At 35.7% G+C, this 230,795-nt stretch overlaps 3 protein-coding genes and 1 pseudogene across 6 annotated transcripts; 1 reads left to right on the top strand and 3 right to left on the bottom strand.

The window, feature by feature from the left end:
- Positions 1–44,261: 44,261 nt before the first annotated feature.
- Positions 44,262–63,909, bottom strand: Fbxo30 (F-box protein 30). Of its 3 annotated transcripts, none has more exons than XM_026397613.2 (3): positions 63,866–63,909; positions 53,985–56,040; positions 44,262–50,527 (listed from the first exon to the last, which is right to left on the bottom strand). In XM_026397613.2, the coding sequence occupies exons 2-3, from the start codon at positions 56,022–56,024 to the stop codon at positions 50,324–50,326; spliced, it is 2,244 nt and encodes a 747-aa protein (XP_026253398.2). In that variant the 5' UTR covers positions 56,025–56,040; positions 63,866–63,909; the 3' UTR covers positions 44,262–50,323. The 3 variants fall into 3 exon arrangements, with proteins under 3 accessions (XP_026253398.2, XP_026253396.2, XP_026253397.2); XM_026397611.2 differs by lacking the exon at positions 63,866–63,909 and adding an exon at positions 63,739–63,859; XM_026397612.2 differs by lacking the exon at positions 63,866–63,909 and adding an exon at positions 63,295–63,544.
- A 51,431-nt stretch (positions 63,910–115,340) lies between these two features.
- Shprh (SNF2 histone linker PHD RING helicase) lies at positions 115,341–198,345 on the bottom strand. Of its 2 annotated transcripts, XM_077801664.1 has the most exons (31): positions 198,155–198,345; positions 194,822–195,016; positions 187,275–187,945; positions 185,975–186,104; positions 183,777–183,999; positions 181,350–181,424; positions 180,237–180,387; positions 179,458–179,566; positions 178,576–178,832; positions 176,599–177,255; positions 175,017–175,268; positions 174,134–174,212; positions 168,815–168,978; positions 168,453–168,709; positions 167,109–167,230; positions 160,855–160,943; positions 158,875–158,967; positions 152,498–152,605; positions 151,393–151,535; positions 150,426–150,599; positions 150,070–150,132; positions 148,868–149,093; positions 147,001–147,144; positions 145,267–145,368; positions 142,101–142,172; positions 139,210–139,398; positions 121,485–121,577; positions 120,714–120,800; positions 119,761–119,939; positions 118,189–118,269; positions 115,341–117,077 (listed from the first exon to the last, which is right to left on the bottom strand). In XM_077801664.1, exons 3-31 carry the CDS (start codon positions 187,911–187,913, stop codon positions 116,981–116,983), a joined length of 5,055 nt encoding a protein of 1,684 aa, XP_077657790.1. In that variant the 5' UTR covers positions 187,914–187,945; positions 194,822–195,016; positions 198,155–198,345; the 3' UTR covers positions 115,341–116,980. The 2 variants fall into 2 exon arrangements, with proteins under 2 accessions (XP_077657790.1, XP_077657789.1); XM_077801663.1 differs by lacking the exons at positions 181,350–181,424; positions 183,777–183,999; positions 185,975–186,104; ... (1 more) ...; positions 194,822–195,016; positions 198,155–198,345 and having other exon boundaries at positions 179,458–179,663; positions 180,237–180,320.
- A 17,046-nt stretch (positions 198,346–215,391) lies between these two features.
- Positions 215,392–216,782, bottom strand: LOC144256579 (phosphatidylserine decarboxylase proenzyme, mitochondrial pseudogene; annotated as a pseudogene).
- A 12,061-nt stretch (positions 216,783–228,843) lies between these two features.
- Positions 228,844–230,223, top strand: LOC113189028 (GPN-loop GTPase 1). The gene has a single exon (XM_077801869.1). The coding sequence runs from the start codon at positions 228,904–228,906 to the stop codon at positions 229,948–229,950; it is 1,047 nt and encodes a 348-aa protein (XP_077657995.1). The 5' UTR covers positions 228,844–228,903; the 3' UTR covers positions 229,951–230,223.
- Positions 230,224–230,795: the final 572 nt, after the last annotated feature.

Raw genomic sequence — 230,795 nt, 5'->3', positions numbered from 1 at the left:
CAGGTGGACTTTGGCCTAGGGCCTTTTCGGGACTTCACTAACATTCCATGAATTGTCCTGTGTTTCCCTGAGTCATTCTCAGCATGGCCTCCATTTTAGATTTCACTCGGTATTAGACCCAATTTACCTAACTACACTAACTACCTAACTTTAAATCTGGCTTCATTGCTAAGCTTGAGGGTAGACACCAAGAAAAAATGTAAGACAGCAAGGCTGGCCAAACATGGCTGATTCCGTAGCAAAACAGACATGAACTCACAGTCGCATGTGAGTTGGTTTATTCAGGTTGCTGTTACAAAATATTCTTGGAGTAATTTTAGGAAAATAAGAGTCATTTGGCCATGCAACGACGGAATTCTGATTTCAATGACTTCTCATTTCTTCTGGAGCCAGCAGTTCAGTACTCCCTTGTGTTCCATTGTGCTGTCCGAATCCTATACTTTCCAAATGTCATTTGTTTTTTCCCACCAGTTCTTCCAAAGTGAGTCCTGCACATCCCATAGATGAAACTGTTAGACCAGGACGCAAGAAAAGACCACTGACTCCAATTAAAATCAAATTAAAGCAAGCTTATTATTTCGACCGGCCGGGCTGCCTTTCCCTCCCAAAACGGCGGGAACAAGACAGCCCCGAGGCTTCTTTGTGGCCCAGTTTTATAGCCCAAAAAGTTACACAAAGGGGGGGTTACAGATAACAACACTCTGAGGAGCATAACACAAGTTTACATTTTTGCTGGCCCCGGCATCAGAATTTATGGAGATCTTAGAGACTCAGAGAGGGTCATTGTCCAGCCAGGGAAGGCCAGAATTTATGAGGCGTCACTAAGGTTTAGGAAAGGGTTGTTATCTGGTCAGGGAAAACCGGACCTGGGTGAGTTCAGGGCACGGGCAGGCATTCCAAGTAGGTTCAGAATTTGCAGTAATTTATAGTAAAGCCGAAATTATCTTTTCATGGTTTTATGGCGAGATGCCCAATTTTAAGAAAGGTTGGGTCTATCAGAAACAATAACAGAAAAGGAAAACAATGTACTTGTTAAACATTACTTCCTTTCTTCTGCCCTTTTCATAAAGAAGGTGAATAATTTTAAACACTGGAAGAAGTATCCCTTTAAGCTCCTAAACAAGCTTTCTTATGTTGTGGATTTCAATATGGTGTAGATATGGTGGTTACATTTTGTAGCAAGCAAAATAGAACTGGAAGGGAAACTGATACTAAATATTGAAGCCAGATTTAAAGTTAGGTAGTCAGTGTAGTTAGGTAAATCGGGTCTAATACCGAGTAAAATCTAAAATGGAGGCCATGCTGGGAATGACTCAGGGAAAACAGGACAACTCATGGAATGTTAATGAAGTTCCGAAAAGGCCCTAGGCCAAAGTCCACCTGGAAGAAGTATTAACCAACAGCCCCAACAGATCTGGAGATAGCCCATCTCAGAGAAGTGATAATCCCATCCCAAAAGGTGATAATTATGTCCACCTGTGTCCCATCCCTCGGGCCCTTCAACCTACATTCCATCACCAAACCTATAAAAAGGGAACACATTGCCCGCTAACTGGATTCCACCTTTTGGGTCCCCTTCTTCCTCCGGGAGAAGTCTTTTCTTCTGTCCTTTAATAAATTTCTAATCTCTACTCTGGCCTTGCCTCGGCGTGCTTCTTTGGTGTTATTCTTCAACATCGGGGAGCAAGAACTCGTCACCGGTCAACAGCGGTAACAATATGAGTCAAATGATATATTTCAAAGATATGTTTTCATTTCATATTGTTGTGGGATTCTGACCCAAAGACCAGGAGCGCAGTGGGGTTGTCTTCCATGCAACAGTACTTGTTAGTTCCTTTGTCTTCCCTATATGGTAACATACATGTTAATTAGATATTCTATACCATCAAATTTTAACAGAATCACAACAGTGTTATGCATGACAGTTGAGCAGTTGTGCATGCCCAGTGGGTGTGCCCTGTCTGTCTTTGTTCTGGAGGCCGCATGCATGCGCACATAGCTGCTTTGTGACATAGCTGCTTTGTGACGCATCCTTCTCTCTTGGATCCCGGAGATCCCTTACCACAGTATTTTGACTGCCAATCATTTGGTTACACAGCCATTGAACCTTTATTGTATGTTGGGCATGTGGTTTTCATACTCATATCACCTCATTTGATTTAGGAATCCTACTGAAAAGATTAAAAACTGCTGAAGGGAATCCTTCAAAATATTAAGGACAACTTCCCTATACTGAATTAAATCTATAAAGAATTAAAGCTCCAAATTATTTTAACTTCTAGAGCTGTGGATACATAACTTTGTAAAGCAGCTGCCTTGCATGCATGAGGCCCTAGTTTCAATCCCCGGTATCACAAACAAAAGAAAAAAGAATTTGTTTTAACTTGTAAACTTGCTGTTAACAGTCTTTTTTTTGCACTTCCTTATACTTTCCTGGCCTGAAAGATGGAGGCCAAGGAAGGTAAGATTGACACATTTCTGATTAACACAGCCTAGCTAAAGCCTTTTATGTTTGTGTTTGTATGTTTGTTTATGATGACCCTTTGCCTCCTCGCCACTTCTGATATAAATGCTTTCCTGACCATTTAGTTTTCTGAAGATAGAAATTTGAAACATAAAAATTTCTTCTATCTTCTTTCAAAGCTGGCTTTGAATAAAACCTATTTTCCTGCCAATCTGTATTTGTGGAGCATGGTGAGTATTTGTGGAATACCAGGAGTGAGTAGAAACTACCCTTTTCCCCTCACCTGGTAATGGTTCAGCAAGGTAACATAATTGAGGTAACTATAATTGTTATGCTCATTTTCAGATGAGAAAACTGAAGTAGAGAAGGGACTAGTATATAGCCCACAGCAAGGAAGGGGCCAGGTTACATGCTAAAAAGACATCATTCGACTCATAGTTCAAGATATGTAGATAAATGTGTATTTTGATAAGGAAAAACTTTTATAAAATATTTAAATGTTATTCTTCATGGGCTCTTAATTTTTTAAAATGAACTTCTTGTAATTATTTTCCATAACTTTGTCCTTAGAAATGATGGAATAGAGAATCATGAGTGCAGTATGAACTAATCAATGAGTCTATAAAAAAAATTTTTTTTTCAAAATCCCCTCAGGGAAGCTATGACTTGGTGTTATAGTTTGGAAGTTCCCCCCAGGGCTCATGTGTTGAAGACTTGGTCCCCAGCTAGTTGCACTACTGGGAGGGAGGTGATGGAAACTTTAGGAGGTTGAGCCTTCATGAAGGAAGGAGGTCACAGAGGGTGTGATCTTTAAGGGAATGTTGGGACTCCAGCCTCCCCCCACACACAGCACACACCCTCTCTTTCTCTTACCATGCCCATCCTCCTTATCACAAGCTCAGAAACAGAAGAAACAGGTGACCTTTGACTGAAACTTCTGTTGCCATGAGCCAAAATAAATCTTTCCTCTTTTAAGTTGATTTTCTCAAGGTATTTTGCCACAGTGAAAGAAAATTAACACATCTGGATCAGTAGCGATTTATTTTCTAAGGCAATCTTTCACTAGTCAGTGAGTTATATTTCCTTATAATGTTGTATATGTAGATACATGCTCACTGATATAAAGCACATTTCATCCACGTAGTTCAAGGGCTGTTAAAAGTATTAGTTTATGCTGGGTGTGGTAGTGCATTCCTGTAATCCCAGTGGCTTGCGAGAGTAAGACAGGAGGATGGTGAGTTCAAAGCCAGCCTCAGCAACTCAGTGAGAGCCTGTCTAAATAAAATACAAAATAGGGCTGGGATGTGGCTCAGTGGTCAAGTGTCCCTGAGTTCAATCCCTGTCCCCACCTTCAATAAAGTTTACTACTAGACAGAACATATCTAAAAGTTAAATGTATCACACACTTTGTTTTTATTTTGTAGCTTAAAAAAAAATACTCCAAAGAAAGTTTAAATACGACTTTGGCATGTTATAGCTAACTTCTGGGGGGGGGGGGGCCTAGAAAATTGTGGATTTAGCTCCTTGAAACCCTTTTGGGAATGTGGAACAATAGGAAAATAAGAGCTATACCAAGACTTTGTCTAAAAATCTCAAAACATTTCTCAACTATTTTTAAAATTCATGTCCTTTTTTGATACGTGCAAATTCTCCTATCTGGAGTAGATTCCAATAATCGCACTTTCTACCCATCCCAGAACAGAGAAGTAAACTTCTCAGTACACCACCACTTGACTATTTTGTCTTCAATTTGTACTATAAAAATATTACTTTTAAAATGTCCCAAGTGTGACATTCCAATGGAGCATGTATCCTTCCAAAAAGTTTGACCTGCCCCTTCAGGAGCACTTCCCTTCCCACCCTTTTTGTTTTAAAACCCACACTTCTTCTCACCTCTCAGTTGAGAACCCCTATTGAGCAAGTCATTCAAGCCAGGGTTCTGTTGGGCAATGACCTAAATTGACTTCCTGTGGCCAGCAGAGGACCAAGCCAGGTGGCTAGACCTCAAGGTTAGAGACACCCATTTAGGCTTCCTTCAGATGTAAAAAGATCCCCTAGGTCTGGGGTAACTTGAATGACCGGCTAGTTAACACCTTTCTTTAAAAGGCTAGAGCGTTAGCTGGAAGGGATGACTTGAAACTCCTAAGGGAACTTCCAAAGAGTGAGAAAAAGGAAAGAAGGTGGCTGAAAGCTGAGCTAGTTCTTTTACACTTAAATACATAATGAGGATCTTGGGCAGGATGTGGTGGGGGACAAATTACTTTTTAAGAATGTGAACTGTCTGTAACTCATTCTTCACTTGTGTTTTCTAACTGTTGTCTGCATGTTATATTAAGAGTGAACATGTTTGAAACATGAAGCTGTTTGTGGTGCTGGCAAAACATGAATTGAAAACATTCTTTTACTTTACCATCACCTGGAGACAGTCCGGAAGGAAGGTGAGTATTGGTGGTAACCAGAAATGAGAAGTCTTCAGTGAAACCCTACTGACCTTCAGTACCAAAAAAAAAAAAAAAAAAAAAAAAAGGGTTAACTACTAGTCAAGTATGGATGCTGGGCTTTCCCCAAAATTGTAGTTTTTTCTAGGAATTCAATGATTCTCTGAAATGCAAAAAATATGTATGGGGAGGTAATGTGTGCATATTTAATTGTGAAACCAGCCACATATTCAGAGATATATACTTTTCCAAAAAGAACTAAGGAAATTGTTAAAGTATACTTTTCCTAAATGAATCTCATGTAAATTAAAGAGAGAATGAGCCAGTTGGTGAATTGGTTTGAAGAGAATTCAAGAAGTACTGAAAGAATGCTGAATGAAAATCCCTAGGTTAAATGCAAAACTGATTAACTTTCTACTGAGCAATCAAGCTTGTAACCTTTGGACTTATCCTACTAGAGAGAAATTGGTAGTGGTTAGTAATGCACAGTGGAATGAAAACCACTAGTGTAGCAGGATCATGGGGTTTCTTTAAATTGCCTTTGATGAATAATCCAGTAACTTGTAGGTAAACTGAAAGACCCTAGCCCAGTTAGCCCAGTTACCTAAGGCCAAGATATGAAATCAAGATACCGGGCTTGTCATAAACAGGCTCAGGCACCGGATGTGCTTTCCACATAACCGGTTGAGAAAGGACAGAGCACCTGCATCCTGAGGCATGGATGAATAAACAGGAACAGATAAGCAGGAACAGAAAGAATAGAATGCAGACCAGTGGTTTTTGGAATGCAGACCTGTACCCCCTAGGTGGCCTATATGCTAGATTTAAACAAACCAATAAGAAACCTGTTGCTTCCCGTACTCGAAACCTGCCCTAAACCCTATAAAAATCTCTGTATCCCCAAGCCCGGTGTGCCAGTTCACCAAAGCTCCAGCTGAGGTTCTGCTGGGCACCCGCAGGCGCCTGTGTCCCAATAAACAAACCTCTTGCTTTTGCAGCCAGTGTTTCGTGTGATTCTCCTTGGACAGGGATACGGGGGTCTTTCATTGGACGGGGGTCTTTCAAAACTACAGGTGTACTAACCCTAAGAATTGCCAAATGCCAATGTCTCGGCTTGGCACAAGATCACGAGCCACCACACAGCTTTGTAGGTTCAAACAGCAATTCTTTATTCCTGAACTCACACCGCCTCCACACAGGTTCAGGGGCAATCTAAAATCTCCCACACAATTCACTTCCAAAATACTTTCTCTCTAGGAGAACTCAGCGGGAACTCAGGCAGCAGGCACGCCCTACTCCCAGCAGGAATAATCCTATTGTCTTAAATCAGAACGCCCTAAACCCAAGGACCGGGATACTTCCTCAAACCTGCAGGATACACCCTAATCCTGGATCCACCCTGGTCATTGAGCAGGGTCACCTTTCTCAAACACACATGCAAGGTCACAGCAAATTTCCAAGGCAAGTCCATTTAACATGGGGTACGCTGGCAAGGATTTCGATGCGTCATTCCTACTTGGCAATGGCCCTCAGCAAGAATAAACAGATAGAAATAAAGGGAGCCAATTTAGAAAAAACATCATAAGGAAAGATTAATGGGGTTAACTCTTCACAGGGTCTACTGGGATCATAGTAAAGTTAGGATTTATGGTTATAGGTTTCTCGATGTATTTGGAAGGGGAATTCCTTTTTTAAAATTTTTTTTTGTAGTAGTACATGGACAGAATGCCTCCATTTTATTTGTCTACTTTTATATGGTGCTAAGGACCAAACCCAGTGCCTCACACATGCAAGGCAAGTGTTCTGCTTCTAAGCTACAGCCCCAGTCCTCAGAAGGGAAATTTCTTTCACAACACACATACACACTAAGGTAAAGTTTGCCCAGTTGTTGACCCCAGCAACTGCATTAACATAGAATTGACTTATAGATGAAGTCCCCCTGAATGATATGGTCACCATGACAGTTTCCAAAAGGACCAAAGAGGATCAAAACTCCCCTGGCTGACATGAAGGAGAAGTTAAACATCAGATTGGTGAAGACTGCAGAATGTGGAGCCCAGGGCTTAAGGCAAACATCAAACAGCAATAAATTTGTAAGCAGTATTACATTTCCTTTGTCAATCTCTGCTTAGAGATGACCCCTCTTTCTCTCTTGAGAGTGTTCTTTGCTTTAGCCTTACTATCACTTAGAATCAAATTCTCTTGCTTGGATGTTCATGACTTTAAATTCTCTTTAGCCAGGACACAAGAACCAAGGTTGGGAGTTTTGGCTCCCCATTTACCTGTGACACAATCACTTGCATCTTTAACATGTAAACATCTACAAAATTTCATTTATAACTTTAGAGACTGGCCTTAATCAATAGAAAATAGTAAAATAAATGAAGGCACCAAAAAATCTTGCAAAAGATGAAATGATTCTCAAGTGAGTCTCTTAGTACCAGTACATAAGACTTGCAAACAACCTGGAACCTGTGTTTAAGGTTGAATACTTTTTCTTAATAATGTGTAATAACAAAGATTTTCCGTTTATGGAGCTCCTATGTTAGTATGTGCTGGTACTGTGCTACCTTATCCTATTTGATCCTCTCAACATTTCTATAACAGTTATTATCTCCATTATATAGAAGAGTACCCGCAAGTTTTTGAGACATTAACTGATTTGTTGAAGACCATATAGCTAATAAGACAGAGCTAGGATTTGTAGTCAGGATGTCAGAGATGATAGCCTGTCCAGACAAGGATTCAGCTCTCCTATGGGGAAGACACAGATAAGAGAGCATAACCAGCCAGGCACATCTATAATCTCGGTACTCAGGAGGCTGAAGTAGGAGGATCACAAGAACAGCCTGGACAACTTAACAAGATTCTTGTCTCAAAATTAAAATTGAAAAAGCCTGGGAATATAGCTCAGTTGACTACTTGTCTAGCATGTACCAAGTCCTAAGTTCAATCTCCAGTATTATCAGAGGGGTGCGGGGGAGGGAATGGGAATGGAACTATGGATCTTTCATGGCTTGGATATAAATTTTCCCCAAAAAACTCCTGGGTAAATGCAGGAGGTGAAATGATTACATTATGAGAGCTGTGACCTCATCAGTGGATTAATCCATCTGATGAATTAACAATTGGAAAGGATTATTGTACTGAATGGTAACTGTAGGCAAGTGGGATGTGGCTGGAGAAAGTAGGTCACTGAAAACATGCAGTTGGGGATTATGTCTTGCTCCCTGTACCCTCTGCATTTTGGCTAGCTTTCTTCAACCTTGCCCTTTCTCTATGTTGTTTCACCTTGAGCCCAGAGCAGTGGAGTTAGCTGATCATGGACAGAACTTCTAAAACCATGAGCCCAAAGTCAACTTTTCCTGGCTAACAAGAGGAGAGAATTCCACTGGTTGGAGGCGTTGTAACAGCAGCTGTTGGGTAACCTCAGAGGCTTTAACTTTAAGTTTGTGATCTTAGAAACCACTGGTATTCTCTATCGTAGACATAAAATATTAGGTCAACATAACAGGCAAACATGAACTTCTATTTAGTTAGATGTCTAAATTAAAAATTGGAAAGTTTTATACAAATATAAAAATTTTTACCTTTACTTTAAAAACTGAATTTTCCAAGAAAGAACCACAACCTTCAAGGCACACTGGGCTGGAGCTCAGGTAACTTGATTCTTGATGCTCTAGTCTCGAGTTACCTCCCTGAAAACAAAGCCAAATCGCTATTCATCCTTCTACTTTGAGAGTTTTGTCTTGGTTTGGGTTTTTTTCTTTTTTTGTTTCATTTTCTCTTTCTTTTCTTTTTCTTTTTTCTATAATACATTTTAAAAGGAAGTATCATAATTTGAAAATGTTGGAACCCTCGTTTTCTTGTGGCAAGGATGTAAAAACAGCAGTCACTTTGGGAAACAATTTGATACATCTTCAGAAGGTTAAAGAGTTATCACATGATCCATCAGTACCACTCCTCTACAAGACATGAAAACATGTCTACAGGAAGTTTGTATGTGAATGTTCACAGAAACATCATTCATAATAGCGCCAACTAAAGACTGAATCAACAAAATGAAGTATATCCATGTGATGGAATGTTATTTGGCAATAAAAGGAATGATGTATTACTACATGCCACAACACGGTTGAGCCTTGAAATCATTATGCTAGATGAAATAATTCAGACACAAAAGGCCACATATTTTATGATTCCATTTATATGAAGTGTCCAGAATAGGCAAATCTGAAGAAACAGGAAGCAAAAGTATTGCCTAGGACTGGGTGTGGGGATGGAGTGAGGATTGGAGGGAAAGGGGAGCAACTATACAGAGTATAGGGTTCTTTAGGGAAGTAGTGAAAGTGTTTCATACTTAATTGTATTGATGAGTACACAACTCTGAATATACCAAAGTCAGTGAATTATCTACTTTAAATGGATGATATGGATGGTATAACAACAATGTTTCAATAAAACTGTTGCCAAGAAAATAAAAAATCATGTGAACTATTGAACAAAACTGTACCCATTTAAGTTATTTTGAGTTTCAAGCCCTACCTTTCAACAGAACATACCTATAAACCTGATTCCAAGAATTTAGAAGAGGACAATTTGTTCCCATTAACCTACAGTATGATAATGATTTGTACTTTGAAGTGGTAGATGGGAAGAATAACTTTAATTTTCTCCAATTCTCTCCAAATGACAGCTATTTATCATAAAATAATTTACAAATATTTTTTGAAGGATGTGACACTGGGCTCAATGATTTGGAACACACAAATATAAGATGTGATTCTTGCCCTCCAGGAGTTAAGTGTAGTTGCTGGAGAGAAAAACACCTGAGGGCATGGTGGCACCTGCCCTGTAATCTGTAATAATTAATAATCTGTAATCCCAGAAACTCTGGAGGCTGAGGCAGGAGCCTCAGCAATTTAGCAAGCTGGGCTCAGCAACTTAGCAAGGCTCTAAGCAACTTGGTAAGACCCTGATTCAAAAATAAATAAATAAATAAATAGATAGATAGATAAATGGCTGAGGATGTGGATCAGAGATTAAGTGCTCCTGGATTCAATCCCCAGTACCAGAAAAAAAAAAGTTTATCTTCCACCCCTAAAACACACACACACACACACACACACACACACACACACACACACGCAAAGTGGATAACTGCATAAATATCAATCTGTTAAATTTAACAATACTAAATTACTTGTCCTGGTGCAATGATGATCCCTGGTGTGACAAATGCCCTAAAGGTCAGAAGAAGATCAAAACAATAAGGACATGGACAAGTTGGGTCCACTAACACATCGTGGAGTCCTGCAACCAGAACTAAGGATAGCCAGAAAACAAGATAGAGATCAGGTGGTGGGAGCTACTTTCTAAGTTGGGCATTAACAAAGGCAGGGAGGTGGAAAATCTTAGAGCATGTAATTTTTTTTTTTTAAAGAGAGAGTGAGAGGAGAGAGAGAGAGAGAGAGAGAATTTTTAATATTTATTTCTTAGTTCTCGGCGGACACAACATCTTTGTTGGTATGTGGTGCTGAGGATCGAACCCGGGCCGCACGCATGCCAGGCGAGCGCGCTACCGCTTGAGCCATATCCCCAGCCCCGAGCATGTAATTTTAATTAACAAAGGACTAAGGATCCCAGAAATTGTTATACTGAGATAATTACATGGCAAACAGATATTTTGCCTTACTCAACCACATTTTAGACCAAGTGTGCACTTTCACTTTTATGTTTCACATTTCACAATGTATAATAAAAACAATGGATGAGGAGATAAACATGTTATGGTAGCTCTATAAAGAAGAAAACAGAAAAATAGAGAAAATTTTATCTTGGATATGTGATATTAAAAGACAGAATCTCAAATTTATTAAAATCAAGAGATTAACTATTTCACACATATCAGTTGAATACAAAGACATGAGTTCCATCATGCAGTTTCACAACAGCAGAAATCAGCACTTTGTAAATTGTTATATTGTATTTGATATTACCTTCAGGATTAAATATGTGAGTAACACATGCACTCTCTTCCCAACAAACATTATCAATTGTGGTGAAGTTAATATTCACTTAATAATCTCATGAAGTTATCAAACTTTTTGAAGTATTAAGGTAGCTACATGAGATTTCTTTTTATAAGTAAATATCTTTGCAATGCAGTAACATTCTTTTTGAAAGTGTAATTTATTCTTACTCTGGGGAGGGGATTGATCTTCTAGAATCTTTACTTTTCAGGAAATGTCTACTGCTGCCATAGTCACTACAGCGTCACTAAATTCACCTGAAAAAAAAAATATTCTGCAGTTTAATTAGGTTTGCATTTCCCAGGGGGAGTAACAACTGTTTCCATGATTCAATTTAGGAATTCCTCTATAGAATAGATGGAAACACAATTTATTTTAACAGATCGATGCCTTTAAAATTTAGTCAATATAGTTAGTTATATCACATTACCCTAGGCTAGGAAAGTCCAAGAAAGAACTACCATATTTAGTATGCAGGTGTTTTGGTTTTTTTTAGATGTTGATGGACCTTTATTTTGTTCATTTATTTATATGTGGTGCTGAGAATCGAAACCAATGCCTCACACATGCCAGGCAAGCGCTCTGCCACTGAGCCATAACCCAGCCCCTAGAATAGCAGGTCTTAAAGAGTCAGAGTTTTGTGTTGTGGCCTCTTTATCTGATATATGAAGAACCTGAGGTTTTTATAGAAGTTTATTATTTACCTTTTTTTAATCATAAATTAAGATTCCTGAAATATGAAGGACTATCAGATACCTACTCCCTCTATTCTCATGAGTTTCCTCCTAACTCCTTCTTTTGAAGGACTATGTGATCCCCTCAGGTATCCATGAAACAACCACCAGAACATACATGGTCCTGGACTGAGAAGAGTGATTTGCTTCAAGAAAATAAATGTCTGTGATATTCTGATTTTGTGAACAGTACAATCATAGAGTTTTATCAGAATATCTTCCTCTACTCTTTAAAGATAATGGTTCCATGTATAAACAGCATTTTAAACCTTACTCTCCTCTTTGGGATCTTCCAAGAAGTATTGTGTTAGGATACTGCTATGAATTTTGAGAGTAAGGGAGTTGATTATGCTATCTTCTTTCCAAGTTACGTCCACCCGTAAAAGAAAGAGCATCCCAGACATTTTCCCCTAAAGGGTAAACAGTGTTTTACGTGTTCAGTAATGGACTTTCCTCCTTACACGTTTATCTTTTAGGAGGATAGTCCCTCCTGACACCTACTAGTAGGTGGGAGATTGACCTTCAAGTTGTCTCACCTTCCCCCTCATGTTCAGCCAGTAAGCATGTACCTCTTCCCTAGAGAGGTGAATCTCCACCCACCTTCCAAAGAGCAGAACGCTCTTCACTGTGTTCTCTGTACTCTGTTCTCTTTCTCCCCAGTAGCTTTCTGGAAAAAGCTGAAATGCTAGCTAGGTCAGTAGGAGATGGCTATGCTTTTCTAACAGATGTCTCCAAAACACCTGTGACTTACTACCGCAAGTGTTTTAAGTCTCAGTCAAACCACATGTTCATCTCAGATGGACTGTGTCTCTGCCTTCCACATTCTCTACCACATTCGCAGAAGGATCCACATGGGTAGAAACTTCTATCTGGAATTCTGTGGGTCTTCATGACAGAAGAGTAGAGAGAGAAAATGGTTCTTAAAGATTTGCCTTGAAATGATGCAAGGCAATTTCACTCATATTTCATGTCACACAGCCAATTGTCATTCAATGGTCAAGGAAAAACAGAGCTCTCTCAGAGAGGAGCAGCAAATGTTTGCGAATCATAATAATCGTTCACATCAGGGAACCCAAAACAATGGGAGGTGGCTTCAGATGCACTAAGAACCATGATGAAAAACATTTATTTACCTTTCTGAAGGAGGGAGGGAGGAAGGGCTTGAATCCAACCCTAGGTGGCCAGAGAAAGCTAAATGCAGAGTGCAAGAGGTGGCTTTTTCTAAGCATAACATCTATTAATCACCTTGAGATTGACTTTAGGTAAGTAAATAGGCAGGTTGATGGCTAGAATGATGGAGAGGTGGGTAGAAAGAACATACCTACTAATTAAAAAACTCACTCTACATGTTATTTTAGATTCAAGTTTTTATTTCATTTTTGAACTGAAAGGGTAAAGTTTCTAAGCTGCAAAGCCTGAGTTAAAATGTAAAGGACTAGGTATTGTAAAGTTTCTGAACTGCACACAGAACCTGAAATTCCTGAGGCAGTTAAGACAATGCCCGGTACTGACCATTTAGTTGTTAAATAACCTGGACCCTGTGCAGTTTGGCACGTAGGCATTCAGGGCCCAAACCAATCAGTTTGAATGTATCCCCTCCTTAGGATTGACCTATCACCCCCACCCAACCTGTTCCCGCCAATGAATGTGCTAATCATGTTTAAGAATTGTTGTTTGACTTTCCCGTGGTGTATGATGATTTGTTAAAGGGGACCATGACGTATGTAAAGTTCCTGCCCTCCCTAAAAAAGTGTACTTAAGCACTGCTCAACCCTTGCTCGTGGCTCTGGGCTGCTCTCCCTTCTTGAGTGAGCGCGGAGCCCCGGCATGCTGGATCTGCAATAAACCCCTTTTGCTGTTGCATGAGCCGGTCTCTTGGTGGTCTCTTCCTCCGACATTCGCCGGACCCTTACATTACCAGAAATTCACAGACATTGAGCTCTTAAATTGGTATTTGAAATGAGATGTTTGGTATAAAAGTTACATTTTTATTATCCTCTTGAATTTAAAAGGTAAATGTAGATAATTTTCTTTCTTTCTTTCTTTCTTTTTTTGTTTTGTTGTTGTTCAGGTTCCTGCATTTCTTTAGACTCAACTTAGCTGCAAGTTCACAGTAAAGTTTTTATAATTCTGTTTCTTCTTCAGTGTTCATATTTCTACCTTGTTTTTCCTTTATCTTGAGTGGACTTGGGTTCATTTAGTTATTTAATTAACATAGATGCAGGCTCTGTTGAACTTCAGAGATCTAATTTATATGATCTTATCACAATTTAATCCTCTGAAAACTACGGCTAACTTGTCACCTTCAAGGGAACATAGAAATTTTTTTGGGGGGGGGTCTGTTTATAAAATATGCTCAATAATACAGATAGGAAATTTAATTGAGTTTCTTTGCCTCTGAGTGCCTCATGAGCCACCAGAGAGAATGGAAAGTGAAGTGGTAAGAAGCCATCTAGTTCTTGGCCAAAGAGATAGAAAGAAAGGATTTCATTCTTCTATTCCTTAGAGCAAACCACAGTCCTCTTTGTTTAATTGGGATGAGGTAAAAATGTGGAAACCAGACAATGTGGTCCTAATTTTTCTATAAAGTAATACACATGCTTGTGTGTATGCATGCTTGCTCGGGTTCCCCCCACATACACACAGGCACAAAAATAGATCCAAAAAATGAATTCAGGAAATAGATTGCATTTATATACATTAACAATACTTAACCAAATAATGGCACAAAATATTATTGAAAACTATTAAAAGAAATTAAAGAAGGTCTAAATAATTGACAAGATATCTCATGTTCAATGACTGCAAGATTTAATATTGTCAAGATGGCAACCCTCCCCACATTCTTAACAGATATAACAATTCTTATCAAATCTCCAACTATCTATTTTTCAAAAATGAACAAACCTATCCAAAAATTCTTATGGAAATTAGGGGATCTCAAAATAGCCAATACAATCTTGAAAAAGAACAAAGTTGTAGGATATGCATGGCATAATTTAAAAGCAATACAAAGTTACAGTGATGGAGACAGCATGGGAATGGGGTAAAAGATAGATATTTGGACCAATAGTGTAGAACTGAGGATCCCAAATCATCTGCCTACAATTACCACCAGATAGTCCATTCAAACTAGGAAGAACTGATCAGTTTACACCTCTCATAATCTAATCATTGCAGATCTAAATATTCCTGCATTAACACAGGGACTTTTGGGGAACACCTCATATCTAGACCATAACAATAGTTAAATTAGACTTCATCAAAATGAAAAAAGGACCCTATCAAGAAAGTGAAAAGTTGCCAGGCACAGTGACACATGCCTGTAATCCCAGCTGCTTTGCAGACTGAGGGAGGAGGATCCCAAGTCCAAAGCTAGCCTCAACAAAAGTAAGGGGCTAAGCAACTCAGTGAAACCCTGTCTCTAAACTACAAAATAAGGCTGAGGATGTGGCTCAGTGGTCAAATGCCCCTGAGTTCAATTACCCCCCCCTGTACCCACCCACCCCCTCAAAAAAGAATATTCAAAACAAGAAACAATAACCTCTACTAGGAGTGCTTTGGGGCATGCCCACTGTTGTGTGTGAATTCTGACACTAAGCAGCCCTGGGTAAGAAAGATGGTAGGGGCTTTTGATTCCTCTTGGAACACCTTCTTCTGTGTTTGTACCTTACTAAACAGAAGAGTGTAGTCTTCTGTTTTCTCTTTTCTTCAACAAATAAATCCGATTCCTTTATTTATTTCTTCCTAGGAATTTCTCCAATGTCTCTAATTATCTCCACTGATCTTTTCTGAAGTCCCTCTAAATTTTTCATGTCTATAGTCACCTCGGAATTCATTGTCCAAACCAGGCCAGGTTGGGGAATGAAAAGAAGTGCTAAGAGAGTTAACAGTGTTATTGATTATGGCAGATCCACCCCAGGCAAACCAGAGTGGGCTGTCTTCTTATTCATATCACACGTTATAAGTGTATTCTCAACGCCAGTAAAGAATGCTTATAAGACTGGCTCAACATTAAAGAATAAAGGAAGTGGTTGGCCTCAAAACACACTCCTATTTGGAGACTTCATTAGGAATTTGTTATCCATAAGTAACAGCAGGTAATGACATTACTAAACAGGAAGGGCAAATAAGTCTCTTAGTGACAATAGGTCACATTAGCTAGGTTTCACTTGTGTCCTTTAGGGAAATGATGACTGCCTATTTGCTCCTCAATTTAGCAAAAGGCACAAGTCTCCGGGGTAATTTAGCATTTAAAGGAGATTTTTCAAAAGTATTAGCTGGTTGCTAAGTAACTATGGGAAAGAAGGTAAAATAAGGAAAACATTACTAACCTCCTTTGAATTTAGTAACTCCAGAAAACAACTCTCTTTGACATAGGACTTGTTCAACAATTTGTACTTGGAAAGTTAGAAGTGTGACATTTTTCTACAAGTAAAAATATGCAAAAACAAAACTATTTTAGGCAAAAAGAAATTTCACAGGGTTAGTGTTTGTTTTTGTAGACCAGTTTATCATACATCTCATTGTTTAGATAAGTGAAACATCTGAAGAAAAAAGAGAAATGGGAGAAAAAACTCTAATTGCCTCAAAGATACTTGAATTTTCTCAAGTAAGTAGCTTGGTTATAATAATATAATTGGGTATTTAATGAAAGCTATCTCGTGACAGTCACTGGGCTTCCTACTTTGGTTATGTTATCTAATAAAATCACCTTAACAATTTTTTGAACTAGAAAATCATGATCCTATTTTACCAGTTAAGATAACGAAGCTCAAGTGAGTACATAAATTCTTCCTCTTTCCAAGTCAGTTAGAGCCCCTGTTTGAACTCAGGATGACTGGACTCTCCAAACCTTAGCGTTTTTCATGAAATATTGTGAGGTTTCAATTTTATTTACTACCTCACAACAACAACAACAAAAATGCTTTAGTTCAAATGACATTAATCTAGACAGCAAAGATAGTGCCGAGGCTTAAAGATGTCAGATTATGGAAATAATAATTCAAAGTGAGTTAAATGGAGATTTGGGGATCCTCTTAAGAAACCCAAGGCATCCTTTCATTGAAAATTTATTACTAAACTAAAAATGATCATAATTTTAAATTCTTTAAAAACTCAAGTCTGACTTAATGTAAGAAATAGAAAAGATACTATTTTAAAGTAAATATTGAATTTCAGGTTCTTGAAAAGTCAAATTAAACAATGCTGATTTAGGACGAAATGTGTTTCAATTAATATAATCACATTATCAAATAGCATAAATTGAACCCCCAAATTCTCACAGGTGAGTTGTTTTGTTTTGTTTTCTGGTGGCCTCATAAGTCTGTACAATTTTTGCTATGACAAAGTTCATTTTGGTGGATTAATTTTTAGCTCGTCTTTCAATGTGACATTCTTCTGAAGCAGAAAATTTGAAATCGTTGGGAAAATGCCCCTTTGCCACCTGTTTCAAGATGCATTGGAAGAAGATTTTTAACTTATTCTCTTTGTTGTTCCTCCTCTCCTTGCTCATTTTGCATTAAGGTTTGCTTTCTGCCTTCCTTCTGTCTTTTCACGCCAGCTTCCCCACATTAATTTCCACTCTGCTCTAATCTTCTCACCCTCTGGCCTCCCTTCTTTTATTTGTCTTAGTTTTTAATTCCCAGCAATTTGTTTTGAAATGGCTGACCCAAGTTCATTTGAACTTCTAATTGTACAAATATATGAACTGAGAACAAATTAACTTTGTAACCAAAGGTATTAAGGGTAAAGCCTTGAATTTATCAATAGCAAAAAAAGAGATTATTTTTAATCAGTATCTGAGGCAATTCTAGACCAGCTTATGACATGTAGCCACTTAAGTCTTAGAAAATGAAATCACTTAGCAACTGTCAATTGTTAGAAGCTAGCAATGCGATTGTAACATAAACATATTACATTTGTGTTTGATAAATATCATAATTTTGATGCTCAATACCTAGATATTGATATTTCTAGATAAACAAAAAGGCATGTTAAAGGCACATATTTTTTGTTACATTCTGTTTGTGGCAAAATGGAATGTTCTCTCTTCTCCTGTCTCCTTAAATTTTTTCACTTAACTCTCTCTCTCTCTCTCTCTCTCTCACACACACACACACACACACACACACACACACACACACACTGATCCCTTTTGGCTTAGATCCATCCCGAACTAAAATAAACCAAGAGGAAATCTTAGGCTTTGGCAAAGCAGAGAGAGAATTCAGAGACTTTCCCAGGTTTATGTTCCAAAGAATAGTCTATTACTAAGATGAAGGTTTGCCATCTCTCTGTTTCTTTTTGGGAACTACAGGAACTAAAGCACCCTGGCCTAAATGTCTTCAAGGACATACCTAAATGGGAACAGGGATGGTATCATTTCAACATCTATGATGCAAATAACTGACTTCTCATAGATACAAAGGAGTGCTGTTAAAGGGAATTTGGAGAAATCCTTGTCCATGTTGAACTAAGGAAGATTTTAACCAGAAGGCAATGGGGTCGATCAATATAGAATTTAGTAGAGGTTTAGACTTGAAAGTCATCAAATCTGGTTTACCTGACGACAAAAAGTAATGCAATTGTACAGTTAAATTGTCAGAATGGGTAGAGGAAAGGGCCAGGGAGAAAGCCCTGGTGAGTATAGCATTGAAGAGTCCTGAGGCTGAGAAAGGACATTTATTCAACAAATATTTGTGCAGACGTCTGTTCTCTGTGAGGCACTGAACGTGGTAATGGGAGTGAGAGATGAACCTGGGTAAGAAAAGGTGTGGTCCATGCCCTTGAGAAGTTCAGTAGGAAAGCAGCCCCCAAAATAAAAGGAAAATTAAGAAGGGAGAGAATATAATGGGAGATACGGAAATCAAGAGTTTTGAGAGTCAGAGGGTGTTTGATTGAGTAAGATAGGGACAGAAAAATATCCCAAAGGAACTGGCAAATCAAAAGACCGATTTGCTAAGATGCTTTCTTTGTTGTTTTGCAGGGGAACTAAAATTGCTCAAAGTGGCTCTTGAATTAGACATGCACTGAGAAAGAGTGAGAGTAAATCACTCTGTCAAAGAGCTTGACTTCAAGAGCCAAAAGGTATGATGCGATGGAGGAAGTGAGGCTTCTGTCGACATTAAGACTGAGAAGACAGTCATTTACATGCTGGGAGAAAGTTAGTGTGGAGATGGAATTTAATGTTACAGACCAAGAAATACCAACTGGTGCAGCAAATTTCTCCTAGGCAGTGGAAGAGAAAGATGGCAGACGAGATCAACTTGGAAATCAAGTAGGAATAACCATTTGTGGGAGAAAACAAGGAAGGGGAGTAAAGGTGAGTTCACGTGCAGAAAACATTGGAATAAATAGGGATTGGGAAATAATGGGGTGTCTTGGAGAGACCTCTGCTTCTGTGATAGAAGTTAAGTTTCCCTGCTGGGAGTGAAGAGGTGGGGATGCTTCAGTGAGAGAACAGAGTGGCTCAGGGGCTCTGCATCCTCTTTGATGCTTTGTCTAGAAAACACTTGTTTGACAACTAGTCTAGCAACCCCTGACAGCATGCAATGAAAACAATGAGTTTAAAGTCCTTGCATATACTCTTTGGTATCAAGAAGGCCTCCAGTGCTCAGTATGCCTCCCTAAGGGAGACCCTGTACCTCCAAGACAGCCCTGATTGAAGGAAAAGGCAGATTGAATAATGGTAGAGAGCAACAATGAGAACATGATGATACAATAAGGAGTTCTTATTCCTAGGATGCAAATATTTTAATAATCTAAAACTGCACTGTCCTCAAGTTCTCAGCCCTGGTGTCTTATTATCAATTTGCTTTTAGTATCAAAGGTCCAAAGTTTGACGACAAACCACCATTTCAAGTTCACCCCTATACAAACATCATCTCCGGAAACATCTTTCCAGAAATGTTTTCTGGAATGAGAAAGAACAGAGGGGATGTGAAAGTCTATTCCCTGTGTCAAACTCATTAATGATTGACTATCACTAATGAGCCATTTACCATTGCAGAATTATGAATTATTGAAAGTGCCTATCAGTTGTGATATCACAATTTTATTTTTAATTTTATACAGGGATATATTTTTAATGCATAAAAAAGCAAAGATGAATGAAGAAATTCATCTTTTGCAAGAAGTGGTAGATCTTCTCTGCAACATACAAAGGAGATTAATCTTCTAAACATTTTGGTTTATAACAATACATGATGTTGAATATCACATTAAGAGCAACAAAACAAAGTATAGGTGACAATGTCAAATCTCTGTTTAGGATAATGATTTTGAAATCTGTGAACTTTACATACTGAATTTTTTAAGTTGAGATATAACTTGCATTGTAACATTTACCATTTTCAAATACATATATATACACATAAATGTGTGTATATATATATATATATTTATATATATATATATGCGCACATACATATATATATATATGATGTTGATGGACCTTTATTTTATTCATTTATTTATATGCAGTGCTGAAAATCGAACCCAGTGCCTCACACATGCTAGGCAAGTGCTCCACCACTGAGCCACAACCCCAGCCCACACATACCCTTTTAAAGTACACAATTCACTAGTGTTTTGTATACTCACCTGATATTTTTACCACTCCAAAAAGAAATCTCATACCATAGCAATCAGCCCCCACCCTCTTTTGTCTCAGCAGTTTTAAACCACTAGTCAACTTTATTTATTTATGATTTTGTCTACTCTGGACATTTCATATAAATGGAATTACATAATACAAAGTCTTTGGTGTCCGGTTTCTTTCCTGGAGCCCGATGTGTTCCAGGTTCCTCCAAGTTGAGGCATGTGTCAGGTATTGTATTCCTTTTTATTGACAAATAACATTCCATGGTGTGATTACAGAACATTTTGTCTATCCACTCACCGCTGATGGACTTTGGTGTTTTCATTAGGAGGCAAATATGATAAGGCTCTGGTGAATATTTGTGTACAAGTTTTGTGGAGCCATATTTTTATAGTTCTTTCAGGTACGACTTAAGAATGGAACTGCTGGGTCATATGCAGTCCCCTTTGGGACTCTGTCACTGTCTCTGAGGGGCAGCTGTGCTGTTTACTCTTGCCAGCCATGTCTGAGGGTTTCCTTTTCTCCACATGCCTCCCCGAGTCATAGCCATCTCTCATGTGGCTTTGACTTGCCTTTCTCTATGATTATGGATGTTGACTATCTTTCTTATGCTAATTGGGCATATTTCTAGAAATATCTATTCAAATCCTTTGCCCATTTTTAATTGGGTTATTTGCCTTTTTATTGCCTAACCCAAGATCATAAGGATTTAGACGTATGTTTTCTTCTAAGACTTTATAGTTTAGCTCTTTCATTTGGGTCTTTTGACCATTTTTGTTTGTGCTGTGAGCAAAGGAACCTACCTTCTCTCTTTACTATGTGAATATCTAATTGCACCAGCACAATTTGTTGAAAAGTTTATTTTTTATCCCATTGAATTGTCTTGGCTCCTTTATTAAAAATTCATAAGTGTAAGAGTTAATTTCTAGACTCTCAATTGTATTAGAATGTTTTACTGACCTATAAGCCACTACCATACTGTCTTCATTACTGCAGTTTTATAGTAAGTTTTAAAACTGTAAAGAATACTCCGACATTGGTCTTTTCCAAGATCATTTTGGCAACTCCAGACCTTTTGCATTTCCATATTAATTTTATGATCAGCTTGTCCATTTCTGCAACAAGTCAGTTTGGAGAACTGATAGAGATTGTAACAAATATCTAAATGAAATTGAATAGTGTTGCCATTTTAACAATACTAAGCCTTAAGAGGAATCTTTTTATTTACTTAGGTCTTCAACTTCTTTCAAAATAAAATCTTGCACATCTTTGAATTTATTTCAAAGTATCTTATTATTTTGGTGCTGCTATAAATGTTATTGATTTTTTTAACTTCATTTTCAAATTGTTCATTGTTAGTGTACAGAAATACAATTGATTTTGTTTAATAACTTTATTCATATATCATGCAAACTTGATGAATTCATTCATTGCTTTTAGTAGTTTTTAATGTATTCCTTATAATTTGCTATATACAAAATCATGTCATTTGCAAATAGAATTAGTTTTACTTCTTCCTTCCCAATTAGAATGTTTTCATATCTTTTTTACATTAGAAAGAAATGGTAAGCAGAGACATCTTTGTCTTGTTTCTGAACTTTAAGGCGAGGTTTAGTCTTTACAATTAAGTATGATGGTTGATGAAGATTTTTCATGGGTTCCCATCATCAGTTTGAGGAAGTTCTCCTCTATTCAGTTTGATGAGTGTTTTTAATCATGAAATCATGTTGGATTTCGTCAAATGCCATTTCTATGCCCATTAATTGTGTGGGTTTTGTCCTTTATTCTATTAATATGGCATATTACACAGATTGATTTTCTTATGTTGAAAAACCTTACATTCCCAGGGTAAGTCCCTCTTGGTTATGTTTTATAGCCATCTTATATGTTGCTGGAGTCAGTCTCTAGTACTTAAATGAGGATTTTTGGATTTATGCTCATAAGGAACATTAGTCTGTAGTTTGTTTTCTCATGATGTCTTCATCTGGTTGAAGATGAAGGGTAATTTTGGCCTCTGAGTGTTTTCTCCTTTCTATTTTTGAAAAGATTGTGAATTATTGGTGTCAATTCTTCTCTATGCACTAGGTAGAATTCACCAGTAAAGATCATCTGGGACTGGGGTTGTTTTAGTGGGAAGTTTTTAAACAACAAATTCAATCTTTTGTTATACTTCTGCAAGATAAGTCCCCAGGTAGCCATGGTGACTCAGCTCCTCCTCCTTTTTCTCACTTGTAATTCACAAAATATAGAATATGCTTGCAATACAATGCCCTCCACAAGGGGTAACTGGCTAGAATAGCTCAGGCTTTATAGAAGTCCCTCCTAGAAGAGCATGTCCTACTATGCTGTGGCTCAGCGATTCCAGGTGCCCCCAGGGCAATGTATACTTCAGAGTGTACTCCACTACAGTACAATGAGGGGCACACTGACTGGCTAACCCTCCTGAACCATTGGGGGTCAGCTAACCATTAGGCTTCTATTGACTCTTCCTGCCTATCTTCCAGTAATGAAGTTGATTTTATGTCAATAAGTTAAGTAACCTAACCTAATTTATTGACATAACATTGTTCATAGTATTCCCCATACAATTGTTTTTATTTCTGTAAAATAGGTAGTAGTGTCTCCTTTCTAATCATTTGCTTTTATAATTTAAGATTTCTCTGTTGCTTGGTCAGACTAGCTAAGAATTTGTCAATTTTATTGGTCTTTTCAAAGAACAAACTATTGTTTTGACTGATGTTTTCTATTATTTCTTTTTCTGTTCTCCATTTCATTATTTCCCTTGTAGTCTATTATTTCCTTTTTTCTGCTTGCTTTCAGTTTAGTTTGCTCCCTTCCCCTCCAAGTCTCTTAAGGTGGAAGGTTATTGATTTGATAGGTGTCTTCTTTTATGTTTTAGGCATTTACAGCAACACATTTCTTTCTGGCACTGCTTCAACTGCATGTCGTTTGGGTATTCTGTGCTTTTATTTTCATTCATCTCAAAATATTTTTCCTTGTGATTTTTTTTCCTGTTACTGGTTATTTGGGAGTGTGATGCTTAATTTCAAGATATTTCTGAAGCTTCCAAATTTCCTTCTGTTATTGATTTCTACTTTCATTTCATTTTGGTCAGAGAATATACTATGTAATTTCAGTCTTTAAAAATACATTATTTTAGGCCTAAAATGTATGGTCTCCACTGGCAAACACTCAATGTGCACTTGAGAATAGGTATTCTATTGTGAGAGGGAAGGGTATAAGATATCTCAGATCCAGCTGATGAACAGTATTGATCTGTAGAGTATTCTATATACTTGACAATTTTGTGGATACATGTTCTACCTATTACTTAAAAAGCATAGGTTTTTAATTACTATTGTTGCATTGGCTATTTCTTTATTTAATTTTAACTGGTTTTTGCTTATGAAACTTATTTTATTATGTTTATTTTGGATTTCTCTTGTTAGACACATACATGTTTATAATTGTTGGATCTTCTTGATAAACAGAACTTTTTATCATTATGAAATATGCTTCTTCGTATGTTGTAACATTTTTTTTTTTTACTAATGTCAATTTTGTCTGGTACTAGTAGAGCTACTCAGCTCTCTTTCTTTCGGTTCCTATGTGCATGGAATGTCTTTTACATTCTTTTAATTTTAATCTAGATGTGTCTTTCAATCCAAAGATGTCTCTTCTGGTTTACACATCATTAGAGCATGCTAATAAAAATATCAGTTTTGCCCTTTTAATTAAAATGGTTAATTCTTTTATGCCTGCCATTTGGGTATTCATTTTCTAAAAATCATATGTCTGTTATGTTCCTCTAATTCCCTCATTTCTATCTTTGCTTATATTAAATATTTTCCACTGTACCATTTTTCTCTTTATTACTTGGAGTGATTTCTTCAGTGGTCCCTCTGGGAGTTGCAATTAACATCAATGTTGAGTTAAGTAGAATTTCCCCCAAATTTACATCTACTCAAAACTTCAGAGTATGATCTATTTGGAAATAGTCTTTTTAATTTTATTTTATTATTATCATTTTTTTTGTACTGGGGATTGAACACAGGGGCACTTCTCCACAGAGCCACATCCTCAGTCCTTTTTATTTTTTATTTTGATACAGGGTCTCACTAAGTTGCTCAGAGCCCTACTAAATTGCTCAGGTTGGCTTTGAACTTGCAATCCTCTTGCCTAAGCCTCCCTAGTTGCTGGGATGACAGGCATGTGCCACTGTGCCTGGCTGGAAATAGAGTCTTTACAGATATAATCAAGTTAAAATGAGTTTCGTGTGGATTAGAAATGATCCTGAACTCAGTGGTTGCTGTCTCAATAGGAAGAGGAGAGCGCACAAGAAATAACCAGGGGAAGAAGGCTCTGTGATGACAGGCAGAGATTGAAGGGATGCAGATTCAAGCTAAGGAACATCTGGAACTGTCAGAAGTTACCAGATGCTGGGAAAGAGCAAGAAAAGATTTCCCCTAGAATCTTCAGAGAGAGAATTGCTCTACTGAAACCTTCAATTCAGCCTTCTAGCCTCTAGAACCATATGAGAGTAAATTTCCACTATTTTAAGCCATCCAATTTGTATTAACTCGTCATGACAGACCTAGAAACTAACACATTTTACTTTATAATGACACAGCTCAGGTTAACACCAATTTATTAAGAAAATACAGAAACAGTGCTCCTATGTAGCTCTGTTTTCTCTCCTTCCAAGGTGCTGTTATTGTCATACAAGTGACATCCTTATACATTGTAGCCTATCAACACATGTTTATAATTATTACTTTGTCTTTTATAAGGGAAAAAACAAGTTACAAACATTAGTTACATTTATAAATATTTTACATTTATCTAAGTAGTTACCTTTACTAGTGCTCTTCATTTCCTTATGTGGATGTGATTTCTACATAGGTTCTTTCAGTTCAGTTTGGAAGACTCCCTTTGGAATTTCATATAGGGCAGTTCTGCTAATAATACATTACTTTAATTTTTTATGTGGAAGTCTTAATTTCTGCTTTATTTTAAGTGGATAATTTTACTAAATGTAGAATTCTATTTTTAGTTCATAATATTTTTATTTATGCACTTCATAGAGCCATAGCATATATTTTGCAATAAAATATCTGACCCATATAATTCCAGTGCTTTTCTTTCCATTCATTTTAAGTATAAAATTAATGCCATTACACAAGCTGATAAATATTCAAATATAAAGGGACCTGTGGAGGAGGGGAAAGTATTAAAAAATGTTATAAAATAAGCAGCAAATTTTGAGTTATTAAATTAAACATTTTGTTTCTTTTAAATGACTCATAAAATCATACATTTCTGGGATACCATGTAATGTTTTGAAATAGGTATACATTGCCTACTATTGATATGGGATTAACCATATCTATACCCTCAATTGTTTATCATTTCTTTGTAGTGAAAATATACAAAATCCTTTCTTCAAGCTTTTTTGAAATATAGAGTACATTATCATTATGTATAGTTTCCCTACTCTGTGACAGCATCCCAAAACTTATTTCTCCCATATATTTATAAGTCAGTATTTATTGATTAACCCTTCCTCTCATTAATCTCCTGAATTCTAAAGAAATTGACTGTTTTTGCCAGTGTTCCTTGCTTTTATGGAGGACAAGTTATTCTAAGTTTTTATTCTGCCACTCTCAATAAAGTCTCACACATATTTTGAAATGTTAAATAATGAAAGAAATGTATCTGTACTTATTACTTAAACAGTGTATATTACTTAGGGTTATACTTGCTTTTCTCCTTCCTCTTCAAGTACCCTTCAATTTTACCATGTCATTTCTTTTTTTTTTTTTCTTTTTTTGTTGGTTATTCAAAACATTACAAAACTCTTGACATATCATATTTCATACATTCGATTCAAGTGGGTTATGAACTCCCATTTTTACCACAAATACAGATTGCAGAATCACTTCGATTACACATCCACATTTTTACATAATGCCATATTAGTAACTGTTTTATTCTGTTACCTTTCCTATCCTCTACTATCCCCCCTCCCCTCCCCTCCCATCTTCTCTCTCTACCCCATCTGTTGTAATTTAATTCTTTCCCTTGTTTTTCCCCTTCCCCCTCACAACCTCTTATATGTAATTTTGTATAACAATGAGGGTCTCCTTCCATTTCCATGCAATTTCCCTTTTCTCTCCCTTTCCCTCCCACTTCATGTCGCTATTTAATGTTGATCTTTTCCTCCTGCTCTTCCTCCCTGCTCTGTTCTTAGTTTCTCTCATTATATCAAAGAAGACATTTGACATTTGTTTTTTAGGGATTGGCTAGCTTCACTTAGCATAATCTGCTCTAATGCCATCCATTTCCCTGCAAATTCCATGATTTTGTCATTTTTTAGTGCAGAGTAATACTCCATTGTGTATAAATGCCACATTTTTTTATCCATTCATCTATTGAAGGGCATCTGGGTTTGGTTCCACAGTCTAGCTATTGTGAATTGTGCTGCTATGAACATCGATGTGGCAGTATCCCTGTAGTACGCTCTTTTAAGGTCTTCAGGGAATAGTTCGAGAAGGGCAATAGCTGGGTCAAATGGTGGTTCCATTCCCAGCTTTCCAAGAAATCTCCATACTGCTTTCCAAATTGGCCACACCAATTTGCAGTCCCACCAGCAATGTACAAGAGTACCCTTTTCCCCACATCCTCGCCAGCACTTGTTCTTTGACTTCATAATGGCTGCCAATCTTATTGGAGTGAGATGGTATCTTAGGGTGGTTTTGATTTGCATTTCTCTGACTGCTAGAGATGGTGAACATTTTTTCATGTACTTGTTGATTGATTGTATGTCGTCCTCTGAGAAGTGTCTGTTCAGGTCCTTGGCCCATTTGTTGATTGGATTATTTGTTATCTTATTGTCTAATTTTTTGAGTTCTTTGTATACTCTGGAAATTAGGGCTCTATCTGAAGTGTGAGGAGTAAAAATTTGTTCCCAGGATGTAGGCTCCCTGTTTACCTCTCTTATTGTTTCTCTTGCTGAGAAAAAACTTTTTAGTTTGAGTACGTCCCATTTGTTGATTCTTGTTATTAACTCTTATGCTATGGGTGTCCTATTAAGGAATTTGGAGCCCAACCCCACAATATGTAGATCGGAGCCAACTTTTTATTCTATCAGGCGCAGAGTCTCTGATTTGATATCAAGCTCTTTGATCCATTTTGAGTTAACTTTTGTGCATGGTGAGAGAAGGGGATTCAGTTTCCATTGTTGCATATGGATTTCCAGTTTTCCCAGCAACATTTGTTGAAGATGCTATCCTTCCTCCATTGCATGCTTTCAGCCCCTTTATCAAATATAAGATAGTTGTAGTTTTGTGGATTGGTTTCTGTGTCCTCTATTCTGTACCATTGGTCCACCCACCTGTTTTGGTACCAGTACCATGCTGTTTTTGTTACTATTGCTCTGTAGTATAGTTTGAAGTCTGGTAATGCTATACCGCCTGATTCACACTTCCTGCTTAGAATTGCTTTTGCTATTCTGGGTCTTTTGTTTTTCCATATGAATTTCATGATTGCTTTATCTATTTCTACAAGAAATGTCATTGGGATTTTGATTGGCATTGCATTAAACCTATAGAGAACTTTGGGTAATATCGTCATTTTGATGATGTTAGCTCTTCCTATCCATGAACAGGGTATATTTTTCCATCTTCTAAGGCCTTCATCTATTTCTCTCTTTAGGGTTCTGTAGTTTTCATTGTATAAATCTTTCACCTCTTTTGTTAGGTTGATTCCCAAGTATTTTTTTTTGAGGATATTATGAATGGGGTAGTTGTCCTCATTTCCATTTCAGAAGATTTGTCACTGATATACAGGAATGCCTTTGATTTATGCGTGTTGATTTTATAGCCTGCCACTTTGCTGAATTCACTTATTAGCTCTAGTAGTTTCTTTGTAGACCCTTTTGGGTCTGTTAGATATAGTATCATATCACCTGCAAATAGTGATAATTTAAGTTCTTCTTTTCCTATTTTTATGCCTTTAATTTCTTTTGTCTGTCTAATTGCTCTGGCTAGTATTTCGAGGACTAAATTGAATAGAAGTGGTGAGAGAGGGCATCCCTGTCTTGTTCCAGATTTTAGAGGTAATGCCTTCAGTTTTTCTCCATTCAGAATGATGCTAGCCTGAGGCTTAGCATATATAGCTTTTACAATGTTGAGGTAAGTTCCTGTTATCCCTAGTTTTCCTAGTGTTTTGAACATAAAGCATGCTGAACTTTGTTGAATGCTTTTTCTGCATCTATCGAGATGATAATTTGGTTCTTATGGTTAAGTCTATTGATGTGATGAATAACATTTATTGATTTCCATATATTGAAACAGCCTTGCATCCCAGGGATGAATCCTACATGATCATGGTGCACAATTTTTTTGATATGCTTTTGTATTTGATTCGCCAGGATTTTACTGAGGATTTTTGCATCTAAGTTCATTAGAGATATTGGTCTGTAGTTTTCTTTCTTTGAAGTGTCTTTGTCTGGTTTCGGGATCAGGGTGGTATTGGCCTCATAGAATGAATTTGGAAGAGCTCCTTCTTTTTCTATTTCTTGAAATAACTTGAAAAGTATTGGTAATAATTCTTCTTTGAAGGTTTTGTAAAACTCTGCTGTATATCCATCCGGTCCAGGGCTTTTCTTGGTTGGTAGTCTTTTGATAGCTTCTTCTATTTCCTCCTTTGTTATTGGTCTGTTTAAATTGTGTGTATTTTCCTGACTCAATCTGTGCAAATCATATGACTTAAGAAATTTATCGTTATCTTCGCGATCTTCAATTTTATTAGAATATAGGGTTTCAAAATAATTTCTAATTATCTTCTGTATTTCTGTAGTGTCCGTTGTGATATTGCCTTTTTCATCCCATATGTTAGTAACTTGAGCTCTCTCTCTTCTTCTCTTCGTTAGCATGGCTAAGGGTCTGTCGATCTTATTTATTTTTTGGAAGAACCAACTTTTAGTTTTATCAATTTTTTCAATGGTTTTTTTTTGTTTCAATTTCATTGATTTCCACTCTGATTTTAATTATTTCTTGCCTTCTACTACATTTGCTGTTGTTTTGCTCTTCCTTTTCTAGGGTTTTGAGATGAAGTGTGAGTTCATTTATTTGTTGGTTTTTTCTTTTTTTGAGGAATGAACTCCGGGAAATGAATTTCCCTCTTAAAACTGCTTTTATTGTGTCCCATAGATTCCAATATGTTGTGTCTGTATTTTCATTTATCTCCAAGAATTTTTTGATTTCCTCCTTTATGTCTTCTGTAACCCATTGATCATTCAGTAACATATTGTTCATTTTCCAGGTGATGCAGGATTTTTCCTTCCTTCTTTTTATCATTGATTTCCAGTTTCATTCCATTATGATCAGATAAGATGCATGGTATTATCTCCACACCTTTATATTTACTAGGAGTTGCCCTATGGCATAATATATGGTCTATCTTTGAGAAGGATCCATGTGCTGCTGAGAAGAACATGTATCCACTTGATGATGGTTGATATATTCTATATATGTCAGTTAAGTCTAGGTTATTGATTGTGTTATTGAGTTCTATAGTTTCTTTATTCAGCTTTTGTCTGGAGGATCTGTCCAATGGAGAGAGCAGTGTGTTGAAGTCACCCATAATTATTGTGTTGTGGTCTATTTGACTCTTGAACTTGAGGAAAGTTTGTTTTATGAACGTTGCAGCATCATTGTTTGGTGCATACATATTGATAATTGTTACATCTTGTTGGTGGATGGTTCCTTTTAACAGTATATAGTGTCCTTCTTTATCCCTTTTGATTAACTTAGATTTGAAGTTGATTTTATTCGATATCAGTATGGCCACTCCTGCTTGCTTCCGAGGACCCAGTGAGTGGTATGATTTTTCCCAACCTTTCACCTTCAGCCTGTGTATGTCTTTTCCTATCATATGAGTCTCCTGAAGGCAGCATATTGTTGGATTTGTTTTTTTAATCCAGGTTACTAGCCTATGTCTCCTGATTGGTGAATTTAAGCCATTAACATTTAAGGTTACTATTGATATATGGTTTGTACTTCCCGTCATGCTAGTTTATTTATTTATTTTAATATGGCTAGTTTATCCTTTTTGGTTATTTTTTTCCTTCCCTTTACTGAGTTACCTCCCACTGTTAGTTTTGGGTGCTGTTTTTCAATTCCTCTTCTTGTAGTGTTTTGCTCAAAATGCCTTGCAGTGCTGGTTTTCTGGCTGAGAATTCTTTTAACTTTTGTTTATTGTGAAATATTTTAATTTCATTGTCAAATCTGAAGCTTAATTTTGCTGGATACAGTATTCTTGGTTGGAATCCATTATTTTTCAGCGTTTGAAATACGTTATTCCAGGATCTTCTCGCTTTCAACGTCTGTGATGAAAAATCAGCCGTTAACCTAATTGGTTTACCCCTGAATGTAATCTACCTCCTTTCTCTCGTAGCTTTTAATATTCTCTCCTTGTTCTGTATGTTGGATATCTTCATAATTATGTGTCTTGGAGTTGGTCTATTACGGTTTTGAATGTTTGGGGTCCTGTAGGCTTCCAGGATTTGGCAATCCATTCCATCTTTCATATCTGGGAAGTTTTCTAGGATTATTTCATTCAATAGATTGTTAATTCCTTTGGTTTGATCCTCTATGCCTTCTTCTATCCCAATGACTCTCAAATTTGGTTTTTTTATGACATCCCATATCTCTTGGATAGATTGCTTGTGAATTTTAAGCATCCTTTCTGTGTTGACTATATTCTTTTCAAGTTGATAAACTTTGTCTTCATTATCTGGTGTTCTGGCTTCTACTTGATCTAGTCTATTTGTAATATATTCGTTTGAGTTTTTGATTTGGTTATGGTTTCCTACATTTCTAGGATTACTGTTTGATTTTTTTTTTAAATCTCTATCTCCTGGTAGAGCTCATTCTTTGCCATTTGAATTTGCTTATTTAATTCCAAGAACATGAGCCCATTGTGGCTTTTTGGCTATGAAGTTAGTTTAGATTATGAAAAAGATCCTGTAAGATGTTAAAAGTATACTGAGGGAATATTGTAAATAATATAAAATCAACATAATATAAAACCAAAAACTTTGACATCTTCAGTGAAGTAGATAGACTTATTGAAATATTCAGTATACTAAAATTGATTTAAAAATTAGGAATCAAATATCCTCATATATCCACTGAAGAAATTGAGTTCCTAATGAAAAAAAAAAAACTTGTATAAAGAAAATGCTAGATCCAAGAGGGCTCTCTGGTAAATTCCACCAAGAACACTAGAAATAAAGAACAATGATCCACACAAATTTACCACATTATAGAAGGAAGAAATACTTCCCAGTTCTTTCTATGAGAGCAGCATAATCCCAAGTCCAAACCCTGACAAAAACATAATAAGAAAAGATTATAGAACAATATCTTTCATGAACTTTGGAAAGGTTCTCCACAAATTATTAGGAAATCAAATCAATCAATACCTAACAATGATAATACAAAATGCTGAAGTGAGATTCATCTCAGAAATGCAAGGTTACATTTGGAAACAATAAATACAATTCACTGTAATAACTGAAAAGTAGAAACATCATACAATCACCTTACCAGATTCAGAAAAGGGGTTTGACTTATCAAATCAATCTTATTTAACATATTCATGATAAAACCCAAAATTCTCAGAAAGAATAGAAATGTACTTCCTTTGTTTGATGTAAGTTATATAAAAGCTACTGCTAACATCAAATTTAAAGATGAAATGAGGAATACTTTCCCTATGAGATGGAGAAAAAGGCAAGTATGTCTGTCTTACCCATTTTAATTCTATGCCAAACTGGAAGATTTATTCAAAATTGCTTTTTATTAAAAAGGAAAGAAAAAGAAATGAGACATAAAGATTGGAAAGGAAGTACACTGTGAAGCAGAGAACTGTGATTCATCTGTCCATCAAAGGGTCCATACAATATCTCTATCCACCCTCCCTTTTAGATCTGCTGAGTCTTCTGGCTCTATTGGCACAACAGCTCATCTGGCACCCTTGTCTTGTAGGTTTTGTGTCTCATTCTTAGTGTTAGGAGGGGCTACATTGAGCAACTCTATCTTGAATGGGCTATCTTGACATGTCCCAGACCACTAACTTCTAGAAATTTCACCCAAGGGATAGCACTGGTAATTTTGACAAGCATCTTACTAACGTGTCCATATTGTTTTCAGTTTTTGTTCACCACATTCTATCACATGTTGCTGGTTGAAATGTGCTGCCCCCGACCCCCCACCCAAGAAGTTAAAGGTTGAAGTCCAATTTCCATATCTCAAAGGTGACTGTATTTGGAAACAGGATAACTGCAGATGCAATTGTTTAGATGAGGTCCCACTGACTGTGTTGGAATCTCCTAACCCAATGACTGATGTCCTTATAAAAATGAGAAAACTCAAACACAGACCTGCACACAGGGAGAATACCACGTGAGGATAAGACCAAGGTCAGGATGATGCAGCACAAACTAACACCAAAGGCTGGTAGAAAACCACCAAAAGCAAGGAGAGAGGTTTCACTCTTGGCCCCAGAAAAATCACCAATCTAATGTCACTATAGCTCTCTTCCTGTTCTAGAATTCCATATGAATGATATAAGGCAGTGTGTACTCTTTTGTGTCTTCTTTCTTTTTGCTCAAATTGTGGATACTCTTTCCATAATAAAACATTTCCAATGAAAAATTTTTAACCAGAACAGTATTCTGTATTATATGGTAACTCCTAAAAACACATTTAAATGAAATATAGGATGACTTTCATGGAAATTATAAAATGATTCTTCATACATATGTATGTAGTGTAGACAGCCTTATATCTGATTTGTAGTCTTATATTCAAAGAAAAATAAGTTTGACAGGAAAAAAAATTGTAAACAAGCCAAAATTTCACTCAGTTCTTGAGAGAATGCCAAACTATGAGATACATCTTATGTATACAATTTATTTAAACACATTCGATACATTCTCCCCTCTCATTCTCTTTCCCATGCTGACCACAACCTCCCCAGCTATCCCCTCCCTGTTTCTACTCCTATCAAATCTCCTCCAATGAAGGTTCTTCTCTTATCTACACTGCATTGCTGTGAGAATTAGCCCCACACATGAATTTTAGTTTTAATATTCTCTGCCTCACTGCATGCCTCTGAAACCTCCTGACCATCATGTCCTATGTTCAGGGCTATTGTCCTCTTGTGTAAACTGGATATAATCAATGTTTTCTGCAGTGCAGTCCCTAGAGTGAGTAGCATTCAAGGAAACAAGGTTCATGAGCCAAAGCAATATTACAGCATGAATTCCAAACTGTATTTTTATTTCCCAGAAAACATCAAAAGATTTTACATCATAAGTTCCATCAATACTTCTCAAGCCAGGCGCTGTGGTGTGTGCCTGTAATCCCAGCAGCTGGGGAGGCAGAGGCAGGAGGATTCCAAGTCAAAGCCATCCTCAGCAGCGGTGAGATGCTAAGCAACTCAGTGAGACCCTGTCTCTAAATTAAATACAAAATAAGGCTGGGTATGTGGCTCAGTGGTCAAGTGCCCCTGAGTTCAATTCCCAGTACCCACCTCCCAAAAAATACTTCTCAAAACAATCTTCTCTCTTCTGACCAGTTCTCTCCTACCATTCAGATACTCTGACTCCTAATCTTTCTCAAACTCTCCCCATTCTCCAGTTCTGTTATCTTCCTCTATATCTTGCATTTTTACCCCGTATGATTCCACCAAGCAACCTTGAGAGAGAATCTTGCCACAATTCTTGCATCCCAGCAAATTACACGATCTGAAAAGCTACAGGATCTGATAACTATTTGATATCCCTTAAGCCCCAAAGAATTCAGCACAAAAACCTTCCAAAAATGTAATTATTGTACTGTGACCCCATTTATCTCAAGAAATTCTTATAAGAATTTCCTGGAGAAGAAAAATCATTATTACTTTCTTCTTGGTCTTAGCCATTTTGTACTGCTATAACAAAGTACCTCAGGCTGGAAAATTTACAAAGAAGATAAAATTATTTTCTCATAGTTCTGGAGGCTGGGAGGTTCAAGATCAAGGCAGTGACGGTCCACAATCAAGATCCAATTATTTGGAGAGTGTGACACTCTCCAGAGAGGTGGAATGCTGTGCGCTCACATGGTGGATGGAAAGCTTCTTTGATAAAGGTCTTCATTCCACTCAGAGGAATTACATGAGCGCCTTCCTCTTAATACTATTAAATTGGCCACACCTGGTCAGGTGGGAGACTCATTCAAGCCATATCATTCTGCCTACATTATTCCAGCCCATTTACCAAATAACTAAAAATCTGCATGGTTTGAGTGGGGCTCAGATGAGGAAAAGGCTCTGTAGATTGTTGGACAGGTTGCTCTGCCACTTGGGCCATCTGATCCAGCAGATCCAATGGTACCTGAGGTGTCAGTGGCAAATAGAGATAATGTCTGGAGCCCTTGGACAACTCCTACAGGTGAACTGCAGGCCTTCAAGAACTTGGAGCAAGGCCCATCCATCAACTGCACAGAACAGTCCTCCTTTGGAAAGACAGTTTTTGGTCCACTAGAGCTTTGGTAGAAATGCTTGACCATGGGCCACAAGTTACCATGCAATCTGAGCTGCCCTTCATGAACTAACTGGATGTTGCCTGACCCACTAAGCCATAAAGCTAGGCATGTGTGGCAGCACTGCATCATGGAAAAGAAGTGGAATACAAGTGGTATACATGTGATCAAGCCTGAGCAGGTCCTAGAGGCACAAGGAAATTACATAGGGAAGTAACCTAAATGCTAACAGTTCCTGCCTCTGCTCTCTCCCAGCCTGCACCCACCTATGGCCTCATGGGAAGTTTCTATAGTTGACAAGGAAGAGAAGACTTGGGCTTAGCCAACGGTTTTGCACAATATACAGGCACTACCCCAAAATGGACAGCTGCAGCACTACAGCCTTTTTCTGGGACATCCTTAAAGGACAGTAGTGATGGGAAGTCTTCACAGTGGCAGAACTTCAAGCAGTATGCCTAAATGTGCATTCTATGTGGAAGGAGAAATTACCAGATGTGTGGTTATCAATTCATGGGCTGTAGCCAATGGCCTGGTTGAATGGTCAGAAACTTAGAACATGCCTGAAAACTAATAACAATGAAATCTGGGGAAAACGTAAGTGAGCAAAGTTTATGAAGATGTTTGTGTCCTACCTGGATGCTGACCAAAGGGTAACCCATCAGAGGAGAATTTTAATAATCAAGTAAATAAGATGAACTGTTCATCTATATGACACTTTCCTAGCCATCAATGGGCCCAGAATCAAAGTGGCTATAATGGCAGGGATGGAAGCTATGAATAGGCTCTTCTACTTACCTAGGCTGACATGTCTATAGCCACCACTGTTGCCCAATCTGTCAGAAGCAGAGACCAATGGTGAGCCATCAATATGCACTATTCCTGAGGATGATCAGCTAGCTACTGGTGGCAGGTTGACCCCTTCTATCATGGGAAGGACAAATTTTGTCCTTATTAGAATAGATGCTTATTCTGGATGTGGATTTGCCATCCCTGCATGCAATGCTTCTGACATGACTACCATCCGTGAACTTACAGATGCCTTGTATGCTATTGTAATATAAGTTGCTCTGACCAAAGAACTAACTTCATAGCCAAAAAGCCACAATGGGCTCATGTTCTTGGAATTTATTTGTCTTACCATGGCCCCATTGTCCTGAAGTATTTGACTTGATAAAATGATGTAATGGCTACCTAGGTGATATAATGTACTAGCTAGGTGAAAACACTCTGCAAGACTGGAACAGGGTTTTCTAGAAGGCTGTATAAACTCTGAATTTGTGTATATGATAGTATTTCTTCCATAGCCACGATTCATGAATTAGGAATCAAGTTGTGATACTACTCACCATTACCCCTAATGACTACTAGCAAAACTTTTGCTTCCTGTTCCCACCTTACACTCTGTGGCCTTGGATGACTTAGTTTCTGAGGGAGCAATGCTTCTACCAGGAAACACAATGATGATTCCATTGAACTGGAAGTCAGAACTGCCCATGGTCACTTTGGCTCCTCATGTCTCCAAGTCAGTACAGGAAAGTAACAGTGTTATTTAGGATGATTGGTCTAGACTAGTCTGCTATTCCAAGATGAAGTAAGGAAGAATATGTCTGGAATACAGGAGATCCCTTCAAGTGTCTCTTGTTTGCATGCCCTGTGACTAATGTCAATGGGAAATCATAATTACTTCAGGAAAGACTGAAAATGGCTGAGACTCTTCAGGATGAAGGTTTGGATCACTCTGTTAGGTAAGAAGTGATGACGAGCTGAGACATTTGCTGCCAGCAAAGGGAATAGAGAACAGATTATAGAAGTAGATGATTATACATATGAGCTACAATCATGTAAGCAGTCACAGAAATATGGCTACAGTTGCCAGGAGTATTTTCTATTTTGTTGAAAATACATTTATGTTGTATTGCTAGCTAATATCTCTAATGAACATAGATGCAAAAATTATCAATAAAATTCTGGCAAATCAAATACAAAAACATTTCAAAAACATATCAAAAAGATAGTGCACCATGATCAAGTGAGGCTCATCCCAGATTGGTTCAACATATGGAAATCAAAAAATGTAATTCATCACATCAATAGACTTAAAGCTAAGAACCATATGATCATCTCAATAGATACATGAAAAGCATTTGACAAAATACAGCACCCCTTCATGTTCAAAACACTAGAAAAGCTAGGGATAACAGGAACATATCTCAACATTATAAAAGCTATCTATGCTAAGCCCCAGGCCAATATTATTGTAAATGGAGAAAAATTGAAAGCATTCCCTCTAAAAACTGGAAAAAGACAGGGATGCCCTCTTTTACCACTTCTATTTAACATAGTTGTTGAAACACTAGCCAGAGCAATTAGACAGATGAAAGAAATTAAAGGAATATGGATAGAAAAGAGGAACTCAAATTAGCACTATTTGCCAACGATATGATTCTACACCTAGAAGACCCAAAAAATTCCATCTGAAAATTTCTAGAATAAATTAATTTAGGGCTGGGATTGTGGCTCAGCGGTAGAGCGCTTGCTTAGCACAGGTGAGACCCGGGTTCAATCCTCAGCACCACATAAAAATAAAGGCTTTGTGTTGTGTCCATCTACACCTAAAAAATAAATAAAATTTTTTTAAAAATAAAAAAATAAATTAATTCAGCAAAGTAGCATGATATAAAATCAACACCCATAAATCAAAGGCATTTCTTTATATCAGTGACAACTCCTCTGAAAGAGAAACAAGGAAAACTACCCCATTTATAATAACCTCAAAAAAATTAAAATACTTGGGAATCAATTTAACAAAAGAGGTGAAAGACCACAATGAAAACTACAGAATGCTGAAGAAAGAAATTAAAGACCTTAGAAGATGGAAAGATCTTCCTTGTTCTTGGATAGGCAGAATTAATATTATCAAAATGACCATACTACCAAAAGCACTATACAGATTTAATGCAATTCCAATCAAAATCCCAATGACATGCCTCATAGAAATAGAAAAAGCAGTCATAAAATTCATCTGGAAAAATAAGAGATGCAGAATAGCTAAAGCAACACTCAGCAAGAAGAGTGAAGGAGGTGGCATCACTATACCAGAACTTACTACAGAGCAATACTAACAAAAACAGCATGGTATTGGCACCAAAATAGACTTGTAGACCGATGGTATAGAATAGAGAACACAGAGACAAACCCACATAATTACTGTTATCTTATGTTACAGGAACCAAAAACATATATTGAAGAAAAGATAGTCTCTTCAACAAATTGTGCTGGGAAAACTGGAAATTCATATGCAAATGAAATTAAGCCCCTATCTCTCACCATGCATAAAACTCAATTCAAAGTGAATCAAGGACCTAGGAATTAAACCAGACACCCTGTGCCTAATAGAAGAAAAAGTAGGCCCAAATCTTCATCACGTCAGATTAGGTCCCAACTTCCTTAATAAGACTCTTATAGTGAAAGAATTAATATGAAGAATCAATAAAAGGGACAGATTCAAACTAAAAAGCTTCTTCTCGGCAAAAGAAACAATCAGTGAGGTGAATAGAGAACCTACAGAATGGAAGCACATTTTCACTACATGCACATCAGATAGAGCACTTATCTCTAGAATATATAAAGAACTCTTATGTTAACACCAAAAAAACCAAATAACCCAATCAATAAATGGGCCAAGGAACTGAATAGACACTTCTCAGAAGATGATATATAATCAATCAACAAATATATGAAAAAATGTTCAACATCTCTAGCAATTAGAGAAATGAAAATCAAAACCCTTCTAAGATTTCAACTCCCTTCAGTCAGAATGGCAGCTTTTATGAAGACAAACAACAATAAGTGTTGGTGAGGATGTGGGGAAAAAGGCACAGTCATATGTTGCTGGTGGGACTGCAAATTTGTGTAGCCAATATGGAAAGCACCATGAAGATTCCTTGGAAAACCGGGATGGAACTACCATTTGACCCAGCTATCCCACTCCTTGGTCTATACCCAAAGGACTTAAAAACAGCATACTACGGTGATACAGCCACATCAATGTTTATAGCAGCACAATTCAAGATAGCTAAATTGTGGAATCAACCTAGATACCCTTCAAAAGGTGAATGGATAAAGAAAATATGGTATGTAAACCATGGAATATTACTCGGCATTAAAAGGCATTTGCAGGTAAATGGATAATGTTGGAGAATATAATGCTAAGTGAAGTTAGCCAATCCCCAAAAAACCAAATGCCAAATATTTTCTCTGATATAAGGATGCTGATTCATAATGGGGATGGCAGGGGCAGCATGGGAGGAATAGATGAACTTTAGATAGGGCAAAGGGGAAGTTAGGGGATAAGGGGGTAGGAAAGATGGTGGAATGAGACAGACATCATTGCCCTAAATATGAAAACACGAATGGTGTCACTCTATGTACAACTAGAGACATGAAAATTGTGTTTTATTGTGTAATGTGAACTGAATTGCATTCTGCTGACATATATAACAAATTATAATAAATAAAATTTTTAACAATGTTTTTGCTAGGTATGGTGTCTCACTTCTGTAATCCCAGCAACTCTGGAGGCTGAGGAAGGAGCATGTCAAGTTCAAAGCCAGCCTTAGCAACTTAGTGAAGCCCTAAGTAATACAGCCAGACCCTGTCTCTAAACAAAATACAAAAAAGGACTGGGGATGTGGCTCATTGGTTACATGCTCCTAGGTTCAATATCTGGTACAAAAAAAAAAAGAAAAAGAAAATGTCTTTGTTTTCTCTTTTTCATTACATGTGTTAAGTTTATATCGGTATTTAAGTATTGTTAATCATTTCAATACTCCAATAGTATTTGAATTATGAGATACCAGGAGATGGGTAAATATCACTCAATGACTTCATACCCTTTTCTGGGGAATGGGAATGGATTAGTGAATTTTTGTTTGTATCAGGATAGTAATATCATGCTAAGTGGAACTATAACCTTGCTCTAGTCTTTGGTTAAAGATTAAATGTAGTTTTAAGAGATTCATGAGAAGAAAATTACCTCTAGATAGGGAAGAGAGGTAGGAGGGAAAGGGAAGGAGAAGGGGAATTGCACGGAAGATGGAAGAAGACCCTCATCATTATACAAAATACATGTGTGATGATGTGGGGGGGGGGAAGAAGCATGTCACATTAGATTGGGTAGAGAGAAGTGATGGGAGGAGAGGGGAGTGGAAGGGGGAATAGGTAGGGCAGCAGAATAAAATAGACACTAGTATTGCTGTATGTATATATGTGTCTATAACCAATGTGACTCTGCAACCTGTACACTAGGAAAAATGAGAAATTATACCCCATTTGATTCAAATGTATGATATGTGAAGATCATTGTATTGTCATGTGCAACTAATAAAAAAATTAGGTGGAGAATCTTCATTGTATCCTGTAAGATTCTGGATATTCGGAATCTTACAGGATACAATGTCAATTAAAACTCAATGTCTTATTCTTAAAAAAAAAAAAAAGAGAGATTCATATGAGACAGACATCATTACCCTAGGTACATGTTTGACTGAACATATGGTGCAACTCTAAATCATATACTACCAGAGAAATGAAAAGTTGTGCCCCATTTGTGTACAATGAACCGAAATGCATTCTGCTGTCATGTATAACTACTTAAAACAAATAAAAATGTAAAAAAAAATACACAGCAACAAAAAAAGAGAGAGATGCATATGGGTGCCATTTGACAAGGAGTCAACATGCAATAATTGATTTTAGATATCAACTTGATTGAACTAAGGGATTCCTGGTAATCTGGTAAAGTTTAACTTATTCTCAATGCTGCAATAGATATGAAACCCCTTCCTATTCTTCCTAAAATGAAACTCAGGTGGTTTAGCATTTGGTTAGAATGGTTGGGCTGTCCTAGGTGTGTCTATGAAGGTACTTCCAGAGGAGAGAGGCATTTGAGTCAGTGAACTAAGTGGGAAAGATCTGTCCTTAATGTGGACAGGCACTGGATCAGTTAGGGGCTCAGATGGAACAGAAAGGCAGAAGGTGAGTACGTGCTCTCTCTCAGGGGCTGCATTACCTTCTTCTCCTACCCTTGGACATCAGAACTCCCAAGTTCTCTGACTTTTGGACTCTGGGACTCCTGCCAGTGGTTCTCTGGGCTGTCAGACCCTCAATCTCAGACTGAAAGTTCTGCCACTGGCTTCACTAATTAAAGTGAAAAATCACAATAAAGTTGTTGAAGAATGAATATCACAATTATTTATCTTCTTCCTATTCTCGTAGACTCTGAACCTTGCTGTACCATGTAAGTAAAACTACTGTAGTGTATATATCTTCTTGTCTACTTCATGTTTATCCTGATAGCTTTATTCTAAAGCTCATTTAATTATACTTATCATTGTTCAACTTGGAGCATACATACCCCTTAATTGGCATATATACTCTTAATCATATGACAAGCCCAATTGTTTGCAATTTTTTTAAACATTGTTTTGAATCAATAGTTGTAAAGTTGTCTATTTAGAACCCAACAGAAAAATAATTGGTTTAGAATAACTTGAAAAGACCTCGTTCCCAAAGTCATAAAAATAGTAAACAAATTTCTTGGTTCTTGAGCTTTCTGATTGGATTGAGCTATACTCTTGACTTTCCCATTCTCCAGCCTGCAAATGCCTATCATGGGCCTGCCCAGCTTCTCTAGGCAAGGGAGCCAATTCTCCTAATAAATTCCCTCACATGTACCTGTCTATCTGTATCCTATTGGTTCTGTCTCTTCTAAGAACCCTAACTAAAATACTTACCAGATCGGAGGGAAAAAGAAGAAAAAGCAAAAGATAATTCAATTTTTGTTTTGAATATTCAGGATTTTTTGTTTAAAAACATCTAAGGAAATGCTGGGTGCAGTGGTTCATGCCTGTAATCCCAGTGACTCAGGAGGCTGAGAGTTCAAAGCCAGCCTGAAGAATGGCGAGGCACTAAGCAACTCAGTGAGAATTTGTCTTTAAATAAAATGCAAAATAGGGCAGGGGATGTGACTCGGTTGTGGGTGCCGCTGAGTTCAATCTCCAGTATCCCCCACCCCCCCAAAAAAAAATCAAGGGTAAAGGAACTATTGAATTTAGAAATATCCTTAGCATTTGTAATAGTGGACATGATTCTCCCCATTTCTGTATTATTCTCATCTGTAATATAATTTTCCTGTTCCCATCAAGGTGAGTCTGTTTCTCCACCCCAAGAGGTGAGGCTTGACCATCTGATTGCCCTGGAAAATGGACATGACAAGAAGTATCATGAAAGGTTTGCTCATTGGGGCTTATTCTCTTGTTGTTTTTTCTACTGTCATGTAAATAAGCCTAGACTAGCCTGATGGATGATGAGAGACATGTAGCCTAATCGTCCCCATGACCCTAGCCAACAGTCTGCCAACTGCCAGACATGTGAGTAAGGTGATCTGAGATCATCTAATCTTCAGCCAACTGATCAGCTGACCATGGACATGTGAGCCAACCAGGCATAGCCAACTCAGGCCAAGCCAGAGCAGCCTAGCCAAGTCATCATGAGCTGATTACACTGTTGTTTAAGCCCACAGTTTGGGGGTGGTCTGCTATGAAGGAAAAATTGCCTGAAATAGCACTAAGTTACATAATTGTTTTTCATTATTAAGTCAACAAACATCTACGAATGCCTTCTGTGTGTAAGGCTGTCAGCTAGGCACAGAGACCCTAAGCTAAATAAGACATGGTTTCTACCCAGAGGAGCCTACATTGACAACATTGTTACGGACACCAGCAAATAGATGGCAGTGCAGAATGATCAATATTGAAAAGAAAGTTTTACAATAAAGCAACATATGGGAACATAGAGGAAGGGTGATTTAATGACTTGGGATGGTCTAGGAAAAAAGCAAGTGAGGTCAGAATTGGATCCTCACCAATGAACCAGTCAAGTTGGGGAGAACATTTTATGAAGAGGAAATAGCATATGTGAAGACTCACAGAAAATACAGGATATAAAGTGGGAACTGGTGACATATACAATGCAGCAGGAATTATAGCGTGAAGGATATGGGATAAGACGGATGATTTAGGAAATCTGAGTCAAAACCAATTTGGCAATAAATCCTAAGTATTATGGAAGAAAATAAGAAATCATTAAAGTGAAAAAGCACAATAAACTTTTTAAAGCATAGTTTACCTTCCTTCCATTATTTTTGACTTTGGACCCTGTCACAATGTTCAAGTAAAGCTATTGTAGTGCAAGTCTCTTCTTGTCTGATTATCCTGACAGTTTACTTCACAGTACCAAACTTGCTCTGTTAAGCTCATTTAATTATACTCAGTGTTGTTCAACTCGGAGCATACACCCCTTAATTGTATGTGTACCCCCAATTGTATGACAAGCAGTTATTTGCCAAGCAATTTAACTTTTTTAAAAACATTGATTTGAATCAACAATTTTGCAAAGTTGGCTACCTAGAACACTGTGGAAAATAATTGGTTTAAAGTGATTTAAAAATACCTGCTTCCCCAAGTCATTAAAATAATAGATGCATTCTTTGAGGTAATTTATGATCATGTTTACGTAACTATGAAGAATGCCTCTTAAAATACTTTAAGAATTATGTGAAGAAATATTTAAAGTGAATCTCTGCTTAAAGCCATCCCTCCTCTGGTACTTGTCCACTTGTCCATATGTCTGGCATAGTTTTTAGATGATGATAGAAAAACACATAATAAATTATTGTGAAAGTTCAGAAATGAAACCACCTTCCAGAGTCAAGCCTACACAGTAATATTAATCAATGGTTGATGAACAAACCGATTGACAAATTCAGCTTCAATTTCACTAAATATAAAATGAGAAACTAAATGATAACTGAAGTTCCAATCAATCCCAAAATTCAAGTAGCATTTTTCCCACACACAAAAAATACAAAACATATGCATCAGTTCAATTTATTTAGTCTTGCCTAATACATGATTGCATTTGCTCTTTAAAAGGAACACAAAGTATAAAACTATAAAAATAATCCTGAAAGTTATACAGTTTTTTTCAAATTATGATTTTAAAAACAGCTCTTTTAAAAGTGATTGCTATGTGCCACAAAGAGTCATAATAAAATGCAAAAGATGAAAAAACAATCTTTAACATAGAAGCCAATTAGCCACAGCTGTATTAAATAAAAGGAAACTGAGCAGAATTACAGCTTTATTTCTGCTGCTGTCATCCATACTTCTGTGATGAAATTAAGGAATTTTATTGAGACTTTTAACTGAATAAGTTTGTCACATTACCATATTATAAATCAATTCTAAACCATATCTTGAGCATTTCACAAACCTTGGGAACATGATACTTTGGGGATTTGATAATGACTATAAATATCACATCCTTTTTTTCAAAAACAATAAGGCAAAATAAAATAAATAAAATGTACCATTTTAAAAGTGTACAATTTGGTGGCTTTTAGTACATTAGCAATATTACTCAATAATCACCACCACCTTGTTCTAGAATATTTTCATCACTCCAAAAGAAACTCCATGTTCATAGTCACTCTCCTCCTTGGCCACCACTAATCTAATCTGTTCTACAGGCTAGCCTCCTCTTGGTACTTCATATAACTGGACTAGATAATGTGTGGCCTTTTGTGTCTAGCTTCATTCACTTAGCACTCCCTCCCCATGAGTACCATACCCTTTTGCATTGAGGATAAAGACAATTATTAATGTAAATCAAACTATTAATATAAAGCATGAGAAAAAATCCACTGGAAACTAAACAGCATGAGGTAAGTGAATGAGACAGTTCAGTTTTATTTTCACTATGGACTGGTGCTTAAACAATGATCAAGTGAACAGTACAATTTTACATTTAAATACAAAATAAAAATCTTCAGAATTCATGTCCACTAAATTATGAATCACTCAATGCAATTTCATGTTATGGCTGTTTTCATAAAGCTATTGGAATATTGTAAGGAGTCAGTACCTTTCTCTACTTATATCAAATCCCTTATTTTATTAGGAATACAGGTAGTAATTTTTAAATCATCAATTGAATTGATGTAAAAAGATGGTACCATTATTTCATTTTCTCTGGAGTGATTTAATAAATAATATGGTTAAGCCACACTTAAGTTATAAAATTAAATAAGCATTAATTATTATTAATATAAAAAAGATTTCAACAGAAAAAAATGTTCTACGACAGCAGAGGGCAGGCTCTCCTTTTAAACTTCAATCTTTTGAGCAATAACAAATTTATTGCTACGTTCTCATATCAGTAGGCCTTAGAATTACTATTTTGAAATGTAAAATTAATGTCACCTTTTGACTAGGAGTGCAAAACACTCTCTGACTCAAGTCAATTTCTGTGCCAAAAGTTGAATACATTTATCAACTGTGCCTGTTTAAAACATTGAGGGGGGAAAAATTAAATTCTAACTATGTATATCAGAAAAAAATAAAAATTAAACCTGATGAATGTGTTGGGAAAGGACGTGACCTGATGATTTTGGTCCCAAGATTTCAACAAAAATGAAGTCTTATTACTTTCAAACACATAAACTATCACTACCACTAGAACTAACCATGCATTGAAGAATCATTTCCTTTCATATCTGCATGCAAATGAATTAATAAAGTGATTTTGGAGATACTTAAAATTATATTGGTGTTGGCGGGGGTGGTGAACATCACATTTCCCTTGTCAGTTTGCTTCAGGAATGCTTTTCTTCGTAGTAAATAATAGAGCTTGTCAAAAAGATTGAAAAATTATTTTAAAAGATTTGCATCAATTAATTTTACAGAGCATGTTCATGAACCTATCTTGTAATCCATTTCTTTGTAGTATTTTAACTTTAAAAAGTTACTATCCACATAATACATTGGAATATCAAACATTCTGAACATAAAATGTCCATTTTGAAATGTCCCAAGGTACAAAACACCTCAAGATGTTATCCCCCTTACCAAGACATATTGATCAATTTTAATGATTGTCAAATAAGTATATATTACAATGAATTTATAGAATTTCTTCAGTCACTGATGCAATAACATTTTTGTACAACTTCAGCAAACTGCCTAATCTTGCAAAGGATTTTCAGAGCAACATATCACACCTCACTCATTTCTACTTTTATTTTGCTATTACACCAAATTTCTTTCCAAAACACAGAAGGAACCAAATATTCTAGGTATTTATTCTATTGATAATTACCCAAGTAATTTCCTTTTGTCTAAATATCCCTTCTCTTTCTACATTTAAGTGGGAAAGTGACCTGTTTCAGGGCATATATCATTCAGAGATGAGATATACTCATCAGTACAGAAACATTCAGTAAATCAATATTCTCACCCATAAAATGCGAGGTTGATCTTTTGAACTTGATCCTTTAACTAAAAGGAAATAATTAGGTAAAAGGTGACTTCAAAAAGAAAGAGAAACCATTCTTCCTTTTCTCTTATTTACTAAGGACTTCACTAGAATTGGCCTAACTCAAACCTTCTGGAAATGTTTTAGATAAATACTAACAAATCTACCAGTAAATTAAACACATTGGAATAGATGTGTGGTTTACTTTAAAGGCATAACTAATATATTCAGGCTTCCTAGGCCTTATGAAATGTTAAATAACACTACTCACAGCAGCAATGAGATAACCAGTCAGGCACATATCAGGAAAGATCTTTCCATCAAAAACATTTGTCCAGAGAACAGGGGCAAATTACTCCCCTTCTATTGCACTTCTAAACAACCAACTCTGTAGGTTCCAGTCATATCACCTCCTAATATGGTAAGTCATGGAGGAAACACATTTTCAATGTTTGTGTCACTTTTCTTTAGGAAATTTTAAAAAATTAATAAGGAATAGGGTTGTGGCTCGGTGGTAAAGCGCTTGCCTAGCATGTGTGAGGCACTGGGTTTGATTCTGAGCACCACATAAAAATAAGTAAATAAAAATAAAGGTCCAGCGGGGCATGGTGGCCCAGGCCTGTAATCCCAGAGGCAGAGGCAGGAGGATCCTGAGTTCAAAGCCAGCCTCAGCAATGACAAGGCCATAAGCAACTCAGTGAGACTCTGTCTCTAAACAGAATACAAAATAGGGCTGGGGATGTGGTCAGTGGTTGAGTGCCAGAGTTCAATCCCCTTTTCAAAAAAAGGTCCATTGACAACCAAAATATATATTAAAAATAATTAATAACCATGTCTTTTCAGTTTGGGATGCAAAACATGGAGAAATCTGTTTGCATTTTTCACCTACAAGTATTCAAATCCCCACAAGTAAAATCTGTTATCAATATACTAATACAAACTACTGTATCTTCAAGGGGTATGAGAAACTCTAGTATCTTAAACATTACTAAGACCCCAATATCCAAAGTTAAAGGACACATGATAGGAATAGCCTTAATGGAATATGCGTAGACAAAGACTAAAAATAATTCTATACTACTGATAAACCAGAAAGTCGATCTTTAATCTTATTGATAGGGTTGAAGGGATCCCTACAAATACTTTAGTAGGATTTAATTTGGAATTTATCTACTTCTACTCTCTTTGCTCATCCTACAATTCTAGTACGTTCACATCACTCTGCAACCACTAAACAAGTGTGACTATGCTAAATGTTAGTACTAATGAACTAAAATGTACTCTATTCTTGCCTTTGAATAGAAGAAACACCATAAAATACTAGTGAAGTTTAAAATACTAGTAACAAGTTTTTATACCCAATGTATTTTCTCATATGGCTCTAAGACTGAGACAACATATATAATTTAACTATTAACACAATCATTACTCTTAATTTTGGATTATACATTCGTACATACACATATATATCCATTCTAATAAAACATCAGAGGGTAGAGATAGTATGTCTTCCTCTAAGATCTTATAGTTTTTTTGTGCATCAGAATCACCTGGAGACCTTGTTAAAACAGACCATTTGTTCTTACCCCAAGTGACATGTGAGGGGGAAAGGAACAGAGAGAAAAAAAGAGAATGAAAAGAGAGAAAAGAAAGAGCAAGCAAGCTATTAAGCAGTACTGGGAAAGGATAAAGAGAATAAAAGTGAATTTAGATATTTTCCTCCATTTTGATGCTTGCCCTTTATCTTTCTGGGTAGCAAAGACTTAAGCAATCAACAAAGACTTTGCAAATAAAAATCTACTAGGTCAACATACAAACCTCTTCGTGCTTAAGAGGACAAATAGGAAGTTCTGGTTTCAAGTTTTAAAAAAATAATCATGCCACAATCTCTTAGCAGCCTTTTAATATCTCTAGATGGGCCTACTTTCAAGACACTCAAGGGGCAAAGAAAATTAACTAATAAGTTCTATATATTACAGAAAAATTTAGAGTTCACCAGTAAAACCTGAGCTAGCAATGATAATCAACCAGCAACTCCTGTAACACGCAGAAGAATCAACATTCCAGAAACAGACTGTGTTTTGAATTCATCAAACAAGTATTAAAATTTTATTTAAATGAAAGTTTTTCTTTTTAAGTTAATGAGACATATAAGGGGAAAATATTAATTTTATTAGAACTTAAACAAATGTTGCACAGAGAAAACATTTTAACAAAATGATATGGTGGCATAACAAAAAAGAGAACAGGGAAAGATGTGTAAAAGAAATATAAGGTGGAAAAATGTTAAATATTTCATGATTCAGTGTGGAAATAACAAATCTAAACCTAAAAACAATGGATTTTTAAAAGCACAACCATAAAACAAAAAGTTAATGCCTGTGCTAGGCTAACCACAAACACATTCTTCAGTAAAAGCTTAACAAAAGGCAGAGTAATACCTTATAGTATTTGATATCTCATTTCTGACTTTTCCACAGAAATATAGACTTCTTATGCAATTCAATCTCAGAATTAAAACGATAGTTAAGCACTGAGAAGTAAGTATTCTACTAATTAAAATGAGAGCTGAGGCAAAACAACTGATGAGTCTTTAATCCTATATTTTTGAACTATAATAAGAACTTGATCCAACCAAAACAAATCTTCAGCAATTCAAAATTCTCTACTGCCCAAGTAACACCTCTGCCCATCCTGATTGCCATATATGGGAATCATGGACCAGTGACCATAAAACACTCTCAGGGACAAATGTAGGAAGTAAAAATATAATTCAGTGTTGACATTTATAACCAGGAAGCTCATCACCATTTTAGCTTACCACATGCCAGAATTTACCTAAGACAAATTATTTAAGTATATGTCTCCATCTTTGCAATGTTTCCTAAATACTAATACAGCAAATTTATTCATTTTTAAAGTGACCACATCAAGTTAACAGTATAAAACTATAATAAAATACTTCAAGAATAGGCTTTTGAATATTTCTCTATCCTCCCTGGATCTTTTCATGAAGATACAACTCTTACTTTCTGGTAAAAAAGTGTATAGGAAATTAACTTGGAAATGTTTCAGAGAGATTGTCAAACTATGCAGGTCTCTGCTGGATATCTTACAAAGACAACATTAAATTCACATTTTTAAATGTCTTAAAACAATATAGCTGTATTTTTGTAAACTACAAAAGGCAAAATTTTAAAATGCATATGAAAAAGTTAAGCCCTTTGCATTCTGAATATTTGAAATGTATTTGCAAAATATGCCAAATTCAAACTTAAAATGAGGTATATTTTTGTTCAAACATTAAATGTTTAGCAAATACACAATAACATGAATGGTTTTCAATTAAATTCACTGGCTTGTTTTTTGTTTGCATGTTTTTGCTTTAACCTGCCATAAAACACATGGCCACAAATCTCTGGATGTGGCATTTAATAAAAGGGAAAGCTGCTTGTGGTCACTCTGTATAAGTTTTAAGAACATAAGATGAAAACATCTTTGTGAATTATCTTTAAAACATTATAAATAGCATTACCAAACACTAGTTGTAATTTTAAATATTATGTAAGTATATTGGAGATCATCTGTGCATCAATAATTGTCAGAGGGGAACGACTAGATAATAAAAAATTTTATAAGGATCTTAGGGCAGTGCTTAAGCAATTGAAAGTGTTCATCTGAAAAACCTATGCAGCAAAAATTTGAATCAAAGTTTTGCTTTTTTGATTGTGTGGGCTTAACCCATAGAAAACATGAGGAATAAATTGGTCAGGATCTTGTTAGTTTTAAGAAGCAAAACATTTAAGAACCAAAATATGCACACCATCAAAAATACTAATTCTGAAAATTATGTAACTAACATTAAATCACCCTGTCCAGCAAGTTCCAAAAATGCCACACATTTCAAACATTAAGGCGAATATTTTTCCAACTAAACAGTACTTTATAAAAATATATATCACTTCAAAACATATATATACATAATGACATTACATTTATCTAGCTGTACTCTTTAATACATTAATAAAGTATCACATATTACAAAGAAATTATACTAGGTGCTTGCATGTGTACGCAAGTAGTTAGTTTTTAAAGTACAGGTTTTAAAACTGAGCGTAGTGAACGTCCTTCTTTAGTGAGTTCTCGAGTCACACACATACATGGCAAGGGGATTGCTTCCTCCCGTTTCTCTATGATATTGTAACTGCATTTCTTCAAGTGGTCAGCCATGCTTAAGATGTCAGCAAATTTCCATTCATTAACTGAACAAAATGCAGTACTGAATCGCCATACCTAGAAGAGAATTCTACTTTAGATTTAAACAAATCAATTTACAGAAAATCAAAATGTATTTCTTGCTCTAACTGCATATATATCTTGTTAGAGAAACATCCAATATAAAGTTTCAAATAGTTACAAAATTTAAAAGTAAATCCATTTTCAAGTGAATTTGTCAAATTTATAAAGACAACTCACTTCTATGAGATAATGACTTCAATACATTTAATAAACAACCCCTCCCCCCCAAAAAAGGACAAAACCCAACATTAAAAATTACTTCCAACCTGGCTTACTGGACAATTTTTTAAAAATCATAACTTCATAAATTCAAGGCCACTTCCCAGAATAATATCTACTATGCATTATTCTTTTCCATCTATTCAATTGCCTACACAGAACTACACATGATCTGGATATATTGAATAGTGTTTCGTTTCTTCTCAGGTTCTTCTCCCATTCCTATTACACCACAAAGTGTACTAAAAATCACTTATCTTTCCACTACTCACGAATACAGAAGGTACCTAGTAATACTCAGAAACACATTTGTTGAAATGCTTCTAAAAATTTACATATAGTTCCTATAAAAGGGATCCTATTTTCATTAAAAATGTGTCTTTAACTAAAAATGTGTCTTTGTTAAAAATACGTTTTAGGGGGCTGGGGATGTGGCTCAAGCGATAGTGCGCTCGCCTGGCAAGCGTGCGGCCCGGGACCGATCCTCAGCACCACATACAAACAAAGATGTTGTGTCCGCCGAAAACTAAAAAATAAATATTAAAATTCTCTCTCTCTCTCTCTCTCTATTTAAAAAGAAATATGTTTTAGGGCAAAATGCTAACCTACCATCTGTGTACATATGTCTATTGGTAAAAATACGGGCACTCCCTGTTTTTTTCCTAGTCAGCAGCCCAGGCCCAGAAGCACTAACATCTTATTAGTGCAGCAATGACCACTGTGACCCCATCTCATCATTACAATTGAAAACAAAGCCACCCAAACAAAAGTAATAAGCATGAGAGCAGAATAAGGGAGACACATAATCATGAATCAGACAGGCAGGTCTAGGTATCCTAGCTGAGTTTATCAACAGGCCAATGTTTAGTTAGAGAACACAGAATGTAATTGTCCCTTGGTATCTGTGGGGGATTGGTTCTAGGACCCTTCCTTGCAAGAACCCAAAATCTGTGATGCTCAGGTCCCTTCTATAAAATGGTATAGCAATGACTGTTGTGGTCCCCTTATATAAAGAATATTAAAAACAAAGCTACTGACTTGCACAAATTATGTATTGATTCCTCATCTGCTAAGTAGGGATAGTGGATTAAATAAGTTAATGAAAGTAATGATGTATACTATATACCATATTATACGTGGAGATGTGGATATTAGAGAGAGTATATTCAAAGACCTTAGCAAGAAAGAAAACACACCAGGAAACAATAAGCATGTCAATCTTGACTGGAGTGCAAAGTGACAAGAAGAAACTGAAGAGGTAAGGATGAAATTATGAAGTTTTTAATGTTTTATTAAGGACTTGGCCTCTATCCCAGGGGAAATGGACAGATATTAAAGAGTTTTAAGCATTACAATAACAGTATAAAAACTGTATTACGAAAGTATGAATATTCTAACTCTTGTATAGATAATATGTTGGAGTGGGGCCCAACTGGAGGAGGAAGCCCCGCAGGAGGAAGCTGTGGTATTAATCCAGGAGAGAATCAAAGCTTAGACTGAACTAGGAAAATGGCAGTGAAAGAAAAGAAAACATAGGACTTCAAAATTACCTAGATATGGCAAAAAAGGGGGAAAATATCAGTCAAGCCTATCTCCCAGATCCCTGGTTTAGGCAAGTTGGTATACCATGATGCCACTCTCTGCGATTAAGAAGAGTAGGGGAATAAAGTGAATTAGACATGTTGAGTCTGCATAAACTGTGGGGTAATCAAGGAGAGATATCCAGCAGAAGCTGTGTGCAGTGGGGTCTGGAGCTCAGTAGAGAAAAAGGTCAGTTTATAGACATGTGAGTAATCTGTGTAAATGATGGCAATTTAGAAGACTAGATGAGATCTCGATAGGAGTTATAAAATCTCCAGAAGACATTCTATCCTTTTTGGTAACACCACTGAAGAAGGATTAAAAAAAAAAGCCAGACATATAGTTGCATTCCAAAGGGGAGAGAGATACCAAATCATCCAGAAAACAAAAATACACAGAAACACTGAGCTAATGAAGTTTTCTGCCACCGTAATTACCTTTTGGCAAAAATCATAAAACAATTTGTGTGTTCATTTTTTTTTAATATTTATTTTTTAGTTCTGGGCAGACACAACATCTTTATTTTATTTTTATGTGGTGCTGAGGATCGAACCCAGCACCCTGCACATGCCAGGCAAGCACACTACCGCTTGAGCCACATCCCCAGCCCCTTGTGTGTTCATTTATTGGTCAAAAATCCTCAAGAGAACAGAGAAGTAGCTGATGGAGAATTCAGCAAAGTTGGAGCAACAAGTAAAAGACAAAAGCTAAGGGTGCTAAAAATAATCAGAAATTTGAATACTATACAACCAAATGTTTCGTTTATCAAAATTGTTTCCACTTCATAAAATGTGAAGTTTCATATTATAAGTGTTCTAAAATGAAAACCACCTTTAATCACAGATTTCTGTAATACCTTTCCTCTCCCATGGGATAGTGCCTCAAATACAAGGTAGACAAAAGTCGAGTACTATAAGAGAGAAATGGTGGAGCCCAGACTTGTTTTAGATATGTCTAAATCTCTAGCTCCAGTTCTCAATGTGTTACTCTTTTGTATTGTACTAAATTCAGTCTCCACCCACAATATCAAATTCTATTGCTCTATCTTTATCTTATCTCACTTCAGCCTAAGACACTTTCTCATCCATCCACTCATATCCCCTGGCCCCTTAACACTCCCCTGGACACTTACTAGAATGAATATAGCAATAGCTGTGCCTTTTTCTCATCTCTCTCCATTTGGATTCCATGTGAAACAACCAAGTCCCAATAAAGAAACTGCTAAGAATGGAAAGAAACTGACCAACTGACAAAGTAAGAAAAACCCTTTTCCTAGCTTCTTCCATTGTCTAATGGTGACAGTGTTTCAGATGGAGCCCAAATTTAAAAAGAGGGTAAATGAAGGAAGTTATTACAGAAGAATTGAGGGGGTAGAGAAGAGCTCATCTGAAGAAACAGAAGTGGCCTTTGCCATATTAGATTAGAATTTATATTTAGGAAACAAATTTCTGCAATAAATTTGTGATTATCACAATTCTAACTATCCTAGTTCTTCATTAATTATCACTTTAAAAATGTGTCATTATATTAACTTAGTAAATTTTAAGGATGATCAATTTTTCAACAAGCTATTAACTATAGCAATTCCGCAGCATTAAAGTGGCTACTTCATGTCCAATAAAGAGATTGACACAATTAAGATTAAACTAACCTTTTCCTTTATCTGCCATGATGAATTTCCTTCTGGATACTTCTTTTTCCCCCACTGCAGTATGACCATTCCACGAGACTGAAGCAGACTGCCACACACATCCCTCATTAACCTGGACACACATGAGAGCTGGCATAAACTGAAGCCATCGAGAAAGCCTGCAATATGTTGTAGGACCTCAAAGGGAAGACTACTTAGATGGTCATTATGTAATCCCAACACACAGTTTCTAGAAGGTTCTACTAATACTGTAGATACACATGGCTGAACTCCAAACGACCTCAAATGACGGTCATGTATAATCTTTGCTCCTTGTGTTGATGGACAAAATCTACGCTGAGAATAAGTACAACCATAATAGGCTAAAGGGCACCGCTGTTCCATCCAGCCATTGAGTCCAGCATGAATGTCACCATGTACATTCTTAAAATGTGAAGAAAATTCTTTTCTTCTAAATAACTGTCCACACACAAAGGTAAACATTGAACGCTGCTTAGGTTGATACCTAGCAACACATTCCAATACTAAATCCAACCCAAGTGTCTGAAAAGGACTTGGATTTGAAAGCTGGGGATTGGCATGATCACAAGCTGAAGCTGAAGCTATTTCCCCAACCATTGTATTTGTAGCTAATATTGCAGATGGAAGCGAAAAAGTCTGCGTCCCAAAGTCAATATGATATACATCAACCATGCGACTATCAGATATACCCCTCCCACCTGGAGAATCTCCTAGACAGAACAGTAATGCTGCTGTAATCAGATCTATTCCTTGGAGGCCCATAGGATCTTCAGCAACTTCCAAATCTGATGTATCTACTGCTTTATCTTCTTTTGGTTTAGACCAACATGAATTAGAAAGAAATTTGAATGAAGGAGCATGACTGAAAGATAAGACATCCACATTCCTCAAGTCCCCTAAGTCTACTTTTCTCCAATACAGTCCTCCTTCATCTTCATCGTCTGGCATGAGGATATGCTGAACGGTGCCATTAGGTAAAGCACTGGAGGGTATTACTTCCCTAAGTTGTGCTGCTACTGAAAGTGAACTGGAAGATTCTGCAGTACCATCTGATGCCACACATTCTCCATTTGTTAAGCTACTTTGTTTTGAATCAACTTGAAAATTCTGATCCTGGTCTTTGACCTGTGTACATACATTTTCCAAAGGAAAGCCATTACAAAGAACAGAAGTGCCATAAGAACCTGCATTCAAGTCACACAATAAATCACTTGAACCATTTTGCTCAGACTGGGCATTCTGACTTATGCCAGTATGGTCGATTCCACCTACTGCCCCTATCTCATCCTCGTAAGGACGATCCTGGTCTTTCAAGTTTCTATCCTGCAAACTTTCTCTGTCATTTTGTTCTTCATTCATTTCATCTGGGGTAGTATGAAGACTTGTATTTAACATGCCAATGTCTCTTGTGGCAGTATTCAAGATATCTAAAGCAGCAGCCAAACTTCTGGTTGTTTCTACAGTAGCTTGATAAAGTGCACCATAAGATTCTTCATCAACAGATACCAAACCATTAGCATGTGGTATTTCAGAGACACTGGATTTAACTGAGATTTGTTCTCTAGGTTCAGATACTTTATCAGTAGCTTTTGACATCATGGTGGCTACTTTGAGAGATTCTAAGAGCATCCTTTGGTCTTGAAGAGCCAAGGCCATATCTAATTGAGCCACTTCATCAACATCTCTGCTTAGATTTTCATACGATTTCCGGTCCGCATAACTAACTGGCCATCGGTTCCATTCCATAGTACAGCATACCACACTTGCAGGACACATTTCAAGATGTTCAGCAACTTTATTTCGGGTCATGGTAAAAGGACATCCAAAGTCACTATTTAAGCAAGGCACTCGTTCAAATGGACACAGAAGTCGGTGCTCATTAGCTTTACAAGAATGGAAAACTGCTCCACAAACCAAAGGACAACCAATCAAATCACAGGAAATCCCAGGCTCTGGTCTGGCCATACACCGTCTACTGACACAATTCACACAGTGTGAATGCTGCAGCTCCTCCTCCATAATGGTCAGTCCAGCTCTAGTGTTAAAATAAAAGAGAAAAGAAAGAAGTTAGACAAAATGTGGTTGATTTTCAAACTGCTCAATAATATAAATTAAATCACTGATTCATCGTATCTTAAAGATACATATAAACATATTTAACTAATTTTATATTTAATCAATATATCTTGAAACAACTTAAGAACTTCAAGTAACATTTGAGTATTTTAAAATGTCATAAAGAAAGTACTGACATGTGGGAAGTATACAGCATGTAAAAACATACATAAAAAGCATATTATGTCTTTCAAAATAATAAATTATAGTACTGTGTAGTATATAAATTAATATCAATAACAAGTTAATGGGTATTTCAACTTTCAGATTTTAGAGGCTGCTTTAGTTTTTGCTTTCTTTCCTTTTCTTTTTTATAATTTTCCCAGTGTTGGGGACTAAACTCAGGGCCTCATACACACTAGGCACACACTCTACCAAGGAGCTAAACCCCCAGCCCAGCTTTTACCTTTTTAAAGTGATTGTGATATGCCTGATATTGCAGAGACATAGTCATATTCCATACTCATTTCAATTTCATTACTATTACCAGTCAAAACTTTACTAGAAGTTTTCTTTTTATTCTTCTAAATATATGAATTAACGTACAATTAAATCTATTAATCTCTCCTTCTACATATGCCTAATAAATTCTCTAACAAATTAACAGGGTAAGGCTTAATTAAAATACACAGAGAATTTATCAAGAAAATAAAAGTTCTAGCTCAAGCTCTGTATCTGTGGGTAAAACACTTCTAAGGACCTCAGTTTCCATTCATTCATTACATCTATTTATTGTTTAGCTATTCTGTACTAGGCACTGCATTGGTGTGGCAACAAAGATTTACTGAAAAAAATTTTTACTGTTTTTTTTGGGGGGGTATGGGGTCTTGCTATGTTGACCAGACTAGCTCCTGAGAAGCTGAAATTACAGATGTGTGCTATCATGACCATTTTTCAATATAAAGACTAGTAAATCATAGAGCCTTTTCTCAAAGAGCAACAACAGGAGGTTGGTGACAGTAACAATCCTATCACATTTATAAAATAATCAGTATGGATAGGGGTTAGAGAAGAATGCATGGTCTTGAAAGATGAATTGTCTTTAAGTATAGATCAGTAAATTGGTAAGGGAGGCATTCCATGCTAAAATAATAGCCTGTGCAACTGAAAAGAAGCATGAATTGACAAAATATATTAACTCTTCCTAGTATTGTTGGGTCAAGGTAAAATATAAGGTAGAGCAATGAGGCCAGGTGGGAATAAGGCAAATCATGAGAGCTATATGCTACTCTAGGGAGTTCAGATTTCTAGTACTTGTAAAATAATATCAAGACATTACAGATATTTAATGGTCTTTCTTGCTTTTTAAAGCTAGTATAGAAAGCATAAGCACATTTAATTATAAGTGAGCTTATTCAATGAATTTTCTATAATTAACATTTTTATTGGTTTTTGTTAGTAAAAACAAAGTATACTATATTCCTTTTGCCACCATTCTTATTTGCCACTCAACCACATGTTCAGAAAGAAAACAAAACAAAAATCTTCTAATTTCCCATATATTGCTGAAACTTCTTATCTGGCTTTATTGTTACTACTCCTCAATAAAACTGCTCTATTGAGATCCTCCTAAAATTAAAGGGCGTTTTTTTTTTTCCTCAGACCCCCATCTTCCCTGGCCCTAACATTATAATGACTAATCCCTTCTTTTGAACAGTCATCGTTCTTTACTTTACATGCTGTGTACACTTCTCCAGTTTCCTAACTCTCTGGCTATTCTTTAGTCTTCTCTTAAAAATTACTCTTCTTCAGGGTTCCAAATTATTCAATCTATACATTCTCTATTCATTCCATAAATTCTCTCAATTTTTTCTCAAGTCTCAATTATCAGCCATATGCAGAAAACTAATTTATACATCCTGCTCAGACACCTCTTCCCAACTTCAGACCTCTCTTGCTAATTATTTATTATGTGTTTGTGCTTGTGGATGGTATGGAAAACTCAACTCTATTATTTCCCAAATTAAATTACATTGTAGTATTTAATTCTCTAGAGAAGAAACAGATTCTTAACCCATTTTCTTCACTCATGAGTAAGAGTTACTGCTAGTTCTCTGGGGTTTTTTCCAATAAATTCTATCTTGATTCCAAGTGGCTAAAGTAATTGCTCCCCAAAATGCTACATCTTTTTCTCCAGTCGAAGCTTGATTTTAATGGAGCTTTTCCTAATTAGGAATGTTCAGAGTCGATATTATGATATTCAATGATATCATGCCCAAAAGGTACACATTCAACACCAACACTATGTTTTTACATTGTTTTTAAATTACAAATTATGAATTAAATACTTATTTTTACTCAAAATATTTATAGGCAAGTATATAACCTATAAATTAAAAATAGGCATGCTAAAAGAATCATAATAGAATGACAAGTTAATGATAACAAATGCTTGTAATTTAAGCAGATATTCACAGAAACTTTAATAAGAGGACAATCTTACTGAGGGTCACACTTTGAAAACAGCTGTAGCTATCTTATTTTGTAACAACTAGACCAAGTTCATCCCACATGCCGAAGGTTATAAGCTTGACTGTTACTAAGAGAGAAACCTAAAAACAAACAATTTCAACTGAAGTGACCACTGCTCTAAAGACTTGTAGGGACAGTTGATGTTACACTACACACCATCACATGAAGACACCAAGAAGAACACATCTTAATTCAATTCAAAAGTATTTAAAATAGCAACTGCTCAAATCCTGAGTTAAACAGCAACAACTTTCAAAAAGAATGTAGAGGGTTCTCAAGCTTCAAACTAACTAGCCTCTTTTACACTATTCCCCTCTGAATAAGAATATAAACAATAAAAATAATGGAAAAAGAAAGAATCCATAGGTATAAGTCCATAATGCTTATTATGTATTGAAATAGACTTAGAAGAAAAAGAGAACACTATTTATTTTACCTTATCCTTCTTTGCATATATCAAGGCTCTAAATCCTCATAATGACCCAGAGAAAACAGGTTCAGAAGTGACTTGCCCAAGGACATTGACCTGGTTTAGTGGCAGAGACAGCAGCACTTAAATCTGTATCTGATCAATATACAAGGGCAATAAGACATGTTTCCTTATTAAAGTTTAAGAAAATAAGGCAGCTCTTCAGTAACCAGTGATTCAATTTTAAGATGTTATTTGCGGAACGGAGATTACACAACTTTGCTTGTGGTTTATTCCAACACTTAATCACCCTGTGGTCAAGAAAGTCTTTTTGGTCCTTTCTAATTATAAAAGCATATTACTTTGCTTTGAATGTATGTGTTTAAAATTATTTTTAAAATAATTTACATTGGTAAGGTTCAACATAAACATATGAAACATTATTAACTTAATAATTCTCAAAATAACTTTACAAAGGAGCAATCACATTAAATTCCATTTTACAATTAAATATATTAAGAATAAGAAAATATAACAGTCATGCTGGGGAGCATTCTGGGGAGAGAGCCCTCAGCTTCAAAATTTAAAGCTTTCCCAGATCCATCTTCTTTTTAATCAGGATTGTTGGCCATCAAATTAAAAACATCTTCATAAAATATTACACAACTACTCATAAATCCTGTGAAACAGGTTTAAAACCATCAATCCCTGATTTCTTAGTGGAACAGTGACAGAGCAGGTCCAATTAGAAAACATGTTGCTCAAATTAAAGGATTCAAGTTCAAGATGAGTTTAATTTGAAACAATGTTTTTTTGAAAAATCTCTTTCCAATCAGGATTTTTACCTGCCAAATCATATCTTTACTAATTTACACTTAAATATGAGTTACTGGAAAGTTTTACTAGACTAAAAACTACTTGTAAACAATGAAATGCAACTATTTGTAAACAATAAAATGCTTTACAATATTTTTATTTATTTATTTATTTTGTCTAACAGACATTCCTTGCCAACTCATATTCTGTGGCTGACAAGCAATCCTTAAAAATAGTTTTAAGACATGGCATTTTCCCATACAATGAAATGAGAGCTGGTCATTTAAGGCATAGAGATAGTGCCCCCCAATATTTTTTCAAATTCATCCAAATGCATATGGAAATAAGTAAATGAAGAATTGTAAACCTGCATGATTTTAAATTATGCTAATGTACTCAAAACAGATGACTACCTCAGGGCTGTTCTTATTGTCTGCTCATCTCCTAGACAGACACAGATACACAGGCTTCCCCTCCCCACATCATGCTAACTCAATTCTTTGGTCTCTGCTTTAATATTACCTTTCTATGTACCCCAAAGCAAGGTAGGATCCCTTACTATGTGTGTTCATTATACAGCTGCACTTTCCCTGATAATACTAATGACAACTCAAAGGAAATCATTATTCTGTTTACTATCTCTCTCCACAAGAAAACTATAAGGCCTTTGAAAGTCAGGACCATCTCTGTCTAATTCATTCTTGTTTTCTCTGCATTCAAAACTCTGCCTTGATTACAGATTCATGTAAACACGGGTATGAAAAATTATAATAAAAGAAAATAGTAAAATAGGGTTCCAAAACAAAGAAAAGGAAATATCTACCTCCCAGTTGTTCTATTATTTTAATTCCCTAATCAGCCTAGCAGGCTAGTTATTGGGACAATAAAAAGGCACCAGTTTCGAAAATAAAAATAAGTAAATGTCTGCATATGCTCAGATGCCATAGTAAGGTACACGGTGAGGAAAAACTCAAAATAGGAAGAACATCAGCCTACTGTTTAATATTACAATTAACATGGTATTAGATAAAAATCTACTTAAACAATAACATGCTGTTCCAATGTAAGGCTGATGTGGAAACAGATGTGTTCCATTAATCAACCATTATTACAAGAAAGTTCATAATTGAAATTTCAAATTTAGCAATCAGTTCATCTTTGCATAGTCAGAGGTATTAATGTACAATAAGTACAAATACTTGCTGAATGATTTGCTTATCAGGTACACTCACAGTTTTAAAGATCATAGTAAATCTATACCTTTGCAGGACATGGTATTCACTGTTTTAAAAAGCAGGCAGGGTGGGGGTTGTAGCTCAGTGGTAGTGTTTTTGCCCTGTTTTGCAGGGTCCTAGGTTCAATTCCTAGCACTGAAATTAATTAATTAAGTAAGTAAGTAATTTTAAAAGGGGGAAGTGGAGGTGGCTAACCAAGATAAGAAATATACTATAGTTCAATTCCTACCTCAAAGCACATGCTCCCATTCCAAATTGGCTTACAGGTTACAAGGTATATTCTTTTGTTAAACTTTGATCCTGGCTTTTTAAAATTTTTCTTCAAGTGTTTATCCTTCCAAATACGATATAATCAAAACATACGTCTTCCATTTCTAAATATGGTCATGGTCATGAACAGCTCATTCCAAAGTGAAAGTTCTAACTACTTACAATGTTCTCCACTAAATAAACAAATGAAATTATAATAGACTTACATCAGAAATTGAAATAATATTAGTAACTATTTAATACTCAGACGAGAGCCTAATTGAGTTGATACTTAGATAAAAATAATCCACCCAAATGTGAAAACTCCATTTATTAAGATGAGTATCATGGTACAGGGAATGGGCTTACAAGGAATCTTAGTTTTTTTACCTTGAGGCAACTAATCTGCTCTGAAAATAATCTAGAACTCTGTGAAGTTTGGTTACAATTACATGTGTGTCCAACAGGATATAAACATGTAGGTCTCAGAAACAGATGCAATCCACTTTACAAAATAGCCACATTTATATAAAGTTTTATGTATAATTATTTTTATGTGGTCGTTTAAACTTACAAAAGTTACTAAATGCAGTTTGTGAGTAAGTACTATACTCCCACAGGTCTGGAGTTAATATTACTCAGTGTTTAAAAAAAAAAAATTTTTTTTTGGTAAAAGACTTTTTTAACTGAGGTGTGCTTGTCTGTATCTAACATCCACCTACAGCTACCTACAATACAGAAGTGAAATCTCATCTATTTTATCTCAATGAACTTGAATTAAATATTTTATATAGGCTGACTCAAGACTTTATCATCAAAGTGTTGTACAACTACAATGTCATTCTACAGTAAAATGCTCAGCAAGTACTAACTCCTTTTATCAACATAAGCAGCCTGGGAAACTCATTTAAAGACTATCCAAAACGATATGGAATACCATAGAGTTTATCCTATGTGAAAAATTACATCTTAGAAACATGTTTTATCAAATAGTAAACAATGCCTATTTTAGTGACCTTAAGTTACTAAAGGCAGAATCTCAAAATGTTAACAATTATTTATATAGTATTGTTTTTTAATGATATTTTATTTGGGCACAGCATTAGGGGGAAAAATAAAAAGTCCTCCAATGCTAAACCTATATAGAGAAGCAATGGCTTGAAATTAATACCCAGAACGATTAAGATACATAGGCAAACTTCAGTTTTCTTATTCACAAAATTCCACCCACTTCCACTAGAATCACACACACACACAAATGGTTTATTTCACCACATTAAAGCCTCAGGTTAAAAAAAAAAAAACTGGCAATTTAAGAAATTAGCAAAACACCATGTTATCACCAATTAAATTTCTACAGTGAGAAACAGTGACTAAGCATAAAGAAGAGTGATGCAGCGAAAACTGTACACTGAAATTTACCCCTTAAAAAATCCTAAAGGTCTATTTTATGCTACTCTTCCTTTTGCCAAGTCGACAACTTCACTACTTTGGAAACCCTTACAGGAGGAGCAAAGGCAAAACACGTTAATATAATTTACTGGGTCTCTAAAGAGTACACATAGTTCTGAGATTTAGAAAGTTTTAAGTTTTTTATTAAGAGTTTTAAGTTAACCTACACTGATATCAGAATGCCCATAAATAACTTCATCTTGGATCACAGTCAACAAAGTAACCATGGAATAAAAGGTCAATTCCTTCCCAAGCATCTTGACTCAACAACAGCGCTCAGAAAGAAAAACAAGAGAAAGGGAGAGAGGAATGGAGTACTGGAGCCGTGGTAAACAAGGACTGCTCGGTCACGTTAAGGGACATTCACAGACTACTTAGAATCCACCACGCGTTCCGCGTCCCCCTTCCAAGCAAAGTACTTCCAAGGAGCAGGACACGGCACAAATATCCCCGCAGGTCTGGAAAACCCAGAAGTTCCCCTTGAATAAGGACCGACGCTAAGACAGATCCTCCCGCTTCCAAGAATGGAAAAGTTACCAACTTCTCTCATCCCGCGGAGACAGTTGATGATGCCTCCCAGTCTCACTTAACCCGTTTGTCCCCAAAGAACACAAGTTTCTAGGAGACAAAAGGAAAGCTGCTGGGTTTTCGAGGTCCTCGGACTTCGCTAAGTTACACTCCCCGCTCGTCCTTCCTCTGCACGCAGACACCAACAGAGGTGCCCGGGGTCGGCGCCCGGGGCTCGGGTAGCCATTTGCCGACCGCCTCAACGGCCGGCCACGCAGGCGGCCCGGCGCGGACAGCGGCGCGGCGGACGCCCTCCGGGCCGACCCAGGACCCGCGCGGGCCGGCCACCGCCGCGTTACTGCCCCTCGGCGCGCCCGCGCGTCCAACCCCGCCGCCGGCCTCGCTCGGCCCCGCCGCCGCCGCCCCCGTCCCGCTCAGTGCGGGCCGCGCCGGCCACCCGCGGGCCTCCGACACTCACCGGCGCGCGCGGCCGAACCGCGGCCCAGACCCAGGCTGCCGTGGCCGCCGTGCCCGGCTGCTCCGCACTGTCCCGGCGCTGCCTGGAGCCCCACACCCCTGTCTGGCCCGCCTCCTCTGCGCCTCACCCCGCAGCCGGGCCGCCGCCTTTTCTCTTCTCCGGGCCTGTTCCAGCGGCAGCCACCCTCCTCCTGCGCCCCGCCCCGCTCCGCCCCGCCCACCAGCCCCAGCCGGGCGGAGACGCGCACGCAGGGCCCATCGGGAACGCGCACGCCGCCCTCTGACTCCGCCGCGACGACGTGGCGCAGAGCGGGAGAGTCAGCCTGGAGTATCGCTGCCCTGGAGCGTCTAGCCCGGGGTTCCCGGCGCGCCTGTGTAGCTCCGGGTAGTACTACCAAGTCCTGTTCAATTTTAGAATCTTACGTTCTTGGAAGGACTCCTAGACCCCTATTTCACAGTTGAGAAAACAGCCCACGTACAGTGACTCGTTCTCCTCGCTAGATGTAGGAATTGCAGCTCAGCTCCCCAGGAGCACAGCGCGGTACTCTTCCCATCAGCTCAGATTCGCAGGAAATGGGTCGGCACTCGCTGAATCTTTGATGATTGCCACCAGGGCCCTTCTCGCTGGCTTACCTAACGTGTTCAAGCCCTTGGGATTTAGTGTCACTATTGTACTGTGACCCGTTTTCCCCTGTAGGGTTCTGGCTGGATTCAGGCAGCAGAGTCATTCTGGAGCCCTAATGGGGAATACACAAATGTCTGCGTCAGTGAGGGAGTGAGACTTTCCCCTGCCAACTAATTTAACTGGGGAGAGAGCTTGAAAATGAGATAGGAATAGGGAATAAAAGGAGAGATCCAGAATCTCAAAGGAAGTGCCCGAAATGCAGGAAACCCCCACGAACCATTGAAATGTAAGAAAGTTGCAACTCCCAGGAAGGAGCCTAGTCTGCAAAAGTAACTCGAAGGCAATGCACAAGCTCAACGAAAACTGGGGTTGAAATTGGGTAGCTCCACCCTGGCTCCACCTCTAGATCAGCCCCTAGCAACTAAATATTAACACCCCACACCAACCAGTAGCTGTCTCTCCCTCTGTAGCTAGCCAGCATTCTCCTTTGAATGCATATTGCCTTGCTCTATCCTAAAGGCATCTCTCTCTCTCCTGAGATTGCCCCCATTCTCCTTGACTATGTATCTCCTTTAATAAAGAAACCTTGGTCTATGCCTTTGGCTTGTGCTCAAATTATTTTCCATCAAGTATGCCAAGAACCCCACTGATCCTGAGTCAAATTTCGTTGTCGTCGTGCCCTCCCTCCTCCACCCCCCAGTCTCTGAGAACTCCTTAAACACTTCTTTGGAGGCATCTCTTCTCTTGTGACAATACCACTTGTGAAAGATACTTTACAAATGACTGAAGATTAATGAAATACCACATGTCTGTATCAAAGAATGGAGGTCCAAACCTCAGTCTAAGACTAAGGGCCAGAAGAGACAGTGGTTCAGAGTGCTGTCTGATGGAGTCCCTCAACCAACATCCATCCTGTGGACTTCTGCCCGCTCCTACCTCAAGAGAACTACAATCAAGAAATCATAGCTGTAACTTGGCAGTATGAGTGGGGGCAGGGAAGGGAGAACACTACTTTGTCATTTTGTGTGTGTGTGTGTGGCTACATTTTTTTTTACCCCGAACTGATGTTCCTTGGAAAAGACAGTTCACACATAATTTGCCATCCTGCAGAAAAATGACTGACTCTCAGACTTTTGGACTTAAAAGTTCTGAAAATTAAAACCAGTAATAACAAAAAGGACACCATCAGGGATCCCTTGAAACATAGACCCCCTTAGAACTAATCAATGATTACGTTTCAGAAAAACAAGACAGCCAAGCTGGCTCTCAGTCACATGGGATTAACAGCCACACTAGAAAATTTGTAGTTAAAAAGTGAACTACTCTTCAAGGCTGTGGGAATAAGATAACATCCAGGTGACGGGAGGCTGGGAAAATTATTTCTGCCTTCTACGATTATGTGGTCACAGTGATACCAACTCTGAAAGTAATATTAGAGAATTTCCCAGATGATAAGGGCAACTCCAGGGGGTGAGGGCTTTAATAGTCACTAAAGTAACCCACAGTTACCTTTGCCTTATTAGCATAGTAAAACACACTCCTGTAGGTGGAGGCTTAAGATGATAATGAGACAAGAAGCATGATAAGGAAGAGGAAGGAAAAGATTGAAGTCCCATCTCTACAAGTGGAGACACCAAGAGACCACATTCCTGCCTTCCTCCTAGATGCCATGAAAGCTATTCCCTTCTGTACTTTGCCTGAGTCTATCTGGGATCTCTGTTCCTGTGTGCTTTCTGCCTTCTACCTCTGGCATAAGCCCCCCACCCTTTGCTTTGCTAGAGCTAGCCTGGGGGTCACTTTCCCCAAAGTGCTGTCTCCCCTTCTGGCTTAAACAGAAGTCTTTAATAAAGTCTTAACTGTATTTAAATTCTTTCTCAGTTCACTGTTCCTTTCTATAACTCTGGATCCATGAACCCAAGGTCAGTAACAAGTTGAGTTAGCGTCTTAGATTAATCACAAAGTAAAAGTCAGTTCTTTGAATAAATTTAGATTTTTAAAAAATAAATCAGTCTTGGGGGGGGGAGCATTTTATTTTATTATTTATTTATTTAGGGTCTGATATGTCTTCAGACAGGCTCTGGTCCTTTGTCCATAGTTCGAGAGCTGTTGTCCAGAGAGCTAGATGATAAAGCTGGTGAAGCAGGCAAGTGACTGGTGGGAGAAGACTGTGGTTCTGCTGTCGTTTTGCCCAACTCTCTACTCAACTGCCCTGATTGAGTCACATACCCTTCCTTTCCTTCACTCACCCTCCTATAAATAAAGGGGACAGAGTATATGGTGTCTAAGTCCCTTTCCATTTTATTTAAAATCCCAAGATTCTATAATTGAAATTTGGAACTTTCCCCTTTACTAAGTCATCTCTCGGACATGATGTCACCCTCTCCCACCTCAGGCTGAGTCATTCAGGCTGGAAAAACCACAATCTTCTTTGCCCTTCCACCTTAATACTTTTCTATGTCCAGGAATTTTTTTTTTTAATCTCTTCTTTCTTCTTGCCTTTCACATTCATCCCTAGTTTCTATCCTCGGTAAATTTCTATCCTAGGTGAATTTTTGCTGTTTTCTAACCAGTCCTTCTTCTTCTAGTTTTCCTACCTCAAACCTACTATCAACATAGTTATTAAGAGACCCATTTCATCTTGGCATTTCTCCATTTAGACAACTGTAATAGCTATCTAGTGCCCATTGTTTAAAATTTCAAATCCCGTCCTCAACTGTTCAAAGTGAATCTTTCATCTTATCCTGATTAATGTCCTTCTTTTTCCTATCAAACACTATGCATAGGCCACCTGAGCTCATAATAAAAGACCTGAAGTTCCTCCCTCTTAATTGTTCAGCTCTCATCATCCCATGTCTTCCACAAAAGGCTTTTGTAGCATACACTGTTTTCAGCACGTCACAACAAAGGATACCTGTTTCAAAAATCAATGTCAGTACCTACATGATCTCCTAACCCATAGAAGCAGATCATTACATAGTAGTTGCTTAGTGTATGTTTGGGGGGAAAAAATGTTTACCCTCCTTGTGTCTCCATTTGTATGTGTTATTCTGTATCCCAACTTCATAGAGAACCTTCTAAGGAGTGCCTCTTCAATAGAAGTTATTTAAAACTAAGTGGTGACCAATGAGAATGCCAGAATCACAAGTTTATTCAAACATGCATCCTTTCTTATATGCATGGATTTGGACATAGACTTCTTGAGAAAAGCTATCATCTCTGTGGCTTAGCCACCTAGAGAAATGACAGGGGCAATACAAACAGGGAAAAAAAGAAAAAAAGGAAATGTCAGAACTAGGTTTAACCTACTGACTCCCTTGAAGAGGAAGTCTTTTCAGGCTTCTCAAGCCACACACTGCAGGTAGTCTCACAAGCTTCTGCAGGTGTATATCCTAGTGGCTATTTCTAGAGATTGTTTTCAAGTTGGACAAGGTATCAGAACCATAAACATAAAAATAACACCACAAGTGGAAAGCCCAGACACAAGATTAGACTGTATGAGCAGTTGTCAGAGAAAATAAATTTATTTGATAAAGAAAGTGAATTCAGCCACCAGTAAGCTGCTCTTCCCTTTGTTCAATGTCAGGGCAAATAGAATCTATGTTCAAGAAGATTTTCTTTCCAGATTAGACCAGGCTGTACTTAGGTAGTCCAGGGGCCAAAGCAACAGCTATGCCAGGCTTGAAGTTTAAGTCATATGCTAATTAAGGAAAGCATCATTGGCCAGGGACAAGTGTGAGGGCTGGGGGCTGAATTGCAGCTGTGAAATCATGAGACAAGTGGAATTACCAGCTGGGGCTGTGGTGGGAAATACCATTCCTCTTTTATGTCATACTCCAACAGAATCACAAAAGAGAAAGAACCAGTCTGAATCACCTAATAGCCAGAATCTAGAATCTAATAGCTACAATTATATTTCCTACATAAGTTCATTGGAAGTACAAAGAATATGACAAATAACATTTAATTACATGGTAATCGGGAAGGAGCCTCCCAGTGATGTCTTCAACCCCAAATCTATTTTGCAGTTTTATATACATGACAAAGGAATTGGAACCAGGCAGCCTGGAACGTTGGAAAAGTAGAAAACCCAGGTTTTGTCCCTGTACACCACAGACTTGCTAAAGGATACTGTTGAAATTATCTATCATGTGAATTTTAGTGTTCCAAAATTTGAGTTATTATAATTAGACTTATTAACAAATTGCCCAGCATACAGAATAACATTCATTCAATAAACGAAGGAACAACTGGATACTTCTATTCCCCCAAAGGCTGTGCCATCAAGGTATGGCATTTACATTTCTAATAGCTACCACTAGTTAGTACCAGCTTGTGGATGAGCAGATAGGCTTCTTTCAGGTGGGGATAATAAAATTATCCTCTCAATCAGCTGTCTACAACTGCATATGTAATTTTTTAAACTAGTAGAAATTTTGGGGTGGAGTAACATTTAATTTCTCTGTGTAAATTTTCTCATTCAAAGAAATTTAACATATGTTGAATATGTAGGCGAGACCACTTTTAATTTGCGCCGTAAATGGCCTTACTATTTAGTTCTCAGCCCTACTGGACTCTCATTGGTGGTGGTAACAAAGTTAAATGCCTCAGCCAACCCCATGCTGCAAGGGAACTGTTGGCATCTGACAAGCACATTGTTACTAAGCTGTTACTTCTTTCTAGTCACCAGCTGTTGCCACATGAAAATAGAGGGAATAGTAGCACCATATTTTTTATTATTTTTTCTTAAAGCTCCTGGAAATCCAGATAATTACTGAAAAGCCATATGTTGTTTTTAAAAATTATAAAACCCTGTGTGGGAAAAGAAATCAACCAATCAAAACACACACACACACACACACACACACACACACAGCCTGAAATCTTCAGCATCCCTTTTTTTAGTGACTCATCCAAAAGATGGTAAACTAGAAAAGTTCATACTTATTTCTAGGGGTTCTCAAACCATTTGAGTCTCACATTCTTCTGGAAGTGGAGTTCCTGTGCTGAAATACTGGCTTAGTGGTTGATTAGCTCACCCTCTCTGTGTGGGGCAGAAGGACTCTAAGACCCATTTCTCCTGGGATGAATGCATCTGTGTAATGGTCTCTGGTTGAAAGTGAACAAGAGCTGTAACTTGCTTCTAACCAATAGAAATGTCAAGGGTGTTGGTTATCACTCCCATGATTTCAAAAGAGTGTGACTTTTGTCTTGCTAGCAATTCTCCCCCTTGCTAGCCTTATTATGAAACAAGATGCCATGTTGGGGAGGCGTGTGTGGCATGGAACTAAGAGCATCTCCTGGGCATCAGCCACCTGGGAATCAAAACCCTCAATTCACTGTCCCCAAAGAACTGAATGCTGCCCACAATTCTTTGTATAAACCTGGAAGCCCATTCCTTCCTGATTGAGCTTCCAGATGAGAACATAGCCCTGGATAACACCTTGAATTGCAGCCTCTGGAGACCATAAACTAGAGACCTCCACTAAGCTATGCCTTGCTCTACCACAAACAACATAGTAAGTGTTCATGTTTTAAACCATTCAATTTGTGGTCATTTGTTGCATAGCAATAGGTAACTAATACACTATGTCTTACTTTTCTTCATCTCTGAATACCCTTCAGCTTGTGCTCTTTTGAGGTGAAATCAAGTTAATACCTGTAAGGTGCTTAGAACAGTACCTGGCACATATGAGACTCCATAGTGCCAGGTGTCTGTTTCTCAGCCATACAGTGAGGTGCAGTCAGATATCCAAGCAAGGAAGGATGGTAGACAAGCACTAAGAAGGATATTCTGGTGTTGTGTCAAGACCAAGTGACAAACTGTGATATCATTTTGGGCAGAGAGCAGTTCTTTCCCATTCCTGCACTACCATGGGGCGAATTTGCTGCAAAAGCTGACAGAGCTGCAGAGCACCTTCAGTAGCTGGGGAGCCCTGTCCTCCTCAGGGGCAGTGCATGGCTTCCTTGATAGACTGAGAGACCAAGAAGAAATCATAGCACAAGATCATCAATAGGCTTATTTTTGAACACATTTGACATAGTTTATGGGAAAATCCAAAAACAACTGAGTCAGTCTGTAACAGTGAGCCTCAGAGGGGTAGTGAGATCTCCTGTTATGATTGGCAGCTGAAGCCCAGGTTGACCCCTGTAGTACAAGCCTGGTAACCCAACAGATCAAGAGACAGTGTCTGTTGTCTATCTACTTTGTTTCTATGACAATAAAGGAAAGAGGATCCATAGTGATACTGGTCCAGAAACTCATCTGCCTACAGCTCTTGTGGTACATTTCTGAAATCAGGGGCAAACTTATTCTCAGGATCCATGGATTATTTTCCATACTACTAAAATAGCAAAGGTGACAAGCTCATTTGTCTTTCTAAACCAGAATATTGTCTAAAGAATAAATTAACCACATTACATTCATTGCTTTTTATTTATACAAATGATTCTGAATGCATTCAGAGTAGAGGTGATGGGCTGGACAAAAGAAATATGTGCAAGCAAAGCAATAATTATGGGTAGATATTAATGATCACTCACGATAGGTCAAGACATTGCAGTAAAAAAGATCATCACAGAAGACCAGAAAGTAAAAATATAGATGTGGAGGAGTTTTCCCACTAAAAAATAAAAATTAGATGTCTTCCATGTGAAGGAAAGATTGATAAGACCTAGAGCCTTTGTAGTTTGCTCCTTTAGTATGCAAAAGGGAGAGGGTGAGCAAGATTTCCATTCTGATCAGTCTATGAGCTGAAGCTAGTATCTGGCCAATGGCCCCCTCATTCCTCTCTGGGCTGACTTTCCCCTGAAAGTCAAAACAAAGAGAAAAACAAAGTCGGGAGGCTGATATTCGCCTCCTTGTCCTCTTCCTGAGGTTGGGAAGTCTGGTGTCTGCCCACTGGTGTGGAAGTCAAATCTTCTTGGTGGGCCACAGAGTCATCCATTTGTTCCTTTGGTAGTTATGAGGTCTTCTGGAATCACTCACTAAAAGACAGAAGACCCTGGAAAGGGCATTATTGTAGAAGGATTTGGACAGTTGGTGGCAGATAAAGATCTGAAGCATGGGAATGGGAAGTTCCGGGGCCTCTGGATGCTGAAAGTAGCTCTGAATGTTTAATTCCTGTTTGTTGTAAATACAGACTTGGTTGAGAATCTGTTCTCCACCTGACAATCCTGAGTCTATATTTGTTTTTTTTTTCTTTTTAATTTTACAACTTGTACATTAAGATATGATATAATCAAACCTACATGACCACTCTCAACTTACTTTCACACCCTGGGGCAACTATTTCTTGGTGTAGAAGTTTCATTGAGTTTCTGGGCACAAAAGAAGAACTGAAGCATTTGCCTTTAGTAGACTTTCCTGCAAGTGCTGATTTCGACTTCCCAGGGATTTTATGCTCCTGAGGCATATGGCTTTCATATTACCTCATTTGGCAAAGAAGAAGGGCAATAAAATCCATTTCAGAGACAGGACCATCATCTAGGACCTCTCACTCCCACATAATATGATTTGCCAATGAGCTATTGAAAACAAACATGCTCAAACCAAAACCAGATTAGCCCTAAATTGGGTTTCAGTTCGCTTATCAGATATTTAATTTCATTTCCAACCTGAAATGGAAAGAGTTAAAGCAAGCCCACATGAGTCACTCATTAAAGCTTATTCACTACAACCTAAATGCCCTGTCATCTTCCCTGGATGCTTAATCTGTCCTGAGCCACTCTTAGACATCCAGAGTTGAGTGAGGTGGTCCCACCCTAATTCTGCCCGCCCACTTCTCAGTATATCTTATAAAGAGGAATATAAACAACATGTGCTTCTATTTCTCCCCTTCCTTAGTGAGGTCACACAACTGTGTTCCTTGGAAAACAGAATGAACGGATGCCTTCATGGAAGGATAGCTTCAATCTCTTCCCACGGTTGGTTAAATGCTTGTAATGTCTGTAAAAGAACATAAGCATTTGTGAAATGGAGAAAGAAGACTTCTGAAAGAAACAAAAGACACATAAAATGTAGCAGGGCTGGCCTGAGTGCAGAGTACATTCAATTATTTCAAATTGGTTTTAGCACCAGTTACTATTTCTGATCTAATTGCTATGGAAGAAAATGGTTCAGAGGACCCTGATTGACATAATATGAGATGATCAAAGATGTCTGAGAAGGTATGAGTCTTTGGATCAGGGATGAGGTGGGCAGTAAAGGAACCAGCTGGGGAGAGACCAAGAAAGTCCTCTTTATTAAAGTCTTAGGGCCCTGAGGTTTAAGCAAGGCTGGGAATAGCCACAACTTCCTGTCTCTGCCCCACATTTTTTTGTTGTGGTTTTTATTGTTGTTGTTATTTATAGTAGAAGCAGGTACCCTGAGGCAGAAAGGCTGTAACTGGACCACATACCAGATTAGGAACAATTTTCCTACTTTTCACTTTCTGCTCATTTCTGCCCTTGAGGTCCTGGCTTAGACATCATGTTTTGCTTGCTTTGCTCTTTTCTTGAACAGAGGCAAATTCTTCCCCACCTCTCAAAGTCATGTAAATCCATTTTAATAAGTACAGATGAAGCAAGCTAATTTAAGGGCCCCTTACATTGGTAGAACACATTTAAAATTATTTCATACTTTTTGTAACCAATTACTGAAACTTCACTATCATTCTCCCCAGTTACTCCCTACTTAGCATTTGGAGAAACAGAAACAAAGTGAGATAGCCAACGTCTCCCACAGAACTAGAATAGAGCTGGAATCTCCTAATTCTACATTTGCCCTCTTTCAGGAAGACCTGAGTTTTAACAAAATCAGCTGGACCTCAGAGATTATTAACCCCAACATTTTATAAACACAGACACCACATGCCTCTCTGAGGTCACGGTGTTAATCATTGGCAGCAACAGAACAGCTGGGACCAGGCAGACTGCTAGGCATCCATTCCACTTTGATGCAGCAGCGCCAACCATACATTAAAAAGGGAAAAGTGTTGTGTGGCCAAGGTCACCTTCTTCAGAGAGTATAAACTGTTTTCCTTCTGGAATTGCATAGCTCATAATCTACAAATATCTGTACAGCTTACTTTTGCATTGTTGTTACAGTTAATATGGAAGCTGTTATATGATCAAGCTTCCCTGCAAGTTAGGAAAATCCTACCTTCCCAGGGTGGCAGTGAAATCATTTACAACCTTCTCTCTGTGTGTGGAGAGGAGAGGAAAGTGCATAGATAAAGAGGACTTTGGTGATGAAAAGATTAGGAAGTAGGTCCTGGACCCAACCTATGGGCATCTAGGATGTATGGGCCAAGGACACAGAGTTCATTTGGAATCAGAGAGGCACCTCTAATGACAGTGGGGACAAGGAGATCCTAGAAGGCAAAACAAACAAGCAAGGCCCTTTCTTCATATGTTTACCATGGTGCTCAGAGGGGTGGATTAAAAGATAGATTATCAGGGTGCACTGAAAGACATTTCCAAAGTCATCTCTGTGCTGATAGCATTTTGCTGTATTTAGGACTTAGGGAGCAAAGACTTTGCTTCATTTTATACACAAGTCCACTTAAGTAACAAACCATGCTATAATAGGATTCTGCCAAAATCCATGAGAAACATCACTTACTGTTTTCTTTTTTTAAACAATTTTTTTAACACAATGCCTTTATTTTTATGTGGTGCTGAGGATCGAACCCGGGTCCCGCCTGTGCTAGGTGAGCACTCTACTGCTGAGCCACAACCCCAGCCCTTACTTACTGTTTTCTAGCAGAGGAAGAAAAGTTTTCTAGATTGTATTTGGGAAAAAAAGTCATTTAAACTTTTAAAATTATCTTACCTCTCCTACAGAAGTCAGCCAGTCCAAGTTGTCTACTGATGTTGTTTTGGCAATTTTCTCTGATCAATACTCATTAATACTTGATCAATATTGATGATCAACATTAGACTGTAGAATGTTCTGCTGAAGAGACAAAAACTCAGGAATTTACAGTGATTCAGAAATACAGGGTGCTTTAAACAAAGAAACAGAAAACCCCCCAAAACAATGCAGTTTGAGTCAGCCCCTGAAATACAACCACTTTAAGAATGCACTGTCACAGGGGACTGTGGGCCAAGACTTCCTGTCCTGTGGACTCAAGAGCCATGATCTGCTTTGACCTCCGTCAACCTGTTTGCTTCTGGCTGTGTGACTGGTGCTCCCGTCCCAGCTCTTTTTGGCTTGGCTCCTGCCCTGGCCTGAGCCAGCCTGGCCCTGGTCCACTGTGTTAGCCCTGACCCTCTGCCTCCCAGCACTGGCTCGGAGGCTCAACCTCTTATTTTTCCTGTCTTGGGAATGCAGAACAAAGACATGCTAAAAGACAGAAGACCCAATTAGAGAATTTTTTTTTTTTTAATTCATAAAAGTGATGATTGTAAGAGAAAGTTGCAGCATAGTTAATAAGTACTCTGTATTAAGATCTTACATATGGGCCTATTATCTTCTTCTCTGAATATATTTGTATTTTCAAGAATCTGAAGCAAGACTACATGAAACAAAACTCATGCAATAGCTATTGTTGTACTAAACACAAAAGGGGACTATCTAAAACCAGAAGGCAGTGAACATTAATGACAGATTGCAGGAAAGATAGAAATGAACAGAGATGTACTGTTTGTACCAAAATTTCTATCAAACTTCAATGTTTCAGGCGAGTATAAGACTTTTTGGTGAAGATGTGCCAATAAGGGCTCAGGAACTCAGGAACCTGATGCCATAGTTTCAGGCTGGGACCAGCATACTGGTGGAGCAAGTGTCTTCAAGTATGAGCTGACACCAGCCACGATGAATTTCCAGCCAAGATGTCAGAGGTTGGGCCTTGAATCCCCCTAGAGCTGAAAAACCAGCTTTTATGCAGTTCATTTCCATATTTGCCTTGGCTCCTCTGATGCAGATTATTATTTTCTGTATATTTTCCTTTTTCATAGAATTAAGGAGTTCCATTTTTATAAAATTATTGCATATTTTAAAAAAAGTTTCATTAAAGAAAATTTCAATTCACACTTAAGAGTAGAGACTAGCATGCTAACCCTTCCTGTGTGAGGTTCTTGCAACCTCACACGCAACCTCCTTTCATCCGTGCCCCTTGGTCTAACCACCTACACTTCGTACACACCAACTCTATCATTTTCTTATGTAGCTCTAAAAGGTATAAATACATGTAAATAGATCCATAATATTACTATCACAATTTTCCTTAAAATAATAACTCATTATCATAAAACATCAAGCCAGTGTTCATATACTCCCAATTGTCTTATACATTTTTTTGAAAGCTTTTTTTTTTAAAAAAATCAGAAACAAGGCTGGAGTTGTGGCTCAGTGGCAGAGTGCTTGCCTTGCATGTGTGAAGCACTGGGTTTGATCCTCTGCACCATATATGAATAAATAAAATAAAGGTATTGTGTCTAACTACAACAACAAAAAAAATCAGAAAGAAAACAAAATTGCCACATTGTAGATGGTCGATATGTGTCCTAAATTTCTGTTTTTGAAATGGAGCTGTAATTTACAAAGAGCACAATCCATTCTTTTGAGTTCAAGGTTTCAAACAACACAGACTTATAATCACTATCACAACAAAGATATAGAATATGTCTATCATAATCACCCCCAAAAATCTATCTTTGTGCCCTTTCATTGTGTACACATCTCACCAGCCTCAGGCTCTGACAACTACTAAACTGGTTTTGGGGTTTTGTCCTTATTGGTTTGTCTTTTCCCAAATGTCATGTGAGTGAAATCTACTCTACAGCCAGTTGAGTCTGGTTTCTTTCATTTAGCAAAATGCCTATGAGATTAATCCATGTTGATCTGTGTATTAGCATCTTGTCTATTCTTCTTTTTCTTTCTCTCTCCTTTATTTTTCTTTATCTTTGTTATTGGGGATTGAACCTAGGGTGCTTCACCTCTGAGCTACTTCTCCTCTTTTTCCTTTTTTATTTTGAGACACGGTCTTGCTTACCTGCCCAGGCTAGCCTTGAACTTGCAATCCTCTCACCTCAGCCTCCTGAGTTGCAGGGATTACAGGCATATAGTATGACACTCAGCAATTTCTCCATTTTTTATTGCTGAGTAGTATTGCATTGTGTAGATATACCACAGTTTCACTTATCATCTACCTTTTTAAAGATTTTTTGGATGGTTTTATGTTTAGGTCAATTACGTATAATTGACTTTCTAAAACTTTATGTAGAGATTTTTGAATGCACATATGCATTGTGCTTTTAATTACAGAAATATATGACAATATGATTTCTGAGTCATAAGTGCTAGGAGCCACAGCAAAAATATTGATACAGGCACCTTTGGGTTTAGTGACTGCCAGCCAGCCATTGAGATTATGATTATGTTAAGTTACATTCATATGGTAATTGGACTCCTGCTGTTTACCTGGGCCCTGTTACAGGACTCAGGTTACTCATGTCACTCTTGTAATGGGAGAGTTCCCATTGGTTGGGAAAGGATGGTAGGAGGGTGTTCCGGGGGAAGTGGAGCCCCCGGCTCAGGTAGAACACACGTGTGTGGACCAACTTGTTAGGGGATGCACACAGCCTCTCACAAAATAAAACTTTGTTTCAGTTTGACTGGCTTGTGTTTTTGTGCCCAGCCGGGTTGCAAGATTGCAAGCCGGTGTGCACTGACAGCCCAGCAGGGAGGCGCCCAGCAGGAAGGCAGCAGGCAGTACTGGGCGACAGCAGCGGCAGGAGAGGAGCTCAACAAAGCCCTCGCGGCCCCGGGGCCAAGCAGCCTGCAGCAATAAGGGGAGTACCTGTTTAGCTTCATAAGAAATAGCTACAGTGACATTTTACAAAGTACCATTTTATATTCTCACCAGCAAAATATGAGTTTCACCATTCTGCACCACCAGTATTTGATATTGTCAGTTTTTCCCCCTTTTAGCTCTAATCATTGTAATGGATATGTAATAGATCTCTTGGCGGTTTTAATTCAAATTTCTATACAGAGTAATGATGTTGGACATCCTTTCATTTACTCATTTGCTGTTCATGGTGACGCGTTTGCTCTACTTGCTTGCCCACTTTTAAAAAAGATCAGTTTGTTTTCTCACTATGGAGTTTTGAGAGCTTTTTATGTATTATTGCTAAAAGTCCTTTATTAAATGTGCTTTGAAAATATATATTTCCAGTCTATAGCTGGTCTTTTCATTTTCTTAACAATGACTGTGGAGGAGTAAAAGTTTTTACTTTTGAAGAAGCCTGGGTTCTCCCTTTCTTTCTTTCTTTTTTTTTTTTTTTTTAATTTCTAAAAATGTGTTTGTTGAAGGAAGCAAGTTGGATGCCACACATTCCAGTTGGTTGATGTGGCTCCAAAGTTTCTACAAACCTCCAGGCTCCTCCTCTTCGAACTCTCTCTTTTATTTCCTTTGAAGTCTGTTCATTAAAGAACCCAGGTTATTTGTCTAATATGCTTTCCCTTAGCCCAGAGCTCACTCATTGCCCATCACACCCACAGTTCCTTCAACTCAAGAGTTAGATCTAGAGGCTTGGTAAAATTTCAGTTCAGTTTTTTAGCAAGAATACTCCACAGATATAGTTGAGCCAGGAGGCATAATGTCTCATGATCTGACTTTGGGAGATATTAGCAGCCATTGAGGTCAGGGCTTTTAATTCTTTAAATCAAGCAGCAGAAGCTGTAGTCTAATATTGTTCATTCTTGAAAATTTTAACTTTCAATTATTATAATTTAGGAAAAAATGATATTTTCATAACACCTTATAGTTTAACAAATGCTCTCAATATAATATTTGAATATCTGTTGTAATAACTTTCTTGATAGATTATCTCATTTTTCACATGAGATCACTGGAGTTCTAAGACAGTAAGTGATTTGTTTCAAATCACATGAAGGCAGGAAGCAAGGGAGTCTTATGAGTCTGGACCCTGGTCCTTTAAATTGGGAAATAGTGCTTCCTTATCAATTATGTTTTACTTTGGTTGGATCATTTAAAAAAATTTCATTGAGCACCTCTGTTAACAGTCACTAAAAATTAGTGAAACTGATGTTGTTCCTCTCTATACAGAGTTTGCAGGATAGTGGGAGAGATGGACATTAAGTAAATAATAACTAAAATACATAATCATCACCTCTTATGATAAATGCTTTCATAGGTTGTTTTTTTAATTTTTTTAAGATGTTAATAAACCTTTATTTTATTCATTTATTTATATGCAGAGCTGAGAATCGAACCCAGTGCCTCACACATGCTAGGCAAGTGCTCTACCACTGAGCCACAACCCCAACCCCTCATAGGTTATTTTATAACATTTTATGAAATAGTCTTAAATTGTTATTTAGTCTAATTCTCCATCTCACCACCACCATTTCAAGGGACTCAGATTACCACAAAAATAAATATATTCCTTGTCCTTTGAAATTGGAGGGAAATATTTCCCCCAACACATTGAAATGGTAGGGAAGTATTTTCCTCAACACATATATAATCTCTACTCAACACTGAGAAAAAAGCAGGAACTCATGAAATATTTATTCATTGTTTAATTAATTATTAACTAGATACATTCATACTTAATCTCTGCAGAATTTTAAAACTGACCAAATCAGGAAAATAACAAATATCCCAGAAACCAAGAAGATATTCAAAGAACAGTTAAAATATGAAATTCTCAGAAACAAAACATTTTTTTCCCCATGGAGGGTACCATCCAAACCATTTAAAACCTAAATTCTTTTGTTTTACACACAGTACTTTTGAATATCACTTTCTAATATCTTAGTCTACCATATTTGAGCCTGCAAATTGAAATATGATAATAGGATTGGAATAAGCACATACCAAATGCAATATGGTATGAAATATGATAATAGGATTGGAAGAAGCACATACCAAAAGCAGGAATAATTGCCTTAGTGTCTAGAGGAAAAGGTAGGAAAATTCAAATAGAAAAACTAAAACAAGCAAAAACCCAACATCTAACTTGAGACTACATATTTCTATCAGTCCTGAGAGCCAGACTGTAAATAGATGTTTATAATAATATGCTTCAGAATGTTAAAAAAAGTGGCATCATTATTAAATTCTGTGTAGGAAAATATGAAGTAAGTATATTTATTAAAATTTTTATCTAAAATGGTTAAAACAAAACAAGAAATACAATGAAACCAATTTTGAGCTAAAAAGAATAACCCTTAGTTATCGACCTTACTAGGTGTTTTAGTATATTCAATTTCTAGGTGTTTCTGGATAGTCAGGTTTTCACTGGAAATTTGTATTTGAATCATCCCTAACTGAACAAAGAACACTTTGCAGAACTCTGAGTAATTGATTTTTGTTGACACATCCCTGTGAAGTCAAAATCACCTTTATGAACAGGGCTAGGTGGTGCACACCTATAATCCCAGTGGCTCTGGAGGCTGAGTCAGAAGGATCACAAGTTCAAACCCAGCCTCAGCAACTTAGTGAGGCCCCAAACCTCTCTACTGAGAGAGGACCTATCTCAAAATAAAATATAAAAAGAGTTGGGGATGTGGCTCTTTGGCTCAGCATCCCTGAGTTTAATTCCTGGTACTTCCCCCCCCCCCAAAAAAAATCACCTTTATGAACTCATTTTTTCTTCAGCAAGGACTCTAATTTGGTCTATGTACCAGAAGAAAACCCTTCACCTTCCTATTGGAGAGTCATGTGCTCAATGTAGTCCATTTGACCGACATTTAGTGAGGGATTACTAAGTGCCAGATGACTGTTCTTTTCTGAGGAGCAGAGGAGCATTAGATAGAATTGGTTCATATCTGTGTTCTCTTTCACATGATTGAGCAATGACAAAATCCAAAAAGGGTAGAACCAAGTTCAGAATTCTGGCATCATTCTGATACTGTCTTTTTTGATTTAATAAGGGTGCATGAGCCAAGCCTAATGATTTATTTTTTCTCTTTTTAATATTTTTACTACTTTTTACATGACAGTAGAGTATATTCTGAAATATTATATATATATATATAAAATAAGAGTAACTTGTTCCAATTAGGATACCATTATTATGGTATCACGTGCATTTACATTGGTTGTGTATTTATATATGAAGATATGAAATTTATGTCCAAATAATCCTACTGTCTTTCCTATTATTATCTACCCCTCCCTTCCCTTCATTTCTCTTTGTCTAGTCCAATGAACTTCTAATTTTCCCCTCCCTTGTTGTGAATCAGCAACCACATATCAGAAAGAACATTCTGCTTTTGTTTTTGGGGGACTGGATTATTTAACTTAGCATGATATTCTCCAGTTCCATCCATTTACTGGCAAATGCCACAATTTATTCTTTATGTCTGAGTAATATTCCATTGTGTATATATACCACATTTTCATTATACATTCATCTCTTGTAACGCACATAGGCTGGTTCCATAGCTTGGATAATGTGAATTGAGCTGCTATAAACATTGAAGTAAATCTAATGATTTCAACATAGATACCAGATTTTCAAAGTGGGATTCAGAGACTTTTTCTTAAAATTACTGCAGACATAAGAGTGGATAAGAAATGATATTAATTTCCATTCATAAATGGAATTAGTAAATCAGCACAGTGGATGTATTACTTAGATACATGCTCTCTTACTGCAGCAAATAATAAGGCATGCATTCATACAGGAATGACAGAGTGGTTCCATAGGCCAGCTCAACCCATTAACTAGTGAGAGTAAAATAACAATAATGATGACAGTAATAATCCCTGATTAATATCAATGATACTCAAACTCATTTTGTTGTCCAGGCATTCATTGCTCTTCATCCTCACTTTGATGGATGAATTAGTTAACTCTAACAACAAACACATGGATTTATTTCTCTGGGATAGCTCTTTTGAGGTTACCTGACCCAGCAGCACCATCTGTATGCAGGCTGATCAAAAGGGAACTACATGCCAGATGTAGTAGAGCACACCTCTAATCCCAGAAGCTGGGGAGGCCGAGAGAGAGGATCAAGAGTTCAAAGCCAGCCTCAGCAATGGGAGGTACTTAGCAACTCAGTGAGACCCTGTCTCTAAATAAAGTACAAAATAGGGCTGGGGAAGTGGCTCAGTGGTTGAGTGCCCAAGTTCAATCCCTAGTACCAAAAAAAAAGAAAAAAAAAGGAACTACATATTCCACAATTACCATCGATTTCTAGCAAGTAATTTTATAGGTATACATGAAAAGAAATCATAGTATGGTACCTTTAATAGAAGATTGATTATTGCTATAGTTTGGATGTGAGGCTTGGCTCATGTACCCTTATTAAACTAAAAAACTCATATCTGAGGCAATGCAAGAACATTCAGAGGTGAATTGATTGGGTTATGAGAGTCTTAACTCAATCAGTGAATTAATTCCCTGATAGGGATTAGCTGAGTGGTAACTGAAGGGGAGGGTGTGGCTGGAGGAGGTGGGGTTTGTATTTTGTGTGTTGAGCTTAGCTCTCTCCCACAACACCCCCCCCCTCATTTTTGGTCACTATCAACCTTTACACAACTGTTAACAATCAGTGTATCATGTCACCTTGCTCATTGACCTGATACACACTTGGCAAACAGTTCCTCTTGATGGCTATACCTGAAAGGAGTTGAAGCCTGGATGTCCTCAGGTGTTTTGTAGGAATGCTATTATGTTGAGACAGACCTTCAGACACACTGCTTAATAATGTTTTGTCAACCAAAATTATTGCCAACTCATCCTACATTGAAATTAGGGGCATTTAAAAAATTTGCTCTATGTTAAGGAGAATCTTGATTCTGCCTATGGAAATCCCCTAACTTACCTCCATGAGGAAGCAAGATGGCTTCAGGAGAATATCTTCAAAGTTGTTTACTTTTCACTACGTCTCAGTTCTAACCCTAGCTCTTCCCTGAAGGGACCATGTAATTGTTTCCTTAATCAGCCACAGACAAATTGCTAGCTACCTGCCAATGAGTACATTCTTGAATTCTTTGTTGCTCAAGTAATTATTAAAAGCTCAATTAAGGGAAATAATATCCATGCATGACTTCAGAAAAAACTATGCACATTTTATTCATTCTTTCATATTTTCTCGTGGTGTCTAGCATGTAGAAGGTACTCTCCCCCAATTTTTTAATTTAATAAGTAAATGAGACTTTTTACTAGATTAAATCTCTTAAAAGCTAAAACATGCACGTTTAGAATATATTGTTTTGGACCCCACCAAGTTGTTCCAGAACTGTGTTTGGTGTGATGGTCTGGGTGGTCCTGGTGTTTTTGTTCCTGTGGGACTCATGTTTCTATATTTCACATTCTTTATGAAGTACCTCAACATTTCTTTTCTGATGTTAGTTTATAAGGAATAGCCTTGTTTATATTGAAAAATTGATTTCCTTTAATAATCTCAAAATCACTTTTGCAATCAGATATTAATAAATAAAAATTTTGATCCATCAATTAAATAAAATATCTCTTGGATAGAATTTGACAGATGGTAATTTCTGCTTTTGAAGTCACTGAGCTGAGATAATATTGTGGAAGGTATTTATTGTTTGTTCTACCAATCACCTCCTGCCTTGTTTTGAAGAAAGCAACTCATTTTTCTGGAAACTGCTCCTTCGTCTTCTACAATCTTGCTCCCAGATAGCATGGAGTGCTCAGGGATGGGCAGCCAAGCCATGCTGTCCTAATTAGAGGTGTTTCTTGAGTAGTTTGTTTGTTGATTGGGAAGGGTATAATGTGCATGAGACAGTCTTGTCCTGTAATGGAATTGAGTTGTGAAATGTAGGAACTGTCAGCGATCATATTTCTGCCACACAGAGAAAGTCTGGCTCAGTGTGAGAAAAAGTTGGCACGGAGCAAAGAGACAGCAAGCATGGGGGTGGGGAGGGAGGGTAGTGGCGGGGAGCAAGTGAGAGAGAAAGACAGATTTGGCATCATTCGGGTTCTTGTTACTGTAGACTCTTGAGATCCAACTTAATGTTTGTCTTTCACATGGATTGGATGTTCACCTCTTCTTTAGATTTTACAAGATAACAAATTCTTTTCCTTTTAGGTTCATTGAATGTCTGCCACCTTCAAAAGAGTCCTAACGGAGGCATTTTGCTGTTAAATAACACTTACTGTGTAGAACCTGGAGCCTCACCTGGCTTCCTTAGGAAAGCTCTGGCCCCAATCTTCATGGGCCGCACAGTCTATCTCTGTGCAAAGACAGGATTTACTCTTCAACTTGGAAAGTCTGTATCTGACTCTAGTTTTTATTGAAAAGAAAATCAGCTTTGCCTCTTACAGATCCAGCATATAAAACATTAGAATTTTCTTTTGTTAAAATACCAGTATTGCAGGCTAAGAAGTGAATCTGGGGATCTCAAACTCAAATTGTTTGCTCTCCTCTTTGGGTCAAAAGTTGGGCTCAGATAATGGCAACTGGAGTTGTGGAACATGGTGACTGGCATTTTCCACATTGCTCTTTGTTCCTATATCAATAAAATCAATAGAAAGCCTCCAGTCTGGGTGGCTAGAGGTGAAAGAATGTGATTTTAGGCCAGGCATCCCCAGATTCAATTCTTAGCTTTATCTTGACCAAGTTCTTCAATCTTTCAGGATTCCCCGTAGATAGTTGGAATATGAACAATAATATTTATCTACCTTATAACATAGTTATAAGATAGAGAAAATATCCGTAAATCCCCAAGGCAATGTCAATATCAGCATATACACATTGTATGTCCCAAACCCCCAAATCCAAAATCCATACTGCTCCCAAATCCGAAATTTTGTGAGAGCAGACACCATGCCACAAGTAGAAACTTCTGCGTCTGACCTCACATGATGGTTTGTAGTCAAAACACAGGCATAATAAAAACATGTGAAAAATCACCTTCAGGCTATGTGTATAAAGTGTAGACAAAACACAGAGGAGTTTCATAGTTAAATTTGTTCCCATCTTATTACATATGTGCAAATATTCCAAAATCTGAAAAAAAATTATAAATCCAAACACATGTGGACCCAAGCATTTCAGATCAGGGATACTCAACCTGTATTAAGTGGGAGCTATTATCCCTAAATGGTTTCATATGGAAAGATCTTTCCAAAGCTGTAACAACTTGCCTTTAGCTTTTATTCAGAATCCACACCCCAAACACAACCCAATCCCCACAAGCTATATGTATCTGTATCCTTTGTACAACTATTCATTACTTAATCACTTTTAGAGAAATATTGTTACAATTTATCCCTCTTTGGATTTTGTCCTAGACATTTCTGAATTGCTAGTTTTCTTTTTTATCTGTTAAGTTTATATGAATTTATCCTGTTCACATCCTCCTTTATCTTCCCTCCCTCCCTCCCTCATTCCTTCCTTCCTTTCTTTTTTCCTTGACTATCAGTAGGAATAGAACTCCATTTAATGCTTAGGCTGAGGCTACAGATCGGGTACTTGCTCTGGGTTCACTTCCCACCACAACAAACAAACAAATGAACAAAACCCACTAAACTTAATACTGTTGAGTAAACCTAGGTTAAACTATCTACTCACTACCTACTTACTATGTTATTATTTCAAAGGTTACAGGGTAATATTGTATGTATGACTTTTATTCACATAAGCATTCCCAAATTATTTGTGGAAACAAGCAGTATGTAGGAATAATACACAATAAGGGCATTCATTGCTATTTTATAGCTGTTGAATAGAGAATGGCTGAGCCAGGAGCACGAGGATGGTACCTGGTGTGATTGACAGTTGTTGGACAATGTGCTCCACTACCAGAAGATCACCCTTCAGTGATTCCATGTTGGCAGCCTCCTGTTCTCACTTCTGGTAAGGCTTGTGAAAGGCTGTCTTCTTTTTCAGACTCCATAGTCGATGAAGCCCAGGAGGAAGAGGAACCATGAAGTCTAATTTTCTTCAACTTGATTCAAGGTATCTAGTGCTGAGGGCAACACCAGATGTCCAGGAGGCTAAATCCATTGATGGACACGTAGGAGGTATCTGGAGACCTTACATTTTCCCTATTGACTGGGACTGTCATTAACTCCTTTATGAAGGAGTCTGGACCCTCTTTTGTGTCTTTGTTCCTTTATTTTCATGTCACCCACACTTCTTGTTTACCTACCAGTCTGAGTCCATTTGTGATGCTATAGTAAAACCATACACTGGGAAATTATTTTCAAAAACAGAAATTTGGGCCTGGGGTTGTGGCTCAGTGGTAACACACTTGCCTAGCATGTGTGAGGCACTGGGTTCAATTCTAAGCATCATAAATAAATAAATAAATAAGGTCTATCAATAACTTAAAAAAAACATAAAACAAACAAACAAAAATTTTTCTCAGTTCTAAAGGCCAGGAAGTTCAAGGTCAAGGCACTGACAGGATTGGTGTGCCTTGGGGGTTGCTTTTTGCTTCCAAGATGGGGTCTTGTTGCCTCGTCCACTGGATGGGATGGAAGTTGTATCTTTATGTGGTGGAAGGAATGGAAGGGACAAATATGAGTGAACTCCTCTGGTAAGACCTTTTACAAGGGCAGCTAATCTCACTGATGAAGACTTACTCACCTCCTGAAGACCACGCCTCTTAAAAATGTGTACTGTGGATTAAATTTCAGAGGGGGCAAAACGCTGACTCAAAGCACAACATCTTATTGTGTCTTACCCCACTCAGAATCTCCAGCATATTCTACAAACTAGTGCATAGTTTTAAAAATATGTTGAAGGAATAAAAAAATAACAGTAATCTTTATTGAGAACATTTTTTCATTACTTCATATATTGCATTGACCCAAAACAGAGGTAAAAAATATGGAAATAATTACTTGACCCTAGGAATAAAATAGAAATAGAAATTATTCATCACAATGGTATTTTGTTTCTCATTTCCAGAAATCCGATTTATTTCTTTTGTTAAAAAACATTTTATTACGGGGTGAAATTTTGCATTTAAAAGGGAGCTCATGTATACAGGAATTACATTAACTTTGTAAATGTCCTGGTAAACCTGGAAGTACCTCTGGTAGAAATATAGAAGCTGGGAAGTTTTTCCAGAACATTAGGTTTCAAGTTGCTACTTAAAATATTCTGTGTCCTTGTCAGACCATAGGCCACACCATGAGTTTCTATTTGGGGTTCAGCTACTCCAGTCCCTAGAGAACCCCTTCAGACAGTTGCTCTCTGGTCACCATCCCACTCCCAGACTGCCCTTCAGGTTGCATACAGTAACGCCATTGAGCAGTAGTGAACTGTCCTTGTATAAAAATAGAAAGTACATTCTAGAGGTAGGACATATTTTCATATCCTTTCAAGTAAGGTAAAAAAAAAATGTTTTACCTTTCCAGATTCCAAAAACTTTGCTGACAATTTTCCAAGATAAATAAACCAAACACCTTCTTATTTAGGTCAGAAACTGCAAGTCTGAATTAGTCAATAGAATCTTCACCTGTGTGTTTTTTTTTTAATCGACAGCTCATCATGATCTAATATCTTAGTTGCAGAAAGTGAGGGCATGATTATTTTTGTAGAAGTGCTATCCTCCAAAACATATGTCAAGAAACCTGAGTGAAAATGGAAGTGAGTTAATTTCTGTATATTTTTTAATTTATTTAAGGAGAGAACTTGGTTCTGTTTTACTAATTTCAAATTTACATCTGTTGGTGTTTTGTTTTGACTTACCTTATAGAATATATTCTCTTAACTTCAAATACTTCCTAGCTTCTCACTATTGTTAAATGGGTTTTGAAGGTGTAAACAAAAAGAAGTTCAAACAAGATATTACGCTGACAAGAGTTACTGTGATATTAACATTATGCCACCTTGGCTAAGTCATGCTACCCATATATTTGGCCAAATGCTAGTCTAGTGTTTCTGAGAAGGTTTTTTTATTTTTATTTTTTTCAGATGCCATTAAGATTTAAATCAGTAGACTTGAGTAAAGCAGACGGAGGAAATTCTGCCAGTGGGTGGACCTAAGACCCAACTGCAATGTCAGCTCTTCCTGGGTCTCTAGCTGTTAGCCTGATCTACAGCTTGTATACTTATCAAGCCTTCACAATCATTTAAGCCAATTTCTTATAATAATTCTGTATCTGTGTCTCTGTCATTACACACACACACACACACATACACCATGTTGCTTCTGTCTTCTGAGAACTGTAATTAATACATTGGGCGTTAATCCTCATTGGTCAGTGGAATTTGCATAGCCTCAGGGAGTGATGCACCAGTAAACCTCTTCATTTTATGGATCTGCTATAGTAATGTGCTACGATGTGTTAAACACTAAGGGAAGTACCTGTTGTCTTAGTCCATTTATTGATATGGCAAAATACCACAGGCTAGGTAATCTGTAAGTAATAGAAATTTATTTCTCACAATTCTGGAGGCTGAGGAAGTCCAAGATCAAGGTGCTGGAGGATTCAGTGTCTGTTGAGGGCTACTCACTACTTCAAGATGGTACCTCTTGCTGTATCCTCACATGTAGAAAGGGGAACACTGTCCACACATGACTGAAGAGGTAAAAGGTTGTAAAGGCTCTAGCGTCCTCCCTATAGTCCTTTTCATATCAGCATCAATCCATTCATGAGGGGGTGACCCTGTTGGCCTCATTGCCTCCCCAAAGCCCCACTTCCTAAGACCATCACTCTGGGGTTTAAGTTAATAATTTTGGAGGAACACATACGTTAAACCATAACTTCCAGGAATAATTTCCAGTTTATTTATCCCAAAACTAAGGTATCCTTGTTATGGATAGGCAATTGCATATACACTGACCAGTGTACTTTTAAAAGTTTAACAAGTGCATCTCTCCTCACTGAGTTTGGTTTGTGAAGTCCCTATGGTTTGGCTATTAGCACTCCCATTGCAATTTAGACAATAGAAAGATCCATCCATGTAGTTGTTGTTCAATCAGGAACCTCTTTCCTAAGACTCTCACCTACATACAGGCATCTACTCCTGGAAGTGGAGAAATGGAGGGAAAGCTGGTCTTGGACAGTTGGTCTAATGATGGGCAGCTTCTACTCTCAGCTCAACAGACACAACCTGAGTGTTTTAACTTCCCCACACACCACCACAGGAGGCAGCAATCTGGCAAGACCAGAGTCAGGCAACTTGTTTTCTCTCACCTCTTCCCTACCCACTCTCTGCTCATCATTTCTTAAAGGAAGTTCTAAAACTTTTGTCATTTGTCCATTGTAACGGGTCTAAAGAAACGGCCTTGCAAGTTAATTGGAAAGTCAGATCAATTGAATGAGACCATGGATCAGCAATCATTTAACACAGGAGTTCAGGCTTTTTATAGCAATTCCATTAATCTTTCTTATCAATGAGCTTCTGTGTATGTCACTGTGTGTAACCATAGCCAAATTCTTCAATGGTATCTGAGGAGATACAGGGTATCTGTAGGATGACCCAATATTTCATGGTCCATACCAGGACTCCTTAGGGAGAAAAAAGAAGCACTATCACTAGTTACTTCAAGTAAACTAGCATGTACAAACTACAGTATTAGGCACTTACTTTTCCTCTCTCCTTCCATCCTCAGTGGCTCTGTGGGTAGGAGGGTATTGTGGCTCTTTACATCCAAGCATCCTATTGTCTTTTAGTAAAATCAAAGACAAAAATGTAACTATCAAAGCCTAAATACACAAAACACCTTCCCTAGGAAGCGCTGGTATGTGCAGGATGTGCTTCTGATCCAGAAACCAGTCTTTAGGCAGCTCAGGTGGAGGGAAATAACACTTCAATGTAATTAGGACTGCGGAGACGGGCTGGGGGGTGGCAACTCTACAACATCCAGCCCAGCAACTCACTTTCTGTGAGGAGAGAACCCGCGGTGCAGCCCAATTAAGCCCAAATCACCAAATTGTGTTAAAAAGAAAATATCCTTTAATTGAATAGGAAATAGATGCTATATTACACTTCTAGAAGGGATGCCTGGGGAACGAGGTGGCAGGAGGATGCCAGGAAATCAGCTCTCGATGAGAGACATTCACACTCCAACATACTGTGAGATTCTGTCTTACCCAGGAGAGAAAGAAGAGAGATTGTTTCCTTTTTTAGTCTTTGCTCTCTTTCACAACCATGACGACTAAGGGATTGTTTAACTTGTGAAATGCCTATTATACAATCTGCTCAGGAAGGCATTTTGTTTGTGTTCTGATACTGTGCCAGCTTTCATGAATTCCTTTTCTTTTTTTTTAAGGCCTGTCTCCTTCTACACCATCCCTGTTTTTTTCTGTCCTCTGCTCAGAAAGTAGGCTGAAAGGATAACGGATTAGACTAAGTATCTACTTGCAATAAAGATTTTTATTCCCTAAATTAGGTAGAAAGAAAAGTTTGTTGACATTTTGATAAAACTATCTGATGTGCAGCAAGTTTTGAATGATACTAGGAATTTTCCACAATATACTGGAGACTTTTGGGTCATGTAGTGTAAGTTTCGGGAACAGGGATATGCCTTTTAATTAAGTTAGTTCCCCAAATGTCATTCTTTTCTTGTTTGATTTATTGTCTTTGCCAGCTGTGTCAGTCAACTAACTTCCAATAAGATACATTCTGAGAAATATTTTATTTTTTCTACAGGTAATAGTTTCCCTCATAGTCATTTAAACTTAGAATGACTACGTCCATTATAATGTATTTTAATTCTTATGGTTATTGGAAAAACATTTTGTGATTTAAAAGCATCTTTGTTGATAGAGACAACCTTTTCCTTCCAATAGAGTTATAACATTCTTCAAACATGTGTTCAGTGAAGACTGCTTTCTAAAAACGCTTATGTATTTTGGGGATCAACAGAGTTTTTTACTCCTAATTTGATTTGCCTATAGAGAAGACATCTTCAATTGATTATTTACTTATTTTTACTCATTCTACAAGGTTTCCTTCTGGGGAACCACCCCATTTCCTATTCCCAGGGTAACCAAGTCCAGGGTGGTGAGTGTGTAGATAAGGCAGGTCTTACTCCCCTGCACAGAGTAATCAAAGATGAGCAGTAGCTTATGCCAGGATGTTGAATATCAATCTAATTTTCAGGAAGAGTGGAATCTGCAGCCATAAGGGTAATGGAACGTATAGCATCCAGGCATTATCTTTGCCAGAACTTAGCCTAAGAATAAAGAATAAACAAAGGCAGCACATCCAGAGATAGAAACAAGAACCATGACATTGCATGGTCTCCTCCATCTATTCATACTCGACTCATGATGGGCCATCCAGTTACTTCAGTTTCTGTTTATGTGGTTTTGGTTAAAATGATTTAAGATGGGTTTCTAGCCTAACTTTGAGAAAGTTTTAATGTGCCCATTATCTTTGATTAAAATGCACCATCACTGTCGTGTTTATTCTAAGATAGAATATGGTTCCATCTATTTTTGCATCCCTATCTACAAACTTTTTCTAGATGGGAAGCTTACCAGTTTGCGGATAGCAGAAGTGTCATATGGAACCATGCTGTGGAGGACAGATGATCATAGGAAATTTCAACATGGCTAAATATATAGGTTTTTTTCCTCTAGATTTTATAAAGGTCATTATTTCCAATAGTGTTTATCTTTTCCAACTCAAAGGCACCTAGAAGGAATTGCAAAGACATAAAACCATTGATTTTACCTGATGAAAAATCAGGAATACTCTCATCACCATATGACTTTCAGTTTCTTGGATATTATTTCATCCAGCTGCAAAAAAGATCCTTGGACAAATGAGAAATAAATTTAAAGACCCAATCAGAGTTTAAGGGTTGATTTAATATTACTTAAAAGGTTCTTGTATAAAATTTAGCTTAGCATATGTTACACAAAGTGACTGGTCACTCATACAGAGAGGACAGCCAGGTCATCATCTTACACAACTGTTGTTCAAACTTTGTTCCTAATGTTGCCAAGTTTTTGTACAATTTATACCCCAGGGAAATTTTGGTTTGTCATTATTACTCAGTTAACTTACCCATGAAGTCTGTCAATAATATCTTGAATTCTCTGGATCTACTACCATTAAAAATAGAAGCAAGAATCCCGGATCCTAATTCTGTCAAATGAGTCACTTTTTATTTCTGTCAATGACCCCCCTAGGGAACCAGTGTAAAGCTTAAATCCTATAAGAGCCACAGATGAATTTCCTAATGGGTGATGCAGAAGGGTGTGGAGACCTGTGGCTTAGGAGCAGCTTGGGAGTTGCAGAACAAGAGGCAAGAGAACATCTGCTACTGGCATTCCTCCCCAACCACCTAACACTCCTTTAGTCCCAAGGAGACAACCTTTTGAACAGAAGATAGAACGCAATTATTAACATCTGCAAGCAAATCCCTTTACTCTAAGCCTTTTTTACCTTTTTATAAAAGTGACAATATGATATCTAAGCATGTTGGTTATGAGATAAAATGAAGATTCAGTATACATGTAGAAAGCACTTGGAAAATAAACCTCAGTGCATATGGTCTCTCCCTCACTATCTGGTCCCACTTGCTCCTCCAGTCTTACCTTTCTCCATTATCTTCTCCCATTCTCTCAACTCTACACTTAACCCTAAATATTATCTGATCCTTCTTGTCTCTGGAACTTCTTCAAAGTCTGTTTCTTTTTACCCAGTGTTCTCCCCTTGCCTCCAACTTCCACCAAAATCTTGCTAATTTCCACCTATTGTACAGATTCCAGGGCATGTCCTGCTGTCTTATCTCCCCCACCTATTGAGTGGCTATTAAACTCAGGGGTGCTTTACCACTGAGCTACACCTTCAGCCTTCAAAAAAAATTGTTTTTAATTTTTTTTTTTAAAATTTTGGTCTTACTAGGGTGCCCAGTCTAGCCTCAAATTTGTGATCCTCCTGCTTCAGCCTCCTGAGTTGCTAGGATTATAGGCATGCACCATCTTGCCCAGCTGTATATTATATATATTTATATACATGTTATTGTCACTTTTCTTATTCTTTCTCTTTACTAGTATGGTTTTACACATGCTGTCAAACTTGGCATTACGAGGATACTCCAGTATTTTTCAGGTTGGATTATTCCAAGTTTACAATTTGACTGAAATGGAATGTTTTCCCTCAAATATAATATTTTGTTTCTTCAATAGTTCACATCTTCAACCCTTTCTTGTACAGTGATCTAAAACCAGATTTAGCTAGAAAATGAAAAATACAACTAGGAAGACGCAGTATTATCTGTGATAATGATGTTTCTTTCACACTAAAAAGAGAACACTATTTTATGTGGCTTTGGAAATTGAAAAGTTCCACCTTATGTTTTTAAAATAATGGTTCAGAAGATAATAGTTCTATTTAAGCTGAATGCACTAAATTTATTTGACCAGCACGTGCATAAAAGTATTGTGGGGAAAAACTTAAGAATCTTCATAGTAAAAACTTGGTTGTGATCCTCAAATCTTTGATGACCCTTTTGGTGGAAGCCCAGCAGCTGATATGTTAAAAGGCAGACTGAAGATTGAGATGCATCCTCAAATTCCATTTTTTGTTCAGTCTCTTGCTTCTGTGAACTGAAGCATTTAACTACACTTGCAGGTTTTTGACAGGTTTTGGTTTTTGCATTTTTGTTTGCGGTTGAATGTTAGTTTTCTCTAATCAATCTTCTATAAGAAGACAGAGGAAAAAACTTGTTGAGTTTCTCTTTATGCTCCAATTTTATACCCTGGAAATATTTACTGTCCTCTCTGGCTTTTCCTGAATGAGTAAGGTAGCTTTGCTAATTCAGGAAAGAACTTTAGATATTCTCAGGGTGTGTCCTCCCACAACAGAGGTGGGAAAACTGAGGCTCAGAGAGAAGAAGAACTCATTCAAGATGCAGAGGCAAGCTAACCACCTAGGTGTCCTGGGTTTTCTCCAGACCCTTACTTTGGCTCTTGGTCATTTACCACTTGATCTGTCAGCTAGTGAAACACTATGTCCTCCGTGTCTGTCTTCAAGTTACCTGAGTCTAATTTGTCATTTACAAAGCTTATAACCTGAGTATTTATTTATAGCCATTTAGGGGTGGTAAAGATAAATGTGATTGATATATGTTATTGAAAAGGAATTTGGAGTTAATCTGTGTGCAGTATAAGTAATTTTTTTTCCAGTTTTTCCATTAAATGCTAAGAAATAGCTTTAAAGTAGTAAAGTAGGTGTTGCTGGTGGCTTAAAAACAATCTCTAAAGGTCTTTTGAAAAGAGGAGTTCCATAGAAGACCAACTTTCCTAGCAAAAATTAGATGAAAAATAGTACACAAAATATGTTTCTTTTGCTATTTCAACCTAGTGGTATATGGAGAAGCCATGGAGGTAAGTCCTGAGCTTACATGGCCTGATTACTGTTTCTAAATTTGGCTGTAATTCTCAGTTCAGTTTCCCCAAGAGGAAGGCGCCAAAATGTAGTTAGAGGTGCAAGACTTTTTCAGGAGTGTCTGTGAAAGACAAAGGCGAATGGAAGAGAGCAGGAACAGAGAGGGAAAGGCTCATACTGGGATGCAGGTCTGACTCGTGTGGAAGGAAAGTAGGAAGGAAGGAAGACTGGGTAGGAGCTGCCTCAGAGAGCTCTAAATAATGTTGGGATGATCTTGGCCAATCCAAAAGGGAGCTTAGGCATAAAGACTGTTAAAAGAGGGTCCTGTGATAGGGAGAGATGCCCAGGCCCCCGTAGGCCACGGTAGGCATTCGCTGGGAGATGTCCATGCTCCAGAAAGCACTAGAGCTGGAGGCTCTCAGCTACATTCTACTGCGGCTGAATGGCAAGTTCTTTATATTTGAGCAGCTCACACCAGCTTTCCTATTAGTAGAGATATCACAAGTTTTATGTTTAAATTCCTTCAAAAGTGTCCTTTGAGATGTCTTTTGTAGTCTGCATTATCTTTACAAATTATGGGGACACTCCAGGCCTGCTGAAGAGCATCCCAGTAAAGACTGCTGGGTGCCTTGACTCAATTCAGACATGGAAGTCATATCCTGTGTGTTATAATTTTCTACTGAAAAGCTGTCAATGGGAAATTTTATGCTTTATGCAGGATGATAAAATGCATTTTTTTTTGACACTGGGGATTCAACCCAGGGGTGCTTTGCCATTGAGCCACAATCCCAAGTCCTTTTTCTTTTTTATTTTGGGTCTTGCTAAATTTCCCAGACACACCTCAAACTTGAGATACTCTTGCCTCAGTTTCCTGAGTAGTTGGGACTTCAGGAATGTGCCACTATGCCGGGAAAAAGAGCATTTATTCTTATTACTCAACTGAAGGAAGAATGTCAAAAACAATTATATGTACTCATCATCTTATGGATACCTAGGGCAAAACTGAGATAGTTACCAAAAATGGCTGAAGTATAATGAGGGACATTCATCCTCATCTGCAGTTCTGTGAAATCGTTTTGGATTCTGGCCTTCTAGACCCAGTTTCTTCTTTTTGCTACTCTCAATCCATCTCAGTGCACTACTTGATGAATATTCTGTTTACATCACAGAAGTCATTTATACCTACTGCATTAGTCAGGTTTCACCAAAGAAAACACACACACACACACACACACACACACACACAAACTCTCTCTCTCTCTCACACACACACACACACACACACACACACACACATAAACTCTCTCACACACACACACAAATAATTTGTACAATAAGAATACAGTTATGGAGGCTGCGAATCCCATGATCTTTAAGCTAGAGATCCATGAAAGTCAGTGGTACAATTCCAGCTCCACTCCAAAGACCTGGGAACTACTGGAGCCAGTGGTATAAATCTCAGGCCATGTGCAGGAAGACTGATGTCCCATCTCAAGCAAGCAGGCATGAAGCAAAGGGACACGTTTCTCCTTCCTCTGCTTCTTTGTTCTATACAGTCCCTCAAAGGATTGAAGGATGCCAACCTGTACTGGGGAGGGCCATCTAGTTTACTCCATCTCCTGATTCAAATTCCAGATGCACCCAGAAGTAATTTCAATCTGGCCACCCATGGCACAGAGTGGACATATAAAATTAACCCTCACAACTGAGAACACAAGAGAAATCAATTCTGTTCTGAGGATCCAGGGAGAGAAAGAAAGGGAAGATGACATTCTGAAAAGCAAGGAGGCATTTTCAAGGAAAGACAGGAGGGGACTTTCAGCAGCAAGTCCTGGGCAGCATGGAAGTCCAGGACACATTGAGGAAATAACCTTTGTCTAATGGGACAGAGAACATGTGCGTGTAATTGTATGTAGGTACATGTGTGCACACACATGCACACGTGTCTTATCTGTAGGTTGGGGTGAGGAAGAGAGCAGATGGAATGAAAGCACAGAGTAGCTGGAAAAGCTTTCTTTTGGTTCTAATCAATTCAATTATCTTACAAAAGTTATTTCTTGCTGTTTCTTGTTATGACAAATGGACAGTTCATGATAGATGTGCTCTGCTCAACATAGTAGCTAGCCTCTAGCCATTTTTGGCTATTTTAAACTTAAATTAACTAAAATTAAAGTAATTCAAATTTTTTATTCCTCAGTCAAAAGTTGAGTATCTACCAAACAGATATAACCATTTAGGTTGTCACAAGTGATTCTGCTGAACTACACTGAATGGATCTCTGCAGTTCAGATTACTGCAGTATCACTTCTGCCCTCACAGATCCCAAAAACTTTGATAAAGGAACTTCATGAGAAAATACTGGGATCTCTCTGGGTTGTCGGAGCACTGTTGCAAAAATAGTTCAGAGATTTGCTTTGCATTTTCTAAATAAAATCAAACTCCTGCATGTAGTCCCTGGCTTTCATTTTGAACAGAAATTTAAAGGCTAATTGAGACATGATTATAATAAGAAAATGCTAGAATCACACTGCTGGATCCCGATTTGCTCCTGACAATGACTAGGTAAGAAGACCTGCACCAACTGATGCTTTAGTTATTCTACTTGTAAAATGAACATAGTCATAGTAAAACCAATATATATTGTAATATATGTAATACAGAATGGTGCCCATTACTAATCAGTTCTTTTGTCAACCAGGCACTACACAACACTGATCTGAGACTAGACTGAACTGGCTTGATACATCTAAGCAAGCATATTCTCTTACATAAAAAGCATTCAATTGAATGACTGTTATCATCTTTCAAATGGCAGTGTTACCAGAAGGCAATTAGCAGCATTCTCACAAGGCTGGTGAGGAGATGCATTTTTTTTTAATATATATAGGGACTGGTGATGCTGGAATTAGAACCCCACTGTTGCCCTATTTTTCAATGTACACAGCACTGAATTGTATGATATTCTTTGATTTATTTTCTTTTTCTTTTTTCATGTTTTAGCACATAGATTTGAGAAAAAAGATCAACTATGTTCCACTAGCCATTTAAGGACAAGTCTGGACTAGCAGAGGTCATAAGTAGTTCTTCTCTGGTGTCTCCTGAGAGTGGATTGATGCTGCCTGATATCATACACCTTTTTGGTCACAGTAGAACACATGTTATGTACAAGAGTGTGTCTTGGTCTGTTCAGGCTGCTATAGCACAACACCGTTAACTGAGTGGCTCATACACAACATACATTCTCACAGTTCAGAGGCTGGAAAGTCCAAGATCAAGTTGCTGGCAGATTCAATGTTTGGTAAGGGCCCACTCTCTGATGCAGACAGCACTTTTTCACGGTATCCTCACATGATGGAATGGACAAATGAGCTCTCTTGTGTCTCAATTTTGTAAGGGCACAAATTCTTTGTTTTTACTTTTTTTATTTGTTCATTTTAGTTACACATGATAGTAGAATGTATTTTGACATATTATATATAGATGGAGTATAACATCCTGTTTTTGTGGCTTACATGATATGGAATTACACTGGTTGTGTATTCATACATGAACATAGGAAAGTTATGTCCGATTCATTCTACTGTCTGTTCTGTTCCCATCCTTCCTCCCTTTCCTTCATTCCCCTTTGTTGAATCGCGTGAATTTCTATTCTTCTCCCTCCCCCACTTACTGTGCGTTAGCATCTGTATATCAGAGAGAACATTCGGCCTTTGGTTTTCTGGGATTGGCTTATTTCATTTACCATGATAGTCTCTACTTCCATCCATTTACTGGCAAATAAATTAATTTCATTCTTTTTTTGGCTGAGTAATATTCCATTATGTATATCTACCACATATTCTTTATCCATTCATCTGTTGACTGGCATCTAGGTTAGTTCCATATCTTAACTATTGTAGTTGAACTGCTATAAACATTGATGTAGCCATATCACTATAATATGCTGATTTTAAGTCCTTTGTGTACAGTCAAATAGTGTTTTAAGGCCACAAATTCTTATCATGAGAGTTGAGGGTATAGCTCAACGGTAGGATGCTTGACAAGCATATGTAATGCCCTGTATTTGATACCCAGCACTTAAATAAACAAAAATGTGTGTGTGTGTGTGTGTGTGTATACAATTTCAATTCTTCCCAATTCTTTTGTATATATTCAACACATTCCCAATCAAAAGTCTTGGAAAACTTTTCTTGTTGTTGAAATTGACAAGTTGATTCTAAAATTCATATGGAAATACAAAGTGTCTAGAATAGCCAAAACAATTTAAAACAAAAGAATAAAGGTGGAGGACAAACACTGCAAGAAATGACACATTCCTATAAATCTGTAATTATCTTCATGGTGTTATGTTGGTAAAAAGACTGATAAGCAGATCAGTGAAATAGAGTCTAGAAATATACATATACACCCAGCTGATTTATTTTTTTACAAAGATGGAAAGACAATGGCCAAAGTCTTTTAACAAGTGCTGTTGGAAAAACTAGACAGTCATATGCAAAATGAAATATTGATCCATATCTTGAAGCATTTGTCAAAATTAACTCAAAATGGATCACAGACCTAAATTCAAGCCTAGAACTTGTAGGAAAAAACATTAGAGAAAATCTTTGTAACTTAACTGCTAGTAAGATTTCTTAGGTGTAACACCAAAAGCAAGATTCATAAGAGAAAAAATGATTTATCTTTACCAAAATTCAAAGCTGCTGTCCTCAAACAACACTGCTAAAATAATGAAAACATGTCAACAGACCAGGAGAAAACATTTGCAAAGCAAATGCCTGATAAAGGATACAGACTCAAACTACTTGTCGCTTGAGCTCAAAAATCCAGAATAAGAAATCAGTCAACCAGTCTAATTAAAAAGTAGGCACAATATTTGAGCAAATATTTTCCAATATCATTAATCATGGGGCAGAAAATCAAAATCACAGTGAGATATCACTATATCCTTAGTAGAATGCCTAAAATTAAAAAGAATGAGCAACTTAAGAGTTGGCAAGGATGTGGAAGGACTAGAGTACTCATAAACTGCTTGGGGATGTAAAATGGTACGTCCTTTAGAAAACAATTTGCCAATTTCCTTAAAAGGTAAACATGCCTGTCATATAATTCAGTTACTCTCCTCCTATGTATTAACCTAAGAGAAATGAAAGCTTATATATAAAGAAAGACTCGTACATGGGTGCTCACAGACATTTTATTTTCAACAGTCAAAAGCTAACAAGAATATAAACATCAATATTTGAATGAATAAACACATATGGCATATCCAAAATGGAAAGCTACTCAGCAATAAAAATAAATACTTGATGACATTGTTTCTACTGGAAAATCAGAATGAAATTTTAAATTTCAACCTAATATGCTTTTTTTCTAGATGGTTCTCTACTATGAATGTAGCATCAACTCATACATTGAACTGTACATTATCATATTCAGAATAACTTATCCATGTAGACAGAGTAGAGATATTAATACAAATTTAGGAAAAAATTACCTATTTTTCCAAAAGGTAATGTTGCAGTGGCTTCAATTTCAAATAATGAAAGAAATATGAGGTACAAAAACAAACAAACAAACAAAAAAGACAAGCAAGAGTCACAGAAGCAGGACTTCAGTTAGAATAAGGACATGATAGTGAGAATTTACAGAATTTGCTTTTAACTGATGTTTCTGATTCCAACCCTATAGAAAAGTTGTGAAGGTGAAGTTGATGGCAATGGCCAAGCAACTTTTCTCCTTGTGGATATTATAATGGTACAGCATAGTTTGGAATGGCGAGAAGAGGAGGAATTGCTTTGGATCATTAACTGAATTCTATCTGTTCTTTCAGAGTGATAAATGAGTATATATTAGAGGCACATTAACAGTATCTAAGGTAGGTTTTGTTTAACCATTATTAATCACTAACATTGGTTAAATTATCCTTCTATAATCTAAACCTAAACTGTATTTGGATATAACTGCCTAGACGGATAAAATTATTTATTTTGGAAACTGGCATTTAAAATTAGTGAATTAAAAGTGCCCTTCTCAATGTACTCATTGTACTCAATGGTGAAAAGCTTTTCCAGATCTGGAACAAGGTAGGGAAGCCCACACTCACCACTTCTATTCAACATAGTGCTGAAGTCCAGGCCAGAGATTAGGCAAGACAAAGAAATAAAAGTCATCATCTGAAGTGGGAGGGAAGAAATAAACCATATTTGTTTATAAGTGACACAATCTTACATTTAGAAAACCCTAAAGACTCCACACATACACATGCAAAACCACTAAAATCAGTAAGTGAACTTATTAAATTTTCAGGACACTAAATCAACACACAAAAAGTAAGTTGAATTTATTATAAACACAAACAACAACCTATTTGTTATGGTATGAATTGTTCCCTGAAAGCTCATATGTGAGACAACACAGGAATGTTCATAGATGAAATGATCAGATTATGACAGCTATGACCTAATCAGTAGATTAATACACTTGTTGGAGTCCTAATTTGAATGGATTACTGGGTAGTAACTATAGGCGGGTAGAGCATGAAGTAGGTCACTGGGGGCTGTGCCCTTGGGGATTATGTATCTTATCCCTGGCTCCTGTTTCTCTCTGCCTTTTGGCAGCCATGTGATAAGCAGCTTTCCTCTGCCATGCCCTAATGCCATGATGCCATCTGCCTATCCTGGGACCCAGATCAATGGCATCACCCAACCATGGACTGAACTTCTGAAACCAAGAGCTCAAGGTAAACTTTTCCTTTTTTAAGTTGTTCTTCTCAGGTATTTTGGTGATGAAAAGCTGATTAACACACTGGTAAACTAAGAAAAATCCAATTATAATGGCATGAAGAAGAATAAAGTGCTTAAGAATAAACTCAACCAAGGAGATGAAAGGCTTGTATACTGAAAACTATAAAACACTGATTGAAGAAATTTAAGACACAAATAAATAAAAGGACATCCCATATGTTCATGAATTGAAAGAATCAAATTGTTAAAATGTTCATACTTACCAAAGGGACTTACAGATTTACTGCAATTCCCATCAAAATCCTAATAATATTTTTACAGAAATAGAAAAAAAATCCCCAAATTACTAGAAACTACAATAATTTCAAATAGTTAAAGTGATGATTATTAGCAAGAAAAACAATGCTAGAGGTTATCACACTTCCCAATTTCAAAGTTTATTGAAAAGCTACCATAATCAGAAGAATATGGTATTGGCATAAAAACAGACACATGGAGCGAAGAAACAGAATAGAAAGTTCAACAATAAACCCACATACATATGATTCAGAGTTTTGACAAAGGTGAGAAAAACTTACAATGAGAGTGAGATAGCCTCTTCAATAAATGGTGCTTAAAAACGGATTATCTAAATGCAAAAGAATGAAACTAGACTCTTCTACCACATACAAAATCCATCTCAAAATATATTAAACACTTAAATATAAACCCTGACAGTAAAAGTACTCGGAGAAAATAAAAAAGAAAAGCTTCATGACACTGATCTAGACAATAATTTCTTAGCTATGTCACCAAAACACAGGCCAATGACAGACCAAAATGAAAACAAAACAGAAACAACAAAAACAACAGATAGGGCTGGGATTGCAGCTCAGTGGTAGAGTCCAGTGCTTGCCTAGCACTTGTGAGGCACTGGGTTCGATTCTCAGCACCACATACAAATAAATAAAGGTCCATTAACAACTTAAAAAAAATTAAAAAACCCAACAGATAAGTGGGATTACACAGAATTTAAAAATCTTCTTCATAGCAAAGAAAACAATTAGAATGAAAAAGGAACCTATGAAATGGAAAAAAAAATATTTTAGACCATATATCTGATAAGCAGCTAATATCCAAAATACACAAGAAACACTTGAAACTATATAGCAACACACACACACACACACACACACACACACACACAGACATCTAGTTAAAAAATGGACAAAAACCCTCAAATAAATATTTCTCCAAAGAAGACATAAAAATGGTGCTGAGGTATATGAAAAGGTGTGAACCATTCCTAGTCATTAAGAAAATACGAGTCAAAATTACAACGAGCTATCCCTTCACGTCTACTAGGATGATGATTAGAAAAAATGCAAAGGATAACAAGTGCTGAAGAGGATATGGAGAAAAGGGATCCTATGCACTGTTGGTGGGAATATAAATTGGCACAGCCACTATGTAAAACCCATAGTTTCCTAAAAAAAAAAAAAAAAAGTCCTAAAAACAGAATTACCACTTTGTCCAGAAATCTCACTTTTGTTATATACCCAAAGGCAATGAAATCAGTATCTTGAAGAGATACCTGCTTCCCCATGTTCACTGCAACATTATTCTCAATAATCAAGATGTGAAAACAATCTATCAATGGATAAATGGATAAAGTAAATGTAGTTTTTATGTGTGTGTTTCCAAATCTACCCAATGGAATAATGTTTAGACATAAAAATGAAGGAAGCTGGAGGCCAAGTGAAATAAGCCAGACAGAAAGAAAAATACTGCATGATCTCACTTATGTTTTAAGTGCTGAGGTGCTAAGGATCGAACCCAGGGCCTCACACATGCCAGGCAAGGGCTCTACCACTGAGCCACAACTCCAGTACCTATGTGCAATTTTTTATGAAGCACTTCATTCTTAGATTTTGTTGGCAAATGAGATCTTCTTTTCTACTCTCCTAGTTGTGTGACCCTAAATTAAGACAAATCTTTTAAAGGGCTATCATCTATAATCTAATCCCATTTCTTTCCTCTCTTCATTTGATCGAAACCTTAATTTAGAAGTCTTTGTATTTGTTCCTTGTGGACATTTGTTATTGAATAAATTCTAAATTCTTTATTTGTACCAAACATCTTTAAACTCCAAAGAATTCTGAAAAATGAATGGAGGATTTTTAAAAAGCAAAAAACAACAGCAAAAACAAGCCTTTTGTAAAGAGGCTGTATTTAGTAATGTGGTACAAAAATGCAAGTGTTTTTTTTTTTTAAAGCTTATGAACAAAATATAGCTCATGAGCAAGATTTGAAAAGGTTTTAGAGAATAAAGACAAGTTAAAAAAAAAAAGAGTGCATTCTTCCCAAGTGAAAAGCCCAAGGGGACCAAGGCTTGATGATGCCCTAGATTTCTGAGAGGTCTACACTGAAACAATTATTTGTTTCTTTTTGAGTTGTCACATTTTTTAGGTCATTAATGGTAGGCAAATTTGTCAATGCAGCTTTTTATTATTAATGTCCATTATTAAATCCTAGTAAAATTTAAAACACATACATACATACAAGGTGAGATCATGGTAACTTTCTAGTTCTAGTATGGAATATTCAGGACCACAAGTTGTCACATTTTTGTAAACTGCTATAATCTTATTCTGCCCTGTTTTCTTCCCCATGGCTGTGGCCATTTCAGCCTTGGCTTAAACCTCTGTTGAAGTTCATATCCTGGTACTGCTGTGGACTGAACAGTGTACCTTCAAAATCATATACTGAATTATTTGGAGATGGGGTCTTTGGGAAATAATTAGGTTTAGATGAGCATGAAGATAGTGTTCTCCCAATGGGATTAGTATCCTTATAAGAAGAGACCCCAGGGGATACAGTGAGAAGGAAAGAAGGTGGTGGTCCAAACCAGGAACAAGCTGTGACTCCTATAGAGATTTAGAAGCAGTTGGTCACTTTTCAACCTAATTCATGCTGCTACTGCAACCTCAGTGAAAAGCCAGATGTGGCTGAGCAAGTTCTGAGGTTGGCTCCCTTTCAGGAGTTGGGCCTCAACATGGAGAGGCCTGGGTCCAGATACATCTTGGCTTACTGGCTGCCTCAGTGAGCATTTCAAGATGAGGCAGGGTTTACTGTGAACATCAATTTACTTTTTTATGCCTTTGTTTTGATTTTCTTAACTCTATGTGACTTAAGATGACAAAATACTGTTCTCAGAAACTGGGACATTGAATGTTACCACATTCAGAGAGGGACAAACTCTGAATTTGATATCAGTCATAGATTCACAGCAGCCCCTATTTGGAAATCTAGGCATATACCCTCCCTCCAGTTATCTGATTCCCTGAGTGCTATTTTACAACTCTCCCTCATATCTACCGGACTGTCCAGGTCACATTCTGTCCTCTTTGGTGTAAGCGCTGTTGACTTCTCTCCTCCTCACACCTTTCTGCACTTGGAGGCAGTTTTGACTTAATTTGTCATTAATTTCAACTTTCCTTTACATAGTATAACTTTGTGCTTTTTGACCTCTTTTTTTTGAAGCAGTCATAACCTCTGTCTGGTCCCCTCATTGAATGAGTCAAATAATCTTTATCATGTGGTTTTTATATTTGTATGAAAGTTACATTTTTATCTTTTTCTGAAAACTATCTTTTAACACACAACTTCCTCACTTGAAAATAGGGATAATAATGTACATTTTTCTCTCTTCAAATTTTTGGGATTAAATGAGTTATAATTAACTACTTTAATCCTTAAGGGATAAAAATATGTCTTATCTACTTTTGCTAATACACTGGAAGGAAAATCTGCATATCAGAGTGCTTATTATAAGGTACTAGATTAATAGGAGCCAATCCTATTACTATTAAACATTATTGGCAGCTCAGGAACCAGCAATCTCTGATCTCATTTTGAAAATGGACAGAGGGTTCACCTTAGGTAGAATTTGAGGAGCCAAAGGTGCAGAAGTGACTCTCTGGGCAAATGGGGACATGAACTCTCAACAGTGGTTTTCAATTCCACTGAGGAGGCCTTTTTAGAAGAAAAAGGGTAAAGGAGACTCCAAAAGTTACCTCTTCCTTTTGCCCCCAGGGATTCAGAGGTCAAAAGTGCTTTCTCCACACAAACATTAACTTGACTAATACACAATGACTCACACTTGTCCTGGCCTTTGTCTATGCTGACTAAAGTGGGAGGGCTTTTGTTGAATGTTCTTTCTTATTAGGAAGCTTTGATAATGTCACAGTCAGGCTAAGATAAGGTTATTAGTGTTAAGGTAGTATTCACAAAGTCAAGGGAAATAAGCAGCCCCTCCTGGTATGCATTATGAAATTAAAGTAGAACACATGTGTGAACTTCCAATATTTGTACTTCAGAATATAAAAAACCCTAAAGTAAAGAATCAAAGGGAGATATAGCCTAGCCCTCTTAGAATTGTCTCACCCTGGAGTTTCTTGTTCAGCAAATTTGATCTGATATTGAAGGAGGTACAGCCTTGGCCTTGGCAGTCAACCCTGACAACACAGAAAAACAAACCAAAACAAAAAACCAAAAGCAAACTTGTTCTACAACAATCATTCTTTTGTGTGTGTGTGTGTGTGTGTGTGTGTGTGTGTGTTGAAAGGGATCCAACCCAGGACCTCACACATGCTAGTCAAATGCTCTGCCACTCAGGTATAACACCAGCCCAAAACAATGACTCTTACAGCTGACTTCTTGACATATCATTTTTTTTGGGAAAAACAAACATACACAATGAATTATTATTTTCAGAGTAAATTTAAATATCTTGAATCATAATGTTTTGTAATAATGGCTCCCATTTCATGAGAGACTATCCTTTTTATTAATAAAAATTGTGGTCATGTTCTAAAATGTTGCTTTTTAATAACAATACTTTCCAAACATAATTCACTCAATATATATTTGTTAAAGACATACTATCTGCCAAGTAATATTCTAAATGTTGGGAACAGAATATAAAACCCCTCCAACACAAAAAAACACAAAAAAACTACACAGAAAAATACTGTTTTAGTCAGTTTTTTCACTGCTGTGACCAAAGAGAAATAGTTTATCTTGAGACTCACAGTTCCAGAGATCTGAGTCCACAGATTGCCAATTCCATTCCTGGGGGCTGAGTTGGGGCAGAACTAAATGGTAGAAGGGTGTGGAGGAGGGAAGCAACTAGGAACAGGGCATCAGAAAGTAGAGGGAGTGAGCTCTGCTCAACCAAAATAACCCCCTAAGATATGTCCCCCCAAACCCCTCTCCTCCAGCTACACTATATGCTTACTGTTAACACCCAGTTAATCTCCACCAGGGGATTAATGTGCTGATTAGATTAAGGTTCTCATAACCCAAATCATTTCATCTCTAAACTTTCTTGCATTGTCTCACACATGAGTTTTGGGGGAACAGCTCATATCTCAACCATAACAAATACTACATTTTAGGAAGACAAGGCAGACAGTAAACAATTACATGTCCAAAATTAAGAAGAGTTCAAATCAGATGAGTTTTACAGTACCTGCACCTACACCTGGCAGAAGACCACAGCCTCCTGAAAGTCACTACCAAATTTCTGAACCACAAAAATTATGAGTTATAAATAAATGATTATTGTTTTTTAAGGTCACTAAATTGGGGATAATTTATTATTTGGCTTTAGGTAACCTGTTGCTTATAATAATAGCTCAATTTAAATATATTCTTTGTACCTCTTGCATGATAGTATTGTGCTTTCAATTGATTGCATGATTATTTTATATTAAATGTTGTGATGCAATTATAACATAGAAATTGTCCTTAGGGAGTACTTTGAAAGTGATCATTGTTATACAGTCACTCTTAGGAGTCTGGCATTTCTGAAGAGCTACAGAGATCATGAAATGATCAGATTCTTTTAAAGGAATGCGATCTCCTATCCCAAGTTTTCTAGGTTACTTTATTATTTGAAAAGTCTTTCTGGTAATATTAATACCTAAGAGATGCTTGTCTTGACAGATATTAAAAAAAGAGGATAATTCTCTTTGCCTTGCTTTCCTTATTTACTATAGATTATTAACTTTTATTTTTCAGACAAGGTCTCACTAAGTTGCTGATGCTGGCTTTGAATATAGATTATTAACTTTTAACCAATCATACTAATGATCAATAGATTTATATAGAAACCATAAATGTGCCTGTTATCTGCTTCCCAAGCCATTAACTGATTTGAGACGTTTGTAAAAAATTATAGTGTATATAATTGGCCGAACATTAACAGTTTTGAACCTTTTTGAGATTGCCAAGGTGTCACCTGTTAAAAGACAATAGCTCCTCCATCTCACAAGGAGGAGATATACTGCTATTTTAGTGCAGAATGTCTACATAGAAAAACCACCCTTTGTTTATACATTATAAATTATTGATTTCCATTCATAGCAGAAACTCTAGGGGCTAGGCCCAGCAATCTATTTTAGCAAGGCCCCTAGGCAATGTTTCGGGCCATTGTTTGTAAACCAGAGACATGGGACATTCCTATCCAGGGGATAAGACTCATCAGAAGATGATTCCTTGCTAGGTCTGCTTCAAATGTGTGTTTGGGGAGGAGGGAGGCGAGTAAGATGTTATTGTCATTTGTATTTTCTTTCATCTTGATTACCTTCTTACTTTCTCTTTAGGAGGCAGGATCTATGAAAAGTAAAATTTAGTAGCTTTAAGGTTGAAGAGATTTAAATAAGGACTTGAAATGAGACTGTCTAATAGGGGGAACACTTTTAGAAAAGTTCTTGAACAGGAATCAGGAAAAGATGTACTGTAAAAAGTCCTCACAGAATCTCAGAATTTTACCATTGAGAAAGACTGAAAGAAACCATCATATGTGCTTTTCAGTTGAATTTAAGAATATTCTATTATGTAACATAACCATCGATCACAAATTGGAGTTAAATTAGTAAAGATTTAAGTACTGCCATAATAAATATTTATTGAACTATGTTGAATTATTCACTGTGCAAAAATTCAGTGCTATTGCCTAGAGGATTGAAAATATTTATCTCTTAGGAGAAGTTGTATAAGCTAAACAATTTTAACATACAGCCCCATACAAAATGGAAAAAATAAAAATTAAAGTACATGGAAAAGACACTGAGGTAGCTATTAATTTTACCTGGGGTTGGGAAGGAGTGACTTGTAGAGGGCTATAAAGAATGAGATGGAATTTGAGCTTGGCTTTGAAAGTACATGAAAATACACATATTTATAAATACCTTATGTTTCAGAGCAGTTTTAGCTACCTAGTAGAACTGAGTGGAAAACTCAAGAGTTTTTGTGCACCCCCTACTGCTGTTCTGTAGATATCCCATGCCAGCATGCCACATTTGTGGAAATCAACAAACTTACACACTGACATGTCATTATCTCCTGAAGTTCATAGTTCACGTTAATTAAGATTTACCCTGGGTATTTTACTATATATGGGTTTGGATAATTCTTTTTTGGTAGATGGACAGAATACTTGTATTTATTTATTTTTATGTGATGCTGCTGAGGATGGAACCCAGTGCTTTCCATGTGCTAGGCAAGTGCTCTGCCACTGAGCTACAGCCCCAATTCCCTGCATTTGGATATATAAACATAGATCCATAATTACAGTATCACAAAAAGTGGTTTCACTGCCCTAAAAATCTATGCTTTGTGTGTCACACCACCTGCCACAATTCCTAGAAATCACTGAGCTCTCTATTCCATTCTGTTGATTCAGTTGTCTTTTCTTTTACCAATGTCAATGTCTTGATTATTCTAGCTTCACAGTAACTTTTGAAGACATTTAGAACTTGAGAGTCAGTTTGTTGATGTTTATAATATAATTTGCTGAGATTGCACCGAGTCCATAGAACAAGTTGGGAAGAACTGATACCTTGATGATAGTGAGGCTTCCAATCATGAACATGAGATCTCTCTTCCTTTAATTGGTTCTTCTTTGATTTCTTTCATCAGAGTTTTGTAATTTACCACATAAAGATCTTATACACATTTTATTTTTATACCTAAATGTCACATTTTTGTGTGCCTGTAAACGGTATTACATTTATTTAAAATTCTACTGGATCATTGCTGACATATAGGAAATAAATTGAATTTGATATATTAGTCTTGCATACTGAAACCTTGCTATATTTACTTTTAAGTTCAGTAGTTTTTGCTGTTGATTCCTTTGGAGTTTTTATATACATGATGTTCATGATATATTCAAATAATGACATATATATTTATTCCTTCTTGTCTTATTCTGTTTCCTGTTGCTTTAACAAAATACCTGAGACAAAGTAATCTATGTTAGAAAGAACAGAAATTTGGTTCCTTAGGGCAAAGAGGATGAAGAATTTGAAGATTTTGGAACAGAGAAATAATGGGATTTTCGTGCCCAGAATGGTTAGAGATAATCTAATCTACTCTTGTGAGTATCCTCTCCCCACTTGTGACAAATGTTTGCACTCAAATGTTAGCTTTGGACTGTCCAGAGTATGAAAAATAAAGGCTTTGGTTAGGCCATCCCACTCATTCTCTCAGTGAAAGAGCAAGTTTGTTGAGGGCTTTTGATCTAACTTAACTCTTTATTTCACATGTGGGAAGGCTGTCACTTGTTCAAGGAGACCCAGCTTGTTAATGAGAAGATCAGATCAAGAAAGAGCCCAGATTCGAGGAAAACACTCTACCAACTGAGCTGTATCCCCAGATGGATTTACTCCAAACTTAGGTACTGGTGGACATAGTCAAAGGAGTGTTAGAATAAGGGCCCAACTTTGGGACTGGAAAGAGTTAAGGAGTACAAATGAAAAATAAGAGGTCATTTATAAAAGTTATAGCTGAAGGTTTGATGAGTATACATCAAAACCTTTATTAGAAGCAACTAGCTCCAGTAACTGGATTTCACAGGTACCTAAAAACTATCTCACAATCTACCTTATAGAAAAATGTAATAATAAGCTTTTAATATTAAGCATTTTTGAGCAACAATTTCTACAGGAAATCTTCAGAACATTACTAATTACCAATCCATTTATAACATATTGTATCTATTGAGCTCCTACTCTGTACCAGGTGCTCGGCTAGAGCAGTAAAACAAAATTCTAGCTCTCATGGGATTTCTTAGTGGGGATGATTGAGAAAATTTATAAATTGAATATGTCAGATGGTATTAGGAACTTGGAGAAAAATAAATTAGTAAGTGGGATAGTATGACAGTGAAAGGAGCTAAGGGTTCTACCTTGTGTAGGGTGTTTTAGGAGGGCTTACTGATAAACTGATGTTGGAGCAGAGGCCCAAAGGATGTTAGGTGGCAGAATGAACATAAATAAATGTGGAGAAAGTAAGTTATGGGGAGAGGGAACAGTCATTTCAAAGGCCCCAGGAGTACATTTGACACATTGTAGGTAATAAGAACTTTATGTGGGATGTGGGAGACATGATTATAGGTAGGTAACGGAGGTCTTTATCGCATAGGGTCTTCTAGCCTTGAGGTTTCTGTTGAGTGAGATGAATAATCACAAGAGGATTGTGAACAGAGGTGGAGCATTATCTGCCATCTATCTTAAAAGGATCACTCTGTGGCTGTACTGGCAGACTATATTGGCTGTCGCAATAACCAGTTAATAGTGATGATGTCAGGGACACATGGTAGGTGTGAAGATGAGGAAAACTGACTAGAATACAGATGTATTTTGAAGGCAAACTTGACTTGCTGATGGCTAGATGTGAGGATGAGTGAAGAAAACGGTATGGGATGACTCCAGTTTTGGCTTGAGCAAGGGAAGGATGTCATGACATGATTGAGCTATAGAATATAGTAGGTTTATTCTTACACTATTAACAAAAGTCCAACTAACAAGTTCAGTTTATTTTTTAAAAGTTCTGGGAGAAAATGGAGCTTTACTGCTCATGACTTTATGATCTTTCAATCAGTCTCTGGCAGCCAATATCATAGACTTGAAATCTGGTGAGGCTTCTTGGTAAAACCTCCCATTCCTGCTAGTAGGACAGACTGGCATAACCACGCTTCCCTGCAGTACAGTTGCAAAGGATGGGAAGCAATGTCAGCTTTAGAGTTTCAATAATACTTGATAAAGGATGGAGGAAGAAAGGAAAGAAGGGAAGAAATGGAAGAACAGAAGGAGGGAGGGAAATGGGAAAAAGAAAAGTCAGAAACAATTCAATCCAGCCTCTAGAAGGTAGAGAATGAGGACCACTTATGGTTTTCTTGAGATAGGTGAAGACTTTACAGTGTCACAAAATTAATGTCATAAAGTGGTATTGTATTAATGTAACAACAGATCAAAATATGGGCACATGCCATATACACCATAGTTTCATATTGCAGTAAACTCACATTTAAAACATTTGATGCACACTGCACCAAAACTTAACTCCATCCTTAATGCTAAGTTGAAGAGTTGACAGACTGGAAGGACAATGGTGAGTTCAATCATTTTGACTGATGTCCTTAATGATAAAGACATTGAGTATATATGAAAACTTTTAGTGAGGGATGGTGCCACCTGTAATCCCAGCTACTTGGGAGGTGAGGTGGGAGCGCTGCTTGAACTCAGAAGTTTGTAAATTGCTTGGGCAAAACAGTGAGACCCCATCTCAAAAAAACAAACCAAACCAACAAGCAAAGAAAAAGAAAGAAAGCAAGCTGTCAATAAACAGTAAAATGCTTTCCCACAACTGACATATAAAAATAGTTTAAATTTTACTCAGCCATAAAGAAGGACTTCAAGACATTTGCCAGTAAATGGATGGATTTGGAGACTATCATACTAAGTGATATAAGCCAGACCCCAAAAGCCAAAGGTCAAATATTTTTGTTGATATGTGAAAGCTAACCCCAGATAATGGGGGCAAGGGGAAGAACAGAATTTCAGTAGATTAGTCAAAGGGGAATGAAGGGAAGGGAGGGGGGATAGGAATAAGAAAGACAGTGAAGTGAATCTGACATAACTTTTCTATGTACACATATGAATAAACCATAGTGAATCCCACCATTGTGTATATCCATAACTATGGGGTTTTAATTAGAATAAGATATATTCCATGCTTGTATAATTATATTCAAATGAATTCTACTGTCATGAATAACTAAAAAGAACCAATAAAATAGTATATATTTAAGATATACAATGTAATGTTTTGATGTATGCATATATTCTGAAGTAATCACAATCAAGCTCATTAACACATTCATCACTTCAGTTTCAATTTTAGCAAATCTTTTGATAGGTGGCAAATCTGATTATAAAATTTCCTTTTATTCATTTTTTTTTCATTTAAAAATGCAATGAACTGTTCAAGGGCAACTGATTCCTGTGGCTCCAAGATGGAATTTCAGCATTATGTTAAAAATTTAGAAAAAATGAAAATCTTCCAAATAAACTCATCAAGGAATATTGTCATCTAAAGTTATGATAAATTGTTTTTTAGATGACATTCTGAATATTTCAAGTGAACAGAATTTGTATAAGTGAAGGAAAAAGTAAACATGGATTTTTCCTTATTGCATATGGTCTGCTATTACCATGAAAAAACTATTAATTTTCCTTAAGTTGATGGTTCTCCATCTTGTCCCCACAGAGAAAATTTGGGAATGTTTTTATTTGTCACAACTTGGGGTGGGATATACTGTGATCTAGTGGGAAGAGGTCATGGATATTGCTCAGCATTTCACAATACACAGGACAGTCTCCACAAGAAAAAAATATCTGGTCCAAAATGTCGACACGCTGTGGTTGAGAATTCTCCACTATGTCAGAGCCTATAGTTCATTCCACAGCTCAAGCCACAACTGTATTTTTTTAATGGAAATTTTAAGCGTAACTATTTAATTTAATAAGAAAGACTGGCACTATAGAGTTATATTTCTGGGATGGGGAGAATACCCTACTTGAGGTTACATGTTTTATAGTCAGCCATTACTAGAAATAGGCAAGTGTGTCAGATGAAGGCTTTGCCTAAGAATAGAGAGGGTTAATGAGAGAGTTTAACCTAATAGCTTTGTTTCATGTTTAAGAACTTCATCTATGCACTGGTCATTTCAGTTCTACTGCAAGCTCTTCAGTTGCATGTCAATTACTGCTACCAAGTCCAGATGCTACATTTTAACCTCGTTGCCAGAAATTAATAAGATTCACAGACCCTGAGTACAATATTGTCTACAATATGTGCCTCATATTTTGAAGACCATCTGTTTCATATTTGTCTAAGAGGCTCTGCCAAAGAATTTGCATGCTTCAAGACTTTTTAAGTAAAAGCTTTTATATTAAAAAACATTTGAGGAATACCTATACTGAGATATAATATACACACCATAAAATGAAGCCATTTAAAGTGCGCATGTCAATGATTTTTAGTATACTCAAAGTTGTGTAACTATCATTACAATTTAAGGTTAGAAAACTTTCATTACCCCATAAGAAGCCCCATATCCATTAGTAGTCATCACAACTCCTCTAACATACTTTCTATTGCTAAAGATTTTATTATCCTAGTCTTTTCATACAAATGGAAATATAAACGTATTTTGTGGCTGGCGTTTTTAGCTAGCATGCTTTCAAGGTTCATCTGGTGGTAACATGTATCAGTACTTCATTTCATGTTCAAATAAATTTCACTGGAAATACATATCACATTTAAATAAATATATACTATTTTTATGTGTCAGTTGTACCAGTTGTATACCATTTGATGAACAGGTGGTTGTTTTTCTCTTACATATTATTAACATTGCTACTATAAATATTTATGTACAAGTTCTTATGTGGATGGATGTTTTCATTTCTCTCAAGTATCATGAGCTGAACTGTGCTCCCAGACCCCCAATTCATGTGCTAAAATTCCAACCCCTAGTATCTCAGAATGTAATTATATTTAGAAAGAAGGCTCCTAAAGAAAGTGATTAAGTTAAAATGACATTGTTAGCATGGGGCCATAATCCAGTATGACTGGTGTCCTTATAAAAGAGACAGCAGGGGTATGTATGCACCGAGAGACTGTGTGAGAACACAGAGAAGACACCGACTACCTCCCTGCTATTAGGTAATCAGCTACTGATAATAAAATCAAAGGATGAGAATCAAATAGTTCTTCTTACACCTACTTTGTCTGACACAGAGCAAGAAGAAAATAAGCAGAAAAATAATGGAAGGCCGAAGACTAAACAGATATTTGTTGAAAATATTAATTTTACCAATGTTTAAAAGTTCTAAAAACAGAATATTTATTACTCATCATGTTACTTACAGAAACTTCAGAAATTTCATGAGAATAAACCATCTATTATTAAGCATAAAATGGATGCTACAAGTATTTTTTGACTGAAAAGAATTAGAATAAATGTATTATTTAATAGTACATGTAATAAATTATTTAATGTAATTTATGTCACATCTTTCCTTCACAATTTTTGGCCCATGAATGAAAATTATAAGACTAATTAAAAATATAAAACATTTCAGAAAGCATACATACTCTATAGAGCAAAGCCTGGTTTTAAGTGATATAATCAAAAGAGAAAAAAATATCATTTTATGGTTAGAAAACAAAACAAAATGTCATCAAGTTATGAAAATTTGAATAATTTCTAAACTGGTCTTAAAAACAATTTTAAGAGTCCAAATAGATGGGTTGTAGAGGAAGACTATTAAGATAAGGTGGTAGGGATGGATCACTTGATAGGAGGACAGAGTTAACTGATTTTAATAACAACAGTTTTCCATATAAAGGATCATTATACAGATAATGGAGATTATTTACATTGTATTTACATTTTGCAAGAAAAGAAGCATTCATTGCAATATGAAGGATTTAGTTTCAATATAACAAAGTAGGTTTCAACAAACAAAATCAGTCAAATCAAGGGCAGTAAACAATGAAATAAGACTAAAGTTATGCTTGGGACCACAGCCTTTAGAGTTACATGTGCTCCTGAAAGGCTGTCTGAAAGCAGAGTGAGGCTAGAGATTGCAACTTTGGTTCCTGCTAAGCTCTTGTGCTATGTTCTGTGATACTATTTGTTTTATTACTCAGAGGCAACACCACATACTTTGGTCATTTAGCAAGGTGATTTCTGCATTTATAAAAAGATTATCCTGTAGTGTAATACACAGAACTCAAGCACACTAAGTCATGGGAGGGTTAGTGAGAGCGGCATATGTAAAAGACATTATTTCTTCTTTTGCCCTCTTGAAAACATAGTTTGAGTTGATGCTTAATCCTGCATGGCTAAATTAAATTTCTAAATGTTTTGATAATAGTTGATTTTATATCCAATTACTATTATTTGTAAAATATTAGTAGCTACATGTTGACTTACGACAAAGATATTCAGTTTGTTGTATTAATGAATTGAAAGGGACTGTTATCTAAAACTAAATGCATAACCTTTTTTTGCTAAGAGTTATATACAAAGAGAAAAGTTGAAGCTGTTATAAACATACTAAAGCTATCTGGGTTTGAAGAAACAGGCTAAGGAACTAGGTCTATATAGTTTACACTGTATAACAATATTTTTTTTGGTCTTAGTAAACTCATCTGGAATCATTCTGAAGAACACACAAACACATTTAAAGATTTGGGCTATACTAAAGTTTGGGGTATCCAGTTTTTTTTTTTCTCAGTGGTTCCTTAGTACAACAGTGATATTTCAGAGAATATAAAATCGTAGAGGAAGGCAACTTAAAATTTCTTTGCTGTAGCCAAGATGTGGGGACATGTATTTGTTTTGAATAAGTGGAAGAACTGTCACAATTATTTTGAAAAAAAAAAAGTATATAATACATGGGATTCTGTAGTAGCAATAATTTTATCATCTTTTGAGAAAAAACAAAGAAAATCCATATGTTCTATGATTTAGAAATTAAGTGATTCTAGTTTCAATTTCCACTAAAATATTTATTTAATTAAAGATATTTTACAGAAATAAATAAGAGTAGTATTTTCTAATACAGATAAGTGTGTTTGTGTAAATATATATATATATTTCCTTTTTTTTACAAAATTTGTAGCATATCAAACAGTTTCCTAAAACAGCACATAAAGGAATACCAGGAAACAAAAAGAAATGCTGAAATAGTCTCATTATTAAATTATAGCCATGGGCCTTCTGAACCTCAGTACGATATATGATTTCGTGGAAGAACATTAGATTTGGAGTCAGGGAGCCTGGCCTCCACTGTTTATTTGCTATGTGTCATAGGCAAGTTTCTCAATTTCTGAATCTTAGTTCTCTATCTTTAAAACAGGAATATTAATAACATCCATTTCACAGGACTGCTAGGAAAATTAAACATACGAGCATAAAGAAAAGCTCTTTATTATGTACAAAGAGCTACAAAGTAATAATTCTGTTTAATTTCATATAAAAGAACCAATGCATATCTCTCTTCAACTGAAGAATAAGCACCAAAAAATGTGTGTTTTCTTCAGCTGCATTATGTCACCCTATAAACCTAGAGTAAGAAAATGCACCTTAGCTAAGCACCAAAGCCTCCTGGATGAATAAGATCCTGGGGATATTTCTATTACAGTTTTCTGGGCAGGTAAGTAGGAGCTAATGAGTCCTGAGGGTCATTTAAAACTTGGAAGGCTTGAAGAAAACAAAATAAGTACATTTATATTATGTCTAATAGCTACAACATGCTATTCCTTAATTTAGTGATTTCAAAGTCCATTAATTCTTCATAAAAGAAGAAATGCTTAGTTTTTATCACTTGCAATTATTTGTTAATGTGAAAATGGATTCTCTTATTCAAAAGATCGAATACTAGTCCTTAAGGAAGAATGACTACAATGAAATAACAAAGTCTATCATAAATTTAGGTATCAGTGCTAAAATGGCTAGTTACACAAGAACACAGGAAAGGAGAACAATCTAAGACATCAGTATAACAATGATTAAAAAAAAAACCCTGCCATATTTCTATATAAAGAACAAAAATTATAAAAAGTGCAATATTTATAGATATATCAATCTTAAGACATATAAAAACTTAATGAAAAGCTTACAGTGTTTTGATTTTAGTAGCAAGATGCAGTGAAAACAAATAATTGCCTAGGATTAACTTACTGTTAGGGGTTGTATTACTGTAAAGTTATCATGGTGTTATAATTTAAAGTTATTCAAATAACTAGGAGTTCTTATAGTTAAGCATTTACTTAAAATATTACTGACACGATATTAGTGAATCACGTGCTTAAGATATTAAAGGCCTTTCAAAAAGGAGATATATGTTGGTTGAATATATCAGGTTATATAAAACTAGACTAGTTTACTTTTCTCTTATTCCAACTCTTTTTACAATTAATAATATCAAAAAGTACACATTACCTCTCTTAATTCCCATGCCTCATCAGATACAGATATAGTCTTTGGAACAAAAATAAATGTTTTATCAGGAGTGTAAAATTAAGAATCTTTATAGACCATTTGAAAACAGTATATTGAAAAGGGCTCAGTAAGTACTTGGCCAATGTAAAATCAAAAAAGGAAACAAATTCATTCAAATAGGAACAGTGTTTACTGACATCTACTGGACTGTTTAAACTTATAACTTTGCTCTACAGCTATAAAAGTTTATTAATACATTAGTCTGTGGAATGAATCAGATGTAGTTCATTCAAGCTCTTCCGTTTCTTTGGTGAACAGGTCTGCCAGATCAGCCACAGTCAAGACAGAGGCCTCGGAATGCTTTCCTGATGAATTCGTGTGACTGCAGTTTTCCAAATGGGCACAACCAGGAGGAAACCCCAAGGAATCAGTGATTACATTTATAGTAACAAAAACCAAACATATATTTGTTCCTAAATTGTTAGAATTCGGCCATAAGAAACTTCCAGAAGAAAGTAGGAGATGAGATTTATTATTATAATGTATCAAAAATTAATAAAGACTTGTATATATTATTTTCAGGTTTTGACATAAAATATTTTTTTTCTCTAAACAATTAATAAGAAAGAAGGTCCCCTGAGAGCAGCTGCTACAGCTTTAACCTTACAAATTACATTCTTACCATCTAAAGCTAATTTGTTTAAAGAAAATTTCAACAGTTCTTCCAACTACTATTTTATTTAGGCAGCTTATATGGAAATCACTGAATTCTGTCATACATGGAATACATGGAAACAATAAAAAGCATTTGTGTTTTAGGTATAAAACCTTTAGGGTAGCTAGTCTCCTCCCTTTTCAAACACCACTGATTGAAGAAGTTTTCTGGTTCAAGCAGTTTATTTGCTATGCAAAGTACCTTTAGGGAAACAATCCCTTCTAAAAAGTAATACTTCTTCTTGGGTGTCTTTCAATTCTACCTACTTCACAGGAATTAAAAAGGTATTGGTTTGTTTTAGAATGGATTAAAAGAAAAATTAAGGTATAAATATTAGGAAGTTTAATGCTTTCAAAACATTATCAGTAGCCAAGTTTTTGAATTCAGATATTCCTATCTGCATGTGACCAACAAGTATGAGATAGTATCTTACAAGTATCTGTGTAAGACAAGTATCTGTAAAGCAAATTTAGTTTTACACAGATCAGATTAAGTCTTGCTTAAACAAGGTATAATGATTATTTCATTTAAAAAGTAATCCAATGTGGCAAACAAAAGTCACATGGTTTAAATATTTTTAGAAATGACAACCTATTAATAAAATGAACCAAATACAAAATGTCCAAAAGAATTGATTCGGGAATACTGAATGTAAACTGTTATTTCTTGCTCTAAAAATAGTATGTTTATATCTTTTATTGTCATCTAAGTGAAGACATTCCAAACACATACTCAATAAACAGGAAAATTTCCCCCATCTACTTAAATTGTTACTTACCTTCTTTCAGCAGTTTTCAGCATTGTCTGCATTCTTTCTTCTATTGTTGCTTTAATTAAGAATCTGTGTACAATAGTAGGTCTAGAAGGTACATAACAATTGTAAGTTTAAAAACAACATAATGAACTTTCTCATTTCTTTTAAGTCTTTACTCAAATGCTATCTTCTAATGAAGCACTTAATCTTCCTTACCCTGCTCTACTTTTCTTGGTCCTAACACAGTATATCATTTACTTATTATGCTTATTGTTTACCAGTTGTCTCTCAACCAACTCCTAAGTCCTTTACAACTAGAATATAAGTTTCATTAGGGCATCTCAAGTGTTAGACAGTGCTTGGCAAATAGAAAGTGCTCAATAAAAATCTACTAAATAGCTGGGTTTGATGGTGTATGCTTGCAATCCCAGGGACTTGGAAGTTTGTATCTTCATGGTAAAGTGCCCTGAGTTTAAGTCCACTACCAAAAAATAAAAAATTTAAAGTCTATTGAATGAAGTATGTGGGGATTGATGTAGGTAGATTGTTCTAGCTGATGATGGACTTCTAATCTGACTAAGATCATCATCAGCACAGAGGAGGAAGTTACAGAGGACTGAAGACAGACTCCTCAGGGGTCTGATGTAACATTAGTTACTCGGTATATACTTATTATTCAATGAGTTCTTGGTAAGGATATGTATTTTTTTAAACATTCAATACATGTAATATCCAGAAGTTTATCTAGGAGGCCTTATCAAACATAAACATTCATTCTGATATTTGAGAAGAGGTAATACATACCAACCACATGATATTTCCTATTAGATTTGTTTTGGGTCCGAAACTAAATGTAATTATCTTTGAGTTGAACCAGGGTGATGTCTTTTCTTAGGGTAAGAATTTAAAAAGGAGCCATCTGTTTTCAGTCATGCATGAGTTGTGTCTTCTCTTAAACATAGGCTAATTTAGACAATCAAAGATCAATTCATCTCAAAGTCAAGATGGATACCTTCAACACTGCAGCTGTTGTTATGTATTCCTAATAAGCTTTTTAAATGAAATGACCAGGTTTCTGTTGAAGGGATGAAAGAAATCTAGAATTCAGGGGTTGCTGCTTGAAGGAAGAATGGTTGGAAATTTCATATCCTTTGGTCACACAGTAATGCTTAATAATCAAATAAGGAAATACAGGCTGAGCAATCCTAATCAAAAAATCCAAAACTTCTTACACAGACATGGTACTTTAAGTGTAAATTTCTACACCTGACCTCAGTGATGGATTGTAGTTAAAACCCAGGCATACTATACATAGCATATAAAATCACCTTTATACTATGTATATGAGGTGAAATATAAATGAATTTCATGTTTAGACTTAGGTCCTATCCCTAAGAAATCTCATTATGTATATGCAAATATTCCTAAATCTTAAAAAAATCTGAAATTCTTGTGGTATCACACATTTTCAAATAAGAGATACTCAACCTGTGATTAAAAATAATTAGGCTATAATGAACATAAATGAAGAATTTAAATGCCGCTTTGGTATCTGAGACCTGAGGCAAAGTGACTGAAACTAATTTTAGTTCTTACTTTGTCTGTCCAATTCGGTGCACCCTCCCTATGGCCTGAAGCTCATGGGCAGGGTTCAATATGGGCTCCACCAAAAGAACATGAGTTGCTTCAATGATAGTTAATCCATTAGAACCTGTATGCAGGGGCAGCAGCAAAATATTGATTTGGGGATCACGTTTAAATGCTGAAAGGTTCTCCTAAAAAAGAAAGGTACATTTTAATTTTAGCTGGATCAGGTAAAATAAGAGCAGTATGTTATAGCTCAGTTAAAAATGCTAATGGTATCCATTAGGTCACTGTGACACTTAAGAACTAAGAAATTTAAATGTAAAATCACTAATTTTAGGAAATAGAAACTTGTTGCTTATCTACTTATAAGGAAAAGCATCATGTAACCTTTCTTGTTCTTTACAAAATATAGTGGAATCACAAGATAAAGAATGTAATGTATGTAAATTAAACTGTATGAGTTTATAGGAAAAAGAGAGAAGGAAAGTAAAAAATATGCAAGAGTGAATGTGAAACAGAGGCATGAATCTAATAAATTTTCATTTGGTTTTGTGTATGTGTGTATCTCGAGGTATGTCATTGTGCTAAGTGTGATACCAGGACAATGTTAACCATATGTAGTTTTGCCTGATATAGAATCTGCAAAAATTAATTCCAGGGCATAAGGCCCCATTCAAAAGGCATATCATAGGCAATCTTTTCCCATATTAAAGAAAGGACTTCAAGTAAGAAGATCTATACAGAGATCCTTTGAGGAGTATAACTGAAAATAGACAGTGAAGAGACATAAAATACCTCTATCTTCTCTACTTTGCTTTAAAATTCTAATTCATAATTAATCAAACCTCAAATCTGCGTATGAAACTTATATGACATATGACAAAAAATGTTAGTAATTTAATAGCAATTTTAGTTTACAACTGAATGTACTTTTAAAAAGCAGGAGTAACACCTTGACATACCTGAAATGTCTTCACACGACTGATTTGTGCAAATTCTATGTTGTTGTCAGTGAGAGCTTTTGAAATAATATCTAATACATCTTGCCACTGAAACACAGGAAACGTATGAAAATTGGTATTTACACGGAGCTTTCAAAGAGGATCTGAGAGAGGATTAAAGCACAGTAACTTTTATACCTCAAAGTGATCAAAAACAAAATCTTCAAGTGCACTACCATTAATATTATTTAGTTCTATCATGAAATTAAATTATATATGTTTTATATATATATATATGTACAAACACACTTTTTTTGTATAAAATGCTGGCTGAAAGGATAAAAAACACAAGGGTCTTTAAAAATTAATTAAGATAAATAACAGAAAATAAATATGGAATGTTTAATGGATGTAATTACTTATCTCCTCAAAATGAAAATTTCCCAAAAATAAAAACTAGAACTTTATAGTCTGTAATTTGCTTTTTCTTAATTTGTGAAATAAGATTTTCAAGATTATGGGTTTCAATTTTTAAAATGTTCAAATAAGAAAATCTCCAAATGAAATTAACATAAAATCATAAAATGTTATCATAAGAATGGCACTGTGAAGAAGCATCAGATTTCTCTAGAAAAAAATTCTACCTTAAGGATATGGGGAAAAAAAGTCTAACAATAAAACTAAATCTTAACTAAATTATATTAGACATTACACATTAGTTTTCAGATATAAATGGATCAGAAAAAGAAAACCAGTCTGAGTTAATATTGAGGGTGAAAATGTTGATTATACCGTGGAGAAAACAAGTGCTTTAGCTCCTGGGTCTCTAAGCTGTATTTTCATCAGAGTTCTGACCACAGCTTCCACTTTTGTAGAATGGCTGCCCTTTGAATAAAAATAAGAAAACACATCACAATCAAATAAAATCTAGTTAAGAATAGAAAGGAAAATCATAAAAAATACTGTTTATTTGCAAAACTATGTATGTATCAAAACCAAAACAGGTACATATGTTTACTATTTTTTATTTTGTGTTTGCTGGAAATTTTCTTTAGTTTCAAATTGTAGAAGTCATGGAATTTACATCCAGAGAGAACTGAATATAAAGGCACACCAGAGAGTCATGCAGTGATATGACACTAAAGATATTTTAGTAAGATTTTTTAGTTAGGCAATTTGGTTTTAGAGTTATAAAATTTTGCCACATTAGTCTCTTATTCCAGATATTATGGATTAGAACTGTTACAAATATAAGAAATCAAAATTCTAATGCTAGCTAGCAAACAGGGAAGAAGCCAACAAAGAAAGAATATTTTCTTGCATGAACAAGCATAAAAAGAGAGGTACAAATTATGTTTACTTAAACTGAAGCAAATTCATACAAAGTTAACCATGTAAAAGTGCTTTTTTGCATCTTTCATAACCATTCTACCATAAAAAGATGAAAATGAGAAAAAAATGATTAAAAGTAGACAAATAAGAATAGGATGAAACTACAAGTGTTTCTATAGTTCTGAGAAAGTTTTCCTCTTAGAGTTTGACAAAGATTAAAGGCATGGGGTTTCAAATTAGGCATATCTAAGTTTCAACCCACAAGTTATATGGATTCTAACCTTCCTAAACCTTCTTTTCCTTATCTGACAAGGATGATAATTTTATCTATTTCCAAAACTGGTTTGACAATTCCATGAAAAAACACACACAGTTTTCAGCCTAACACCTGGCAAAGAGTAAACTAACTCAATAATTTTTATCTTTTTGAAATCATAATACAAGACTATGACCTAGAATATACCATAGGGGGGCAGATGTAACCAAAAAGAAGCAAACATATTTCCATAGCAACATTAGCCCTCTCCTAAATACCTTCATTTTTTTTTTTTGAGCACAGGGGATTTAACCCAGGGGCACTTGGCTACTGAGTCACATCCCTAGCCCTATTTTGTATTTTATTTAGAGACAGGATCTCACTGAGTTGCTTAGTGCCTCACTAAGTGCTGAGGTTGGCTTTGAACTCATGATCCTCCTGCCTCAACCTCCTGAGCTGCTAAGATTACAGTTCAGTGCCATTGAACCAGGCCTCAATATGTTTTCGCATGGAAAAATACTTAAAGGCCAATAAATAAATAAATAAATAAATAAATAAATAAATGTATGTACGTATGTATTATGTATGTTCCTACACATATGTTGAAAAAATTTATGTGTGTGTGTGTATGTTTAAAGTTTTAAAGTTCTACTAATTTTAAGTTGGCAAGATAGAATCATGGAAAATGTTTTAAAATCTTCATGCTAAAATCACAATTTTACATTTATTTCTCTAGATATACAAGGAATAATTTTTTATAAGCAACATTCCAAACTGGTGTGTTAAATCCTTGTAGGAAAAGACTAATACATTCTCTTTTTATGGAAGTTTACTGGGTTTAGTGGTAGCTCTCAGTAATCCCTTCCAAGTGCAATAGTTCTCAACCACTTGGGCCCAGGCTAGTTACTTCTCATTATAAAAGAAGAACGATAAGAAAGCTTAGAAATTAAAAGTTCTGCTTGGCAGAGAGCTACACAAGAAGTGAAATGAATTTATACCCTCTTCTTTCCAAATGGACAAAAAGTGGTCACTGAAAGAGAGAACAATAAAGAAAGAAGCTGTGGCCTGTATGTATCTGATTATGCACACCCTGCACAACTTTTGAAAACAAAGCCGGCAAAATGCATAGTCTTTATGCTAGGCTAATGTCCTCCATTAACTCCCCTCAAGGTGAAAGATTTCATATTTTAGACTACTTGACATTTACATTATAAATTATCATAAAAATGTTGGTTCAAATTTTAAGATGGCACATTAAAAAATCACTGTCTATTTTTTTGAAATATGAACTCATAATTTGTTGTTAAATGAAAATGCTGTTGACAACACAGAAACAACATGGAACACATACCATAGTAACAAAACTGAATAGCAGTTAAGATAAAAACCTGATTTCTGTCTGTTTTGCTAAATATATTACAAGCACTTTTTGGATCATTTTTTATAAGTTACAATAAAGCAATATGTATTTATTGAGCAAATAAGCAAACAGAAATTTACAGGATAAATATTTTTTATGTGTAACTTTCTCTAAACACTATTAAGGATCTGACAATTATCTTTCTAGATTCTATGCATTTTAGAAACCTACATTAAAATGCACTATACTTTACAAATATTTTTAAATATATTTGCAACATGGTCCTTTTATTTAACATTGTATCTAGCAACTGTGTTATACAGGACCCATATATTTACCTTACTTTGACAGCTGCATGATATTCCAGTATACAAAATTTATAAATATTTGCTCATTGACACATAATTACATTGATTATATTGTGCTTTGCTATTACAAACAACACTTTAGTGGTTATGCTTTTATTTACAACTTTAGGTGCATGTATGAAAATTCTTGTAGGAAAACAAAATTGCTGGTTAAAAGATAAAGAACTTTTTAGATATTTGGATTCTAAAAGATTCCCTATCAATCTGCCCTCTGAAAATAGTAAAACTTTTTTTTTTTTTTTTAATTGGTACCAGGACTGAACACAGGACACTCAACCAGTGAGCCACATTGGCAGCCCTTTTTAATATTTTTTATTTTGAGACAGGGTCTAAGTTGTTTAGTGCCTCATTTTTGCTGAGACTGGCTTTGAACTTGCAATCCTCTTGCCTCAGTATTCCGAGCTGCTAGGCTTACAGATGTGCAATACCATGCCTAGCTGAAAATACTACAATTTTAAGCTATCAATAGTTCAATGTGCTTGCTTCTTCCAATACTTATTAAAGTTTAATTTTTTTGCCAATCTGATAGGTGAAATGAGGAAGCAAATTTGTATTTAGTCTGCATTTCCCTGAGAGTAAGTATGAATATCATCTGCTGGGCAATTAGAATTCCTTTTCTATAAATTGTATATTCATATACTTTAACTAATTTTAAAAATTGCATTATCTTTTGCTACTGATATTCAGATCTTCATATAATGTAGATGTTAAACTTAGATTGTACATGTTTTCCTACTACTTCATTCACCCACAGTTCACATTTATCTGTGTTAAAAGCAATGATACAGGTAGCAGAATACAACAATTACTAATTGGGCATTATGTAAAATTGTGGATGTGTAACCGACGTGATTCTGCAATCTGCATTTGGGGTAAAATTGGGAGTTCATAACCCACTTCAATCTAATGTATGAAATATGATATGTCAAGAGCTTTGTAATGTTGTGAACAACCAATAAAAATTAAAAAAAGAAAAAAAAAGCAATGATACAAGCAAAAGTGTTAAACTGATACATTATTCAAGCTATGGTAACTCACAAAATGCTCGATGAATGACATTTGAATTTAACACTATTATTCCTTAAGTATTTTATTGAATTTTTTTTTGGCTAGACTTCCAAATTAGTCTTTTTGTTGTTGTTGTTGTTACTGGATTTAACCCAGGTGTGCTTAACCACTGAGCTACTTCCCCAGCCCTTTTTATTATTTTTTAAATTCTGAGACAGGGTCTCACCAAGTTGCTTAGGGCCTTGATAAGTTGCTGAGACTGGCTCTAAACTTTCAATCCTCCTACCTCAGTCTCTCAAGCCACTGGGATTACAGGTATATGCCACTGCACTCAGCTGAATTATTCTTTCATAAGGAAAAGGTGAGGGATTTTATTTGGAGAAGAATAGCATTTTTCTCAATTAATTGTTTTACCATGGTTCTACATAAGATATAATTTATTATTCATACCTCAAAGTATGAAAAAAAATCAAATGGCATTTACTTTTATATCACTCAGAGCTTACCCTGGAACTCTGTAAACAGTATACAATCAGTTAATTTAATGCCAAAAACCCTAATATTTACATATATTTAGACTTTTAAATTCCAAATATGTTAAGTAAAACACATTTAAAAACAAAATAAAATAAAAGGGGATCAGAATACAATTTGAAACTTCTAACATATTTTTCATTTTTTAAACAATATGCAAATCAAACCTTGCAATTAGTCTCAACAGATTAGGTAGACAATAAACTGTACCTCAAAACTATAGAGGCAATTTATGACAAACTCACAGTTAACATCACATTCAATGGTGAAAATTGAAAGCTTTTTTTCTAAGATCAAATCTTGCTTTCCCGCTCATAAAAGCTGACAAGAGCAGCCATGAAAGAAAACCATTTGACTTTACACAAAGCAGGCTCTATGGAGGATTTTGTTAGATATTTTTAATGAAACCACTGGAACTAGTATTAAAAGAGGCCAACAATTGGAGAGGTAGTAACCATCTTACTCACATTTATCAATGCTGACTTTTTTTCACCTATCAGCAACTATAGTGGAGGTCAACAAAGTCAGCAAACTTGTGGGGTTTTATTTCTAATCTTTAGAATCATAAATCCTTATCCATAACCAATATTGAAAGGACAATGTTTGGTCTACAAGCAGAGTCAATGAAAGGGAAGACTTTTTTCTATATTCATACCCATTCCCACATCACACAAGTCCCGTCTTCAAAATTTCAAGTAAGTTAGTTTGATTATTCAAATAGTCAATTCATTCAATAAAACACATTAAAAGGATCATTCACTATGATCAGGTGGGATTTATCCCTGGTATCCAATGATGATTCAACACAACACAAATCAATAAATATGATATACCATATTAACAGAGTAAAGAATTAAAAGCATATGATCACCTCAAGAGATGCAGGAAAAGCATGTGACAAAACTTAATGTCCTTTTATGACAAAACTCAACAGATTAGGTGGACAATAAACTGTACCTCAACATTATACAGGTCATATATGACAAACCCACAGATAACATCATATTCAATGGTGAAAAATTGAAAGCTTTTTTTCTAAGATCAAGAACAAGACAAGGATTCCCAGTCTTATAATTTCTTTAAACATAATACTAGAAGTCGTAGGAAGGGCAATTGGGTTAATGCTATGGTTTAGATATGAGGTGTTCCCCGAAAGTTCATGTGTTAGAAAATGCAAAAAAATTCAAATTAAATAACGTAAAATGATTGCATTATAAGAGCTTTAACCTAATTGGTGCATTAATCTGCTGATAGGGATTAACTGGGTAGTAACTGTAGGCAGGTAAGGTGTGGCTAGAGAAGGTGGCGCATTGGGGGCAACCCTCTGGGATATATATTACGTTCCTAGTGAGTGAGGCCCTTTCTCTGCTTCCTGATTGCCACGTCCTATTTGCTTTCCTCCACCCTGTCCTTCTGCCCTGATATTCTGCCTCATCTTGGGCATAGAGCAGTGTACATAGCTGGCTGTCTATGGACTGGAATTTCAGGAACTGTGAGCACCAAATAAAAATTTCCTCCTCTAAAATTGTTCTCATCAGGTCTTTTGGTGACAGTGGTGAAAAAGTTGACTAAAACAGTGACAGTGAGGTAAGAGAAAGAAATAAATGATATCTTAATAGGAAAGGATCAAGTGAAACTATCTAACTATCTTTGCTAATAAAGCAATTTTACCCATAGAAAACTCTAAAGACTGTACTATAAAATCTGACAAATGAATGCACTAATGTTGCAGGATACAAAAACAACACAAAAATCAGTAGTGTTTTCTATAGGTAAACAATAAACTACCTGAAGAAAATCTCATTTATAATTTCACAAAATTAAAATATATAGGGATAAATTTTTATCAAGAAGGTGAAAGTCTGTACATTGAAAACTAAAACAATGATGAAACCACAAAAAATCTGAACAGCCAACACAATTATGGGTAAAAAGAACAATGCTAGAGGTATCACATTCCCTCATTTTAAAACACATTACAAAGCTAGAGTAATCAAAACAGTAAGGTACTGACATTAAAAATAGCCACAATGAGAAATGGAATAGGAAAACCTAGAAATAACCCCCACCCACAAACACACACAGTCAGTTGATCTTTAACAAGGACAATCCGTTCACTTACAGTTCTGGGAAAATTCATTATCCACATGCAAAAAAATGGGCCTTTATCTCACCCCATTCTCAAGAATCAACTCAGAATGGATTAAACAACTTAAATGTAAGATCTGAAACTGCAAAGCTACTAGAAAAAAAATTGCAGGGAAAAGCCTTATTAACACTGATTATAGCAAAGTTGTTTTGATATGATCTGAAAAGCACAGGCAACAAAACAAACATAGATCAATGGGAATTCATTACATGAAAAAGATTCTGCACAATAAATAAAATAAATTAACAGGGTAATGAGACAATCTGTGAAACAGGAGAAAATGTTTGCTAACCATCTACCTGATAAGGGGTTAATATCCAAAACATATAAGAAACTCAAACAACTAAATGGCAAGAAAGAATACAATTTAAAAAGAACCAAGAAACTGAAAAGACATTTTTAAAAAGAAGACATACAAATGGGTAGCAGATTATGAAAAGGGCTCACTAACACTAACCATCAGGGAAATGGAAGTTAAAATCATAATGACTATCACCTCAAGGATGGCTAGCATCAATAAACAAGAGAAAACTAGTGGGGGTGAGAATGTAGAGAAAAAAGGCCCTTGTACAATATTGGTGACATTGTAAATTAGTATAGCCATTAACAGAAAATGAGATGAATGTCCCTAAAAAAATTAATAACAGAACTACTAAGTGATCTAGAAATTCCACTTCTGGGTATATATCCAAAGGAAATGAAATCAGTATGTCAAGGAGATACTGCACTCCTATGTTCACTGCAGTGTTAGTCACAATGTTGCAGGATTATTCAGAATAGCCAAGAAATGGAATCAACTTAAATGTTTATCAACTGATAGAAAGAAAAATGTGATATCTACACAGAATGGAATACTGTTTAACCTTAATAAAGAAGGAAATTCTGTCATTTGCATCAATGTGGGTGAACCAGGGAGAGTGGGAATCATTGGAAAAATGTTAAGTAAAGGATATAAGGATTTTAAGCAGAAAGAATCTGTTTTTGAGATAATATTACACAATATGGTGAATAAAGTAAGTAAAAATGTATTATTGAAAACTGCTAAGAGGATAGATTTTAAGTGTTCTCACTACAAAAGTATGAGAGGTAATATTATATAATAAGATTAACTTAATCATTCTACAATGTCTACATATATGAAAACATTGTATACCATAAATGTTTTCACTTGTCAGTTAAAAAAAGAACTACATCATACAGTACATATGATGAAAAGATAACTTTCTTATCTGCAAATACATGCAGTCTACTGCTTGTTATAGAATATGAGGAAAACCTAAAAAGGATTATACTGCTGCTTTGACCTGAAAGCATTTAAATGGATGCTTTATTAACTGTCTTAATGAATAATATACACATTCTACTACTCTTTTTAATATTTCCATCTAAAATATGTAAATGAACTTGGACTCAAATCTTCCAGTTTCAGAGATTATTAAATGTGGTCACTGCTATGGATTATTTGTTTTGTTAAAAAATGTTAAAATAGGAAAAAGTGGATGGGTTATATGTAGATAAGCTGGATAGAAAAAGAGATTAGGATGAATAAACATGCAAGGTGTTAAGAGTTTGATATTATCAAGACAAATAAATTAGTAGCTTCAGTCCAACTGAGCTTATTTTTTAGAAATAGCAGTAAACATACAGGTGCAAAGTTAGTCTGGAATGATATGTATTAGGAGTAGTGAGCACGGGAATAAAAATCCCATGAAACTGCTAGATCAGTTTTAAACATACTAGGCTGATAAAGCTGCATTTAATTATAAGTACCTCTGTCCTCTTCTGAAGCTCTTGTTCCTTTCCTCATTCTACCCCTTTTTCATCAATCTCTTCAGTTTTCCCAGGTATATATGCAACAACCCTAAATTTGTTCAACTCTTGGTTCTTTTCCATGTTTCTGAAACATTAATGGCCAAGATCCAGCTCTGGAAAGAAGATATAACATCTGTTTCCAGCCTTTAGTTGACTGTCATTTTTCTCTCTGGTGCATTAAGGTCAACTACAGAACTGGATAACAAAGCACGATCACTCAGCTCAAGCCTGTTGTTTCTACTGTTTTCCCAATCAAGAGAAAAAGCCAGCACCCAAAACATTAATTCAACAATGAAGAAGTGAACTGTAGTCTTTAACTTTCTGGAAAATAAAGTACAAAGTTAAAAACTCTAGACTTTGTGGTAGCAAGTTAAGGCACTTAAAATATGGGTGATACTATTACCACTAAAGGTCAATAAACAATATTTCTTATGAAGTTCAGACTAGAAGTCATCTAGTAGCACAGATTAAGGTCCAGAAATGCTGTGAAACTTCCTAGCTATTCTAGGAACTAACTTAATTTTATTACAGAGTTAAATCTGATTGGAAAAGTGTGCTGGGTAATCAGTTATAGGATCCAGCTGCAAAATTCTGAGAATTAAACGGTATAAGAAAATGGAAAGAAAATTCAGTTTTATTTCTTTGCCTTGTATTTAGTAGAGTTAAATAATTCTAGTAATAAAGCAATCAAAAACAGTATGCAATTTAGAATTTGATCATTTTCTCCCCTTTAGGATAAGACTATTTACCAATGGAATATTAGAGTAAGCAGTGCCTTTCATTTCCTGAAGTCTTATTACTGGAAAAAAGGGAGGAAACAATACTATTAAAAATATTTCAGTACAGTGTAGAAAGGTACACTATTGTTGGCTTCATTCTATTTCCTTCACATCCATGTCCTATCTGCTGAGATCCATTACTTAAGGGAAGAAAACAAAGAGGACAGATAGATCTCCCTGCTGCAGCATTAAGTTACTTGCATTTAACTTATATAACAAATAAACTGTGCTCTGTAACAGGAAGGCTTTGTATTTTTCTTTAATGACTTTACAATAAAAGTGAGTATTTACGGCACAATTTAAAACAAGCCATGCCAATCCATAACCCTGAATCAGGAAGTTGTTGCCAATATATTTCTTTGTCTATCACCAGTATAGTCCTCCTCCTTCCTATGTCACCTTCTATTTTTTTCTATTTACCTAATCTGTTCACATCTTTCTGTCACTCCTTTTTCTGTGCAGTGTGTCTGTGGATTCCCATGGTCTTGCTAAGTTCTATTTGAAGAGTTAAGGGCTAAGGTGGCTGCTGAATCCCGAAGAACATTAAGAAAAGTCAACATAATGGAGATGACGAATGTACTTAGTCCTATTTTTTTATCAAACAGAAGAACATTTATGCTTAGAGACTACGTCAACAGTCAAGCCATATCTTTGGAGCTTTTATATATATTATATATCCATAGATTTATATTTCCTATATATGAAATAAACACACTAAAACATGAAACACTTCTAGTGAAGTCTTACAGTAGGGGGGCTGTCAGTCACTTAGCACTGTAAAGTGAAAGCCAAATGAATTCACTTTCAGAAGTGTTAAGAACTTGAAAATTTGTTATTCACATGCTCATTATGGTAAATTTCTCGATGCAGTATAGCATAATGAAAAAGGGAATTATAGAAAATTTCATGGGTAATAGTGTCAAATAAAGTCAACAGAGAAATGAAGAAAGCTAGTTAGAAAAATAATTAGAAGTTACAATGAAACTGATGTGATACAGCAATCTGTATACGGGGTAAAATTGGGAGTTCATAACCCACTTGAACCAAACTGTGAAATATGATGTATTAAGAACTATGTAATGTTTTGAATGACCAACAATAAAAAAAAAAAAGAAGTTACAATGAGATTCTTTTTTGAAAGGCAAAGTTTAAATAATGTAAAATTTGTATTACATTATTTTCTGCATGATTTCTTTCATTTTACTTGGTTCTATTATAAGTAGTATTTATACAGTAATATTGTACACACTGTTTACCATTTTTTTCCAAATGGAAAACACATGTGTAGTTAAAGTGTGACTATTTATATGCATTACAATGTAAAAGTGATACTATAAAAATTAAGATGTAGTGAAGAGAAGGATTGAAGAAGAAACATATATACTTATTTCTTCATATTTTAAAGTGAAAAGTCCACAGATTATACCTAAAGCTAGTACTTCAAGAAAAAATTTACATAAATCACTAAAAGTGATATAAATGGTTCCTAGAATTCAAAACAGAAACTGTTCACAGTGGTAAGGTAAAAAAGGGAGAATGGAGAGCATTATTTTCCACGGTGTGACGTTCTGTATTATTCTGAAGTAATTTGTTTTTTCTTTTTGGTGAAATTATTTCTATTAAAAAATAAATAACAACCTTTTCTTCTACTTTTATTTCTTACAGTTAAATAAGGATTTTAGGGAGATGAAAGGAAGGACTGTAGTTCTGGGACTTTTAACTTAAACTTCAAGGATACCAACAGAATATTATCACAAGTGAACTAGTTCTGCAAATCATGTCGTCACTCAGTGCTGTTCCTGTAATGCCTCTTACTGCCCTAGGGTCAAGTGCATGCCTAGTCTATACAACCTGCCACAGATGAGGAGTTTCAGCTTTGTCAGAGGTGGGGCAATCACATCTGGAACAGAGCACAGATAATAACCTTCCAGTTACTAGTTGGAATAATTTTTGCAATATTTTAATTATTTTTATTACAAAAATCAAAGGTCTGGAGACTACAGACTTCGAAGATTTCACGAAACTGAGAAACATCACTTTAACGAAGACAGATTCACACAATTTCCCTTCCCCACCTCCCCAGGAAAGAGAATGAAATTCTCTAATAGGTAATATGAGCACCATAGGATTGTACTGGTGAAAGGTAATAGATTTTTCTTTGGTTTTCCTTAGTGGCTTTAAATTTGCAAATAACTTGGATGTTACTATTATTGTTCAGAATAGAGTTCCTATTTTGATTAATTTCCCACTTTCATTCTGGACTTTTCTTTTTGAAATAAAGCTACCTCCTTCAAAGTACCTGTATATTCCATAGTAGTTTTAGCTAAGTAAGACCAGTCAACATTATTTTATTATCTGTTCATGGTAAACACTCATGCTATAGTGGCATATGCAACTTAGGACAGTTATGAAGTTTGTCTGATTGGTTCCACAGAATAGGAATACTTTTCAAGCACATGCCTCAGGCAATTGCTGGGTTCTGTATCCATTGTCCAGTCACACCTTACTTGAATGAAACAAAATGGAAACCCCACCTAGGGGGAGAGAAATCTTACACAAGTGCACTCAGTAACAAAAATAGTATCATTTTAAACATTTTGCAAAATTGTTTTGAACTCAGAGTTAGCAAGTAAAAATTTAATTTGGATTCAAATGCTCTTATGGATGTACATGTAAATACTGTTGAATTGTTTATCCATTCAGCATCTATCCAAATACTTACTGAGTGCCCATTATATACCAGGAATTGTTTTGTACTTAGGATATAGCAGTGAATAAAACAAAGTCCCTAATGTTTCCACATTATAAAGAAGCTTACACTATACAATTAAATTTTTCCCAAAGGCACTTTATAGTTTATGTCTTCAAAGTCTTTACTGTATGTTTAAATTACTGCAAGCTATGACCAATTTCCACTGAAAACTTACCAACAGTTCAGCATTTCAAGTGGTTAAGTTGGCCAGTAAATAGAAATTGTTTTCTTGTAAACATATTTAGTCATGTTGTACTCTAACAGAAACACACAATTGCATTCTGAATTGACCAGTTAATGTTAATGTATAGATTATTTAGATTTAAATAAATTATTTAGGAATTACATTTACTTAATTATTTTATATCTAAACTCAGTAAGATTTCATAATTGTTTTTTCTATCCTGATGTTTAATTATATTTCAAGAAATACGAGATACATGTCATGAGTTAACTGAAAAAGCACTAATTTAAAAAAAAAGGGGGGGAGGAATAGGATTCTACATATAGTGGAATACTATACACAGTATTGCTAGGCTTTTCTGGGAGTTTGAATGTAGATACAATATTTTCTCTACAAACAGACTACAAGATATCTCCTTTTCAACAGATTTCTTATTAAAAGCAGATTCCTGGATCATATCCTACACGTAATGAGTCAAAATTTATCAATGTGGGGCCTGAAAAAACTCTATTTTCAAGAGCAAGCTGGTTGATTATCATACTCTAATGTTTAAGAAGATAAAGTAATTGTGCATGTGTGTGGTAGAGGTGTGTTGGGGGGAAAGTTGTGTATTGTTGTGGCTATATCTATTTTCTCCTGGATGAAACTTCTTATGCCGTAAGAATCATATCCATTATGGAGTCAGGTTTTTCACTGGCAAAATTATTTGTATGAAACCTAGCCAAACACAGGACACAGAGAACATGCCACGTGGGGTATATGTTCTGCCAAGAGACCTACTTCAGCATCCAAAATGCCTGGCAGTTGTCAGAACTTGCAAGGGGAATTTTGTTTACTTTGTGAAATGCCCAGTAGGTTCCAAAGGTCACTTAGGAATATTGTCATACTAATGGTTAGGAAAGACAGGTTCTTTAAGTGAAATGTATTCACCAAAGGGACATTTTTTATCTCAATATTTATTTTATTTCTGGTCAATCAATAAAATTCCTTACATTGTGAAATTTCTAATTTCCAAAAATACCATTAGGAAAAAAAGAGGAATACTACTTAATATTATTTAAAAAAATTTTTTTTTTAGTTGTCAATGGACCTTTATTTTATTTTATTTATCTATCTATATGTGGTGCTGAGAATTGAACCCAGTGCCTCACACATGCTAGGCAAGCGCTCTACCATTGAGCTATGACCCTAGCCCTAATACTGTTTATTGTCTCCAAATATCTTTTACCTGATGTCAACTATATGATTATGCACTGTATGTGATCGTTTGTTATGTCCAAGAATCTTGACAGGAATACTTATTGTAAAATAAACATTTCAAATAAAACAAAAATTTCAATGAAATAAAAAAAATTACTTCTTAGTTTATTGAATTACAGGAATATGGTAATTAACAATAGTATAAACGAAAAATACTCTTATTTAGGTTTCGGAAGAGTCTGAACCAATAGTTCTAAAATGTGAAAATACTGCCTTAATTATTTATATAGTTTCGTGTTTATTTTACATACATAATCACTTCTTCCTCAACTTTAAGAGTGATGACCATTTAATGAAGAAGTTTCAGAAAGAAGAGTGAGGCGAAGTCTGAAAATACAATAAACAGATGCTTCAAGGAGAAAGTGACAGACAGTAGGGCAGAAATGTGACAGAAGTCAGAGGAGGTGACAGCAGATGGCAGAAGTGGCAGACATGAATGGTGACAGAACAGGCAATAAGCAGCAAACACAAACGTGGTGAAAAGCAATGTGAAAAAGTGGAGGAGGGATAAAACTTGTTTGCATAATGGTACAACATTCAGTGATGCATTAATAAAAAGGAAATGCAAGTACATATCCATCTACGACAAGAGGGAAATTATTAAATCTAGTATAAACTCTAAATCTTCTATTTTTTTTTAGTAAGATGCTTCTATTAATTCATGTGTTCACTAATACCCAGAAAAGACAGGAAGAAGTGAGAGCACAAGAAGTAGATTTCAATACTCATATCCCTGTCCCAACAGGACAACAAATATAACTGTCCTGATCTCTTCTGGGTGTCTAGGAAACCTGCCACAAGTGAACAGGTGTTTGGGTTTGATGGGCTCAGTGACTCAGTTCAGAGGTTGTGATGTTTACTGGTAGATATAGCAATTACTTCCTCAAACTCAGTGAATCCTGACACAGCAGTTCTGCTTCATGCTAGTTCCTTGAACTGTGATGAAAGCTTTCATCACCCAAAGGTGAACTGCTGCTTCTTAGCCATGAAAGCCATCTGAGGCCCTTGGGATGCCTGCAGCCAGCTGAAGAGACAGAAAAGAAAGACAGAGCTGAGACAGATTATCTTTAGGGGAAGGAAAGAAAAGAAAACTATAGGAGTGGGAAGAAAGTGGTAGGGGGGACTGGGCAGGAGAGTAGTTCTATGTGTGGTGAATGAGACAAACGCACCACCAAAGGCCAAAGGGCTGATCAGTGGATTCTTCACTCTGAAACTCTTTGTCATGTGCCTTAAAAATACACACTTATCTAGGCGGTTCACAGAGAACAGGACTAGATGATTCTGAAGTCATGATCCTCTCATTTAAATATAAAACTTGCCCATGTGGTTTTTCCCTTATTGTTCTCCAGTTCCCCCTGCTTATTTACCTCTTTTACACCCTGTTCTGTTTCTATCCCTGAACCTTTTGTTGGTGCCCCATGGAACCTGTGCTTTAAGATCAACAAACTTTCTCATCTTTGATACCATTTACTACTGAACACTACCTTTCATTCGCTGAAGAACTCTGGTGCCTAACTTATAATCTTCAGCTCTCTGAACTCTAGATATTATATACTATATACTTGGGTTGTAACCCATCCAACATCCAAGTCTCACCACTTTATTTTCTAGACCCTCCCCCCCTTTTTTCCCTTTACCTCACTTGGGTCACTTACTTCCACTATCACATTCATGGTATTTAATACCCGTTCTCTCTGAAATGACTAATTCAACTCTCCCCTCCTCAGATAAGGACTCCTACCCTAGTAGTTTTTTTTTTATTCAACAGCTTAACCAATGGCTGTTATCTGACTTCAAAGAGATCTCTGCCTTCTCTCTTATATATCAACACACTCCCTATCTTTTTTCTTTTTCTGGGGTACCAGGAATAGAACCCAGGGGCGTTCAACCACTGAGCCACATCCCCAACCCTATTTTGTATTTTATTTAAAGACAAACTCTCACTGAGTTGCTTAGTGCTTCAATTTTGCTGAGGCTGGCTTTGAACTTGCAGTTCTCCTGCCTCAGCCTCCCAACCCACTGGAATTACAGGTATGTGCCACTGTGCCTGGCCACTACCTATCTTTTCACAAAACTTATACTACACATTATTCTTTTTCTATCTTCAGCCTTCTTTTTTTTTAAACTGAAGATTAAACATGCTGAAAAATATTTAACAAAACAAACAAAAGAAATATCTTTGCTTACAATTCTTACAGCTAAATGTATAAAATAGTGGGCATTTTCTCTTTCCATTTATTTACCTCCTGTTCACTCATCAATCTCTCCCCATCTGCCCCTCACCATATTGAGTTCTTTTAGAAATCACCAATGACCTCCACTAGCTTTTTAAATCCATATTATAAGCAGATGATCCATTTTCATTACCATTGGACACAGGTGATCTCTTTACTGAAGCAGTGCGTTCCTGAGGTCTCTGTAAACAGCACATACTCTGGGATTGCCTGTGTCTCTATTTCTTGCTCAGGCTTTTTCAGACTTTCATCTCTTTATTCATATTTTATTTATTTGTTTTTAGTATTAGGTATTGAACCCAGGGATGCTTCCCCACTGAGCCACATTCCTAGACCTTTTTGAGATAAGAAGTATCTTGCTAAATTGCTTAGAGCCTCACTAAATTGCCAAGGCTGGCCTTGAACTTGCAATCCTCTAGCCTCAGCCTCCCAAGCCTCTGGGATTATGTACCACCATATCCCATTCAAACTTCAGCTTCTACGTTAGAAACCTCAAATATAAAGTGTCTAAATACCTTATTAGAAACTATAACTTTAGTCACCTATTTTTCACATGAGCAACTGGGGGATCATTTATTAAATTTCTTTCTTTACCAATGCCTACAACATTCTATTTTACTAACTAACTTTAAGTATCCCTTGAATATACTTATTTTTCTCTATGTCCACTACCATCAATCCATTGAAATCACCAATATGACTACTGTGACTTCATAAACTGGTGTCCCCCAATTTTTCCTACTCTAATCTTTTCTATCCCTGATAGTCTATTTTCCATATTCAGCAAGAAGGATCCCTTAAAAATCTAAATCCAATCATTATACTTTCTTGCTTGTAACATTTAATGGCTTTATATGGAAATAAAATTCTCAAACCTTCAAATGACCTTTCAACCCCTCGCCCTGCTTGGGCCATTCAAATTTTCATTCTTGTTTTCTGCACTGCAGTCTTTAGTTTATTTGAGTCATTCTTTTCTCAGGTCTTTTCATATATTGTGTGTGTGTGTGTGTGCACACGCACGCACACATTTTTTTTTTTTTTTCCTATTTGGGAGTCTCCTCCCCATAAGATCACTCCCTACCTCTTCCAATGTTAGCTAATCCATTTATATTGTATCATTTATCATTTATTATTTGATTAAGTTATTCCCCCAGAAAAGCCAGATTTGCTTTTCTTTTTTAGTGTTTATCATAAGTGTAATACATGAATAATCTGTTTTAATGTCAGTGCTTCTTGCCCCAACTCAAACCTTCCCCCATACTGCTAAACTGTTAAATCCATGAGAGCAGCAACACCATCTGTTTTATTCACACATGTAATACTGCATCTGTAAGGTCCAGCACACTGCTTGGCATGCAGTATGTATCTAATAAATATGTGTAGAATGAATAAATAAATGAAGGAATAAAAATTTCATTCCAACCCTGGGATTCTGTTTATTCCAACACAGTAAAGAGCATTGTTAATGATAGTTTCAGGTTTTACACAAATAGAAGTAGGGAAAAAATAACAACAAAAACAACAAAAAAGAAACCCCAGCAATTAAAAATTGTTTAATTCAATTGTAGTTTTCTTAGGAGGGAGCACTCTTAAGAACTGGCTAACTCCTGGCAGTAAAGTTCAATTTGTAATTAACTATTCACAAAACACATCCTCAAAAATCTGTGAGAAGAGAGTATCAAGAACCTTGAAGGAGAAGGAATTAATGAACAAAATTTAACTTCTTGCTAGAGTTAGTTCCAGCATTCTCTAAACTAATCCTTGAGGCTCCTATTCCTCGGTTTATTTACAAATTGATTTGCCCTTTGTCCAAGTTAGAAAAAACTGAAAAAGTATACTTTACAAAAACAAGGAACAAAATGTCTAGTAAAGGTTTTTCATTAAATAAGCATTCTACAAAGAAAGTTCAATTACAGATTCTGTTTGTATCCCAAATTAGTAATTTATAAAAAATATTCTGAAGGAAGAATGAGAAAAAATTAGGAAAATAAAGTCAAATTTTGGTTGTACTCTGAAATATCCATCCATGGTGTTTAAAAACATACTATATCTTTCCCATAGCAACAATTGCCATCAATAACAAATCTATTTTTTCCTTTAATGTGGTTGAGCACATGCTTTTTTTTCTGGTATCCACAGTTAAATAAAAGAATGAAGAAAAAAACCTTCTTTGAATAAATTTCAAATTTAACCAGAGTTCTATCTCATATGTAGTGAATGGAAATAGTGTAGATAAAATAGGGAACTGGAATTCTTGTCTGCCATAGTGGGTGTGAGGACTACTGCTAACCATGTTTTAATAAGTATTGTTGTGTTCCTTCCACAACAAAAATGTAGGTGGCAAAGCTGAAGTTTTAGGCAGTAGATTTATGGATAACAGTGGTTTCTACATATCCACCACACTCTGATTTTAATGCTCACCTTGATCAGATATTGATTCATATTCTATTGCTCTAACTATGCTTCCACATGCTCTTGACCTACGTTACCTTCACAGGAATGTCCTCTTCTTGGCTTGCTTGCTCAGAGGTAAAGACATAGGAAATTTCTTTGTGAGATGTGTTCTGGCGGCAGATGGCACATTTAATGGAGCTTCTGTGAGACCCCACGCTGTATTGTTCAATAATAATAGAAATGCATTCATTACAGAAACAGTGTCCACAAGTTAGTACTGCCCACTAAAACAGAAAACACACAAAAAAACCTTTGTAAGATGCTATTAAACATGTTTTCAATCTATAAATACAACAAATGAAGTGACTCATGATTTTGCTTCCTAAATATTCTACAATATTAACATTCTATAAATATAAAATCCAAGTTGTACTTTAGAATTAATTATTTTTTGTCACAAGGGAGTAAGCTTTTATAGTGTTTAGTTCTACTGACCCTAGTCAATTACCATTATTTTGTAATAAACTGGTACTCATTTCAGATTTAGAAAAAATGCAAATTATTCTTACCAATCTAAGAGCAGATATTACAGTGGAACAACATTAATTAGAAGACAAAGTACTTAATATATCCTTTTCAATTTATTAATAAGATTTATAGTTTTGTATATTAAAGAATTTATATAGAAAATGAGATTAACATCTCCGATTAATTTTAAAAGTGGTTCTGGATACATTAAAAAAAAAAAGATCCAAAGAAAAAAAAATATTTTTCAGAAAATCCTTATCCTATTTAAAGAAAAGAAAAATAATACTCTCTGAATCTCCGGAGAATGCCATAAAGTATATGTACCTCTTTAGTGCTGTAGAAGAGCATTAGATTTAATCTAGGCGTCAACTCCAGAAGCTACAGTATTTTATGCAATTTATTTAACTTCTTTTTTCACCAAGTAAAAACAAAAACAACAAAAACGGGGTTCATGAGTACAAGGCTCCTTAGTTCTTAGTTGTTTTTTTCTAAGATATAGATATGTATGAATCTGCATAGAAAGAAAATACGTGGCTAGGTTTCCCCAACATACTTTGTAGAAGGTCTAAGAAGCTTCTTGGAAAAGAGTCAAACCAAGGGGGGAAAAAAAATTGAGGGAGATAAGCCTGGTTTCTAAAACAATAATAGAAAAGAAAAGGGATTATTTTGTGTTTGGTTGGCTGATACTGTTCTCATTGCTTTTCAGCTGTACCTCTGCTCTCAAGGGGTTGTGTCAGACTCCTCAGGAGGCTGGGACAAAATTAAGGAGCTATCTCACTACGACTTCTGCTTGATACACAGCAGCACTATCCAGTACCTTATGTATCTGTAGTGCCACTGGCAAGAAAGGATACTTGAGAGAACTTTTGTGACTCTTGAGAGCTCAGAATAAATAAGTAACAGAGCAATCAAAGAGACACCCACATTAGGAGTCATGAGACTGACTGAAGTATCTGAAACATAAGAACAGATAAATGGCAATACTTCCTGAATCAGCAGATACAGATGAGCTATCTCGGACAGATTCTAATTGAATAGACCTAAATTACAGAGGGAGGAGAACTGGGAAACTAAGAGGAAAGGATAGAGTTCCCACAGATTGTGGGTATGAACAGAGTTCGAAATGTAACAGTTTTGCAATCCAATATGTTCTTCTAGGTGTAGGAGGCCTGACTTTCACAGGAAGTGAATGGAATAATGAATGTGAAAGAATTTAAAAACTGAAAATGTTAAAGATTAAAAAGGAAATAAATTTTTGTAGATAATACAATTGCATGAATATCATCAAAAACTAAAAACAAAAAAGACTGCTCTATGTTATGTTCCCTATCATTCCCCGTTTCTTTCTTGGGTGCTGGGGATTGAACCTAGGGCCTTGCACATGCTAGGCATATCCTCTACCACTACCCTGTACCCCATCCCTATATTCCCCCCATCTTTTTTTTTTTTTTTGGTACTGGGGATAGAACTGAAGGTACTTTACTACTGAGCTACATTCCCAAACTTTTTATTATTTATCTTGACACAGGTACCGCTACATTGCTGAAACTGGCCTTGAACTTGCAATCCTCCTGCCTCTGCCCCCAGAGTTGCTGGGATTATAGAAGTGTGTCACTTTGCTCAGCCTCTTTCACTTTTATTCATAGTATTTTTATCACTGATTTTTGTCAGAAGTCATCAATATCTGTATAGTATTACAAGTTTCCAATGTTATACCTATCCTATTAAGATTTATAATTAAAGTTTCCTTTGAGAATCTAGCTTCTACTTAAATCTTGAAAACTAAAAGGTCCTTATTCCTGATTATTCCTGCTTAGAACATGGAATTTATATATTTAATTTCAGTTCCAAAGTTCCATAAAGGGGAGGACAGTGGAGGATACTTTTATTTGTTAAAGGTAATAGGCTTATGTTTAAAATGTTGAAAAGCAATGAACCTTCTGATATTTTATACAGTGATTTATCCTACTTAGGATAAAAATTTGAGCCTCCTAGAAAATAATTATATGGTGCCATCATGTCTATACATATTTGTTTGTAATAGTCACAAAGAAATGTACTTAATTACTATGGCTGCCTTCTAAAAAGCACATCTAAATTCCTGTAGAAGTGATATTATTTGCACTTTAAAGCCTGGATTATAAGATATTAACAATATTAAGTAACAGCTATGTTACTAAACCTCGGGACTACGTTCATAAGTAAATTTATCTGCGATGCATTATATTTCTGTACAATTACCAAATAACTATGGTCATCCAGCAAAATTAAATGACTTGGAAACAATTTCGTGTTTGGAAATATGTTCAAAATCATGAAACTTTAATACCCTAACCTTAAAGAGATGGGTAATACTTGTCTTTCACACAGTAATCATGAAAGAAAGACTGATTGACTGATTGCATATAGAAACCATTGAAAATCATAATCATTTTTATAAGTGTATGTGACATTTCACCTGTTTTCCCAGCTGTCGAGCACAGATTGGACAAGGTTCTGGATTAACACCTCCTGATGTTTTGTCTTGAGACTATGCAAGAAAAGAATCCAAAAATACATTAGTGACATTTTTAGACTTAAAACCTACCTGATAGATGCTTTTCAATTCATTTCTAGAAGTAAATGCTGGCAAATGCAATAAAATAATCTAATTGAGACTATCTAATATTTTATATATTACCTAACACTATCATTCCTAGGATTTACCAAAAAAATTTATTTAAGGTATGAACAAAAAAAAGAAACAATTTTTTATTACAGTTGAAGAAATGTTACTATATTTGTGATTATGGTAGAACATAAAGGCAAAATATGATGTAACTAAATTTTCAAAACTTTAGTTTTAGATTTTGTTATAAAGAAATATGAATTATTTAAAAATATATAATTTAGATTTTTGAAATAAATCCTCTTTAAAAATTATGAAGAAAATGTGCACTTGTAATGCATATCCACTTGGCATAGGATCAGAGACATGGGAAGAGGCAGCACATAGTTATATAACAAAACCCCTTACTAATACTACATGTTTCTCAGCATCCTTTTTCTAGTTGCCTTAACCCATTATGTTCTGGCAGCCCATATATAAGACACTTATATGTTGTGAAAAACAGAAATATTAATGATGTGAGATCTCTATGCTTGGAAATTATATCAAAATATAATAGCTTTTCAAAATTTTCTTAAAATTATTATAAAAAGTGAAAAAATTTCAAAAAGTTACAAAATGGACAAATTATAAAACTGAGAAAAACATAAAAGAAAAGTAAATTAGAAAGATCACCAGTTTTTATATGTGGTTTCAAAAACCACATATTTAAATGTTTATAATAATCATCCTTTGGCTTACAAGTAGTGAAGCAATAACAACAACAAAAATCTAAATTGTGTAGATTCAGTATCTCTAAGGATTCAAAATAACTCCACTAAATAAAATGAGAGTATGCAGGCATTTATCAAAGGTGAAGAGCTGAATTATTACCTGATAATCTCTGTGTCACATAACCTGTAACAAACCACCTGAGAATGCAGAGGCTTAAAATAAACATGTAATTCTTATGACTCCACAGGCCACCTGGGTACTTTGGGGATGTGGTAGCTTGGCTTGTGCTGAATAGTCCTGGATGGCCTCATCCTCATTTCTGGCAGCTGGTGGATTAGCTGCCTGGGGGAACGCAGAACTGTGGGCTCAGCTCCTCAAGGAAGTTAATCTGGGCTTCTTCACATGGTCTCCGTGTTGCAAAGAGCAAGAAGATTGGGGAACCCTGATGTGCATGGAATTTTTAAGTCTCTGCTTATGTTTCAGGTCAAAAGTAAGATGACTAATCTAGAGTCAATATGGGAAGGGATTGCTAAGGGCATATATAATGTAGAACATTTTACTGTAGCAATTTGTAAGCAATCTACCATAACTCATGATGTCACTTCTTTTCTAATATATTTGAAGAAAGAGTTGGCATAATTTTGTGTAAGGAGCTGGATTGTAAATATTTTTGGCTTTATAGGCCAATATGGTCTGTATTGCAACTGCTCAACACTGCTACCACAGTGTGAAATACAGCCATAGACAATGAGCAAACTGTGGCTGTGTTCCAGTAAAACTTTACTTATAAAAACAAGTACTGGTTTGGATTTGTCATATGTGTGGTAGTTTGCAGATCTCTGATTTAAAGTTGTAAGTTTCCCTTTTATTTATCAATTAAAATAAAAAAACAAATAATTAGAAATTTTCCTCTAAGAATACCTTAGGTGCATATTGTCACATATTTTCACCTTCAATTAGTTCAGAATAATTTCTAATTTCCATTGAACTTCTTTGAGCCATGAGTTATTTAGAATTTTGTTAATTTCCAATTTGGGGATTTATCTAGTCACCTTTCCATTATTAATTTCTAGTTGAATTTCTCCTTGGTTAGAAAATATATCCTTGCATACTTCTTATTCTTTGAAAATTTTAAGAGTTGTTTTGAATCAGAATTAAGTCAACTTTAGTAAAATGTTCCAAGCACACCTAAAAAAAAAAAAAAAAGGTGTATTCTGTAGTTGTTGGGTGTGGCAGTCTGTGTCAACTGGCCATATTTGATATTCTTAGAGATATTTTGGCCACTTCTTTAAAGTGTATAAGAATCTTATGATAGTTTACCTCTTCTTATCTCCTTCCTTTGTGCTATCATTTGTTCTATATGCCACATATCCCACAACAGCCCTGTTGTTTTAGTTAATATTCTTTTATGTTTACTTACATATTTAAGCTTTCCCTTGCTTTTCCTTCCTCCTGAAAGTTCCATCCTTCAGACTTAGATAATTTGTCGTTAGCCTAAAGAATCTCCTTTAATGTTTGTTGTAATGTGAATCTACTGGCAATAAATTCTTTTAGTTTTTATTTAACTGAAAATACTTTACTTCACAATTTTTTTATAGGATATTTTCTCTAAGCTATAGAATTTTAAGTTGGCAGGTTCTTCTTTCAGCATTTTAAAGATGTCATGTCACTGTTTTAGTACTGAAAGAAAAGCATTTTTATTCAGTTACCAGTTCTGATAGGTGCTTGTCTACTGAAAACCATGAATTCTTGAATTAATATTATCAAAAATTATATTTATCAATGACCTATCAAGTCATCAATGTTTGATATAATACTTGGACTCCAATTCATAAAATGCTACGCCATATACCAAATAATTGAACTTTACCAGTATTACCATGTCTTATGATATTAGCTTTTTAAACTTATTTCACAGTTTCAAATAAACTAAAAATATATATTAAGTATCAATGAATGGATATAAATGTTATATGATAAAAATTTTCATTGAGAAGTTATGTTGTAACACTTCTATTCAAGGCTTTCAACCATAGTCTCTGTACATTGCTTTTCACCACATAGTGTATTTCAAATCCCCTGTATTAATTATAATTCCCATAGATATAATCTTCTTTGACGATCTGTGAAGCTACTGCCAAGATAGCTAGTGTTTCAACTCATAAGTAACATAAACAAAAGATGAATTTTAGAAAAGCTGTACTATTAATTAACAGGACTAATATTTTAAATGGAAAGAGTCACTAAAATAATTTATAATAATATAGTATGAGGAAAAAATAGAATCTTTTAAAAACAATACCTTCTCCAAATTAGTTAGGTAAAGAAGCTGACCAAGTTTTTTCTGAAGCTGTGATGTAGCAACGGCTTTATCATTTAGTAGTTTAATGCGATTTTGTTCTACCTGAAAACAAATAACAGAAAAGCTGCTTTGTTCTCTCTCAGAAAGTTAATTAAACTATTAAACATGATGTACAAATCTTCTCAATAATATAAACATATCCTGTTTTAGAAAACCCATTTATGTATTTAAACTCAAATATACAAAAAGTATTCTAGATAATGTATTTTGAAAGGACTTCATTTTTGCTATATAAAACAAAATTACTGGGACTGAGGTTGTGGCTCAGCAGTAGAGTGTGCACCTAGCACGTGTGAGGCCCTGGATATTCCTCAGCACACATAAAAATAAGTAGAATAAAGGTATTGTCTCCAACTACAATTAAAAAATAAATATTAAAAAACAAACAAACAAAACACAAAATTACTGACAAGATACTGAAGTTAGATGGAAACCAACCCAAATTTTACTTAGGTGTATTTTTTAAGTAATACGTTCATGGAATGAAAAAAAATTAAATAATACATTGGTTTACATGGAGGGATATGCAGGGAAAAATCTCCAACTCCTGCCTCCAAATAAAATATAGTAGACAGAAAGGAGAATTCAAATAACAGGGAATTTGTTTCTAAGCAAAATCTTACTGAGAATTCATATTTAAAGGAGAGATTATAATAATGATTATTTTAAAGATTTACTAAGTTAGAATCTCCAAGTTTTATAGAAACACATACAAGGGATAAAAATAAATTATATAGAAAAGAATATTTTTAATGGGAAATAGAAAAGACTAGTGGAGTTATGAGAATCCTGAGATATAAGGAGGGACTTTAATTAGAGGATAAGTTGTAAATATCCATCTATTATTAGTAAAAGAAAGCACTGCAAAAGAAAGTTTTAAGTTATTGTTGAGTTTTATGATTTGTATATGAGGTAATCCACCAAAGCTCCTGTATTAAGGAAGGCATATTCAGAGGTGAAGTGATTAGATTATGAGAGCTATAACCTAATTAGTCTATGCTAGTTTGAAGGTGCTAACTGGGTGGTAACTATAGGCAGGTGAGGAGTGGCTGGAGGTGGTGGGTTACTGGGGGCATATGATGAAAGGGTTCACGTTCCCGGCAGCCCCTTCCTCTCTCTGCTTCTGGGCTGCCATGAACAGAGAGTAGTGCTCTTCCACCACACCTTCTGTCATAATGTTCTGCCTCCATTGAGCCCAGAGCAATGCAATGGAGTCAGCCCATCATGGACTAACCTCTGAAAATGTGAGCAAAAATAAACTTTATTTTTTGAAGTTGTTTTTGTCAGGTATTTTGGTCACAACAAAGTCAGGAGGACTAAAACACTAAGGAAGATTTTTCTAGTTCTAATAAAAGTGAGGTAGTATAAAACATACAAAAAGTGACCAAGAATACCCATAGGATATGACACAGAGCAAGTGCTCAAAAAGAGATGAATGCACAACTTTGAGAGAAATAAAATGCCCCAAAATAGTGACTATTAACCATGTATCAAATGTAAAATTGCTAATGTTTGATCATTTTGACCTACAAAGCAACTTCATATTGTACAAACTGAATACAGATTAAATATATACTCAGAGATCACTGCTCTGATTATATCTCTTCTGTGGGTCTTAAGACTATTATGACATCAATTTGTTGTACCATTTTCTGGGATTTACTCGCACTTTACCTCATGTGGTTCAATGATATGATGAACTGGTGGGTTTGGTTTTGGCTCTCTAGGATCTCGAACTCTTAGTCTTTCTGTAGCCATTGCAAGTTCATCAACAGCGGATACACGATTCCTTAGAGTCATCCAATATTCATGAAGCAACTGAAAGAAAAAAAAAGACGAAGATAGTGCTAAATCATATAATAAGATTGGTTAAAAATATCAAGATGTGCCTTGAGTAGAAAGCCCTCAATGAGACCTTAAGACATCATCATTGTTTCATTAAGTGTCTAAGGATAAAGAAATTCTTTTAGTTATCTAGAATAAGAAAGGATGACTGAATAATCTCCGTGACGCTGTTTCTTCAAATTCTTAGGAACAGAATATTCAGATTTCTTGATAAGACCAAAGGGCTTTATAGATCAAAATTAGACTGATAAAATCTACCTTTTTTTAAATTAAAAAATATTTTCATTATATTCACATATTCAAAATAATATCTATATATGGTAATAAGAAAAATAAAATATACAATTGAGTATCTTCCATTCAATTTAAGAAAAAAAAATAATGCAAGTTCCTTGGAAAGCCTTAAATGTATCACTTTTCCCTTATATATTCCTCTTTCAATACCAAACAATGGAATAATCACTCTTCATTAAGAAGATTATTATTCCTGACTTTCCACTAAAATAATACTATAAATATGTATTCCTGAAATCTGGTTATATACATTTCTCAAATTAATAGAAATGACATCAATAAGTATAAAAATTTTGACATGCTTTTTTAGTAACATTTTGAGGTAAGATCCTGTTTGATGTGTTTAACAGTAGTTCATCCATTTACTTTTTTGTGAAATGGTTTATTCTACAAACTTATGAAGGAAATATACACAAAGATCTGAAGATATGCATGATAAGCAGTCCTCTGGACACAGAACATGAGGCCAAACGGGCCCAAAGGAAAGAGTACAGCAAGTAGTCAGACACTGTATAATAATGTGTTCTTCCATGGCTTACCATAATTAACCATTAATGTGCTTTGCATTTATAGTAATAATGTGTGAGGAAAATTATTAAACTGATAATTGTTAAAAAAAAAACACAACCATTCCCCAACTTTTCAAATGCATGAACAGATATTTCAAATTTCTCTTTCTGTATAAAACTTTGCATTCTGCTTTAAAAATCAGGAACTTTAGATTAAAAAAATAGATAACATGGAAATATAACATTATAAATAAATGAAACACTTTTCCTTTCCTTACTTACATCACCTGCAAAGTAAGATAATGAGTAGCAAATTCAATATAAAGAATAATTCAAAATCAATGAACTCTAGAATATCAAGTATGGAGTTTTAATATAATGAAATTATTAAAATATGTACACAAAAGACATATTTATACTCTATCCATAAGAATGGTTTCCAACCTTGTAGCTTGAAACACATCTACTATGTCTCCTAATATTCAAAGTTGATGCTGCTGCTGGTTATTCAGAGCAAAGCAAAAACAAAACAAAATGAAACAAAACAAAAAACATAAATCCCACTACTCTAGTTTCATAGAATAGCAGAAGAAGATCAAGCCAAGAATAGAATGAAATACTTTTACAGCTAAATAAAAGGTTTCATATAAGTTTTAGTTTAATAATCTAGTAAGAAGAATTTAGGAGTTACTTATTATTCTATATTATAATAATTACATCTTAGGGAAAGAGAAATTATGATTAACCTCCAGTCTCTAAAGCAAACTCAGAAAAACTGAGGAGAAGGAAAAAGAAAAGTAGCACATACTATTATTGTAGAGAAGAATTTTTAAGTTGGGAGCAAGTTTTAGGGTCTAGTTTAAAAGTTATAAGTATAGTTTTAAATACTGTACCTTATATTCCTTCTTCCATGCTTCAAAGAGATCCATTGAAGTACTTCCTTCATCAATGAATTCAACATCAAATCTATGTGATTTTGCAAAGGATAGTATTGCTTTCATAGAACGTTCTGTCTCACTTATTGCCCAAAGACCTCTGGTGGTGGTAGGTACTCGATCATCCACAAGTCCTTCTTCATCTTCTATCATCTCCTCAAATATTGCAGTCTGACCTTTGACTCTGAAAATATATATAACAAAAAAAATAGCAACTATTGTCAATGGGTTGTAAGCATTATAGATCAGTAAAATTGGCAGAACGAATAGGGAAGCAAGGTCTGTAATTTTTCTATAACTCTCAATGTCTTATCTACAAGATCATGCTTGAATGTCTCTGGAAAAATAACAGCAACTCTAAAAATCCTGGAAGAATCAAATTTGTCCAGTGTTTCTTGAGAATAACCTGGAATAATAAAAATGTCTCTAAATTCCAGGTTATAAGCTTCCTTCTGAGAATTAAAACATAAACTGACCTACCACTGACATAGAAAAAGACACAAAACAAACCAATATGATCTAAAAATATATTGTCAATCAAATCAGAACTTATCCTTTCCTTAATTTTCCTGTTTAAAAAGGATAGATGGTTAAATTTGCTAATGCCAGGGCTAGATGTATTAAGGAGCTTAATCCCCAATACAAGAATAAAGGCTCTGCTGAAGAAAGGGTATTAATAATGAGAGTTAACATTTTAATAAGATACTTCCTAACCTATAAAAATGTACTAAGCACTTTGCTAAACAGTTATGTTCATTATATTTAATATTCATAAAATACAATGAAGGAAGAGTTGTCGGTATTTTCATTTCATGAATGAGTCTACTGAGGTCTAGAGAAATAATTTACTCATAATAGTGGGCAGGAATTTGAGTTCAAATTCATTATACTCCACAGTTTGGAATCTTACCACCCCCCTCATCTGCCCCTCTATTAATTACACATTGCTACATGACATGAATACTAACAAGTAATACCTACCTAGGTAAAACTGAGCATCAGCATGCTCAAAGGATCAAATGCTAAAGGTTTACTACATTGATTAAATAAAAGAAAAAATATAAGAAAAGTCATAGTAGAAATATAGCCTTATAACCAAATACTAAATCTCATAAAATGTTTCAATTTTCTGATGGGTAATAATCAAACAGAAAACTTACGTGTTAGAAAATAGCTTCGATTCATACTCTGTGAACAATTCATCAGCCTTACAAAAGACACAACTGAAAAACAGATTATCAGAGAAAAATTCAAAAACATAATAGGTGATCAGATAATTTCTAAAAGAAGCTTGGTATTTGTACTTCAATTTTTCTTTATTATCATTTTGTGCTATTTTAGAAAAAAATTAGATGGCTTTTAGTGCATGGTCCTTATTTTTCTTAATAACACATCTCCTTCTACTTTTGTCTGAATTAAAATGAACAATCTTTATTTTTATGATTCATTATTGTCTTAATAAACTCTAGCTTCATGGAACAATGTCATTTACTGTATGATTTCTTTAATTACTTACCAGTTCAGAGGAAGTCTGGTTGGTCGGAGGTGGCAGATTGTTGCAGACTCAATGACATTTCGAGATGGAGGTTTCTCCAGGTTTTTTACAGCTTCTCTTACAAGTTTCTGGAATTTATTCAGCTCTTCCATTTGGGTTGTAAGTAAGAACTGAAGACCTCTGCAGTCATGGAATCTGATTCCCATCACCAGCATCACATCAAACACAAAGACAGAATGAAAGGTCAATTTTCTTAAATTCAGAAAACAGTTGCCAGCAAAGTATTAAGAAAATTGCGTGTAACATTTACCCGTCACACTTGGTTGAGATTTCTGTAGGAATATACTCAATGGTATCTACTAATACTCAAGATATAAGAATGTTAGGTTGTCTATACAAAAGGTGCCAGAAAGGTTCTGCCCACAACAAACACTTTTCCCACATTAGAGGGACACATTTTTTGGATTAAAACCACTGAAGGTGTTTTTGATAAAGAGAAACTTTAGAAAGAATCATTAGATTAATAGGCTGACTTATCTCTGAAGACCTTAAAGAATAGTACATGTTGACAGGAAGAAAGGGAGGAACAAGTCATTCCATAATATAAAACCGGGGCCCACCATGGCACTTGATGCACCGTGAATCACACAGGGAAATCATGACATCAAGAATGAAATTTTCCAAAACAAAATTCTATTTCAGAATTTTGCTTGAATCTGGCTTTGGGTATATCCAAAGAAAATATTTTAAGAAGATTTTTAAAACACTATAAAAAGAGAGCATTTAAAAAATGACTAAGATATGGGAAAAAAGGTCTCTATTTTAGACATAACTAATTTTTGTTTAAAATGTACTCCTAACAAAATGTAAAACCAGATGCTATAACCACAATATGTTCTGATATTTAAATGCATCTCCTAACACCAAATGATCTGAACAGCTGGGGTGATTACTCATATAATTATTCTATTTTATACCATTTTCTTACTTTTCTGACATTGAAAGCTTTCCAGTTTGTTGTTTGTAGTTGCTGTTTATTTCATTTCGTACTCGCTGAGCAAGTTCCTCGTCAATAGAAAATTCTATTGCTCTGTGGATTACATTCAGCCACCAAGGAGAATTAGAATGAATCTGTAAAAATCATAATATTGATCAATTAATTTTTAAAAAAATATTCATTATGTTTCCATCCCTGGAAAGGCTGATGTGAAAAATTCAAAGGAAGCCATAATAAATGCTATTCTCAAAGGAATTACAAAAGAGGAGACTAATATGCATAATCTATACACATTGGGTAAATGCCTCTTTTGAATATAGAAAAATAACAACTGTTCCTTGACTACCCTGGATGAATGAGAATTTATACAATATACTTGTATAACAAAGCTGAGTTTAAAAAAAAAATACTTTACCAAAATGAAAATCAAGTATGTATTCTATATAAATGAAAAGGTCAGGGGTCTCTTTCTTAGCATAACAAAGAAAACCTTCATTCTACTCTTTGACTAATTGAACTAGATTCTGCTGAATAAATAATCTACAATGACTGTAGCTAACAAAATTATATGCCTGAATATCAAATAATTATTAGGAAAAATAAAATGTGGAACAACTGATTAAAGAATTGATAAGTAAAAATATATCTGTGTAGACTTCTCTTCTGACTTTGCTACTGATTTTATAATAGTGAAACTTTAGAAAGGACAAATGGCACATAGTGTATGAGAAAAATATCTGTGGTTCTAATACTCTAACATCTTAAAAGATTTTGGAAATACACATCTAAGATCAAAATGGGGTTATAGAATTCCTTACTTTCCCTAAACGATAACTTCTTAGATATCAAGGTAAGAGAAAACCCACTAGAGATTAAAAGAAACAAAACAGAACCTCAAAATAATCGATTTATCTATGTATCAGTTCATTCAACAAAGACATACTAACTGTAAAATAAGGTATATGAGTCACGGTACAAAGTGCTAGGAGTTCCAAAGTGAATAAGAAAGTTCAAGTTTCTCCCTAAACAAAACATAAACCCAAATGATATCTGAAGACAAACACAAGCAAGAAACACTGCATTTTTGTAAGTGTACTTTTCTTTGGAGCTCTCGTATGGTCTGCTGCACAGGTTGTAAAGCTTGCTGGGCTTCGGCAACTTCTGTATTACACTTGCTCATATAATGCTCTCGTAGCTGTTTGGCCTGTGTTAAAAAAGAAAATAGATAAAAACTAGGTCTCAAAAAAATAATAACTTACTATGGTGAATTTAATTTTCTTAAAAAAGTCCCAAAAGACTTTTCCCTCAAAAAATATTTTTTTTTAATTAGAAAAAAAGGAGAGGGCATTAATATTTCAAAGTATGAGGCAAAGGACACCTTTCAGAATTATTTATCTGTTTTAATATTAAAGTTTCTTAGCTTCTACAGTTTAAAAATAAAACTTGAAAATATACTGTAGCAAAGGTATTATGGAACTGAACTGTGTTACTCTCACATTCAAATGCTGAAGGACTAACTCTCAATGTGGTTGCATTTGGAGGAAGGCAAGGAAGGTTAAAGAAGGCCATAAGGCTGGGACCCCAATCCAATATGACCAGTGGTGTTCCTATGTCAAAAGAGAGATATACGAAGGATTTATAAGCAAGAAGAAAAGGTCATGCAAGGATGTAGTGAGAAGGAAGCCTTCTGAAAGCCAAAGAAAGGAGCATCAGGAAAAAAGAAACCCGCCAATATCTTGTTTTTTAACTTCCAATCTTCAGAACTAAGAAAACATAAAATTATGCTGTTCAAGTTTTCCAATATGTGGTATTCTGTAATGGAAGTCTCAGCAGACCAACACACAAGGGATTAAAACTTCTTACCTTTTCAAGAGAATAATTCATAAGTAATCAATATATTTTGTTCTTATAAATAGAAAAGTTCTATTCTTATAAACTCAACATGAAAAAACTTGTGAAAATTTTTCATTTTCTTGTATTCAAATACTATCAAAGGGTAGTATAAAGGGTAGTGGTAGGAAAACTGAAAAGATGACTAAATTGAAATTCTAATGCTTCACTCAGTAAAGGGTTGAGCCACTAGAAATTACCAATACTTGACCATTTTTAAAACAAAATGGCAATTTCATATGGCTCAACTGAATAATCTTTTTGGATTAGCCATTTCACTTCTCTAGTTTCAGTTACTTCATTTGCACAACAGGTGCTAAAGCAGATGAATTTCTAAAATCTTGTCCAGCTTTGAAATACTATGGCTTCATATTCAGTAAGAGTAAGACAGAGTAATAATGTAGCTTCCTTAGAAATACAGTTAAAGTAAGAATGCTCCTCCTTATGCATTTTTTCCTTTCCCTGTCAAAACCCTTTGATTAATTTTTATTATAATTCCTTGGCTATAATTATTTGGCCATTAGAGCTGCCTACTAACAGAATGGGCTTTCTCCCTGTAATAGCTTCCTGTCACTGAAGGCATTTAGATGAAGAGTGACTAATTATGTACAAGGATTAGATGTTTGTGCTGCAAATGATATTTCATTTGAAAATTTTCAACACTTAGACTACCATCAAACATTAAAACAGAATAGTCAAAAATATAGCAAAGGAAACAATGTGAAGACACACTCTACAGATTGGAAGAAAATATGTGCTAAATGTACAACTGATAGGGTGTTAATATCCAAAACATGAGAAAGGCAAACAACTTAATAGCAAGAAGAAAAAAAATTTAAAAAATAGGGCTGGGGATGTGGCTCAAGTGGTAGCGCGCTTGCCTGGCATGTGTGTGGCCTGGGTTCGATCCTCAGCACCACATACAAAGATGTTGTGTCCACTGAAAACTAAAAAATAAATATTAAAATTCTCTTTCTCTCTCTCTCTCTTTAAAAAATAAAATAGCTAAGAACCTTCTCAAAAAAAGACAAACAAATGGCTAACAGGTCTATGAAAAAGGTGTTTAATTTTACTAATCACCTGGGAAATACAAATTAAAAACATTTAATGAGGTATTACCTCATTTCTGTTAGGATGGCTATTATCAATAAGTTAAGAAAGTAAATATTACTGAGGATATGCAGAAAAGGGAACCCTTGCACACTGTTGGGGGGAATAAAAATTAGTATAGCCATAACAGAAAACAGGATGAAGATTCCTAAAAAAATTAAAAACAGAACTCCATGTGACCTAGAAATTCTACTTTTAGGTATGCATTCAAAGGAGAAGAAATTAGTAGCTCAAAGAGATGTGCATTTTCATGTTCACAGTAAGCATTATTCAGAACACTTAAGACATGGAATCAATTAAATGTCTATTTACCAATGAATGGATGAAGAAAATATGATGCATATATATACACCCAATGGAATATTATTCAGAACTTCAAAAAGATGGAATTCTGTTTTTACAACACAGATGAACCTGGAGGACATGATATTAAAGAACCTGGCTTATTAAATGAAATAAGCCAGACACAGAAAGATAAGTGCCATGATATCACATGTGGAATCTAAAAAATCAAATTCACAGAAGAGAGAATAGGATGATATTTGCTGGGACTGGAGACAAAAGTCAAAAGTCTCTGGAAGAATTAGCATAATAAGCTATTAATGAGCTACCATGGAATAATCTATAATATCACTGCTTTGAATGAAAGGCAACAGTTGTTATGGTGGAACTTCAGAGAAACACCATTGAAAATTTTGAGTTTATTTACTACCTTAAATAAAATATAAAGCAGATTGATTCCTAAGTGATTTTTTTAGGCTATTGTGAATGAGGTAGTTTTCCTAATTTCTCTTTCAGTGGATTCATCGCTGAGGCATAGGAACATGTTTGATTTTATATCATGCTACTTTGCTAAATTCATTTACTAATTCTAGAAGTTTTCTGGTGGAACTTTTTTGAACTTCTAAATATAGAATCATGTCATTGGCAAATAGTGATAATTTGAGTTCCTCTTTACCTATTTGCATCCCTTTAATTTCTTTCTTTTGTCTAATTGCTTTGGTTACAATTTCAAGGATGATGGTGAAAAAAAGTGGTAAAAGAGGGCATCCTTGTCTTGTTCATTTTTAGAGGGAATGTTTTCAATTTTTCTCCATTTAGAATGCTGTTGATCTTGGGTTTAGCATATATAGCTTTTACAATGTTGAGGTACATTCCTATTATCCCTAGTTTTTCTAGTGTTTTGAACATGAAGGGGTGCTGTATTTTGGCAGATGCTTTTTCTGCATCTATTGAGAGATTATATGATTCTTAAGTCTATTGATATGATGAATTATGTTTATTGATTTCTGTATGTTGGACCAACCTTGTATCCCTGGGATGAACCCCACTTTATTATTGTGCACTATCTTTTTAATATGTTTTTATATGTGATTTGCCAGAATTTTATTGAGAATTTTTGCATCTATATTCATCAGGGGTATTGGTCTGAAGTTTTCTTTCATTGATGTGTCTTTGTCTGGTTTTGGTATCAGAGTGATATTAGCCTCAGAATGAGTTTGAAGGGTTCCCTCCTTTTCTATATCATGGAATACTTTGAGGAGTACTGGTGTTAATTTTTCTTGGAAGGTCTTTAGAACTCCACTGAGAATCTGTCTGGTCCTGAGCTTTTCTTGATTAGTAGGTTTTGATGGTGTTTTCTATTTCATTACTTGATAGTGATTTGTTTAAATCATGTATGCATGACCTCTTCATTCAGTTTGGGTACATCATATGTCTCTAGAAATTTGTCAATGTCTTTGATGTTTTCTACATTATTGGAGAATTAATTTTTAAGATAGTTTCTAATTATCTTCTGTATTTCAGACATGTCTGTGTGATATTTCCTTTTTTATCAAGTATTTTAGTAATTTGAGGTTTCTCTCTTTTTCTCTTTGTTAGCCTGGCCATTGGTTTATCTATTTTATTTATTTTTTCAAAGAACCAATTTTGTAAAAATAGTTTTTTAGTTGTAGATGGACTCAATACCTTTATTTTATTTACTTATTTATTTTATGTGGTGCCAAGAATCAAAGCCAGTGCCTCACACGTGCTGGGCAAGCACTCTACCACTGAGCCCCAGTCCCTGGCCAAGAACCAATTTTTTGTTTTGTCAATTTTTTCAATTATTTCTTTTGTTTCAATTTCAGCTCTGATTTTAATTATTTCCTACCTTCTGCTTTTGATGTTGATTTGTTGTTCTTTTTCTAGGGCTTTCAGATGTAATGTTAGGTCATTTTTTCATTTACCTAAGATTTTTAAATTTCATCCTTGATTTCTTCTACTATCCATTCATCATTCAATAGTGTATTATTTAGTCTCCGTTTGTTAGAATAGCTTCTATTTTTTATTTTACCATTGATTTCTAACAACTTAACCAAAAAGGTGAATGACCTCTACAATGAAAACTATAGAACACTAAAGAAAAAAAAATAGAAGATCTTAGAAGACAGAAAGATCTCCCATGCTCTTGGATAGGCAGAATTAACACTGTCAAAGTAGCCATGCCATACTACCAAAATGACATACAGATTCAATGCAATTCCTATTAAAATCACAACAACATTCTTCATAGAAATAGAAAAAGCAATCATAAAATTCATTTGGAAAAATAAGGGGCCCAGAATAACCAAAGCAATCCTCAGTAAGAAAAGTGAAGCAGAAGGCATCACAATACCAGAGCCTAAACTATACTACAGAGCTACAGTAGCAAAAACAGCATGGTATTGGCATCAAAACAGACACGTAAACCAATGGTTAGGGTTAGGGTTTGTCTTCTGTTCTATAACAGAAGACAAAGAGACAAACTCACACAAATACAATTACCTCATACTAGACAAAGGTACCACAAACATTCACTGAAGAAAAGATAGCCTATAAAACAAATGGTGCTGGGAAAAATGAAAGTGATATGTAACAAAATGAAATTAAACTTAAATTTCTCACTCTGCATAAAACTCAACTCAAAGTGGATCAAAGACAGAGGCACTAGAAGAGAGACCCTACATCTATCAGGAGAAAAACTAGGCCCAAATCTTCATCATGTTGGCTTAGGATCTGACTTCCTTAACAAGAACCCTAAAGCACAAGTAGAAAAATTAAGAATCAATAAATGGGATGGATTCAAACTAAAAAGTGTCTTCTCAGAAAAAGAAACAATAATGTGAAGAGAGAGCCTACAGAATGGGAGAAAATCTTTATCACATGCACCTCAGATAAAGCATTAATCTCTAGGATATATAAAGAATCAAAAAACTTAAAACCAAAAAACCAAATAACCCAATCAATAATGGGTTAAGGAACTGAACAGACACTTCACAGAAGAAGAAATAAAATCAATGAACAAATATCGATGAAAAAATGTTCAACATCTCTAGTAATTAGAGAAATGCAAATCAAAACTACACTATGATTTTACCTCACTCCAGTCAGAATGGCAATCATTAAGATACAGGCAACCATAAGGATGTGGGGAAAAATATACACTCATACATTGCTGATGGGACTGTAAATTGATGCAACTACACTCTGCAAAGCAGTATGGAGATTCCTCAGAAAACCTGGAATGGAACCACCATTTGACCCAGTTATCCAACTTCTTGGCTTATACCCAAAGAACTTAGAATTAGCATACTATAGTGATGTGGCTATGCCAAGTGTTTATAGCAGCTCAGTTCACAATAGCTAAACTATGGAACCAACCTAAATGCCCTTCAACAGATGAATGGATAAAGAAAACGTAATATTCATATATATTTGTGTGTGTGTGTGTGTATGAATGAAATCATGGAATTTGCCAGTAAATGGATAGTGTTGGAGAATATCATACTAAGTGAAAAGAGCCAATCAGAAAAAAAACCATATGCAGATACTAATTCACAATACAGGAGTGAGGATGGTAGGGAAGAATAGAGTTACTTTAGATTAGGTAGAGGGGAGTGAAGAAAGGGAAGGGAATATGAGAATAGGAAGGTTAGTAGAATGAAACAGACACTATTACTTTACATGTGCATGACCACAGTGATTTTACAACATGAACAGTCAGAAAAATGAGAAATTATACCCGATTTATGTATGATATATCAAAGTCCATAAATGCATTCTACTGTCATGTATAACTAATTAAAATAAATTAAAAAATTACAAGTAAAAATAAAAAAACGATAATATACAAAGTAGAGAAAGAACAAAAGTTTTTATATATACTATACTGTAGATGTCATGAGATCAAGTGTTCTTTATTTTTTGTCAATGCTCTTTCTATGACAAGCTTGTAAGAAAGTTACCTTGTTACATAATCTGCAAGCAGATAAAGCAGAGAAGAAAAATACTTTGAAATTTTGCCATTCTCTGCCACATGCAGTCACTGTCATAAAATTTTTAACACTGAAGCAAAGGAAAAATGATTTCATTTATTTAAATGTTGCATGCCCTAGGAGTATCAACCAGATAGAGCAGAAAGTTTGAAGAAAAAAAACTCAGAATACTAATTACCTCTTCTTCAAGCCTTCCATCTCGTAAGGTAGGAGGTATTCCTGGGTGCTTAGCTACCAACAATTCCATCAAGTTATGGGTAGCATGAAGTCTCTATAAACACACAACAACACATAATGCAGTGGACCTACTATTTATATGGTAAACAGGTACTAATACCACATTAAGATCACATCATCTACTTTCCTTCTAAAAACAATCTGAGTACAATTTTTTTTCCTGAGAAAAATTATATCAGTTTTAAATAATAATGTCATTAATTTTATATAATTAAAAAAAGTCTCAGCTGGGTGAGGTAGCGTATGCCTGAGGCTGAGGCAAGAGGATCACAAGTTCAAAGCCAGCCTCAGCAACTTAGTGAGGCCCTAAGCAATTCAGTGAGACTTTTGTCTCTAAATAAAATTTAAAAAAGGGCTGGGGATGTGGCTCAGTGGTTAAACTCCCCCCACCCCTGGATTTAATTCCTGGTTACCCCCCCCCCCAAAAAAAATGTTTCATGCAGTATAGCTATACATTTAGTAGAATATGTATTGCAGGTATTTTTTTTTTCCTATTATACATGCATTTGTCTATACAGGGAAGTGTAAAATGTTCAGGAGAATAAAAAAGTCAACTGTACTAACTTGGTTCCTTTTCTCCTGAAAAATCATTCTGAATGAGTCTTGCAATTATAGTATGATAAAAATAAGGATAATAAAACACATAAGAAAACAGGGTTGTGACCTGGACATGTTGAGCTTAAGGGCTAAAAAGGAGAAGAGCTGGAAGTGAAGATGTTACAAAGATAAGAAGAAAACTATATTATATGTTATACACTTCCCATGATTATATGGAGTCTAGGTCTAGTTAGACAAAGGCTCTGAGAAGAAATAAAAGTGAAGGCAGCTCCTAGCTGCTAAGTTCTCATTTCACTTGGGATGACAGCTAAAGGAAAACTGATTTGGTGCTGGTAATTGGAGACTTTAAAAAGGTTCATTCTGTCTGGCTCAGATTATAGGTGATGGTATAAATTTTTGTTAACTTCTTCCTCACTCTTTATTTTATTTTTTAATTTTTTTATATATATATTTTTTAGTTGTCAATGGACCTTTATTTTATTTATTGATTCGTGGTGCTGAGAATCAAACCCAGTGACTCACATATGCTAGGCAAGTGCTCTGCCACTGAGCCACAATCCCAGCCCTACTTTTATTTTCTTTATTCAGGAGGAGAATATCTTTATATTTTCTCCTTCTCTCAAGAGGTAAACACACATGCTCAAGGCCCAGGTCCTGCTTTCTGTAATCTTATCCATGTGGAATATAAGTAGACTTTAATTTTTTCTTTCCCCCCTATACTCCACACATTTCTCCAAATGCCTCTCAGTGCATGGAATGTGAACATGTAAGTCCCAAGGTCTTTATTCTGTATTACAAAGAAGTCAATATGCCTAGGACTCAAGCCCAAATTTGCCATGATTAATAAAAGAGGTTTTTTATTCCCAGTCAACTAGATAAACTTATCTAAGATTCACTGGACAGAACCAATAAAGAGAAATAATGTAATAACTGAAATATCCAAATCCCCCTAAAAGGCCTCGAAAAATTAAAAGATTACTGGATAAATTTTTAATACTGTCAGTTCCACTGATGAGTGTAACTCCTTTTCTTTCTTTTTTATTCACAAGTAAAGAGCCTGTGAATAAATATGTTGATGCTGATATGTGAAAATGATAAATCTGACCTACTCAGATTTATAATTTGAGCTATTTTTCTGATAGAAGTTATAGATTTTTCAGTCAGATTTCAGTCAAAAATTGGCCCAAGCAGATGGCATAGTAGTGATTCTCAAGCTTTCATATAAACAGAAATCACCTTGGTGCTCATTAAATGAAATGAATTGTGAGCTTCATCTATAATGATTATGACTTAAAACATTCAGAAACTTAATCTGTATAATAAATAAATAGAATATATGTTTGAAACCTTTAATTTTACTCACTTGGAGTGAATCTGTTTTGAGTTTTCCTTTGTGTTCCTCAGACGAACGCAACACTTCTCTGTATAGTTCTGCTGCCAAGGCATACTCACCTAAAGAATTAAAATATATTTAAAACAACAAAGTCACATATTTAATTCCCAGTGTCATCTGGTTAACTATCATCTAAAAACATCTATTTTAAAATATATAGTTTAATAATTATAATTTTGTGTGTGTGTTCTGGGGATTGAACCCAGAGCCTTGAGCATGTTAGGCAAGTGCTTTCTCATTAAGCCACATAATAGTCCTATAACACATTTTTTTAACTAAAGGAAACTGGCATGAATGATAGTCCCAGTATTAAAAAAGAAAGAAAAACAAATGTATTCACAATGTTTTTAAAAATTACACTGATAAACAAAGTCTGGATTAACATTTAATTTAGACAAATAATATTCTTCTTCTTAAGTTAGGGATGCCAATTAAAAGTCAATATGATTTGAAATTGAGGACAAATTTCTAGTAATAATGCATTTATAAACAAATACATCAAATACTATGATCAATCCACACATAATTTTCAGGAAAAACTATCCTCCTCTCGATACTGTTGTTTTCAGTATTAGGTCAAAATAATCTGCAATTAAACTTAAAGATCTTTCCAATTTTGGTCACTTAAGTCTGACATATATGTTAGTTTTCTTTTGTTTATAATCAGCAGCTCATTCAAATAATGAAATTCAAAAAGTATCTATAGAAGGATAGGATGGTAAAATATAGTCCATGGTTATAGTTAACCTTCTGCATTTTTATAGGATCTATTAGGTAAGAATAATTTTTACACTTCAATTTTTAAAAAATACTTTACGATGAGGGGATCAAACCTTGTGCATGCCAGGCAGTTACTCTACCACTGAGCTACATCCCAGACTGATCTTCACAGTTTTAAGCAGTTAAAAAAAAATCAAATTGTTAATATTTTGTGATGTATGAAAATTAAGTGCAATTAAATTTCAGGGTCCATGAATAAAGTTTTATTGGAACCCCACCATACTCACTCACGTACTGTCCAAGGCTGCTTTTGCACTATAATAGTAAAGCTGAGTTCTCAAAGCCTACAATATTCAGTCTGGCTCTTTACAGAAAAACTGTTGACATTAAAAGGAAAGATAAAACATTTCTGGTAGCTTGAATAAAAAAATATAACTTATTTGCTGCTTGGGGATTTAGAATTGGTGAACTAAATACAATTAAAATAAAAATCTAAGTGGCAAAATGATAAAGTAGAAAAAAAGGTGGAATCTCTCCACCTGTTCCAGTTGTTTGCCAAGAATGTTTTTTCCCCTGATTATGACATATACTAGCATTTTCTGCCTAAAACTTTGAACTATTTTTATGTATATCATATATTTAGGATGTCTTCGTAGCCACAAGCTTTTCTTTTTTTTTCTGACTTAGGCTTTTTAAAAAAGATTTTTTGTTTTTGTTCTTTTTAGTTACATATGACAATAGAGAGTATTTTGACATATTACATATACATGGAGTATAACTTCCCATTCTGTGGTTGTACATGATGTGGAGTTACACTGGTCATGTATTCATATATGAACATAGGCTAGCCACAAGCTTCCTATAGAGATATATACACTTCAATGATTTTTTTAGTTGGTTCTCTTTTTTTGTTGTTGTTAAAGCTGATAAATATGTTTTAATTGTTGTAAAATATACATTGTTAATATAAAGTTTATCATTTTAACAAGTTTTAAGTGAATAGTTCAGTGTATTATATACATACACAGTGCTAAGCAAAACATTTGCTTTTAAGCTGTTGCTTTATATCTAGTTCTAGCAGTTACTTAACATAAAGCTTTCCAAAACATTATTTTCATAGTACTGCAGAGTCTACCAATTTCTATTCCCTTCAATGAGCAAGACTATTTTTATAATAGTAAAGTCATATAGTGTAGGAGTAATCATTCTTTCAGTGAGGTTTTAATTTTAATTTTTTTATTTTTTAAGAGTCAATGGGTATACAGATTCAATTAGTATTGATAATATCATTTATGGTATCCTTCCTTCATAATTCTTTCTTCATAATTATACTTTTTAAAGAAGGTATAGTGACTAGATTATAATATAATCTGCTAAATTTGAACTATTCACTATAATACCTTTTGTTTATTAAAATGATATACTTTCTTTATGAAGAACATACATAACATGTCATACTCAATATATTATACAAATTTAAGTTGATTTATTCATAGCCACATGATGGCACTAACATTTCTTAGTAAACACACTAGAAGATTTCATACTGGTCAAGTTCATTTTCTCCAAAAAATATTTGTAGAAAGCACATTATGGGAATAACATCTGATGTTAAATACGATAGTCAATGAGAACCTAAGAAAATGCATTATATATTATTATGTATGACTGCATATAATACATGCAAATCTTTCTAGAATTTGAAATTAATTTTACATTTTTTTCACATTTTAAAAAGTGAAATCTTTGCTGACATCTCTATATTAGAAAAGTCTAAATCATGTCAGTTAAATATGAAATGCTCTTTTAAAAAAGGATATTGTTTACAACATACTATTAAGTAATACAAACTAAAAGCAGAAAATTTGTTATAATTCAGTTTTCATAATAAAATTCAATGGATATATCCTATGTTAATGAACTTTCTGATAGGGATTTCTCTTAATAATTAGCATTAATATGTTATAATTTCATACAAAGAAACACAAGGAACTCCAGAGAGAATGCAGTAAAAACTGAAAGGAGTAGTAGAGTCATTTCTGTCTAGCAACAGTACCGTATTTCGCGGAGCAGGATACAACTACATACTGATCTTGCTAAATCCTGACTGTTTGAAATGATCAGATGAAGAACTTTTTTTTTTTTTTTTTCTTTTTATAGCCCTAAGTTCAAACCAGGGAAAGGCAATAATAAAATCGGAGAGGGAGCCAAGCAAAAAGGCAAAGAGAAGAAATTCATTCACTAAGTTTTTTAATTATAATAACACAGAATAAGGAAAGTAATTTTAAAATGAAGATGGGAAAGCTGAAGTTTATTTTCACTACTGTAACAATCTGTAAGTACTATATCACTGCAATTAAAAAAATTTGGCTGTGAGTTTCAACCTACTATAGAGAGCATAATAGTGAAATTTATAAATATTCTTTTTATAAGAAAGGCGAGATGTTAGCATAATAATAAATTATTGCTTGGTTTGAAATAAAAAGTCCAGGGCTCATTCTGTGAGTGATTAACTATAATGTTGAGAAAGCAACTAAGGTTATCTGAATGTTTTCTTAAGTAAAATGAAGGTAATACTCTAATCATTGAGCAATTATAAGAATCAAATAGCATATATATGCGTGTGTGTGTGTATATTAATTGATTGGCAAATATAATGTGTAATATGATTTGCAAGTAGAAAAACAATCACTTGTCAGATGTGATGCCAGATTTTGATGATCTAAAAATATTTTAAACAGTACATTAATTATTCATATATTTTCAAAGATGAGCACACATAACTCCTCATCTGTGATAGTCATGAAATTTGAAAGTTTTAATTATAATTATTCAGGTAACTTGGCACTGGGAAAAGCTAGTATTAGATATAACATATATTTTCCCTATTTTTGACTATTTATTTCAAAGTTGATGTAAAGCAAAGTTTATTGTTTTTCAAAACAATTCTTTTTAAATAATGAATTGCCTTATTTACTCTTTCCCCATGAATTTTAAGGCAGAGATGATTTTAGATAGATGGCTGAAATACCAAATAGCCACAGGACAAAATTAGCAATTGAGCTGGCAATAATGATGATGATAATGATTAAGAATTACTAGAGAAAATACAAACTTGCAATCACTTGATAAATTTAAGATTTTCTAGTCAATGTCCAAGAAGGAAGATTTGCTACAAAGGTGTATGTGTTAATCTATTAGGTCCAAAGTTTTTAATTCTGCAAATATCTCAATGAAATCAACATAAGTGCTTTCAATTAGGTTAGAAGTCATAATGTAGAGGTTATAGATCCTTTATATTTCACACATATGAACGCTCTAATCGTTCACCTATCACTTTTCTCAAAAGAATATAACTCTAAAATCATTTACTTCAAAAGTTACCATAATGGAATATGTGTTGCTCAATTTAAGCTTTTAGGGGTGTCCCACATCTGGACAATGGGACTTAATGGGTTGAGAACAATACTTTCTGAGAGAGGCAATGTAGGTCATACTATTTATGTTTTACTATATTATCTATATTTTACTGAGTAAACTAAGGTTCAGAAATTTTGAAAAATATGCCCAAGTTCACAGATTACAATTGCAGCAGATAAGAAGCCACATCTTTTTCAATTCTTGTCTAGAACTGTTTCTACACAGCTTTGGAGAGTCCTTCTAATTCTACCCAAGAATGCAAGATAACAAGAAACATTTATCCAGGTGTGGTGGCACATGCAGCAGCTTGGAAGGCTGAGGCAGGAGGATCACAAATTAGAGGCCAGCCTCAATAATTTAGTAGTGAGGCTCTAGGCAACTTAGGGAGACCCTGTCTCCGAAAAAAAGGAGATGTAGCTCAGTGGTAAAATGCCCCTGGGATAAATCCCTAGGACCAAAAGAATAATAAAGTTAATAATAGACGCTTTCACAGCTCTGTTTCCATTATGCAGAAGAACTAATAACTAAGGACAGGCTAATCAAAGAGAGTTAGAACATTACTTGTATTCTATAGAAATTATAAATTTCTCTGCATGATTTATTTCTTACTGGGTAAATGAGAGTAATGGTAAATTTTCTCTGTGACTGTGTACTCAATAGACTGGGGTATGAGAACCCTCACATTTAACACAAAAGGTTACTGGTGGAAAGTTGAATGAAATAACATTAATCATGAAATACCTTAAAACAAACTTTAACACTATGCTGAAGTTGTTCTCCATTCTTCAGCTGGTGATAAGTCCAAGACACCTGGCCCCTCACTTCTAGTGCTGGGTAGAAATGGCATACAGCACTGAGCCCTAAGAATACTACACACACACACACAGACACGTATGGTGTACATATATGTATGTGTATATGTATATATGTTGTACATTTATGATACATATATACCTATGGTAAAGTTTAATTTATAAATTAGGAAACATAAAAGATTGATAACTAATAAAAAATAGAACTATAACAATATATAACAAGAATAAATTTTAACGTTTAGTGCTACAAATTTCCATTTAATTACTTATTTGTTACATCTCACAAACCTTGATATTTTATTTTCATTCACTTCAAAATACATCCTAGTCTAGCTTTTGATTTATCTTTACTCTATGGATTATTCAGAAGTTGTTATTTAGTTTCCGAATATTTAAAGACTTTCTAGTTATTTTTCTCTTACTGATAACTAATTTAATTCCACTGTGGTCATAGAGTATGCACGAAAGATTTTGAATCCTTGGCTTATTTACTTGTTTTACAGCCCAGAAGATGGCTGACCTTGGTAAGCATTCTATGTATACCCAAAAAGAATATGTGCAACCCTTTGGTTGGGTAAAGTGTTAAATAAGTCTTCATTAGGTCAACTGAATAACAGTTTTGTCTATGTACTTACTTTTTATCTACACTCTGGTAAACGTTTAGAGAAAGATGCTGAAATCCTTAACTACAATTATGGATTTGTCTATTTCTCACTGTAGTTCTATTATATGCATTGTGTCAGTGTGTGCACACGCGCACATATTGGTCACCTTCTGAACGAATTTAAGATCCAAAACATCTGACACTTTATATACCACCATCATTCCTTGTAGGCATATATTTATGGGAAAAACAAATTTATAAATAAATTTTGAATTTATTTATAAATTTTAAAATCAATAAACAATACTCCTATGAATGTGTCAAAATTTAACCAGTCTTCTATTTCTAGACATTTTGATTGTTTTTAATTGTTCACTATAAAAGACTAAGATTATCAACTTATGGCCATATCTTTTTTCATATCTGAATTTCTGTAAAAAAAACAAGAAAAAACTTGCAAAAGTGGAATTGTTCAGACAAAACACTTGTAAATGTTTAAAGTTTATGAACCATCCTGCATAACTGCTCTCTGTAACTTAAATGAGAACATTTAAATTACAATCAGTAGTGTGTATTTTTTTTTGGGGGGGGGTGGGTTCTGCTATAATTAAACTTCCTCAGAAGGTATCTGAAAAATCAGAAATAACAAAGCAATCACCTTCTACCTTTAATAATGTGGATGCCCGCTAAGCCATTGAGGGCACAAACTAGTTGCCGATGTGCTTCTTCACACTCGGTTCCACATTTCTTCTGCAAAGATGTCAGTAGCTCTTCCATTGTCATCGTACTTAAAGAAAAGGCAGATTGTTAAAAGCTAGAAATGAAATCCCAACTATTAATTCAGTGGGAGAGTTACATCATGCAAGATGAATATCACAGGACTCTTAAAAAGAGTCTATATGATACCATTACAGCATTTTTCTCTTTAGCTCCATTTTACCATTATAGCTTGTTAATTTAATTATTTTGTACTCTAAAAGCAGACTTTCTTATATCTGATCCCATCATTCTTTAAAATTTTCCCTATTTAGTCAAGGGAGAAAGGAACTAGAAAAATATTCCTCAAATATAAAATAGAATATGATATAGATATATTTGAATGCTAGGCGCCGTGGCATACGTCTGTATCCCAGTGGCTCAGAAGTCTGAGACAGGAGCATCATGAGTTGAAAGCCAGCCTCAGCAACTTAGCAAGGCCCTAGGCAATTCAGTGACACCCTATCTCTAAAATTAATTAATCTCCTTGAGCCTTATATCTTTTAGTATGTAATTTAAAAAAATCCTTCAAGAATAAGGTCAAATGTCACTTCCACCAGAAAGCTATTGAATTTTCACCATGCAATAAAATTGTTTCCATAGGACTTTGTATGTATCTTTTATGATATTTATCATATATGCCTTATATTGAAGATTCTATAATCTTTGATACTTTCCCTATTTGTCTATAATTTACTTAAAGGCAAGAACAAAATCTCATCCTCTTTATATCTCTATGACACCTAAAAGAGTTTCTTTTTTATGCCAGTGCTAAAAATAGGCCATTTCTGAAGTACAGTCTGATTTGCAAAAATATTTCTGGGGTGACAGAGTATTATGGACACAAATTCCTTAATGATTTTGGAAGGAAAAAAAAATCAAAGAGCTAGCACAATTATAAAGAAACTATTCAATGGCAATGTAATTCCCTGATGTGGGGAAACTAAGAAATACAATTAAAACAAAAGCCTTTTAAATCTGGAGTACTGCAAAAAGAACTCCAATTAAAAAAAAAAAACAACTAAAAAAATCCCAACAATGGTCCTAATTCTAAAATAAATTTTAAAAAACATAAAATCATTTTTATTAGATTCTCATTCAAAAATAAGACTTCATACAGAGAAAAACCACTATATGACTAAAAATAACTGACAACTCAATTTTAAGTCCCTGAATAAAACTGTGATAACTGCTTAAATATTGTCTATTTTACAATCTAATAAACCACAGGATAAGGAAATTGATAATAAAACCTTTTTTGCAGTGGCAAGAACTCTCCACGAACAGCCTGTGGATGGCAGCAGGCCTGTCTGAGCCTCAGCAATGGATACAGAATGGAGGTGACAGTCCTTCTGTCCAGGCTGCTGAGCTTTAGGGCCCAGTCGGAAATCTTCCTGAGTTTTACCACTGCATCCTGGCAGCACACTTCATGCTGACGGTGGTAGAAATGTCTTTCCACTGGAGAAAAGTGGAGCCAGTGTATTTCTTCGGTCTGAGGTGGTATCTGGATCTGTAATGAGGAGTTAAAAATAAAAAGACTTTACCTGAAAATTAAACTTTTCATCCCAACTCCATTTTTTTTTTAAACTAATACCCTTAACTGATGAAAACATACTTGGTCAATCACATCTTTCTTTGCAGACCTCCACAGTATCTTGGCAATAAAGCTGTAGAGGAGCTGAGGATTCTTCTTGCAGTAAGGACGATAGAGGAGGCGAACCCACCAGTGTTTGACACAGTAAGGTTCAATACCAAGAAAGACCACTAAACCAAAAAGATCTAAAAAGAAAAAAGCCAAAAGCACACTAAGAATAACTTTTAAATACTTTTTTGTTACTATTTTAAATAAGTACTCTCATAGACATTACAAAGTTCAAAGTATTTTCTATGAATTAAAACACATAGGTGACATAGAGAACACTCTTATCTAAAATTCCTCCTAATCTCAGAGAAAAGCCTAAGACTATAATAAAAAATACAGATGAGACTTACTCAGTAATTCATAGCAACATCTATAGAATAAAAATGTAAAATAAAGAAAAATAAATAAACCATAGTACCCTCATAAAACAACTATTGTTCTTTTCTGATCTAGCAAGCCTTCCATTCATGAGCTTTAGTGCATGGTCATTCTTATATATCTCCTGACTAGGCACATTCAATATTGTATTGTATTTTCCCCTACTTAATATATCCTAATAAGCAGTTTTCCACTTATCTATTTGTGATGAATATTTTAACATATAAAAACTGCTTAGGATAAAATATCAGGTGTGTGGCAGGGGAACTAACATAAAAATTATGCAATCAATGAATGCAAATATAAAAATATTTATATAGAAAATACTAAATGTGGTTTTGTCTTCAAATGAAGAGTATGAGTGAGTGTAATTTGCTTTATGCTTTTCTGTTCTGTTTTATAAATATGGATAGATAGATACATATATACACACATATATATGTATATACATGCACATACATATATTTTTAACAAGGAGCATGTACTCTCTTCAAAGGACATTAAAATTATCTTTAAAAAAATGCTATAACCCTTCCTATAATATCTTTTTGAAGATAAGCAACAAATATTTAAGTTGAATCAAGTTACTTTCATGGTTTTTGGGAATGAGTAACATCTGAAAGAATTGATATATCACCGTCTGTATGCAGAAATCTAGATTTATATTTTAGCTCAAATCAATGCCATTACCCATGTGCTACTACTCCTTTTTTACTTATTTTAATTTGTTATATATGACAGCAGAATGCATTTCAATTCAGAGTACACATATAGAGTACAATTTTTCACGGCTCTGGTTGTACACAAAATAGAGTCACACCATTCAGGTCTTCACACATGTACTTGGGGGTAATGATGTCCATCTCATTCCACCGTCTTTCCTACCTCTGTCCAACCTCCTTTTCCCTCCTTCCCCCCCTTTTCCCTATCTAAAGTTCCTCCATTCCTCTCATGCACCCCCACCATACCCATTATGGATCAGCATCCTCCTATCATAGAAAACATTCGGCATTTGGTTTTTTGGGATTGGCTAACTTCACTTAGCATTATATCCTCCAACTCCATCCATTTAGCTGCAAATGCCATGATTTTATTCTTTTTTAATGCTGAGTAATATTCCATTGTGTATATATACCATAGTTTATTTACCCATTCATCTACTGAAGGGCTCTGGGTTGGTTCCACAATTTAGCTATTGTGAATTGTGCTGCTATAAACGTTGATGTGGATGTATTACTACTGTATACTATTTTTGAGTCCTTTGGGTATAGACCGAGGAATAGGATAGCTGGGTCAAACTGTGGTTCCATTTCAAATTTTCCAAGGAATCACCATACTGCTTTCCACATTGGTTGCACCAATTTGCAATCCCACCAGCAATATATGAGTGTGCTTTTCTCCCCACATCCTTACCAACACTTATTGCTGTTTGTATTCTTAATAGCTGCCATTCTGACTGAAACGACATGAAATCTTAGAGTAGTTTTGGTTTACATTTCTCTAATTGCTAGAGATGTTGCTACTCCTTCTTTGTGGTATAAAAAAGTGTCTCGGATTCTACTTGCCATGATCAAATTTGCAATCTATTACCCAAATATGCCTTTCTTCTAGTATTATTCAGAAGTAAATATTGTCTCCATCTGTGGATTTACACGTCAAAAATCTCAGCATCTCCTTATCTATCATCAAGTCTTGTTTTTTTCCTTATCTATTGTTCATTATTTCTTAAGAACAACCTTAGTCTAAATCCAAAGTGCTAGCATAACTTGTCTAGGTTATTTATTATAGCCAATCAACTGACATTCTAATATTCATTCTGCCAGTCTTCTAAACCATTCTCCACATTGCAACTAGTGTTCTTTTGAAATATAAACTAGCCACAAAAGACCCTAAACCACTGTGTTGAATTCTTTCAAAAGCTCCTCTTTTTCTTAAGAAAACTAAATGAGTAAAGTTCTTTATTATGGCTTACAAGGTTTTCTACCATTCCATCTATACCCACCTACTCAGTATCTTAATACATGTTTCCCCCTGTTTGTATTCTAGCCACACTGATCCTCTTTTGGTCTCCTGCTACCTTATGATCTTCATATATTTTTTCTTCCTGTTCCTCTACAACAGAGAATTCTTCCTTTGCCTCTAAACCTAGCTTATGTTTTGGATCTCAGATCAGTTGTTACTCCCTTCTGCATCCTTAGCACGTGATATCTTCTTTATAAAACCTGTGTTAGTTAGAATTTTGTAATTTTCTCATTGGTGAAAGTTATCTTGATTACAGTTTAATTTTTGTGTAAGTATTTAATAAACATATCTTCCCATCTAAGGTATAAGCTCAATAATATGGGAGACTTTGCCTGTTTATGTTCACCATGATACGTTACAGAAACTAAATGAAATGATAAATGCACTACAAAGAACTTATTCAAAAGTCAACAGTTTCAAAGAAACTAAAATAAATAAATGACTACATAAGTCAAAAATAAAAACAAAAGCAAAAGTGGAAGTAGCTATCATTCACTGAATATTTAACATCTGCCAGGTACTGTGTACTAAGTGCTTTGTATTCTTCATTATAATTCGTATGGAAAACACATTATTTTACAAATGAGGACAATAAAGATTTGACTGTTTAATCAATTTGTTTATAAACATATAATTAATAAGTCAAGATGTGAACCTAGGTTTAGATATTCCCAAAGCTTTGAAGTGTAGGCAGTTTTCTTGCCTACTTGACTTTGCAAGTAGATTGACAGTATTTCAGCTGGCTATCAGTCACACAGTAAAGGCCTGGCAAATTATGGAATGAAAACACTTTACCTTCATTTCCTTGTTCAATATGTGGCCAATTTGAGATTTGTAAGATTTCTTAGTTATTGCTAATTAATAGATCATTAAGTATAATTTATCTCTATGAGTTTAGGTTTTCAACTGAGGCAGACGTGAAAGGGTGCAATTTTGCTCCCCAAGGGATACTTGGCAACATCTGAAGACATTTGTTATGATTAGATGTAAGGTGTCCCCCCAAAAGCTCATGTGTGAGTCAATGCAAAAGGGTTTAGAGGTGGAATGACTGGGTTAAGAGAGCCTTAACCCAATCAGTATGCAAATACTACTCTAAGCAGGAAGTGGTTGGAGGAGATGGATTCCTAGGGATGTGTCTTTGGGGTTTATGTTCTGTTGAGCGGAATTCTCTATTCCTCTCTCTCTGATACAACATAGTAAGTCACGGGCAAACTAGCAATCTCAATATAACGACTAAAAAAAAAAAAATACGATTTTTAGAATATATCAAGTTAAAGAAGCTACAGAGTATGAAAGCAAAGAGGAAAGACAAGCAAAATTCCAGAAAGTTTCAAAAAAGCTGCTTTTTTCTTAGGTGACTTGGGGCATGAGGATACTTTGGGTATAATTATTTTATTGTGGAAATAAGAGAGTCATGGGTATGTACATAAACAAAAACTTTCCAAATTTTACATTTTAAGCAGTTTTATTATATGTCATTTATACCTCAATAAAATTCAAAATACTAAAAAAAAAAAAAACCCACTTTTTTTCCAGGTCATAGTAATAGAAGTTTTTTTTTTTTTGCACAATAAAAAGTTATACAGTTCAAATCAAATGCAACATATGAAACCCTGAATTTTCAGAAAGATAAGTTTGTTTTAGTCAGCCTTTTTGCTGCTGTGACTAAAAGCCCTGAAAAGAACAACTTTAGAGGAGGAAAGGTTAATTTGAGGGCTCACTGTTTCAGAGGTCTAAGTCCATAGGTGGAAGACTGTGGCAGAGGGAAGCAGGTCACATGATGACCGGGAAGCATAGAGAGGCTGTTTGCCAGATACAAAATATATACCCCAAAGGCACTCCCACAATGATCCACCTCCTTTAGCCACCTCCTACTGCTTTCAATTACCTCTCAGTTAATTCCATCCTGGGATTAATCCACTGACTGGGTTAAAGCTCTTAGAACCCCATCATTTCCTCTAAACCTTTTTGCATAGTTTCACACATGAGATTTTGGGGAAGACCAAAATCAAAACACTAAACCATAACAAAGATGAATAAATATTACTGGACTCTAGGTATATTTAAATTTTATATTTTTACTACATTTTTTTTAAAGAGAGAGTGAGAGAGAGAGAGAGAATTTTTAATATTTATTTTTTAGTTCTCGGCGGACACAACATCTTTTTTTGTTGTTGGTATGTGGTGCTGAGGATCGAACCCGGGCCGCACGCATACCAGGCGAGCGCGCTACCGCTTGAGCCACATCCCCAGCCCTTTCTACTACATTTTAATGATAACTTTTTAGGAAATTTCTTATATAAAATAACATTTACTTAAAATTTCAAATTTAAATATTCACAACTTGAATAAATACTTCAATAATGTGGTGGTTTTCTATGAACAAACAAGAGTGAGATTACAATGTGTGTGTGGAAGGGAAGAAACAGAAGAATGGTTGAGGGGATAATAGTATATGAATATACCATGGCAGTATAAAGCTATTAGTATTTTGTAACTTTTACAATTAGTATAACTTTAATCTCACTACTTATGAATTCAGACAATGAACATTATGGTTCCTATTTTAATAAGGCAGCCAAATGCAATTAATTTTTATCCCTGGTTTCTTTTTGGTCAGATCCTTTCTATTTTCTACCTACCACTATGGAACTCACTTCAGACCAGTATCTATATTTGTAATGTAAGTACAATAGTTGCAATAAAGCAATTTCTTTAAAATAAGAAAAATAACTCAAGTTCTATTTGAAAGATATATGCTTGAAGCTATTAGGAGTGAACTCTAAATACACATTCACTTAAAGTATAGATTTTAACAAAACTTAAGCATGATAATATTTTCCCCCTCAAAAACAGTTTTCAAATATATGTAAAATGTGTGATATACACTACCCTCCAATCCTCTCTGCACCGGAGTGCCACTGATGCACCACCGATTAATTCCACTCAAACGCTGGGCCATTTCTGCAGCCTGGTGAGAGAGAAATAGGAAAGAAAAAGAAAGGAAAAAAGTCACAGGAACAACGCAGAAGTCAGGCATACATTTACTCATGAACATAGTAAAGCTATACTTCAGGTGGGACACACTGGCTTTTATTTAACAATTATCATGCTCAATGTTGAATGTCATCAATGGGTCATCTTCCAATACAGTTGTTGTCTTGAATGGAAGGTTGCCAGGTGCCACCCTAAACTGCAGGGGTAGTTTAAGTATGCAGAGAATTAAAAATCTTAAGACTAATACATCTCTTACACTACACTCCAAATGTAAACCTGTGGTAGGGGAATATGATACATAAATTCAGCTCAGGCTAAAGACTGGTCAAAGAAAGCAGACAGAATAAAGATAAATGATAAAGGTGGAATCAAAACTCTGACCTCTGAAGTAGAATATTTTTGTAAATATCTGATCTCTTGACAAGTGAAACCAAACTGCCAAAGTCAACTTTGGCTTATCAGAACCAGTATGGTAGACTTTCCTGTCAGGAGAAATTCTTTAAAAAGTCCTTAAATACAGTTTAGTTGATTTGCATCAGATTGACATCTTATCCAAATATTTATGAATATTTTCATATAAAGCAATGACTCATGGAGTATTAAAATAATTCCAAAGGTTTCTAGCACATAAGAAAAAGAAATGTAGGATGTTTAACAGCAAACTCTCAACTAATATCAATACTGTGGGTTAACTATACATTAGGATTTAAACTTTTAAGTACACCTAATTCCGTTTCCCTTTCTTCCCCAGTCCTCAAATGATTTTGCAGACTCTTACTTTTACTGCAGGACATTCAACCATCTGGGCTTCATCAAGACAAATCCTCCACCACTCCACAGCTACTAGGGGGCTGGGAATGGCCATATAGCGTTTCTGGTTCCGTAGGCGACGCCCATCCTCACTATTGCTATGTGGGATATCAACATAGTTTAGTTCTGAACGAAGAACATCATAGGTAATGATAACTATATCCTGCTCTGCCAAAAAATGAGGTTGTAAAAAGCCATGTTTCTTCACTCCTTGATATACCTAAAGAAACAATCAGCACCAACACAGTTATTGCAGAAAAACTTGAAGACAAATGAAATGTTCATTTATTCATATCCTTACCAAGCCCTTTCTATTTGCCAAAGATCATACATGCTATGAGACAGATTTGAATACCTGTCTAAAGAAGGACACATTTCAGTGTAGTGGAAGACAAATAACATGAGCAATGTAAAAGGACCTATAACAAAAGTAAATGGGTTAGCATCACAGTGCTGTTCTGTGGCTATTCTATTATATAATATAATATTATATAATATATATTATAATATAATATATACTATATAACTATTCTGTGGCTGAGAAGTTATAGTCAGAGAAATTAAAATTTGAGGTATACTTTGAAGAGTATACTCCTAAATATAGGAGTTCTTGCAGGTGGAAAAAGAAAAAGGAATAACATGATAGGTAGGTAGCAGGAAACAAGAGCTGTGTGAGGACATAATGGTATGAAAAAGTAAGAGCTATTATCTACCAAATGCCTTTAATGTTTCAGACACTATGCTAAGCATTATCTTCAAACTTCAATAACAATTCCATTAGTTGTTGTTCTTACTCCTATGCCACACATAGAAACATTAAGTGGTTTACTCAAAACTATAAGAGGTAAGACTCAATCCAAAGTTTTCCCTATCCACACAGAACAGAGCTTCTCAATGGCAAAAACTGTGCTTTCTTTATTACTGTATTTTCTTCTATGCCTAGATAGTGACTGAAATATAAAAAAGCTAAAATATTTGCATGGAAAGAACAAAGGTAGAGAAGAGTACTTATTGTTAGTAAACAAAATGCCTATTTACTATTTGTCTGTACTTGATCATATCATTTAATCTTCATATCAGGTCTGTGACATACCATTTCAGAACTTAGTACAATTTTTGACATATAATAGATGCTCAATAAATATTTTCTGCATAGGTAAAAAAAAATCTTCAGAGAATGTTTCCAGAGCTAAAAAGTCACAGATCAGACAGATAGCTGCAATTACATAATGCTGCCTCTGGGTTGTATTTCTCTCTGAAAGTATAAATGCTTAAACCAACTCTTTTTCATTTATATGGTCAAAAAATTTTTAAAAAGCTTTCACATTTTCATTCTCAAAGTGCTTCTGACTCTGGAGATTCTTAGGTCAGAAAGATAGTCCCCTGTTCTATATTTTATTTTCAGTTTCCTTTTAAAGCTTTGATTTAATATTACTATTATATACCAATAAGTTAATTTGAGAGACAAATTAAAAAAAAAGATTACAAAAACTGTTACAAAGAACAAAAGTTTACATCTTTCTATCCCTCTTTAGCCCACACTGCCTCACCAAGACTCGAAGAGATGATGACCTCACATGCCGGTTTATCTCTTCCACCCACTGGTGACAGATGGAACTTGGAGAAATGATCAGAGTTGCCCTTGTTGATACTGGATCCATTGCAACAAGGCAGTGGGGGCAGTAAAACGGCTTAATCTTTACATTCTTCTCTTCATAATTCACACATTTTGCATGTTGCCACAGGTGGCATTTCAGGCACTGCACACGAGGTTTATGGTCTATCTCATCAAGTTCACCACAGATGCACTCAAAGCGATAATCAGAGGTATTATAGGGAATCACAATATTAGAATGTGGCATCTCATTATCAGTAAGGTTCAGAGATTGAGCATGGTCCTCTGTTTCTTGTTCTTGCTTGACTTCGGATACACATGTACTTTCAGACATGGTAATATCAGTAATTACAGATTCACTAGAGGCTGGACGGTGACTTTGTGAATCAGGATTGACGTAAAGCTGACTTTTTTCTTTTTTTGATGGAATAGGCTTTTTCCTCAATTTAGTACGATTTTTCCTGGTTTTATAATAATAATAGTAAGGATCATCATCATCATCAGAGGTGTTAGATGGCAAGTATTCAGAATCTGTGTCCTTGTTTCCTGATTTCCTGGATTCTTTCTGAAGTTTCCTTGGACTTCCTACTGTCTATGAATAAAATATAATTTAATTACCTTATTTGAACACAGCTATATTTTTGAAATTAAACTCACAACTTCATGTACATTCTTTACAAAAAAATTCAGTGGCTAGTCTTTTTTCCTGAGGAGAAATCATTTCTGATAAATGGCTTCTAATCTACTTTTCAGTAGTCTGCAGGGAATCAAGAAGGAGGATCTACTCCTGTACAGTATAATTTGCAAGGAATAAAGAACAGAAGAATAAAGAGAGCTAGTGACTTTTTGATATTAATATCTTATAATATGTGTATATTTAAGTTGATAAAATGTACATATCCAAACTCAGGCAATTACAAAAGAACCAAGTTCTAAAAAAAGTAAGTTAATCTACTAAATATTAAAATTAACAAATAAATTCCTTCTACCTTTCCATTTTCTGCCTGTGTCATCTTGCAATTATTTGGTCCCTGGTCTTAACAGGTCTCAGGATAGTAAAAAAAAAAAAAAAAAAAAAAAAAGATGCAATAGCAATGCCTTATAAGGGTGTATAATACATGGTAGGGGGAGTGTGACAAACAGGTAGGTGACAAGATAGCTTCCTCCAAGCAGTGTCAGAACTAAGATCAAAGATGAGTTAGGATACTTAACACAGAATCAATGGTATTAACTAGAGGACTTTTTTTTTTTCTTTTTTCTGGTGGCAGCAGGACTGATAAAAGCAGTTAACTCCAGTCTTCTATACCACTTGGGGGTAACACTATACACTATCTACTGTAGGAAATAAATTTTTTTCCTACTTTTTCTTTTACAGTAACCAAGCCAATGGCTTATTTTGACTTGTTATCATTAGTCTTTTACTCATTTGTTGGCAAATACTCTATTTTCCTAAAATCACATTGAAATTGTTGGATCAATGAAATCAACTTTATAACCAAATGCAAAAATTATAAGATGATAACATGGAAATGAGAATTTCATATAAAAGATTTGAAATGTATACAATGTAATATGTTAATTTTAGGTATCATAAGTATTTTTTAAAGTATGCACAAACATTTTAACCAATGACAGCAGCATGATGAGAAGAGATCCAAAACTCTGTATTATGTTTAATCAACAATTTTATAATTCACACCTACTTGAGTACTTGTGATGTGCTAAGAATTCTCCTCTGGATTTAATGATAACCAAAACCAAATTTCTACTTTTTTTTAACTAGCTTTTTTTTTTTTTTTTTTTTTAATCTTTAGACTATGAGAGCTTCTTTGTCATTGTCAAGAGGAGATTTGTCAACTTATTCTATAAGACATCACACAGACATATATGTATTTAATAAATGCTCCGGTACCTGTTTTTTTGTTTTATCACATATGTCCTCTTCCTTGTAATTCTTTCCCAATGTAAAAGTCCCAGAGAAACCATGGCCTTTAATCTGTTTCACAAGACCTTCAAAAATTAAACACTTCAGCATCCGTTTCAGAAGACTTCTGTTTCGCTGAACATCATATCTATATATAGAACTGACATACTTGTAGATAGAAAGGATTGAAACTCCTTTTTTCCCATTCATTTCTTTCACAGCTGTCAGGATCATTACCCGCGTAGCTAAATGCAAAAGAATATCCTAACTCAGTCAAAATAAATAAAAGTGAAATGGGAAACAAAACTCAGTTCAGCTTGATTTACATTAAGGACTGTGTTAAGAAAAATATAAATCAAAGATTTATTACTATACAGTAATACTCTGAAAAATATATAATAAAAAATTTATCTCAATATACTAAGAAAAAAATCACTGCAACAGAAATAATGTAGGGAAGAATTACTAAGGTTAATTTATTAGTCTTAAAATACAATAATCAATTCAAAATTATAAAAGAACAGAAAGTGTTGACTTTCTCATAATTACTTAGTATATGCTATCATTAGTTAGGGAAACACTCATTTGCTAACAAGAACCTAATATAGCTATCCTTATGAATAAACAAAGCTGGGTTCAAATTGTATGCTAAAGAAATTTAAGCAAAAGAGACTAAGCAAGAACTACCTGGATCAAGTCGAACAAATTAATATTTTAAAATTTTTTCTTAAGATACTGACTTGTAATTAAGCCCATTTATACAATGTATAAACAACTATAGAAACAATTATTCGTAACAATTACAAGATATCTCTAAGAACTATAATGAAAATCACTTTAAGAAGGCATTTTAAGAAATACCATACTTACGGGGGCAATGAACTTTTTCTTTTGGTTCAAATTCCATATTCTGGGTTTCCATGGTTTTTACTTTTCCTCCAAAACAATGTGATGGGATGAAATAATTCACCACTTTTCCCTGATACAAACAACATTCAGTAGTCACATATTTGCTTCCAGTATTCTGAAGTGTTTATTAAAATTAATACTCCTTCCATTAAGAAAATGCAAAACAGCTGAAAATAATTATGAAAAAAAGGGCTAAATACACTATTCATACATATAAACCTTATTTTTTATTTCAGAACCTACAATTAGCCATTATTTTTAAAAATATGTACATATTTTGGGACAAGAACTTAAGAGTTTATTTCATCTAACAATCTATTTACTAAGCTACCTATATCTTTTAACAAAGTTCTAATTATTAAATTCTAAAATTTACATATCTGAGATTTGATTAACTTTTTAAAATAGCAATTTTAAGATATTTAATGTTAATGTGGATCTTTGTAGTAGTAACAAAATATTTAAGAAATCAGTAGTAGTTTCCTTGCCAACTGCTTGGATGCTTGGTAAGTGATCACATATCCTCTTCCTAGTTGGCCAACATCACTTGAGAAAACCCTGCCAGGTCACAAACATCCCATTCTCTGTGCCCACTTGAAGTTAACTAACCACTAATATAAATCATTAGCCACAGAGCGAACAGAAAGTGTTGATTTGAGTGCCAAGCATATGTTAAACAAATGATGCCTTTTGAGAACATATGTCCCTCACTTTCCAAAGCACTACAGTACTCCTCCTACCTCAGGAAGAGTGAGAGCATCTTGTTTGACATCTTGTCTAGTATGCGTCAGAATAAGAGCCAAAACCTCCACTGTCTTTCCAAGACCCATCTCATCTGCTAAGATTCCACCAAGCAACTGTGGCCCAGAATGTGGGTACTCACGGATGATGCTAAAGAGAAAAAAAAAAAAAAAACAATCAAGCAAAATATATCATAGTAATGTATATAAAATTACACTTTCCTAATTAGTGTTTCTAATGAGAACTGCGAGATGCATAAAAGCCTAAGTTTACTGAAGCTGTATTTGAGCATGTAACAACTCAAATTCATAGATCATAAATGTAAGAACTGTAAATAAATAAAAAATAATAATAATAGAAAATGTAAGAACTATAAATAAATAAATAAAAATAATAATAGTAATAAAAACTGCCTGAGCTAACAAATAAGTTCACAGAAACAAAAGTGGTATTGGTAAATACTCATCATTTTTTCTTTTATAATTAAAAGGAAAACATGTCCTTTTGTGACCCTTATGAATCTGTGAATAAAAATAAATAAAGGGCAATATCTACTGACTAATTATGTTAATGATTCCTAAAACTCTTATAAATTGATATATCTCATGACAAATCTAAAAACTGGCCCATAGTAAACAAAATAACTTTTATTAAAATAAAAATGTCTCTTTAAATCTTGATAACTAAGTTCCTTATGTCTACTATGTTGTATTCATTTACTGAAAAATGACAAGTACTATTAATTCTACATATATCCTATCTATAAAAATGTCTAATAAGACCTTTTGGGTACTGCCAAAACTGAGAACATATGTTACTATTTCATATAGTTTTACATTTAATTATTTTTATTTTTATTTTTTGGAGGTACCAGGGATTGAACTCAGGGGCATTTGGCCACTGAGCCATATCCTGGACCCTATTTTGTATTTTATTTAGAAAAAGTGTCTCACTGAGATGTTTAGCACCTCACTTTTGCTGAAGCTGTCTTTGAACTTGCAATCTTCCTGCTTCAGGCTCCTGAGCCACAGGGATTACAGCTGTGTACCACCATGCCAAGCTAGTTTTACATTTATTTATAAATCAAGCACACAAATAAAATTTTGCCTTACCAGCCTGTGTAGGGATTATAGAAGAGTTTCAAACCATCAGATGTAACAATCTCTCGCCATAAGTAGTGCAGGGAACTATCTAAAATAAATAAATAAATAAATAACCATAAGAATGAATCTGTTTCTCTTTCTGTTAGTAAGAAGTCCAGATACCCTAGGATACTCATTTTGGAGACCCATGGTGAGAAATCTCAATCAGGAAAAACTACATAATTAACACATGGGTGAAAAACTAAGGATCCCTCCAAGCCTTTTTTTCTAATAGTATTCTTTAATTTTTTTGTTTTGAGCACAAATCCATATAAGCAAGTAAAAAAAATGAAAAAGTTAACTGTAGCAAATTACACAAGGTTAACAGGAAAAAAAACCTAATGTATATAACCAATTCTTATCTTGTATATAACCAATTCCTTATCTTGTATAAATCATTCAAGAAGTTCCATTGTTTTAAAATAACTCAGCAGACATATGCTAGTACACTAGTACATTTATCTGAATCCTACCTGACCTCTTACATGGGTCAGAGAGTCAGAAAAGGATTATTTAAGTTAAAAACATCTAAAACTATAATACATAGAAGTACTCAAGTTTGTTTTCATCAGAATCTTCCACCATCTTTCTTCTTAATATTTTAACTTGTTAAAGCCAACTTTCAAGGAGGGAGTGTGCCTCTACCTATTAGTAAAATTCAAGCAATCTTTTGTTGCATTCCTAAGGGATTAACAGATGAAGTAGGAACACAGATCAACAAGTGTTTATACAATGAAAAGATTAAAAGATGAAAAATTTTAATGAGAATAACTGACAGAAGAGCTGCTAAATAGTACACATGGATTTAATCAACAAAATGTGGTCTATGGTAAAAAAGAATGAATTATTGATTCACACAGGATGGATATATCCCAACATTATGCCAAAAGAAGCGTATTTCTCCCCCAAATGTATGTTTATTATAATTTCATTCATTGTTTCAAAAATAAGCAGAACTGTGGTCACAGTGGTTGCCTCCTGATGGGGTTGAAGTAGGAAAAATGACTGAGGTTTGAGGAAACTTTCCAGAATGATGGCAATACTTTATATCAGGACTGTTTGATAGAGGTACAATGGGAACTGCACATGTAATTTTTAATTTGTAATTTTATTAATAAATAAAAAGAAGAAACAGGTGGAATAGTTTTAACAGCATATTTTATTTACCCCAATATAACTAAAAAAAATGTTTTAACATGTAATCAATATTAAAATTAAGATATTTTACATTCTTCCTATTTGAAATCTGGTATGAATTTAAACTCAGTACATCTGAATCTGAACAATCATATTTCAACTCTCAAGAGCCATTTGTGGCTTGTGGCTACTTTGGGGACCCTTTAGTTCTTTATTTTAATTGGGTTGCTGGCTATACAGATGTATAGATTTATTAAAACTTATCAAACTATGCCCTTAAGTTCAGTACAATTTAATGTATAAAAGTTATACCTTAATAAAACTAATTAAAGAAAAAATATTTTATTTTAGAGAAAAAGTAATATGGTACATGGGAAACTTTATAGAACTATAATTTCTTCAACAAATAATTAAAAGAAAAAAAAAAACAATGAGGAGACAAAACCCACATATTAGGAATCTTAGCAGAAACCAATTCCGATGTCAGATGTTATTTTTTTTCAGATTTGAACTGGGTAGGTGGGAGGTAGAGGACAAGAGAATGGGACCAGAGTAGTGGGAATGAATTGCTATTTGTTATTCAAAATGAAAAGTTAAAAAAAAAAAAAGAAGTTTGTTAAAAAGTATAAATTTAAACACTGGAAGAAATTACAGCTGTTTGACATTAAGTAAAATAAATATATATAGGAAGAATTCTAAATAGTTAATACACTTCCTATAATCAAGTAAAAATCTCATCTTGAGGTAGTGATAAAGTGTGTGTCTCCCATAAACCTATTACTTTCATGAAAATACTTAATAGGTGAAATTTTATTTCTTTCTTTATTTTGTGGGGCAAAGAATAAAATGCAAATCTAAGAAAATTAGTCATGTATCTCTCACATCTACAAATTTGTTTTCTGTCCTAATATTTAACATCAAATTATGAAGTTTCCTGTAGAGGAATAGCAAAATTCTCATCTAATCAGATTTTAGAAGCAACTATTAGTTGATAAATTATGTAAATAAATTTCTTGGTTTTTAAAAATTCCAATCAAGACTGTGTTCATTTTGGGAAGAAAAAACTTCCCAAACTTTTCTGAATGAGGAAAGCCACAAATTAACTTTTGTCGATTTCAATTTTGAAGGATTTCTTAAGAAATTATTTTGTTCATAATAATACCCATTCTATCCTATCTTTTCAATGTTCTTTGCTTAATGATTACTGCCAACCCCCACCAATCCCTCTAACCAAGGTGCCTTTTGTTAAGCATCTTATACTTGCCACCAGTAGGAGTGCTTCTGAAATGCTCTTGTTGTAGCATCCAGTTGACAGCCTCTCTCTGGTAGGGTCTCAACACAGGGATTAATGCAGGATGCTGGACATCCACTTGTACAGACAGTGCTTCTTGCTGATGTGCTTGCTTCACAAAGTGATAGAGCTCATCGATGTCCTGTCCCTCTGGCTCACTCTCTGAATCTTCATCATCTTCTTCTAACACATCTGTATATTCAAAAACAATGTAGTCACAACTTGATTTACCTTTATAACCACACACAATTTTTATCCTAAAAATATACTATGCACTCACTCAATTCAGGTTTTGTTCAGTGTGTTTTACAACTGGAAATCCCTATTAATTCTTCATTCATCAAAAATCTATCCACTTTTCCCATGGCACTTTCTTTTGTTTCCTCTGGCTGGAATTAACGTCCTCTGCCCACACAAGATTTTGGTATAACAGTATATTGCAATATTTATGTGTATCTGTCCCTTCACCACTGAGGAAAAAAGGTGGTCTTGTTTTAATAACTCTTCAGATAAGCTGACATATTGGCCCATTTTGGGTATGTAATAACCATCTCAGGAACTGATTGTGAATATCTTCTGAAGTTTACAAAATGATAACTTATTTCACTTTTACATCATTTCAGATTTGAACTGGATTGGTGGGAGGTAGTGGGGAAGAGAATGGGACAGGCCAGGCACGGGGCCTCACACCTGTAACCCAAGGACTTGGGAGGCTAAGGCAAGTGGTCACAAGTTTGAGGACAGTCTAGAAAATTTAAAAAGACCCTGTCTTAAAATAAAAAATAAATCAAAGAACTGGGGATGTAGCTCAGTGGTGGACAACCCTGAATCCAATCTCCATTATTGTTTAAAATATGGAAATATATATATATATGTAAATATTAATTTTTCTATGTATATTAAGTTAAGACAAGAGTTCCCATTCTATTTCTCATGCTAAAAAAGGACACACTTTTGGTAGAAGCAGTTGCTAATTAGGAAACAAGTGCTTAAATGTCAATTTGGGAGGAATATCTGATTCATTTGATTCACTCAGTTGGCACAACTGTCCTATTCAAGAAGACTTGTGCTTACTCTAACATGAACAATTCGATAAAAACTCTGTTGATAAATTTATAACTTCTTTCAGCTGATTCCTTATCAAAAATGTCATTCTTTCAAGGTGAAGTGAACCATTTATGTATGAATTGGTTTCAAAGAGGTCTATATAATTCATAGGACATACTAATATGCTCTAGAACAAAAAGATTATACCAAAAATATACAGCTCACTTTTGTTTTCAGTAAAAAGAACACACTGTATAGGATTTTCAATTATTGTATAATTAGGTAGTTCTACAATCTAGTACTAATATCTAAATTTGAACTGTTCCTTAGAAACCATGTCTCCAAAAATTCAAAATCCATTATTTTTATAAGAATTATAGATTTTTATCATAACTTTAAAGAATCTACATGTACTTGAAAGCATTCCTGTTAATTCTGAAACCAGAGATTTTTCCCCACTAAATCTCTAACTTGCAAAATAATTTACTAGTAGCAGTATTACGAAATAATATGCTATAGAATCAACTCATTGACGAAGCTTAGAAACTGATTTCTAGAATACTCCAGTATGTTCTAAATGTTCTAAAATTTCCAACTGAAATAATGTTGCCCTACCAATTCTTCAAAGAGAAATTTGAGCGGTTTTGCAGTAGTGCTGTTGGATGCACCAAATCATCCACACTCTCCCTTGGCCACCAATGGCAGATAATTCTGAAACTGCAATTCTGACCAAGGATACAATGTTCTGCCAAGAAACAGAGTGAAGTCATCTGGTCTTTATGGGAACCAAGCTCTTGACAACTGCAAAGGAGAGGTGGAACAAAGGCTGGCCAAGAATCTCTGGCTGTGATAAAATTGTGCACAAGAAAACAAAAAATCCAACTACCTCAGATCCATTTAGACTACCTTTCAACTTGCATATTACTTTGGCAAACACAGTAAAATAAATTATATCAGCAAGGGCATTTCGAATAAGTAAAATTTTGCCACACAGTGTTTTATGTAGGTCATATAAATTTTTTAAATCATTTTCATTACCTGATTTTCTGGTTGTAATGTATAGGAGCTGAAAGAAAAATCCACAATTCAAAAGCAATATAAAATTTACTTTAAAAATTACCTGGAATAATAAAATTGTATAACTTTTCCATCACTCTCTTCATGAGTTGATTAAACTTTTTCATTCTTGAATTTGCATCACTCAAAAAGTCTAATTTTGCTAGGCCAGCTTCCAGAATATAAATTCCAACCTACAAAGAATTGTTAACAAAAAATAGTTCTACTTGGAATATACAATTCTTTATGAGGACATAAGAAAAAAAAAAAACTTTTTTTAGTTTCATCACTTTTAAAGGTATTCACAGTATTTGCCCCAACAAGTACTAGTTAAATACCTACCAGATCTCCTCTGGATATTTTCATTTTCAATAATGCAAGTGTCTATTATGCTAGATACACCAGTCTAGCTTTTAGAAAAAAACTACTTCCTTAACATAAACCAAACCTGGGAGAATGTGATGAGAACATCCAATTCTACCTGCCAAGTCATTAATTCCTTTACTTGATGAGCATCAGAATAATCACCGAAGTTTATTAAAAGCACAGACTTCCTTAGAAGGTTCTAACACACATGCTAGAATTCTTATGAAGTTAGGTTTAGAAATCCTTATTACTGGATCAAACACTAAAATATATCTAATATGGGCAGGTGGGGGTGGTGAACCAAAATGTAAATGTACTACAAATGACCAAAGCAAAAATAAAAATAAAAATTGATTCTGGGAGGGGGGGTTTTCTTAAAACCCACTAATGGATTAAATAAACTCTAAACAGAATATTAACAAATGACCAAGAGTTACTAGGGAAAGGAAAGGAAACAATCCGGGTAGAAGGAATTATGAGAGCAAACGGAAAGATTCAGAAAGAGTGTTTGTAGGAAGCAAATCAATTTGGAGTTTCTGGAACAACAAAAAAAAAGAGTGATGGAGTATGAGGCTCAAAGAAATATCAAAGGAGAAACTAGTATAGCAGATTTGAAAAATTATACTTAGTTCTTCAGACAGGAAAGAACTGCATGCATGGTATACATGTACAGAAACTAGATAAAGGATCTGAAAAGGTACAACAGGAAACAGAAATGGTTAAATGATTGTTATAGTAAGGAAGAGATGATAAGGACCCAAAGAAGACATTGATAATAAGACAGATGGAAAGAAGAATCAGGAGGATCTCCTTGAAAAAAGTGGTCCAGAAAGGATTAGCTATAATACATTTTCTGTAGTTACTGAAAGCCCCAAATAAAGTGTATTTGAAACTTGATAATGAGAGACTTATTGCTGGTTTTTCAGACTTTCCAAGTGAACTTTAAAATGAACTGCTAATATAGAAGAACTTTAAAAGACACCACAGAAACTGAATACCTTGATAATGTGATTTCCTTCTGGTCTTTGGTAAAGTTTTATTCTTCTCTTCTTTTGCAGCCATCCCAAATCTTCTAACAGTTCACCAGTGAAGGATGATTGTACTCGAATACTTTTGTCACAAATGTTGATTGATTCTTTGAGGCCTTTTTCTTGTTTCTTTACCTCCTCACATTCTGAATGAACATAGATCAGGAACTCATTGCTTAACTCTGAACTCATCAATGTAAAACTCCTTTCAGAAAAATTTTCAATTAAATTTTGTTCAGGAAGAAGCTTAAGAGTTACTTCTCCCAGAAATGCTTTCCAAGAATTATCAAAATGATAGGGAGAAATCACAATACTCAACTTTACAGAAGAGGAGGAAAAAATACCAATGGTTTCTTCTTTTTTAGTCAGTTTCAAGACACTCCCAGACTGTGAACACCTCTTCTTGTCTCTGTAAACCACTTCTTCCTGTGGGCTTTCATCCAGAATGATGCAATCAGCAAGAGAGGATTCTGCACCTGGGCAGGGCTGCTCATCATCAGTTAAGGTGAGTGGTTCATTCCTTCTGTCCTCATGCATGTTCCAACGAAGCTGCTGCTGCTTTTCTTCATCTACCTTCACTGGAAGAGCGCGTTTCCGTCGGTTGCTCATTTTCACCTTCTCTTGGTTGGTAAATGTGAACTCTAGAAGACAAATAAAACCAGTAGACATATCATGAGAGGATTTTAGTATGTAAGTATTCCCTGATGAGAAATTCAACATAAACTCAAAGACCACAAATTTAACATGAAATCTTCAGAGAGAAACAAAAAAAATTTATTAAGTCAAATACAGTTAAGGAACATATTAACCATAATCTCATGTATCAAATAAATTCTAATTGTTTTTCAGGTCTTTAATGAATATATTTAGTAAAGACAATTTGTTGTGTAAAATGTGTTCTACAAACACATTTGAGGGAGCTGGGGTTGTGGCTCAGTGGTAGAGCGCTTGGCTAGCATTTATGAGGCACTGGGTTCGATTCTCAGCACCACATATAAATTAAAAAAATAAAGGTCCACCAACAACTAAAAAATATTTTTAAAAAACCCACATTTGATAAGCAATATGTGAGGGTTAATCTCTCACATAGCTTGGAAATGTTTATTTGAAATAGATTATTAATATTTAAACTCACATCATTGCTACAGAATTTCAATTTTGTTATACGATTCCAAATCATTAACCAAATATCACCTGAACCTAATATAGCTTAAAACCCCTTAAAAATTTATCTTCTTTTCCAAAAGGGAAAAATAAAAATACAAATCTCTATTTCTTTTTATGGATTACCAGAAAAACAGGATTAGAAGGATAACTGGGAATAAGATAGTGATGGCAACCAGGAGAAATGAGACAGAAGCAGGAAAAAAAAACGGAAGTAAAAGAAGTGGAGGGAGAAGCGCACAGATGCTGGTGATTTCAAAAAGAGGAACCAGGGCTAAACGTACACTAGCCTCACTCAAAAGCCAATTCCTATGCCAAATATAAAACCACTCAAATATTAAATAATTAAAGTCATAATGATGGTTAATGCCTATTCCAGCCTAGTAGTTGAGGTGGGGATAGGGAAGATGCATTAAACAAACAAACAAATAAACAAACAAAACCAACTAAAATTTTGCTTTAAGAGCAAAAGAAATATTATTTTTGAATTGCTATATGCATGCACAAATAAGCCAAAATAAAATCCATTATTCTGTATAGTTAATATGCACCAATTAAAAAAGTTAAATAAAATATCCTATCAGGTATCTGTTGAGTCTCCACTAAATACTCAGCACTGTGCTGTATTTCAGGGGAGGATATAAAATAAGCACAAATCAAATTATGGACTAATGTGGAACAGAAAAGAAACTGTGTTTTGATTTCTTGATGAACTGAGCACACAAAGCAGCCTATCGTCCTCTACTCCTACTAACTCCCATCCCTAACTATGTGCTCCAAATCCTGGAAAGAATGAAAAATGTATTTTAAAGAAACAATTCAAGAACACATTGCCCTGTTTAAAATAAGACAAAACAAAGTGACTAGGAAAATCTTAGCTGACCAGAAACTTTGAGAAGTTTCTAAAAAATAATACAGAAGGAATAAGACTGAAAAACTTAGTGACAGCAGGAATGTATTAGGGAGCATCATCCAGAGGGTTCCCAGGCCCAGGTGGTGGACCTATTAGTGGAACCCAAGTGAATACAGGGTCACAGACACAGACAATCATGGAATATCAACCTTCTCTCTTGTTAAAGTAATGCAGCTGTAATGGGGACATCTATTTTCCAGTGAGAGTATTGCCTAAACTGAAGAGATGTCCTTTTGTTACTGATTATAGGAAAAAAAGGTCGATGGCAATGGACTCTACCTATGGATGGGTTTCATCAGTCCTCACTCTCATTGAACACAGTAGAAAACAAGTTGAAGCAGCTATGTTGGATTCTCCCCTAAAGCAAGCTGCAGAAGCAATGAAAGGTAAAGGAGGGAATTTGAAGTGCAAAGACAAGCTCACAAGGATCAATCAAACATTTAGAGACTACCAACAGGAGAAAAAAAACAAAAACAAAAAAGACAAATTTTCACCTAAGAAATAGATGGGACAATGTGAGTCACTTTACAATCTAGATGGTCAATAACATCACATTCTTAGGGAGAAAACATACTGTTTTCATGAAACAGAAGCAGTAAGTAATAACACCAAAAAGATATGGTTATTAAAAAGGTGTTAAAAATGTTTGGAAAAGCAAATTAAATTGCTAAAATTCGAGAGAAGGAGAAAAATAAGGGAAAGAGAGGAGGTCAATGATTCAGTAATAGCAGAATGAATATAATTACAGAACAAATGTCAAAATGATCCCTGAAACAAGTAAATTATCTCATAGCGCCTAACTGACTCTTCCTGGTTTACCTGGAAATTTTGCCATTCAATCTCTGAAAGCAGTCAATCCCAGGAAACCCCTCTATCCCAGGCGAAGTAGGATTCTTGATGGCCCTTCTCCCCGATTATTACAAGGAGACAGTTTCCAGAAACAATAGGAGGAAATCAGAGTTCAGTGGTCTCTTCTGAATTAAGGAAACATTTTAGAATTTGTAAGACAAAATGAGGAAGACCAACCTTGCACATGACTGAGTCACACTCCCCGGTTAGGTGCTGAGGCACTCAGTCACAGAAATGTGGCAGAGCTTTCCCCACTCTTCTTGGGTGGGAGGGTTGGTGTCTCGTGAATGGGTGTGTCTTGCTACAGCCCCATGGGTGAAGCTATGCTCACCTGTTCCTTTGTAATATAACCCCTTGCCCAGTTTAGGATAGAATCTTCCATGGAAGTGCCTTGTATGTGTGTCCCCTTCTCTTACTGTGCCCTTGGATGTGGCCTACCCAAATGTCAGTCAACCTGCTGACAGTGGACATCATGAAGATAGACTCAGTCCCCTGAAACCTGACCCCTTGCCTCATTTGAATAGCTTTCCTCAATAAAAGGGGTTAGTGTGTGCTCTCGCTGTCTCTCTTTCTGCGGACCCTTAAAGTCAGAGGAGCCGTCACAGCAACTCCAAAGAAAAAGGTATTTGTGTCTCTTGTGTGGTTATTTTGCGCAGCCCAGTCAGCCCAGTTCAACTGGAGTAACCCCTGAGCCTTTTAGTCGCCAGAACAGAAACCCATCAACAAAATATCAAATAGAAGGTGCACACACAGAGGGCTCTAAAGATACACAGAGGAACCACTTGAGTATGTATGATAATGATTTAATGATTTATATTTGTGGATGAGGGAAACAGTCAAAGATGGAGAAAGGACCACTAGAAATAGGTGGAACAGGGGCTGGGGTTGTGGCTCAGTTCAATCCTCAGGACCACATAAAAAATAAATAAATAAAATAAAGGTATGTGTCTACCTACAACTGAAAAGTATTTAGAGAAAAAAAGAAACACGTGGAACAATCCCTACATAACCGGGGATAGTTTACAGAAATACCCTTTTCATACAGGAGGTAACATGTAGAATTTTCAGAAGAATTGCCTTATAAGTGGTCCCAAGTTAGCTTTAGACTAACAGCCAGAAACAAAACAAAACAAAAATGAGTTCATTCTGAATCTAGTCTAACAAACTTTAAAAACAAAACATAAAATTGAACAAAATGTCAAAAAAAAAATCACCAGGCATAAAACAAAACAAAACAAACAGTTAAGAACCATGACAAGAAAGAAAAAAAGATCTAGAAATTACACAGATGATACAATTACCAGATATAAACATTCAGTTAATCTAAATATTCTGAATATGTTCAAGAAAGTAGAAGAAAACACGACAATAATGAGGAGAAATGGAAGATATGTAGATGGAAAAATTACATCTGAAATGAAAAGAGGCCAATAGCAGAAAGACATGGGGGAAAAAGCAGAGTGGATTCAAACACAGTAACAGCAGCAAGTAGTGAAAATGAATTAAAGGCATAAACAAACACTAAAAACAACAAACAGAGCACCTGGACCTACTAGAAAATGTTAAAACTGTCTAACACTGATGCAATTGGAATCTAACAGGAAAGGGAGTGAAGGTAAGAAAAACAGTTGAAAAAAACCATGCAAGAAAATTTTCAAAATCTGATAAGAACACAATCAACCCAGAAAATCAAAAGGCTTAATGAAAACCAGTAAGGGCAAATTACAAGAACCTTAAAAACAACAAGCACAAACTACAATAGCAGCAGGGTATACCATAATTAAATTGCTGAAAAGCATCATCTCTCCAGATTAGTCTTATCTCTGCTTTTGATATTTCTCCTAGCCTAGAATCCTAAACCCAGCAAAATATATTTCAAAAATGAAGATAAAAAAGACAAAAACCAAAAGAATTGATTACCTACAGACCTATACTATAAGAAATGTCAGAAGTTGTTTTCAGTCAGAAGAAACATGATATTAGACAGAAATGTAGGTCTACGTAATAAAACAAAAAGCAGAAATAAAAAGTATCTGTAACTATAATTTTTGTTTCCAAACTTAAGATATAACTGACTTTTTAATCTAAAAAATTATTCTAAAAACTTTCCAGCAAACGTAAAAATAGATAAAAGAGTACAGTAATATAATTATCATATGACATATTATGTTCATGGACTGAAAGGCTCAAAATATCAACATATCAATTCCTTAATATTAATCTATTGAATTGGAGTAATACCATTCAGAATGCCAATAGTTTCTTTGAAAAAAACTGACAAACTGGTTCTATAAATTATACTGAAATGCCCAGCATCTAGAAGAACCAAAAATTTTGGAACAGAAGAATAAAGTTGAATGAATTACACTTATTTCAAGACTTATATCAACAATAAGTCTTGTGGTAATAGTGTAAAGACAGACATAATACCCATGAATAAAGACAAAATGTTTAGTAACTGACCCACATATGTATGGTCAATTGATTTTTGAGAGAAGTTCAAAGGCAATCAAAAGGGAAGGTATATCCCTTTCAATAAATGAGTATCCATATGAAAAAAAAAAAAAGTGAACCTAGAGGCTTACTACATAATATATGTAACAGTTAAGTCAAAATAGATGATAAACTAGAATAAATAGCTAAAACTAGAAAACTCCTAGTAGAAAATCAAGTAACATTGAGTCAGGTAAAAATAATAATAATAAAAAAGACACAATATTTTAAAAAGGACACACACACAAAAAGAATCTGAGACTATTAAAAATGATAAATTAAGCTTCATTACAATTAAATACTTTGGCTTTTCGTAAGTTACTGTTATGGAAATAAGACAAGCCACAGATGGGAGATGATATTAGCAAAACAATATCTGATGAAGGATTTATTTACAGAATATATAAGAACTCCTGCAAATAAACAATAAAACAAATTGGAGTAATACCATTTTATCTTTAAAAAGTGGGCAAAAATTTTGAACAGACACTTCACCAAAGATGATCTAAAAGTAGCAAATAAGCACATGAAACTGTTTTCACCATCTTAAGTCATTGCAACAATATAAAATCAATACAAAATCACAATGAGATGCCACTATATACTAGAATGTTCAAATTTAAAAGACTGAAGATATGAGAAATTGAACTCTCAAATATTTTAATATAACATGGTCACTTTGGAAAAGTTTGTCAGAATCTAATAATGTTAAATGAGCTAAAAAATTGGAAATGATCCAAATATCCATCAACTGCTGAAGAAGATAACAAACTGTGGCATATTCATTCAATGGAATGCTATTCTATGATAAAAATAAACAAATTGTGATGGGATAAGGCTAGCGGTAGAGCCCTTATCTAGCACATATAAGACTCTAGGTTCAATCTTCAGTAGCCTTAAAGGATAAAACAAACTATGATGTATACAACAGTATGGGCAAAATTTCAAAGCATTAAAGAAGGTAAAGGAAGCTAGTTGTCAAAGACTACATACTGTATGATTCCACTTATATGAAAGTCAAGAAATGTTAAAATGTAGTGATATAAAGCAGATTAGTGATTACCAGGAGCCAGAAATTGGAAAGAGGTAACTGATAGCAAAGGAGCAGGAGGGAAAGATTTGGGATAACAGAAATGTTTTATGAATGGTGGTTATATAAATAGCATATATATTTATCAAAACTCATCAAATTATAGTCTTAAAATAAAATTTTATAATATGTAAATTATATCTTAATAAAGTTGATTTAAAAAGCAAAAAAAAAGATGCAGGAATTAAAAATTATCAGAGAATATTAAGAGCAGCTTTTTCCTAATAAACTTAAAAAATCTAGATAAAACAGATAATTTCCTAACAATCTACAATGAACAAATCGGCCCAAGAAACAGAAAATCTGAATAGACCAATAACCATAAAAGAATCAGAAGTAATTATCTACCTGATTTATCCCCACTTCCTTGCTGACAGAACATTTATTTAGGAACATAGTGGCTCTGTAACTCAAAGAAGGATGGTATCCACAGCAGCTCCAAGGAAGTAGTTTTTGTCTACTATTGGCTAAACCAAGCCCAGCTAAGTAACACAAGCTATGTGTAGAATTCAACTTAAAATAAATAAAAGTATTATTAAAAACTCAGCTCCTCAGTCTCACCAGTCGCACTTCAAGTACCTGGTAGCCATATGTAATGTAACTACTGGCATAAAACATTCAAATAGCAAAAAGTTTATCAAACAGTGCTAATCTAAGTCAATCATGAAAATGTCATTCACATTAGACAATGCTTAGTTTATGAATGCACAAGTGATGGATTATAATCAGTCTCTGACAATAGTTAATGACTTTTTTACCATCTTCTTTTATCTTGGAGAAATAATACATAGAAAGCCCCTAATTTCCTAAGCATTAATTGTTGTCACATTCTCCTCAGAACACATGCTGAAATGTGAAACTGAGTCACTCAACTAGAACCCTAGTAAGTTTGGTTATACCAGCTTATCAGTTAATTACTGCCACCACACACATGCAATATAACACAACACCCCAAAGTTCAATGCCTTGAAACAGCAAATCATTTTTTCTCACAGATCAATAGGTTACCTGAGGGTGGCTGATGTAAGATAGGTTTCTAGGAGGAGTCTGGCTCTGCTTACGTAGTTTTTATTCTCCTCCTGAGATAGAAGAAGTACCTCAGGAACAATTATATGGCAATGGTTGAGGTGTAAGAACACAAATCCAGTCACACAAGTACTTTTCAAAGTGCTTCATACATCAAAATCACTAAGGTTCCATGACCTAAAACAAATCACATTGATGGATACAAAATTAAGATGTAGGGAAATCTATTGCACTTCTTTACTGGGTGGAATTGTATACGGCAAAGAGCATGGATATGGGTTGAAGGAAACTGGACCAAAAATGTATCGCACACACTTAATAAAGTTAATCAACTTTAGGTATGATTTTCATATAAAATTTTAAGAGTACAATTTGAAGAGTTTTGATAAATGGGTGGTATACAGTTATGTAACCAACATTCACAGAACATATCACACACTATGAAACCAAACTATGAAGGTCCAAAAAACAATGACATCTGCAAAGTAATATAGCTCACAGAAAAAAATGTGAGTTTTGAAATCTTAGATTCTAATTCCAGCTTTGGTATTTACCAACTATGTGTCACTGAAATAGTAAACTAACCTTTCTATGACAGTTTCTCATTTCTAAAATGGGGATGACAGCAAGATTGTAGTTATAAATAAATGAAGTACAACAGAACAGTAACAGAAGTTTAGCACGTATTCACAATGTGGTAGATGTTATCATTATCATCCTCAGAGTCTTCTAAACTACACTTTACTACAACTGAATTTGGATGGGGACCATAAATCAGTGCTTCTTAAATTTAGCCGCACATTTAGAACTCTTAAAAAAAATCCTAGGTTGTAACCCAATCAATTAAATCAGAATGTCTGGGGATAAGACACAGGCACTATCCTCATTACTGTTTTAGGCTTCCTATTCCACTGAGTTGCCAAAATGGAGAAACCTTATTTGGTATAACTAGTTGCCTGTTGAAATCCATTTCTTTCCTTCCAAAGTATAGACTAGTTGGGATATGGCTGCCCAGCTTAGTAAGGTACCATAACTAGTTCCAGCCAATGGAATATGAATAGAAGCAATGTGTCATTTTTAAAATTTTTGTCTTTTTTGTGCCCACATTTCTTAAAATAAACTTGTATACCAAGAACACATTCCTTCAACTACTAATTCATTCTCTGGTAAGACCCATTCAGTGTCTTTGAAATCATGTATGCCAATATAATTTGTACATTCCTTTACAGGTTTGACTTCAACCTGATTTCCCTAACATTAGAGTCTCAGTTATTTATCAACGATAATAATTAAATTGGAGAAAAGTAAATACTAGGCATTTTTGCATGTTCTCCCTTTGTTCAGTTCTCAATGGAACAAAATTCATGATTTAAAAATATATATCTGGTTGACTCTTTCCCTAAGGAATCTCTATCCAGAGATAATGTCTTAAACCAAAGATTTTTTTTTGGTCAAAGATAATCATCAGCTAATAAGTACTGGTGAAATTCTATACATCTGTAACCCAATCCCATTTCCTTTTCCATGTGTCTTCATACCTTTTGAATCAGACCTTTGATTGTTCTACTTCTTCACCCTCCATAAATATTAGTATTTGGGTAAAATGTAATTATGTGAAGTTTTCTGTATGGGTCACACTTTTACTGTCCTGCATTTAAATGCAAAAAGCCTTTTGATGTAAACACCCTCTCACACTTTCCTCCCAGTGGCTGTCCTATATTCTCCAGAAAGCCTTCCTGCCATGTATGACTGAGGAAATTGACTTAAGGATCTCTCATGCTTCATTCTAATTGCTCCAGGGTTCACTATGAATTTCTTGAAAGTTGACTAAGAATAGTATCTTATTCAGTATTTTACCTCCAAAGCCAGGTCAGTGCCAGGATAAAAATGATATACAAAAACAAGGTGAAACAAAGATCTCTAACTTCCTATCTTCCTTCATTATAAGGATCTACAGTACTTTATTCACATTTCTTTTTTGAGAAGTCTCTTTAATTCACATTCTATCAGACTTCAGAGAATAGAAAAACTATTCTTTGCTATCTCTGTCCCAGAATGAGACAGGAAAAATTAAAAAAAAACTGAACAAATTGTATCTTTTAACAAAAATAAGAGGGACTGCTAAAAAAGTAAATAAACTGTTATTAAGAGAACATAACAAATGAGTATTAAATTTAAAAAATTCCCCTCCAAATGATTTATTCCTTCATTCAATGATAAACAAATCCTGAATTACAACAAATCCATAACAGACCATGACTCAGGCTATCAAGGACAACTAGAAATATACATTTGCCATTTCACTGCCCAAGGTGTTGGTTTAGGCAAACAAAGTCCAGTTGTTACAAAGGACTTGAAATCTCTTAATAATCCAGTATTACCACAATTTGACAGTACAGATATTATGGATCACTTCTACTCAAGGGAGTGTCATCATTCCTGCTATCGCCCACTGGAAAAACTAAAAATAGCAGTAACAACTTCAAAATTATGTTATTTTGTTCAGTGACAGTCTCAAGTTAATTTAAGTACAAGTAGGAAAACATCAAACATCTAGGGTTCCTACCTCATGCAAATGCCGAGCTGCTTGAGAAAAGAGCTCAGGTTTACTTGCCACGATTTAATAATAATGTATATCTGACAGGGATCGTCAATCATCAGATACAATCACACCTTCCTTCATGAACCTAGCTAACACAAATGCACAATGTACAAGAGCGATTTTCAATGCAATGTAATTAATCTAACTCCAGAAGGTAACAGAGCTTTCAGTCAGACGAACTTGGAAGTCCCTGCCTCCCCTTTAACTCTACACAATCCCGCACACCAAGAAGCCGGGAGGCTGCCCAGTGCCAGCCTCCAGGGGGCATAGGTAAGTATCCGAAGATACCCAGTTATCCTCCCAAAAGAAGCAAAAGAGGTTACAGGAGTTGGAGCGGCGCTGGAAGCAGCCGACCATTCCTAGCAAGCTGGGCAAAAAGCCACCCCGAGGCCGCCGACCGCGACTACCGCCCCTCTGGCAGTGAAGCGTGGTCTCGACCCCACACCGCACACCGCAGGCCCCAATCCACGGTGAGAAGAATGGCCACCTTTCCCACGCCCCGCGCCAGCCCCCGAGAAAGCTGCTGCGGTCCGGAGGCCCGCAAGTCCGGGAAGAGGATGGGGTCCGGGAGGCTCGCGCTGCCGTTCCCCTTCAGCCCTTGGCGCTTCCCGAGGTCCGGGACACCCAAGTCCTCTCTCCGTGGCCCTGGGAGGCCAGAGACGTCTTCCCTCCGCAACCTCTGACCCCTGACCCTCTATCACCCAAGCACCTACCTCGGCTGGTTATCCAAGCCTCTCGAGTCTCTCTGCACTAGACCCGGGTCCCTCAAATGCCCTTGCAGACCCCCAGCAGGCATTCGCCGCCCACTGAACATCCGCCTAAGGTGGGCACGCGCGCGGTATGCTGGGTAGCGTCGGCTTTCACAGGGGGGCCCAGAAACCACAGCGCCCGGCTGCCGGGTGCGCGCTGGAGCGTGGGGTCAAAGTGAACGCGCACGTCGGAGCGCCCCGCCCCCTGTGTCCCGCTCTGGCTTCATGCGTCAATTCTGCGCAAGTCCACTCAGTTAAAGCCCATCTAAGGCTACCGCGAGAGTCTCGCGATAGCTCTGCTCAAGGATGTTATGAAATACAGGATTGGCTGGAATCCCGAAGCAGAAGGCGGGGCTTATTAGCAGATGTGGACGGGGCAAACCGGGGATAGGTGTAATTCGTTTACCTTAATTAATACAGATAAATATGGTAATCATGGGCAATATGTTAAACTAGAGATCCAGTTATAAATTGTGTAGAGATGTGATTTTAACTATAAAGGTGAATTCAGTATACTACCATTCAATTAAACAAATTCTTCCTTTCAAATTTTCAATGGAATTTTTAATCTTGTCTTTGGTAAGCACCCTGTATATCCTTTGAAAATTTTCTCTATGGAATGGTTTTCAATATTAGAATCACCAGAGCTCATTCCACATAAAAATAGTTCATTTTTCTTCCTTGTATCTCTGGTAACCCCCAGGTGTAAGACATCTGTTCACTCTTGACAACACTGAGTTCTTGCACCTATTAGATGCTATCAATCTAGTGACATTACAGAAATTAGAATCAACTGATTGGACATAGAAGATGGTAATAGTGAACCTCTAGGTGTTCATACAATTCAAATCCTGTAAAAGCATACTGCATATCTACTGAAGGTTCCGTTCCAGACAGCAATAAAGTGAATATTGCAATTAAGAGAGTCTCATAAGTTTTTGTTGTTGTTGTTTTGGTGCATACAAAAATTATATTTACACTATAGTCTTTGTAGTGCAAAATAACATTGTCTAAAAAAAAACATAAACACCTTAATTTAAAAATATTTTACTGTTAAAATTGCTAATGATCATCTGAGCCTTCAGTGCAGCATAATCCTTTTCCTGGTGGAGGGCGTACCTCCATGTTGAAGCTGCTCTAACTGATCAGAGAGGTGGTTGCTGAAGGTTGGAGTGGCTACAGCAATTTCTTAAAATAAGGCAACAATAAAGTTGCTGCATCATTTGACTCTTTCATGAAAGATTTCTCTGCAGTATGCAATGCTGTAGCATTTTATCCACAGAACTTTTTTTCAAAATTGTAGTCAATCCTCCCAAACCCTGCAGTGGCTTAATCAATTAACTTTAAGTAATATTCTGAATCTTTTGTTATTGTAATTTCAACAATGTTCACAGCATCTTCTCCAGAGTAAATTCATCTAAAGAAGCCATTTTCTTCATTTATCCATAAGAAACAATTACTTATGCACAGATGTTTTATCATGAGATTGTAGGAGTAGTCACATCTTAGGCATTGCTTGTAATTCTAATCCCCTTGCTATTTCCAGCACATATGCAGATACTTCCTCCACAGAAGTCTTGAACTCCTCAAAGTCATTCATCAGAGTTGGAATCAACTTCTTTCAAACTTGTTGATGTTGACTTTTTTTTAACACCGGACCCCATGAATCATAAATGCAGAAAGTCAAAATGACTCCTTGTTCCCTGGGCTGAAGAATGGATCTTGTGTTAGCAGGCATGAAGACATTAATCTCATTGTTCATTTTTAAAAATATTTATTTTTTAGGTGTAGATGGACACAACACAATGCCTTTATTTTTATGTGGTGCTGAGGATTGAACCAGGCTCCCGTCCTCTATTCCACCCCCCACTGCCCCCCCCCCCACTGTGCCAGGAAAGCTCTCTGCTGCTGTGCCACAATCCCAGCCCTCATTGTTCATCTTTTGTCAGAGCTCTTGGGTGACCAGTTGTATTGTTAAAGAGCAGAAATATTTTGAAAGGAATCTTTTTTTGAGAGCAGTAAATCTCAATAGTGAACAAACCATGTTGTTAACAGATCTTCTATCATCTAGACATTGTTGATCCATTTATAGAGAAAAAGTAGAATAGGTTCAATATTCACATAAGCCCTAGAGTATTTGGAGGAACAAATATGCTTTCAGCTTCAACTTAAAGTCACTGGCTATATTAGTCACTAACAAGACAAATCCTTTGTTTAAAAAAACAGTGCATGATACACACACACAGGTGAAATTCATTGTAACATATCTATAATGTTAATCTGACTAATTGAAAAAACTTAATAAATTGAAAAAAGACTGATAGAATAAAGGAAAGAGAACAAGGGGTAGGAGAAGGGAGGAAAAGGAAAAGTCCTGGGGATTGAATTGGAGCAAATTAAATTTCATGCTTGTATAATTATGTTAAAATGAACCCCAACATTATGTATAACTAAAATTCCCTAATAAAAACATTTTCAAAAAGCACAGTATCTGTGAAGTGCAATAAGTGAAGTTCAATAAAATGAGGAATGACTACAATATAAGGGCAGTTAGACCACTTGTTTCCTTATGTGATCTCATTAACCAAAGTGATTACAGATCCACTTCTTTTTGACAGTAGTTTTAGTCTGCCACACCCCTAATTTAGGACATCTATTTTACAAATGAATGACAAAAGTTGTTCTCTTGGAGGGCTGGTTGAGAGGAAGTAGATAAATTAGTGTAATGCAAATTTAACTTCCTTTGGGGACAGAAACAGGATTAAATGATGACTTATCAATGTAGAACTTTATATTTTGCAAAGCCCTTTCATGTTGATTTTTCCACTTGATTCCTAACAATTGAAGATTTTTTTTTCATTTTAATTTTACAAAAAAGTGATCTGACACACAGAGAAATTTGGTAATTGACATAGTTTAGCGCTAAGAGAACAAGTGGATCTAGAACACCTCTTGACTTCTCTGTAAAGGATGTCACCTCTTATTTTTGAATCATATTATCTCTCAAATAATAAACGATTTCATCATCAGACTTACTAGGTAATTATGGGCAAATTGAAGGTAAGAGGCATGTGATTATACTATGATGTAGAGCTATGCATAACAACGAATATCTATTTTCTTCTCAACAAAAAGGTCATTCATAAAATGACTCAAGAAATTTATTCCATATTTCCTTCCTTTTGATAGACCCAACCTGATCTTTTCTTAAAATTGGGAGCCATCTCGCCACAAAGCCATGAAAAGATAATTTCGGCTTTACTATTGTAAAGCTGATTCTAAGCTGAAAAAGCCTGAGTTAAAGTGTAAAAGACTGGGCATTGTAAAGTTTCTAAATTGCAAGGCCTGGGCTAAAAAGTAAAAGACTAGGTATTGTTAAAATTCCTCTGCTACCCCCGGGAACCTGTAATCCCTGTAGCTGTTAGGACAATACCTGAACTGCCCAGTAAATATTTCTCCTGGTCCCCTGGTTGTTTAATAGCTAAGGGCTCCAAGTAGCTCGGCACGTAGGCATCCAGGCCTCAAAACCAATCAGTTTAAATGTGTACCCCGCTTAGAAGTGACCAATCACCCCTGCCCAGACTGTTCCCACCAATGAATGTACTAATCATGTCTCAGAGTTGTTGTTCAATTTTCCCGCGCCTCATGATGATTTGTTCTGATGTATGCAAAGCCCCCCGCCCTCTCCAAAAAGTGTACTTAATCTCTGCTTGACCTCTGCTCTGGGCTCTGGGCTGCTCTATCTTCCTGAGTGAGCCTGGAACCTCAGCATGCTGAATTAATAAATCCCCTATGCCAATTGCATGAAGTCAGTCTCTTGTGTGGTCTCTTCCTCCAACACTCCGCCGGACCCTTACACTACAAATTACTGCAAATTCTGAACCTGCTTGGAATGCCTGCATGTGCCTTGAACTCACCCATGCCTGGCTCTCTGACCAGAGAGCAGCCCTCTCTGAAACCTTAGTGATGCCTCACAAATCTTGGCCTTCCCTGGCCAGATAACGACCCTCTCTGAGGTTCTAATGACCTTCATAAATTCTGATGTCGGGGTCAGCAAAAATGTAAACTACCATTAGTGTTATGCTCGTCAGAGTTCTATTATCTGTAACCCCCCTTTGTGTAACTTTCTGGGCTATAAAGCTGGGCTGCAGGAAAGCTGTGGCTGCTTTCTTGTTCCTGTGGTTTTGGGTGGGAGAGGCAGCCTGGCCGGTCGAAATAATAAGCTTGCTTTAATTTGATTTTAATTGGAGTCAGTGGTCTTTTCTTGCGTCCTGGTCTAACACTTTGTCTGTTCTCTGGAAATGAAGTAGGTTGCCACCAAGTATGATTGAGAATTGACAGAGATAAATCCTTCCTTTTCATTTCTTTACCTTCAACATGTCCTGGGATTTCTTTCCCTTTCCCTGACAAAATGAAAATCTTAGGTTCAATGTCACTATTCTAGAATTAATTACAAATCATCATGAAAAAAACAATATTGAAAGGTAATAATTAAACCTATCAGGGGCTAGCCTGAGGGAAAGCTGCATTACTTTGAACATGAAAATTTGTGTTCAGTCATATTCCTCCTGCCCCCATAATAGATCCTGCTCATAATCCTATTCTTTTTTATCTGTTTGACCTGAAACAACCCCTTTCAGAATAGCAGATAACTCCTGCTAGCACCAACTTTCTAAGACCATATTTCTTCATCACCCTCTCTGTTAGCACTATATGCATTTTAGCAGTGGACTTGGACATTGTAATTCTTGTTTCAAGGAAATGGATCTCAGATCTAATTTTGCCCTTGACCCCAAGAACAGACCTGAACAATACACCAATGCTAAAGTCTGTGCATGGCACTGCCCTTTACTGGATGGAAGTTTTGGAAAGGTTCTTTATTTCCTGGCATGTTTAATTTTAGTCCAATACTACTATAACTAAGTTTCCTTAAGATGCTAGATTTGTTCTGAAAAATGTTATATCACTGTTTTTATACTTAAAATTGTTTTATAGTGACCCTTTGAATATTCATACTATTTTTACTTCTGGGTCTCAAAATTGCATAATAAATATTACTCAGAGTTATAGCATCAAAAGATTCATTACGATTTTTCTATTCCTTAATGCTCTGAGGCTGTACTGACAAAAGTAGTTGTAAGAAACATGCCCCAGGGAAAAAAAGTAATGGTCGGGTATCATTAAGAAAAAAATAACAATGTCTGAGTCCACCGCTGAAATGTGTATAGTGCTAACAGAGAGTGTGATGAAGAAATATGGTCTTAGAAAATTGGTGCTAGCAGGGGTTATCTGTAAAAGGAGTGGTACAAGATCAAACAAATAAAAAAGAATGGTACCAGGGGTTAGACATGCTTTGCAGGATTATAAGCAGGATCTATTAAGAGTCAGGAAGTACATGAACTGAACAAAAATCTTCATGTTTGAAACTACACAGCTTTTTCCTCATGCTAACCCCTGTTAGGTTTAATTATTAAATTTCAACTTCCCTTTTTTCTTGGTGATTTGCAGATCAGATTTATTTCAAAGTATGAAGTTTTGTTCTACCTCCTCTGCTGCAAGCTCAACCTGCAAACTGAAAACTCAAGCTGTGTTCTTTCTGCCTCTCATCGTTTGTGAAGCAAAGTTTGTAATCTACACAAAATGTTACACTGGAAATGAATTTATAGCATATGCAGAAGGGAATTCATTGTTTTTTTTTTAAGTGTTTGTGTTGGATGTGAATAAAGCAATGCTTTAAATTAGGTAAAACCAATGAGAAGTTTGAGGTGTAAGGAAATATGAGAGATTATATTCAGTGCTTAGCAAGAAAGATAACATGAGGTGTATCACTGCCCCTCCTCCATCACAGTTCCTCTCATCTTCCATATCCAACCATTACTTTTTCTCATGGGGCATGTTTTTTCCAACTACTTTGTCAGTATGGCCTCAAGGCCTTAAAGAACAGGAATACTGTTGATCAATCTTTTGATGCTTATAATTCTGAGTCATATTTATTTTGCAATTTTGAGACCTACATGTAAAATATTGTTTGGATATTCCAAGGGTCACTATCATTCATTTTATGTACAAAAATAGTGACATAATACTTTCAGAATGAATCCAAAACCTCAAAGAAGCTTAGCTATAATAGTATTAGCCTAAAATGACATTTGCTAGGTCATGAAGAACCTTTTCAAAACTTACATCCAGTAGAGGGCAAAATTGGATTTGAGCTCCATTTCCTTGAAACCCTGTTAAATTTCCAAACTCTTCACTGGATCTTTAAATAAACTTAAATCCTACACAATAGTAGTATGTGATTATCAATTATATTTATATGCCATAACAACTCCATTTTGGATGTGAGCTCTTGGGAGTTAATTTTATATTTTTAGTGCTAGAGATTGAACCCAGGTGTGCTCTACCACTGAGGTACATCCCCGCCTTGTTTTATTTTCAGACAGGGTCTTGCTAAATTACATAGGGTCTGGCTAAACTGCTAAGATGAACTTGAATTTGCAATCCTCCCACCTAGGCCTCCCAAGTTATGGGATTACAAGCAGGTGACACTGTACCCAGTTCAGGGAGTTAATTTTCAAAAATAAATATGAAAGTATTAGAAGAAATGCTATAGGACTGGAATGGGCAAGATTTTTTTTTTTTTTTTTTTTTTTGCACAAGACCTCGAAAGCACAGGAAACAAAAGCACAAACAGATGAATGGGATTACATCAAACTATGAAGTTTCTGCATAGTAAACAATCAACAAAGTAAAGAGACAAGCTACAGAGTGGGAGAAAATATTTGCAAATTGCACATCTGACAAGAGGTTCATATCCAGAATATATAAGGAACTAAAGCATTCAACATGAAAAATTTAAGTAACCACAAAGAGCTACCACTTTAGAAAGCCAAATTAAGAAGGTCAAGGTTTGAATGTTTTTCTCTCATATGTGGAGTGGAAGCTAGAAAAGAAAAAGGAAAATAAAGGTTGGGGGGAGTGGGTCTCATGAAAATAGAAGGGAGATCAGTAAAATAGATGAAAGGGATGAGAGGGAAAGAGAAGGGGGAGGGAATGGAGAAACAAGGGAGAATATTGGCCAAATGAAGTTGTTGTATTGTGTGCGCATACACATGTGTGACAACAAATCCCACCATTGTGCACAACTATAATGCACCGAAAAAATATGAAAAAAACTTTCTTAATAAAAAACATTGTGTCATTTCAAATTATTAAATGACAGCATTAACATTTTATTTCTTCTTTAGTTGGACTTTCTAGAAATAACTAAATCTTTTGAGTAAACTTTGAAAAGAAAGGAATGACTATTATCAAAGACATAAAAGATAAGCAGAGGTGGTAAGCATGCGGAGGAAAAGGAACCCTTGCATATTGTTGGTGGGAATGCAAATTAGTACAGCCATTATGGAAAACAGTATGGAGGTTTTTAAAAAAAATTAAAAACAGACTGACCATCTTATCCACCAATCCCATTCCCAGATGGATATCCCAAAACAATGAAATCAGTACATCAAAGAGGCATCTGCACTCTCACATAACCTAAGAGTCCATAAATTGATGATGGATAAAGAAAGTGGAATAAATATACAGAATGGATACTGCTCAGCCATAAAAAGGAGGAAACTGTTATCTGCAGCAACATAGATAGAGTTGGAGGACATTATGTTAGGTGACATAAGCCAGGAATAGAAAGACAAGTATCACATGATTTTATTTATATGTGGAATTTAAAAAGTTGATGTCATAAAAGTAGAGTAGGAGGGTAGTTACCAGATGTCAGGGAGAGTAAGAGGGTATAGAGGATTGAGAAGAAGTTGATTAGTGGGTGGTAGTTTGCAGTTAGATAGGAGAAGGAAGGTCTGGTGTACTACTAAACAGTAGGATGACTACAGATAATGATAATTTTATTATATACTTCAGAAAGCTAAAAAAAAGACCTTGCACATTTTCACCATAAATAAAGGATAAATGTTTGAGGAGATTTAATTTAATTTAAACATCGCACAATGTACACCTATATGAAAACATCCATGACACTCCAAAAATGTATAATTACTGGAATAGATTCTCCAGTCCACACAGCTGGGTGTACCAGGGGTGGATCTGGGAAATATGTCCAGTAAGTGTCTATTCTCACATATAATATGGAAAGTAAAGTATCTGTAAAAGCTAGTCACATCTGTGCAGTAGCATTATGGTGATCCAAGGTTTAGACTGCTGGAATTTTTCTGAAATTTGCCAGAAGGTTCCCACCCTTAGCCTAATGGACCCCAAACAGTCTCATTCTTTGAGTGCACAGGACACAGAGAAGCCACATATATTGGTAACATCATAATTCCAGGACTACTTACACACAGGGTATTGCTCTACCTGATAGGTCTCCTCACGGCCAGAGGCCCATCCTTCACTGCAGCTCTTTCTTAGTGCTTCTGCCCACGTTCCTTGCTATTTATTGCCTGATAATGGAAAAAATAAAATAAACCAAATCTCCAACCATCTCAGGTAACTAGTGAAAACAATTCAGAGACAAATGTTTGGAATCACTTGAATAGGTCGTCTCTTTTTTACATCTTGATGGTTAGAAATCAAGATCATTGCTGTAATTTGGATCTTGACTGTCCCTCAAAGACTCATGTGTTAAAGACTTGCTCTTTAGTGTGGTGCTATTAGGAAGTAGAACCTTTGGGAGGTGCGGCCATAGGGAGAATTTAGGCCATAGGGAGAAGTTAGGCCATAGGAAAAGTGCCCTTGAAGGTGTGCTGTCTCTTTCTTTTTGCTTCTTGGCCACATGAGGTGAACAAACCTCCTTCACTACATGCCCCACCATGCTGCACTATGCCTCTGCAGGCCAAAAGTAGCATGGCCAAGTGACCATAGATTAAAACCTTTGAAACTGTGAATCAAAATAAACCCTTCCTCCTTTTAATTTGATTATTTTAGATATTTTGTCACAGTAATAGAAAACTGATGAACACATTTTTATAACTCAGACCTTTATTTCCAGCAGCCATAAGGTTATACATACATATATTGTGGTTCCATTCCTGGAAATCCACTCATATTTTTAAAATATCAAAATTATTACAAAAATAAGATGCAAATTTATGTTTCAAAAAACATACCTTAGGTATACTAAACAAAAACTCTTATTTGAAAAGTTACATTGTAAATTATATTTTAAGTAATTTTCAACACTGACTAAAATGCCCAAAGTTTCTTAACATATGAGTTCAAGGAAGTTAGAACTGAAGATGTCAGTTAAAAAAAAAAGTCAACTTCTAGCCACATCCCCAGTCCTTTTTATTTTTTGTTTTGAAACAGGGTCTCACTAAGTTGCTCAGGGCCTCACTAAGTTGAAAAACTTTTAGGGATCTTTCATTTTACTGAAGACCTTTGAATTCAACCTTAAAATTAGAAACAGATAAAAATTGTCACTGTCAACTTAAGCCTATGGAAAATGACAAATGGTAAATACTGGGGAAGGAGAACAGTTTTCTTTTTTTCTTTCGTATTCAACCATTGAGCCACATCCCCAGCCTATTCTGTATTTTATTTAGAGACAGGGTCTCACTGAGTTGCTTAGCATCTCTCTATTGCTGAGGCTGGCTTTGAACTCGTGATCCTCTTGTCTCAGTTTCCCAAGCCACTGGGATGACAGGCATGCACCTAGTAGACCTGTTTTCTTAATATCAGAAAATCTAAAATAATTTCTCAAGCTAAATGCAGTTACAGATTGAGTTTGCTAAATTTTCATTGGATTTCAGGGTTCCTAAGTGTGGCCATTGGTTATAACTGTATTTGATTTGTGCTTTTTATTTGGAGAGGTGGTGACAAGGGAGTATTATGAAAAGAAATATGAAGGAAGAAAGTTATTCATGAGGCCTAGTTTGGCTTCTTCAATCTTCATGGAACTTATAAATTCTACACTGGCAAAACTTTCACAGTTAGATAATCAGGAAAAGAATAGATACTAGATACCACAAAGTCTGACTATCCTAGCTATTTCATTTAAAGCCCTATTTTAAGCAGAAATCTATTTAAATCCTGGCTCTGCCTTTTCACTATGTGTAGGTCCTTGCACCAATCATCTGTTCTCATAATAACCATTTTTACCTACTACAAAATGAGGACAGTAGTATCCTCTCTACCTACAACCCGAATGTCATGCATTATTCACATAACATAACCACTAAAACACAATGTAAGTTATTTAATGTATTCAGATATAAATGCATAAAATGTGAAGTCTAGATGGAAATTACTAGAAACATCATAGTTCATAATGCATCTGGATTAATTTTTCTTTAAAAGCTTTGATCATTTGGAAATGGAGCTATTATAGAATTTCTAACTGTCCAGTCAAATAACAACCAAAAAGAAATCATTATCAACTTTGTTACTCTTTAAATTATGAATTTTTCAATGAGTCTCTCACTGACTCCTAAAAAGACAAATAAGAGATTAAAAATTTTACAATGTATTCAAACACAATGGAAAAGGAAGGTAATTAATAAATTGTGTTGGGTTGTGGATGTAGCTCAGGGGCAGAATGCTTAACTAGCATGTGCAAGGCCCTGGGATAGATCCCTAGCACTACAAAAAGAATAATTTAAAAAGAGCTGGGTATGGCTCAGTGGTAGAGCACTTGTGTGGTGTGTATGAGGCCCTAGATTCAACACTCAGCATAGCATGGCAGAAAAAAGAAAGTAAGAAAAAAAGAAAGAAAGAAAGAAAGAAAAAGAAAAAGAAAAAGTTATGTTGTATTTCTGTGGTGTAATGTTTTGGATGAATCATGCAAGATAAGGCTTGCTATTTTCCCCAAACCATAAAGAGATTTGGGGAATCTTCTGTATAGTTACTGTAAATGTAATAGTTCAATATATATGGAAGAAGTAAAGGTCAAAGCAGTTTCTTTAGGAGTAACATCACTTAGAGGTTTCCTTCTTTTTACAATTAAAAAAAGGGCACATAATCAGACTCTTACCCAAGTTACAGAAATTTAATAGTGAAGAGGAATAACACAAAGAGAAATTTTATCACAGTGTTCATATATTTTATAATATAAAGTGACTATTTCCTAGCCAAGGACATATTTCTTAAATTACTGGTTGAATGAATCAGACTATAGACAGGTTAAAAATCTTCAATCCAGCACTTCCCAGCAGCATGTCCTTTGGCAACCCATTTATCTTCCTGAATCACAATGGTAAAAGAATAATAGAAATACAGACACTTGCTTTAAGGATAATATGTACTACTTATACATTCTGTTATAACACAAGTGTAACTTATTTTGCACAATTTACAGAGGAAGAAACTGAAGCTGAGAGAAGTAAAAAAGAAATTGTGTCTTATGATCAGGGTTTCTTAACCCCAGCATTATTGACATTTAGCATCAAATAACTTGATGTGAGGAGCTGTCCTGTGCCTTTGTAGGATATTTAGAGCATCCCAAGTCTCCACCACTAAATGCCAGTAACAACTCCAACCCCAGTCATGACAATCATAAATGTCCCCAGATACTGAAAAATGTCCTCTGAGGGACAAAAATCACCTCCATTGAGGATCATTGAGCTAGGTATTCATATTGCATCTCCGGATCTTTAGTACCTACCAAATTATCTTCCAGACAGTAGGTGTTTAATAAATATTCGTATTAATGCATACATTTGCTGCTGGGTTTTGCTAGCAATTAAATACCACTAAAAGCCATATTGGCCAGAGGCTGTGCCCATGCCAGAAATCCCAGAGGCTCCAGAGGCTGAGGCAGAAGGATCACGAGTTCAAAGCCAGCCTCGGCAAAAGCAAGGAGCTAAGCAAATCAGTAAGACCCTCTCTCTAAAAAAAATACAAAATAGGGCTGGGGGTGTAGCTCAGAGGTCGGGCGCCTCTGAGTTCAATGCGCTGTACCGCCCCCCACTCAAGCGGGGGAGCCCTATTGGAGAGGTGGAAGATGGCCCCCTGGAGAAAGGGTACTGGTTCCAGCCACATCAACTTAAAGGCAGGAACAAGGCCTGTCAGTGAGGTGGGTAACTGGGGAATCTCACTGGAAATTAATACTGAACTGTAGGACAAACAAACAAAATTCTAGACAGTCACAGAAGTCTCAAACTCGCGCGGAAGAAACAATTTGTCAGATAGGCTGCGGGCAGCCTGCGGCAGAGAAGGGGAGGGGCAGCACCGACCAACGGAGGAGACGCCTGGCTGCAGGAGCGAGAAAAGAAAAAATAAAGAACAACTGACTTGGGTAACCTGGGGATTAGGGAGGAAGGCTGAATTTAATAGACACCAAGTCGGGAAGGTAAATCAAAGAAAGCAAATCCCCAAATAACTCCTACTGGAGGGAAAGAAAATATGCTGGGCAAGTAAAACAGCTGCCCGGCTCCCGGTGGTGCTCCCGGCTGCCGGGGCAGCACTCCCTCGCCCAACCACGGACTGTGGCCACCGTTGCGCACTGTCCCCTGAGTGCCCGCGGCTGGGGAAGTCACGCCCACACCCCTGCCGTCTGCATTCTCCTGGGCTCCCTCGCCGAGAGCAGGAGACCAGAGAACGGAACCCCTGCAGATGACCAAAATTTCCAGAAGTTGCCTGAACCAGACACACTAAAGTAGGCACAAAAGTTAGCCTGAACCATTGCAGGATCTGGATCTCAATGGAGAAAGCTCCCGCTGTGGCAGGGCACTACCGCAGACACCCAGGAGCATCTGCGCCCCAGGGCAGATACCTGGCATTCCAAGTTCATAGTGGTGAGGGTGAAACCTGTGGAGGTTTTGCCCCTCTGCCCCGAAAGTGGATTTTACCTACCCTAGAGTTTCAGACATCTTGCAGAGACCAGCATGCCTCCTTTAATAGGAGTGTATGTCAATTCTCAATCCCATCCTCACCCCAGAGTTTCAAAGTTCCATCTAGGCTAACCCCAATTACTGGAAGCTTCAGTTGAGAACTCTTCAACACCCCCACCACAGAAACACAATTTGTCTACACCCAAATGGTGCTACCCAGGAGACTGGAAGCTAAGATCTACTATAACCAACTTTGCTTCTAGGCCTCAAGGCTGGCAATTAAGAGAGGGGTACAATGGTGTTGGGCTTAATAACCCCCATTCTTCAACCCAAGGGTACAAAGCAAACCCCAAATACTATCCATCCATGCCAACAATTTTGACTACCTCAAAAGAAATAAACACTTTATTTCTTAGCAAGATTTTTCATTTTTTATTCTTTATTTTCTCCTCATTTTTTTCTTCTGTTCTTTTCTTCATCTTCATATTTTAAATCTATTTTTTATTCCTTTTTAAAATTGTTAGCTACTAAATTTTTTTTCAAACATCATGTCATTGTATTGTATTACTTTTCACTCTTTTCCTTTATTATTTTGTATGCATGTAGGTGAGTATGTGGGTCTGGCTATGTACGTACTCATTACATAGACAGATTAAAAAATATGTATACTCATATAACTGTACTTTCATAATAATTATTTCCTTCTGTACCTGCTTATTATTAGCCTTGACTTGTCTGAGGTGGGGTTATAATTATACCTGGGTTCAAGATGTTTTGATCTTAAAGTTCCTGGTTTGTTCATACTCTGCTCTAGGCCCTCTGTCTCCACTTTATCACTGTCTTCCCTCACTAACAACCAAATTTTCCTATTTCCACATCCTTTATTTCATTTTTTAATTGATTTTGTTTTTTAAATACATGACAGTGGAATGCATTATAATTCCTATTACTCATATAGAGCACAATTTTTCATATCTCTTGTTGTATACAAAGTATATTCACACTAACTCATGTCTTCATACATGTACTTTGGATAATAATGTCCATCACATTCCACCATCATTTCTAACCCCATGCTCCCTCCCTTCCCTTCCCACCCATCTGCCCTAACTAGAGTTCATCTATTTCTCCCATGCTTCCTCTCCCTACCCCACTATATATCAGATAAAAGATTCTGCATTTGTTTTTTGGGATTGGCTAACTTCACTTAGCATTGTCTTCTCTAACTCCATCCATTAATCAGCAGATGCCTTGATTTTATTATCTTTTATTGCTGAGTAATATTCCATTGTGTATATATGCCACATTTAAAAAAATCCACTCATCTATTGAAGGGCATCTTGGTTGGTTCCACAGTTAAGCTATTGTGAATTATGCTGCTATAAACATGGATGTAGCTGTGTACCTGTAGTATGCTGTTTTTAAGTCCTTTGGGTATAGACCGAGGAGATGCATAGCTGGGTCAAATGGTAGTTCCATTCCCAATTTTCCAAGAAATCTCCATACTGCTTTCCACATTGGCTGCACCAATTTGCAGTCCCACCAGCAATGCATGTACCTTTCCCCCCACATCCTTGCCAACACTTATTGTTGTTTGTATTCTTAATAGCTGCCATTCTGACTAGAGTGAGATGAAATCTTAGAGTGATTTTGATTTGCATTTCTCTAATTCTACTGATGATGAGCATTTTTTCATATATTTGTTAATTAATTATACATCATCTTTTAAGAAGTGTCTGTTCAGGTCCTTGGCCCATTTATTGATTGGTTTATTTATTTGTGTGTGTGTGTGTGTGTGTGTGTGTGTTCAGCTTTTTGAGTTCTCTATGTACCCTAGAGATTAGTGCTCTATCTGACGTGTGAGGGGTAAAGATGTAGGCTCTCTATTCACCTCACAGATTGTTTCTTTTGCTGAGAAGAAACTTTTTAGTTTGAGTCCATCCCATTTATTGATTCTTGATTTTAATTCTTGTGCCAAAGGAGTCTTATTAAGGAAGCCAGGGCCTAATCCCATATGATGGAGATTAGAGCTTACTTTTTTTTCTATTAGACACAGGGTCTCTGGTTTTATTCCTAAGTCCTTGATCCATTTTGAGTTGAGTTTTGTGCATGGTGAGAGATAGGGATTTATTTTGTTGCATATGGATTTCCAGTTTCCCCAGCACCATTTGTTGAAGAGGCTATCTTTTCTCCAATACATGTTTCAACACCTTTGTCTAATATAATTGTAATTTTGTGGGTTAGTCTCTGTGTCCTCTATTCTGTATCATTGGTCTACCCGGCTGTTTTGGTGCCAATATCATGCTGTTTTTGTTAATATTGCTCTACAGTATAGTTTAAGTTCTGGTATAGTGATGTCACCTGCTTCACTCTTCCTGCTAAGAATTGCTTAACTATTCTGGGTCTCTTATTTTTCCAGATGAATTTCATGACTGCTTTGTCTATTTCTATGAGGAATGTCATTGGGATTTTGATCAGAATTGTATTAAATCTGTATAGTGCTTTTGGTAGTATGTTCATTTTGATAATATTAATTCTGCCTATCCAAGAACAAGGGAGATCTTTCCATCTTCTAAGGTCTTCTTTGACTTCTTTCTTTAGGGTTCTGTAATTTTCATTATAGATGTCTTTCACCTCTTTAATTAAGTTGATTCCCAAGAATTGTATTGTATTTATTTGTTTGTTTGTTTATTTATTTATTTATTGAGGCTATTGTAAATGGGGTAGTTTTCCTCGTTTCTCTTTCTGAGTATTTGTCACTGATATACAGAAATGCCTTTGATTTGTGGGTGTGGATTTTATATTCTGCTACTTTGCTGAATTTATTTACTAGTTCTAGAAGTTTTCTGGTGGAATTTTTAGGATCTTCTAGGCATAGAATTATATCATCTACACATAGTGCCAATTTGAGTTCCTCTTTTCATATGTGTATTCCTTTAATTTCTTTTATCTGTCTAAATGCTCTGGCCAGTGTTTCAAGAACTATGTTAAGTAGAAGTGGTGAAAGAAGGCATCCCTAGCTTGTTCCGGTTCAATTTTTCTTCATTTATAATGATGCTGGCCTGGGGCCTTAGGCCAGCATAGATAGTCTTTATGAAGTAGAGATATGTTCCTGTTATCCCTAATTTTTCTAGTGTTTTGAACATAAAGTGGTGCTGTATTTTGGCAACTGCTTTTTCTGTATCTATTGAGATGATCATATAATTCTTATCTTTAAGTCTACTGATGTGGTAAATTACATTTATTGATTTCTGTATGTTGAACCAAACTTGCATCCCTGGGATGAATCCCACTTGATTGTGGTACATGATCTTTTTGATATGTTTTTGTATTTGATTTGCCAGAATTTTAGCATCTATGTTCATTAGAGATATTGGTCTAAAATTATCTTTTTTTTTTTAAATTTGTTTTTGCCTGGTTTTGGAATCAGGGTGATATTGGCCTCATAGAATGAGTTTGGAAGTGCACCCTCTTTTTCTATTTTCTTTTTTTTGAGTTTTTAAGCTTTTTATTTCAAAATGTCTTGCAATTAAATGAATTACTGTTCAGAAGTCTCCCACTTTTCATACAAAAATACTGTGCTACTGATACAGTTGAAAAAATTCAATGACTTCCCCTGGAGGAGAAATTCACAGGATCAACAGGTAACCTGACTGTCCCTACCACTGCTCAAGGCCTACATACCTGTCACCTGGGACAGGTTTTCTAGTACTGACCCACCATACACTTTTAGCCTCCAACACAGTCCTTGGAACAACAGCAATTTCCCATACTTCATGTAGAGCTGGATCTGGAAACAGTGATGCCAGCTCAAACTAGGCTTCTACCCCTCCTGCCTGCCCCATTCAGCCTAGCCACCAGGTGGGACAGTAACTGGCCTTGCCTGCTGCAAGGAAGCTCTGGAAGGTCATTCCTCAGGGCCTACAAAGGTCCGTGTCATAGTTACCATCCTCAGAAGATCCTGGCAAGAGTCCAGAGCAATGCAGTCAAGCCCCAAATGCAAAGAAAGATTTTGCTTTTCCATCAAGCTGGGTGAGGCAAGTTTGGGAACAGAAAGTAGTTGTCATGAAGTCTGTGTGGCCTGCTCTGGGAGGGAGGGAGGGTCCACAATCCTAGCCAAAGAGGCAGCTCATCCTGTGCACTATGGGAGGTAAAGGGACAAGAGGCACAAGGCCAGAAAAAGCCAAAGGGTCCAACAAAACTCTCCAGTTATGGGGAGGCTAGAAGGCATGTTCGCACTTAGCATCGCCTAACAATATCCAAGACCAACCAGGAGAGAAGAATCTCCAGTTTATACAACATTTAAAAAAGATCCAAATGTGATTGTGAGGTTATCCACACCTATACTTTTTCTCTCTGAAGGGTAGGTCGCAAGCATGACTGGTTCTGGCTGCCTCGTGAGGATTCGGAATCTTTTGTCTGCACCTCTGGGACAGGCAGTAGCAAATCATCCAGGTTCTACTGGATCGACCTTCCCACACACACCTGAGGTGATTCCCTTGCCTAGACACCCCTGGGGGCTTCTATAAAAGACCCTTAGTTCCCTTAGATGCATTGGCAGTTGTAGGCAGAAGGAAGACCTAGAGGGAGCCCAATGCCTCCCCAAAACGGATCTTCTGCCCTGCTTTCAGCCTGAAATTGAAGTCCTTGGGGGCCTCGAAGATGAGCACAATGGTGGAGCCCAAGTTGAATTCGCCCAGATGCTCACCCTTGCGCATGGGGACTCCCTCTTTGTTGGTGTGCGTCACAAAGCTGAAGTCGTTGTAGGACCCCTTGCTGTACCTTGGGCTGTTTGTGTGCAGGTCCCTGTCAAAGTAGATGCGAATGGAGCCCACGTTGGTGGCCCCCACAGCTGTCAGCGAGAAGAAGCCATGTTTCCAGTCTCCTGTCAAAACTACCCGTTCGTTATGGCAGAAGAGCTCTTTGATCCATCGAGCCATGCCAGGGTTCACTGACATCAGGGAGCCTGGGAAATGGCGCCGATGGGAGACAGTCCAGTCAGTGGGGGAGTGGAAGCAGTGGTAGTCCCCAGGGGCCAGGTATATGACACAGTGGTAGAGTTCATTCCCTTCCCGGGTAACCAGCTGGTTCCTGAAGGAGTCACATGAAGAGGCTGGTGGGAAAGGCAGGTCTTCCATGTAGGTGCGAGGGCCCAGGAATGACTCCAAGGAATAAGTGACCCCCTTCACCTGCTCCACCTCACAGTTCTTCACCTGCCCGAAGTTGAGGATCTTCCCATCCGATGGGCTGATCACACTGTGCAGCCCAGAGACAGGCCGGGCCTGTGGCTTCAGCTTGCGCCGGAAGAATTCACTGAGGTTGCGGTAGTGGTGCAAGTCCTCCACAGCAGCCTCCTTCATGTTCACCCCGAAGGTCCAGATGTACAGGCTATAGACAGGCCTTCGCAGCCAGTGCGGCAGCTCCACCTGGTTGAGGCGACCCCAGGCCCGTGACAGCAAACGTGTTGGCACTGACTTGTACAGGGCCACCTCCCAGTTACCGACAAGTTTGGGTGGAATCTCCAGTCCCAGCTTCTCAAGCTCTCGCTCCCTATATTTTTCATACTGCCGGTACCCTACATAACCACTTCCTGTTGCTAACAGAATAGGCAAGGGGCGCAGCCGGAATAAGGTTCGGGCAGTGGCAGTGTGAACTTTTCTGGTATCTGTGTTAAAAGCTCGAAGGGGCAACTTCCATAAGGACTGTAGGTAATGGCTCAGGGAAGTGTTTCCACAGTGACAGAAGCTGCTCCGCCAAGACGGGACTCCGCTCAGTAACCGTAGGCACCGCCGCCCCACGGCCGCCGCCATCTTTTCTCCTCCTCTTTTTCTATTTTCTGAAATAAATTGAAGAGTACTGGTATTAGTTCTTCTTTAAAGGTCTTGTAGAACTTGGCTGTGTATCCATCCAGTCCTGGGCTTTTCTTGGTTGGTAGACTTTTGGTGGCGTCTGGTATTTCATCACTTGAAATTGATCTGTTTAAATTGTGTATATCAGCCCGATTCAATTTGGGCAAATTATATGACTCTAGAAATTTGTCAATGCCTTCAATATTTTTTATTTTATTGGAGTATGAGTTTTCAAAATAATTTCTAATTATCTTATGTATATCTGTAGTGTCTGTTGTGATATTTCCTTTTTAATCACATATGTTAGTAATTTGAGTTTTCTCTCACCTCTTCATTAGCATAGCTAAGGGTCTGTCAATTTTATTTAGTTTTCAAAGAACAAACTTTTTGTTCTGTCAATTTTTTAAAATTGTTTCTTTTGTTTCAATTTCATTAGTTTTTCCTTTAATGTAATACCTCCCTCTGCTGATTTTCTTCATTGTTTTTCATTTCCTTTTCTTGGAATATTTTGCTGAGGATGTTCTGTAGTGCAGGCTTTCTAGTTGTATATTCTTTTAACTTTTGTTTACCATGGAAGGTTTTTTTTATTTCATCATCAAATCTAAACCTTAGTTTTTCTGGATATAAAACCTTGATTGGCATCCATTTTCTTTCAGAGCTTGATATATGTTGTTCCATGATCTCCTGGCTTTGAGGGTCTGGGTTGAAAAATCTGCTGAGATACGAATTGGTCTCCCCCTATATGTGATCTGATTCCTCTCTATTGTGGCTTTTAAGATTCTATCCTTATTCTGTATGCCAGGAATTTTCATTATAATGTGCCTTGGTGTAGATCTGTTGTAATTTTGTACATTTGGTGTCCTGTAAGGCTCTTATATTTAGTTTTCCAATTCGTTTTTCATGCTTGGGAAATTTTCTGATATTATCTCATTGAAGAGATTGTGTGCATTCCTTTGGTTTGAAACTCTATGCCTTCCTCTATCCCAATAACTCTTAGATTTGGTCTTTTGATGTTGTCCCATAATTCTTGAATGTTCTCTTCATGGTTTCTTACTATTTTTACTTTGTGATCAATGTTATTTTCCAGATTGTATGCTTTGTCTTCATTATCTGACATTCTTTCTTCCCAGTGATCTAGTCTGTTGGTTATGCTTTGTATTGATTTTTTTATTTGGTTTATTGTATCCTTCATTTCAAGGATTTCTGATTTTTTTTTTCAGAGTCTCTATCTCTCTCTTGAAGTAATCTTTTGCTACCTGTATTTGCTCTCTTATCTCTTTGTTGGAGTGATCAATTTTTGCCCGTATTTGCTCATTTATGTCATTCTTTAATTCACAGATCATTTTAGTTATGAACCTTCTGAACTCCTTCTCTGACATTTCATCAACTTCACTGTCCATGGGTTCTGTTATTGTAGTATCCTGGTTTGTTTGGGGCACTTTCTTCCCTTGTTTTTTCATGTTGTCTATGTGTCTTCCTTTCTTGCAATATGGATCTGAGATATTACAGTTTCTTTTCTATATTCTTGTAGTACCCATGCAGATTGTCTGTACCTCACCTTGATGTTGGGCTTCCACACCCTGCTGGTGTCTCTCAATGAATGCTACTGCATCTAAAGGTGGTGGCGGCAATAGCTGAGGCAACTCGAGTGAATAGTTAAGGTGCCCCAAGGTGGAAGCAATGACTTACAGAGATGGGGCTGAAAGGGTGGGCCTCACACCCCCTTTGGGATGCCTGCTCTGAGATGCAGCTGCTTCTAGGTCCTGTATGCTGTCAAAAAGTTAGGGGCTACTGCATGGGAAAGGCTATGGTGATGACTGCAGTGTCCCAAGATGGAAGTGGGTTAGGCTTAGGCTCCTAGGTGTGTGTGTGGGGGGGCAAACTTGAACCTACCTTGGACCTGGGTCCTTTGCAAGTCAGTGTGGATGAATCTGGGCCAGGCCTGGGCTCCCATGGTAGTCTGCTGGTTGGAAGAGGCCATCTTGTGCCAGAGGCTGGGCTCTGGCAGGTGTCTTCCTCTGGAGAGGTGGGCCCAGGCCTACTGTGAGCCGGGTCACACACAGGCTGGTGTGGGTGGATCTGGGCCGCTGGGCTTGACCTCCTTTAGTAGTCTGCTGGTCAGAAGGGGCAGTCCTATGCAAGAGGCTAGGCTCTGGTGGGTGTCTACCCTGCAGGTGGAGGAGTGGACCCGGGCCTACTGTGAGCCTGGGTCCTGTGTGGGCTGGTGTGGGTGGATCTGGCTGTAAATCTTTTATTTCTTCTTCTGCACAGCTGACATCTGCTAACTACCACTTTCCTCTCCTTTGGTCACTTTTTAAAAAATATTTCAAACTTTCTTTCACTTTCCCACCCTACTTTTTCTGTACTTAAGAAAACATAATTCCACTCAATAGTAGAATTATGTAATTCATAATCCCTGTTTATATTGCTGTGATTATTATCATCATTATTATTTTGGTTCTGGGGATTGAACCCCTGGTGCTTAATGACTGAACCACATCCCCAGCTGTTTTTACATTTTATTTAGAGACAGAATCTCACTGAGTTGCTTAGGGCCTCGATATGTTGCTGAGGCTGGCTTTGAACTCTCTATCCTCCTGCCTCAGCCTTCTGAACAGCTGGGATTGCAAGCATTCACCACCACACCTGGAATGTCGCTGTGATTATTAATATAGTAGATGACATAGTAGATGCTGATGTTGAATGCCTGATCTAGCCCACAGTTATATATTTCTGGCACCTATGTTAAATGCAGACACCACCATTTCTGTATAAGCAACCATTAGAATTATACATGTCAAAGTAGACACAGGGTGCATATCTTAAAACTATACATCGTGGGTGACATTAGTGCTACTCCTGGCTCCATACCACCATGCCCCACAGAGCAGAGGGAAGTGATTGTGACACTTCAAGATCAGAATGTAGAGATGCTGCTGCTGAGAAATACTCACAACTCAGCCACACAACAGTGAATCTCACCCCACACAAGGTCTAACTCCACCTGAGACAAAACAACTCATAGAATTGGGGAGACAAAAACATCAAACCAAAAACTACCCCAAGAAGGAACCAGAAAAGGGGAATTTTATGTCCTTTAATATAAAATTTGACATCTACTCCTATACCAAAACCAGAAAGGAATCCTAGAATTAAAAAGAACAAGCATATAAAAGAGGATTGTGAATCTATCTCAATTGATGCACAAGTCCAGGACCTCTGAAAACATGGGGAAGCAGGAAAACAAGTCTTCCGCTTTCCAAATTCACAATCCGCCCCCCGCCCCGAAAAGAACTTCACAGATATTGAAGAGGATGAAGTTTCAAAAGAAGATTACAAAACCCTGATCATTAACATGTTTAGTGAACTAAAAGAGGATCTATTAAATGAATTGAGAGAGCAAATAAGGGAGATGGAAGACCACATCAATAAAGAAACAGAAATCTTGAAAAGACAACAATCAGAACTCTTGACAATGAAAGACATAATGAATCAAATTAAAAATTCACTTGAAAGAACCACCAACAGGTTAGATTGCATAGAAAATAGACCTTCAACCCTTGACAGAATCTCAGGCCTTGAAGACAAAATACATGAATTTGAGAACACAGAATACAGTAAGGAAAAAGAAAAAAAAAAGAACATGGCTAAAATGTACAAGAAGTCTGAGAAAACATAAAAAAAAACCACAAATCTGAGAATAATTGGAATAGAAGAAACCATGGAGAGACAAGCTAAAATCTATTAGATTGAAACAGAAAAATTTTCACCATACCAGAAAAAAGAAAGACAACAATTTATATTAAAATCACTGGAAAAACTCTAGATAGAAAGAACTTACTTCAACATTATAAAGGCTATATGCCACAATCTCAAAGCCAACATCAGACTAAATGGAGAAAGACTGAAAGCTTTTCCTCTAAAATCAAAAACAAGAAAAGGATATGCATGCTCACCACTCTGTTCAATATACACCTTGAAATTCTAGCTAGAACAATCAAGAAAGAGAAGGAAATTAAAGAGAAGCATATAGGAAAACAGAAGTCAAACTATCAATGGTTGAAGGTGACATGATTGTGTATCTAAAAGACCCAAAAAGTTCCACCAGAAGATTCCTAAAACAGATAAATAGATTTAGCAAAGCAGCAGGATACAAGATCCACACTTATAAATGAATAGCTTTTCTATACTCCAACAGTGATTCATCTGAGAAAGAAATGAGAAAAATTATCTCCTTCACATTATTCTCAAAAATAACAAAATGAAACTGGAAATTAACGTAACCCAGGATGTAAATGATCTCTACAATGTAAACTACCACTAAAGAAAGAAATTGAAGAAGACATCAGAAGATAGAAAGGCTTCCCATGTTCTTGAATAGGTAAAATTTATATTGTTAAATGGCCATACTACCAAAGCAATTTACACATTCAAAGCAATCCCCATCAAAATACCAATGACATTCTTCATAAAACTTAGAAAAAATAATCTCATATTTTTGGAAGAATAAGAGATCCAGCCAAAGCAATTCTGAATAAGAAAAGTGATGCAGAGGCATCACAATACCTGATCTCAAATTATTCTACAGAACTATAGTAGTAAAACCAACATGGTGTTTGCCTCATAATAGACATGAAGACCAATGGAATAAAATAGAAGACACAGAGACAAATTCAAATTTTTTGCAGTCATCTGATACTTGAAAAAAGTGCCAAAGATAGACGTTGGATAAGAGACAGCTTGTACAATAAATGATGCTAGGAAAACTGGATATCCTGTGTAGAAGAATGAATTTAGTAATTTTTCAAGCAGTTCCAAGTCAAATTGAAATGGATGAAAGACTGAGAAATTATACCAGAAAGCTTGCAATGACTAGAAGAAAATTTAGGGTCCACACTCCATCATATAGGTGTAGGCACTGACTTCTCAACAAGATGCCCAAAGCACAAGAAATAAAACCCAAGAATCCAGAAGTGGGATACCAATCAAATTAAAAGCGTCTGCTCAGCAAGTGAAATAAGATAGTGAAGAGAGAACCTACAGAATGGGAGACATTTTTTTTTGCCAGTTATTCCTCTGACAGGGAATTAATATTCAGAATATACTAAGAACTCAAAAAACTTAACAACGAAAAAAAATTTTTTTAAAAATGCAGTCAATAAATGGACAAAAGAACTAAACAGAAACTTCTCAGAAGAAGAAACACAAATGGCCAAGAAATAAATGAATAAAGTTTCCTCTAGAAATTAGGGAAATGTAAATCTAAACTACAGTAAGAGTTAATCTCAGTAGAGTCAGAATGGCAATTAGCAAGTAAGCAAAATAATAATAATAATAATGCATGCTGCAAAGATATGGGGAAAAAGTTACATTCATACATTATTGGTGGGACTGAAAATTATTTCAGCCTTCCTGGAAAGCAATATGGAGATTCCTCAAAAAAACACTAGGAATGGAAACACCACATGACCCAACTATCCCATTTGTGAGTATTAATTCAAAAGAATTAAAATCAGTCTGTTACAATGGTACAGCTACCTCAATGCTTATAGCAGCACAATTCACAACATTCAAGTTATGGAATCAACCCAAATGAGTGGTATATATACAGAACAGCATTTTACTCAGCCATAAAGAAGAATGAAATAATGGCATTTGTCTGTAAAAGAATGGAAATGGAGAAATTCATGCTAAGTGAAATAAGCCAGACTCAAAAGATCAAGGGATGAATGTTTTACCTCATATATGGAGGCTAAAGCAAAATGAAGAAAAAAAGACAAGGGATTTAACATCACAAAGATATAAAGAAGACAAGTGGAGTCGAAATAGGAGAATTGGAGGGAGGAAGGAAGGCATCGGGAAAGAAATATGGAATATATCTAACAGAATTACATTATATACATATATAAATGTACCGAAGGAAATATGTCCTTTATGTATGTATAGAAAGAGCCAATCAAAATTAATAAAGGAATTAATAAAGGAAAATCAGCAGAGAGAGAAAAGGGGGATGGAGGAAAGGATCAGGGAGGGGGATGGGGTGTAAATCAAATTCCTTATATGTATAATTATGTCAAAAGGGACCCAGATACTATGTATAAATATAATGCTTCAATAAAAAGCAATATTACATTAAAGACTTTCATCTTAGAGTAGAATATTATATTCACGTTTTGGCAAATTATCCACTCTTATTTTAAATAAAATTTGTCTAAATTGTACTTACCTTTTATAAGTAGATAGACTTCAACCCTGTAAAGTACTTGATAAATCAAATGACTTTGATCTTTTATGTTTATCTTGTGTATTTCTTAATGTTTCATATTGACTAAGTTATATGATACTATAATGATTTATTTTCTGTAGCTCAACAAATGCCAAAAATAATCTATAATAGTGCATTAGATTTTAATAGTGCATTAGATTTTATGTAATTTTACTTGTATGACATGACCTGATTTATAGATGTTCCTTTCACAACTTATTTTAATTATTGTCTCAATTTAAAGTGTTATAAAGTTGGCAGCTTGTTAAAAAATCTCTTATTATTAAACTGACAGATGTTTTTGACTAAACTAATTTTCACATTAACAGAGAAGAAGGCATGATGATTATTTGTGATTGAAGCATTTTTGAAACAACATGAAGGATTTTCATTATAGGAACAGAAAATACATTACATTAACCTGAATTCTAAAAGGGAGAATTGCGAACTTGTGTTATAAATTATGAATGCTGAAATAATAAGAAAAAGTCACTGGACAATTAAATTAAACCAACTTTTATTTGCACAACAGTGAATCTGGTGGAATATAGAACAGTGTCTAAAGATATAGAAAATAGGCCTCTTGAGATTTTTTTTTCTTGATTCTCTGTTTTGATCCTGGAAAGTTGCTAATAGTTTGTTTAGGAGTTTTAAGGGAGTAGAGTTTCTGGCGTGCAGAAGGAACACAGTAGATATTTGTTGATTTCTTGCACTGTTCCACTCTTTATTCTTGACTCTTCCCACTCCCAATGTCCTATCCATCACCAAGTTCTGACCTTTGAACTTGCATCTTATTGTTGTCATCCTGGTTCATCCTGCTGTAGTTTATTCTTACAGTGTAGATTGCAACAGTTCAAATAGCCACTCTGCCTCAAGTCCACGCCAATTTTCATGTGTCAATGCTATCTTTTGGAAACACATCAGATGAAATTATTTATTCTATTTTATACTATTAATTAAAAAATGATGTCTTAATTCCAGTGTGATCAGTAATGTGTCTTGTGGCTACCTATGTGTCCTTTCTTACTCAAAACCATGTTCTTCTCCAATCCCTTACTAAAATCATTCTGGGCTCCATACAGCTCCCCCAGCAACTCTCTCTCCTCCTGGCGTGTGTACCTGCTTCTCCTTCCATCCAGAATTCCATTCCCAATTCAGGCCAGCTCATTTCTGTTCACTCCTTCCCAACTCAACGAGGCATTGCTTCACACTACCTTACCTTGACTTGTCCAGCGTGAATTACTGTGATCTTCTTTTTTGTTCTCAGAATATCCTGTGTAGCTGCCTATCATGACATTTGAGCACTGTACCATCATTGGCAACTAACTCATTTATCTCTTTCTTAGTAGATTGTTGGCTCCTCAAGGCATGTGTCCTATTTATCTGTGAACTGTGATTAATGGAAATCTAACTCAATCAATAAATTTAAGTTCTTTTTTCCTGTATCCCAGATTTATAACAGGGGAAATGCTTAGTCTGAGCACAATCAATAAATTCAGCTTAATTTTCTAGATTCTGAAGGTTGATGTCAAGAAAGGTGCACAGGGTTCTGATTGTGCTGTGTCCTTACCCTGTGGGTGCAAGAACTGCCTCCTGGAGGTACTGACACATGTTCATCTGTCAAAATTATGCTACCAGTTACCTGACTGCCCTCTGGAAGTACATTATCTCAAAGTAAAAATCTGTGGGCATTCTCTAAGACAGTGCTCTCCAACAGAAATACAATTAAAGCTACAGATGCAAGTTTCATTTTCTAGTAGCCTTATTAAAAGGATAAAAAGAACAGGGGAAAATAATTTTATTAATATATTGTCATTGCAACAAGTAACCAATATAAAAATCATTAGTTATATTACATTCTTGTTTTTTTGTACTTGATCTTTGAAGTATGCTATATATTTTATACTTACAGTGCATTTCAAACTAGCTAGCCACATTTCAAGAGCTTAAGAGCCACATATGATGAGTAGCTACCATATTGGACAGTATAGCTCTAGGATGTTGAGTAGGACACACTTAGAACAGGACCAACAATGTTTCCAGGGTTTCCCTTTGGGATTCTTGATGGTAAACTGAAATAATGTCTTTCCCTCCCTGAAAGAGACCACTAATGAAGAGGTGGTCCCAGAGCAGAATAATGAGTGAGAAAATATACATGAACAGTGTTACAGAATTAGAAGACTTCAGGAATCAAAATCCAAACAGAAAGTTCTAAGAGCCAGGGGTCCTGGGGAAGCACTTCCTAGACTATATAAAATGTAGCCCATGGATGTATTTACTTAAAAAAAATAAGATATTGTAAAATCTCTCTTACATGATAACCCATTCCCATTTCCTGTGAATATTTTATCATTCCAAGTCTTATTATATTGAAAAATATCTTTCCAGACATGTTTCTGTACATTCACAAGTACATATATGCACCTAGAAATATTTGGAATAATTTTGTTAATTTATACCATAATTATGCTGCGATTTGCATTTTTCCCTGAATAAAATATCTTGGAGACCTGTTCTATATACACCACACACACATAGCCAGTCAGGGTTTGGGCAAGAAGTAGAACTAATTCAAATGGCCCAAGAGACTTTAGTGAAAAGTCTGCCTGAGGAATGTGAAGGGTTGAGGAAACTAACTTAGTGGAATGAGTTACCAAGAGATTGGAAACAGGAATTAATGAAGATCTCATCTGGAAGGGGAATGAGGAGGATCATATTACCCGAGACAGTGACAGCCATCTGTTCATAGGGAATTCAAGTTCTGAATACATCAATGACCGGAAATGAGGTATCAAACAGGGAGAGAATAGGTGAGAAGTGGCCTGAGTTGTCTCACTTCTTGTTTTCTACTGGTGTCTCCTATTGGCTGTTATGGAAAGTCAGCCTGCAGTGGGGCTCAGGTGATGTAGTTTATAGAGGGCAATCTCCTAGGGATCAGTGCAGGGCAGAGAGAGACAGAGAATGTCTCTGAGGGTGGGAAAAAAGTGGAGAATAACTAGATAACCTACCTGACTTGTTGTACTACTAATACATATTCTTTCATACATGGATAGTCTTTAGTTTATTTAACCATTTTACCACTAATGGGTTTTGAGATTACTATAGTTTTTCTTTTCTAAACAATGCCACAGTAGACATTCTTGTACACAATGCTATTTTTTTTAAATGAAACTTTTTGATTTAATAATGCCAATTTCAAGAAATTAATCCAAAGAAAATGATCAGCAATACAGACAAAAGCATTCAAGAAAAAAATATATGAACATATCATTTACAATAGCAAAACATTTAAAACAACTTTACTTTACAATAATTTGCTCATTTATTTAACAAACATTTAATGAGTACCTAACTATGTGCCGCACTGGAGATATAGCAATGAACAAGTTACACAGAAAGCTAGACTAAGTACCTGCCCTCAATGGAGCTCACAGTCTAGTGGGGGCTGGAGAATAGAATATAAAAAAATAAAAAAGTGCATAAAATATTTGGCATTGTTACACTTTGATACAGACCATGAAGAAGACAGGAAGGAAGGGAGAGGGGATGAGTTATAGAGATGCGTCAGGAAAGGTCTGAGGTAGTAGCATAAGGCTATTTTTGTAGACATTTGTAAGTATGTATCTAGGGTAGATACTAGGAAGTTATTCGATAACTGTCAGCATCGTTTTCCGAAGTTACATTATCAATTATTCCCCAAATGTCAGTATGGGGGAGTAGCTGTGTCACTACAGAGTTGCCAATACTTGAAATCAAAGATTACAGAGCTTTTCTTAGCTACTTAACCTTGGATTTTTTTCCTTCTAAAATTCTAAGAACATATTGTTTATAGAATACATTTCAGGAAACATTGATGTCCTAGAGAGGGTAGTCTTTAGAACCATCCACTTAATAGCTATTTGGCATTGGTCAAATTGTTCAGCTTCTCTGAACTTTGGCTTCTTGGAATTAAAGATATAATATACTTTGCAGCTTTCTTAACAGGATTAAATATACTTAGGATGGTGTCAGGACCAGAGTAGAAACACAAGATGGTAGACTACACAAAGCAGGGAGCAGGGAAATGATATATTTTAACCAGATTTCAAAGGATCAGTGTCTTTTGTGATTCTTAAACTTTTCTACCAAGATTTCTCTAAGAACAGAGGAAGGTCAATTATGCCACAAAGGCCTAAAGATGTACATATTGAAGCTACCTGACATTCCTACAAGATTTTATGTTTTAAAAAATCATGTAAATGTTCAGTTCCAGTCCATAATTTTTTCATATTTATTTAAATATCAAATATTTTAAATTGTTAATTCAAATTATTATTTTTATTTCAAGCATTTGGGTATAAATTGTGAAAAAAATATGTCTTCCTTATCCTGTGATTTCAAGTAAATTGTTATTTATGCTGCATTAAGAAGCTCAGCCAGAAACAATGCTGCCTTATTTATTTAAGTATTAATTTTTAGGTACTATACTAGGAATCTGAAATAGTGCAGCAAAACAGACAAAGATTTTGTTCTTGAGGAACTTAGAGTTTAGTGGCATAGGCAGACAATAACAAGCAAATAAACACAAAAAGAAGGTGATTATACAGTATGATATTTACTCTGAAGGATCTTGTAAAAGAACCTGTGTAATAGAATGGAGGGAGCTTATTTTAAATGGGTTAGGAAAGGTATATCTGTGGAATCATCCCTTTAGCTGAGTGAAGAACGACAATGAGCTAGCCTTTCGAGGACCTGAGAGAAGAGCATTTTAGGCGCAGGGAACTGCAAGATCAAGGATTCTAGGTGGAAGAAGTTCTTGGCACATTTTGTTGCATGGTGGGAATTTAGTCTTGTGAGGTAAGGAAGAGGAAGGCCGAAGACAGATCATAGGAGGCTTTCTAGGTTATGTAAGGCAATTGAATTTTATCTCAAGAGCAACCCAAAGACAATATAAACTTTTACTAAGGGATTTGAATTTAATCATACATAATATGATTTGAATTTAAAAATTATTCTGTCATATGAATAATGGATCAGAGAAGAAGAAAACAGGAAGAGAAAGAACATTTAGAAGGTAGGTTGGAAGAGTGTGTAGGAGGAGAAGGTTTATAGAGGAATAAGTGGATTTTGAATACTTTGGGAGCCAAAACAGACAGGAGTTTATAATGGAAAGGGTGGAGGAAGGTGAGCCAACAGGAGTCGTTGTCAAGGATGGCATAGTTTTGAACTTGAGTCAGTTGAATCAAGGCTAGTGCCATTTGCCAAAATAGAGAGATTTGGAAGAGAAAGCTCAAGTCTCTTTTCAGATATATTAAGTGTAAAATGACTATTAAAACATCAACAGGAATATTTCAAGAGGGTTGATAATTATCAGGTACAAGAAGCCATTAGCTCAGTGGGTTTAAACCACCTGGAAGATTTGTTAAAACACCATTTGCTGGGGCTCATTCCCAGAGTTTCTAGAAGCTCTGAGGTGTAAGATGTTGAAAATAAGCATTTCTAACAAGTTCCCAGATAATGCTGATGCCACTGGTCCTCAACCGACGCTTTGATATTAACAGATAACCTGAAGAGAAAATCTAGACGAGAAAATGAAAAGGATATAGGATCAGGCCTAATGTTCTTGAGATTTAATTTCCAGGGCAGAGAATTATCCAGTTTTTAAAATTATCCTCAGAGGAAGTCCTCTTCCAAACTTCAAATAAACTTATTTATCTGGTTTCCAAATGGCTAGAAAGTCTAAGAAATCCAGAACTCAAGAATGATAACTAGGTGGCAGCGGCGGATTCCGGGACTTCGGGAACTTCTAATCTCCCTGTGTGTCTGTTGGTGCTGGGAATGGCAGGTTCCGGAAAAACCACTTTTGTACAGAGGCTTACGGGACACCTGCATAGGCAAAGCTGTCCACCTTACGTGATCAACTTGGACCCAGCTGTACACGAAGTCCCCTTTCCTGCCAATATTGATATTCGTGACACTGTGAAGTATAAAGAAGTCATGAAACAAAATGGCCTTGGGCCCAACGGTGGCATAGTGACCTCTCTCAATCTCTTTGCTACCAGATTTGATCAGGTGATGAAATTTATTGAGAAGGCCCAGAACACATCTAAATATGTCTTGATTGACACACCTGGGCAGATTGAGGTATTCACCTGGTCAGCTTCTGGGACAATCATCACTGAGGCCCTGGCATCCTCATTCCCAACAGTTGTCATCTATGTAATGGACACATCGAGAAGTACTAACCCAGTGACGTTTATGTCGAATATGCTGTATGCCTGCAGCATCTTGTACAAAACCAAGCTGCCTTTCATTGTGGTTATGAACAAAACTGACATCATTGATCACAGCTTTGCAGTGGAATGGATGCAGGATTTTGAGGCTTTCCAAGATGCCTTGAATCAAGAAACTACATATGTCAGTAACCTGACCCGTTCAATGAGCCTGGTGTTAGATGAGTTTTACAGCTCACTCAGGGTGGTGGGTGTCTCTGCTGTTGTGGGCACTGGCTTCGATGAACTCTTTGTGCAAATCACCAGTGCTGCAGAAGAATATGAAAGGGAGTATCGTCCTGAATATGAACGTCTAAAGAAATCGTTGGCCAGTGCACAGAGTGAACAGCAGAAAGAACAACTGGACCGCCTTCGGAAAGATATGGGCTCTGTAGCCTTGGACACAGGGACTGCCAAAGAGAGCAGATCTCCTGTGTTGGACCCCTCTGATTTAATCCTGACTCGAGGAACCTTGGATGAAGAGGATGAGGAAGCTGACAGTGATACTGATGACATTGACCACAGAGTTACAGAGGAAAGTCATGAAGAGCCAGCATTTCAGAATTTTATGCAAGAATCAATGGCACAGTACTGGAAGAGAAACAACAAATAGGAGATTTTAGGAAATTTCAGTTGATTCTAGAAGTCCCAGATTCTGGGACTCCATATGAAGAAACTATTCTTATTGCTGATTCAGGACTAGGATGAAGAACAATTTTCTTCAGAATAGCAGAATTTTTCTTTTGAGAGAATCTTATGACTCAGAAGAAGTCAGGGAGATGATTCTTGGAGCTGGCAGGTAGATATGTCAAGTCTGCCTTGGCCTTTCACTTACATTTATGCAAGGAACGATATACTGACTGCTTTTGGAAGCTGACATGCCTTCAAGCCTAAATTTTATCATTTGAACTTATATACTTCTGCTGGTGATAGAATACAGAGAGAACTTATCCTGGCAACCACTTTAGATCTTAGCCTCTACTTCCCCAGCACCATGTCCTCAGCTTATAACTGAGGACATGGTGCTGGGGAAGTACCATGAGTTGTTCTTTTAATAGAAAGGGAGAGGGGGACACATAAGCTTGTCCAGGGTAGCAGTGGAGTCTCCTTGGCAAGTCAGTGTTATGAAATATGTCTCACACTAGTAGCTCATTAGAGGACACCAAGTTTGTTGAAGAAAGTGGGCAGAACGTAAGATTTCTGAATAAGAATTCTCTTAAATGGTAACTTGGATAAAGAGTTTCTAATTATAACTTTATTCTAACCCTGCCTGCCTGTCATGATTTCAAATTAGAAAATTATATAGTAACAAATAGATTCCCTTGTAATTGAGGCTTAAATTCACATGTCTAAACCTGCCTGTTAAGGGGGTGATATTTACTGAAGCTTCCCACATATGCATAAGTGGAAACCAGGTACAGAGTCAGGCCCTGTTTGTATTGACTTTGAAGTTAATGC

Source organism: Urocitellus parryii, chromosome 8, assembly GCF_045843805.1.
Source record: "Urocitellus parryii isolate mUroPar1 chromosome 8, mUroPar1.hap1, whole genome shotgun sequence".
NCBI classification, from domain to species: Eukaryota; Metazoa; Chordata; class Mammalia; order Rodentia; family Sciuridae; genus Urocitellus; species Urocitellus parryii.
Note: the sequence above shows the minus strand (reverse complement) of the source record. Positions and strands in the feature narration are given on the sequence as shown.

Bases quoted from the DNA above. Each gene is read 5' to 3' on its own strand.
- Shprh (XM_077801664.1), bottom strand. From the start codon at position 187,913: ATGAGCAACCGACGGAAACGCGCTCTTCCAGTGAAGGTAGATGAAGAA. The intron at 158,968-160,854 runs GTGAGTAAAATT...GTGTGTTTATAG, and splicing joins TCAAAACAGATTCACTCCAA to AGACTTCATGCTACCCATAA. The intron at 121,578-139,209 runs GTAACGTAGGTC...TTTTATTCAAAG, and splicing joins AAGAGGACATTCCTGTGAAG to GGCAGCCATTCTACAAAAGT.
- LOC113189028 (XM_077801869.1), top strand. From the start codon at position 228,904: ATGGCAGGTTCCGGAAAAACCACTTTTGTACAGAGGCTTACGGGACAC.
- Fbxo30 (XM_026397613.2), bottom strand. From the start codon at position 56,024: ATGGAGGAGGAGCTGCAGCATTCACACTGTGTGAATTGTGTCAGTAGA. The intron at 50,528-53,984 runs GTTAGTTTAATC...ATTCTCTTCTAG, and splicing joins CATGGCAGATAAAGGAAAAG to GTATGGCGATTCAGTACTGC.